The sequence below is a fragment of the Dipteris shenzhenensis genome, chromosome 11 (genome assembly GCF_047967505.1).
Source record: "Dipteris shenzhenensis isolate YYH24624 ecotype China chromosome 11, Dip_SZ_1.0, whole genome shotgun sequence".
NCBI classification, from domain to species: domain Eukaryota; kingdom Viridiplantae; phylum Streptophyta; class Polypodiopsida; order Gleicheniales; family Dipteridaceae; genus Dipteris; species Dipteris shenzhenensis.
In genome coordinates this window covers 44,511,134-44,799,491 of record NC_141606.1, presented here as the reverse complement: position 1 = coordinate 44,799,491, position 288,358 = coordinate 44,511,134, and the positions used below count along the sequence as shown (strand labels likewise).

The window sequence follows — 288,358 nt, the reverse complement described above, 5'->3', positions numbered from 1 at the left end:
ATGGTTGTGATCGCCTGTACATTACTCTGAATCTCGTCCTTGCATTTATTCTTTCTGCTTTGGCCACTTCATATCTCTCAATCCACTTCTGCATCTCAGGGCTATTGAGGATACAAAACTTATTGAATTTCTCCATTTGCTCTTCGCTCATCTTTCTTTCAATCCCTTTTCCTTGGGGGACCTCGCCAATGATGCGATCATCATCCTTGTTGTGCCAAGCTTGCGGCATATCAAGATCCGTGGATGCAAGAAACTCTGTGATATATACTAATGACTCTTGCACAAGCCATCCCTCTGCCATGCTTGCTTCTGGTCTTGCTCTTTGTCTTACAAACCCCTTTAAAGTTTTCATAAACCGCTCGAGAAAAAACATCCATCGATTATGAACGGTACCTGCTATAGCCACCTCATCAACTATGTGCACAAGCAAGTGGACTTGAGTTGTCATAATGCTTGAGGGAAAGTGCTTCTCAAGCAAGCATACGGCTTCGATGGATTCCACCCTAGCCTTCTCGATGCTCGATATAGAGATCTCTTTTTGAGATATCCACCTATTTCACATGTCCATGCATATGTAAGATATTTGAGATATCCACCTATTTCACATGTCCATGAAGAAAATAGATAATGCGAATTGATAGTAAGCATACCTCACAATACCACAGATCTTGAATATAGCATTTCTAACATCTTCTTGTAAGCACCCTTTTATTGTAATTGGAAGGATGAACTATCAAAGCAACAATGAAATCATGTCAACAATATAACATAATAATAATTACGCTAATGCATCACTATTATCGGTACACTAATTCTACTTAGAATACCTGTAAGACCTTGTGCCAATCATGGGACTTGAGGCCACTAAGCTTATTGTCCTTTGAAAATGCTCCTTTCAAGCAACGCATGTACCCTGTCGGTGTTTGAAAAGAGGCAATGTCTGCCTTGATCGCTGCCTCCTCCCTCGTAGAGAGGATCCACGTTGCTTTCGGGAGGACAACTTTTCCTGAAGCATGCACTTGGGGCCACAAACGAGACATCCTATTCATAGCACGCAAGTCTTCTCGCACTCCTCTCGAGTCCTTGGAACCAACCAAGTGTGCCCAAATGGTAGCCCCCACATTCTTAAAGATATGCATTGGATCCAAGAGATGATTGATTTGTAAGTGACCCCAATAAGGAAGCTCGTGAAAGATCGATAGCCTCTTCATACCAGGAGGAGGTTCCTCTCCATTCTCCCTCCAAGCTTGAATCCAATCACTTGCTTTTAAATATGATGGTGGTGGATCAAGCTGACCTCCACGTGCGAGATGGTCGAGCGGAAGGTATCGAGCATGACCTTCATAAACATTTTTCCTCATGTGTTTGGAGTAGCGTGCAAGCGATTTCAGAGCGGGTCCACAAACAGGACAAGCATGGTACCCACTTGTAGCAAGCCCTGCACGCGTGCATGAATATGTTAGTACAAGACATGCGTGCAAAAGAGAGTAAAAAAAGCATAATCCCTCATTGTACATGTAAAGACATAACCACGTACCTGCGCACTCTCCATATCCTGGGTAGTCATGCATGGTCCACATCAAGATACCCCTGACGGAAATATCATTGGTATGCCTAGGAGCTCTGGAAATATCAAAGACCTGCACTCCTCTCCATAATATCTGTAACTCCTCTATCAAAGGTGCCATGTACACGTCCATGTTTCTTGCCTTGTACTTTCCTGGCACAAGTAGTGCAAGCATGAGGTGTCCCTTTTTTATTGTTAGCCATGGTGGGATATTGTAATTCACCACGACTATGGGCCATGTCGACCAAGATGTCGAGCGTAACCCGAAAGGATTCACGCCGTCCATGGCTAGCCCAAGATGTAAGTTGCGTGGCTCTCTCGCAAAGTCCGGCCACTGATTATCTATGTGCTTCCAAGCCGCACAATCTGCGGGAATCCTCAATGTGTGATCAGTGGACCGATGAGATGCATGCCATGTCATCAACTCCGCTATGGATTTGCATCGAAACATGTGTTGTATTCTTGCAATGATGGGAAAGTGTCTTAAGACCTTTACCGGTATCCTCTCACCCTGCAAGTCATCTCTATATCGTTGTTCCCCACACTTTGGACAACTAGCCAAATCTCCATGCTCACGACGAAAGAGAATACAATCATTACGGCAAGCATGGATGGTATCATAATCCATACCCACCATTGTTAGCATCTTTTTCGCTTCATCTCTTGATGCGGGCATGGTATTTGGTGCAGGCAACATCTTTTGGAGCAACCTATGACAAAGACACTATCCAAATGATGATTCTCAAAACAAACAATATCCAAATAATGAGTCAATCAAATTAATGCAAGGGCTAACCTCATTAAGGCCGAGACACTTGTATCCGACCACCCATACTGTACTTGTAGATTCAAGATTGAGAGACAAGCACGTAGTTTAGACATCCTGGCACCCTCGTACAATTGTGTTGATTGCAACTCTCGCATTTTCACCTCAAACTCTGACATCACGTGTACGTGGGATGTAGTGCCCCTAAAAATGGAATCCATCATGTCGACCATACCCTCGTCGTCATCTGGGAGACTATAGTCTTGTTGAAAGTGAGAAGGTATATGTGTACCCTCGTCACCCTCGTCATCCTGTCATAAGCTCATTCGTGTAAATAGAAGATCTTCTAATTCCGGGTATACAATAAGATTGCGAACTTAAATAGCTTTGACTTACCGATGATCCATCAACATGTGCAACACCAACGGGGGGTACTGGTTCCGGCTCCTCCCCATACATCCGCAAGTGGCGCATGATAATACGACGTTGATGTCGTACTTCTCGCTTGCAATGAGTGCAATGACAATATAACCTCTCCGTAAGCCACTTCGTGCTCCCGGGCGTTGGCGCATCATCGGATGAGCTTCCACTCGTCCCTTCCATCTACACTTATAAAACCAAAACATAAGCATGAAGAGGAGATGTACACAATTATGAGCATAGCATGTTTAATTTGAGCTTCTCTTGAGGCTATATAAAAAGAATGACATCGCTATATAGTAAGGATTGAAACAAAAAATCTTATATAGTAAGGCTATGTAGTAAGAGGAGATATTGACAATTATAGGCATAGCATGTTTGAGTCACAAGAGGCCTCATTAAAAAACAAACAGTAAGCGTCGCTATATAGCGACGCTCTGTTCCGTCGCTATATAGCGACGATTTTAATTGAAAGCGTCGCTATATAGCGACGTTTTCAATTAAAAACGTCGCTATATAGCGACGAATAAGCGTCGCTATATAGCGACGCTGTGGGTTAAAACCCGAAACGGCGAAACCCGCGGCGTTTTGCTCAAAGCTTTCCTAATCTCTAAACTAAGCTCTCCAAAATCTCCTCCCACCTATTTTCACTGACCTCCCATCTATTCCAAGCAACCTCCTACCCTATTTCCCACTCCTCACCCTCCTCCTACCTCTTGTGCACCCTCTCTCTCCTTTTTCCCTCTTTGGTTTCCAGAAAGAAAGTTCTTCAAAAGGTGAGTTTTTTTCAACAATGCAGGTTGTTTGTTTGTTAGCTTTGGTTTTGTGAGTGTTTCTACTTGTATTGCTAAAGTTTTAAACTAGTTTTCATGCTTGATTAGAAAGGATTCAAACAAAAAACGAAATTTCAAGAAAGAAAGAAAGAAACTCACCTCTTCTTTCTGTATTTCTCTTCCTTCTCTTCCTTCTCTTCTCCTCAATCTCCTCCTTTCCTTGTCTCCTCAATCTTCTCTTTCCTTGTCTCCTTTCAAGAAGTTGCTTTTGTGATCTCCTCTTTCCACTAACATCTTATTTGAAAAAATGGGTTGTTTTCTCTCTTTTGTAGGGCCAGTCCACTACACCGAGCGGGACATAGTCTCTCTTTTGTGGGCCCAGTCCACTACACCGAGCGGGACATACTTTTACAGGTAAGTGCTTCCTCTTCTTTCCATTTAAGCTTTTTGTTATTTGCATTTGCCTGCAGCTAGCGCCTTAAGCGCTAGCTGCAGTGATGGGCGTAGGAACCCTCTCTTCCCCCTTCTCTTTTTCTCATTTTCCCCCTTCTCTTTTTTTCCTCTTCTCTTATTCTCTCTTTCCCCCTCTCTCTTTTCCCTTCTCTCTTTCCTTTCCCCCTTATTCTCTATTTCCGCATCCCTCTTATTCTCTTATGCTTATGCTTCTCTCATTCCGCATAAGCTCCTCCTCTATTTCCGCATGAGCATAAGCATGAGCTTATGCTTATGCTTATGCATAAGCATAAGCATAAGCTCATGCTTATGCTCATTCATGAGCATGAGCTTATGCGTAAGTTTCCGCAAGAGCTTATGCGGAAATAGAGAATGAGAGAAGCATACGCTTCTCTCATTCTCTTTTTCCGCATAAGCTCCTTCTCTCATTCCGCATAAGCTCCTTCTCTATTTCCGCATGAGCATAAGCATGAGCTTATGCTTATGCTTATGCTTATGCTTATGCATAAGCATAAGCATAAGCTCATGCTTATGCTCATTCATCCGCAAGAGCTTATGCGTAAGTTTCCGCAAGAGCTTATCCGCAAGTTTCCGCAAGTGCTCCTTCTCTTTTTCCGCATAAGCTCCTCCTCTATTTCCGCATGAGCATAAGCATGAGCTTATGCTTATGCTTATGCATAAGCATAAGCATAAGCTCATGCTTATGCTCATTCATGAGCATGAGCTTATGTGTAAGTTTCCGCAAGAGCTTATGCGGAAATAGAGAATGAGAGAAGCATATGCTTCTCTCATTCTCTTTTTCCGCATAAGCTCCTTCTCTCATTCCGCATAAGCTCCTTCTCTATTTCCGCATGAGCATAAGCATGAGCTTATGCTTATGCTTATGCTTATGCTTATGCATAAGCATAAGCATAAGCTCATGCTTATGCTCATTCTTCCGCATGAGCTTATGCGTGAGTTTCCGCAAGAGCTTATGCGGAAATAGAGAATGAGAGAAGCATATGCTTCTCTCATTCTCTTTTTCCGCATAAGCTCCTTCTCTCATTCCGCATAAGCTCCTTCTCTATTTCCGCATGAGCATAAGCATGAGCTTATGCTTATGCTTATGCTTATGCTTATGCATAAGCATAAGCATAAGCTCATGCTTATGCTCATTCATGAGCATGAGCTTATGCGTAAGTTTCCGCAAGAGCTTATCCGCAAGTTTCCGCAAGTGCTCCCTCTCTTTTTCCGCATAAGCTCCCTCTCTTATTCCGCATGAGCATAAGCATGAGCTTATGCTTATGCTTATGCATAAGCATAAGCATAAGCTCATGCTTATGCTCATTCTTCCGCATGAGCTTATGCGTAAGTTTCCGCAAGAGCTTATGCGGAAATAGAGAATGAGAGAAGCATATGCTTCTCTCATTCTCTTATTCCGCATAAGCTCCTTCTCTCATTCCGCATAAGCTCCTTCTCTATTTCCGCATGAGCATAAGCATGAGCTTATGCTTATGCTTATGCTTATGCTTATGCATAAGCATAAGCATAAGCTCATGCTTATGCTCATTCATGAGCATGAGCTTATGCGTAAGTTTCCGCAAGAGCTTATGCGGAAATAGAGAATGAGAGAAGCATATGCTTCTCTCATTCTCTTTTTCCGCATAAGCTCCTTCTCTCATTCCGCATAAGCTCCTTCTCTATTTCCGCATGAGCATAAGCATGAGCTTATGCTTATGCTTATGCTTATGCTTATGCATAAGCATAAGCATAAGCTCATGCTTATGCTCATTCATGAGCATGAGCTTATGCGTAAGTTTCCGCAAGAGCTTATGCGGAAATAGAGAATGAGAGAAGCATATGCTTCTCTCATTCTCTTTTTCCGCATAAGCTCCTTCTCTCATTCCGCATAAGCTCCTTCTCTATTTCCGCATGAGCATAAGCATGAGCTTATGCTTATGCTTATGCTTATGCTTATGCATAAGCATAAGCATAAGCTCATGCTTATGCTCATTCATCCGCAAGAGCTTATGCGTAAGTTTCCGCAAGAGCTTATCCGCAAGTTTCCGCAAGTGCTCCTTCTCTTTTTCCGCATAAGCTCCTCCTCTATTTCCGCATGAGCATAAGCATGAGCTTATGCTTATGCTTATGCATAAGCATAAGCATAAGCTCATGCTTATGCTCATTCATGAGCATGAGCTTATGCGTAAGTTTCCGCAAGAGCTTATGCGGAAATAGAGAATGAGAGAAGCATATGCTTCTCTCATTCTCTTTTTTCACATAAGCTCCTTCTCTCATTCCGCATAAGCATAAGCATGAGCTCCTTCTCTCCTTCTCTCCGCAAAAGCTCCTTCTCTCATTCCGCATAAGCATAAGCATAAGCATAAGCTCCTTCTCTCCTTCTCTTATCCGCAAGTTTCCGTAAGTGCTCCTTCTCTTTTTCCGCATAAGCTCCCTCTCTTTTTCCGCATGAGCATAAGCATGAGCTTATGCTTATGCTTATGCTTATGCATAAGCATAAGCATAAGCTCATGCTTATGCTCATTCTTCATGCTTATGCTCATTCATGTCCATGAGCTTATGCGTAAGTTTCCGCAAGAGCTTATGCGGAAATAGAGAATGAGAGAAGCATATGCTTCTCTCATTCTCTTTTTCCGCATAAGCTCCTTCTCTTATTCCGCATGCAAGTTTCCGCAAGTTTCCTCCTTCTCTCATTCTCTTTTTCCGCATAAGCTCCTTCTCTCATTCCGCATAAGCTCCTTCTCTATTTCCGCATGAGCATAAGCATGAGCTTATGCTTATGCTTATGCATAAGCATAAGCATAAGCTCATGCTTATGCTCATTCATCCGCAAGAGCTTATGCGTAAGTTTCCGCAAGAGCTTATCCGCAAGTTTCCGCAAGTGCTCCTTCTCTTTTTCCGCATAAGCTCCTCCTCTATTTCCGCATGAGCATAAGCATGAGCTTATGCTTATGCTTATGCATAAGCATAAGCATAAGCTCATGCTTATGCTCATTCATGAGCATGAGCTTATGCGTAAGTTTCCGCAAGAGCTTATGCGGAAATAGAGAATGAGAGAAGCATATGCTTCTCTCATTCTCTTTTTCCGCATAAGCTCCTTCTCTCATTCCGCATAAGCATAAGCATGAGCTCCTTCTCTCCTTCTCTCCGCATAAGCTCCTTCTCTCATTCCACATAAGCATAAGCATAAGCATAAGCTCCTTCTCTCCTTCTCTTATCCGCAAGTTTCCGCAAGCATAAGCATAAGCTCCTTCTCTCCTTCTCTTATCCGCATAAGCTCCCTCTCTTTTTCCGCATGAGCATAAGCATGAGCTTATGCTTATGCTTATGCATAAGCATAAGCATAAGCTCATGCTTATGCTCATTCTTCATGCTTATGCTCATTCATGTCCATGAGCTTATGCGTAAGTTTCCGCAAGAGCTTATGTGGAAATAGAGAATGAGAGAAGCATATGCTTCTCTCATTCTCTTTTTCCGCATAAGCTCCTTCTCTTATTCCGCATAAGCTCCTTCTCTTATTCCGCATGAGCATAAGCATGCGGAAACTCATCCTTCTCATGCTTATGCTCATGCATGTGCATGAGCTTATGCTTAAGTTTCCGCATAAGCTCATGCACATGCGTGAGCTTATGCGAAAATAGAGAATGAGAGAAGCATAAGCTCATTCTCTATTTCTGCATAAGCTCATTCTCTATTTCCCACTCTATTTCCCCCTTCTCTCATTTCCCCCTTCTCTCATTCTCTATTTTCCCTCATCTCTTTCCCTTTCTCTCATTCTCTATTTCCTCGTTCTCATTCTTTTCTTTCCTTTACATCTTCTTTCCCTCTTATCTTTCCCTCTTCTTTCCCTCTTTCCTTTCCCTCTTTCCTTTCCCTCCTCTTTCCTTTCCCTCTTCTTTCCTTTCCCTCTTCTTTCTTCTTGCCTATGCCTATGCCTATGAGAATGCTCATGTTTGTTTATTTGTTTTCTGTTTTCGTGTTTGTGTCTATGTTAGACATGGGATCACGTCGCTCATCGGACGAGTACGGACAGCCTCGCAGGAGGAGAGCTCACGATCTATATGCTCCAGAGGACTTTGATTCCTCTCAGGCGACTACCCCGAGGACTCGACTCCTCTCGGTCCTAGCACTGTGACTACCCCTGGTCCGACCCCTCTTCCACGTAGCACTGCGACTACCCCTCAGGGGACTCCTTTGCTAGCCGCGCATGGCTTTGTTGGGACTCCCGACGAGTTTGTAGCACAGATGAGCGATGAGGAGGCAGCGAGATTCTTCTCTCTGCTCTCTCAGAGGACCTCCGCAATTCCTTCCCCTACACCGACGAGTGGACGTACAGCCCAGCCATCCCCTCGCGCCCCTTCGACCGCGGGATCATCACCTGCGCATGCCTCCCGCAAGGGAAGGAAGAGTAGGATGGGCGGCTCATGTTGTGCTGACTCAGGAGATGTAGACGAGTCAGCACACTCACGCTCCTTTAGGTCTCCACTTGGTCCGGAGACACAGTATCAGTCAGGTCCCTTTCCCTCTCCTACTCCCACAGCTACTCCTCGATCCGGAAGCGGTCGCGCAGCTTCCACTCCTTCAGACTCTGCTACCGTCAGTCCCCCTTACTCATCAGGGGATCTCTCCTATCAAATCACATCTGCCGGAGAGATAATAGAAGACAAAAAGGGCAAAGCAGTGATGGCCGCCATGAGGCGGTTGATGAGTCATCACTTCAAGAGCGGCATAAATATCGATTGGCGGTATCAAGATGCCCAAAAGAAGCAGGCGGTGATCGATGAGTTAAAACTCAGATTTCCTAATCCGCCAAATGTGGAGTTTAATAACAGTTATATGCTCGAGCGCATGGGTTTGGTCCTAAAGCATCGCAGATCAACCATGCGTACTTCCATTACAAAGGGGTTGTCTAAACCCAGCTGGGCAGACAAAGCTGATTGGAAGTTCTTGAAGAAGCAGAATAGGGACCATCCTGAAATGTTCGAGGGTCAGAGGAGGGCTGCGAAGACACGGCTGGATGTCGTAGGTACTTCGCACTTTGGTGCAGGTGGACGGTATGCGTTCGAGGCAACCGTGGTAAGTTTACTTCTTTCCATTTAATGTATTGTTCTATTTGTTTTACTTACATATTACATGCACTTTAGCTAACTCTAACTCTCGTAAATTGGATCCACAGCAAGCTGCGATGGGTCGTCTTCCTACGGATGCAGAGACGCGGCGCGCATTTCGGATAGGAACCAAGCCGTGGTTCATTGAGCAAGAGGCAATGGGAGCGACAGTCGATTGGGCTGAGGTGGCTGCTCGCACGGTATAAGTTTACTCCTGCTTGTAATCTCACTTTTTAATTTAAGTTCCAATCTAATTTTCGATTTATATGGTTCAGTCTCAGGGTCAAAGCTCAAGTGTCCCATCATCAGAGACGAGCGATCAACAGGGGCAAGGATCGGACGCAGGTGCCGATGACGAAGGAGAAGACGCAGGTGTCGGGGACGAGGGAGAAGATGCAGGTGCCGAGGACCAGGGAACAGCCCAACAAGACGATTCGGATTCGGATTCGGATTAGTAGTGGTAGTACCATTTTTCATATCCGCTCGTTAGAGCCATTTTGTATCACCCTTTCACAGGGTAATTTTGTTTCAAACACAGTTGTATATGTATATGCATTTCTTCCTCATCGTTCACAAGAACAATTTTGTATCACCCTGCAAGCAAGGGAAATTTTGTTATAAAAAACTTTCTTTTGTAATTACAAAAAAAAAAAAATGGTTAGTGGGGCTAAACAGGGCTTCCTTTTGGCCCTGTTTAGCCCCACTAACCATTTTTTTTACCTTCTGTTAATCGTCGCTATATAGCGACGTTTACCAGTGTCGCTATATAGCGACGATTAACAGAGTCGCTATATAGCGACGTTTTTATCGTCGCTATATAGCGACGTTTACATCGTCGCTATATAGCGACGATTAACAGCGTCGCTATATAGCGACGGTTTATAGCGACGCTCCTTTTCCGACGATTTTAACGACTTTTATAGCGACCTTTGCGCCCGTGAAAAAAAAAAATTTTAATGTAAAAAGCGTCGGTATTTCCGTCGGAAAATGGCCTATGCCTTGTAGTGTGTTAAAGGTACTTGTATAGTAACTTGGTTAATAACAATAGTTATTTCCATGCATTAAAAATTCAATTCACATCAATTTCAATATTCAAATGTTAGTAAAACAATGTTTGATTCATGACAATGTTACTGTAAAAAGAATGTTAGGATAGTCATTTTCATTTAGCTACAATAGTCAATCTAACATAGATACAATGTTAGTAATAATAGTAATAATAGTAATGTTAGAAATGTTAGTAGTGTTTGCAATGTTAGTAATGGCAACAATGCTAGTAATGTTAAAATATTAGGAATGTTAGTACTACTAGCAATGTTAGATTGTCAATACAATCAAAATGTTGTGAATGTAACGGTAGAATGTTTAACAATGTTAGCAATACTATTAACACATGGAATGCTAGTCATGTAAGAATGTTAATTTTAGTAATGAGAGCATTGGTTAGTCTAGTTAGGAACATTTTGGTTAGTTTAGAACATTAGTCATGCAATGCTAGACATTGGCTAGTAACATTTGGGTTAGTCATGCAATGTTGGCTATGATCACACTTAGACATGCTTATTAAAGATGGGTTGTAGTGTACACTACGAATATTTTAGTGCAGTTTAATATGAAATGTACACTAGAATGTAAAGATGGGATACAAAGATGAGATGCAATGTACACTACACTGCAACAATTGCCCACAAACACTGGACTCTTGCAAGATTCATTTTGATTTTCAAGCCTCTACATCGCTTCGGTTGTAAATTGTCATTCATTAAATGCAAGTAAACAAGCAAGACATAATGTAAATCTAGATTTTGTGAAAGGATATTGGTTCATCCTATAGATTACTCAACCAGTAGCTCTTTTATGAGTTGAATAGAATTGGGTTACCCATAAGGCGCATATTGACACAAAATTTTTTGAGTCACCATTCCTTTGCTCCTGGTCCTTGGCGTATTTTGTTTGCTACACTCTAGTTCTTGTTTTCCAAGTACTTAGTTTCCATTATGTAGTTCTTGTTTGCTACAATCTAGTTCTTGTTTTGCCAGTACTCATTTTCCCTCATGTAGGTGAATTGCTTTGATGGCATGTAGACGTTACACATTGCGCTATGCAATTTTGATTTTGCTGTCAAAATTTCCCCTTTGTTGCCATATCTCTCCTGGAAGAACTTGTGCAAGAATCTATTCCTAGCTTATCAAATTTATAAGTATATTATATGCGATTTGTTAAATGGAGCTATGGAGTACACAAATTGAATAGTGGTTTCTCTTGGATTACACAGTAAGAATTAGAGATGAATTTATGGAAGCCTTTATGATTTATGTTTGTACAATTTATGTTCTCGAATGGAGAGCTCACTCTGATTTTGCAAGTTGGTAATTTCTATTGATTCTGCAATCATTATGGTAGATTACGGATCCATTGTGAGCCATTTTGCAAGATCAGAAACTTAGATTGTCTAGATTGAGCTCCATCGTAAACATCTTTCTTATTCACACTCACAAATGTTTTGTGCATTTATGAGTGTGTCTCGGAGGCTAGGTTTGATGATGGCATTTTCATTCATACTACAAGATACACCAAAAGATTAGTTCATTTGTACACAACACAAATAATGAAGGCAGGTAGTACGGTCTGTGTGTTTGCCATCTACACACAAGAATTTGCCACAATGTAAATCATGGAGACTCTGAATCAATAGGACATTCAACATTGACAACTAGTGTGCACACAAGAAACTATCCAAGGTATGAAATACATGCAGAGCATATATGTACTTGGTAGCCATCCCGAGTGCAACATGAATTGGAGGGCTCAAGAGAGTAGGGAAAAAGCCCTGGTTTTTGTTGATAGTTTTAATGCTACTCCTCTATTGGTGCTTATTTCTCTTTCATTCCTTTGCTTTCTATAAAAAGATAACATTTATGCAAGTTGACTACTATATAGAGCTTAAAAAATCAATTGATAAGATATCCACAAAGTTACCTATAGACCAAAGAATGGAAGTTGAAGGAAAGAAACGTGTCTTGATTCAAAAGAGAATTACTGATAAGATGGGAAAGGTGAGAGTTGAATTCTTTTCCTTAATTATGTTTATATATCTTTTTATGCATTTAACATGCAATTCTTGGATAGGTTTTTAATTGCATAGATCTAGCCTTGGATGGCCTGGTTGGAAAAGTTATTTGCCTTGTGGTTTGATGGTGTGGACTCCTATGTTACTTTGCAAAAGTTGCAACTCATAGCAAAATAAAATTTGAGATTGGAGAAAAAAATCATTTTTGTTTCCTCATTTGAGGCTATAAAACCAATGAGGGATATGTTTCTCATGCCTGTGGGAGATGTGGAGTATAAAGGGTGAGTTTTTCCATTTATAAATAAACTTATTTTTCTGTGTTTGTCTGAATTAGAGAAGTGCCACAATTCTTGGTTGTGCGAATAGTTTGTTTTCCATTTGTTGTGTAGATGGATTAATAGAGAGAGATATCTTGAGAAAGTAGAGATCAAAGAGGAAGGTAACACCAGAGGAACCTTCATCAGCAATGTTGATGCAAACCTTAGAAACCTTTACATGCTTGAGAGCTTTGAATTGAAAAGCTGAAAACTTGTATACTTCTTCAGGGTCAATCAGAGGTAGATTCCAAGTAGCCTTCTATTCAGTGATTTTAGAGGAGGTAAAAGTAGATCAAGGAGCGGAGATGCGAGCAGATAGGGAATGGATCACACTGGCCATGATAACTAGGACCTTGAAGACAAATGGTGCAATTCCTCATGTAGGTAGGCTCAACCTCACATGGCTCTCTCTGGCCTTCAACGGGGAGCATAGCTAGCACCTCTTAGAAGTATAAAGATAAGGTTTCATACATGCTTTCATTAGACTAATTCTCTTCTCCTCTTGGAGGAAAATATAAAAAAGTTATGAGATTTACACATCCCAAATAAAGGCTTAAATAAGCATAGAAGTATAAAGATAAGGTTTTATACATGCTTTCATTAGACTGATTCTCTTCTCCTCTTGGAGGAAAATATAAAAAAGTTATAAGATTTCCCGGGGAATTCACTCTTCATTAAAGGGGGACGTCACCTGCATGCATGAACTTCAAGAAAACCCCCTATTTTAAGATCCACGTGTGAAGAGAGTGGGAGAGAAGGAAGGAGTCTCACTTGCAGCTTTCTCACATACACAATGGGGGAATATGCACAAAGGTGGAGGCTGAAAATAGTTTTCCTCTTCTTAGTTGTGAAAGCCAAAAGAACTCTAAGTACAAAAGAATAGGTGAACTCTATATGTGGGTCTCAAACCAAACTCAGCTAACTAAGGTGGCATACTAACTGAGCCACTAACTCGAGTACATAAAGATAGCTGTCATCCAGCTATTATTCATGGGTGGTGTACCAACCGCATCTGCAGCTAACAAGTCAGTGATATAAATGCACAACAGTCACCCTGGCATATCACGAGTGGTGGAGCTTGATATCTCAACACTCCCTCTTGAGCTCAATCCCAATTCCTGCACACCTAGCAGGTCTCTGAACTCGCGCAGCTTCTCTGTACCCAATGCCTTTGTGAGTATGTCAGCTACCTGATCCTCTGTGTTGGCATAAACTAGATCAATAAAACCTACTAGAACCTTCTCCCGCACATAGTGATAATGCACCTCAATGTGCTTTGTTCTAGCATGATAGACTAGGTTATTTGCCAAGTGTATACTGCTCATGTTGTCACAATAAATGACAACCAGCCCATTTGTAGACTGATGCATATCATAAAGTAGCTTATGCAACCAAGCTGCCTCACATGCAGCCATTGCTGCACCCTTGTACTCAGCCTCTGTGCTCGACAAGGCAACTGTATGTTGTTTCTTGCGGCTCCAAGTGACTGCAGCACTCCCAAAAGAGAACACATATCCACTGGTAGATCGTCTATCAGAAATACTACCAACCCAATCAGCATCAGTGTATCCATGCAACTGCATCTGTACCACAATCTCATAAAATATTCCATACTGCAATGTGGACTTCACATACCTCATATGCATCTAGCCGCATCCAAATGTGATTTCCTTGGACCCTACATAAACTGACTTACCAACCCAACAGCATAGCTCAAATCTGGCCTGGTAATAGTCATATAAATCAAACTTCCTACTAGAAGCTCACCTGCATCTGTGCTTAGCTTCACATTCTGCCCCAAAGGAACTAAAATAGGCTTACAGCCTATCATCCCATATTTGGACAGCATATCCAATCCATATTGCCTCTGCAAGAGCCATATCCCACTTGTGGATCTAATCACCTCAATGCCCAAGAAGTAATGCAGCTCTCCTAAATCCTTCATCTCAAACTTCTACTTCAATAGCATTTTCACATGAAGGATATCTTCATCACTATCACCTGTAATGATCAAATCATCAACATAAATGACAAGCAGCATAACACCTTTCTCTTTTTTTCTGACATAAAGTGAGAAATTTTCCTTGGAAATATGAAAGCCAATAGTGATAAGATACTGTCCTATCTTATCAGACCATGCTCTGGGTGCTTGCTTCAAGCCATACAAGGCTTTCTTCAACCTGCAAACAAACTCAGGATGAACAACCTGAACATAACCTGGTGGCTGCTCCATATAGACCTCTTCTTGCAAATCACCATGCAAGAAAGCATTCTTTACATCCATCTGATGTAAAGACCATCCCTTTGATACAGCCATAGCAATGACTGCTCTTACGGTTGCCATCCTTGTAGCAAGGCAATTGTAGGCTATTTCTTGCTGCTCCAAGTGACTGTAGCACTCCCAAAAGAGAACACATATCCACTGGTAGATCATCTATCAGAAATACTACCAGCCCAATCAGCATTAGTGTATCCATGCAACTGTATCTGAATCCCAGCCTCATAAAGTCATCCATACTGCAATGTGGACTTCACATACCTGAGTATGTGTCTAGCTGCATAGAAATGCGGTTTCCTTGGAGCTTGCATAAACTGACTTACCAATCCAACAGCATAGCTCAAATCTGGCGGCCTAGTAATAGTCATATAAATCAAACTTCCTACTATGTGTCTGTACATAGTAGGGTCTTCCAGAAGCTCACCTGCATCTATGCTCAGCTTCACATCCTACTCCAAAGGAACTGAAATAGGCTTACAGCCTGTCATCCCATATTTGGACAGCATGTCCAATCCATACTGCCTCTGCAAGAGCCGTATCCCACTTGGTGATCTAATCACCTCAATGCCCAAGAAATAATGCAGCTCTCCCAAATCCTTCATCTCAAACTTCTGCTTCAATAGCATTTTCACATGAAGGATATCTTCATCACTATCACCTGTGATGATCAAATCATCAACATAAATGACAAGCAGCATAATACCTTTCTCTGTTTTTCTCACATAAAGTGAGAAATTTGCCTTGGAAATCTGAAAGCCAATAGTGACAAGATACTGTCCTATCTTGTTAGACCATGCTCTAGGTGCTTGCTTCAAGCCATACAATGCTTTCTTCAACCTGCAAACAAATTCAGGATGAACAGCATGAACATAACCAGGTGGCTGCTCCATAAAGACGTCTTCTTGCAAATCACCATGCAAGAAGGCATTCTTTACATCCATCTGATGTAAAGACCATCCCTTTGATGTAGCCATAGCAATGACTGCTCTTACGGTTGCCATCCTTGCAACCGGACTGAATGTTCCTTCATAATCAATGCCATATGTCTGTGCATACCCCCTGACAACTAATCTTTCCTTGTATCTATTCAGAGAACCATCTGCATTGTGCTTCACCTTATAAACCCACTTACAGCCAATTGCATTCTTGTCTTTAGGCAAAGGCACCAACTCCCATGTAGCATTTGCTTCCAAGGCATCCATTTCTTCATCCATGGCTTTCTCCCATTTTTCTTTTCCCATGGCTTGCTCAAAAGAGGTGGGTTCTGCTTCCTGTATCATTTTGACCATATAGGCATAGTGAATGGCTATAAATCCATCATATTTTATCCTATCCACAGGATACCTAGCTCTGGTAGACCTGTGCAAAATGGGCTCACTTCCAGGTGCTCTCAAAACATCCCTAGTCTTCCTTTCTCCAGGTGTAACAATAGAAGGAATACCCAACTCATCATCAATGCTCTGTTCTGAGCCACTGGATTCACCATCCACATAAGAGTGACCTGCATTCACATCAAACATGGGCTGATCTACCTTCTCTTTTCCTTTTCGTGATACCTGCATACCACTATCTACATTGCTTTGAGGAGATTCTCCTGATCTCAATCCGCTTGTCCATGGTGAAGTATGTGAACCACTGCTAGAGGACACTGCAGGTCCACTAATATTTTGTGATTACTGCTGTGAATTCTATGCAGCATTACCATTTTGTGCATCTACATCATCAATCACATTTACTGGTTTATACCAGCTGGTCATCTCATCAAAAACATCTCTGCTCACTGTAAACTTACGAGTAGAAGGGTTATAGCATCTATACCCTTTCTGCTGCAGAGAATAACCAATAAAGATGCACTTCTCAGCCTTTGGATCCAACTTGGACCTCAACTCATCTGGCACGTGAACATAGGCAATGCAACCAAAAATTTTCAAATGAGAAATATCTAGTTTCCTACCAGTATACATCTCCTCTGGCGTCATGCCATGTATTGCTGCAATGGGAGTCCTGTTCATTATGTAAACTACTGTAGCAATTGCTTCAACCCAATAATAATCTAGTAGGTCTTTTTCATTTAGCATGGCCCGAGATACCTCTCCAATATGCATGTTTTTCCTTTCTGCAAGTCCATTTTGATGTGGGGTATGACTGCATGAATATTGTTGCTTTATGCCATGCTCCTGTAGGAACCTTGCAAACTCATTTGAGAAGTACTCTCCCCCTCCATCTGACCTTAGGCATTTTATTTGCAGGTCTGTTTCTTTTTTAACCATAGCTTTAAAAGCTTTGAAATGCCCAAACACTTCACTTTTCTTTTTCATAAAATGCACCCAAACTTTTCTACTGTAGTCATCAATAAAAGTGACCAAGTAATGATAGCCTCCAATAGATGCAGCTTTAGTAGTCCACACATCAGAGTGGATTAATTCCAATGGCTTCTTACTCTCTTGAACATGTCTAGGAAATGGTTTCCTTGCCTGTTTTCCAAATTGACAGGCTTCACATATCTTATGCATTTCTACAACCTTGAATTTAGGCAATCCTGCAATAATGTTTTGGGCCTGCATTGATTTAAGTCGTCGTACATTAACATGACCAATGTGTTTATGCCAGATATCAATATCTGCAACTACACCGGTCCCATGTGCAAACATTGCTGCACTCAATTTAGGCATGTTCGCATCCAACGTAAACATCCTGCCCTTCTTCTTTCCTTTTGCTATCAAGCGACCGTTATTTTTCATATCCTCAACAAAGCATCCATGAGGATTAAATCTGACCTGCAAGCCTTGCTCAACCATTTGACCAACAGAAACCAGGTTCTTGGTGATATTCAGGACATGAAATACATTAGACAGGTATTTCTTTTTCCCATCCTGCATAGACAAAGGAATTTTACTAATCTACACAATGTGCAGTATCATCACCAGTCTCCACAAATCCTGGTCTATCCATTTTCCTTGCATCTTCCATCCATTCTGTATGACCTGTCATGTGGTTTGATGCACCTGAGTCAACATACCACACATCATTTCTTTCTTCTGTACTTGTCACAGAATTGGTCATGTACTGCACCATAAATAGATGCTCATTTTTGTCATCACCTTGTCTACTAGAAGATGCATAATTGCCTTGCTGCAATTTTCCATTCATAATGTCATTCTACTTTTTGTAGCAGTCTTTAGCCATATGACCCATTTTACCATAGTAGTAGCATTCAACATTTCTGTTTGCATTTTGGCCTCTCTGCCATCCACCACGACCTCTTTGGCTCCCCCTGCCTCTAGAGTTACCATGTCCTCCTCCATAGGACTGGTTTTCTTGAGTTTACTACATATTTTGATTTCTACCACGGCCTCCAGATCGGCCTCCTCTACCTCTGCCTCTACCTCTTCTAGCATTTGAGTAGAAGACAGTTTCTTTTGAAGTTCCTCTTGAAGAAGATGCACCACCATTTCTCTGCTCTTCAGAAATTAGAAGAGCAAACAACTTCTCAAAATCAAGAAATTTTTCACGGACGGCAATGGATGTCCGAAACTGTGCATAATCCTTTCCTAGACCATTCAAGGTCACAAAAACTAAATCATCATCTTCCACTGGTGACCCAACGAAAGCAAGTGCATCTGCAATCTTCTTTACTTTCATGTGGTAGTCATTGATGCTCATATTTTCTCTCTGCACATTGTGCAACTCTTGCTTGAGCTGCATTTTCTTGGCTTGTGTATTTGTGTTGTACATTTTTGCCAAATTATCCCATGCCTCCTTTGGCGTCCTTGCATCCTGAATATGCACAATCATAGAATCCGAAATATTGATAGACAGCCCGTACATAACTTTCCTGGCTCTCTCATGCCATCCTTTAAATGCATGCATTTCCTGTTGATTGGGAACATTAGGAAGAACTGGTTCTTCTTCATTTCCTGTAATGAACTCCCAATAGCCTTTTCCCATAAGCAAATTCGTCATTCTAAACTTCGATGCTTGGAAGTTGTTCTTGTCAAGCTTTTTAGTGACAATCTGTGAAAGAGAATCAGACGCCATTACAGAACACTGCAAAATATTATGTCACTACAAAAAACACAGCTTTTGCCTCACAAGGGCAAATCTGCAAAACTGACGAAAGTGGTATTTGACCACACAGTCACTTCCTAGTGATGATTTTGCATCAACAGGCAATAAGGATGATTCTGTAACTCCCAGTATCTCTGCACACAGGCATACGATGCAATTTTTGCAGTAACGGTGGAGGCTGAAAACATTTTTCCTTTTCTTAGTTGTGAAAGCCAAAAGAACTCTGGTACAAAGAAATAGAAGAACCCTATATGTGGGTCTCAAACTAAACTCAGCTAACTAAGGTGGCATACTAACTGAGCCATGAACTAGACTACATAAGGATAGCTGTCATCCAGCTATTATTCATGGGTAGTGTACCAACTGCATCTGCAGCTAACAAGTCGGTGACATAAATGCACAACGGTCACCTTGGCATATCACGAGTGGAGCTCAATATCTCAACACTGTATTCACCATCCACATAAGAGTGACTTGCATTCACATCAACCATGGGCTGATCTACTTTCTCTTTTCCTTTTCGTGATACTTGCATACCACTATCTGCATTGCTTTGAGGAGATCCTCCTTATCTCAATCTGCCTGTCCATGGCAAAATATGTGAACCACTGCTAGATGATACTACAGGTCCACTAATATTTTGTGATTGCTACAGTGAATTCTGTGCAACATTACCATTTTGTGCATCTACATCATCAATCACATTTACTGGTTTATATCAACTACTCATCTCATCAAAAACAACATCTCTGCTTCATGAGGATTAAATCTGACCTGCAAGCCTTGCTCAACCATTTGACCAATAGAAACCAGGTTCTTGGTGATATTCAGGACATGAAATACATCAGACATGTATTTCTTTTTTCCATCCTACATAGACAAAGGAATTTTACCAACCTACACAATAGGATGTGTAGTATCATCACCAATCTCCACAAATCCTGGTCTTTCCATTTTCCTTGCATCCTGCATCCATTCTGCATGACCTGTCATGTGGTTTGACGCACCTAAGTCAACATACCACACATTATTTCTTTCTTTTGCACTTGTCATAGAATTGGTCATGTGCTACACCATAAATAGATGCTCATTTCTGTCATCACCCTGTGTACTAGAGGATGCATAACTTCCTAGCTGCAATTTTCCAGTCGTGATGTCATTCTACTTTTTATAGCAGTCTTTAACCATATGACCCATTTTACCACAATAGTAGCATTCAACATTGTTGTTTGCATTTTGGCCTCTCTGCCATCCACCATGACCTCTTTGGCTCCCCCTTCCTCTAAAGTTACCACGTCCTCCTCCATAGGACTAGTTTTCTTGAATTGCTGCATATTTTGATTTCTACTATGGCCTCTAGATTGGCCTGCTCTACCTCTGCCTCTACCTCTTCTAGCATTTGAGTAGAAGATAGTTTCTTTTGAAGTTCCTCCTAAAAAAGATGCACCACCATTTCTCTTCTCCTCAGAAATTAGAAGAGCAATCAACTCCCCAAAATCAAGAAAATTCTCACGAACGGCAATGGATGTCCGAAACTGTGCATAATCCTTTCCCAGACCATTCAAGGTCACAGAACCTAAATCATCATCTTCCACTGGCGACCCAATGGAAGCAAGTGCATCTGCAATCTTCTTCACCTTAATGTGGTAGTCATTGATGCTCATATTTTCTCTCTACATAAGGACATATTTAATTCCAGATTTTCTCACGTTTTCACATACACAAGGGTGCTATAAAAAGGATTTTAGGAAAAAAATTACAAATTGAATAGGGAAAGAGTGAATTTTAATAATGAAAAACTCATAGATAAGGGGTTTTAAAAATAAGCCTTGAACACACGTGATATATAGGTTTCATACATCGTGGCACTCCCAAGATTTTAATACACACATAGTGGGGAGGCAGGAGGTGTGTAGTCTCATATTTGTCTTCATGATGCATGCATGGAATATGTAATCATACAAGCATGGTAAGCATGATATCTAATGTAAAACTTGTGTGCAGTGTTATTTTTTTTTCATATCTTATATTTGAATACCACTATGTGTTTTTTTGTCCCAATTGATTGTAATGTAAGTATATGAGAAGGAAGCAAATGTGTAATCCGAACAATGTGCCTCTAAGTAGCCTTTGTTTCTCTCCATGAGTCTAATGTGATAGCATGAGGAGGAAGGAGAGAAGCAATATCATTTTGGGGCATGAATATTCAATGAAGTTGTGATTAATCATATCCTAGATAACGGGATTGCTCGCTTGCATGTTGTTTAATCATGCTCACATAATTGGGCTCACTCACTTTTCCTTGCTCACTTTTTAATAATCCTCCCATAAGCATACCACTTGAATATATTTGGATTTATCAAAGCTTTACAAATGTGATGAGGAACGAACCACTACATCCATCCAAATGTGTTGTGGACTCTAGAAGGGAAATTCATGCTAATGCAATCATAGTGCAGTATAAGAAAAACAAAAAGGTTAAGGATGAAAAGTGAACCAAAGTGCTCTTTACCTTAGAATGGCACCAGGTCATCTCATCATAACTACAAAGCTATCTCAAATATCATCTTGCAAAGCCTCAAACTCAAGAAAGGACATGAGAAGTTAATGGCACATGAGAAGACCTAGAAGAATCCTTCAAAAGAGAGCTCACTCCTTCTTCCTTGTGGTAGCCTCAATGAGAGTTTAGACATAGATAACAGGTGGGGCTTTACATTGTTTCCTACAATCCTATAATAGTAGGTCTTTTCTTCTAATATACCTCTTTTGTGGGACAGATGTAGGTGAGTGGAGTTCCTTTGATATCATTGGCCTTGCAATACGAGATTGTCAAGTTTATCTTTTTGTAGCATCTTAAGGACTATTATGTCAAAACATGCTATCAATTTCTATTCGTCTTATTCATGTCTTATGTTTACTCTATTTTGTTCATTATGCTGATTGTCCATATGATAAAAATAAAGAAATGAGTATATCAATTTTCATGCAAACCTACACATGTCTGAAAGAGATCAAGAAGAGAGATATTTTACCTTGCTTAGTGCCATCCATCACTACCTCAATCTCTTTTCCTATTTGTCTCTATTACAAGATTATACTTAGCACGATGATTTTGTGAAAATGGAATTGGTGTTTAGACATTCATGTAAATCATTACTAGCTTAGATACACATAGATTTATTCAATGATGTGATGATGATCTATGTGCTATCTTGTTGATTGCCAATATATTTTTTTTAAGACGTATATGGGAGCTATTAGTTATGACATTTGACAAAGCACTATCTACATTGCAAAGACTTTCCCAGGACATTGGAAGGGTTGTGAGTATTGATGGCTCATAATTTCAAGATTAAGATTATAAGAGGAATTTTAAGAATATGGTAAAAGTATTCTACTATACTCATATTGCATAATATTCTCTTACTAGCGAGAGCGATGGAAAGCACAATGCCTTTTTGTACCATTTAGTCTTAGGATACACTCCTTGATTCTGCTTGAGTCAGTATCTCAAGTAGATAGAGATATAGTGATTGAAAAGTTTTCTATTTCTAAGAATACTTCTACATACAAAAAGGATGCTTCTACAAATCCACTCATACTAAGAGAATCCTAGAGGGAACCATTTAGTATTAGATTGGTCACAAATTGTGGTGATTGAATGATGTTAATGTTGCTACATGGATGACTAAGGATTCTACTACCTTTCACAAAATTGGAAGGAAGGGAAAAACTTCACGTGTGGACAATACCATGCTTCCCTAACATTTTACACATGGAGAACTAGAGGAGTCTTTATACAACTCTACTAATAGCATGTTTGGTAGTCACAAATCCTTGCTACCACCCAAAGTAGTCCTAAATGTGTGAACTTATATGAGACCCCACCTAGATTTGTGAAATTATGCAAGATCCTACTTGAAATGCAATTGTACTTTAGCATAAGAAAACAAAAAGTTCAAGTAGATAAAGTGAACCAAAGTGCTCTTTGGCTTAAGATGAACCAAGTTATGTCATCATAATTTTGACATGCTTGAGCTATCTCAAGGATCATCTTGCAAAGCCTAAAACTAAACAAATATGGAAATGGACATGAGAGGTTAATGGCACATGAGAAGACCTAGAAGCATCCTTCAAAAAGGAACATCCCCTTCCTCCTCGTGGTAGCCTAAATAAGAGCGGGGATCAACATTGAAGCCTACAAACCTTACTAGCAAGTCTTTGTTCTCACATATCTCTTTTGTAAATGGATGCATGTGAATGGAGTTCCTTTGATATCATCGGCCTTGCAGTACAAGCTTGTCAATTTCAAGGGTATTGATAACCTTGGTTCTGGATGGTATTCGTCTTGTTTGATAACCATATTTTGAAAGGCATTGATCCAAATTTGAAACAAAATTACCGCTTATTATGTATGTAATTCTGGGATTGAAATAGAAGAGTTTGATAACTTCTACTCTCATGGAGGTCTCATAAGAACATGATAGCTTTGTTTACTCCCCAAAAGATACTTTTTGTGCTGCTATAGACATACAATTTCTTTTGTCCAAATTTGAAAATTTTGTTGATGAGAGTTGGAACCACATAGCTGCATGTGACCTTGACATTGGAGTGTGCATGGAGAGACATATGCCACCTACTTGACTTTTCTCCCATGCACTCCATACTTTTTTTGTGGAAATTTTCATATGATATAAAAATATGCTTTCATGTAAAGTAAGTGAAAAAACTTTTGAGAAGATGCATTAGTGGATGGTACCCCTGAGGAACTTAAAGATCATTTCTTTATACATTGTGCTAATAAGGCTCCCAATCATTAGGGGAGATTTGGGGTCTCAAATGGACCTTCTAAGCAGGTTCTTATGGTTCACAAAAAGTTCATGGGCATTTTAGAGGGAAAAATTGGTAGCCATGGGCAACCTATATCTAGAAGGGATCTAGTGTCAGACAAATTCATCAAACTTTATATTTTTAGAATCATTTCATCAAGATATTTCTAGTGATTATATATATATATATATTGGACAAGGTGCATTAGAGTTCTAATTTTTCCTCCAAAAATCAAATTTGAATCTTATATCGCATTCGAGCTTATGTATCATGAATGCATTGCCTTAAAGAATTTGACAAGGATGTGAACTTTCATTTTACCTTTCCCTTAGGGGACCCTTTTGTGACCCCAAATCTCTCCTAATGAATACAACCTTGGTGTGTAGAAAGTTGTCCTTTGACCTTGCACTGGTAGATTAATCATTCATGTTTTTCAAAAGTGTATCCAATTTTGTTACATCAATGGAATTGATGATTTAGAGCAAGTGCCAAAATTTATTTCTAACACGAGCATCTATACGGATTCCATTCATGATTGGTAGTATTTAAGCACATAAGAACTCATTTCTTTGGATTATTAATACTACTAGATGTACCTTTTTTACATTGAATACCTTGTTTGACATTGAATACTTGTTTGACATTGATTACCTATTTGACCATTGAATGTCTTTATTATAATACATGTACCTTTTTTGACATTGAATACCTTGTTTGACATTGAATACCCTGTCTAACCTTGCTAGCTATTTTGAGTCTTTGTGTTTTTAAAATTCAATCTAACTTGAGAAACTCAAAATTCAAATTATTAAAATTTAACAACTTGTCTATCACCACTGAGTCTAGAAATCATAAAGATTAGAAGTACTTTTTTTGGGTATAGAATTCTCATTTGATGGTGCATAGTAAAGAATCTAAGTTTTTAAGCTTCTATTAGGAACTATTGGCTACCTGCCATATATGTACCTAGTCCTTGGATCCTCCTTAGATACACAAGATTTGATATTGTGTCATTTCTTGCAAAATGATATGTTTCCAAAAGCTTTTACCATTTTTTTAAAACTCATATGAAAAGTTTGGCATACTTCTTAGGTTTCTCTTTAATCTTATGTAGAATGCCAGAACTTATGTGCCCTAGTTCTCCTCCCTATTGCCTTTGCTAAGAAATTGTATATTTAACCTCTCTATTTCTATTATTGATTCACATCCTTATGATGAAGACTTGATGGAGCCCTTTTACCACAGCCACATTAATCTCTTAAAGAGATCTTGAGCTATAGTAACATAGCAAGGATGCAAGGTGAAATACATTCAAAATAACCCTTTCATGTGATGTTTATATTATTTTATATAGAATATATTAAACATTATGGTCTTGTTGGGCCAACATGGTCCATGTGTTGAAATTTAAGGCACATGGCCTTGTCCTCATATAATCACAATCAAGGCACTATCTAGGGACCCTCATAACCCTAAAGAGTAGACAAGGGATAGCAGCACATTTATGTACTGATGTATATGGGACTATACTTTAGCCCACCAAGTCCATTTGTCTACTAGGGCTTGTATGAAGGCCTCTTCTAGCTCAATTACGTTTTTGGTATCTACATATGGAGGTAGAAGCCTCTGCCTCATCCATGAGCCACCCAAGCCAAAGCCATGAGTTTATTTTTTAGCTGCCAATTAGGGAAAAGGAGTAATTGTGTTGATTTTGTTCCATCACCATATTTTCCATATATACATGGATGAATGAGAATGACCTACCACTACAAGTACTACACATACCACATGAAATGTGTGATCTAGAGCTAATTAAAATTTAGGACTATCATTAGTTACAATGTTGTGCCTATAATAAGTATTCCTCCCTTTATACATTCACAATGCTTGCCACCATATGGGAGGGGGGGGGGCTTATCTCATAATCATGTAACATAGCACCTTAGTTAATGAAGGGGAATTTCATGGATTAATAGATTTGCACGCTATTTACATATAGGGTATTTTTAAAATTTTATTTACTATAATCGAATGTTGTCATTATACATAGGGGAGATTTAAAGTCAATATCAAAACATGTATATTTTAAATGCATTCTTGCTTTCACATGCTATAGAGTTTTTCAAGAGGAACCCCCCCCACCCCAAACTGCCCTCATGCCATAGGTCAATTTGGATCACCACAGCTGATAGGAGCTACCAAAGATCACACCCACAAATTAATCACAAGATGATACATCCTCCTTAAACCACCAAATTTATTATCATGTGGGCCACCATCCCTATAAGAACCATAGGTTATGAGCAACTACACCTGCATAACCTCCAATCCCAATCCCCATATGAGGCTCACCATTGTGAGAGAAGTATTTGGATGTGTGATACCTAAATCATGTGATGAGCAGTTGATCATGGACCTAATGGTTAGTGCGAGAAAAGTTAATTCAGGACGTGTTGGTGAACATTTTCGAGGCAACCACATTTGTTAGGTTAGGTTTCATCCTAGGGGATGTGTTGGAGTTGGTGGTCTCATCCATCAAAGGCTTATGGAGGAGTTGGATGATGCATGTACTAGAAGCCTTGGATATTCATCCCATAGGCATAAGTGTAAGATAAATGGGCATATAGTTTCTTTGGAATACAACATAGTATATAGTTAGTCATCTCTTGTGCATTCCAATCTCTCTTCCTTTGATCCTCCAATTGTGTCAGAACCAGTGGTGCTATATACTTTGCAGGATATTTTAAGCCCTTGCTTCCAAAATGGCTCAAGCCCTTGATTCCCTCAAGGCACAAGCCACCCTTATGAGGCATCTTCATTTTTTGTTTTTTTCATCTTGTATAACTCTTCTTCTTCTTGATTTTGCATTTTATTGCTTCTTATTCCAACTCATATGTTGCTTGAGTTCATCCTTTTAGTGTTTATGTTCTTTGTGGATTTATCATGAAAAAGACAAGAAGAGAGTAAGAGTTTCAGTTTTTCTAAGGAAGGTATTCTATGTGTGTTTGTAAGTTTTATTGTGTGAGATATTCAAAGAGCAAGAGAGGTTTTTGAGAGCCTTGTGTACTTCTACATAGCCCCTCATGATTTCAAGGTATTTAGAGCCTTATAACTCTTTCATACACTTTAAGTAGCCTATAAGACTTATATACTATCAGGTCCTATAAGCCTTATAACTCTCTTATATACTCTAAGGAGCCTATAAGCCTTATATACTATCAGGTCCTATAAGCCTTATAACTCTCTTATATACTCTAAGGAGCCTATAAGCCACAAGGCTTCAATAGAAATGACATAAATAGAAGCTACAATAATCTTAACAATAGTAAATACACATAACAGCATGGCAACATCATAGAGTAGATGACCAATAGCAAGAAAAAGATGAAAACCAAATGAAGCCTAAAACAATAGTGACATAGTATATTCTCATATACTCTAAGCAGCCTCATAAGCCTCAAGGCTTAAATAGAAATGACACAAACAGAAGCTATAATAACCTTAGCAATAGTAAAGGCACACAACAACACGATACCCTCGAAGAGTAGATGACAATAGTAAGCAAAAGATGCAAACCACAATGATGCTTAAACCAATAGTGACACAGCAGACTCACATAGCAACTTGACTAAAAAAGACAAAATAAAACAATTGCAAAGTGATATCTTTTGGATTTAGGATGGATGCACATATTTGCACTACACATGCTACCCTTGTAAAGTCACATTTTTAACTATGTTTAGCATTAGCTCCTAAAGATACATCAACCTTTTGAAGCCTCAGCTTTTCTAGCATATTGTTTCCACTAGCCAAATACAATTTTTATCTTTCGCATCCAATTGTTCCATCATGGATTAGAAACTCCTCTCATTCATGTAGGTTGGATTATGGTTTACAAAATATCTTGTTTTGAGGGCATTTTGAGAGGGAGTATTACAAGCATAAGCCCCATAGATGCAACTCACACTTCCTAAAATTTAAATAATCTGCATGTCTATGAATGCTTATAGAACTAAGCACCTGAATGTTCGGCATTCATAGGACAATATTTTATCCACCTTTCAGTAGCCTTCCACAATCAAGCACCTAAATTTTCATCACGGGTAGATACTCTTGATGGAAGATTGGAAATCCTCTACCACAAACCCCATATAGTCTCCAACATGGAGCCATTCACATTCTGATGATACTCCAGTCATGACTTTAAACAAAATCCATGAGTGAAAAAGAGCAACTATTTTATCTTTCTATTTCCAAAGGGTGTGTAATGGTATTCAATTCTGATGGATAGCAAATAGGTCTTGAGAAAGAGGAAACACATCCTACTATCTTAGATGAAACTAGTTTCAATGCAATAGATTTATCACATCCTTACATGGATTAGATTTCACTTTTTGATCCTAAAGATATTTACAAGTCAGCCCTTAACATGCAACCCTTCATCTACATCAGGATAGTTAGATATTTGTAGTGTTGTACAACTATCACATGGTTGCATGAATCAGCCTTCATATTTTGATCATGTAGATTTGTAGATAAGCCCTCTGCATGGGGCTCTTTCATCTCCAGTAGATTTTAGAGATTTATGACACAATGAACTATTCTTTGATTTAGTTTTCAATGCCACTTGCAATTAGTAGACTCCTTAACATCAGGACACTTCATCATCGATTCGGTTATGCCATCATTCTTGTCTTCAATTTCTACCATCACTTCATATCAATAAATGAATCCTTATCATAAGGATGTTACAACTTTCATCATTAGTGCAATATTACCATAAATTGGATGATATTTTTTGCTTTTACCATAGAGCAAATTGGATAATGATAGTGTGCCTACATTCATTCATGATTGTTTTGCACAATTCCATAATGTAGATGCATGGTGTTGTCCAAAACTATAGTTTGTTTAGACAACAACTCTTTATGTGATTTCAACATTCAATATCTCAAATGCTTCTAGTACATCTCATGTAATATCTTTTGCAATCACAGCTACTAAGCCCTCTTACAATCATCTCTATGATAGATTCAACTACATCTGATGTAGATAGATGTTCAGACACACCGTTGTATATTATCTTCAGGTCATGTTATTTGAGCATTCAAGACATTCAAGTCACTCAAGCTATCAAGACCTCCCCATGGAATATGTCATAAGATTCTACCATGTTGAATTTCTAGTTTTTGAATATTACCACATAGCAAATGCTCTTATTTGCAAGTACCATACTTGGTCCTCCAGTCCTTGGTGTCATGTAGCTTGTGGATCCCCTATTGACAATGATGACACAAATTGTTAATCATCCACCATTGTTCAATAGACCTTATTTTGCTTAACATACCTTATGCAATGCTACTATATAGCTTGGCTTGGTGACACCCTTGTTTATCATCACCTTTTAGAGTACTTATTCTCATCTGCAGTAAATATGTTTACTTGCAATGTGTGTCATATGAAGTGGCATACATAATATAAAATAAGAGGATCAAAGACTCATGGTTGAGGTGGAAATCTTACTCATGCACCAATACCTCCATGTAGAGGTGGAAAGCTTACTCATGCATCGATACCTCCATGTAGAAGGCTTCATGTGTGAATTGAATAGGGTGGTTGTGCATAGTCCAGTCTTTTTTTTTTTAGAAGAAAAAAATTCAACCTTTCCATTGAGAGAGGAGCCACATGATAGCCCCATGAGTGGACATGTGGTAGCCCAATAGCTTACCATACAGCAAGCCCACAAAACACATGACACTTACATGAGGGATTTTTAAGGGCTTCCCTCACAAATTCGGAGTTCAATAAAAAAGCCATAACTTTTGACCTGATTATCTGATGATGAAAGTGCAACAAAAAAGGCTAATTGATCAATTTTTCATGATCTTCATCTTACTCACCCTCTTTCTTTCTCATCTGACACATCCTCATCATGGGTGATCACTATGCTTTTCCCTCTCTCATTTGTCCACCCCTTTCCCCTCATTGTTTCTCTTCATCATTGTTTGTCCCCCCACTTGCACAGTTACCTCCCCACTCTTCCTCGTATCTTTACCCCCTTCTTGGCCTCTCTTCTCTCCCCTCAATTCTCTCTTTCACAGTGGTTCCATCTCTCCTTGAGCTCATTTGTGTGTGTGTGTGTGTGTGTGCATGCGCGCATTCCTAACCCCTTCTATGGTGCCACTCCACATATTCCTTGGCTGCATGGATACCACTAGGCTCTCCTACCCTTCCTCCCCTCCTTGCCCCCTTCTCGTCATCCCTTCTCTCACCTCAATTCTCTCTAGGCTCTCTCTCTTTCTGGGCTCTCTCTCTCTCTCTCTCTCTCTCTCTCTCTCTCTCCTCACCTCCCATTCCCATATCCCCATTATGCACACATGCCATCGCCATGGGAATATAGAGTCTTTTTTTTTTTAGAAGAAAAAAAATCAATCTTGTCCTGCAAGGTTTGAAAGAGGAGCCACATAGTAGCCCCACAAGTGGACATGTGGTAGCCCAATAGCTTACCATATGGCAAGCCCACAATTTGACATATGGTGATCCTAATAATCATCCCAAAACACATGGCACTTACATGTGGGATTTTTAGGCCCCCCCCCATAAATTCAGAGTTCAATAAAAAAGGTCGTAACTTTGACCAGATTATATGATGCAAGTGCAACAAAAAGGGCTAATTGATAGATTTCTCATGATCTTCAACATTGTATAGCTAAAGTTCAGTTTGGAGCATTCAAAAAGTTGGGATCACCTTCTTCATAACACTCATTATAGCATCCCCATACTTTATGGATGCATAAATTTTCATTGGAGTATCGTATGGCCAATATATAAAATAGAGACGTGTTCAATTTCTCATAATCTTTGATCATGAGAAGTGGTCAATTTCTCATGATATTCAATCACATGGAGGTGGATCTACCATCTAATACAAATTTGGGGACCTATCACTTGAAATTTACTTGTCCACAGTTCCATTGGTAACTTCTAAAGGGAAAGACTTCACTGCTCTATGTTTTGTCTAAATTTTTTGTTTCCTCCAAAATAACCATTTCTATTGCATTATCATTGCATGTCACTATTATATTTGGAAAGAAAGTTAATCACCAGCGATCCATTGTGGGTTCATTTGGAGCCATCCGAGTTCTAGAAATGATTCCTTCTACCCATCATTTAATTCTTCCATTCTCAATTGTTGAGAGACGTGGGATGTTCAAATGTTAGCACTGGTATAAGGTCTTTTTGGGAATTGCTATCTAAGTATTCTACTAGTCATAGCAAATGTCCTTGGAGGAAATAGTTTGGGTTGAGGATACTAAGAGTAACACTCAAGGCTTGCACACCCTACATTTGGTATTGATACTCCTCTATTCTCTCATGCATAGCTTGATGCACAATCAAGAGCAAGATAAAAAATGAATTCTCCCGATCCACGCAAGACCAAGCTAATGTGCTCTATCATGAGTATCAATAGAAAGGCCACTATTGCCAGGAATTTCCAAATATCCAACAAGTCAATCTTTTAGAAGAACCAAACTGTGAGAATTTAGACGTGGTAGTCTTGGACTTTGGGAAGAGAAGAAGGGAAGAAAAAAGCTCTACTAGCCAAAAGCCCAGCTACCCCAAGAGACAAGTGAACCTTTTATGAACCCTAGAAGTAACAATTTGAGAGACCTGAAAAAATATCTCATTGGGATTGAAGGAAGATATTGGATCCCTCTGACATCCCAATCAGACGGGGCAATCCAGTGAGACAATTGTCGCAAACTTGTCTCGTTGTTCCTTGAGCATCACCCTACCCCAACTTGTAGCACTTAGTCCATGAGTACGATGCAAGCTCCAACAAGGCTCTATACTCAAAAATAAAAGAAGAAGGGGAAGGTATGTGAAATATATTTGATTTTTGAAGATAAAGATTGGGACAATATATTTGGTCATAGACAATTACAAAGTAAAGGGCACAATAGAAAAGTCAAATTCCTACAACAATAATGTTCACCAAGCTAACTTATGTGTGAGGTTTGGCTTGTTGATGAGGTATGAGAGTGTTAAATGGTCCAATGGAAGATGACCAATTTTTGAGTAGATAATACCAAAATTTGTTGATGGCATAGAGGATCTCGAGAGCTTCTTTCTTGGTGGTGTAGTAGTTCTTTTTGGCATTGGACAATTATCAACTAGCATAGTGGAGGGGCCGGTACCACCCTTTGGTATTTTGCTATATCAAGACTGTGCTAATGGCTGTGTTGAAGGCATCAATGAACACATGGAAGGGAAGTTTCCAATCTAGTGTTAAAATGACTGAAGCTTTCACCATCATGAGTTTTAGGTATTGGAATGCATGGTCATAGTGCCTTGTCCATGTGAAGGGCTTTGTATGAACCTGGACATGAAGGGGTGTGGCTACATCTGCGATGTCTTGAAGCATCGATAGAGCTATGCCACTTGACTTGGCCTAGGAACCGGGCCAATTGCTTACCCATGGTGAGGCGTTCAGCCTTGCCATCTGTTCAACCTTGGCCAGATCGAGAGAAATTTTTTCCTTAGAAATAATATGCTAGAGGAGCATTCCACTACTAAATATAAAGGCACACTTTGCTAGATTGAGGGATAGGTGGGCCATTTGGCATTTGGTGAGGTAGAGCTTGAAATGATGGAGGTGATCAGTTTGGGCAATGAAGACATCAAGTCTTCATCAAAATTTTTGGGTGTTGGAACGAAACCAATGCATTCTTAAGGCTGAACATCATCACATTATATGCAAACACCCCCCATTTGATAATGATTGTGGTTTTCTCTTGATCCTCCTTGGCCTTTTGTACTTGCATGCAACCACTAGACCCATCGAGGAAAGAATACACCTTATGTCCAGCTACAACATCTAGCACCAAATCAAGGAAGGGAATGGGGAAGAGGTCATTTACCGTGGCCACATTGAGCCAATGGTAATCCACATAGACTAGCATCTTCTTACTCTTCTTGGGAATGATGATGATTGGGAAGATCCATGTGGCCCAATCAATAGGATACATGAAGGCTACTTGCAATAGTTTATCGATTTCTTCTTTTACATTCTTGGCATAGTTAGGGTTCGTGTGTACTGGCTTGGCATCATCCTTGAGCACAATTCAGTGTGGACGAATTGAGGATTGATGACCTTCATGTCAATGTAGCTCTAGGAAAAAATGTCAACAAAGAAGCCCAAAAGGCCCTTGAGGTCAAACCAGAATTTGGGAGTAAGCTAAGACTTGACTTGGACAATCCAGGGGCCAGAGTCCAAACATAGGTTCAAGTCAAATAGGTCATCTTCTTTAACATGTTAGGAATGTTGGAGTTTGTAATCAAAGGCTTGCTCTGCTTGAATAAGCATTCAAAGGGCAAGATCATCTCCCAAGCTATCATCAAGAAGAATGTTAAAATCGTGTTATCATGCTTTCAGAATGGCCACAACATCCACTTCAAAGAGGCTTTTGGGTTGGGATTATTCTTGAGGATCTCCTCTTCTTCATCTTCATCCAACCCATAGTGTTGGTTCATAGATGGAGCAATGAAGCACAATGATCGAAACTTTATTCATGAGTGGTTACATATATAGGCAACTCCCTCCATGTTGGTAGATCCCAGATCCATAATTATCTCCATGATTATCTCAATCAGTCACCTCCTATGGTCACTTCAAATCCACACCACACCAACCTGACACACCCTAACTTCCACATCACTAGAACCTTCTAGCACACCTACACTCACACACTCCTTGCATAGGACTCCAAGGCCATAGGCACACACACACACACATACATCAATTTGCCCTTCATTCCCCCCCACAAATTGATGACCTCATCCCTCAATAGTAGTACATGGGATGCTCCATGGCTTGCCCACCATCATGTAGCAACACACATGGCCCAACCTGTGACTCACTCCTAGGACTCTTGGTTTATAACTGGGAGATAGACAATGAGTATGCATGGGAATACCCTTAGATCCAACAAGGTAAAACATAAGACTAACAATCATTTAAGGATGGACTATCAATGGCAGAGAACCATTATTGACCTCACACACACAACTTAGAAAACATATGGGTCCTCACCCTTGTCAGAATTGACTTGGGTGTTGTATGCAGTTAGAGCTTTAACATCCTCTGGTTCTTCTTCTTCTTCTGTCTCTGCTTCTTCAACAAGGCTTGCTGAACGTCTCTTCTTTGCATAACATTCTTTTTCAAATTGTCCAGGTTTTTCACAAAAGTTACACTTCATTTTGCTCTTTCCCTTGAAGTTGCTTTTGGCCAAATATGCCCCATGTTCTTTGTAGTCACTTCTTTGTTTGATCTTCCTCTCCTCTTCCAAGAGGGATGCTTCAATTTCCACCATACTAATCTCTGGTATATTGGTGAGTGGTGACAATAGTGCCATATTCTTCAGTTAGACTTTTAAGTAAGATAGCAATTACAATATCTTCATCAAGATTAAACTTGATGCCAGATAATTGAGTCAATATGCTCTTCATTGAATTTAGATGTGAAGAGATGGATTCTCCTCTATTCAATTTTAAATCAAAGAACTTGATGAGCAAGATAAACTTAGAACATCTCCCCTATGCTCCAAAAACATGCTCAAGATGAGTCCATGCAACATGAGCACTCTCACATCCATCAATGTGGTGGATAAAAGAATCACTGAATCCAAGTGCAATTATGGCTAGTGCTTTTTCATCTTTAGGAAGCCATGAAGCTTCTCCTTCCCTAGTTGTAGGTTTAGTTTCTTTTCCATTAGCCACCTTCCATATTCCCTTTTTCATGAGAATAAATTTTCGTTTGGTCTGCCAAGTGTGAAACCCCTCTCCCTCAAACTTACCTATTTTGAGTTTGGAGGCCATCAACATGAGCAGTCTCACATCCATCAATGTGGTGGATAAAAGAATCACCGAATCCAAGTGCAATTATGACTAGTGCTTATTCATCTTTAAAAAGCCATGAAGCTTCTCCTTCCCTAGTTGTAGGTTTAGTTTCTTTTCCATTAGCCAACTTCCATATTCCCTTTTTCATGAGAATAAATTTTTGTTTGGTCTACCAAGTGTGAAACCCCTCTCCCTCAAACTTACCTATTTTGAGTTTGGAGGCCTTTTGGAAAGGCATTAGGAAAAAAGGGAGCTCATTTTGGGGCCTTTTAGAAGAGAGAGAAAATAGGCTCTCAACCAATCAGGAATGGGCCAACGTAACGTTGAAAATTCAACAAAAGAAGATGAAAATAAGAAAAAGAAATAGTACTATATGTTCGTAGAAGCATGTCACATTAATGAGGTGATCTAATTTGAATCTTTAAAAAATTTATTTTCTGTGCAGAATTTGGTGATTCTGACACCGCAGACGCGTCCGAAACGGCCCAAAACCCCAAGAACGGCACTGATCTCAAAAGTACCAAATCGCATTTTTTTGCAAATCGCGTTTTTCGATCTTTTTTCGCCGTTTCCGGGCCTCCGGATGTCCGATTCCAGCGTTTCCAGTGCCGTCCTTGGCGTTTTGGGCTGTTCCGAACGCGTCTGCGGTGTCAGAATCACCAAATTCTGCACAAAAAAGTGTTGCTCTTATATGAACATTGAATGTAAAGCATGTGAAAGAATATATTTATTCCTTTTCACACTGACATTTCTCATGCAAGTATCCATATTTTCTTGCTTTTGTAGAGAGAGAAAAGAGAAAATAGTGAATTTCTTACAGGGCCCCAAAATGAGCTCCCTTTTTTCCTAATGTCTTACCAATTTAATGGCAGTGTCTAATCCCTTTACAAAAGATCGATCTTTCTGAACAAAGAAATCACCTTCACCATGTAGATGCAAATTGCTAGATAAGAATTCAAAAAATCCTAGTTGTTTGGCATATGCATAACCAGTTGGCTTCTCCCACAACCTCTTAACTGGGGTCTTCTTTACCTTGTACTTTGTGCTTGTAGTCTTCTTAGCATTTGAAGAACATTGAGAACTTGGCATGTTGTCAAGAAATCACAATCAACTGAGCTTCAAAGAACATTCTTTGAACTGAAAAAGGAATCTCTGAATCTCTGTTTTGTACTTTAACTCCTCAAGCATCACCTTAGCATTTAGTGCAGCATCAAACTTCAAAAATAGTCTAGAAATGCTTGTAGAAAACAGAGGAACCTTGGAGAATTCCTACCTCACTCCACATAGCATCAAGCAAAGGGCATTTGCTATGCAATCAAAGGTACTTAGAAGGAGAAGACTCAGCGCAAGTCTCAGACGAAATGAAGCATCACACCACCCGGGGCAGCAGCATCTTCTCCAACTATAAAAGCCATGTCTTCTTCAAAACCCAACTGGTTTTTCTTCAGTTTCTCCTCATTCCCTTAATCATTTGCCCTCAAATTTCACCAAAAGGTAGCCCATAGAGTCGCCTAAGTACACCTCATACCATTTTGGGAATGGTGGCTCCAGCAGGCTGAATTGATAGAAATGGCGCAAGATGAGATCACTCCAAATCCACACATCACACCAACCTGACATACCTAACTGGCAAGTCACTAGAACCTTCTAGCACACCTACACTCACACACTCCTTGTATAGGACTCCAAGGCCATAGGCACATAACACATACAACAAATTTCCCTTCACATGGATCATGTTGATTCCCTCGACTACTAAAGATTTTATGTGCATGTGAATAGGGCATATTGCCTTTTCTGAAATCTTGAGCTTGCTTTTCCCTTTGCAAATAGAGATTTGGTTGGAGTGCCAATCTTGTTTGACGTGGGCTTGCCAAATCCATGGCCGACCCAATAGCATGGGGTGGGTGCCACTACTATATTCCATTCACAGCACTACAATGGCAATTATGAATTGGAGGTCGACCACCCTTATATTAACTATGCGAAGGAGGCCCATTGGGTGTACATGCCATTGATCCACCATTCTAAACACAAATAGGAGTGGCTCCCACGTATAGAATCCAAGCCATCAACATAAATCATCAAACATAATGTTCACTCCTAATCCACCATTAAGCAACATGCCCAAAATAGTTAATTACTACTATGGCCCACTCTGTAGCAATCCATGCTGGGTGGTGCAAACAACCAGACTAGCACCAGCCAAGCTTGCATAACACACCGTTGGATTTGGCTACTAAAGTGACCTCCTTTAGGATTGGTATAGTCAGCTCTATTGATCTCGTGAGCTGCTTGCATAGGTGCTAGTGAAAGATTGGTATAAGATTCAATAGTTTTGATGCACTGACATTTGATCTTTGCGTCCTTCAATGCTTCCTACAATTCAAGACCGGCATCTAAGGCCAAGTAACCACCCGTACTAGGATTGTTCGCCACATCATTGGACACCCTCAACCCACCTTGGGGGAGTACCTCATCTCTTCTAGTAGGAATTTCTCTATATCTTGTATACTTTGGTAATCGAGAATCGCACCAACTGCACATCTGTGGCCCACTTCGATACAACAACGCAAACTTTTACTTGTATCCACCAATGTATTGGCTCTTTCTTCAAGGAATGCCCTTCTAGTAATGCAATACCTGGCAAGGTCTTCATTGCCCTTGTCACAACATTGACAACAATAGCATTGTCAATAGACCGGCCATTTGTTTAATCGATTGCATCTAATTATGGCGCTTTATCATATGTTCTTAAGTTCTCATCCAACCTCCAAGGGTGCACTACTAAGAAATCCTAGGTATCACGCGTGTTCAAGGGGTATTTAGAAAACCCCTCAAGTACACTTTTTTCTCCAACAAGTCTTGGTATTGGGTAATGCTTAATGTTTAATTTTTCAATCAATCTTTAAATAAAGCTATGTCATCTGTTTCGGCAAAAACCCTCTCTCTCTCTCTCTCTCTCTCTTTCTCTCTCTCTCTCTCTCTCTCTCTCTATATATATATATATATATTCATTCTTCCCACTTCACATTTACCCTATTCGAGAATGAAAGAAACTTGAATATCATTTAACTATTTCAAAAAAATATTGCTTCCATCTATGTACAATAAACATGACTTATCATATTTTTCAACGACTCAAAAAAATCTCAAGAGAAACAAACCAACCTTCACTCACTGTGTTCACAAAGCATTATGCATGGGAAGAAATGAACTATTTTCTTAATCTCAAGTGTGTCCCAAAATGTTGCACATGTTTCATGCGTCTTCAATAACCAAAAGGTCTCGAATTTGCTTGAGCTCAAGTGCGCCTCAAACAAGCACGTTTTCCTAAGCTTACCATTAGAGAATTTCATGGCCTTAAAGAACCTCAAGGTTCATAGTCTTTTTTAAAGCTATTTTTAACTCTAAAATTTTGTGCATGTACCCAAGCATGCATGTGCAACCACAATCAAGCAATGGACCTTCCCAAGAACACCCTAACAAAGACACAACACTTACACACGACACAAGACAATCCAACCAACCCACATGGTTGTGTATACCAGCACCCCCTATACACACTCACTGCTAGACATTCATGCATGCACTAAAACCTACACCCAGCCGCCATGCATGGTTGTGTATACCAGCACCCCCTATACACACTCCCACTGCATTCATATGCTAGACATTCATGCATGCACTAAAGCCTGCCCCCACCCACCATGCATGTACATGCGCAGCCCACTCACATGCAGCCACCCAACTAAGTAGGAGTAAACGTGTACCCCTATCACAATTCTCACCTTTCCACTCGCCATGGCCTTACATCTCACCACTCTACCCTACCTACCTAACCTCCCTAATACTTTATACTGTCACCCCCTTGTACACACTCCATTCATATCCTAGATAATGAATATGAGCAGAATTCAGGCATCAAACCACACCATGTTGACTTTTACATTCGTTAGAAAATAACCCTTTAGACGAGATTTCATAGTGCATCAAAACCATGACACTGTTACTCTACATTCCCTCAGAAACAACTCCTTTCGCCGGAGAATCAGATTTATAACTGCTGTCCATACAAGATACCACAATGGCAAATCAAGTGTCATTATACATTTTGTTGATACCTTCTTACATTTAGAACATGTTGATAGTACCAAAAATCAAAAGATCTGTCCCCTACAAGTTAGATTTCCGTTCTTGCTCCTTTGACAAGAGCATGTCTCAAAACCTTGACAATTGAAAAATACTCTGGTGAGTTTTCCAATCCAATAAGCTGTTACACATTAGGTATCTGTGTCCCAGATATTAAATAGGGCGACAAAAACGAATGCAGACACAATGGATATGAGACTTTCACAGAGCCAAAGAATCATTCCTCTATCTAGCCAGCTCTGAAATGCCAGGACTTTGTAATTCTAAGAGGCTATATCTTCATCGCAATCCATGCATGGTCTGGTGGTGGGCTTCCCAAAGGAGCATGAAACAAGCGACTTTCTGGCATAAACCTTCCCGTGTTTGACCCTGCCGTGTACAGCCACTATTCAAAACCTCTGCATCAAAATGAACCTTAGCATGGACAGTTCTTACCTATTCCAAACCATCGGAGCACCCTCACAACTGTTTCCTCTCAATATATGCTGAACAGCATCCTTCCCTAATGAACATGGTGGATGCCTGGGACCTGAAGTGCATAAGGAGTCTTGACTACAAACCCTCAAACCCAAATCATTTAATAGAATACTGGACTTTTCACTTGATTCAGCATCTTGCATTCGCACATGATCCTCATATGCACCACTAGCCAATGTGAATCCATCAGATACATCACATTCGTCATTTAGCAGCTCCCGTTCATCATTATCACTGTCAATCGATTCTGGTACCGTCCTATTCTCCCTTGCCCTACGCCTTAAAACAAAGACATTAAAATAATAACTCACCAGCTCCTTGATAGATTTTGAAGGGAAGGCTGTAGGGATTTCATCCCAGAAATCCTTTCCAATTGATATTGGGTTCCTTCTCACAATAAGTTCAAACGTGGACTCCTCATCCTTGGTCCAGCGCTCTGAAACCGTTTCACCCATGTCATTGAAGCCCCAACTGTCAAAAGCTTCACCTAATTCCCGTTTTAAATTCTCTCTCTCTACCAACACATGAGTTCTCACACATTCTATTGAAACAGGGTCCACGCAATCACATTTGAGAGGCCGGCCTCTACCTATTCTATCCTTGTTCACCACACTCTCAGAACCTGAAAGTGGCCATACAAGACTTCCGAGCCATAACATGCTTTCTGAGTCGCATGAGTGGCTGACACTACTCACTAAACCATCCTCTATCCCAGCTTGCTCAAACAATGGTTTTGAATGATTTCCCCACGGAGGAACTTGGGCCTGAAATTGTGCACCAATAGGAATCCTTTTCCGAGCTGCATTGTTGTTCAGAAGATACCCCATGCCTACCATTTCATTCATGAATTTAGGATATGTTTTAGAGTGATCTGATGGCTGTTCACTAAATTGACCAACTGCAAGCATTCGACCGGGGCACCGATATAGCCATCGTGGTCTAATTTCATGTCCATCAAAGGAAGTTCCGGAAGCTGAGGGATTATAACCAGAGTTCATTATCCGTATTTGATTGGCTCGCAATTTCTCAAGCATTTGCTTGTTGGGTTTGGGAGCTTCTTTATAATATAAAGCGGGTGGAATCCTTTGTTTCTTCTGCAGCACAGTCACGTTATCATGAGATCTACACTGATAACCAGATGCTCAAATTGAACATTCAGTTTTAGAACACATCATCTCAATTGTCTTTATTCTCTAATGCATGTTTTCCAATAACTCTTGTATCCATGCCTAGAATAAAGCGGTTTAAAGCGTTTTCATTTAATCCAAAAACTTAAATGTGAAAAGACCTTGCAAAACGACCAGTGCAGATATATATGAGTTTAGCAGATTGTTGTACACCGAGCTGTAAGGAGGGCTACTGTAAATAAAGCTGAAGTAAAAATACACATTAAAGCCAATTTAGCATGTTGGTTTCCTATGGCCGAAATATTTAGCACACCAACAATCCTACTGATTGTCTATGCTAGCAATAGTGAATTTACCGAGAGAATCTTTTCCTCTGAGCAACAACCAAACACCCAGGTACGTATAGACTCACCTTTCTCATGCAATATAGATTACCATCGGCCAGCTCCGTACCTCATCCCAGGCCATGATAAGGAAAATGATTATTTTAATACACATTATTACATTATTCACCGATTTGATGGTGCAACATATGTTTGTATTGATGATGGACACTGACTGAGACTGTTATTGAGGTGGATCATCTGAATAGATAGGGCCTGTTGAACTGGAGCCACTGCTTCAAATGGCACCCAAATTGTACATGTAACATCAATGAATTAAAAAGAGTCATGCACAATGCACCTAGGTGGAGGTAGACACATTAGTGTGCACTCTTATAAGGTCCAAGACCTTAAGGAGTAAAGCTTAGTCATTAAGTCGGGCTAAGTGTATCCCAATTCAGTAAATGGGGTTCAATGAATAGGCGTGAGTCTCTGCATGTCTCATCGTGTGTCTTCTTGCCCACATTCACTCACCGCTCCCACATTCAGATCGTACACACATTGCATGTCCTGTGTGCTTGAGCAAGAGTCAACATAATACCAATCTGGGACACTCTTCCCCATTGGAGGACCATATCCTGTGTCACTTTCTCTATCGCTCCATTCTTATATGCTGCATAACATCTTAAAAACGAACAACATACTGAAGCATTCACGAAAGAGAGAGCTTTGAATTTCAAGTGGTATCAGAGCACTTTTCAGGCAAACAAGAGATTGGAGACAGCAACATTGAGTGCACGGCAAGGATTCGAACAGGCTATGTGCGACAAAACAGCATGTGGCAGAGAGGCGACACACAGGCTGTGTGCGCCAAAGGAGAGGCAAGAAAATAACACGCAAAGCGAAGAGGCTGCCGGTGGAGGAAAATTTCTGACAATCAACACACACATGGATTATAACTGCGAAGAATAGAGAGGAGTCGTCTCCTATCGCTAAGCTGGTTTCTCAGCTTAGTAAAATGATTGAGCAGTAGGGTTCTCAACTTTGGGGAGGAAGAACTGAGTACTTCTCCAAAAAGAATTAAGTTTCAACCAAGAGAGACCTACATATGATGAGGAAAGGGAGGCTGATAAAAATCCTTAATTAAATCCTCTATTTCGAGCTCTACTTTGCCATCAAGACAAGACTAATCAAGAGAACCTTGCGCTTGCTACAATGCATCTACAAAAGGATGCTCTAATGTGGTAGTCATTAGTGCATGTGGTAGTCATTAGTCCAAACAAGAAAAGAGTGTATCCTTGAATCGGCTGAGTTTGTGGAGTAGTTGAAAGCCACTTTCATGCCACCAAGGCATGAAGAAACCTCGACCTTCCGTTGGGAAAGGTTCAGGAAATATAACAATGAGAGTATTGCTGAATTCACAACCTGGTTTAGAAACTCTCCTTAGAGTTACAAAGAAAGAGTGAGAAGATAGAAGAAAGAAATATCTAATAGCCCTAAACCTCAATGTGAGGGAAATGTGCAACCCAACCACTCTTAAAGACCTCATTGAAATACCCAAAAGAAAGTTGGATCGCCCTAAACCCTTCATGTCATGGGCATCCATAACCCCGTGGCCATGCTAGCTGGTGCCAACACAGGCAGCTAGGTGAACTGCTATGCAAGCATCCATACAGCCATGTAGGCAGCACTACGCAGTCAGCAATCAGCACACAGTCAAGAGACAGTAAATGCCACATCATCGCAGATCAAAAAACAGAGTTGACTTTTTTGTCAAGGTCAACACATTGCCTTTTTGTCGACGTTGACTTTTTTGACCGACTTGGTGAACGGTTGGCATTGACCAGCCGACCAAGGTCAACGGTCGGCGTCAACCAAGTCGGCCAAGCTGACCTTACAGCTATAAAAGGGCAGCCTTTGGCCCTCATTCTTCATCCACTCCTCAGGCATTAAGCCTTCAGAGCAGCAGAGCCCAAGCTTCCCCACAACAGACCAGCAGGGTAGCCTCAGCCTCTTCACGGATCTAGTGAGGATTCACCTCCTCTAGGTAGTCTAGTCTTCCAATTTTGCAGTGAGGGTTTCAGCCCCTTCATACAGTTGTACTCAGCCCTTTGGGCATTCATTATTCAGTTGTATCTATTTCCTCTTCGGAGCTCCACTACATTCTCTCCCTCTGATTCTCTCACTCACATTCATAGCATCATTTTGTGTATTGAGTGCATCATCTTGCACTTGCAATTATTATTGAGCAGAAGAGAGAGTGAGAATAGTCTATCTCCGGCTACAATGGTATCAGAGCTTCACTTTTCTTTCTTGAGATAGGGAGGTTCATTTTAAGGGCAGCTCTATTGTTTTATGGTCTAGACAAGATCCGGCAAGGAAACCATGAGCACTAGTGAACAGTCCAACACCGGAAGGGAGGAGAGTTCAGTGCCTCAACCACCCCCACCACAGAACCTTGCAAACACTTCCATGTCTGCCATGATAGCCATGTTGCAGGCTATAATGCAGATGCAGCAACAACAGTCCGAGACTCTCTTCACCCACATGACCCAACTTCAGGAAATGCGAGAAGATCGTGAGTAGTCCGCCAAAGAGCACAAAAGGCTAGCTCAAGAGGCAAAAGAAGAATGTGATCCGGAGGCTCGAGGAGCAAAAGAAGAACGCGATCGCGAAGCTCAAGAAGCTGAAAGGGCAGCTCGAGAAGCAAAAGACGAACGTGATCGAGAGGCCGTGAACGTTTCACTCAAGAAGAGAAGGAAGAACGAGACCAGCAGCTTCTCCTTTCTCTACTCTGACCAACAGGGGGAGAAAAGGAGAGACTTCCACCTCTAGCCAAGCCTTCCTTTCCAGGGAAGCTCAACTTCGCACGGTACGATGGTAAGGATCAAGACGTGTATTCCATCCCCTTGATTACTCCTACTCAAGCAAAAAGATTGATTTAAAAATGAGTATACTGTAGTATAATGTACATACATGACTCAAACAATCTTCATATTTCAAAAGAAGATTAGGGAAGACACGAGTTTCTAAGAGCTTCCATAGACGACTTGTTTGTAATGCCTATGGAAAGAGAAGATCATGCCATAGACTTAGAGCAAGGAGCTTCTTCATGTAGAGCTCCTTATAGGATGAATAGGATAGAAATGGAGGAGGTAGAAAAAGCACATTGATGATCTATTGAAGAAAGGCCTTATTCGACCAAGCAGTTCTCCATTTGCAACAGCGTTGATGCAAGGAAGACATCCCATTGCTTATTAGAGTAGAAAGCTTCAAAGGGCCAGGCTGAAATATATAACATACGAGAAGAAGTTATTTGCAGTTGTACAGGCTTTGAAATTATGGAGGCAATATCTAAATGGTTCCACTTTCAAGATTAAGATTGCCCATCAAGTATTAAGCACTTATTCTCCCAACCCATTGTCTCTTTCAAACAGATCAATTAGATTGAATATATTCAATCATTTGGTCAACCAAATATTGAATATCAACCAAGGAAGGATAACTTAGTAGCCGATGCTTTGAGTAGACAGCCCCAAGTTAATCACATTTCTGGGATTAAGCAGCAGGTACTAGGAGCAATGTATCTCTTGATAAGGACTTTAGCTGAAATTTATGGAAGGATCCAGCATAGTGAGACTAGGGCATTCGAAGCATACTCCATCATGGATGGATCTATTTGGGCGTACTATATGTGTACCAAAACATTTCGGCATCGAGTCATGAGTCACATGCGAGTCCATATTCTCAAGGTATCATTGATGATATTGAGAGGTACTTCCAATGGCCTAAACTTCGCAAGGGAGTTTCAACATTTGTTCAAAATGTGATGTATGACCATGCATTAAATCTGACACAAGCAAGACTGCTGGGATTTTCCAGCCTTACTTCTTCCTTCTGAAAGGTAAGAACATATTACAATGAATTTTACAGATAGGCTTAGTAAGCAAGGACTTCGCTGAAATTTATGCAAGGTTCCAACCTAATGAGACTAGGGAGTTAGAAGCATACATGGATACCTGCCATTCTGTACAATATGTGTATCCAAAGCATTTCGGCATCTAGTCATGAGTGAGTTACATGCGAGTCCATATTTTGCACATAGAGGCATTAGAAGGACCATTGATAATATTTTTTGCCGAAAAACAGTGCTAATTATATTACTTCGAAAACAAGATACATGAGGTCAGCTTTGCAACTGACGGGCTGCGTTCACAAATCGGACGCAGCCCAAAAGGTAACAAAAAAGTAAAGCTCTCTCTCACGGAGGGATCAGGCGAGTGTGAATGAACAGCCAGAGAGGTGGTGAGTAGCGCCACTGAAGGCCCTGCGAAGTATGCTCGAAGAAGAGGCCCTGTGTGTCCCAAACACGGAGGAAACGTCTTCGCTTCTCCCGGCCAGCCCGGGAGTCTCCCTGTATCTGGTCCCACTGGCCTCTGAGGGTGTGTATAATCTCACTCCATATGTCAGTCATGATCTAGGCAGTCGAAAGGGAGGTACCACCGAGGATTTGCGCGTAGCGCGAGGTCCAAATGTGCCATCCTGCGATGCTGCTAATAATCTCCCAGACTGGTTGTCTCTCCTGAGATCCTGTGCCAGCCTCTACCAGGTGCAGCGGAATGCTCTCGAGCGGCCCCCACGTCCCCTGTGTAATAACGAACGTGGGGTCCTGCAGACATGCCTCGAACAAGTGATGAAAACCAGGTGCGGTGCTGCACCAGCAGAACGCGCCCCAAGTGATCAAACCTAACTCCGGTGCTGCGCGAGTAAGGATCCCGAAGGTCCACCTCCACACTTCCTGGGCGCGAGTGCAGCTCCATAGGCAGTGTTTTGGTGACTCCTCGTCCTCATGACAGATCTGACAACGTCCATCCTGACCTATCTGCCGCAACCAACTCCCCACTGGAAGACCTTTGTGGGCGAGAAGCCAAAGGAAGTAGGAGATCTTCCGCGGCCACCAGCTCTCCCACAAGGCCTTCCAGAAGGCCTGCAAAAATAACCTGGAGATACCCTGAGCATACCAACTGGGCCGCTAGGTGGGAGGGCGGCTCTGCATCCTCCCGAGAACTCTCCTGCCCAATGTCGTGCTGTAGGCAAAGAAAGAGGTCGGCCCCTGACCTGTCACAATCTCTGGCCATCTCCACTCTCCTGGGTTCCAATCAAGCTTTGACAAGGCCCGCCCCTCCCAGAGCCAGAGACCATAACTGCAGCTGATCCTGCTCTATACTGGGATCGGTTCGCCAAACCTTCCCCACGAGGCCTACGACCCGAACCCTCTGCCATGGGAGTAGGGGGTCGATGAGCACATCCTCTCTCCTGAGTCGGCCATCCCCCATAACCGCGAAGAAGGAAACAAAGGTGTCGTCCATCCGACCTGCAACCACCAGTGGGATGCCACGGAGGGTGAACTGTCCCAGCCAACGGTCATCACCAGGCATGAGGATCTAAATCTCGAGTGGAACCAACCAATCAGCTGGGATCGCTCCGTCTATCTCCATGCGTCTCGCCTGAGCTCCACGGGCACCTCCAGCTGCGACTGCTAGATCAACGGTCTCCAAGTGTCTGTACGTGTTCCTCCAAACTCGAAGGGACCGGGCTGGCCCCCGCATCCAACCGTCCCACCTGATGTGTGATCTCTCCCCCAGCTGAAGGCCCTCGGCATCTCTGACCTGACCGTTCCAGATGAGCGGCTGGTGATCGATCTCCTCCTGACAGCTAGGAGGGGACTGTATGAGACTGAGGCGGAGCCGCCTCCAAACCATGAGGAGGCTACGAACGAGTGGGGAGCGGGGCTGAGTGAGCGGGGCGGAAGTGAAGATCCACCTGAGAGACGGTAGCCACTCTCCACCTCGGCGCGGGACACAAGAACCGACCCCCTGCTGAAGTAACATCTTCCACGTTTGCCCCCCCCGGGGTCAAACCGCGGATAACTAACTTGCCCAGCAGGGCCTGACTCTGAAGCTCTGGATCGATGACCCCAGGCCACCCTCAGCCTGCGGAAGAATGACTGTTTGCCAGGCAACCCTAGCTCTGGCATCTCTGAGACCATCCCCCCGGACCACAGGAAGTTTCGAACCAACCTCCTAAGCTGTGCCACGCTGGATCTCGAGAAACACCAACAGGAAGCCACATATCAAGCCGTGGCTAGGAGGACCTGGTTGACTACCAGAGCACGACCTGCAAGAGAGAGCTTAGCAGTGCTCCAGAAAGCCAGCTTCCATCGAATGGAATCTAGCACCGGGAGAAACTGCTGAGCTGGCGTGATATCCAGGCCGACCTGAAAGCCGAGATATCTAGCTGTCTATCCCCGCGAGATCCACCTGAAACCCAAAAACCTCCACCACTGTGAGCACGCCCCGGGATTTGTGAGAAAACCAACTGATTTGTTCCAGTTGATTTTCGCACCGGCTGCCGAACAGAAGACCTCTAGGGCCATCCTCACCCTCTCCAGCATCATCTCATCATCCTCGACATACAGTGTTGTGTCATCTGCATACTCCGAGTCCAGGAGCTCCGTGTTCTCCTTGATGGGAAGGCGAACACCCCGGATCCCGGTCGACCTCGCCCGAAGGTAGTATGTCATAGCCTCGGCGAAGAAGAGAAACAGGTAAGAAGCAAGGGGGCAACCCTGATGCACTGATCTCTCCAAACGAAATCGCTCTCCCATCCTACCGCCGATGATGACCCTGCTAGAAGCTGTCCTGTATAACGCTGAAATACCCTGAATCCATCCTGCTGGGAAACCTAGTCGCTCCAGAGTACCCTCCAGGAAGGACCAGTCCACTCGATCGTAGGCCTTCTCAAAGTCGAGAAGTACGATGGCTAAATGTGACCCACTGTGCTGAGCCCACTCCGACGCCTCTGAGAAGGTGGAGACATTATCCAGGATACTGCGATCCTGGACAAAGCCTGTCTGAGTGTCATGAATGAGGTCAGGAAGTAGAGGCCGAACTCTGGCGCTAATCATCTTGGCAAGGATTTTGTAGGCAGTGGTAAGGAGGGTGATCGGGCGCCACTGACGGATCTCCTGTCGATCTCCTCCCTTCGGGATGAGGCAAATCAGTCCCGAGGAGAGGCTCTCTGGCATATATCCGCTGCTGAAAATCCTCTGGAGGGCTGCTAGGAGGGGCTGATGGATCTGATCCCAGAAGGAGGTGAAGAAAGCTCGAGATAGCCCATCCTCGCCAGGGCATTTCTGCCCGTCGATGGCCATCAAGGCCTCCAACATCTCGTCCGTAGTGAACGGTGCCAACGTCGCCTGCATGCTGGGCTGGACCAGGGCTGGAATGTGCCTCCACACCTCCTCGCGGGAGCGTCGAGTGCGAGGGACAAGCTGCTCCTGCTGGAAAAGAGTCCTGTAGAAGTCGGTAGCCAACCCCAAGACCTCACCCGGATCAGTAACGATGTGTCCCTCCGCTGTCCTAAGACTCCGTAGCTGATCACCTGCTGCTCTCTGGCCATGCGTCTTGAAGAACTCCCTGCACATCCGGTCGCCCTTCCGAGCCCAGAAAGAGAGAGGCGTGATAGGAAAACTCTGAACGGCGCTGGAGAGTCTCCTCAAGAAGGGCTCTGGCTCGAAGGGCCTGGATCCGAAGCTCCTCCGAGCCCGGGGCTGCCTGCTGGAGTCGCTGAATGGAAGCGAGGTTTCTACGAAGAGCTCTCTCTCTGCCCCACTACTACTGTCGAACCTAAAGGGCTGCGAGCTGACAAATCTGGCTGGACTCCTGCAAAGCCTGCGCCACCGAATCAACCAAATCCACGCACTCGCCCTAATCTTTGTCCCATAGGCTACCGACACTGTTGCGCACGTCCTCCCTCAAGAAGATGGAGTCGGGAATCCGGCACGAACGGGGAGGAAGGGACTGAACTACCGAGTCTAATGATAAGAGCACAGGCGCGTGGTCAGAAAGTGTCGTCCCTGATACTATACCCGTCTGGCCCCTCTGCTGATGGTCCAATCACTGACATAAAATCTATCCAGTCTCTCCAGGAGTCTGCCTCCTTCCCTGCGGAAGCCCCACGAGAAGTCCAAGCTCCCGTGCCAACGACGGAAGGACGGGTCTCTCCAGCTGTCCCTACCTCCTGTCGCGAAGATAAAGGAGTCCCAGGCGGACTGCTCTGCCTGAGACATACCTGTAAACTCTGGTCCTCCAAGGTCTCCAGATTGTTGAAGTCACCTCCAACAATCCAGAAATCCATGTCTGGGAGAATCCCTGTGAGTGTCCTCCAGAAGGTGGCTCTGCATCAGAGGTCTATGGGAGCATAGATGTTGAGGATTCCTATTCTGGAACCCTCCAACTCTAGGCCTACCCAAAGGGCACGGCCTGGGATCAACGTACCATGACCAAAAACTCCCTGGGCTAACTGCTCGCACACGGAAGTACAGACACCGCCACTCCTCCCCTGTGCACCGATCGAGGGCTCCCAATAAGTGTGAGAGCGTCCAGGGAGAATCTTCCCGCAGCTACGGGAATGAGCCACAGAAAGCTTGTACTCCTAGAGCAGAAGTATATCCAAGCGACCAATCACTGCTGGCTGAAGTTCCTGTCTCAAGATGAGCTTTCTAGGACCACGGGTGCCAGAAGAATGAAACCCGTTCACATTCCAGGAGACAAGGTGTAGGCTCATGGTGAGGACTGGTAGGCTGCGAACAACTGTCTGCTCGCGGCAGATGTCGATGAAGAAGCTGACATTTCGGAGTGGAGGCGCTGACGCTTATGAGAAGGTTTGGAGGGAGAGGCGGGGTCGTCCTGCTCGTTCTTCAACACCTTTAGCAAAGACGAGAGGCCTTTGGTGCCATGAACAAATGCTTTCTCGAGCCAACTCGAGATCTCTGAAGTAGTCATCCCGTAGAAGGCTCGGAGTTTCTGAGGGGTCCAGGCTCTGACATCTTGGGGGAGGAGCCACGACAGAGGGGGCCTGAGGATCACGATCAATCTGAAGCGTTTGGCGGCGCGACACCACCGCAGGCGCACATCACCCTCGGACCACTGAGTCTCGAGAAGCTGTCCACCGGACGGGCCTATCCAAGAGCAAACCTGAGCGTGCGTCTGCTCTCTGAGAGCCTCCCAGACCGAGTCGTCTGTCCAAGTCTCGGTGCCGTCGCTGAGGAATGTGAAAGCAAAGCTAGGGCCATCCCTCGGGGCCAAGGCTGCGATCTTCCAATCCGCCCCTTTGCGGAGCAGGAAGATACTGATGTCGAGACAAGCAGGGAAGGTCCCAAGGTCGGCCACATCCAAGTAGTCCTAGGGGCCAGATCTGTAAAAGTCGCGAGAAAGCTCTCTCCTGAAGCTGAGGCCCACCAGAGTCTGCAACTGAGGGACTAGCAGACAGGGAAGACTGCTCCAGTGGTGGTGTAGATTCAGGGTGTCCTGCCTGTGGAGGGGAAGGGGGAGGTGGCTGGGGAGTAGGCAACTCAGACTCCACGGAGGCGACTAGCGGGGGGGGTGGAGGAGGGGGAGTGGAGGCTACCCGCGGCTGAGGAACCATCGGTACAGCTGACACTGCAGGAGAGCTGAGAGAGGCGAGGGAGGGGATGGGACTGCACCTGGGACTGGGGCTGAGAAGGAAGAGGAGGAGACTGAAGAGGAAGAGGCGGGGGGCTGAAGCTGCGGGTCGGGAAGAGGGGGGTGCGACTGGGGGAGGGGCTGGGACTGAGTGGAAGGGGGCTGGGGAGCGGAAGAGAGGGGAATCTGAGGCTGTGGAGGGCGGGCTACCGTCGAAGAAGCTGCTCTCCCAGGACCCTGGGGCGACTGCCTGTCAGGTCTCTGAGGTGCTGCTGCAGGTTGGGTAACCTCTGCCTCCTTGCCTTTTTCGAAAATCTTCTTATTCTTTCCTCTTTTCCTTCTGACCTCAGTCCAACCGCCAGCTAACTCTAGACCGGACTCCGGCTACCTCTGCTCCTCCTGACGTGGCTACCCGGAGGGAGGGAGGGAGGGCGGAGGGAACGGGGGCGGAGGGGACGGGGGCGGGGACGGGGACGGGGGCGAGGGGGGCCGAGAGAAACTGGCGAATCGTGGACAAATAGCAGCCAGGTGCCCAAAGCCGTGACACCTCAGGCACTGGCCTGGCTGTCCTGTGACTACCATGCTCTGGGTAATGCTGCCGGCATCTGTCACGATCTCGATCACTGCAGGGAGAGTCGCAGGGTCCGCCACAGCCACACGGACTCGGGGGGCTCCTGCCGTAGTCACCGCGTCAGCGAAAGTGTCATGCATAACCCAGCCAAAGTGGGAGCCCAAGTCCCTGACAATCGGCTGCAGCTCAGTAGCAAGGCCTGGAGAAACTAGCGTCACTGGATGGCGAGGTATGCGGAACCGAGCATCAAAATCCGCTGCACTGAATCCACGGTACCAAGGGACTATCATAATTATCTTTCCATCCACAGAAGTGAGGGAACCAGCAATCAGGTTGCTCGCAACTTTCGCATTGGAGAGTTTGAGCCAGAAGATGCCCCTTCCCATAAGGGCCACCTCCTCAATGTGGCCGTCCTCTAGCATGAGAGTGGACTGGAGCCAGTCCCTGATGGCTGATCTAGAGGGGGAATGTCCAATGACTCTGCCATAGACAGAGGTAAGGGCAAAGTCATTGGCAGCCTCCTGAACCCGAGACGATTGTTGCTCTATCAAGATAACGCGGTAGGCATCTGGAGAGGGAGGGTCCGACTGGGCCTCCGGTTCCGGGCAGGGAGCCGCCATACCGCCAAGACAAACTGCGAGGCCTCCGATGAAGAAGAGACTGCCACCCAAAAAAGGACGGGGATAGATGCGGGGGGTGGAGCCTGGGTGTGATGAAGACGGGTGAGGCGAAACGGGGCGACGTGAGTCGGGTGGGGGAAGCGGAGGCGCAGGCGAGGGCAGAGGTGGAGGACGGGAAGGTTGGAGGGCGGTGGAAACGAGGACGGGAGGCCGAGAGATGGAGGTGGCGGGGGTGGGAGCTGAGAATGGAGGGCGGGTGGGGTGAAGAGGCGAGAGCGGGGGACGGCTGGGGTGGGGCGGGGCGGGGCAGGGCGGGAGGTGCGGGAGGGGGCAGGGCGGAAGGGCGGGAGGGACGAAGGGGCGGGGCGGAAGGGCGGGAGGGGCGAGGGGCAGGCGTAGCGAGGGGGCGGGGTGAAGCGGGGGGCGGGGGAGAGCGAAGCGAGGGGGCGGGGGCGGGCGAAGCGAGGGGGTGGGGGAGGGCGAAGCGAGGGGGCGGGGTGAGGCGGAGAGGCGAGAGGGGGTGAGGCGTAGCGAGGGGGTGGGGTAAGGTGGAGGGGCAAGGGGGTGAGGGCGAAGCGAGGGGACGGGGTGAGGCGGAGGGGCGAGGGGGTGAGGGCGGAGAGGCAAGGGGTGTGGGCGGCCGAGGCGGGGGTGAGGCGGAGGGCGAGGGGGTGAGGGCGGAGAGGCAAGGGGGTGTGGGCGGCCGAGCAGGGGTGAGCTAGGGGGGTAGAGGCTGCGGGAGGGAGGGAGAGGGCTCGCAGGAGCTTCTAATCTGAAGAGATGGAGATTGACCATTGATAATATTGAGAGGTACTTGTGCAAGGAAGTTTCAGCCTATATTCAACAATGTGATGTAGGTCAGACACAAGCAAGACTGCTAGACATTTGCACCCTTTACCTATTCCCTCTCAATTGTGGGAACATATTACCCATTGGTTTTGTGTCAGGATTCAACAAGGTTGGTCAATTTGAGCAAATTGTCACCATTATAAATACGCTTAGTAAGAAAACCCCATTTCATCCCCTGTCAAAAGGAGTTATCTGCTCTTGAAACAGCAAGGCTATTCATCAGAGAAACATCGAGGCCACATGGGTTGCCAAAATCTATTATTTCTGTCAACGATAGCCGTTTCATCAGTAACTCTTGGACAGCCATATTTGAAAACCTTGGAACCAAACTGAAAATTACCAAACAAATGGTCAAACTGAAATAGCCGACCAAACCATAATCACCTTACTTCGAGCTTACGTCCATGACCAACCTGAAGATGGCCACAATTCTTACCCACACTTGAGTTGGTTTATAACAATACTATACATACTTCCACCAAGAAAACTCAATTAAAAATCATGGCCAAACTTCACCCACTCCAACAACACGTTTTGAGGGAGATAATTATTGCTGTTGACCACTTTGCTGAGGATATGTTGCAGGTTATTGAGCAGGTAAAAGAACATATCAAGAAGGCCCAAGAAAACAATCCAAGGCAGCCAATAGAAGGAACAAAAAAGTTTATTTTGACAAAAGAAGGATCGAGTCTATAAAGGGAAGTACGAGGCATCTTAAGCTAGCACCAATATTTTATGGTCAATTTTAGATTTCAGCAGCTTTCTATCCAGAAGAAGGATCCCAAGCATATGAGTTGAGATACCAGGCCACTAGCGCATGAAGAATGTCTTATTCCAGAACAGATTGTGTATCCTCAAGAGGAGAGTACTCCTGGAAAAAAGAGACGTATGTATCTGCTGAAGTTTGAAAAACAGCCTGCCAGTGATGCACAATGGATGGAAGAAGAGTTCTTTTGTAGATTATAAAGAGGCGATGTAAATGCAACGGTAAAAAGAGAAAACGAGCGTACAAGAAAGAGGCAAGAGATTTCAAAAGAGCACTTATGCTCATCAAGAGGGAGTGTCCTCTCTCTCTCTCTCTCTCTCTCTCTCTCTCTCTCTTTGCTCCTCGCCGCCCGCCCTGCAGCTCCCCCTGTCGCTCTGAAGCTCTGCCTTCCTCCACCTCTGCCTGCTCCTACTCCCCTTGTTCTCGGACTCCTCCTGCACCGCTCGCTCTTGCTCCCCCCGCTCCCGACTCCTCCTATGCCTCTGCTCTGCCCACATCTGCAGCCCAACGCTGCTCCCCCAGCGCTGCTCTCCTGCACACACTTCTCCACCAGCCTCCAACTCCCCCCGCTCTGTTGCCCCCGCCTTGCAGCTCCACCCGCCTCCCGCCGCCCTGCAGCTCCGCCCGCAGCTCCCCATGTCACTCTGTAGCTCCACCCTCTGCCCGCTCCTACTCCCCCGTTCTCGGACTCCTCCTGCTCCCCCCGCTCTCAACTCCTCCTATGCCTCTGCTCTGCCCATCTGCAGCCCAACGCTACTCCCCGGCGCTGCTCTCCTGCCCGCACTTCTCCGCCTGCCTCCAACTCCCCCGACTCGACCTGCAGCCCCTCCGCCTCGACCTACAACCCCTCTGCCTGGCTGCAGCTCCCCGCCCGCTGCAGCTCCGCCCACAGCAACCCCGCCTGAGTGTCTTGCCCTCTCGTCTGCCCTGCTCATCGACTGACCCCCTCCCCTCCTAGCCTCTAGCTTAACCACACCCCCCTCCCTCCTAGCCTCTCCCCCAACCTCTTGCCTCGAATCCCCCCTCCCCTCCAAGCCTCTTACCTCCTCATTGTTTTCACCCCTCGGGACTGGGTGTGCCTCCCGCCATTGGGGGGGGAGGGGGGGGGGGGGGCTCTTGCTCTCGCTCCTGCACTAAGACCTCTAACGAGGATACCGGATCAATCAAAAGATACAGATAAAGGTGGCAAAGATACGGATAAAGCCGCCAAGAAAGACGACAACAAAAACAAGAAACAAACAAAACTGAAACTCGAGGATGTGAACACACGCTACAACCAAAGTGGACTCGGAGTTGATAGCAAAGCAAAGGCGGGGCTCGTTTGAGCCTCTACTTCAGCTTCAGCTTCAGTTTCAGCTTCAATCTCAGCTTCAGTCTCAGCCCCTGCTACATCCTCATCTTCAACTTCAGCGCCAGCCTCAGTTTCAGCTTCAGCTTCAGCTCCAATTCCAGCCACAGCCTCTACATCCTCAGCTACAACTACTGGCAGTGACATATCCATACCCATGACATCAATTGCTCCACCCTCCCTTGGGATAGAGGGGTTGTCAATGACATCATCTCTTCCATCTCTCCCTTCCTCTCCCGCTATAGTTTTCTCACTAATTATGAAACCTTAGCTCCAGCCCACTGTGGCTTGTATGAGTTTACTTTGTTTCCGCACTTTTGTCCCACAGGGCCGCGAGGCCTCCCACGAACGTTAATACATCTTTCTTTTCTTTCTTTCTCCCCTCTACCTCTCAGTCAGCCCACGTTCCCACACCTTGTTGGGATCGCCTCATCCAGGCCACTATCATCTCCATATCGCACCTATCTCACCCAGTCATCACCCAGCCTCTAGTCTCATCCTCACACTTTCATGCCACAATCTTTTCAGTATTTGCTAGGGCACGGACGAGCTGACCCATTAGAGGCTTGAGAGAACTTGCTGATGGAGGTACATAGTATCCGAGAGCGTGAGATGGAGCTATCACGCTTCACACAGGAGCAGGCACGGTTCACCCAGGAGCAGGCGCGTCTCATACAAGAGCAGGCTCATGCTATCCGAGACCAGACTGATCTTATTCAGGGACTCAGACAGGAGATCTCACAGCTCGTTGACCTGAGACGTAAAGCTGAAAGTCGTGCTTTAGTGTCATGGAACCGTATGATCAAGGGCTGTTCTCGGTTAGGGTCTCTCCCCACCCACCATGCTCTCTCAATTCTGTGCTCAGTCACCCCCAGAGTAGTGGCCACGAAGGCTGTCGCATCTGTCATCGGTGTAGCTTCAGTGCGTGGGATCCCATGCATTTTGATGTTGAGAGCCTTACTGGCTCTCTGTTGCTGCTCTCCAAGTGGGTAGCCAAAACGGTTACCCTTGTAGGTTCCCGTTTGGCTACGTCGACCCATCTGGACGTCTCCTCAATGACAGATTGCATGCTCGCAATATGTGCCTCCACAACTGGGGGTGCTCCCTAGGACTGTGCGTATAGCAGTGACCTGTCGCCTACGAGACCAGCCAACGATCTCCATGGATGAGGACCTCACTCCACTAGCAGAGGAGGCGAAGTGGGTAGTAGTACGAGATGGACGACTTCTTACAGGCCCTTATCGGGCACGCACCTCCCCTCCCACATAGATAGACAGGGTCTATGAGACTCAGATATCCGAGACCCTATCCTGCACCATCTGGAACTATAATGGTACCTTATGGTCAGAACCAAGAAACTTCTTGGAATCCTATACAAGTCACAACATAGTCTTTTATACAAAGACACATCAAAGTCCAAAGCGTCTTCTACCAGTAGTCAACAGGTATACATCGGAGTCTGCCTACAGAGATGAGACGAGGGATACCGGGGGGGGGGGGGGGGGGGGGTTCGAGGGTCAAGAGGAGTCGCAGTCCTTTACAAATCCACACTTTTATTAGAGGATCGTGCTGGCCTGGTCACCCGCTCACTACATGAGGCTGCCCTTCACGCTTTCCTCCACACCACCCGCCCACCACCCCTAGGACCGTACCATGTAATAGCTACTACTATGATGAGTATAAGACTTTACGCCGTCAGCTCAAATTCGAGCAAACCAGAGACGCTACGTGAGTACCGCCGATTGGTACGCAGAAAGAAACTAGACTTTGTTCGCCGAAACGAGGAGGAGCTACTTAAAATTTTGTTCAATAAGGACTTTTGGCAGAGATTTCTAGAGGGACGGTCCTCCTCACCACTCACTAACACTCAAGTATGGTTTGATTATGCACGCACACTTTATGATATCCCAAATCAGCCAATCCCTAACCTCTCACATATGCCACGCCCCACATCCTGCACCCTCTTCACTAGGGGGGGTAAAGGATGCCGTAATGAAACTTCATAATGGCCGAGTGAAGGATCATGAGGGACTATGGACTAAGTTCATTACATATGGGATTAACCTCCTAGCCCCGATATTAGCAAAGCTATTTAATGAAGCTGTTTGTTTCGGGTTTCCACGCACCTAGACCATTAACACTATCTCACCCATCCACAAGGCATGAGGGACTATGCACTAAGTTCATTGCATATGGGATTAACCTCCTAGCCCCGATCTTAGCAAAGCTATTAAATGAAGCTGTTTGTTTGGGGTTTCCACGCACCTGGACCATTAACACTATCTCACCCATCCACAAGGCAAGAGATCCCATGAACTCGGAGAACTATAGGGCCATTATGATTTGGCATGTCATGTCCAAGATTTATGCATCAATACTTCATTCCGAGATCAGCAAATTTGCGAAGTGTCGAGGACTTAGAGCAGTAGGACAGGCCGGATTCCGGCGTGATCATGGAACCATGGACCGCATTCTCACGCTCGAATGTATCATCGAGGAGACGAGGACACGGAAGCAGAGGTTTTACTATTGCTTTGTGGATTTCCGCAAGGCATTTGACACAGTCCCGAGAGCCCGCCTCATACAACACCTATAGGATCTGGGTTACGACTAGGAGATCATTTGGGCTATCATGGCACTTTACGAGAGAGTTTCAGGCAAAGTCTGGGAAGGATCTGGGTGGACATACGAGATCATGAGCACTATCAGGGTCAAACAAGGGTGTCCATTATCACCTACCTTGTTTGGCCTCTACATTGACAAGCTTGAGACAGTGATGCAGACAGAGGGAGGTAGGTTGCTCTCTTACGGTCATGTTGATCCGGAAATTGCTTTACAAATGACGTGGCTCTCTTGTCTTCCTCAGCAGAGGGGCTCCAGAGACACCTTGACGCACTACAGTCCTTTTATGAGCTTCATGATTTGAAGGTCAACCTGAGTAAAACCAAGGTTATGATCTTCAATATATCTCGAGCCGTCATGCGCCAAGAGCAGTTTGCATTTGATGGGTCACCTGTTGAGATAGTTTCATCATACACTTATCTTTGGGTTGTCTTCTCCGGACCCATCTTCACTATGAGACCCACGATGCAGGCACGCTTGAGCAGAGGATATGCTTCATTGGCCAAACTAGAGAAGCAATGCTTCCACTCGCACTTTCAGGATCCACGGACCAAAGGGTTGCTTTTTGACTCCTTGGTCCATCCAGTGGGGATGTACGGGAGCCCATGTTGGGGGCCAAACTTGTCGGATATAGAGTGGGCCCGTGTGGAGCGACTACAGGTTCTCATGTTATCACGGACCAAAGGGTTGCTTTTTGACTCCTTGGTCTGTCCACTGGGGATGTACGGGAGCCCATGTTGGGAGCCAGACTTGTTGGATACAGAGTGGGCCCATGTGGAGCGACTACAGGTTCTCATGTTATCACGAATGATTCGTGGTAAGCCATCCGTTCCTCACCAGAGCATTCAGGCAGAGTTTGGATCACCCCCATTACAGCTAGATGCTGCATTTCAAGTCATCACGTATCTATACCGAATCAGGGAGTATGGGAATTACATCTCTTCCATGGCTAGCACTGTCCTCTTTTATGACACTTACGAGCAGGAGGGGACCAGAGATGCTGGTATGCACGCACAGAGAGATGGTTTGAGGGACAAAGGCTCCACATGGACAGACTACCTCGGATGCTCTGTTTTCTCCCCTCCTATCACACGAGGTCAACCAAGTTATCTGTGAGGATCTCTTAGAGCTACACACATTCCGGACCTGGTTGGGACCGAGTGATTTCCAGTGAAGCTTAGCTTCTACGGAGATCACTTCTTACATATCACAAAGGAGGGTTTCGTTGACCCACCAAGATACACATAGATTTACTTACCCCACTCACTGAGGATCTCTCTTGGGCAGTTCCGGGTCTCTTCACATAGACTTCGTATCGAGAGCGGCAGAGCAAAGCGACTACCAAGGAAGAGCCACATATGCACTTTGTGTGACATGCAGGAGGTTGAGGCTGAGAACCGAGGGCGTTTCTACTGCCTCGTCAGAGACAACTATGGGAGTTTGGCCCGATTCATCTCCTACCCAGACCAACAATGTTTGGCAGGTTTCGTTCATGAGGTACTCAGACACCGCGAGAGGAGACTTCGAGCACGCAGACAAGGGCAGACTTTTTCCTTGGCTGATCCCTCTCAGAGCTCTATCACGGAGTTTTTTCAGCCAGATCATATGGACCCCCACGAGACGAGGCCTCGACATGACCGTGACCTGGAGCCTGTGACCCGACAGCTCAGCCTAGTTAGACGCAGAGCTATGACCAGGAGACATGCCAAGGATGCACCTTTGAGTGGCCGACAGCACCCTATCGCCGATTTCATGCCCCCATTGCCTCATCCACCCTGATGTCCTGATGATGATGATGATGATGATGATGATGATGATGACAATGAGATAGTCGACTACCGACACGACTATGTTGTACTTAGGACTTAGTACTGCCATTCAGCATTTTTTGCATTTGCATTGGTGTGGATGCTCGTTTAGTAGCTCCACCACCACAGCTCGTTTGTACCAAGTTTTTTACAGTCTCATAGACCCATCGGTCTTCCGAATACTTTAATAAACTTTCTTTCTTTCTTTCTTTCTCCCGCTCCTGCTCCGCCCACCTCCGCATCCACCCCCCGTCTGCTCTGCTCCTGCTCCCCTACCCCGCCTGTCTGCTCCTCCCGTCCAGCCTGCTTCTCCGCTCCCCCTGTTTGCCCTCCATCTGCTCCTCCATCTCCGCCTACTCCCCCATCTACCCCCCCGCCTGCTCCTCCACTCACCCGTCTGCCCTCCGTCGTTCCTCCCATCGGCCCTCGCCCGTCTGCAGCTCCTGCTCATCTTGCTCTGCCTGCAGCGCCCATTCCTGCCTACCCTCCTCGCCTGTCTGCTCCTCCCGTCCGACTGCCCCCTCCTCACCCGTTGGCCCTCCCTCCTTCGTGCAGCTCCCTCACTGTCCGTGCAGCTCCTCACCCCTCTCGTTGCTGCCCCTGCTAGCCACACACCACCCGCCTAACCACTTCCTCACCCCACCTTACCCTCTCCTCTAATGACATCCCTCCTTCCAACAATGGGGGGGCTCATCATGCACCTACGCTAAGAGCAGTCAGCTTTCGAAGGGAGAAAGACAGACAAAATTAAGAAAGAAGACAAAAACCAGCAGACACAATTATAGCTCGAGGATGTGAATAAGCGCTTCAACCGGAGTGGACTTGGAGTGGATAGCAAAGCAACTCATAAAACATGATCTACCGCAGCTTCAGCTTCAGCTTCAGCCATGGCTTCATTTGCAGTCACATCCACTTCAACTACATCTACAGACATACCCCTGACAAGAGGTTCGACATTGACTTCCTCCTCTTACACTGTCCCACACTACTCCTCGACCTTTCTTTCCCCTCTCACTCTCAGCCAGCCATCTCTCCCACACCCACCTAGTATCATTCCACCCATGCCTCACACATCTCCTTATCTCACCAAGGTAGCCCAGTCACAGTCCACCTTTTTGCCACACACTTCTAGCTGCTGCTTTTTTTTGCAAAGAAAAGAACATTCTATTAATGCTTCAAAGACTTCATACAAAACAGCAGCCTCAAAGGTGCTGAGTATGAAAAACCGGAAAAGGCTGAAAGAAAAAACCGGCCTATTCCACGAAAACCCAGCTCACTGCCTAGGGGATCTCTGGTACAAGGTGTAGATGATATCCTGCCAGATGGCGACCAAGGTAGCTGAGGGTGGAGCCAAATGCTCACCCATCACCAAACTGCAGCAAGCAACCCAAACGTTCCACGCAGTAATACTTGCTACTACCTCCCATACACTATCCTCTGGAGAAGGAGGAATGAGGCTATCAGGAGGGACTGCCTCATGGAGCTCTATCCTCTAAATGCTCTGACCCTATATCCTCCCTGAGTCAACCAGGCCATCAATCTGGAACACGTGTCCTCTCTCAGTCAACCAGGCCACCATCCCTCATGTGTAATCCCTCTGAAGGCTTTGCATCCGGGTCATAATCCTGAGGGCTCCCATCCAAATCCTCGTTGCACTACGACAGCTCCGGAAGCAATGAGGGATCGTCTCCAGAAAACCAGCAGAGTAGCAATGGCACAGTCCCTCCACCCACATCTGCTCCAACCACGAGCCGATGGGCAAGCCTCCGTGGGTGGCCATCTAGAAGTAGGAGATCTTCCTCGGCTGCAAATTGGACCATAACCGCATCCAAAACCTGGAGCAGACCACCCAGGACACTCTCTGGTTCACCCAATGCCTCTCCCTCGAAGGGTTCACATCAAGGAATTCATCTGAAGCCTCTTGCCAATCCGTGTGTAGGAAAAGAAGAGCACCTCGTCCACCTGCTCACCAAGGTTATCCCGAGAGGGCAAGAACCACTCTCCCGGATCCCGCTGGACCTCCCTCAAGGGCCTGCCCTTCGAAAGCCAAAGGCGCCATCTTGGGGCATCTTGCTCTGAGATAATGGGAGGATCAATGTGCCACTCTTTCTCCAAACGTCCCACTACTCTGATCCTCTGTCAATGATTCCCATCCATCTATGGGTCTCTCTCAGTGAGTGCCTGGAGTAGGCCTCCAGGTCCTACACGAAAAAAATCGAGCGGCATGTCGCCTCACTGCATCTTCATCCTCAAGGGAACACCAGTCCGAGAAAACTGACCCAACCATCTGCTATCCATCCACACGCGAAGTCCCTCCCACCATGACTCAAGGATGGCTAGGTAAATCTCTCTCATCCGCTGCCCTGTCCCGCGCAAATACGCTAAAGCGCCAAGCCTCGCCCCTACCTCCATAGGTAATCTGCTCCATCTGCCAAAGGAGCCGACCGATCCACTGTCCCACTGTGCCCAACCAATGTGAGTCTCGTTCTCCTGATCTCTGATCTCTGGGTGCCAAACAGGGGGCTGACGCTCGAACTCCTCTCTGCATCTGGGCTGAGTACGAATGAGGCCCCCTGCTAATCTCTACCAAACCCTATGGAGGCTCCTCATCAAGGGAAACCCTTCCCCATAAGGGGGGCCTCTGAGAAGATCCATCTGTGTGAATGCTACAACTGCACCCTAGTGTGTGAGGTGTTCCTGAGAAGCTCTCGTAGTAAAAGGAGCTTCCAAGGGTCTGCACCTGGGGTGAGGCCGCAAACAACTAACTTGCCCAAAAGGACTCCGCTATGCATCTCTGGATCAATGATACCCAAGCCTCACAATGCCTACGGCATGATCGCCGTCTACCAAGCGACCCGGGCTCTAGTATTCCTCATGCCATCCTATCCTGCCCAAAGCCAACCGTTGGAGCTACCCAATACACCCTCTGTGAAAACACCAGCAAGAGGCCATATACCATGTGGTGGCAAGAAGGACTTGGTTTGCCACTAAGGCACCTAGGGAGACTTTGGCCGAGCTCCAATATAGAAGCTTGCGCCGAACACTCCAACTGGCCGTCCTGGGATAGGCTCGCCCTGATCATAAACCTCTGGAAGAGAAGATGAGACTGCCAGGTATCCTGTTGAACTCTGTCTCTCGCTACAAGTCTCTGCCACTGATCATGAAAATGAACTGCTCCCAGGTGCTCCACTCTGCTGCTGGCATCTCAGAGAAGGAGGCACCGCCTTACTTATACTCCCCAAATTCCAGGTTGTTGAAGTCCCTCCAACAATCCTGGAATCTACATTCAGAATACACTCTGTCAACCTCCTCCAAAAGGCCGAACGGTGTTGTCTGCACGCTAGGGCATACACGTTCAGGATCCCAATCTCTTGGACTCGCTCATCCTAACTCCCATCCAAACTGGTCGTCTTGGGATAAACTCGCCCTGATCATAAACCTGTGGAGCCACTGTCTGTGAGACCGAGATGCAAACCCCTCCACTCCGTCCTACTACGGGGGACCACACATCCGAGCCTCTCCCCGAGATGAGGTGGTGTCCTAATGTCTGGTGCTAAGAACATATGCTCCTGAATCAAAAGAATGTCCACTGCCCTCTGCAGCTCCTGCCAAAGGATTAGGTACTGCGGTTGACTACGACCATGGTCATGGAGCCCGTGCACGTTCCAACTTACTAAGGTCCAGCTCATAAGAGCGGGCATGCAAAAAACAAGGCTCTCCTATGAGTGGGTGCATGTTCCAGAAAGACTGACTTATGTGATTTTGCCAGGGGTTTGGAGGGCGAGTAGTCCGTGTATGTACGTCGGCGTACGAGGGTGAACACCGGCTCAATGCCAATCTTCCATGCCCACTTCATCATGAAGGAGACTTCCACCCCGAACAACTCCGCACACTTCTGAAGCGGCCAGTAGTATGCATGGTCAACCTTTGCCCCAATTGGCAATCTGATCACTCCTACCGCCAAACCACACAACGGCGTCTCCTGTGTGAAGCCTAGCTAAAAGTTCACCTCAGCACCATGGGCATGTCAAAGGTTCAATCCATGTGGCCCCATCCACTCGTCCATCATGCGTGAGATCTGATCTCCCAATATAGCATCAAACACCACTGGGGATCACTTCTCCAACCCTGTGGAGGCAAACTGCAAACTCCAAACCAGGTGTGTCTGGGAGCCCACTACGCTGATCGAACCCTTCCATCTGGCTCCCCCTCCCCGAATGGAAAGAGGGGACGGGATGCTGCGAAGGGAAAGCAAAAGGGGACGTTGTCTTACCCTTGCCCGCTAGAAAGGGTGTCGAGGCAAAGGAGGGGAGGGAGGCTGAAGAACGTGCTAAGGAGGTGGAGATGAGGACAGAGGGCATGCGGAAGGAGACGGACGGGTGGTGTGGATGACCATAGTGTGAGACATTGGGGAGAGAGAGAGAGCAAGAGAGTGAGTGCTTGAGAGCTGAAAGCTTGAGAGCTGAGTTGCAATAGAAGAGTGTAAAGAGTACAACTCAAAGAGTGAGAGAGAAGGTTTTGTCCTAGTGACAAAACCTTAGTAGGAAAAAAAACCTCTTAAAGAGGGAAAAGTGCCCCTAACTAGCTTATTAAATTACATTGGCCACTGCTGAATTATATCTATAATTCTAACACCCCCCTGCAGTGCCAATGTCATGTACAAGGCTAATCAATCACCAAACGGATATAAGTTCAGGGCACTACGAAATGCCTCAAACTTTTCACATGGTAGTGCTTTGGTGAAAATATCTGCAACGTTGTCATGTGTGGACACAAAGATCATACTGATCTCTCCTGCATGCAACTTCTCTCTGACGTAGTGATAGTAAACCTCAATGTGCTTCGTGCAAGCATGAAACACTGGATTCTTTGCCACTGCAATGGCACTCTGACTATCAGTGAGAATTGGAGAAGGACCCTCCAAAGACAGATGAAGATAAGCAAATAGACGTCGCAGCCAAACACATTCAACTGTTGCTGTGAAAGCTGCCCTGTACTCAGCTTCACATGATGAGGTAGCCACTATAGATTGTTTCTTGCTTAGCCAGGAAATGCAAGATTTACCCAAAAAGAAACAATTGCCACTAGTGGACTGCCTAGTGTCATAATCACCAACCCAATCTGAATCACTGTAGGCATGCATCTGCAAGTCACCCCCGCTGGGAAATAGCAAGCCAAAAGACTTCGTGCCCTGCAAATAATGGAAGATGCGCTTAACTGCCTGCCAATGCATAGTTTTTGGGCTGTGCATGTACCTGCTCACCTAAGATACTGCAAACTGAATATCAAGTCTAGTGTTGCAGAGATATATGAGGCATCCAACAGCCTGACTGTAAAGTGTGGCATCAACTAATTCTCCTGCATCATGCATTGTGAGTTTCAGCCCCGGCTCCATGGGAGTGGCTATGGGCTTACAATCATGCATGTTAAATCTGTCCAAGAGTTTCTGCACATACTTGGACTGAGACATAACAGTGCCACGTGTCTCATGAGAGAACTGGATCCCCAAATAAAAGTGAAGCAACCCCAAATCTGACATGTCAAAGTTGGTCTGCAAATCAGCTTTGAAATCTGCAATTTTGTCTTCATTGGACCCTGTGAGCAGTAAGTCATCGACATAAAGAAGGATGACTAAAATTCCCCCCCATCCATCTTGATGTAGAGGGTGCTCTCAGTAGGACTATTGTGCAGCCCCTTGCTGGTCAAAAAGGCATGAATCTTGGCATACCATGCACGAGGGGCCTGTTTCAGCCCATACAAAGCTTTGTTTAGCTTGCATACTTGAAGTGCATTTGCTGTAATTTCAAAGCCTGGAGGTTGTTTGACATACACCTCTTCCAGCAAGTCTCCATTTAAGAAGGCTGTTTTTATGTCCAACTGATGAACATTCCACTCAAAATGTGCAACCATTGCAATAACTGATCGAATGGTGGTCATCCGGGATGTAGGAGCGAATGTCTCCTCATAATCTATGCCCTTTTTCTGAGCATAGCCTTTAGCAACCAGCCTTGCCTTGTATCTGTCAATGGAGCCATCTGGCTTCCGTTTGACCTTGAAAACCCATCGTGTGCCAATGGCATGTTTACCTGGTGGCAAGGCTACAACATCCCAAGTCTGATTTTTTTCAATCGACTGCAACTCATCGTGCATGGGATTCATCCAATGCACATTGTCCTTTGCCTCTTCGAATGTGGCAGGCTCCTCCTCATCAAGAAGAGTACCTGCATATGCTGATTCCACTGAATTAGCACCTTCCATGTGCCTTGCTGCACTGCGAGTCCTGCCAGGTAACGGAGCATCAATTTTACTCTCCCTGAGAGTCTGTAACAGCCAGTTTGGGACTGTTTTTGCTGCATGTATGTCTGCAATTTCTTGCTGCACCACCTATTCCACGGCCTGTGGAGGTGGCAAGACAGCCTGTGGCGGAACTAAAGCATCGGGAGGTGGCTGTAAATTCTGATTTGCATCAGAAATATCAGCAGGGGAACCAAAGGCAATGGGTAGCAACCCCTCAAAGACATCCTCTGAAAAAGAAGGCATTTGAAATTCAGCCTAAGTGTGAGCTGAATTTTCTGCAAATATCACATCTCTACTGACAATGATCTTGCGTGTAGCAGGATCGTGTAGCAGGATTGTAGAGACGGTACCCCTTGCTTTCTGCACTGTACCCAACAAATATGCACTTAATGGCTTTATCTGACAACTTGTGCCTAAATTCAACTAGCACATGAGCATAAGCAAGGCATCCAAAGACTCGGAAATGATCCACTGAAGGCTTTCTCCCATTCCAGACCTCATAGGGAGTTTTTGTTTTTAAAGCCTTAGTGGGAGCCCGATTCAAAATGTAATTGGCACACATCAGACCCTCAAGCTAGAATTTGTGAGGCATGTGTTTGCTTTTCAGCATACATCTGTCCATCTCCATGAGAGTTCTATTTTTCCTCTCAGCTTTGCCATTTTGCTGAGGGGTTAGCCTCACTGTGAGCTGATGCACAATACCCTTGCCTTTCAGAAAAGCATCAAAATCTGCAGACAAGTATTCCCCACCTCTATCTGTGCGCAATGTCTGTATCTTGAGTCCGGTTTCATTTTCAACCATGGCTGAAAAGTGTTTAAATACCATGAACACTTCTGATTTGCGCTTCAGCCCAAAGACCCAAGTGAAATTGGAGTAATCATCAATAAAGGTAACGAAGTAGAGATGACCACCCAATGATGGAGTCCTCATGGGACCACAGACATCACTGTGTATAAGCTGTAATTTGTGGACAGCTTTAACTGAACCATCCTTTTTGAAGGGGAATCTATGCATCTTGCCTAAAATACACCCTTCACAGGCATGTGGAGGAGGTATCTCAAGAGGTGGCAATGCATCAACCATAGAATGCTTCTGAAGTGTCATCAAGCTGTTGTAATGCATGTGGCCATATCGGGCATGCCATAATTCTGCATTCTGCATGGCAGCAATAGGGGTAGAAACTGCAAGAGCATGGGCTGCTCTTTTCTCAAAAAGATCAAGCTGAAAAAGCCCACGCAGCAGAGTACCAGATAATCTAAAGGCATAATCATCTTCCCTATCTCGGACAGCACATTTGTCATCCTCAAAGATGACCTGAAATCCAGCTCTGTTAAGAGTGGACACTGAAAGAAGATTTTTAGTGATACCAGGCACATATAAGACATCTGAAAGTCTGAAAACTGAGCCATCAATGGCAATAAGCTCAACATCTCCTGTGCCACGTACTGAATATGATGAGTTATTGGCACAAGTGACTTTCTTACCAACGGGAGGTGGATGCAAGGAAGTAAAAAGACACTTCCTAGAAGTGATATGCTTGGATGCACCGCTGTCAAAATACCAAGTGTTCAGTGTTTCATTGACACTGAAAGTAGATGCATCCGTAGAAGAGTCATAACTGCAAGTCAAAAATGCATATGTAGCATCATTACAAGTGGCTGTACTATCCCGAGCATCTGGAGCAGCCAGCCTAGAATCTGAAATGCAAGATAAAAAGGCATAATCCTGTCCAACAAAGTTGGCTGCAGCATCCCCACTGTCAGATGCATGAGGAGCTGAATCTGAAACAGCCATACCAGAGCTGTTTTTCTTCTCTTTTGCAAGCCTCTTTTGTGAAGGCTGTCCTGACCCACTGGAAGGCTGATTTACTGATGTCTTTGCCTGTCCCTTTGTTTTTTATTTAAACTTTGAGAGCATAGCTTGTTCACCTGCACGTGAAGCCAAGTTTTTCCTGGTCTGCTCTTCCTGAAGCAGAAGTCCTATCAACTCATGAAAAGTGAGAGGATTTGCATCCCCCCTCAATGATAAGTTCAGCGAGGTATGAAAGCTGAGATAAGACTCAGGAAGAGAATTCAGAGTGGTAGTAATCATCTCTGAATCAGGAATAATCTCATCTATGTTCAATAATTGCTCTCTGAGATCCTGTAGCTTTGTGAGGTGGACTGACATGGAGTCACCCTCTTCCATATGTGTATTACTTAACTCTCTTTTCAAGAAAGATACCCTTGCATCATCCGGGCTGCATACATGCTTTCTAAAATATCCCACGTTGCCTTCGAGGTCTTACACGACCGGATATGCGGAATGATAAATCCTTTTACTGAAAGAGAGATGCATGACAAAGCTAAGGCATCCCGTGAATCCCATCTCTTCTGCTCTGGAGTAGTGGCTATAGCTGCACCAACAACTTGTTCTGCAGCTGCACCCTATGCACGACCTCTTCCACCTCCTTGCTGAGGAGGGGTATTAGGTGCCATACCTACTGGTCGGATCTCACCCCCATTCACATAATCCCATAAATTGCGAGAAATCGGAATATTGCGTACCATAAAACTCCAAAGGGAGTAGTTGGTACCATCCAACTTGTCATCCTGTGAAAGACCACCGAACTGGAAGTCATTCTGATTTTGCTGGGCCATATCTGAGAAAGAGATTTAAGCAGATACAAAACTGAATTCCCTTTCTGGGAATGAAATGCACAACTCCCAAAAAACACACCCAAGCACTGGCTGTAAATGCAACTCAGATTTCTGTACTTGCACTGTCAGAAATCTGTCCAAGCATCAAAAACTCTCCAGAATCTGCCAAAAGTGCTGCAAAACACTTCAAGAAAGGCAGTATGAACTGAAATCTCCAGAAATTGCTCTCCCAACACAAAAGCCCCAAAATAGGCCCGAAATTGCAACCAGAAAGGGGCAAATTGATCAAAAGCCCCAAATGTTGCAAGAATTGCCCTCTGTCTGCAAAAGCCCCAAATTTTACTGCAAAATTGCAGTGTAATCACAAAATCCCCAAATTTCTTCAAGAAATTGTACTGCAAAACTGAAAGCCCCAAATTTCGAGCTTGAAATTGCAATCAGGAAGGAGCAAATTCACTAAAAGCCCCAAATTTGCAATTTCTGAACAAAAGCCCCAAATTTCAGACCAAATCCACAGATCTGTCTGCAATGTTTGCTTCGCAAGTAACTGTGAACCTGAAAATACCCAAATGACAGCAAAGAACTGCAAGTGTCTGCTGGTACAGTGAGTACAGTCGACCAAGTACGAATGTACGACTGAGTACAGAAAAGCAGGTACAGATCTGCCACACGTGCGGATGTATGACAGAGTACATATTGTACGGACAGTTACACAGAACCATACGGCGATGACGCAGGCTGTACGGAATCAAGACCTGTACGGAAGCAGGGACAATGACCTGCTGTACGGCTTGTACGCACATGTACGGATGGTGACAGCGAACCGTACGGCAAGTACGCAAGCAAGTACGCGTAGGTGCGGATGGTGACAGCGAGCCGTACGAAACTGTACGGCGAACCGTACAGTCTGGCGACGGACTGTACGGCTAAAGATTTGCTGTACGGAATGGAAATGCAGACTGTACGTCGCTTCACTTGTACGGACGACGAGCTGTACGACGACCACGCAGGTACTGAAGGTACGGACGCAGCAAGAGCAATAAGGCAAGGTACGGTACGACAGGTAGCAGGTACGACAGGGTATTCAAGGTACGGAAGGTAGCAGCAGGAGCGTGGGCTGTAGGCTGGAGCTGAACGGGGAAGGAGCAGGGAGCAGGATCAATTGCTCTGATACCAAATGTGAGATATTGGGGAGAGAGAGAGAGCAAGAGAGTGAGTGCTTGAGAGCTGAGTTGCAATAGAAGAGTGTAAAGAGTACAACTCAAAGAGTGAGAGATAAGGTTTTGTCCTAGTGACAAAACCTTAGTAGTCACTAACCATAGTTAGTGAACTAACTGCGGCCATAGCTAGGATTGATGAAGCAAAAGGGTGTCTAAATCCCAGCAAGTGTCATTTGGCTCAAAAAAAGTAGTCTTGTTGGGGCATATTGTGTCTGAAGAAGGCCTGCAAATGGATCTTGACAAGGTTCAAGCAATCATGGCATTGCCAAGTCCTGAGAGTGTCACTGGTGTTCACAGAATTCTGGGAAAGAGCAAGTATTATCAATGATTTCACTGAGATAGTGCATCCCATGAACTTGTTGACAAGAAAAGGAGTTTCTTTCCAATGGGGTGTGGAGCAACAAGAGTCTTTTCAACAACTTAATGAGGCCATGAGTAAGGGCCCAATATTGAAGCTCCTTGATTGATCTCAAGACTTTTATGTAAATATAAGTGTATCTTTGCATTCAGTTGGTGTTGTATTGCTACATAAAGGAGAGGCAGGTAGAATGCAACCCATCTATTATGCCAGCCAACAGCTTACAGAGGTGGAAACAAGGTATGAAGAAATGGAACAGCAAGCCCTCTCTTTGGTGTTTTTAGTCAAAAAGTTTTGCTCCTATTTATTACCTCGGCCATTTTTCTTCCTTACCTCTCAGTCTGTATTAGCATATCTAGTTTGCAAGCGGTTAGGGAGGTGGGGTCTCATACCAAGACCCTGTCCTGTACCATTTGGAATTGTAATGGAACCTTATAGTCAGCGAACTTCTCAAAATCTTATACAGGTCGTGACATAGTCTTTTATAGAGAGACACATCAGAGTCCAGAGCACCCACTACCAGTAGTTAGCGGGTATACATGGAAGTCTGCTTATAGAGATGAGACGAGGGACATAGGGGGAGTACGAGGATCGGGAGGAGTGGCAGTTCTTTACAGGTCCACTCTTTTCGGAACCATTTCAGTAGAGAGGAGAGAGACACTCCAGATTTCTCTAGATCCGGATCCGACACACAGACAACCGGGATTTGTTCGTTGCAGTATGCTATTTCCCTCCCGAGACCTCACACTTTGCTCGAGATGTCCGAGAGGAGACGAAGGCCACCACACGCAGCTCTATACCAGGACATTGTCGACCTCTCGAGCCGCGGATAAGTCTTCCTAGTTGGGAACTTCAACGCGAGGGCAAGGGCTTGTCAGGTACCACTTCTTGCTTTCAAAGACGATTCCATTTTACTGCCAGACATTGATCTTGAGGATGCAAGTATGATGCGAGTCTCAACAGATAGACGAGCTCCAGTCATATCTTACGGGCAGGCCTTGTTAGTAGATCTAGGCAGGATGCATGATCTTATTATTTAGAATGGTCTTGATAGATGGCCCTCCTCAAGTGGTTTTACATGCTTCCCACATGGAGGGGGCTCTAGCGTTGTTAACTACATCATGGGATCCCCTTCCTTCACCTCTCGTATCACTAAAACTATCGCACCCTGTCCTCCCAGGCTGATCACACATACCTCTTCTTCAGTATCTCTACACCCCATCTCACGGTACCTCCCACACCACAGATTACTCACACGACTTATCATGACATACATTTTGACTGTAATGAAGGGGGAAAAGAGGCCAAGTTAGAGGCCCTTAAGGGGGAAAATGTGGACGGACTATGTAAGTCTCCATCCACCCCCTACTATGTACTTTTTGATGTGACATCTAATCCTATCTACTCTCCCTTACTCCTTCCTACCTACGCTCACTCTCTCTCTCTCTTCCCTACTCCCTCTCAATCTCTCCCTCTCTTTCCTACCTCATTCTCTCTCTCCTACCCCTTTTCCTCTCCCTCCTCCCCTATCTCTCTCCCTTCAGCTCCTCTATCCCCCTTTCTCCAAATCTGTCCCTACCCCCTTCTCTACATTGGTATCAGAGCTCGACATTGGCACCTCTGTTTCCTCCTTCACCCTTTTCGTGTGCCAAGACAATTCTTAAGATGCCGTATGCAAGGCCTTACAGGTATCGTGATGCCAAGCTTGGAGGCAAGCCTACTGCTGGAAATGAGCAGCCTGAGATAAAACAGCATACACGGGCAATAATGGACAGCAGAAAGAAGGCCAACTTATGTTTTAAATGTGGCGAGAAATGGACTCCTGAGCACAGGAATGTGTGCAAGATGCGCAACAGTGGTACTGCCAAGCTCAGCATGATCATTGACCTCTCAAATGACGAGAAATTGTTTGATTCCCTAGGTTCTTTGGATACGTCTCAGGGTGAGATGGCAAATACACATGATGCAGATGAGGCTCTTGACACTGGAGCCACGAAGGGCACCGACTTTCCTTTTGATTCTGGTGGTGCTACTGCGCATGACACTCATGCTTCGCATTCGTATGAGATTCTGCCCACTGGTGGCATGAGAGGCCGTAGGCCAACACTCTTTTCTGCGGAGCATCAGGATGCGGTACCTTTTTATGCACGTGAAGATGCAGGTGGTAATGCTCCCGTGAATAAGGATGAGGTTTATTGGGATGCCCAACCAACACTTTATACTATTTCCATGCATGCCCTGATGGGTGCCAAAAGTGCTGATACTATCAGATTAACAGGGATGATTAATGGCAGGATTGTACATGTGTTGCAGCGGTAGCACCCACAGTTTTGTTAACTATAAGACCTTACAGAGGGTTGGACTGATTGCTACTGAGATAGACCATGGGCTGAGAGTAGAAGTGGCCAATGGACAGCATATGATCAGTAGATATTGTTGCCAAGATGCAAGGATTAAGTTCTCTGATGACTATACTTTTGCAGGTGATCTCTTGGCACTTGACATGGGCCCAATAGATGTTATCTTGGGCTATGATTGGTTGCAATCACTCGGCAAAATCAGCATGGATTTCAATGCCACTCAGCTTTGTCCACAGGGATGCATCAGTTACATTGCATGGTATTGCAGGTCATTTCAGCAAGGCAATTGGCCAGAGAGCTCAAGAGGGGCAGCGCCATATATGCATTAAATGTGTCAGTAACTAAAGAGGGTGGCACTCCCCGTGTTGATGATTGTGATATGCAAAGATTGCTTTCAGAGTTTGCAGATGTGTTTGCTGATTTGCCATCACAGTTGCCTCCGAGAAGAGATGTAGATCATGCCATAGTCCTTGAACCTGGCAGTAAGCCAATCAATAAGGCCCCATACCGATTCTCTAAGGTAGAACGGGAAGAAGTGGCAACTCAAGTGAGGGACTTACTTCAAAAGAGTTTCATCACTCATAGCACTTCTCCTTTGGCATCCCCTGTGCTCCTGGTGAAAAAGAAGGATGGTTCTTACCGTATGTCCATTGACTACAGAGACTTGAATAAGGTGACTATATACCTAGATGAATCCAGCAACGTTCCCAAACTCATCCTCTAAAAACACAACATAGTGCAGTTTCAATCTCATGATAGTCACTCACAAGGTTGAAAACCATAAACTCCATCATGCATAGCAGGGACTAGCTACTATGACATCCCCATTGACGTCATCAGCGCCCAACAATGGGTGTAGACCATAGTATAAAAATATGCTCTCACACATACAAATCCACACACCCACACATACTTGAGCATCCATTTATACAAAGTGTTCGTACTCAGTTTCTGTCGGCACTCCGAAGGTGAAGGGCAGACTCAGCCATGACGAAGGCTAGCACTAAAGAAGAAGGCTAATCAAAAGGTAGTCCAAAATCTCTTCATTCAAGCTACAACTGCTTGTGAAGTCTAAACGTTTTCATTTTAGTCTCTCCCCAACGAGCATCTAAATCTAAATCTAGCTGATAGGGCAACGCACCACTTAAGATAGAAAGAATTGTCACAATACCAGCAGGCCGCAAGTTGGTTTCCATCAAAAGCAGGTTTCCAATCCCCAATAAATGACTTGTTGGATGAACTCAAGGGTGCTCAATTTTTCACTAAGATTGATTTGAGGTCCAGCTATCATCAGATTAGAATGAAAGCTGGGGATGAGCACAAAACAGCCTTTCGCACAGAGAGGGGACTGTATGAGTTCAAGGTGATGCCTTTTGGATTGACCCATGCACCAGCTACCTTCCAAGCACTCATGAATTGCAGCCTCTCCTTTTCAGATATGTGCTGGTATTTTTTTATGACATCCTCATTTACAGCAAGGATAAGCAGGAGCACATCAGACATGTCAAGCAAGCGCTGGAAATTTTGAGGTTGCATCAGCTTCATGCTAAAGCCAGCAAATGCACTTTTATGGCACAAGAGGTTGAGTATCTTGGTCACATTGTGAGCAAGGATGGCATTCGAGTGGATCCTGCAAAGGTGAAATGCATTGAGGATTGGCCGCAGCCACGCAAACCTACTCACTTGAGGGGATTTCTAGGTCTTGCTTCCTTCTACAAGCGCTTTATTCGCAAGTTTGCCGAGAGAGCAGCCCCTCTGACAAAGTGTTGGTATGCCCTGATTTTTCACGTACTTTCATTGTGGAGACAGATGCCAGTGGCAAAGGATTAGAGGCTGTGCTAAGACAGGAACACGGGGTAATTGCTTTTGAAAGCAGGAAATTGGATGCCAAGGAACTAGATTATCATGTGTATGATCAGGAAATGTTGGCTATCCTCCATGCTTTCGAAAAATGGCACCACTACCTGTACGGTAGCAAAATCAAGGTTAAGACAGATCATAGGACACTCAGGTATTTCCTTACGCAGCCCAACTTGTCAATGAAGCAGAAGAGATGGCTGGCTAAGGTTCAGTCTTATGATTTCAACATCGAGTACAAGAAAGGGAAAGAAAACATGGTTGCATATGCCTTATCCCGTATGTGGGCTTGCACTTTGTCTACCATTTCTACCATCTACCAGGAGTGGATTCATGGTATTCAGGAAGAATACATGCGGGATTCTAAGGCAGCTTCCATATTTGTGGAGCTACAAAGGCCATCGAGCCAGGGGCATGCTGAATTTAAGCTGCATAATGGGCTGTTATGGTGCAAGGACAGAATTTATTTGGTGCCAGATCAAAGTACCAACTGCTGATCTTACAAGAAATGCACTCATCTCAATGAAAAGGTCAAACACAGCTTTATCTGGGATGGCTTGTGGCAGGATGTAGTTAAATTTTTCAGTGAATGTTTGCCCTGCCAGCAAAATAAAGTGGACAGCCGGTTACCCGCGGGTCTCTTGCAGCCATTACCTATTCCAAAAGGCAAATGGACTGACATTGCTATGGATTTCATCACAGGGCTGCCTTCCACAGAGCGGGGATGGGATAGCATTTTTGTGGTGGTTGACAGAATGACAAAGCAGGCCCCTTTCATACCCACTAAGACCAGTTATTCAGCATCAGAGGTTGCTTGGCAGTTCATCGAGCATGTTTTTAAGCATCATGGTTTCCCTCGGGAGATTGTCAGCGACAGAGATGCAAATTTTATGGGTCACTTTTGGCAGGAATTATTTACAGCAGTGGGTACTTCTCTTACACCTAGCACTGCTTACCACCCTGAGACAGATGGACAGTTAGAAAGAGTGAACAAATGGCTGGAGGAGTATTTGAGACATTTTTGTCATGACACACAGAAGTCTTGGGATAAGTGGGTGGCACTTGCTGAATTTTGTTACAATAGTACAAAGCACATCTCTATTGGCATGAACCCTTTCGAGGCTATGTATGGATGCACAGTGGGTATGCCATCTATAGTTGCAAACATCGCTGTGAAAAATCAGCAAGCAAGAAATGACTTGGAGAGCAAAAAGAATATGGATGCCCTTCTGAAATTGGCTAAAAAGTATATGCAGGATGCCCAAGCCAAGCAAAAGAAGTATGCGGATGAACACAGGAGGTATCTGTCTTTTGAAGTAGGGGATTATGTGCACTTACGCCTCCATAAGAACCATTATGCCTCGTTGAAAGGTAACACCAACACGAAGCTTGCTCACAGGTATTACGGTCCCTACAGGATCATCTGCAAAGTTGGCGAGATGGCGTATGAAAACCTCCAAGATTCATAATGTTTTCCATGTGTCCTTGCTGAAGCCACATGTCGGACAGCATGTCCAAGTCCTTCCTAAGCTACCACCTATGGATGAGGAGGGCCACATACTCTATGTTCCGGAGCGCATCATGGGTTTCACGGATCACGTACTCCGAAACAAAGTCTATACCGAGTATCTTATCAAATGGCAAGGACTCCCTGAGGATGAGAACTCATGGCAGCCAGAGAGCATTGTCCAGGACAACCCATATCTCCTACCGGGCTGACTACTATTTGCTGTTTGCTGCACCTATTTAACAGCCCGCATATGAAATTTTGAGGGCAAAATTCTATGGGAAGGGATGGCTGTAATGAAGGGGAAAAAGAGGCCAAGTTAGAGGCCCTTTAGGGGGGAAATGTGGAGGGACTATATAAGTCTCCATCCACCCCCTACTATGTACTTTTTGATGTGACATCTAATCCTATCTTCTCTCCCTTCTTCCTTCCTGCCTACGCTCACTCACTCTCTCTCTCTCTTCCCTACTCCCTCTCAATCTCTCCCTCTCTTTCCTACCTCATTCTCTCTCTCCTACCCCTTTTCCTCTCCCTCCTCCCCTATCTCTCCCCCTTCTGCTCCTCTATCCCCCTTTCTCCAAATCTGTCCCTACCCCCTTCTCTACATCAACCGCATCCTCTCGCCTATATATTCAGCTCGCCTTTACATACTTCTCACATATATTAATTTTATACCCCTACTAGAGGAACGTGCTGCTCTGGTCACCCGCTCACTGCATGAGACTGCCCTTCACGCTTTCCCTCACACTACTCACTCCACTCGTCCACCACCACCTGGGACCCTCCCTTGTATTAGCTGGTACGAGGATGAGTGCAAGGCTTTACGCCATCAACGTAGATTCGAAACCAAAAACCACATCCCGAACGAGCCAAAGACGCTACGTGAGTATAGTCAATTGGTACGTAGGAAGAAGCTAGATTTCGTCCGTCAAAACAAGGAAGAACTACTGAGTATTCTATTTTAATAACTCTAAGGACTTTTGGCGGAGACTTCTAGAGGGGCGGTCCCCTTCACCACTCACTGGTACTCGAGTCTGGCATAATTATGCACGCACCCGGCTGCACTTCGCGAATCGCAAAGTCCCATCTCATAGGATTGTTAACACGACACGAGTGGTTAGAGATCCACGCAGAACAATTTATCCTACGCTACGGGGTACTCTATGATATCCCAAAATAGCCAGCTCCTGATCTCTCACACATACCTCGCCCCACATCCTGCACGCTCTTCACTGGGGGGGTGTGAGTAAAAGATCATGAGGATTGGTGTGGATGCTCGTTTAGTAGCTCCACCCTCACAGTTTGTTTGTATCAGGATTCTCACAGTCTCATTGATCCATCGGTCTTTCGAAGACTTTAATAAACTCTCTCAGGCAAGGTCCGTGCGGTCTATCGGATTGGGTCGAGAGCACCATTGGGGTGAAGCAGGGCTGCCCTCTCTCGCCGACTCTCTTTGGACTCTCCATTGATGAGATCACATCTTTCATAGATCGCCTAGGTGGCAAGGGCTCATTACTAGGGGATCTCCTCATACAGATATTGTTATATGCTGATGATATAGTCCTTATATCCTCTTCAGCGGAGGAGCTGCAGAGAGATCTGGAGGCATTAGAGGTGTTTTGCACAGAGAGAGATCTGACGGTCAACCTTGGGAAAACTAAGGTTATGATCTTCAACACCTCACGAGCAGTGACTCACTGACTTAGTTTCACCTATTGTGGTGAGCCAGTGGAGATAGTGCAGTCATAAACATATTTGGGAGCAGTCTTCATAGGACCCATCTTCACGATGAAACATGCAACCAAGGCATCGCTCACACGAGGGCGTAGTGCTTTTGGCTAGACTAGAGCGGCAGTGTTTCCAAGAGCACTTCCAGGATCCACCAACGAAGGGCTGGCTTTTCGACACACTAGTGCGACCGACTATCATGTATGCAGCACCTTTCTAGGGGTGCGATGAGGATAGACTGGAGGAGCTTTGAGCGGCTACAAGTGACGATGGGATCCAGGATGATCCGATGTAAGACCTCAGTTCCACATGAGATAGTACAAGCAGAGTTCGCCATGACACCTCTCCAGGTTGATTCCATCTTTCAGACAGTGACTTTCATCCACAGAGTCTAGGACTTACCTCATTGGAGACTTCCGAGGTTGGCCCTAGAGTCGTCCAGACGACTCGTAGAGAGCGAGGCAAACACATGGTATGCACGCATATCTACAGGGCTTGCCAAGCACGGTATCCAGATGGACAGGCTTCCCCCCTTTCAGTACAGCATGGATGTCCCTCCTGAGTCGATCCCGCGAGATGAGATCAACCGTATCATACAGTTAGACCTCCTCCAACTTCACACATCCCGGACTGGGGGGGGGGGGACCAGGAGCTCCCCACCAAGACCCAGTTTTTTCGCGACCACTTCCTGAGAGTATCAGAGGAGGGATTCATTATCAAACCCCAGTATCTCGAGGATAGAGGAGTCTCATGCACTGAGGATTGCCATTGGTCAGATGCAGGTTTCGTCCCATCAGCTGAGGATCGAGGCAAGGAGAGCAACGGGTATACCTAGAGAGCAGCAGGTCTACACGCTATGTACGTTGGGGCCGGTTGAGACAAAGGAGCATTTTCTTTGTGTTTGCCTAGCCTACTACGAGATCGGGGACACTACCACTGTCTTTACCTAGAGGGCAGTGGCTTCGGTCCTTTGTCAGATGGCTATTGTGGCCAGCAATAAAATTAATAAAGCAGATGTCTATACAGAAGCTAAAGAGCAGGAAGCAGTAGTACATAACAAGAAAATACTACTCATCGGGGGGTTGCCCAAAGATTGCTGTAGCAGCTCTAGTGAGGATGTAGCTCTCACAAAAGATGAGAAAATAATATGCCTCAAGAAGAATACACCTCAAATTGAATAGAATGAAAACCACATTAGCTACATCGCTCAAAAGGGAACACAAGTGCAGGTTTATTTCAATGAAAGGATAGAGAGTCAATATCCTTCAACAGACTGAAGGGTACAAAGATATGGATATCTGAGGAGCTCACTCCGACTTAGCTCAAACAAAGGAATAGTGAACTCACCAAAGTCAAGGACACAAGTAAAGCTGGAAAATAGGCAGTCTATTGAGATGGAATAGCATTCATCCTTCAAATCTAATCCTAAAAACCCTCAGTCTTAAACTGATGTAATGAAGGCCTTCCTAATTTAGGACAACAACTTAGAATTGTGCTTTAATAAGCTCGAGCTGAGTCGCCATGTGCACTCCTCGACCCTCTCTGGTTTATCAAGATGATGTAAGGATTTATGTTTTGCACTTTGTCCCATAAGCCCGTGAGGCTTTCTGCGGACCTCTCTCTCTCTCTCTCTCTCTCTCTCTCTCTCTCTCTCGTGCGCGTGCATGCTTGCCAAACAACGAGCTACCACCTTGAAGGCCGCAGACGAGAAAGGGGCCCAAACAAGCTAACAAAGTTGAGCACCACCGTCTTTTCCTTTCCTCACCAAAGCCATTGTCGGCCGAGATCATCTCCTCTATCCTCAACCAACAAGCACCTTCAGTCCCCAGGACAGCATACAGAGGTTCCAACACTCTCCTTAGCTTTTATTGTATCTGATCTTGTTCACTCCAACCAGTTCTCTGGTTCCATCTCTCCCATCCTCTCCGACCTCCCTCACCTCGCTTACCTCAACCTTTCCAACAATAGCTTCTCCGGTTCCCTCCCCCCCCAGCTCGGCTACCTCTCCTCCCTCACCCACCTCGACCTCAACACCAATCTTCTCACAGGCCCTATCCCTGACTCCCTCTCTAATTGCTCCCAGCTCCAGTACCTCGACCTCAGCAAAAACTCCATGTCTTGGACCTCATGTTGCTACTGATCGCTTTTGCTTAGCCCTTGTCTGGACCCTGGCGCACCCTGCACACCTTCCGTACACTGCCCTACAGCAGCCCGTACTGATCCGTACAGTGGCTGTACCCTTGCTGATGTCACTCACCATGTGTCGCCACTGCCAGCCCAATGCACTGCTCTTTGCAGGCAGCCTTTTGCTGCGCCACATGCGGCCTTTGTCTTGTTACGTGTGCACCTCTTTTAGGGACCTGTTCCAGCCCGTACACACAGCTTTGCTGCGCCTCTGCCAGGCTTGGCAGCCCATGTGGCAGCCCATTTAGCCCTTTCCCTGTGAGGTGCTGCCCATGTGGCAGCCCCCTCTCCACCATGAGTCTCCTGCCCACATGACAGCCAAGATGCTGTCCATGTGACAGGCCATTCGACCTATGGTTCACCCCCTGATGCACTCCTCATTTGGGGGCTCATAGATGGGGAGGTGACCGTTCCAACAAATGCATGGCAACTATTTGGCTGTAGCTTTGGTTGCTACTGCTTGCAATGAGGAACCTTTATGTCACAAGGATGCCTTTGACCGCAAGGAATGGATGGATGCCATGAAGGCTGAGCTTGAATCCATTCATGCAAACAACACTTGGGAGTTGTGTGACTTGCCAGCCGGCAAGTGTGCCATAGGCACAAAGTGGGTCTACAAGGTGAAAAGGAAAGCTGATGGCAGTGTTGACTTTCTCAAAGCCCGCTTGGTTGCAAAGGGCTATGCATAGCAGCACGGCATTGACTTTGGGGAGACCTTTGCTCCCACATCACGCATCACTACTATCAGGTGTGTCATTGCTGTGGCATCTAATCGGCATTGGGAAGCTCATAAATTGGACATCAAGACCGCCTTCCTTCATGGTGATCTTCAAGAAGAGGTCTATGTCTTGTTTTGAACAATTGGGTTCTGAAAATATGGTCTGCCAGCTTAGAAAGCCCTCTATGGATTGAAGCAGGAACCCGGGCATGGTATGCGAAGATACATGCATTTTTGACAGGCCGTGGCTTTCAAAACAGCCTCCCAACATTATTTCTCCACCGAGATGAAAATGCTGTCCTTGTATAGCTTGACCTCAATCCCAAGGAAATAGTGGAGAGATCCCAAGTCTGTCATTTCAAACTCCTTCATGAGTAGCTCCTTGACTTGAGAGATCTTCTTATTGTGGTCACTCGTAAGAATCGAATCGTCCATGTACAGGATCAATACCAACCTTCTCCACCCCTTTGAAAAAAGATAGAGATTGGCATCTAATGGACTTCGATTTTAATCGATCTTGGAAAAGAACTCATCGATGCGCTAGTTGGAAGCGGAACCTAGACTTGGAAGCCAGGTGGCTGATCTATGTATATCTCCTCTTCCAAGATTCCATTCAAGAATGCTGATTTAATGCCCATCTATAATATGGACCAACCGTGAGGGGCAGCCAAGGCGACAACTGTCCGAATAGTCACCATACGAGCTGTGGGAGCAAAGGTATCGTCGAAGTTGAGTCCCTCTGACTGAGCATAGCCTTTCACCACCAATTTGGGCTTGTACTTGTCCAAGCTCCCATCAGACTTGAACGTAAGTTTCTACAATTGCTTGGTGTTGATGACCTTCCACTTGAAAGGCATGTCCGCCAAGTCCCAGGTGTCATTCTTCAGAATAGCGTCCTTCTTTGCCTTCATAATAGCTTGCTACTCTGGTATATCCTTGCTTGCTCAAAGGATCTGGGCTTGCTGATTTGAGCCACCATGGCGAAGTTTGCGGAGGGAGTCTTCATATTATGTTGAGACCGTCGGACTCTAGAACTGCTCTCGAGGATGTCTGCGATCGAGAGAGTCTTGCAAGGTTCTCAAATACCACGTTGGTAACTTTTTCTCTTCAAGGGTTGTCTTCAGAGGTGGCTCTAGTGCATCTTGCCCCGCCTCTGGTTCTTTGGACTCTTCAATCTCTGGTTCCTTGAAATTTTCATGCTTCTCCACATTCTTCACGGTCAACTTGGGTGGGGTAGGATTTGAAATTCCTGAATCTCCTCCTGTGGCTGGGGCTCCGTCTCCTCAAAGACCATGTCTTGGCTGATGAATATCTGGTGCTTCACTGGGTTGAAGAGGCAGTAAGCCTTTGATTCTTCACTATAACTGACGAAGATACAGCTCCTGCTCTTGAAATCTAGTTTCCTCCTTTGGTCCTTATGCACATGTACGAAAGCATTAGAAGCGAAAATCCTTAAATGAGAAATAGTAGGTTTTTTACTGTAGTATGCTTTGTAAGGGATCATGATTTCAACGGCCTTGCTCTTGGTAATATTGAGGAAGTAAATGCCAGTGTTCACGACTTCACCCCAATAAGCTTTAGAAAGGTTCTTCCCTCTCTACATGGTCAAACCCAGCTTGTGAAGAAACCCGGACTTGACCAATCGAGATTCTTAGCGCATGTGGGAGATGAATGTGGAGATAGCTCTACGGCACGGTAACCCCTCCTTTGAGATCTGTAAGGAGTGATCTTTGTAGAAGCTGAGTTTAACCAAAAGCTTAGCATGTGCTAATCCAAGTCTTGAATGTGTGGAGCTGCAAGAGATCCTCTTTGATGACTTGGTTCACCAATTGATAGGCGAGTAGAATGGGGAATTAAGGTGAGGAGGGATATATTATTAGTGGAGATCTCGGTTTCGAGGGTCATGTCGATATTTCAGGTTGTGATGCGGTATCTCTAGGTTAGTTGAGGTAGCACCATTCTTGTACGGGGTGGTACTTTTAGTTTGATACCTCTTTTCGTGTTGCCCTACTTCTCCCTATGTTTGTCTTTTCTCTTCCTTCTCTTTCTCCATATCCTTGGCCTTGTGTGGAGGGGATGTGGTGAAAAGGTGAATTTTATTCTATTCCATTCTCTCTCCTCTCGTCTCTCATTGATTTTGAAACCATGGGGCCCAAGAAGAGGGGCCCTCGTGCTGAGATTACATGAGGGGAACGAGGGGACGATGAGCAGCAAGGTCCAGTTTGGGGGAGGGGGTGGGGGCAGGACAACAGGGATGAGGGGCAGAGTAGCCAAGAGGGGGTTGCGAGGGGCTTAATAGAAGGGATGAGTGTGGAGAGGTTGGGAGGACCTGCAGAGGGACTACAAGGATGAGGGGCAGAGCTACAAGTAGGGGCAAGATTTCAGAGGGGGGCAGATAGCCAAGAGGGAGTTGCATGGGGTGGCGAGACTGAGTAGAAGAGTGGGGGTGGCGAGGCTGTGGGTGGTGAGGCTGAGCAAAAGGGCTTGGAGTGCTTGAGTGGAAGGGCTGGGGTGGCTATGGTAAGGTTAGGGGTGGTAAGGTTGAGCGCAACAAGCTGGGGGTGGCAAGGCCGAGTAGAAGGGCCAAGAGAGGAAGAAAGAACCTGAAAGAGAGAGTTTATCAAAGTCTTTGAAAGACTTGAAAGACCGAAGGGTCTATGAGAGTTCATCGTACCGGTTGTCATACACAGCACATCAATAACCATCAAAGAGAGCCCGAAAGCCATTCAAGGATATGGATGCAATGGCGATGAGGTTCTTCTTAATACATGGGACAAACAAAACGTCCATGAGCGTGATTGTATCACTTGAAATTGAAGTGACCTCGACCTAGCCAATCCCTTTCACGGGATATGATGCATTGTTGGCACATGTCATTGTGCCACCATGTGGAGCAGCTCCCCATGTCTAAAAGAGTGATCTGCAAGAAGTGTATATACCTAGATGAATCCAATAACATTCCCAAACTCATCCTCCACAATAGAGTGATCTGCAAGAAGTGATGTGCTTGGAAACACCACTGTCGAAGCACCAATCCGACTTAGAATCTAAGACAAACAAGGCTGTAGCATGCTTCTCTGGATGGTACTTGCATGTCACCATGAAAGCCCACTCATAATGAGCAATGTCGGCTGCCTCATGACCATGATCGGGGCCAGCAACAATAGTAGTGACAGCAAGTCCCTTTTGCTGTTTTTTCTTTTCAGAAAGATGCACTTGCGACATTCAGAAATGTCATGTCCTGGCTTCTTGCAATAATTACAATGTTTGCTGTTTTTCTTCTTTGCATCAGACGGGGCAGAACTAGATGAGTGTCCAACAACAGATGAGCCTCCAGAAGGCTTTGATTTGTTGTAATTTGCATGTTCTTTCCTTTATTTTTGTGACTAGCAACAAAAGCCTGATTTGCAATTTGAGAGGTAGCACAATTTGTGCGACTCTACTCCTTGCAGAAGAAGGAAAACAAGCTGGTCGAAAGTATAAGTGTTGGGATTGCCCATGGCAACCAACCTCAATGTAGTAGCAAACCCCTTGTAGAACTCAGAAGTCCATTGAGTGTCGTGGACACTACCTGAGCATATACCTAGATGAATCCAGGAACATTCCCAAACTCATCCTCTAAAAACACAACATAGTGCAGTTTCAATCTCACAATAGTCACTCATAAGATTGAAAACCATAAACTCCATCACGCATAGCAGGGACTAGCTACTATGACATCCCCACTGACGTCATCAGCACCCAACAGTGGATGTAGACCATAGTATAAAAGTATGCTCTCACACATACAAATCCACACACCCACACATACTTGAGCATCCATTTATACAAAGTCTTCGTACTGAGTTTCTGTCGGCACTCCGGAGGTGAAGGGCAAACTCAGCCATGACGAAGGCTAGCACTAAAGGAGAAGGCTAATCAAAATCTCTTCATTCAAGCTACAACTGCTTGTGAGTCTAAACGATTTCATTTTAGTCTCTCCCAAACGAGCATCTAAATCTGGAATAATTCTAAAGCATCCTTATACCCTTGAATGTCCACCGCTAAACCAAGGTATCATGGTTCATGAGGTCTCAATCTTTTTTTACACTACCCTACACAAGAGAGACTACATATTGGTGGGCAATGAGTAACGCCAATTTCTTAACTAACAAGTATTTAAGAAATTATGTATGGCTCAATCATCGATCATTATTCTTATTTTTCCATACATCCTCATAACATCATGAGGACCAAAAGTGGCAGCCGATGCATGATTTGCATAATGATCCCTCAGGCACTCGACAAGTACATCTTTCTATTTAATATTTTTTCATTTTTTGTTATACCATCAATATTTATTATTATAGCCATATTTATTGAGTTCTTTGTTTGTTTGTTTGTTCATGAACCTGCATTCATGTTTAGACACACATGTATTTAAGTGTTTATTTGTTTTTGTTTTTGTTTTGTTTTTAATTCTATGTACAATGAACAGGATATATTTATATTGATATTATAGACCCATTTACACAGGCTCACACACATTCATGAGTGTGCATGCCTCTGTGTGTGTGTGCGCGCGCATAAATATATCTATGTGTGATGGCTATAATAAGTTACAACATACCATATATATGCGTGCATGCATGTGAACTTTTTAGAACCTTCCCTCCACCTAGCTCAAACCTAAAATTTGACCTAGAAATGCCTCCATGAAGAGCAAACATATATATGACTTGATCAAATACAAAATGCAAATGCCCAAATAAACAGGTTAGATCCAAAGTGTCAAACTCGGATCTAATTGAAGGAAGACAAGCATCTAATTCTTGAGACACCATGATAAAGGCCAAAGATAGGTAACCTGCTGCAAATCTCAAGTTGTATATATATCCGCCAAATCTCTTAGTAAGTATCCAATTTTCCCGTCAAAGCTAAGTTAAGGGATTTCATGCGTTAGATGCTTAAGACACCATGATAAAGGCCAAAGATAGGTAACCTGCTGCAAATCTCAAGTTGTATATATATCCGCCAGATCTCTTAGTAAGTATCCAATTTTCCCGTCAAAGCTAAGATAAGGGATTTCATGCGAAGGCATGACCGAGACAATCTATGATAAACAAAATGCTTTGTATTAATATTGATATAACTAAGGCCTGGAAAAGAATACAACTGTACCAAGTAGGCCACCCAACCAGCACTAAAAATGCTTTAATTTCAGAATGTGCAAAAATGTAACAGCCTGAACTTTGAATCCAGAGCAACTAGGAAGCACAAGTCCTCAAGGCTTATATTAACAGTTCTCCTTGGTCTTCCACTGCTCACCTAACTTGTTACAGGTGTGCTTCCATGATTTTAATGTTACGTTGAGCTTATAGGGAGCTCTAAAGTCTTTACAGCCCAGGGGTGCAAAACATACAGGGGAAAGAGCAGAACTATAAAAAGAACCACAAGAAACTTTCCAGAAGTGTGATCCTGATTGTGAATCTGCAAATCAATGCCAAAAGGCTACGTCAGTGTCCTCTTCCAACAGGGTAAATCAAGATCTTAAACTAAAAGTAGTCAACAAGTGTTAAACCACGAGACTACCACACCTTTTCCAGTCCCCACAAAACTACAAAATTCTTCACCAAGGATTCAATTTCAGGACGATAACATCTTTGTATCCCTGAAAAGGAAGGAACTGCTGTCACACTGTGCTCATCACAGGGTTGCCAAGATCTCACCATCCACCATATAACCACCATTTCAGAATCTGAGATTAAATAAACCCAATCTCAAACTGTCCCTATTTCTCCTTGTTTAAACGAGGTACACTACAAATCACAAAATTATTATCTAAACATGGGCCTACTTTCAAGGTCAGGACATTGGAGCAGCAAGTGCGCCACCGCGTGCAACACTTTTTATAGATACATCTTGCCTTGAGCCATCATCTTAAACCCACAAAATGCAAGACAGTCACCTGACAAGCCTATAATTGCTGACTGAGACAAAGTAGCCCTTGTCTGGAAATTCTTCTCCCCCTTTCACAAGGTGCCTTAGCTTTCTTGTAAATGAGACTAATAGGTTTCGGAGGTGCAGCGCTACATGGTGAGCTCAACTGTACACAAGTACCATTGTGTCTACGTTTGAACTTTGTCCGTATATGATATCTATCTGAAACCCTAGATAAAACAGTTGGCCACTAAGCCTTACACTGAGTGGATAAAAAACAGTGTCACAAAGGAGCCGACAGGCCAGTCAACAGAACTCCCACAGTCCACTCAGCACTCCAGGAGATTCCATGACTCAAATTTAATATACCACATGGCAAGAGCAAGCTTTTGTTGTGACTCATCAGCAGTGAGTTACGATAGCTTCTTCAAGGCAATTTTCTTGACTTCCAAAAGATCCAGTGGAGCAGTTGCAGGAGAAAAAACATTTTACAATTACAAAAAACAAAGCATCCCAAATATCTATATGAATCCAGGAACATGATCAAAAACAACAGTGCTTGCCCTATCCCAAGCTTTAGTCCCTGTAAAGTTTATCAAAGGGCAAACACCAGTAGAAGAAAATAGGCTTTAGGCTCTATATAGCGATTGATTTAAAGTCATTTGATAAGTTGAAGAAAAACGTCTGTCTTATCAAACTCATATGCAGCACAAAACTTATTACATGCAGCATCAGAGAGACAGTAATAGAAGATATAAAGAGGGAAACAAGGGGAGGGAAGATAAAACATCTCTTCTAGCTCACTAATTTATTAGAGATGTCATTAACTGTCTGCCAAAATGACTGACTGAACAAACACAGCAGCAGTTAAAAATTACTGCAAGGAGATCTAGAGGTCTTTAGTTCATTGGCTGCCAGAAGCAGTCTACTCTAATGGCCTTTGTCCCCTCTAATGGAGGCTCACAAGTGGCCACTAATCATGCATAATTACAAGCTACCAAGCCATGTGTAATAACAATTTTTAAGTGAATCCTTTGCTTTAAGATATCTTCCGATGCCTTTGTTTCTTCTGCTGCACCTGGATTGAAATCAGACAAGTCAAAACACACAATCTTAACCTGTTGACAAACAGTTAGCACTAGCCATAACTAGACAAATATCTTGTGTAATTTGTAGTTATTTACATCAGAAGACTCTGGAAAGTCTAATAACTATGCAAAGGGCAAGAGAAAGTACCAAAGCTTCCTTTCTAGATCTTACCAGGCCAGACGATTGCCCGAACGATGCAAGCTCATTCCTTTTCCAGAGAACAGCTCTAACTTTGCTAGCCATTACCACACAATTTTCTACCCAAGCTTCATTCTGTTTTGACCCTCGTGGACCCTGGCCCTTTTTTAGATCTCCTGGGTTCAAGGCTAACCGCTTTAACCACTCAAGCACATCAGCAAGGGATTCGCTCCCTTTGGGCGACATCAATTTTTGTTCCATCACAGCGTTGTCCATGGCATGCCCTTCTCGAGAGTGTGAAAGCCTTTTTCTTTTTGGAGGATTCTCATAGTCACTCCCTTGATAACCTTCACTAGGCCCAGGAATGGAATTGGCACCAACTGCAGCATTCCCACTTTGTAAAATGCTAGTCACAGAAACTTCTGTACTCCTGGACACCCAATGGTACACTTTTGTGCAGGATGGATGCAGAGGCAACTGTGACTGCAGCATATTCTTTACATCTTCAGTTGCAAATAACGTCCAACTCTCCAATGCCTTCAAGTATTTCACGTACACCAACTTCAATGATGGTCCACATTCGCATCCAAAGCCAAGGCTTTCAGAAATGAACGACCACCTGGAACTGGCTGTAGCTTTATCATAGCCCCCACAAGCCCGTACTTTCATACAAAGCATGAGGAGATCTACTTCTCTCCCTTGTAAAAGGGCAGGTAAAGGCCTTGTTTCATTTTGATGACGAGCTACAAGGAACTCATGTACAGCCTCCAAAAGTTCTTTCTTCAAGTTGCTTATATCTGCTTGTTGTCCATTGCACTCGTCTTCATTTCTTTGGACTGCATGGTCTTTTGAAGGCTCAACTGTATCATGCTGCATTGCCTGGCCTTCCAAGATGCTTACTTGACAAGCATTCCAATCATAAGGAATCGGGGCATTTGCTTCGTGTGAGCTACATTGACATGAATACATACGTTAGACATAAGGTAATGGCAAACTCCCCACTAGAAGTTTTAGTAGATTTATCGTTATCTAACCTCATTTTACTTTATTTGCGCCACACCATAGCCCTCGCTCAAATTTGAAACGCAAACTTCAAGCGCCACAATAACTCACTCTAAATTTCCCTCAATGAATAGCCAAGCATTAAGACCTGCAGCACAAAATACCAAATTATGAGTAACTTGGCAAGAGAGAGAGAGCCATGCAATGTCATATAGCCTATAGGTGATGCCACCACAAAAACCTATCCCTTGCATAGACACCACATACAATTAAAGAAACAAGATGGACAACTACAGAAATGCTTCGTTGTTTCTACCCTTTTCTGAGACTTCTGAACATACTAGGACAATTGCTCAGTCTTAGGGGCTTGCACAAGAAGAAACATAACGCAGAAAGACTATGAGATCATGGTTAGAGGGTTCCAAGGATTACTTGAAGTTCATCTAAATCACAGGTTTTAATGATAATTCCAGACGAGAATGTTTACCAATAAACTATGGGGCCCAGCAGATGAAAATATGATTTTTAGGTAGCTTCAGCTTCTCCCCCATTCTTGATCACAAATCAAGCATGTTTAAAAGTAATTTAATTCCTTTCTCCAGATTCACTATAATATATGCTTGCCCACAGGTGAAAGACGCAATGAGATCCCCCAGTCTATCCAGCCTGTTTGTGTATCGACAATAAATGAATAGCTCTTTCCCAACTTTGCCCTGTGATGAAGCTGCTTATAGGGCCATGGTCATGAGAGAAACGAAAAAGCCAAATCTGATGATTTGCATGTGCAAAACCAGACAGCCGAGGAAGATTTTTGCTGTCACTTTGCGCATAAGTTTATGGGCTTCATGACTTTATGAGATTTATAACTTCACGAAATGTACTCTAAACAACTCCATAAATATGGAATAAGCTGCTTAATTCAACAACAGAAATAAACCATTGCGCGTGGGTATACAGATACAGACACCGATCTTTGAAACCTGTAAAAGTACGGAATAGCAGAATCTCTTTCTGCAGACTGCATGAGCAGTAAAGAGACTTCCAGAGGTGGCTTCATACGTAGTGACGAAAGAAAGAGTGCTGCTGGATGGGAAGTATTGCCTTGAAAAAGGCTGGTAGGTTGGGGAAGAAGAGAATAGACCAAGGCGGTGGGGGAAGGGAATACCTGGTGGTGATGAATAACGTTTGGAGCGCGAGAAGCTAAGGCAGAAAGACGCGCTTCTGCTTTAGAAGGGCGTCTCGCGCGAGCTTCTTTCTCGCTTGTAGAAGACCCCTCACCGCTTTCTGCGGGAGGTGACTTGAAATGACCAAAATCCTGCTACTCCCTTCCGCGAGTGCAGCCTCTGCGCCGGTGTCTTCCTCGATTCTAAAATAAGCGGAAAATCCCTCTTGTACCGCTAGCTCACTTACCACCGATGAGGCAATCGGTGCAGGAATCCCTGACCTGACTGATGTGCGACCTCGTTGTTCTGGTTGCTACGTCTGAGAGGGTGATGGCTGCATGTGAGGAATCCCCGACGAGAATGGGAGCTCGTGAAAATTACTGAGAAGCTAAAACTGGAAGAAAATCGTTGAGGATTTCAAACCTGCATCCCTACACCTCTCAAAGTGATGAAGTGCGGGTGGCGATGGCCTCTTCTAATTAAGTTCTATTAACTCCTCCTTGCTTCCTCTGTTTTTTTTTTCTATTTAATTTATTTATCATTACATTCCCTACTTGATCGCCTTTCATTTTGGAGCTTTGCTTAATTCCCCTTTTGCCTTTCAACGGCCACAATGCCTCTCCCCACAACCCGCACCTTACCAATTGCTTATCTCGGCCCACACCGTATCTCGAAGCCTCCCAGCCTCCACCTTCGCACTTGCGCGCTCAGAGTCCATACCCCCCCCACCGCACCCAAGAATCCGCCCTACCAAGACCCCCTCACATTGCTGCCAAGTCTACAAGTCCAACCGTTCAGCACTAAAGCTAGCAGTGCAACAACGCCTCCCTGTGGCGGCTCTAGCATGGATGAGGATGTTGCGGGCCGTTTCCTCCAGCTCTGCTCGACTATAGGATAGCATTGATGAGGCCTCCATGAATGTTGCAAGATGTTAATCGCATGCTCTTGCAATCAATAAGCCGTATTCTTAAGAAAGTCCTTCAGTCGTTGATTATGTTGGGTTTGTTGCTAGGTTATAGTCCCTCAAAGCCATTCACTCATGTATGTGAGAAGACTAGATCCAAAGTGGGGCAAAGTTGGGATGCTTTATGGTGCATCCTTAAGAGTTATATAGCATCAGGCCGTCAATTATTGGTTGAAATTATGCTAATCAAGGGTTGGACCTCAAGCAAGTTATAGAAATGTTAGTCTATCTATGGTAGACGCAACATGCAATGTCAACCTAGTATTGCATATTCACAAAAATCATCGATCATGCAAATCAAACAACGATTAGGCGACTATCATAGAAAAAGGGACTTATACTCAGGTCTTGAGTAGGGACATAGACTTGCACAAAGGGATCGAGATGCGATGAATCCAATCAAAACATTGTATCAACAAAAATGTCATCACATGAATGAGTTGGAGCATCAAATAGACAAAACTATTGTCGAGAGATGTGAGAATCTATGTATTGGCCTATTAAGATGTCTGCAAGCAAGGACAACCAGGACTAGGAAGAGCCATCAAGTCTAGGTGTTTTAGTAAAGCTCTTCAAAGACCAAGTATTTTGAGCTTGGATAGCCCCCCATCGAATCTAAAATCAAACTTCAATTGGAAAAATTAAGGTAACTTCAAATGGATGAGTGAGAAATTATCCTAGGTCAACCCTCCCAAAAATTAATATCCCTGGCTTCCTCTCCTCTCGCTCTGCCCTTCCGTCGTCTCTCCTCCCTCGCCTCTCCTTAATCGCCATCGCACCTTGTCTCTCCTCATGCTTCTCCTCTCTTCTAGCGATAGCCCTCCCTAGTGAACCCCTCCACTCCCTACTCCTCACTCCACTACCCTTGCTCAAATGCCTGGCGGCAGCCCTCCCTTCTTGCTCGAATGCCTAGTGGCAGAGGACAACCTCTGCCTTCCTCTGGCAAACCCCTCCATGCCTTGATCCTCGCTCCACTACCCTTGCTCTCGCTTGGCTCTACTCCTTGCTCCTCACTACTCTGACCTCCTTAGCTCTACTCTCCACCGCCCTTACTTTCGTCGCTTCTCTGACCTCCTTGGTAGTGAGGCCTCTACTTACCTTGCCCTTTCTGGCTGTCATCCCCTTAATGTCTTTCTTTGTCTCTCATGATGAGTAATAATGGCAGTAATGGTAGAGGCGGTGAGAGCAACAGTGGTGGCACAAGTTGGAGAATGATGGCAGGAGGACGACAATGACAAAGGTTAGGCTAGTGTTAAGTTAGATTACGGTTAAGGTTGAGTTATATTGAGTGGGTTAGGTAAAGTCGGGGTAGTCTAGAGGTGAACTTAGGCTACGTTAGGTGAAGTTAAGTCTATGCTACCACCTTAGAAAACTATGAACAATGTGACTTAATCTAATCTGAATTAATGTGGATTTATGATGTGAATTTTGTGGGCATCTTTTAAAAAATCTTGGCTTTGGAACTAGGTTGATTGGACTTCAAAATCCAAAGTTGTGAATTTTTTATATAACATGAGCCATTATGCCCATGGAGAAAATAGAACTAAGATAAAACCAGAGCCGCTAGAGGGTGACTAAAGCCAATGAGCACTTCTTTACTAATTACTAATGAGCACTTTGATATGAAAATACTGGTCCTAACGCTTCCTACTTTGAAGGGAAGCAGGAGAGTTATTTACTACTTCTTCCACAACTTGCAAAAATAATTGCATGGATTGGGTGCTACTAATAACAAGTTGTGCACTACCTTAGAGCATAACAACTCAAACCAAGAGAATCATAGCCAAAGGGAAAGATTAAACTAAACCATTACTCTTCTCAATGGAAGTTGTAGCAATAGGAGAGGAATACGACTTAGAGCCTTCGACATATGAAAGTATTTACAATAGAGCATTGTGAAGATAGTGGGAGAGAGGGAAGGAGTCTCACTTGCGACTTTCTCACATGCACAAAGGGGGGAATACACACAAAGGTGGAGGCTGAAAACAGTTTTCCTCTTCTTAGTTGTGAAAGCCAAAAGAACTCTAGTACAAAGAAAATAGAAGAACCCTATATGTGGGTCTCAAACCAAACTCAACTAACTAAGGTGGCATACTAACTGAGCCACAAACTAGAGTAGATAAGGATAGCTGTCATCCAGCTATTATTCGTGGGCGGTGTACCAACCGCATCTCCAGCTAACAAGTCGGTGACATAAATGCACAGCAGTCACTCTGGCATATCGCGAGTGGAGCTCGATATCTCAACACTCCCCCTCGAGCTCAATCCCAATTCCTGCACACCAAGTAGGTCTCTGAACTTGCGCAGAGAAGCCCAATGCTTTCGTGAATATATCAGCTACCTGATCCTCTGTGCTGACATCAACTAGATCAATAAGACCTAGTAAAACCTTCTCCCGCACATAGTGATAATGCACCTCAATGTGCTTTGTTCTAGCATGAAAGACTGGGTTCTTTGCCAAGTGTATATTGCTCATGTTGTCACAATAAATGACAACTGGCCCATCTATAGAGTGATGCATATCATAAAGTAGCTTATGCAACCAAGCTACCTCACATGCAGCCATTGCTGCACCCCTATACTCAGCCTCTGTGCTCGACAAGGCAACTGTAGGCTGTTTCTTGCTGCTCCAAGTGACTGCAGCACTCCAAAAGAGAACACATATCCACTGGTAGATCGTCTATCAGAAATGCTACCAGCCCAATTAGCATCAGTGTATCCATGCAACTGTATCTGAACCCCAGCCTCATAAAATAGTCCATACTGCAATGTGGACTTCACATACCTGAGTATGCGTCTAGCCGCATCCAAATGCGGTTTCCTTGGAGCCTGCATAAACTGACTTACCAATCCAACAGCATAGCTTAGATCTCGCCTAGTAATAGTCATATAAATCAAACTTCCTACTATGCGTCTGTACATAGTAGGGTCTTCCAAAATCTCACCTGCATCTGTGCTCAGCTTCACATTTTGCTCCAAAGGAACTGAAATAGGCTTACACCCTGTCATCCCATATTTGGACAGCATGTCCAATCCATACTGCCTCTGCAAGAGCTGTATCCCACTTGGTGATCTAATCACCTCAATGCCCAAGAAATAACGCAGCTCTCCCAAATCCTTCATCTCAAACTTCTGCCTCAATAGCATTTTCACATGAAGGATATCTTCATCACTATCACCTGTGATGATCAAATCATCAACATAAATGACCAGCAGCATAATCCCTTTCTCTGTTTTTCTCACATAGAGTGAGAAATCTGCCTTGGAAATCTGAAAGCCAATAGTGACAAGATACTGTCCTATCTTGTCAGACCATGCTCTAGGTGCTTGCTTCAAGCCATACAAGGCTTTCTTCAACCTGCAAACAAACTCAGGATGAATAGCATGAACATAACCTGCTGGCTGCTCCATAAAGACCTCTTCTTGCAAATCACCACATGCAAGAAGGCATTCTTTACATCCATCTGATGCAAAGACCATCCCTTTGATGCAGCCATAGCAATGGCTGATCTTACGGTTGCCATCCTTGCAACCGGGCTGAAAGTTTCTTCATAATCAATGCCATATGTCTGTGCATACCCCTTGACAACTAATCTTGCCTTGTATCTATTCACAGAACCATCTGCATTGTGCTTGATCTTATAAACCCACTTACAGCCAATTGCATTCTTGTCTTTAGGCAAAGGCACCAATTCCCATGTAGCATTTGCATCCAAGGCATCCATTTCTTCATCCATGGCTTTCTCCCATTTTTCATTTCCCATGGCTTGCTCAAAAGAAGTGGGTTCTGGTTCCTGTATCACTTTGACCATATAGGCATAGTGAATGGCTGTAAATCCATCATATTTGAGCCTATCCACAGGATACCTAACCCTCGTAGACCTGCGCAAAATAGGCTCACTTCCAGGTGCTCTCAAAACATCCCTAGTCTTCCTTACTCCAGGTGTAACAATAGAAGGAATACCCAACTCATCATCAATGCTCTGTTCTGAGCCACTGGATTCACCATCCACACAAGAATGACCTGCATTCACATCAAACATGGGCTGATCTACCTTCTCTTTTCCTTTTCGTGATACCTGCATACCACTCTTTGCATTGCTTTGAGGAGATTCTCCTGATCTCAATCTGCCTGTCCATGGCGAAGTATGTGAACCACTGCTAGACAACACTGCAGGTCCACTGATATTTTGTGATTGCTGCTGTGAATTCTGTGCAGCATTACCATTTTGTGCATCTACATCAATCATCACATTTACTGGTTTATACCAGCTGCTCATCTCATCAAAAACAACATCTCTGCTCACTGTGAACATTCGTGTAGAAGGGTTATAGCATCTATACCCTTTCTGCTGTAGAGAATAACCAATAAAGACGCACTTCTAAGCTTTTGGATCCAACTTGGAACTCAACTCATCTGGCACATGGACATAAGCAATGCAACCAAAAATTTTCAAATGACAAATATCTGGTTTCCTACCAGTATACATCTCCTCTGGCGCCATGCCATGTATTGCTGCAGTGGGAGTCCTGTTCATTATATAAACTGCTGTAGCAACTGCTTCAGCCCAATAATAATCTGGTAGATCTTTTTCATTTAGCATAGCCCGAGATACCTCTCCAATATGCCTGTTTTTCCTTTCTGCAATTCCATTTTGCTGTGGGGTATGACTGCATGACTATTGCTGCTTTATACCATGCTCCTGCAAGAACCTTGCAAACTCATTTGAGAGGTACTCTCCCCCTCCATATGACCTTAGGCATTTTATTTGCAGGCCTGTTTCTTTTTCAACCATAGCTTTGAAAGCTTTGAAGTGCCCAAACACTTCACTTTTCTTTTTCATAAAATACACCCAAAGTTTTCTGCTGAAGTCATCAATAAATGTGACAAAATAGTGACAGCCTCCAATAGATGCAACTTTAGTAGTCCACACATCAGAGTGGATTAATTCCAATGGCTTTTTACTCTCTTGAACATGCCTAGAAAATGGTTTCCTTGCCTGTTTCCCAAATTGATAGGCTTCACAAACCTTGTGCATTTCTGCAACCTTGAATTTAGGCAATCCTGCAACAATATTTTGGGCTTGCATTGATTTAAGTCGCTGTATATTAACATGACCAATGCGTTTGTGCCAGATATCAATATCTGCAACTACACCGGTCCCATGTGCAAACATTGCTGCACTCAATTCAGGCATGTCCGCATCCAACGTAAACATCCTGCCCTTCTTCTTTCCTTTTGCTATCAAGCGACCGTTATTTTTCATATCCTCAACAAAGCATCCATGAGGATTAAATCTAACCTGCAAGCCCTGCTCAACCATTTGACCAACAGAAACCAGGTTCTTGGTGATGTTCAGGACATGAAATACATCGGACAGGTATTTCTTTTTCCCATCCTGCATAGACAAAGGAATTTTACCAATCTGCACAATAGGATGTGTAGTATCATCACCAGTTTCCACAAATCTTGGCTTTTCCATTTTCCTTGCATCTTGCATCCATTCTGCATGACCTGTCATGTGGTTTGACGCACCTGAGTCAACATACCACACATCATTTCGTTCTTCTGCACTTGTCACAGAATTGGTCATACGCTGCACCATAAATAGATGCTCATTTCTGTCATCACCCTGCCTACTAGAAGATGCATAATTGCCTTGCTGCAATTTTCCATTCATAATGTCATTCTGCTTTTTATAGCAGTCCTTAGCCATATGACCCATTTTGCCACAATAGTAGCATTCAACATTGCTGTTTGCATTTTGGCCTCTCTACCATCCACCACGGCCTCTTTGGCTCCCCCTGCCTCTAGAGTTACCACGTCCTCCTACATAGGACTAGTTTTCTTGAGTTTGCTGCATATTCTGATTTCTACCACGGCCTGCAGATCGGCCTCCTCTACCTCTGCCTCTACCTCTGCCAGCATTTGAGTATTTGAGTAGAAGACAGTTTCTTTTGAAGTTCCTGCTGAAGAAGATGCACCCCCATTTCTCTGCTCTTCAGAAATTAGAAGAGCAAACAACTCTTCAAAATCAGGAAATTTTTCACGGACGACAATGGATGTCCGGAACTGTGCATAATCCTTTCCTAGACCATTCAAGGTCATAGAAACTAGATCATCATCTTCCACTGGCGACCCAATGGAAGCAAGTGCATCTGCAATTTTCTTCACTTTCATGTGGTAGTCATTTATGCTCAAATTTTCTCTCTGCACATTGTGCAACTCCTGTTTGAGCTGCATTTTCCTGGCTTCTTGTGTATTTGTGCTATACATTTTTGCCAAAGTATCCCATGCCTCCTTTGGCATACTTGCATCCTGAATATGCACAATCATGGAGTCCGAAATACTGATAGACAGCTAGTACATAACTTTCCTGGCTCTCTCATGCCATCCTTTAAATGCCTGCATTTCCTGTTGACTGGGAACATTAGGAAGAACAGGTTCTTCTTCATATCCTGTAATGAACTCCCAATAGCCTTTTCCCATAAGGAAATTCATCATTCTAAACTTCCATGCCTGGAAGTTGTTCTTGTCAAGCTTTTCAGTGACAATCTGTGAAAGAGAATCAGATGCCATTACAGAGCACTGCAAAATATTCTGTCACTGCAAAAAAACACAGCTTTTGCCTCACACGGGCAGATCTGCAAAACTGACGAAAGTGGTATTTCACCACACAGTCACTTCCTTGTGACGATTTTGCATCAACAGGCAACAATCATGATTCTGCAACTCCCAATATCTCTGCACACAGGCATACGATGCAATTTCTGCGACAACTTTTCACCGACTAGCCGCGCAGTGGTCGCACAGCAAAAATAGGGCCTTTTTCTGAGTGCCTGCGAAGAACTTTCGCCTTCAAAACGGGCCTCGAAATGGCCTCGAATCATATACTGCGCTCTCGCCACACCGCGAAGGGCGTCTCAATCTGAGACAGTGCACTCTTGCACTTCTGGCTGTGCTACCTGCAGAGATTTGCTCCCAAACTCGAAATAGGAAAGCAACACTAGTCCTCTTACCAGGACACCACAAACTTGGCTTGCTTTCTTGAGCTCCTTACCACGAACAAGGCTCTGATACCATGTGAAGATAGTGGGAGAGAGGGAAGGAGTCTTACTTGCGACTTTCTCACATGCACAAATGGGGGAATACACACAAAGGTGGAGGCTGAAAACAGTTTTCCTCTTCTTAGTTGTGAAAGCCAAAAGAACTCTAGTACAAAGAAAATAGAAGAACCCTATATGTGGGTCTCAAACCAAACTCAACTAACTAAGGTGGCATACTAACTGAGCCACAAACTAGAGTAGATAAGGATAGCTGTCATCCAGCTATTATTCATGGGCGGTGTACCAACCGCATCTCCAGCTAACAAGTCGGTGACATAAATGCACAACAGTCACTCTAGCATATCGCGAGTAGAGCTCGATATCTCAACAAGCATAACCTGGTTGGCATGTGGCTTCATTGGCACATGCTCCAAAGCTCTTGCAAGGTGTTGAATACATTGATGTAGTTCAAAACCTCTAAGGCTCCTCAATCTATCATTCACTACCTTATATAAGGTGCTGGTTCCAAGAAGCCGTTAACCAATCCTCCCTTCTTCTAAGGGTAGATGCTTATTTCATTTGCAACCTATTTCTTCTCACCTCAAAACTCCTTCACACTGATTCAAAAACATCTTCAAATGTGGGCATGATCCTCCATGATGGTCTATAATAAAGTACACAACAAAATTTCAAAGGACCCCTTATTCAAAAATCCCTCCACGGACGGAATTGATGCTCTATTTTAGCACGTAAGTCACCACTATGACTTGTATTGGGTTTGATGATCCATAGTGGCAAGTCACATAAAATTTGAAGGAATGAAATAATCCCTATTATCATTTTTCCTTTCAAAGGAAAATCAACCAAGGGATTTCATAATAACTTCATATACTCTCTGATCTCCTACAGTAGGGCCATGGAGGAGGATAGTTCTAGCCATGGTAGTCTACATTGCCTTGAAGTGCAATCTTCGTATCCTCTGACTAGGTACATATAAGTGATATGAGAGAGAGATAGAGAGAGAGAGAGAGAGAGAGAGAGATATACAAATAGAGATACAGATAGAGAGAGAGAGAGAGAGAGATGTCTATCTGAGGATCTTCCAATCCTTGAACCAAAAATTTTGGTATGAAGCCACCGATCCCATTTACATTCCCCTGACCCCTGAACCACTCTGAATCACTACGTTTATGTGACGAGGCCATTAAACAATTTACATTCCCTCGAATGTATGAATCATTGCATTTATGTAATTTGGCATTGAAGAAAATTGAGAGGACCAAGCCAAGATAAGGTCTAGGACATTTTTTGAGCAAGATGGGATGGAACTTGATAATTTTGCTAATGATGAGAAAATGGATGACTGGATTCATGCATTAAAGAGGAGGATAGGATAGCCCCTCGAGAGGAGCTCCCATAAAAAACATAAGAGATGAGAGAGACTCATCAAATTAGACTAAATGATTAGAGATATAGAGAGGTTGAGAAAAGGGGGCCATACATGTACAAAAGTGTCAAAACATCCCACCTTGGAATGATCCTCTTGATATCAAGCAACTTACATATGGGCAGACAAGTCTATCCTGTCACTTTTTCAATGAGTGATCTTGGCCACCATCCTTTACAATGTGCTTGTTCAACAAGATAGATACTTTAACAATTTTAAGGCTATTTAAAGCCAACGCACTGTGGTTGATTTTTTCATAGCTATTTTAGGCAAGCAAGTCACTGAACCACTATTTTCCCTATACATTTTTTAGAATATTAGAGCTCTTCTAGTGCATGCTATTTAACAATGGATGTATTATCTTCAAAAATTACAAGCAAACCTCTTTTCCCAAAAGAGGACATAAAAAGGAAATTCTTGTTTAACACTTCCAAATACAAGACATATAGAAGGCATAAATTAGTCCCATCAACTAATGATATCAAAAGCCTCCCAACTGCTTTCACAAGATATGAATAATTGTTGGGACAAGACACCACTCTTTTGCTAATGGGAGTAGGCTGCAAATATGTAAATAAGTTCTTCTTGTAGGTAATATGCCTAGAACCACCACTATCAAAGTACCATACAAATTTGAGGAATCTCTCACATTAAGGCAACCTCATGGTTGGCATGACACTAGCACTATAATTGCAAACTGAAAAGACCAATCTTTTGTAACAAGGTTTGTTGAAGCATTATGCTTGTTTGCATCTAATGCATTTAAGCTTAAACTTGTCATTCCATTCTCTACCTTTTTCTTTCTCCAACATTTTCTTGCATTCATTGATGTGGTGTCCAAGCTTTTTGCAATCATGGAATTTACCCTTTTTCTTGGTTTCACTTGCATTTCTTGAATTTTTCTTTGATGGTTGAATTGAATAAGACTTTGACTAAGAGCTGCCAAAGTGAGGCTTACTTTTGCCTTTAGCCAACAAGGCTTGATAATTATCATGCACATTAGCAAACGTATTTTTCCTTATCTATTCTTCCTACAACAATAGCCACACAATTTTTTGGAAAGTAAGTCAAACTATACTACCCCACATGGATAAATTCAGAGTACTAAGAAAGGTTATATAAGTCTCTATGCGGGGTAGTATAGTTTGACTTACTTTAGAGATGTAGATATAAGCTAACAATTAGGTATGACATCATCAATACTTAGAAGGGTTATATAAGTCTCTATGTGGGCTAGTATAGTTCGACTTGCTTTAGAGATGTAGATATAAGCTGACAATTAGGTATGACATCATCAATACTCAACAATAGTTCTCTAAGGTCTTGGATCTTAGTCAAAATGAGCTAACATTGACTCACCCCTCTATTAGATATCAATGCTCCACTCTTGTGTAACTACGTGGGAACCAGCTAACTCTACTTGTAAGCCCCCCATATGAGGAGAAGGCATTTGAGTAGCTCGGTTATCCGATAGGTCCTGGTTTGGACACCAGATGGGGGCCATGTGTGGCCTGATGGCTGGACAGCTTCAGATAGAGTTGGCACACTGCCAACTAGGCTACATGCAAGTGCGGGAAGGCATCCCATGACTGACCGCACTAAGGGTAGACGGAGCATTTCTCGAGGCAGCCCACTCTCGGGTTGCGGGGCCTGTTTGGAGCCTCAGATGATCCCAGATGGCTCTGGGCCGAACAGAAACCCTAGGTTAGTTGCTCTATTTTACGCATCGGTTCTATCGTGTGGTCGGTGGCCTATTTCGAGACCAACCCCCAGTTGACCGTTTTGGGCGGACTGGGTCAGTCACCCAATTCGGTCTAACCGACTACGACTGGTGGTTATATAAGAGTAAGCCCATGAAGCCCATTTCATCACTGGCTATAGCAACCCTAATTCCTTAGCATCTAGCCTTCGTCCTCTACTATTTCCAGCGTGCCATCGAAGCTTCTCTCACAATAGCGCACGGTTGGGAGGCAGCGCCATCTATTGTATCAGTTTTATAGTAATCAAATTTTTTGATTCTCCATACTATCTGCTTTTCTCTCTTGTGTACGAGATCCTGTTATCTGTTGAGCACAGACATTGTATTGTTTTCTTATATGGTATTAGAGCTTGGACTCTAGCAAGAAGATTTGGTAGTGTGTTTCTATTTGCGAGCAGATTCTGAGAGATGGCCCAGCCCGTAAGACTGTGAATCCCACCCTTCGGCGAAAGCGAAAAGTTGGATGGCACTAACTATCCACTCTGAAAGTTCAAGATGAAGACCATCCTAAGCGCATACGAGCTTTGGGATACTGCTACTGGGGTGGACATGAAGCCGGCCGAATCCAGCCAATGCAGCACAACAGATAGTACCAACTGCGGATGAGATTCTCACGTGGACAAGAAGAAATGCAGATGCAATGTGTTCTATTGTCTATAGTGTAAGTGATTCTGTCATGGTGTTAATTTAACATGTCACCACAGCAGAGGAGGCATGGACGGTCTTGAAAAATTAGTACAAGACCACGAATCAGATGCGGATTTAGAATCTGGAGACTCAACTCGCGAACGAGAAACTGTCTGAGTCTGAAATGGAAGAGAAGTTCATCACCAGGGTGAAGAATCTACGCGATCAGATGATTGTGATTGGCATCACCATCACCAGCAAGAATCTAGCATGAAGGTGCATATGGATTCTCCCACCAAAGTACGACGGTCTTGTTACGACGCTGAATATGCAGAACAGAAATCCGCCCCTCAAGTTTGAGGATTTCAGCACAATGCTTCTGAAGGAGGAGATGCGTCAAAAGACGAGGACTGGAGAAGATTCGGCTTTCGATGCTAGATCAAAGAAAGGTAAGGGTAAGGACTCTAGTAACCCATCTTCTTCTGATGATAAAAAGAGAAAGAAGAAGATCAAGTGCTTCTATTGCAACAAGGCAAGGCACAAGCAGAATGAGTGCCTAAAGAAGGTTGCAGATGAGAAGAACAGAATAAAGAAAGAGTCCAGCAACAGTGCGCAGGCAGTACCAGTAGAGCTGTTCGTAGCAATTGAGGAGATTTGCACGGAGGCAGTTCATGTACCTGTAGATGAACCTTGGATTATTGAGAGTGGTGCATTGCGACACATGACCAGTCGGAATGACATCTTGGTAGCAATCGGCAATGATGCAAAATGTCCAGCAAAAGGAAAAGGTACGATTGCTCTCAAGTCAGATGGAGTTGTAAAATAGTTGTCCGATGTTCTTTATGTGCCAGATATTAAGAGGAACTTCTTGTCCATTTTTGCGATCACAGATCGGGACCTCAAAGTTCAATTTGATAAGAATGGCGCACAGATTTTGGATCTTTAAGGGAAGGTCATTGGTAAAGGTACACGGCACAACAACATCTACAAACTCTCAGCTTTCAGTGCTCGAGCCGATGTGAAGAACACTAAGCTGTGGCATGAGAGGTTTGGTCATCCAAACCTTAGTTCTTTAAAGGAGATGCATAAAAGTGGAATGATTGCAGACCTACTAGAAATTACAGATCTGCCCAATGTATGTGAAGCTTGCATGATGGGCAAGTAGCATCGGCAGCCCTTTCCTAAAGAGGCCAGTAGGGCAAAGGCTCCTCTAGAGCTCGTTCACACGAACCTTTGCAGAAAGATGGAGACGAAAGCTTTGGGTGGTTCCTACTACTTCATGACGCTGATCAATGACTATAGTAGAAGGATAAGGATATACTTCCTGAAGACTAAAGACGAGGCTTTTAGTAAGTTCAAAGAATGGCATGTAATGGTCGAGAAAGAATCGGGGAGGAAGGTGAAGAAGTTGAGATCAGATAAAGGTGGAGAGTTCACATTAAGTGAATTCGAAAGTTACTGCAAAAGTCACAGAATCAAGAGGCAGAAACCCCCGCCACATACATCACAACAAAATGGAGTAGCAGAGTGCAAGATGCACGTTATCTGTGAAATGGGCAGGAGTATGATGAAAGGGAAAGATTTGCCAAAGACTTTCTGGGCTGAAGCATGTAACATGGCAGTTTACATTCTGAATCGTAGCTACATGAAGGCTGTGAATGGGATGACTCCACTGCAGGCCTTTTCTGGTAAGAAACCTTCAGCTGCACATTTCAGAGTTTTTTGATGTGACTATTTTGTGCATGTCCCTGATGCTAATAGGACCAAATGGGAACCAAAGAGCCGGAAGTGTATTTTCTTGGGCTACAGTGAAGAGGCGAAGGGTTACCGTCTCTATAACCCTATTACCAAGAAGGTAATAGTAAGTCGCGATGTGGTCTTCTCAAAACAGCCGCATCAATTGGAGGAGGATGCTTCCTTCCCAAACAACCAGGACCAGGATATCCATCCAGTACAACCACCAACAACAGACCAAACTCCCCCAACGGTGCTTGGGAGGATTCAAGATAAAGAAGAGGAAGAAGAGCCTGTAGAACCACAATAGCAATGGCCATTCCCAAGTGGGTAAAGCAGCTTTTGGACAGCAGAGAACCTCTAGCCATTGAGGAGGAACCATCCGAACACCGCCAGTCCAAGAGATTAGAGGAGCAAAGAAGGGCGCAGGAACACTTGGTCAACTATGCTTTGATGACAGATGTGATCCATGCTGATGAACCCAAGTGTCTTGAAGAGGCACAGGGTGATGATAGGTGGATGGAGGCTATGCAGTCAGAGTATGGCTCCATAATGAAGAACAACACTTGGGACCTTGTGGATTGACCACCAAAACACAAGGTAATTAGAACCAAGTGGGTGTACAAGACGAAGTACAAGTCCGACAACATGTTGGATAAGTATAAGGCTCGGCTCATGGCAAAAGGATTTACACAAGTACATGGTTTTGATTATCAGGATACTTTTGCTCCCACAGCTCGACTAACCACAAGTCGCAGTGTTTTGACTTTAGTAGCCTAGGGAAGTTGGCCCGTGTTTCAGATGGATGTAAAATCCACCTTTCTGAATGGAGATCTCAAGGAGGAGGTATAGGTGGAACAACCACCAAGTTTTGTGATCCTTGATTCCCTGGTTCAGAAGGTAAAGTTTGTAAACTGAAGAAGGCACTTTACAGGTAGAAACAGGCCCACGAGCATGGTACCAACAAATTGATGCCTACTTTCTACAAGACGGGTTCACGAGGAGCCCATCTCATGCAAATTTGTATATCTTCAGAGAAGGAGGCAGGTGTGTGATTGTGATCCTTTATGTAGACGACCTTGTCATAACAGGGAACCATGAAGAGAAGATCTCACAGACAAAGCATTTGTTAGGAAGAGAGTTTGAAACGACAGACCTCAGACTGATGCATTTCTGTTTGGGGATTGAAGTTTGGCAAGAGCCAAAACAGATCATTTCACAGCTGAAGTATGCTGGAGAGATACTGAAGGCATTTGGCATGGTTGAGTGCAAGACAGTTGGCACCCCTATGGAGGTTGACGTGAAGCTCTCAAATGAGGATTCATCACCACTGGTGGACGAAGTGAAGTACAGAAGGCTTGTGGGCAATTTGATTTACTTGTGCAACATGCGGCCGGACATCAGTTTTGCGACTGGTGTACTAAGCAGGTTTTCCAATAAGCCCCGGGAGAACCATTGGAGGGCAGGGATGCGGGTGCTGAATTATGGCATCACCTATACCAAGGGCAACATCTTGATCAGATTCTATGACTCGGATTGGGCAAGAGACGTGGATAGCAGGAGATCAGTGACATGTTACTGTTTCTCACTTGGATCTGGAGCTGTGTCATGGGTCACCAAGAAGCGACCCACAGTTGCTCTTTCTTCTACCGAGGCTGAGTACAAATTAGCATGTTTTGCTTCTTGTGAGGCAGTGTGGTTGAGGAGGATTTTAGGGAACATGGGTGCAGTGCAGAACAAGCCTACACAGTTATCATGTGACAATCAAAGTTGCATGGCGATTGCAAAGAACCTTGTGTTCCACACTCGCACAAAACACATTGAGATTCAATATCACTTTGTACGTGAGCTCATCATGGATGGAGAGGTCGACTTGGTGTACTGTTCGACTAGAAATAATGCTGCGGACATCTTCACGAAGGCTCTTGGAAGAGACTTGCTGGAGAGGCATCTTCATCGACTTGGCATTTGGGCTGAAAAAGTAAGTTCACTTGCGGGTGGACAATGGGGGGGGTGTTAGATATCAATGATCCACTCTCGTGTAACTACGCAGGAACTAGCTAACTCTACTTGTAAGCCCCCCATATGAGTAGAAGGCATTTGAGTAGCTCGGTTATCCGGTAGGTCCTGGTTTGGACACCAAATGGGGGCCATGTGTGGCCTGATGACTGGACGGCTTCAGATAGAGTTGGTTTACCACCAACTAGGCTACATGCAAGTGCGGGAAGGCATCCCATGATTGACCGCATTGAGGGTAGACAGAGCATTTCCCAGGGCAGCCCACTCTCAGGTTGCGAGGCCTGTTTGGAGCCTCAAATGATCCCGGATGGCTCTGGGTCGAACGAAGACCCTAGGTTAGTTGCTCTATTTTGCGCACCGGTTCTATCGTGTGGTCGGTGGCCTATTTTGGGAGTGACCCCCAGTCGGCCATTTTGGGTGGACTCACCCAATTGGGTCTAATCGACTATGACTGGTGGCTATGTAAGAGCAAGCCCGTGAAGCCCATTTCATCACTGGCTACAGCAACCGTGATTCCTTAGCATCTAGCCTCCGTCCTCTATTGTTTCCAGCATGCCATCGAAGCTTCTCTCACAAGAGCATACAGTTGGGAGGCAGCACCATCTATTGTATCACTTTTACAGTAATCAATTTTTTCGATTCTCCATACTATCTGCTTTTCTCTCTTGCGTACAAGATCCTGTTATCTGTTGAGCACAGACGTATTGTTTTCTTACACCCTCAACACCTTGACATTAAGAAGAGATCCTAGTAAACCTCTCAACAAATAAGGTAAAGAGTGACAAAGCTTGGGCATCTTTGGCATCCCACTTCCTTTGATTTTGAGTATAGGCAACCAATGCAATAGGTACAATAGGCTATCCATAATGCCTAATGTCTATCTCAGGAATTTCCCCCTTGCTAATGTGATGGAAAAGTCAAAATAAGTCTGAAGACTATCTCAAAAGTGAGGCTACTAGTCAAAATAGTAGGCAGCCTATTCAAAAGATAAAAAATAGATCTAGTACATCTCAATATTATGATTATAGCAGCCCATGAAATGCACTATGGAGATTTCTTTTAGAAATAGCCAATGAATAGGGGGGGCCACTTTGAAAAAAATCATATTAAGAAATTTGCCAGGGAGGGGGGGGGTAAGAGGGGTGAGAGTGGTATGAAGGGGGGTGGGGGGCACATGCATGTTACACATGGCCATGCAGCTGAGACCATGCACACTACCACATGTCACATGTGTGTGGCTCCCCCTCTATATATCTGCATGTGCCTTTTAACTGGGCAGGGCATGGTGGTAGGTTGCCCATATTTTTCCTTTGTGGTCAATTTGATTTGCCTTGCTTCCTCTCCATGTGATGATAGCATAATATGATCGTTGCAACATCCCACGATGGGCTAAAGGAGATCGATAAATTCGGTTGTGTGGAGAGTGTATTTCGTGAAGCTGAGGTCTTGCTATTTATCAACACATGCGGGTGGATTCACATCCTGGAAAGTGATTCTCCTCATTTCCACATCCCTCATGGGTGTCTTATGCATCTTCTTCTCATTGAAGACCACATCATGGCTTTGTATTATCTTCTTTATTTTTGGATCCCAGATATGATAGACCATCTCCACTTTCACCATAACCGAGAAAGATGCATTTCCTAGACTTAGGATCTACTAGCTTCTTTTAGAGCTCTTTTTGGCACATGTGTATATGCCTCACACCCAAATATATGCAAATGAGAGTAAGAGGGCTTCTTGCCACTCCATGCCTCTTCAGGAATGCCACCATCCAAACTCTTCTTAGGTGATCTAGCGTTTTCCAAAGAAACCTCATTGAAGCAAGCCATAGAAGTCTCGAAATGAAAGGCAAAAGGATGGCGAGAGTGCATAGGTCACTTCATACAAGATGGTTGAGGAGGACGAAGGAGATGGAGAGCAAGAAAGAGAGTTTGATGGAGCATTGGTATGCAGCACACAAGACTATGGAGAGTAAGATCAAATCGACAGTAGAGAGTACAATGTTTTATTCATTTGGAGGTGCTTATGTGGTTCTTGCATGTTGCAAGTTTAAAAGGAAGCGGGACAGGCCTATTAAGAGTGGTTTGAAGAAAAAGCAGGGTCTGAAGTTCTTGAAACTAAGCGTAACGGATGGAGTCGGAGGTGTTGATGTTGATGTGAACTCTCTGCTTCCTAGACTACATAAGTTTTTGGAGGAGGCGTGCATGGCAGGTTTGTGTGGTGTCAAAAGAGGAGGTGCCCTATAGCACTTGCATTCTCAGAGGTTGTACAAATTATTGCACAAACCATGCAAAGTGTGAATCAGATGATCTAGAAATACATAGGTTGGCGACTGCTCGTCGGTGGAATTATATTGTGCCACGCTCTGAGGCAAAGGAATTTACATACATTTCAAGGGGTGCTTGGATATTGCATGAAGGACTTTGGGTGCCACATTTCAAGAGTGTCTCAAAAGGTGTCATGAAGGACGACTTGCAAGCAAGGATTGAAATGTACATTCACTATGGCACCGACGAAATGAAAAATCATGTATGTTTAACGAGCACAAATATATTTGATCGCGCTTTTATGTTCTGGAAATTTAAATTGAGGTACAAGCATGTTGCAACGTTGAGCAAGTGTCTTTCGGAAAATGCTAGGCAGTGGAAGCTACTACCCTTCAACGTCTTGGGTTATTCCCTATCAAGGCAAAGGTATGGATAGTAGCCATTGACTTAGATATAGTAGAGGGGCAATATAGTGGATAAGGGGATCAACCTAAAATTTATTGTATGTTATCTTTCCTTTTAAACACCAGATGTACATTCATAGGTCTATCTTTATAATGGTGTGTCTCTTCTACTTGAGCATCTTCTCCATCCCATTATCTTTAGTGTCAAAGATGCTCCTTTGTCTCATGTCTCCTTCCTTTGTGGGCACTAGGAGGCAGGTTGTAAAGTCTCTCAAGATGTGAGAGTGAGAAAGAGAGAGACAACATGCATGCATGCACGTGCATATTAAAATCTCTTTTCGTTGTCGGAACTGGGGGTTGTAAGGTATATTAATATTGGAGAGGTTGTAACATATTTGAAGTTGTGGGAGTGCACCTCCCTACCCTCTGTCTCCCCTTCCCGCTACCTCCCCTCCATCTCCTCTCCCCTGCTCCCCCTTGAACCTCTCCTTTCCCCTTTGCTTTCCCTCCCCCATTGCTCACTTTTGCCTCCCCTTGCCCTTGCCACCTCTCCTCCTCCTCCTTTGCTACCCCCCTCCCCCTCTTCCCTTGTTGTCTCCTCCTCTCCCCGTGTCCCTTGCTCTCAACCTCCCTTACTGCCCCAGCCCCTCTGCCCTCCCCCCTCAACCTTTTAAACTTCCCTTCCCTGCATCTCTCCCCTCTTAGCCCTTTCCATCCTCTCTCTTCTCTCAACCCCTCCTTTCATCCAATCCTTTTATCTCAAGTATTGGAAGGATCTTCTTTAAGTCTAAATCATCCTTTTACATTAAATTGGTGTACGGCTACCCACTTACCGAGCCCTTGTCCATATCTAGCAACAAGAAGATTATGCATATTCCCTAAATATGAGCTACCAATGGCTTTAAACGGATGTGCATTTTGAGAGCTCCACCACCCTCTACACATATCCATGGGCCCCACCCCTCAAAGAATCAGGATAGGGACTCAATGCTTGTTGCACCTTATGTCCAAAATTCACCCAGCATTGGGGTAAGGTTCCTTTTAGGTGGTTTTTAATTCTCTTAGAGCCATGATTATAGTGCTAAAGACTAGCCCCTTGGCACTTAGTCCTTAGAAGATCCTTTTTTCACCCTTCTCTTTAGGTTTTGACCCTATAAAGGAGGACCAATGGGTCACTTAATTCTTCATCAAGCTCCCCATTCTACCTTAGGTCTACCACCAACTCCTTGCCATGATTGAAGCTCCTTTTGGGTTGGTCACAAAGATCCCCCGCTCCCTGATTCCCATCTTACATAGTGTACGCTATCAAGTCCGATGGGTTCCTAGCATTAGGGTCATTATGACTCGCCCTAACATATATGATGACCACATTATGCTCCAATGCCTGAATGGCTCACCTTTTTGATAAAGAGTCAAGATTGTTCACAGGCAAGATTAATGTTAGATTTGTAGGACTACTGTTGAACATCACTAGAGATTTCCCTAAGAACAAGAAAGGGCCAAGAAGCCTTTTGATGTGGTTCCCTATGGTTGGACAACTGTTTGACACCTCATGCATGTATGGTACCTCATTGACATCTAGCATTATCAATAGTCCAAGAGGCCCCTTCTCTTGTTTTTGTTCCTATTTTGGTTGTGGCTAGTGATGGCATTGCTCCTTCTTTGAATCTTGGCCCTGCTTCTCCTTTCGTGTGGCCCCCTTCCACATTAGTACTACATGTACCTCTTACTGATCAAGGGGAAGGATGTGGCCCCTAGCTCTATAAATCTCTTTTTTATAGAGACAACATCATGTTTGATTCACAGAAACTTTGTTCACCTTTGGATGATTTTGGAGAGGTAGACTTTGTGACCTCATCATTGTTCTTTTAGTTTCAACCGACATTGGCTGATCTTGGAGAGGCAAACGTTGTGCCCTCAACATTGTTCTTCCAGTTCCCATAGATAGAGCATCTACTTCCATAGTGTGGGGGCCCTTTCCCAGCAGACCTTCCTCCTCTCCACTACTCCAAGAGTTCTTCTTCATAGGAGAGGTGTGTTTCTGCCACCACCAGGTTAGGTAAGGTTTCCCAGTCTACTTCTTCCCATCAATGAAGGCATGTTAGCTATAATGTCTATGCACAAATTGGTGTTCCTCATTGCTATTGAAGCTAATGGATTCATAATGACCTTCGTCCACATGTCATTGGGGGACTTATTGACACTGTCTTATTTAGGAGCACAAGTTGGGTCATAAAGGCTATGTAAAGTCAGGTAAGTTGATTCCTAGTTACACTTTTTGGTCTCCTTCCTTGGGCAATAGGGAAGGAACTTGCGTTTTAGTTTGAGATTCTTCTCTATCCCTTGTGGTCGTACATGGCATCATCACACCCTCTCTATCATCGTGGATTTTACTTCTTGCTAGTGGATTTATGGTTGGTCTGTTGTATATTCCTACAGGATTGGACTTTCTTTACCTCACCACCAAAAGCACAAAAAGCCCTCCATCTAACTCGAGGCAAGGAGTCTTTGTATTGTTTTGGTTATTCATAGTAGCAAGAATATTGTGACAATTTCACTTTCCTCAAGAAATTCTTTCAATTGGAAATGGGAGTTCTTATGAATTCAAAAAATGTGGGAATGTATGTTGGAGCACCCAAAAATGTGTCATAGAGATGACTCTATTTTAGAGACTTTATTTCATATGAAGATACTTGTGGGGATTCATTGCAATGAGTATTTCGCAAATAGTAAATTGTTGTATAGGTTCTTATTTATATGCAAGAGTCGTAAAGAGTGTCTTATCTTCAAGATTCCTATACAAGACTATGTTTACATATATTCAAATAAGACTCACAAGCACATATGACTCATTTGATTTGTTTTGGACCCATATGATACATAGAAGTACACACGAGATGCACAAGTACAATATTTTGGAATATACTTTGAGTATATATATGTAGACTCTTACAAGAGTCTACATATATGGAGACCCAAATATGTACGTATACCTCTCTTTGCACTCATACATATATAAAGAGTTGTACATGTATTTACCAAAAATTCAATCTCCAATTCTCTAATAGCCCTACCGTTCAGAGAGGGACATGCTCTCAGAACTAGTAGCCTATGCTATAGCGCTTTGTATCTTGACTTGGGAAATCTGCAACATGCTATTAGAAGTCAACATGTAACAACCACTTTCGCTTGGCTGCATCACGCTCTTGCTTTGTAAGAAACACATCAGCAATAATTTTGACATCCAGTGTTGTGCACCTCTTTCCATGTCATGAATACCTTTCAGTGCATCATGTTTTGAATTACATGCTAGAATTATTACTTGCAAACAATGCATCTATTTTGTGGTTTGTATTGTCTTTGTAGTGAGTTTCCATGCTATGATGAAGCAATGGTGAGGGAAATGGTGGAGAGAGAGAAATTTGATAGAATACCAAAGGAGAGGAAACAGATCCATCCTATCTATGTGAATGATGAGTGCTCATAGAGTTAAGAAAGATCTTGGCTTATGTCCCATTGTAATGGTAAAAGTTTAGCTTTGCCTTTGTTCCCTTATGCTAAGAGGTTCCTTTATATGATCCTGGTTATCAACCTATGATAAATTTTTAGTTTCAAGTTGAACTTGAATTTTTGCAAGTTCATCCTTTATGTTGATGGCTACATTTGGGTCCTCAATCCATGTACTTATTTGACATCAGTTTTTTCTTTGATCACCAATGCAAAGAAAGAAAAATAAATGATTTGCCTTTGTAATCATTATTTTGGTTCTATAATATGCAAACAATGCCTATTAGAACCTTGTATTCAATTACAAAGAAAGATACTTTGATACTGGAATTTATAAAAATCACCTTTAGGAAAAATTTATTTGTCGATTTGTAGGTTTCTTGAATTGGTATCATTATCTGTTAGGACATTTATGCTTTCCAAATGTCCTTTTAGTGCGAGGGATTAAGAAGAATTTGGTATCAATATCCTCTTTCGAAAAAAGAGGCATTGCTATCATTTTTGGGGGAGATAGTCATGAAATTCACATGAGCAAGAAGGGGAAAAGGGTGTACATTTCCTCCACACGATTGAGCCCTACCACTTAGCTATAAAGCACTATTGGAACAAAATGAGACCTTCTACCCCTCCCCAATCCATTAAAATCTCCAAGTTTAAAAAAAATAAAATCTCCCCTCCATTATTCCAACTTCCCTTAATTTGCCCCTCCTCCCTTTATTTCACCTCCCCCTTAGTTTAATCTTGACTTGCCCTCTTGCTTTTCATCCCTCTTCTATCTCCACAATAGCTCCCCACCTAATTGAATTTTCATTAGGGATAGCGACAGTGATTCAAGGGAGGCACAAGTCAGCGGAGGACTTTAAATGAGGGAGTGTACTAGATGGACAAACATGGCCATAGAATGTAAGATTATGTGTGGAATCAAGTACTTCAAAAATGAATAATACAAAATTAAGGCATGCCTTCTTTGAGGACTCCTCCTAGACATGTCTATGAATGGTGAATTTTTTAAAAGCTAAAAAAAAAAAATCCTTTTGGAGGGATGGATATTGCCTCCATAATGGATTTTGTCTCTTGGATGCCTGTATTGGATTGCTTGTTGTATGCTTATATTGGAATACATAAAAGGGTCTTGCTCACTTTTCACCGCTTGCTCCTTTTGTTTCCTTGCTTAATTGACTGCCTTAGATTGTGATACTAGCAGAGATAGTCATGTCATGAGAGGTGGAGATGGTAGACATGTTGCAAAATGGGAGTAGGGATGGGATATGGGAAATGAGGAGCTAGAGGGCTGGAATAGCTAGTAGATCAGAGAGTAGTATGGGAGGATGGAATAGCTACTAGTAGATCAAAGAGTAGTATTGAGATCCCATTATGAGTACTAGCTAGAGACACATCACGATAGGATTAATTGGCCTTGTACATACTTTGTTATGTTTGGATCATTAATATGTTACTTGCTTTCATTATATGTTTTCATCAATAACTAGCATTTAATTTTATGCTCTTTTAATAAAATTAAATATAAGTTATGAAATAAAAAACTCTAGCAAGTTAGAGTAAGTGGAGCAATCACTACCATATTTCCATGGTCCATAATTTCATGGTGCACATTAGTATAAGGATCCATTCCAACTAACAGTGTGGGAGAAAACTAAAACCATTGGAATTTTTAGTTAGTCTACTCATAAAATAGTTATATGCAAATCATTTTCAAAATCAAAGAATAGAGCTAGAGCATATCATAGCTTGTTCAATAGAAAAGTAGAGCTAATATATCTAAAACTTAATTGTGCTTGGAATGACATGCTTGAAAAATACACTTAGATAGTTAACAGAGATGAGGATCACATATAGAAAATGGAGATGAGGGTTAGTTTAATGAAAAATACACTACAATAGCTAATGGAGATGAGGATTACCAATAGAAAGTGGAGATGAGGGTCATGTTTGATGTAGTATAAGAACAAAAAGTAGATATAATGAAATAATAATATTGAGAAGATAGGAGAAATTTTAGAAGAAGGAATAGGCTGATGTGAAGCATAATACATTTGATCCTCGAGTCATGGCAAACTTCACTGAAAAGAGTCAAGACAGTGCAAGGGATACCAAAATAGTGGAAAGTGAGTTGGATTATGTTGGAACCATACAAGCTATCATGAAAGTGAAATTTTGACAATATGAAATGATTCTATTAGGTCTGTAGAGCGGCTCAAGTAATTGTTAGAAAATATTCAAATGGTTTTATACTATTGATGCCACCGAATTTTGGGATGACCAAACAAATACATTTGAGATACCTTATATCAATGTCAGCAAGTAAATTTTTGCTCTACTGTTATTTGATACCTTGGACTTATGTTTTCCAATTTGTCAATGCACCTAATAAGTTTATCTAGTTAATTTTCAATTAGATTGCTTGGATGCAATCTAGTGGTGTGTGATTCAAGTTGCAACAAGGAAGAAGTGTCTTTGAAGATGTTGATGTCAAGGAAGACATGCCCTATGTCACAGAAAATGACGTGGAGGAGAGAACTTCCAATGCTCCTCCCCTACCTCATGATCCAATGGTTGTACAACCTTCACAAGGTAATGATAATTTAAGCTCTTTGGATCATTACTCAAACCTAGATGTGGGGGTCTAGTCTTTGATGTGGAGGACGTAGAATACTTAGCACAAGATGAACATGATGGTGCTAATGTATTATTAAAGGATAATGTAGAGGATTCATCTAATGGTCAAAAAATTGACTACACAACACAAATTAATTATGATGTACTCTTGTAGTATACTATTAATGGATCATATTACAGTGTAAATCTAGCTTCTTGTATATTAAATGTTTTATATACAATTTCCATGCAAAAGACTATAAGTATCTTATCGAAGTGAGATGGGAAAAATTTCAAGGTTACAATTTTAGATTTTATGATATAGATACTATCGATGCCTATTTTTAGGCTTGTGTCATGAAATTCCAATGGATGTTTCTACACTTCTATCAACGCTCATTCATTTTGTTTAAAAAGTGTTGATACGAAGCGTTGAAAAATGTCCCATATGGTAGAAGAGTACCCATGATTTTTTCTTATTCATTTAGTAAACTAAGCTATTCAGAACCTTAATGTCATTCAAACATAGCACTCAAGATAGATGCTAGTGTATCAAAGATTTTTGAAAGTCATTTTTGGTTGTATATACTAGGTTATATGTAGGCAAGAATGTTAGAAGAAATTATGGGCTTAAAAAACGTTTTTCCCCACCTCAAGGCTCCTTATATATAGCTTTTATGCTTTAAGAAATATAGGCAAGGTATAAGCAACTATCCCTAATATCTTTATTTAGTTGCATTGGAAGACTTATAACTCAATATGATTGCCTAGTCCTTTTTTCTTTTGGGCCATAAAAAGTTTTTGTATTATGTCTTAAAGGACATAATATAACCACTTGAACTTCCAATTACAATTGGTTCAACTAGTATAGCTAATACAGTTGATAAAGCAAAAAAGACTAAGAAAAAAGAAAGTAAATGGAGATCATACATTAGTTATAGATTGAGGGTCTGTTGGTTTGCTTTTGTAGTCCTTGATCAATGGCTTGCCATCTTAATAGAAAATCTATTTGCCTTATTTTTTTCCATCTTCACCTTTGGAAGATATTAGCCTTGCATTTTTAGCTATGTTTTGGTTAGTTCCTTTGCAATCCGCACTAGTAGTCCTTTCAACTTGTTGGATTATCTAAGAACCCATGTTCTTTCCTCTCTTGTGTTGAAATTGCAAATTGTATGAGTCGTTCATGACTAATATCAAAAGATAAATCTACCCAATCAATTCTTGGAAAAGCTTTGTTGAGTTTTTGGAAGTCTCATCTCAAATCTTCTACCACATTCTAGTTTTTTGGACTCCAATCCTATGATTCTTGGAATTGAGCTATCATCAAACTTGTTCCTTTATTTACTTTCACACCCATGGATGTAAGAAGCTCTTTACTTTCTCCTTTTAACTTCTCTTGAATCTCTTCCTTAAGATATTTATGCATCTCTTCCATCTAAATGGAGACTAACTCCTCATCTAAAGCCAACTGGGGAGTTGGATTGTTGAGTTTGAGCTTAGCAACTTTCACTCTCTCCTCTAGTTCTTGAAAACTTTTAACTCACTATCCTAAGAGGGAGGATCTATTCCTAGAGAAGAACTACAAGTTCATCCTACCTAGTGTTAGGAGAGGTTGAGTTATTGTTGCAACATTATAGGAAGGTTTGTTCTCTAGTTTTCTATTACCTGCTACAAAAATAGAAAATGACAGTGTACAGGGACCCCCTCTTCTTGCTCTGCACATGGTCCCCAAAGAATGTAGATGTCTCTTTGACCTAGAAGAAAAAATTGTAGCATCTTTTAAGGGATAACATTGATTTGGTAAAAGTGATAGAACTAGAAAATCTCAAAAAGTCATGTTCATTTATTTCTCTATGAAAAAGCTAGCCAGGAGCTTGGCAAATTTTTGGGATTAGCTAAGGATGAATGGCTGGATTAATTGAGGATGAATGGGAGCTAGAGAGAACCTCCTAAGGTTCATTCTAAGTTGTCTTATCTTCTTGAAGGCAACCCCTAAGTTGGGCCATGGATTTCATGCAAGAAAGTAGTACTACCAAGGGAGGAGTAGAAGAGGGGAGGAGTAGGAATAGGGGGAGTCAAGTTCTAGAAGCCTAGAGAATTCCCTATTCTTTGGCTATTCATTGAGGTAGCCAATTTTACATTGTTATAAGCTCTTATAAATCTCTTTAGAACTTTTTTGATTCATTCTAGATCCAAAACAATCTTCTAAGCTTGTTTTTGAGTTGGGAAGTCCCTTATTTGCTTCATAGTCTATCAAGTTTATTCGTGAGCTTTGAGTTAGCCTAAGCGATAAAATTATTCATGTGAGCCATTCGATTCTAGAATGTAATTGAAAAAAACAATATGGAGCTTATATGGAGCATCATTTTGAGTTAGTCTAACTAACATATAATTTTGCATGTGAGACATTCAATTCTATATCTCTAATTTTGCAAAGGACAATATGGAGCTTAGAAGGAGCATCATTGTCTTTTATGGACCACTAACTCAATTTGTGTTGGATTTTGAATCCCTTATTCCAAGTTATTATAGCTTTGTAGCTTAGCTCATAAGCTTTATTCGAGCCTATTAACTGATGCTGACTCAAATCTCCTTTTTTCAATTATAAAAAAATCCCATTTCTCTCAAACACAGTTATGTCTTCTTAGAATCTTCTATTTCCTTGTAGAAACCCATGGAAGTACCTAACATCCCCTTGACTATGAGACTAAATCCATGCAAGTATTTACTTGTAAAAACCTATCCAAGTATCTAACATCCCCATTAATATGAGACAAAGCCATGAGAGTTTTTATTAATTGAATGATTCTATGTGAGCCTCTCATTTCCAATATCTATGTGAGTTTTTATTCTCCATATTCACGTGAGTTATCTTTTCCATCTTGATGGGAGCTTCCCAACTTGCGAGTCTCCCATCAATCATTAAATCCCAAAGTCTCCAAACTACATATCTCCTTGCACATCTCAAGTTTTATCAATTCATGCAACGTTCTTGCACAAAATCATCAAAGTTCTCATAATCATATGAGTTTCTTGCTCAAAATTATGTGAGATCCTCGGTCCAAATGGCAGCCTACATCCACAATCGCACCCCAGCCAATCATCTATGGGCATCTATGGCCCACACTCCTAAGCTCCAAAAATCTACCACGAGCTCTCGACTCCCACATTGACAACAACAAACTGCACTCAACTAAGAATCTATTACAAGCTCCCTATTGACCATCTACAGCACCAATGACCGATAGGGAAGGTAGCCTCCAAACTCTCGAGCTGGGCTCTACATGACACCCAATGCCTAGGCAACTTCCATGATACCAACACATGCAATGCACATAGCATCAATGGTGGACCATTGGCTCAACTAGCTCCTTCAACAATGCCTCATCTAGCAAGGTCATACAGACGCTCCACGAGCCAAAAGCTCCTCGACTGCACAGTCAACATGGCTACCACTTGCAGCTTCAACACCTTCAGCACTGACTACCTGGCTACTCTGCGAGACGATGATGGATTTCTTTGCCGAATGATGGAATCTTCATTCACATATTCTTTAAGAGGTAGGGTTGGCCAATGAGTGCCATGTGGCAAATCATCTCCAATCTTATCAACGCAACATGTGGCACCTTATCCGTGCCACATCATCAATCACCTGATGAATGACACACATGTCATGAGTCATCATGGACTGTGCAGCTGCTCTGAAGAGGCATCTGGATGTGAGGCTAGTCGATGTAGCTATGGAGAAACAATCCAGCAGGTTGTGACATGTGAGGTTGTCACCAACCCAAAAGAACTGACAGCAATGTGTGAGGTATGCTGCAGTAGTGTAATAATCTCTATCGGGATCGAAGAAGACCCCATAGTCTATGTGAATAGAGTGATCTAGGAGCTGAAAATTTGGGGCTGAAGGTGCAGGTATGATACACTGCTCTACAGATGAAGAGGCCCATACAAATGACAAGGTATGGCAACCTATCAAACCTATATGCTCAACTGTCATGAGCTAAAGGTCATCTGATGTGTGCATGGCTAAACATCCATTGGCATGGGAACTAGCATATATCATAGGCTCGTTGAGAAGGAGCTGACAATGTAAAAGGCCTAGAAGCCTGAAATACAACTGAAAATGTATAAGATCTCCTTGAAGCATATGAGGTGCCGAATGTTGATGAAGGGATTGATCTATAGTCATGGATCCAACCAATGATGTGCATCAAGTATGGGCTGTATATGATAGCCATAAGTGCATGCTGAAACACTAAGTCTCCCCAAGTTAAGCTTTGGCTAAACCTAATGATGTCCACTGCACTGGGGTAGGACCACACTGATGCATAGGTATCCTCCTGCTGAGGAATGATCTGTTGATCGAAAGTGGTGGTGATGAAAACTGGATCCAAGGGTGGTGCAATGCGGCATGACTTAGCCGATGCTGAAATGTCCTGTAGATTGATCTGCTGATCTGAATTGCTGAAGGGAACTGAGCCCATGGTATGCTCTATGTCAAAGGTGAAAGCATCAGTGATGGATGCTAGAATGGAATCACCTAAAGAGCTGGATGCAATGGGTCAAATATCTCTGCATGCGGCAAAAGATGTGAGTGCCTCGTACTGAGGACGAGCCCATGGTATGCTCTATGTCAAAGGTGAAAGCATCAGTGATGGATGCTAGAATGGAATCACCTAAAGAGCTGGATGCAATGGGTCAAATATCTCTGCATGCGGCAAAAGATGTGAGTGCCTCGTACTGAGGACTTACCTGCTGTAAGTCTGCATGATCACTGAACTCCTACTGAGTATCTACATCTGTGGCAAAGGATGGAGCCGGATCCATGCATGAGGGCGATGGGTGTACATCACTAAAATTAGGCTGAGCTGATGTAGATGGGATTGCTTGGTACTGAGGACTTACCGTCAAATATGCCTCGTGCTAAGGGTTTACTACTGAATGTGCCTCATGCTAAGGACTTACCAAGAAATGTGCCTCATGTTGAGGGCTTACCAAGGAATGTGCATGATCGAAAACTGTGGGCTGATCCATGCTAACATCCGAAACATTTGCATTTCCATATGATCTGTTAAGGCCAATGAGGCTCAAGTCTACATCATAGACTGGAACATACCCTGTGGCAATAAATGGTCGAAGAAGGTTCTCTTTGCACTCATGGTTCTTGTCTAGAGTCATGACTGGTGTATGATCAACTCTGTGATGCAAATAACTCCATGCTAAAGGTGGTTTGGTGCTTTGTGCAAGAGGCTTACCCATGTACCGGTGAGAGTGTCTACCCATGAGAACACTATGTGAGAGCCGCCATTGTAGGGCTTACACTAAATAGTTGAAACCAGTGTATGTGCCAAGGATCAAGCCTATAATTGAATGATGACAATTTTGTGTTGGGAGTAGCCAAGTGGCTGTATAAGGCTAATGTGTATGTGTATGGAAACCAATGCCAAAAAAAAGTCGACAAATGTGACTGTACATGGGTGGCATGTGTGTGTGCAAGAAGAATGCAACAATCCTGAATCCAAGGAAGATCTCTCTGCCAAGTGTCACAATAAGGTGCTGAACTACCAAATGCCAAGAGAACTGAACTGGTGCCAGTGTGAATGTGTATACCAATGATATATCCGATGGGACTAACCCCGGTGGGAACTAATGGGGTGATGTGGCAATGACTAACTTGGCTTAGTGGAGTTGGATCTCCTCTATGGCAATGCTAGTCTATAGCTAGGCTACATGTTGAAGCATCAAATGTAGCAAAAGAATTTAATCTTAATTCATTTTATGTGCTGGGTGCACTGTAGAGGATCAGGAGGTGGTTCCGATGAAGAGGAATCAATGATTCTGACTTGTGAAAATGTCAGATGTGGCTTATGGATTGGAAATGAGGACCCTAATCCTAATCTTTGTATAAGTACATGCACAAGTTAAAGTGTGTGGTGTGGAATGAATTCCAATATTGAACGTTAGATAAGCTCTTGCTCCCTCTCGGTCGATCCTCCACATTCCTTCTTGTGAGCATTTCTCCTTTGAGATATTCCCATCGTCTTTCTCCTTGATCCATATTATCTAACATGGTATCAAATCTCTGACCATTCTCCCCTTTCTATCCTCTTTCCATTTGTGCAAGAATGAGAGTTTGAAAGGTGTGTTTTGAGGGAACTCTAAGTTTGTGGGCACCTTCTCCAACTGGAGTCCTTTTGCTGAATGCTTTGCTCATAAAGTCATTTCATTGATTCGGGAGCTAGCTTTTGTTCCTCATAGAGGTAGAGTCTTGCTATAAGTCGATAAAGTTGCCAGAATTTTTTCTCTTTTGGAGATGCTGCTTATTTTCAGTGGCATTTTTGGGAGCCTCTGGTTGCTAGAAACTCCTCATGAGGTTGCTCTTCATTGTTTCTGCCATTGAGGCATTTCCATCATCATGGTTTCTCTTTATATGCTACAAAGAACCTTGCTACCTCTAGCAACTGCCAAAATGGATTTCCAACAATTGGCACCTATATTGTAGCTCCATTCAAGGACTTCTTTTGACAACCATAGAATGGTCAAACACTTTGACGTTCACTATAAGCCTTTGCACCCATGGTTACTAGACTACTAATTGACACGTGGATATTTTGTACATTTTTGTCCACCAAGGAGACCCAACCTTGCCATGTAATTTCCTAGATGTGCTGCCCACATGATACCCTATATGCTGCCCATGTGACAACCCCTTTTCTTGTCTTTTCAATATTTGTTTTCTGCCCACATGACAACCAATGTGCTTCCCATGTGGCAGCCCAATCCTACCCTCGTCCACCTCCCCCATGCTCTACTCATATGGAGGATTATCATATAATCTCCAATGTCTTTTCAATGGTCTCTAGAACCTATTTGTCAATGGTGTCAACTAGACCACTAGAAGAACAAAGCCTATTGGTTAGCCTAGTTCAAATTAACCTACCTACAATTCTGCATTAGTTGGTAGTAACCAGCAGTGGATGCTTGCAAATGTAGCCCATACATTCTCACAATTTTTAGGTACATCATGATTGGTAGCAAGATTCACAAGAGAGTAAACATTTGTTCCCATGGTTTTCAAAAACACCAGCCCACAAATTGGAGGTATTTATACAAAAAATAGATCTTTTTCTATAGACCATCTATTAGATGCCTTAAGTGCCTTCACTTTTTAGCTCTGAGACAAGCTTATGCAACAATCCATACATAGATACCATATTGTAAAAATAGCAATCAGTCCTATTTCTCATTTTGCACGAAAATTTCATCAAAATCTGAGTCCATTCTTGGTTTGAATGACCACATTGCCAATTACCAAGTCTTGTTCCTGATAAAAATGTAGGAGACACAATTTACATCAAGCACAAAAAATGTTGGAAATGTAGCCTTAAAATCATTCATGTTGCTTTACGAAATAGTAGAAACTTTAAACACGCTCCACCCATTAACATCAGCCCACAAGCTTCACTTCTTTGATTTCATATAGAAACAAAAATTAGAAGATTAGTAGATCCAAAAAGAAACGCCAAAAAACTCAACACCTATGACCTATTGAATCTACATAATATAAGATAACAATATTGAATGATTTAATATGGGGGCTCACGAGTTAGGAGTTGACCCATTACCGCAACATCCGTTGCTACAACTTACGTGGGGCCAAGTATATAAATGGATTAGGCTCCCCACTCTCTGGTGCTGCTTGTGCTGGTCTTTGATCAACTATCGGGCAATAAGTATGGCCCCATGGCAGGCCTCTTTCTAGCCCCATAGTCAACCTTATCTACGGGCTGACAGTCAGCCCATGATGTTGACAAGGGTGGCCCATCTATTAGAGGTCAACATCTCATGATGTCACCTAGAGGGAGAGGGCCTTGCTTTTGGGTGTGCCCACCCAGTGAGTGAGGCTAGGGTAGATGAGTGAGGGCTTATGTTGTGGGTGTGCCCGCTCCCTGTGAGCGGAGAGTAGGATAGGCTCTCCTGGAGGCATGTGTTGTGGGTGTGCCCGCACCCTATGAGGGCAGAGTAGGATGGGCTCTCTTGGAGGTCTATGTTAGGGAAATAGGTGCCATCTCTTGGAGAGGGGCAGTATAGCCACGGGGCAGGGCCTACAGCCTTCATATAGGAGCTGTGCACAGCAGCCTTTATAGAGGCCAAAAGGGGTCGACCCATTAACTACCAGGTCAGCTGTCTAGGCTCAAAGGGCCGCCTCTATCCAAGGATGTATGCAGCCCTTTCGTTGGCTGGAGGGAATCAACCATATAGGCCTGTTGGGTCGGCCACCTTGTAGGCTAGTTGGGCACCTTGACCTACCCGACTAAGGAGCGCCTAGGAGGCTATATATAGGCCCCCCTTTCAGCCCTCTTTTCATCACCTGGTGGAGCAGCATAGCCAGCTCAGTTGAGCAATTATGGAGCATCTTTGTCTGCCTTGTAGATGAGTTCTAGGGCAGGGTGGTGGAGCAGCTCATCCACTCTTTGTGCCTCCAGTTGGTAAGGTTGTGGAGTTGTCCAGTGGAGCTCTTAAGCAACCTATTTGCGGAGAGGTTTCCTCCCAATTGTAGTGGTGCTTTTTCCAGAGATCACTTGTAGTTCTTTTGGTCTTTCCTCTCCTTCCCAGTGTGGTATGTGTGAGGCTGAGGCATGCTCTCTCTCTCTCTCTCTCTCTCTCTCTCTCTCTCATCTATTCATTTCCACTACACTTCTCACATGGTATCAGGGCAATGGTTGGCTTGAAACCCGAGGAGCAGAGGGAGTGTTGAGCCAGCATACCAAGAGGAGGTTTAGGGTGCCGTTTGGAGGTGTCTTTGAGGATTAGCTTGTGTGAGGAGCGGACTGTTTGGGTGTCCATTAACTTGGGTGACTAAAGGGTGTTCTTAGATCAGAGAAACATGCTACCGAGGGATGAATAGCGAGGTGTGAAGGTACATTGGGCTGTCAGCCCCTTCATCCTTTTCCCTAGCCCTCTCCTTTCTTCAACTTTCTGTTCCCTTCTATCCCATCCATCTTATCTTTCAGTACACCTTCCTCTTCACTCCGTCATGGGGCAACTTTGTCCGAAATGGCAAAGAACAAGACTAGAATTCTAGTGTTGCCCACATTCTTGATTGATCGGGTAATTGGATGGGCTCAATTATGGTGTCTAGTAGGTGATGATGGAGTCTGTGTTACAACGTATGACCTGGCAGATTTCACCTTGATAGGTGTTGCCAGATTGCAGAGGACCTTAGCATCCTATAGCAGTAGGAGGCCAAGACCATGTCTCAGCATTGGGACCATGTCAATGCAAGGGTAAGGTTGTTACGACACTATGACATATACTCTAACCTTCTAGCAACACACGGCAAGATGCGTTGCTAGCTAACTTTTGGGATATATCAAGAGGATTGCTGGCTTGTTGGTGGCAGTGATACCTGCCAATCCCATGAGCAGGTGGGTGGGTTGGCCACTATGTTTGTGAGGGAGATCTAAGAGTACTGCAATCCATGGGAAACGGTTTGGGTACAGCAAGCACCCCCTCATATTTCTGACACAAGTACAACAATGGTAAGTCTACCAACAAGGGAGTGATGACGGGAGTTCCTTCAGGAATCCTGAGGAGAGTCTTCAGCACAAGGGGAGGGATGATGTGGTGAGCTACCTAGATACAGTAGGAGAGGCATACATCGAGCTCACTGCTAAATAGGTTGGGACAAAGGTAGGCTACTGAGGTCACTCCTAAATAGGTTGGGACAAAGGTAGGCTGCCTTGTCACAGCAAAACGATGTGCTGCAACCACAGCAAGTCCACCAAAATAGACCCAATGATCTCTCCATACAACTGACCTTGGTTCTCGACTTTGATTCTTCTACCAACTTCTAGCCTCACTTCGATTTTTGACCATCAGGTAGCCAAAACTCATCTACAGCTGTTGGATTCTCTCCATGATGCAGCCACAAGCATGTAGACTTCAAGTATTGTACAATAGACCCTGGTGAGCTGATTCCTGCCAGCCCACTGCTTTAAGTTGACCACTAACATGGTCAACCTAACTGGCCATGTGATTTGGTGGGTGTGCTCAACCCAAAGATGCCTATATGGATTTCAGCACTTTGGTCTCTTCATGACAGCATGCCAAAATTTTACTGGCATTGATCCTGAATGCAGCTCCTGGACTATCTAATTCCTTCTACATGTGCACATGTTGGCATTAAACTTTTCATGTTTGACAGTAAGTACAGTTAGCTGATTGCTGCTGGCCACCCATAAAATCCCATCTGACCTGGGTGGTCTCCATGAAACTAGCTCACTCTAGCTGCCCAATCTAGACCATTTGGTCCATGCAAACTTGTGGCTCATGCCTACTTGAGCTTCCCAAAGGTCGACAAAGCACCCTAACTTAAGTAGCGTTCCCTGGCAATGGCCAGAATCTGAGTAAATACGTAAGAGGCATTGAATGGACACCACATTGAGTTATTTATTCCTTTAAACTTTCAACGAATAAAGGTTTGATGAGATGTCATGACACTGAAATTCACTTTCTGTAATCCTTCAAATAATCTAGCAAAAACTAGTACTCACAGAATCAGCTCACTGCTGAATGTAATCTAATAGCTTTCATTTCAGCAGTCTGCCAAAACTTTTGAATATAGCTCTTTCTTTTTTAAAATTGCAACCATGCCATTCAATTTCAGATCAGTTTATAAGACTAGAACATATCCAATCATACAAATTCAGCTTTTTGTTATGTAATGGCATCGCACCTTGTCTTGGTGAACAGTAGACCATTCAGTCATACACAAAACAAATGAAAAAGCTTTTTATTAGTTCATCCAGCAGCTCTTGAGTGCCATTCCTCTTCGCAAGTTTAGGAATTCTAGTACCCATAATTTTGGCCACTTGTGCAGCCTTGCGAGGTTTTAACTTTGATGACTGCAACGTTGCCTCAATCCTAGGAGGAAGCTGGAGATACTTCACCCGGTTCTGTGTAGGTCAAGGACAAGTTAGCCACTTTAAAGGGTGATGTGTCCTGAGCGAACTAAGGACCTCAGCCAGATCTTATACATCAAGCTTGAGAACGCAAATAATTTTAGATGATGATCGGAATCTGGAATCCAAGGCAAAGAGTACAGAGCACCTTTTCAAAAATCATAGACAGATTTTTCTTTGTTGTTGGGAAGGGGTTCTTGACTGCCAAACCGCCGGAAGTAGTGGTACACTGCGAGCAGATCATCTCCACTATATACAGCCAACACTGCCAGCTGCATGTGCAGAAACAAGAATCTAAGGGATCAGAGGAAGGAGATTATGAAAGCTTTTAATTATCCTAGATTACGAAAAACTTTTCAAGAAAGCTCAATCTATTTCCCAGGTTAAAAAGTAAGTTGATCCTCATTTCTTAGACTTCTACTATAAGCATAATGGCAAATCCTGCAGATAGACCTGATTATGAGATTGGCGAATGGATGGCAAGTGTGATATTGCCTTTCGATAAAGTCTGCTACAATTGAAACATTGAAATTGCAAGGATCGCTCCCAAGAAGATGTTCTTTATAGCGAGCAAAATCCCCAAGGTGAACCAAGCACTTATGGCCCTCAAATCTGAAGTTCTGCTTTCATCATGGCTTGCAATTGGAATCCCATCAGCTAAATAAGTGGAAGCCCATACTTGGCCCTAAGCTTCGAGATCAGCTCATGATAGAAGTCAGACGATTCTAGAAGAAAACTTTTGAACACTTCCTGCACTGGCTCTCTCTGATCGGAATCCCATTAGCTAAATAAGTGGAAGCCCATACTTGGCCCTAAGCTTCGAGATTAGCTCATGATAGAAGCCAGACGATTCTGCAAGGAAACTTTTGAACACTGCCTGCACTGGCTCTCTCTGTAGTAGTATTTTCCCCCCACTCTTGGAATTAGATGTGCCTGATAGTACTTGAGAATCAGCACAGCTGAAGAAATGTTTTTGATATTGCTGACCTGATATCTGAACTCCTCGATCTGCTTGTAGTGCACATTCCAAAGTGACTACTCCACATCATGAGATTCTACAAAAGCATGGTCTAACAAGATAATCCTAATGGTCGCTTCATCACTAGGCTCCACTGAACCCTGTGAAGCAGCCTTTTCAATGCCCATGCATGCGTGCAATGAATTATCTTCCTTCTCCTTTTCAAATGTTTCTTTGGCACTATATGCCCTGAATAGATCTGTTACATTGGCTTTTCCAAACTCCCCTTCAACCACTTCTTCTGTAGCAATGCCTCTATCAGAGCCAATTGATTGCCCAGAGATCAAATCTGTATGACTCTATGACAAGACTTCCTCATTCTGTACACCAGGTTCCAATGATCTATCCAATGGGCTTGTCTCACTTTGAAGGCGAACAAACTCACCACCACCAATGTTTATCATTGTGTCCTTGTTGGAACTCAACCTGTGCACTCCCAAGCTTTATTTCATTAGCTATCTGTTGAGATTCCTGAGGAACATTTTCAAGGTCATTCCCAACTAGAGTCATTGACTCTCCTTGTGTTTGAGAGCCCATAAAAGTCAACCCACCATCAAACTTTCCTCCATGTATGTTTTCATTACGTTGAGCAGCCAAAGACTTGTTTCCACCATCTGAACCGTCACAGTACATCCCCAGATTTCCTTTTTCCTGAATACAAGAATCCAAAACACCTGCGCATTGCACAGAGTCACTGCCCTCCATGTGTACTATCGTCTCTTTAATGCAACGTTTCACTTGGCAATTTAGCTATCATTGTAAATTGTAAAGGTCCTGGATGGTAGCTCTTCTCCTGCTATAGTTCAGTTACGGTCTTAGGGCATTAGTTAAAACCTACAACTCAAGGAGAGCTATATACTACTCGTCAGTTTGGCAATCGAAAATCTTTCTATTCGATGCTATCCCTTGCAAATCGCCTCCTGTTTACTGTGGATATCTGCCCACCTGATTTCTGAGTAATGTATATCTAGGTCCAAGAACAGCACTGCAAGCATCGCAGTTTAACCGCACGATAGTCACCCATGAGATAGAGATCATAAACTCCATCACACACACAATGAAAACCCCACAACGATTGCATACACATATCCTTCCGCACATGAGCAGATAACCAGAAATGTATTCATACCAAGTAAAAGTCAAAACTCCATCACAGACCGGCATATTGCAAAGACAGACACATCTCAACAGCACTGCCTAATGTGATTAGCTGCTGTAAAGTGCATTATCTACAGCTATGACTGCTGTGATGTACTTCATATATACTCTGTGATTATCACTGTGCACACACACGCATACACAGCACAAGGTTCACCTCTTGGACTGTAATACGCTTAATAGTGGAAGCAATTTTTCAGCTGCACATCTGAGCCCTTCTAATGTCTTTTTCATCAACAAGTCGCTTTAGTCCCTGCTTACAAGTTTCCTCTCTTCATACCTGGTCCGTGGCAGCGTAAAATATCTTCTCCTCAAAGCGACCAGCAATCTTTTTTTTTTTTTTCCAAAAAAGAGACTTCTATTAAGTAAGAAAGAAACCCGCTAGAGCAAGCTCTGTGCGGAAATTCACCATGCTAAGCATGTAATAAAAAACACCTCAGAGGAATGAGGTAGAAAGAAACCAAGGCTGAGGCTGAAAATGCCATCTCAACCCTGTAGAAGTCTCAGCAAAGAAGGGAGAGTCTCTCCAATCTCTGAGAAAAGTAACTCTCCTGGAACTAGCAATCTTCCAGAGTTCATGCATGCCATCTTGTCCGGAAAGTGGCATGTGCCTTTGCAGTGTATCCATTTTGCACAGGCAAGCCAAGATACACTGAAGCTCTATTTCACCATTAGGCTTCTCTTTATAGCTAACAGAAATATATAGTTGCAAAGTTTAGGATGCGAGGCTGGCAAGCAAAAACTATGAACCAGAGGAGATACCTCATTCTAGAATGGCTTGCTAGAACACGACACAACAATTTGTCATTCAACAACAACAAACCACTTACTACGGAAAGGAGACGATGATAAGGTTTGAATATTGTAAAGCACATGCAGTTTAATTCTTCAGCCTCAAAAGATCAGCCTCCTTGACATGTTTAGCACGGCAAGGATATCTTTTAGGCTTAATAGTTTGGACACTGTAATTATTAAGGAAGAAATTCCTCTAAGAGACATCTCGAACTCCATGAATGTGGGTTCCACACTCCGATCTTTGAACAACTGTTGGTATTCCGGACAGATAAAAGAATCTCGCTCTAACAAGGACAACTACCAGTTGATCTCAATTCCTTGCTGAGTTAAGGCTAGGGGTTCGGACGAGGAGAAGGCTTGAAAGGGAAAGCAGTCATGAGTTGAAATGAGAGTTGGGAGGATGAATGGAGGTTTGGAGGGGGGTTTTTGGCACCTCCATCCCACATCCAAAGTATCCATTTTCAGCGGATGAATGGCGGGAGCACATCCTTTTCAACGATGCATGTGGCCAAATTTCCAAACATCGAAACATGCATTTTACATTCATGCATGTGGCTACGCTCTAAGGCTTGCAACAGAGCAATGTGGGAAAGTTTAGAGGCTAGAGGGTATCGTTATGCAGGTGAGAGAAAATAACGGTTAACATTTTGGAAGGTGCCTCTCTCGCAGCAGCAGCTGCTCGTTTGTCACATTCCCTACACCCACCGCCCCATTGAATCGTTGATGCATCCTTCATCAGTCGCCATGAAACGCCTCCCCATCTCACATCACCCTTCGGTTCCTCTTCCATTGCCACCAACCGCTCCACCTAAATAATTGTTTCCTTTTCCTTGCTCAATCAAACTTTTTATCACGATGTTTATTCACTGCCTAAATAATTGTTTTCCTTAACCTTAGGTTGTGATTGGCTTGAGAGAAATCATGTTGTCCTAGATTTTCAAAATCATACTGTAGTGGTAAGTGGTAATGTGTCTATTCCAGGGCAAAGTTGGGGAACATTTGAGTCTATTGTGTGCTCTCAATTAGTCGAAGTTGTGTCTGTATCAACAATGTCCTTGCAAATTGAAAGGAGCTACCGGATGTGACACTGGGAACAAGAATGCCCATATTTGCACGTGGATACTATGTATGTGAAGGAAAAATGCCCAATGGACATCCACATCTGTATATCCCACTGTCGGATCAGCACAAAACTTTGCAAGGATCTTTAAATTATTTTTTAAATGTCCTTGCAAAGTGTAAGGTGCATCGGATGCCAGATGTGCCACTAGGGAACAAGAATGCTCATATTTGCATGTGGATGCTATGTATATGAAGGAAACAAGCGCAACGGACACCGACATCCATATACCACACCGTACTTTGCAAGGGTATTGAAAAATTTTGTTTTAATGTCCTTGCAAAGTGTAAGGTGCATTGGATATCGGATGTGACACCGGGGAACAAGAATGCCCATATTTACATGTGGATGCTATGCATGTGAAGGAAAAATGCACAATGGACAACTGCATCTGTATATCCCACCGTCGCTCCAAACTTTGCAAGTATCTTTAAAAAATTGGTTTTAATTTCCTTCCAAAGTATCACATGGATCAGATGCCGTATGTGCCATCGGGGAGCAAGAATGCAGATATTCGCACATGGATGCTACTCGATATGAAGGAAAAATGTGCAACGGACACCGAGATCCGTATACCACACCATCAGATCAACAACAAACTTTTCAGGGGCCTTAAAACAAGTTTTTTTAATGTCCCTGCAAAGTGTAAGGTGCATTGGACGCTAGATGTGACACCGGGGAACAAGAATGCCCATATTTGCATGTGGCTGCTATGTATGTGAAGGAAAAATGCACAATGGACATCTGCATTCGTATATCCCACCATCCGATCAGCACCAAAGTTTGCAAGGGTCTTGAAATAATTGGTTTTAATGTCCTTCCAAAGTATGAGGTGGATCGAATGTAGTATGTGACACCGTGGAACAAGATTGCACATATTCGCACATGGATGCTACGCGATATGAAGGAAAAATGTGCAACGGACACTCACGTCTAAATATTCCACCATCGGATCAGCACCAAACTTTGCAAGGTCTTAAATAAGTTGTTTTAATGTCCTTTCAAAAGTGTAAGGTGCATTGGATGCCGGATGTGCCATCGAGGAACAAGAATGCTCATATTCGCATGTGGATGCTATATATATGAAGGAAACAAGCGCAACGGCAGACACCAACATCCGTATACCACACCGTCGGATCAGCACCAAACTTTGCAAGGGTATTAAAAAAAGTTGTTTTAATGTCCTTGCAAAGTGTAAGGTGCATTGGATATCGAATGTGACACTGGGGAACAAGAATGCCCATATTTACATGTGGATGCTATGCATGTGAAGGAAAAATGCACAATGGACAACTGCATCCGTATATCCCACCGTCAGATTAGCTCCAAACTTTGTAAGCATCTTAAAAGAATTGGTTTTAATTTCCTTCCAAAGTAGCACATGGATCGGATGCCGTATGTGCCACCAGGCAGCAAAAATGCAGATATTCGCACATGGATGCTACTCGATATGAAGGAAAAATGTGCAACGGACACCGAAATCCGTACATTATGCCGTTGGATCAACACTAAACTTTTCAATAGTATTAAAACAAGTTTTTAATGTCCCTACAAAGTGTAAGGTGCATTGGATGCCGGATGTGACACCAGGGAACAAGAATGCCCATATTTGCATGTGGCTGATATGTATGTGAAGGAAAAATGCACAATGGACATCCGCATCCGTATATCCCACCGTCCAATCAGCACCAAAGTTTGCAAGGGTCTTGAAAAAATTGGTTTTAATGTCTTTCCAAAGTATGAGGTGGATCGAATGCCATATGTGACACCATGGAACAAGAATGCACATATTCGCACATGGATGCTACGCGATATGAAGGAAAAATGTGCAACGGACACCGAAATCCGGATATTCCACCATCGGATCAGCACCAAACTTTGCAAGGGACTTAAAACAAGTTGTTTTAATGTCCTTGCAAAGTGTAAGGTGCATTGGATGCCGAATGTACCACTAGGGAACAAGAATGCTCATATTCACATGTGGATGCTATGTATATGAAGGAAACAAGCGCAACGGACACCGACCGACGACATCCGTATACCACACCATCAGATCAGCACCAAACTTTGCAAGGGTATTAAAACAAGTGTTTTTAATGCCCTTGTAAAGTGTAAGGTGCATTAGATGTCGCCGAGGAATTAGAATGCCCATATTTGCATGTGGATGCTATGTATGTGAAGGAAAAATGTGCAATGGACATCCGCATCCATATATCCCACCGTCGAATCAGCTCCAATGATGGCCTTTTTCATTCTAATACTCCAATGGTAATACAATAGCTAGATCCAAAAAGTTAAAGAAATGCTATAGATCGTTAGTGACATTTCCAAGTGGATTTTTGGAAACCCACAAATAGATCATGGGTCCAATGACAATCCATATGTAGAAACATAAAGTGGTTCCAACGACACCCTCTGCAGAATGCAATGGCCACTCCACACATAGCTTATGATCTGACTCAGTAACCATGACTACAGGGAAGGATGACTTAGCCACCACGAATCTATTAGGGCATAAAAAAACTAGAATAATTGTTAGCTTTACACCATCACGTCATTGGTAATCTACGTACCCGCTATCTTAGATAAAGTGAAAGGAGATTTTTATGAAGGTTTGGCACTTAATGGGCAGATCTACCGCCATGATTACTATCTCCACCCATGGCCCTCAAAGTGCTATCAACTTTGTGGCTCAATCGAATTGTGCATTCACGTAAAACTGGGCAATGTAACTCCACAATTTGAAATCATATGCAAAATTATGTAATACAAAGGAGCATTTTGATGTGTTGCTAAATCAAAGGATTGATTCACTATGTAGGAAAGCAAAAGAGCATTTGTAGTTAGTCGGATTGATTCACTTGTGTAGGAAAGCAAAAGAGCATTCACTGTGTAATGAGACGTGCACTAAAGCTTGTTGGTGCCCATCTCATTCATCAATGTATAGTCTCTATATTATGTGGATAAACAATAAAAACTAAGAATTAAAAATTACCAATGGAGAGAGGTCCATGGTCACATATTCCACTCCATAGCTTCATATATACATCGTCTAGGGTATTATCCATAGCTTGATAATCCACTTCATTTCTCACGGTCCCCAAGGGGATGGAGGTGTGTGTGCGTGTGGCCCATGGTGACTACTAATAGCACATTAGATGAACTTAGTAGTCCTTGCACCCCTTAAAATCACAAGGGTCCCCAAGGGGAGGAGTGTGTGTGTGTGTGTGTGAGAGAGAGAGAGAGAGAGAGAGAGAGGGGGAGGGAGGGAGGGAGGGAGGGAGGGAGGGATAGAGAGAGAGAGAGAGAGAGAGAGAGAGAGAGAGAGAGAGAGAGAGAGAGAGAGAGAGAGAGAGAGAGAGAGAGAGATTATTTCACATTCTAGGGTATCTCTAATGAAGTCTATATTTTTGAGTGAATTTTTTAGATTTTTTCATTTTTGTATCATATTGGCATATCTATTAAGTTTCTCTAGGTCTACTTCTCTAACTTATTATGCATTTGAATTGATGTTTAAATATAGTGTTTTGTCATGCTAAGTAGAATCAATGGCAAGATCACTGTTATTAATCATTAGCATCAAAGACACCCTACTGCAATCAAGGTCTCTCTTTCCACCATAGTTTTTGAGATCATTTTATAGGTGTTAATTCGAGTAAGTTTCATGTCCTCACAAATTTTAGTCTCTATAGGGGAACATTTGCACGGGTGGGCATGTGGAATTCCCCATTTGTGCACATGCATAGGTGCATGAAAATCGCATGTGTAGACCATCATGAAATGTCAAGTGTCCGATCATCATGCAACCTTAAGAGTGTTACTTAGATTAATTTCCATGTACTCACAAAGTTTTATGTTGATCGAGAAGCATTTATGTCATGGGTATGTGAAATACCCCATTTCTACACATGCATGGTGCATAGGTGCATGAAATTCACATATGTGGATTATCATGGACTGGTCAAGTGTTAGATGGCCATGAAAATTTTCACAGTTGTTAATTAGAGTAGGTTTCATGTCCTTGGAAAGTATCATATCAATTCAAAGCCATCTAGGTTGGTAGGCATGCACAATTCCCCATTTTTATGCATTCATGGTCACGAACACTTATTTCATTAATTTTGGACTTGTCAATGTACAAATTCATTTTTATATATGCTTTTGGACTAGATTTTGGATAAAATTTGAGAAAAAATCCACTCTTAAAAACAATGAAAACATAAAAACAAGCAATTTTTTAGAGAGCTTTTTAAAGAAATTCACATATGTGGATCATCATGGACTGGTCAAGTGTCAGATGGCCATGAAAATTTTCACGGGTGTTAATTAGAGTAGGTTTCATGTCCTTGGAAAGTAACATATCAATTCAAAGCCATCTTTTTGGATAGGCATGCAAAATTTCCCATTTTTATGCATTCATGGTCACAAACACTTATTTCATTAATTTTGGACTTATCAATGTACAAATTCATTTTTATAGATACTTTTGGACTAGATTTTGGATAAAATTTAAGAAAAAATCCACTCTTAAAAACAAAGATGAAAACATAAAAACAAGCAATTTTTTAGAGTTTTTTTGAAAGAAATTAAATCAAAATTATAAAATTTTAAGGTGACACAGTTTAATACATAAAAAACATTTGTAAACTCTCATTAATAGTTACATCAAAAGGCTTAATTTTTTATTACTTATTTACCTAATTTATTATAATTTAAATTAATAAAAATAATTCAAATGCATGAATAAATTAATGTATGTATGTATGTATGTATGGCCCATGCATGACCTCAATTTACTCTAATTTGGATTAAAAAGGGGAAGGGGTGAAGGGAAGAGAGAGGGAAGGGAGAATAGAGAGGGAGAGAGGAAAGAGGAAGAAGAGAGAGAGGGAACGAAGAAGAGAGAGGGAGAGGGGAGCGGAAGGGAAGAGAGCAAGAAGAGAGAGGGAGAGGGGAGAGAAAGAAGAGGGAAGAGAGGAAGGAGAGGGGATGAGAGGGAAGAAGAGAGAGGGACAAGAGAGGAGAGAAGGAGAGAGGAGAGGAAGGGGAAAGCGAAGGGACGGGAATGTGAGTCTATATATAAGCCATGAAACCCTAAAGTTTTGAATTTCCCTCTCTTTTTCCTCTCCCTCTCCCGCTCCCGCTCCCTCTCCCTCCCTAGATTTCGAATGTCACTCTCTCTCCTTGCCATTCTCTCCCTTCCCTCTCCTAGAATTCAAACTTCTTGCTCCATTCTCCTCTCCCTGTTTGAATTCAAAATTTTCAAGGTTTCATGCCTTATATATCAACATTGCCCTCCTGTCTCCCTCCCCTCGTCACATTCCCCTTTCCTCTCCCTCCCTTCACTTTCCCGTTCCTCTCCCCTCTCCCTCTCCCCTCCCCCCTCTCTCTCTCTTCTCCCCTCTCATCCCCTCTTCTCCCTCTCTTCCCTCTTCTTCCTCTCTCCTCTCCCTCTCTCATCTCCCTCTCTTCCCTTCCACTCCCCTCTCCTCTCTTTTCTTCCTCCCCTCTCCCTATTCTTCATCTCCCCTCTCCCTCTCTTCTCCCTCCCCACTCCCTCTCTCTTCTCCCTCCCCTCTCTCTTCCCTTCACCTCTCCCCCTTCCAATCCAAAACACAAATTAGGCGGCCGTGCACAGAAAAAAAATGCAGGGGCTTGGTGGCCGCAGCCGCTAGAGCATGTATTTGTGAGCCCCCTCCCCTCTCCTTCCCTTCCTCACCCCTCCCCTCCCCTTCCCCCTTCCCTCCTCTCCAATTTTCTTTCCTTCTATTGTTTCTTTAGGTGCTCGATGGCCGTGGCTGCTAGAGCATACATTAGAGATGCCCCCTCCCCAATCTTTCCCTTCCTCACCCCTCCCCTCCACTCCCCTTCCCCATCCCCTCCCCTCCCCCTCCCTCTTCCCCTCGAGAGGGTCACTTATCATATGTAACCCTATCACGTGAATTCAACAAAAGGCTATTTTTAATTCCTAAATTCTACAAAAGTTAACTTACACAAGGGATTATTTAAAGTAAGTTTGGAAAAAAATTATAGATTTGTAAAGAAAAAGGGTACATTTTATTAAGAAAAAATGTGTGGATAAGGGATTTTATAAATATGCCTTAAATGCACACAATATAGAGGGTCCCTTCCCTTCCTCACCCCTTCCCTTTCCCTCCCCTCCCCCTCCCAATTCCCCCCCTTCCTCCCTCCCCCTCCCTTACCCTGCCCTTCCCTTCCCTTCCCCTTCCCCCTTCCCCCCCCCCTTCTCTCTCTCTCTCTCTCTCTCTCTCTCTCTCATATTTGGGAGGCCACTGAGACCCTAGCAACCATGTGCATCAATTTTATGCCAAAGAAACCCCTACAAGCCCAAAATCTGACATCGTGCGACCAGAGCCCAGTTTCCGGCAACCATGTGCATCAATTTTATGCCAAAAAAACCCTTACAAGCCCAAAATGCGACATCATGTTACCAGAGCCAAGTTCCTAACTTGGCTCTGGTCGCACGATGTCGCATTTTAGGCTTGTAGAAACTCAGCTTTGGTCGCACGATGTCGCATTTTGGGCTTGCAAGGGTTTTTTGGCATAAAATTGATGCACATGGTTGCTAGGGTCTCAGTGGCCTCCCAAATATGATTTTTAAAGATATTATTTTTCATCTGTGAAAAAACCATAACCCTAATTGTTTACACAAATGGAGTGGGAGGGACAAGTGGCAGGGGCATGTGTCAGGGGCGAGTGGCATTGGCAGGATGTCATGAGTTTAAAATCATAAAATTTTGTTGGGTTTTGTAGTCTAAACCCTAAACCCTAATTTTTATTCCCTAAAACTAATTGTGGCTTGAATAAAAACCACAAACCTATTATTTTCCCTATGTTTCAAAACCATACTCCTAATTTTTTCCACAAATGGAGTGGCAGGGGATGTCTCGGGTTTAAAATCATAACATTTGGTTGGGTTTTGTACCCTAAACCATTAACCTTATTTTTTATTCCCTAAATCAAATTTAGGGGGCCGCTAACACCCTAGCAACCATGTGGATCATTTTCAATCAAAAAACCCCCTGTGACCAGATAGTCACATGATGTCGAATTTAGGGTTTTTAGGGGTTTATTTTGCTTGAAATTGATGCACATGGTTGCTAGGGTCTCAGTGGCCTCCCTTTTTTTTTTCTATAAATTACAAAACCATAACCCTAATTGTTTCTAGAAATGGAGTGGCAAGGGCAAGTGGTAGTGGCAGGATGTCCTGGGTTTTAAATCATAAAATTTGATTGGGTTTCTTACTCTAAACCCTAAATCCTATTTTTTACTCTCTATCAGTTGAAGAAAAAGCAATGATTTTTGTTGCTAAAATGGAACCTAGAATTATACTGATGATTTTGAATCACATGATGAAGCTAGCAAAACTACATACAGTGTAAGGTTCATTCGATGCCGGATGTGACATCGGGGAACAAGAATGCCCATATTTGCATGTGGCTATGCTATGTATGGGAAGGAAAAATGCACAATGGACATCCGCATCCATATATCCAACCGTCCAATCAACACCAAAGTTTGCAAGGGTCTTGAAAAAATTGGTTTTAATGTCCTTCCAAAGTATGAGGTGGATCGAATGCTGTATGTGACACCATGGAACAAGAATGCACATATTCGCACGTGGATGCTACGTGATATGAAGGAAAAATGTGCAACTTTCACTGACATCCGTATATTCCACCATTGGATCAGCACCAAACTTTGCAAGGGTCTTAAAACAAGTTGTTTTAATGTCCTTGCAAAGTGTAAGGTGCATTGGATGCCGAATGTGCCACCAGGGAACAAGAATGCTCATATTCGCATGTGGATGCTATGTATATGAAGGAAACAAGTGCAATGGACACTGACTGGCAACATCCATATACCACACCGTAAGATCAGCACCAAACTTTGCAAGAATATTCAAATAAGCTTTTTTAATGCCCTTGTAAAGTGTAAGGTGCATTGGATGCCGGGTGTGACACTGGGGAATTAGAATGCCCATATTTGCATGTGGATGCTATGTATGTAAAGGAAAAATGTGCAATGGACATCCGCATCCATATATCCCACCATCCGATCAACACCAAAGTTTGCAAGGGTCTTGAAAAAATTGGTTTTAATGTTCTTCCAACATATGAGGTGGGTCGAATGCCATATGTGACACCATGGAACAAGAATGCACATATTCACACATGGATGCTATGTGATATGAAGGAAAAATGTGCAATGGACACTGACATCCGTATATTCCACCATCGGATCAGCACCAAAATTTTCAAGGGTCTTAAAACAAGTTGTTTTAATGTCCTTGCAAAGTGTAAGGTGCATTGGATGCTGGATGTGCCACCAGGGAACAAGAATGCTCATATTCGCATGTGGATGCTATGTATATGAAGGAAACAAGTGCAACGGACACCGACCGGCAACATCCATATACCACACCGTCAGATCAGCACCAAACTTTTCAAGGGTATTAAAATAAGTTTTTTTAATGCCCTTGTAAAGTGTAAGGTGCATTGGATGTCGAATGTGACATCGGGAAATTAGAATGCCCATATTTGCATGTGGATGCTATGTATGTAAAGGAAAAATGTGCAATGGACATCCGCATCTAGTACATATGTGCGTACGAGGCAAGAATTTCAACGTTGTAACTTTGCAACATCTCAAGCAGTTTCCTTAGCATCGAATTGCATCTCTGTGTCCTTATGAATCATGAGCTACAACCGTATATCCCACCATTGAATCAACTCCAAACTTTGTAGGGGTCTTTTTTTTTTAATGTCCTACCAAAGTATCAAGTGGATCGGATGTCGTATGTGTCACCAGGGAGCAAGAATGCACATATTCACACGTGATGTATGTGAAGGAAAAATGCACAACGGACATCCGCATCCATACATCCCACCGTCAGATCAGCACCAAACTTTGCAAGGGTCTTGAAAATTTTGATTTTAATTTCCTTGCAAAGTATCAGGTGGATCAAATGCCGTATGTGCCTTCGGGGAACAAGAAGGCAGATATTCGCATGTGGATGCTACACAATATGAAGAAAAAATGTGCAACGGACATAGATATCCATATATCCCACCATTGGATCAACACCAAACGTTGCAAGGGTCTTAAAACAAGTTGTTTTAATGTCCTTGCAAAGTGTAAGGTGCATCGGATGCTAGATGTGACACCGGGGAGCAAGAATGCCCATATTTACATGTGGATGCTACGTATGTGAAGGAAGAATGCGCAATGGAAATCCGCATCCAAATATCCCACTGCCAGATAAGCACCAAACTTTGCAAGGGTCTTAAGAAAAGTGGTTTTAATGTCCTTGCAAAGGATTAGGTGCATGTGGAACTATATGTGCTACTAGGAAGGTAGTTTGTCCACATCCACATGTAGATCATACGTATGTCAAGGAAAAATGCACAACAGACAAGGACATCCATATGTTCCATCAGATCAGCACTAAAATTTGCACAATTCTCAAACTAAATGTTGTTTATGTCCTTGCAAACTCTCAAGTTCATCGGATGTCGGATATGCCACCAAGGAACAAGAATGCTCATATTCATATTTGGATGCTACATGATACGAAGGAAAAATGCACAACGGACACCATCATCTGTATATCCCACTGTTGGATCAACACCAAACTTTGCAAGGGTCTAAAAACAAGTTGTTTTAATGTCCTTACAAAGTGTAAGGTGCATCGGATGTTGGATGTGACACCAGGGAGCAAGAATGCTCATATTTACATGTGGATGCTATGTATATGAAGAAAAAATGCGCAACAGACACTGATATCCATATACCACACCATTGGATTAGCGCCAAAATTTGCACGGGTCTTAAAACAAGTGGTTTTCATGTCCTTGCAAAGGGTCAGTTGCATCTGGTATTGTTTGTGCTCTACCCCATTCCACATGTGGATTTGAATACGGATGTGAAGGAAAAATACACATTAGACAAGGACATTGATCCATATGTCCCACCATTAGATTGGCCCTACATCTTGTACAAGTCTTAAACTAATTGTTTTTAATGTCTTTGCAAAATCTCAGATGCATTGAATACCGAATGTGACACCGGGGAACAAGAATGCCCATATTTGCATGTGGGTGCTATGTTTTAATGCCCTTGCAAAGGATTAGCTGCATGAGGGTTTAGGATTTAGGGTTTAGTTTTTAGGATTTAGGGTTTAGGGTTTAGGATTTAAGATTTAGGCTTTACTTGCAAAGGATCTAGCTGCATGAGGGTTTAGGGTTTAGTTTTTAGGATTTAGGATTTAGGGTTTAGGGTTTAAGGTCTAGGTTTAGGATTTAGAGTTTAGGGTTTAGGGTTAATGTTTAGGGTTTAGGGCTAGGGTCTAGGTTTTAAGGTTTAGGGTCTAGGGTTTAGGGTTTAACATTTAGGGTTTGGGGTTTAGAGTGGGTTTAGGGTTTAGAATTTAGGGTTTAGAGTTTAAGGTTTAGGGTTTAGGGTTTAGGGTTAGGGTTTTAGAATTATGGTTTAGGTTTTAGGGTTTAGGGTAGGGTTTAGGGTTTAGGGTTTAGCATTTAGGGTTTAGGGTTTAGGGGTTTAAGGTTTAAGGTTTAGGGTTCAAGGTTTAGGGTTTAGGATTAGGGTTTAGGGTTTAGGGCTTTGGATTTTGGGTTTTGGGTTTAAATATTAATTGCATTGTATTCTTAATTGACATTTTCATTTAAATATTAAATTATATTGCACATTGTATTTTAATCATTATACATTTGGCAATTCGAGTATTGTCCTTAGATTTCAATCGATTTGATTTTAAATTCTTTAAATGTTTATTGGATGTATATAATAAATAAAATACCATTTGTCTTCAAATTTCTTATTCTAGGTAAGCTTCCCAACCCTTTCATCTACATTAGAATAATCTTTGGAATCTGCATTGTGTGTTTACACATTTCTTATGTCTTTGTGGTTGCATAAAAGATAAATATGAGAATTTTTTTACGGCCCAGGGGAGATGCTGCCAAAATTTTCCAATTACTTGCTTGCTTGATATGATTGCATCTTTTTGCTTGCTTGCTTGCTTGACTTCGTTGCTTTTTTGGTATCTTGTTGTCTTGTTTGTGTTCTTTCATTTCTCTTGTTTTTTTTGATTACTTTGTTGCCTAACATTGTTGCTTTTTACTCATTGCTTGATTTGTAGCATATATTTTAGCACTCATGCACAATGCATGGTAAGAAATTTGAAAATACACATGCCCAACCATGAAATTGATGCTTAATCCCCATCAAAATTTGAAAACACAAGGGTTTTTATCTTGTTGAAGCTAGGTAAAGTATCATGCCTATCAGACACATAGATATGCTAGAAGCACTCATGCATGGTGCATGTTTAAGAATTGTGAAAATACGCCTGTCCAACCATGCAAATGATATCCTATCAACTCAAAAATTTGCAAGGATAAGGGTATTATTGGTATTAAGACTCGTATAAAGTATCATATCCTTCAAACCCACACACATATGCTAGAAGCACACCGATACATATTTTTAACACTCATCCATGTTGCATGGTAAGAATTGTGGAAATACACATTCCCGGCCATGAAAAAGATACCTGATCCACATAAAACTTTTGCAAGAACAATTCTATTACTTTCATTAAGGCCTATACAAAGTATCATACCCATCGGGAGTGTTGATGATGCAATCATTAAGGATGCTTGTATATTTAAAGAAATTTATGAGATTCAAACATTGGGTCAAACCATAGGCTTGAATGTTTCTTGGAAAACTCGTCATGTAATGTCTTTATATTTTTATATTTTATTTTGCTATGTAAAAATTATATTATTTATTTCTCAATCAACCATTGAATAATATTTGTTATTAAGTAAAATGCGTGTGTCATAAAAGATAAAAGTTATTCCTTAGAAGTTTAGATGACTTCTTCACACTATGTACTATGAGTACTGATGCACTTAAGACTTTTGATTAATCTTTCACACTTAGATAATACAGAAATAGTGACAGTAATATCAATACTGTGAATGGTAGTACTGAATCTTTGGCAACAATAAGATACTTTGCACAATAATTGAATGGTCAACCATTGTGTAATTTTACTCCACATATGCATTTTGTGCTGCCATTTCTTGGTAAGAATGGCAGTTAAAAAATGGTTGCCATTTCTTCGTAAGAAATGGTAGTCAAGAGATAGTTGCCATTTTGTGCTGCCATTTCTTCTTAGAAAATGGTAGTCAAGAAGTTCTTGCAATATCTTTGAACGAAGTGGCTGTCAAGAAATGGCTGCCATTTCTTACCAAGAAATGGCAATCAAGAATTTGCTACCATTTCTTCATAAGAAATGGCAGTCAAGAATTTGTTGCCATTTCCTCATAAGAAATGGCAATCAAGAATTTGCTACCATTTCTTCGTAAGAAAGGGCAATCAAGAATTGGCTGCCATTTGGTGCTGCCAATTATTGCTAAGAAATGGTAGACAATAAAAGGTTGCCATTTTTTGTTGCCATTTCTTCCAAAGAAATGGCAGTTCAAGAACTAATTGCCATTGCTAACTGTCATTTTCGCAAAAAAGCTGTTGCCATTTCATTCATAAGAAATGGAAAAATTGGAAATTGTGTGCCATTTGCTATTGCCATTTCTACCTAGTGCCTTCAATGCAGTAGTATGACTCAGGAAGAATAATGTCCTTGTATTGTTATGTACTTTGCATTTTTTTCCTTAAAAGTTCCATATAGAGGACCTGCATATATATTCTACAAATGGGCACATATAGGTTGAACATCCTAGTCACCAATGAAATATCTTTGGTAGGGCTTAACACATTCAGAGCATGCGACATGCAAATGCATTGAGATTAAACGCAATCACACACAACCATTCAACAGAGTCAACATGATCTTCTATGGGGATCTCTGCCAAGCTAGCCCAACAAAGGACGCATGGATTTTCTTCGACAAATCATCAATACTTGATCTTGCCCCATGAGTGTGGAAAGACACCGTCATGTACTACCAGCTGACTCAACCAATACACCAGACTAATTATTTCTTTCTAAAAATTCTTAACCAAATCTGGGCACCCACACAAACCTTGACATCATGCACTTGAACACTACATACCATCAACAACCTCCTACACAAAGTTGACACCCCACCTCTTCTACACGAATGCATCCAAACACAAGCACAATCATGAAGTTTTTGTACAGGTCACAACAATGCCCTACATCATGAAAGCACAAGATGTATGATATCGAGCATGCAGCTAGACAATCCTGATACTTGCAGTCGCAAAGTTAACTGGAGGATTGCATTTGAAAGTACATTTGAAGGAAGGAAATATTGTTGAAATCTGTTTAGGGAACTTGGACATAACCGATGGGCTTGTCAACAGAGCAGACACAATTTTTATAAGGGTAGACTCATGTAAAAAACCTCCAATCATCTGGCTAAATTTCACAAATGTCAACATATGGAAATGAACAAAGGCCACCCACTTGCAACTCTCTGCCCCTGAGATTCACAAAATTTGGACACCTATCATGCATGTAGTGCGAGAATTTCAAATAGGTAAGAATCACCTAAACACCGTGTCTAGGAACTAGTTCCCAATTAAACTAGCAGCGACAAGAATGATTCATCATGTAAAAGGTCTGTTAATGGATTCCCTTGACTTTGATCCATCGCACGTGAAAGCGAACGGGCTCATTTACATTGCCCTATCAAGGATCCAATCTCCATCGTTTATCTACTTTATTTCACCTTTAGAGTGTAAGCACATAAAGGTGGATGCAGTGGTGCTACACGAAATTGAACGGTTCTCAACCACATGAGCATGGAAAACCATATAAGAAGATTTTCATGAAGCATTCCCAAACACATTGTTATTGCAATCCCTAAACACAAGGTCATTCAACACACACTCAATGCTTGCCAAAGCATACTAGGTGCAATGTTACTTTGCCTACAAGAGATTCATCTCTCGCCAAAATGACATACCTACTATTCTTGGATGAACCAAAGCTTCTCTAAGCCATGGTCTTCCCAATAATATTTGGTATGAAATATCACAGTCAACTATAACTTTGTATTATACAAACTTATGGCAGATCATGCTGTTACTTCTTCCTTTCTCTCTTTGTTTTTTCAAATCTTCTTTCTTTATAAAGCCTCATTTTTGGGAGCTTTATTGAACCTGGCACGTGTCTAGAGAGAAACTAGCTCGTCTTTGTTTTTAAAACTTTATTTTGGGCAACTTATGACTGATCATCCTATTAACTTTATTTTTGGGAGCTTTATGAACGTGGCACGCATCTCGAGAGAGAAGTAACTTATCTTTCTTTTTTAAAACGTTATTTTTGGGAGCTTTATGAACATGCCAATTGCCTAGAGAGAGGATAACTCTGATTATATATAGTATAGATTCATGAAAACACATGTATACAATCATGTTGTGTTGCAACAATGCATGGGTCATCCCATAATAGTATAATCTATATCTATACATGTACTATATATAATTAAAACATTGTCTCTAAAATTAGACATATTCTCTCTACATGTGTACACACACACACACGCGCACGCACACGCACATGTGCACAGATAGACAACCTCTATGTTTGCACACATGTGTTTTATTGCATGCACAAAGAGAGAGAGAGAGAGAGAGAGAGAGAGAGAGAGAGAGAGAGAGAGAGAGAGAGAGAGACTTATTGTATGTATGTGGAGATGTGAGTGGGGTGTGGAGTTCGTGTGCCACAAGTCTATATGTATGCCTTCCATGGGCATCAATGTGTCCCCATGCATATTTTTCAAGCATGCATGTATCCAATTTGCTTCTAAGTTCACTCCCTTTCAATACATGATTTTTTGCATATGAGTGGATACTCTACTTATGGAGCAACACTAAAGTGCTTGATACTCACAATGTGTAAAATGCAATATCTTGAAACGGCATGCCTTTGTCAAAAATGAAATGATAGATTGAAATTTTCCAATGTACACAACATACATGTAGCACTCTAATCTATGCATTTCTTTCTCAAAAGAAGAAATGTATTATGTTCAACCAAAGGAAATACAAAAATAACTTCCTAGAACCAAATGCTTGGTATCAATGGTTGTGCTAAATGTAATTAAACAAAAAAAAGGAAACGGGGGGGGGGGGGGGAGGGGGGAGGGGAGTCTACTTGATGGAACGAGGACGTCCAGAGAAAAATCATATTTAGGAACTCTAAAGTAAAAGATACTATTTGGACTCCAAGCTAGGACTTCTTAAGTTTAAAAAGATTATAAAAAATATAGTGTTTTGCTCAAAGTAGTATACACTATGGAAATATGTAGTTCACTACTAACATCTCTACCTATAGGGGTGAGAGAACACAAGAGGGATCTTGAGTAAGAAAATGAAGCAATAAGAAAGTAAGGATGCAAGTATTGAAACCCACAACAACTGTATAGGCAAAAAGAGGAGATGTGATATCCTATCATATTTCAAATACAGTCGATGTATTTTTTAGGAATTTGAGTACTCTTTTGCCGACATGAAGATGATGCTTCTTATTTAGACTATTTATTTTTGATGGTGACCTCTTCTTCCACCTTTATGGTTCCATGTCTCTCTCTCATTGGTAAGATCTTGATGATGATGAACCCATGATAATTATGAAAATTATAATTATGTGCATATCTACTAGGGCTATGCTAATATTTTTCTCTAGCTTGATTGTTGTGTCTACCTACATTTCTTCCTTTTCCTATTTCAATACCTCTTTATCTAGTAGAAAATGCATGTTCATGGCTTCCCTCTTCTCAATTTCTCATCTATGAATGTATGTAACATGATTTCAAAAGCAAGTTTAGGGTACCTAATGATAATACATATCCATGGCTTTCCTTTCCTCAATTACTCTTTCATGAATGTACCTATCAGGATTTCAAAAGTGGGTGTAGGACCTTGCCAGATCAAGGGAAGTCTACTTTGTGCAACCCGGAGCCTTGCCAAACCAAGCGAAGTCAACTTTGGAGATCATTGTGGTATGCCTTTGAACAAATCAAATGTTAAATAGTCTTTTCTAATAAGGGAACATTTATGGGCCTTACCTATCTAAGTTTCATTATTTTATAGGAAGTCCTCCTTAATGATGATGAGATTGTCAAAGCTTGGATTCCTTTCGAGAAGGGGTTGTAGACATGGGAACAGCTCTGGCACAGGGATGAATATAGGTGGGAAAACTGGTAGGAAATTAGGAGGAGTTTAGCCTTTTGATCAAGGTTTGGTCATGAGTAGAATCCTTCTATGGAAGCAAGATTTTAAAGGAGGGCATGTCTTGAACGTGTCAAAAGAATTTAGTTGGGTTGGGATCCCTCACTTTTTTCCTATCCCAACTTCCTTTGATGACATTGAAGAGATTGCTAGAACCATCAACTTAAAATGGAAACTAACAAACACCAATCATAAATGGCCAAAGATGTTTCTCTTAATTTGGTAGAAATGCATCCCATAGAAGTATGCTCTCCTCTATCTCATCCTCCACAATGTAGTATGGAACAACTGCAGAAGTGAGAGGATAGGGAAGGAATTAGGGTTCTATAAAAAATGCCCTTTAATCAAATAAAATGTCTTTCATCTCTTTATCACTTGCCCCAAGGGCCAAAAAAGTGGAAATTTGTGCAAATTTAGGTGGGGGAACCCATTAATTGGAAAGCAATCTTGCTTGGAGACTTCTTCAAAATGCCTTATGCCTCTTGCATTATTTTGAGAGCACATGCAATATGGTATATATGGATTCCCAAGAATGGTTTTCAGTTCCAAAATGAGTCAGTCAATGCTCTTGACTCTTTCTCACAATGGTTTAACAAAGTAACTTTATGATTACTAATATCTATGCTTATGTTGTGCTTAGGCCCAAGTGCCTTCTTGATCAGGAAATATACAACCACAATTAAGTAATGGCCCATCTGTAGGAAGAGGTGGAAGAACATTGCAAGATCTTTAACATCTACAAATGACTCTTTGAGTGTTTATAGGACCAAGACAGTCCCCCCCCTTTTTCCTATCAAATAAGAGACCCTTTGAAAGGATAGCTATCATCAATTTACTTTCTCATCCTGCCATAACCAGTTTTTCTTATTGCTTCAGATTTTTTATCCCAAGATCCTTTTTACTGGTTTTCCCTCGAGATACAAAGGTGTTGAGAAATCATCACAACATCATGCGTTTAATATTATGGATAGCACTAACACATAGAGTGCTATAAAGGAAAGGGTTAGATGCCCTAACCCTAACCCTAAAAGGATTTGTATATATTCTACATTTTCAACTAAATCCAGTGTATAGTTAGTCATTTGTGGTATGCTCTCTAGCTGTGCCCTCTCTCCTCATGTCCACTCTTCTCCTCCCCCATATTCATATTTTGTCATGGTATCAGAGCTCTTTTGCCTTCCATTGAGGCATTGCGATCCTTGAGAATGTGAAAGTGATTGAGAGATCAAGAGGTTTTCTTCAGTGTTCTTCGAGCAAGTTCACTTACATTGAGAGAGACATTTTTGTTCATTGAGTGTTCAATTCCATCATGTGAGAAAGATTGTGAGATTGTTGAGTGCTTTCTTCTCTTTTGGTGAAAGGAAACTCCATTTATTCATTTGAGAGATTTTTGTCAATTTGTTTGAGAGAAATTCCATTCATGTGTGATAATTTTGTTTTATTCTTCTTGAGGTGTGAGAGAGAGCGATCTATGAGATATATATTTTTAGAATTGAGTGAGAGAGAAGTCTAGTTTGATTGAGAGGAAGAGAGAGAGATATAGAGCTTAGATGCATTCCTGTGCTTAGCTTTGACTAAACCATCAACAAGCTCTCCTTGAGCCCGAATGCATGCAACTACACTAAGGCAACTCATCTACGACTAAGGCGGTGTCTCCAAACTGCAAGGCAAGACAGCCTCCAATCGAGCTCCTTCTCTGCCAGTGACACTTTGCCTCCCGAGACTTGATGAAGCTCCATTCCATAGATCTACACCTCTAGCCAAACTAGCCATTCGAGATGACTCACCATCAACTCTGCTCCCCCTTATTCACCATCAATACCTTCAGCAATGATCATGGTAGCTTGCCACGTCCATAACCTTGTGTTAAAACAATCAACATAGCTAGAATTAAGATTTACCATGATTAAGCAAACCTAACCCTAGGTCTAGGTTCATTCAAGCTCATTAATATTGTTGAAGTTCATTCAACCTATCCATACCTAGGTTTGGTCAAGATTCTTGAATGCAAGGTCATATCTCAAAGGCCATTCCCACTTAAGCATTAAGCCCAAAATAATTCTTTCTTTTGGGGTCTATATCCTTATTGAAGTCCAAATTGAACATATTTTACCACAATTTCATATGTCAAAAGTATGGATTGCCTCAAAATCATAAAGCTACTTTGTCCATCATTACTTTGCCTAATTGCTATACCAATTTTGATCACTATATCAATTTGTTCTACTTAGATGTTAATCATTATGGATCCGATTTTAGTCCCTACATTGAAACCATTCTTTCAAGGATTCACTTATTTCAAATTTAGATTTTTGCATTGTTTCTACAATAGTGGAAAAATCGCATGATGTCACAATAGTCCTCTATTAAAGTGGCAAACTTGATGAAAACAATTATGGAAATTAGATGCTTAAGCATGTCAATGTGTCGCAAAAAAGGAAACAAGACCTAAATCTCTAGCTAAGAATTCATCAACGACATTGATTGCAGATCAATTAAAAGAACTACAAGAAAAGCAAATAAATCAGGATGAAAGTGTAGGATTGATACTGGATAGATCTTCAATTATGCTATTATGATTCCCATAATGAAAGACAAGAAGAAATGGATGTATGAAAAGATTTAGAGACTAGATTGAATGCCAAAAACATGTCCAAAATCATAACACCTAAGAAGCAACTATGGATAATTAGTCAAGACAAAAGATTTGTTTACAGTGCACTTAATGTGTTAGTATGATGAGTTGGTGATAACTATGGTCATTAGGGACCCTATACCAACTTTTTTTAATTTGTATTTATATTAACAAAAAATTGTACAATAGAGCTCCATGCAACCTTTGACAAAATATGAAGAGAACAAATTTAGAATAGAGGCATTATACCTACAGCAAAGAAACAATTGCCAGTAATGGAGATAGAAAAGGTGTTTATTGGGACCATGTAGGGCTTGGTCTAGTTGGATTGAGGTGTGACGAGAAGAAAAAAATATTTTTCTTTATTCGATGTGAATATTTAGTATACCTCATTAACAAGCTAATTACAAGCAAGCTTCTTAGATCTCAAATTACTGATGTAATAATGAACTTATTCTATTATCTCAAGTGTGGGATGTCTTTTATAATGTTAATTCAAGATATTGAATCATAAATTGGAATCTAGAAGACTCATGGGCATGAAAATTGACCTTTTAGGAAATTTTCAATGGTTTTCAAAAAAGAAGAAGAAGAGAAGCAGAGGAAAAGCTAAGGATGAGCAAGATTGTTAGAGAGGAGTTTGCTTGTCCACAATGTTGGTGGATATATATGCCAAGTGTTTGATGAACACGAGCTCAAAATGTGCTCTCCTAGCTTGAGATGTGTTTGCTATCTTGTAGAGTTGTTGAGATTGCTTGTTTGCACATGAAAAGGACATCAAGGAGCACTCCATATCTAGATTGTCCAAATTTAAGATCTCATACCTTGTATGCAGCATACTTGTATGCGATGATTTGGTATTGACCCTATGTTAGGAGGAAAATGTATGCTTACATGATGTCAGATATATCAGTGATGTTCATGCATTATTTTTTATGTATTAGAGTGTAGCTCTAGTATATGCTGATTTTTATGATGAGGAGTGTCTTTTAAATAATAGAAGTGGATGTTTTGCATTCTAAAAGCTTATGGTAACATAGAGTAGTTGATAAGGGCACAAGTCCTTGATGAGGTTCTTGTGTAGAATGTTGTCTCCTAGTCTCTATACTGATCACATGATATGCACAACATTGGCATGGTGAGGAAGCAATATGCTCTCTTGAATGGTTTAACACAAGTCTCTCTGAATGCAGTAAACATTTTTTCACCTTGAAAGCCGTTGGTAGGTATTATACTTACCAATGCTTTGATGGATATGTGGTCCACTTGCAAAAGCTCGAAGACACTTGATAATCTTCTTTTCTACCTATTTGAATTGATGATCCACTAATCTGATAAATAAGGAACGATTGAGGATGAGGTGTGCATATATAGGTTGCTAGATTGCAAGTCGACTCAGGAAGGGTTCTATCAGCCTATTCAAGCTGGGCATAAATGATTATATTTATCTAATATAGATGGTTGGCTTGCTCAAATTGGGATGGCTTGAATATTTAATATACTAATGGTTGCTACTCACTATATTCTAGCTGCTCGTTTGGGAGCTTGTCTGTCAACCAACACCGAGATTGTGATTCATAATTTGTTTTTTTGTTTTTTTCCCTCTTAGTCTTTTGGCACCGCTAGGAGTTGAACACGGGCTTGTTGGGCACTATTGTTTGCAGTGGTGAGCTCCTCTCCTTAATGTATGCAAATTTAAATAGTGCACATGATCTAGATATCTCATATTCTAGGTCCCTCATATTGCCTCCAAAGTGACCTCAAAAGTCATAATGTATCTCTCACATAAGGACTCTTTAAATTCCTCTAGGAAAAAAATATATTTACATTATGGGATTTATAAAATTTGCACAATTTTATAGAGGGGGTATAAGGAAATACAAAAAATAGGTTACATAGGGGTTTATAAAAGAAGCCTTGAACGCACGTGATATAGACATATTACACTAAGTGACCCTCCCGAGACCTTAATTGCCAGAGTAGAGCTAGATGATATTGTGTATGTAATAGATGATGGTTAGTATGTAATAGCTAGAGTAGAGCTAGGTGGAAAGCCATAGGTAAGTTGTGACTAGTTTTAAGCAGGTGGTAAGGAATAGTGACATGGTGAATACTAACTAGATGGTGGTTCGGAAGTAATATTAATAGCTAGTTGGTAGCTAGTAACTAGCCAATAACTAGGTATCTAGTTAGTAAGTAGTACTTGGCTCTAGTAGCTAGCATGTTGGTGGTAATTAGTAACTCATAGTAAGTATTAGATAGCTACTAACTAGTAAGTAGTATTAGATAGCTACTAACTAGTGAATTGCCTTCAATACTTGCTTTTGTCGCCTTTTCAAGTTTCCTTGTAATGACCACCTCTTTTTGCACTTACAATTCTCCTCCTGCCTTTTTGCACACATTGGAAACTGTCTCTCCCCATCGTGTTGCTTATGAAGATGTGTCCTCACAAAGCTATTCATGATTATGCCTTTGTGGCTCCCCTATTCTTCTCTCCCACTGCTTGTTGTCTCTTGGTGCCTTCTCGTTGTTGCACATGTTGCCAGTCTTTCTCTCGGACTCTTTCTTCATTCTTAGATGTGGGTTTTTTTCTTGGCACTCACGTAGACGTAGTGAGCTTCTTCATCTTTGAAAAATTGATCGTACCACCGACATCCCTCTTGCTTTTACTTACGGGACGGAGATAATGCATAAAAACCAACATGGCTACCAGATGATGTGTGGGAAAGAATAAAGACACTGGTAAATTCAGAGGAATTCAAGGTACACACACACATACATACACACACACACACACACACACACACACACACACACACACACACACACACACACACACACACACACACACACACACACACACACACACACATTTTATTGCAAGTATCATATGTTCTTTCTTTATTCTATTTAACTTAATTGAGACTTAACTACATTTTGACATTGTTTTTAAGAGATTTGAAAGAAATAAGAGAAATACCAAGGCCCAAGAAAACGTTACAAATTTAGGTCTAAAGGGTTACGAATTTTGGAATGAAATAAGAACTTGTAATAGTTTAATAGTTTTCTTTCTTTTCATAATTCATGTTTTTATAGTAGTACTCTTTGATAAATCCACATGTATGACAAATATTTTAAACATGTAGATCTCTTGACTTCAAAGGTCTCCATATCGAGAGGTGTTTTTAGAAGCTCATACCTTGAAAGGATATGGGATGAAAGGAAGAGGAATATTGTCTGGCTATGCATTGTTTAAAGAGACCAATGGTGTTGTTTCATTAGAGGTACTTCATGTTCTCTTTGTTTTATGAATAGAAATTATTAATAAATGAAATATAATATCAATTTGATATATTTCATGTTTTTTATTGTGTAGGATCCTAATCCAAATGACAATGGGGATAATAACATTTTTGGTCCAAGAGTGATTGTACCTACTAAAAAGACTACTTGTGGCAAATTTTTTTTAAGAATTGGTGATTTAGACCAAGTGATACATGAGAAGACTGTTGAGTTGCAAAGGACGCTTCATGAAAAGGATAAGGCTATGGATGCCTTGCAAGAACAACTTAATGATTTGAGGAAAAGAATTTCTACTCTACCTTTGGTAAATTTCATGCCTACTTCATGATAATTTTCACAAAAAAGATGATTCATGCTCACATAGACACACACACGCACACACACACACATGTGCGCATGCCTGTAGATATTGTTTTGAAAAAGGTTTATGGATCTTTGAGTAGAGTAGAAAGCATTCACATGAAGCATTATTAAGTATCATATTTACTTTATTTAAAAAAGGTTCATCAATCAACAATTGGAGTAGAAAAGACAACAGCACAAACAAATGACATACATGTTTTCCAAGTAAGTTAAAATTTTTATTTCTTAATTAGTATGGCAATGAACATAAAGTTTTTGGATATTTTTCATAAAGATATTTTAAAAAAATATTATACTAATGATCTCTTGAATGTAACTTTGTAGATTGATGCTTTTCAAAGGGGACAATGAGTAAATATCTTACATAAGGACTCAAAAGACATAGTTGGAATAGGGAAAATAATTAGTTTGGATCCTTCATTTAGAGTTCATACTATACCAATAGGAGTTGCTTATGTAGCAGTACGAGTTAATGATACAATCATTAAGGATGCTTGTATATTTAAAGCAAATGATGAGATTTAGACATTGGGTCAAGCCATAGGCTTGAATGTTGCTTGGAAAACTCTTTATGTAATGTCTTTATAAATTTATATTTTATTTTGTTATGTAAAAATTATATTATTTAATTCTTAATCAACTATCGAATAATATTTGTTATTAAGTAAAATGTGTGTGTTATAAAAGGTAAAAGTTATTCCTTGGAATTTTAGATGACTTCTTCACACAGTGTACTAAGAGTACCGATGCACTTAAGACTTGTGATTAATCTTTCACACTTAGATAATAAATTTCATTCATGGATACCAAGTATCAAATATAAAATTTTAGTCATTTAAGATTCCAGTGTCATATAACTTTTTGGCCCATTTTAAAAGCTAGTAGAAGTTAAAATTTTTTTGCCCATTTTAAATGCTATTGTTTATAAAATAAGAAATGGCAATTGTGATTCCATTTCTTGCCATTTGTAACATAATAACCGGCATTTTATATGTCACTTTATTTCCATTTTCAACATGAAATCTTGCAAATTTTAAGTCATCTTTTGCCATTTCAAATATAATAAGTGATAATTTTTATGTCACCTTTTGCCATTTCAAACATAACTTTTATGTCACCTTTTGCCATTTCTTTCACAGTTGGTCTCAAATGTAGTGTCATTTCATGCATTAAAAATGGCAAAAATATATGGTACTTTTGGTTGCCATTTCAATTATGGAAATGGCAAAAATATATGGCACTTTTAGTTGCCATTTCATACGTAAAAATGGCAGAATATATGGCACTTTTGGTTGTCATTTTAGACATCAAAATGGCAAAAATATATGGCACTTTTGGTTGCCATTTTGCATGTGGAAATGGCAATACTATATGGCACTTTTGGTTGCCATTTCATACATAAAAATGGCAAAATATATGGCACTTTTGGTTGCCATTTAAGACAAAAATTGGCAAAAATATATGGCACTTTTGGTTGCCATTTTGCATGTGGAAATGACAAAACTATATGGCACTTTTAGTTGCCATTTGATACGTAAAAAGGGCACTTTTGGTTGCCATTTTAGACACAAAAAGGGCAGAAATATATGGCACTCTTGGTTGCCATTTTATATGTGGAAATGGCAAAACTATATGGCACTTTTAGTTGCCATTTCATACATAAAAATGGCAAAATATATGGCACTTTTGGTTGCCATTATGGACATAGAAATGGCAAAAATATATGGCACTTTTGGTTGCCATTTCCAAAAAATGGCACATGTGGAAATGGCGGCAAGAAAGTGCCATTTAATAATGTAGAAATGTCACTTTTGGGCTACCATTTCTTCCTAGTTTTGTAGTAGTGAGGCATACTACTGCAATACTACTACAATATTGTGTTGTAATTTAATTGGAAAGTTTAACACTGTGCAGGATTATACTAAGCGAATAGCTCATGTTGTTCATATTTGTGCACCTACAATCTCATACAGAATTCATAGTTAGTTTGGAGAATAATTCATAGCATTCTATTTTGTTACAAGATTTCTTAACGTAAGAGATCGTAGACTACAATTTCAAGAGGTGGACAAACATAAGCTGTAATGTTTAATGTTTGTCGGTTGTTGGATATTGCATTGGCATTTCTTCATGCTTTTACATGATTGTCAATTTTAGAATTCCTTACGTGGTCTTTTCTTTTTGGCAACATAGGAATTGTTGGGGCTTATGCTCATTGTCCTTTGCAATTTAAGGAAAATGCCTATGAAATATGGAACTTTCAAGGAAAAAAATGCATAGTACACAACAATACAAAGACATTATTCTTCCTGAGTCATACTACTGCATTAAAGGCATACTATTGTATTGGACCAATACAAGGACATTATTCTTCCTGAGTCATACTACTACATTGAAGGCATTGTTGTGAGGCAAAGAGCCTCGGGCAAAGGAGGAAGTTCCCATGTTTCTCTACATCTTGATGCAATTACCATGATTTTTAAGGTAGAACTAGTCGAGGGAACATCCTTTTCATCAAGTGAGCACTTCATAGCTGAATTTGTGCGTAAAGCAATTGACTTATTCGCTGTAAACAAGGGCACTATCTCCATAATTGTTGCCATCATAAGCTTCTTGTGATCAAGGTCAATCCTGATGGCAGTATTGATCAATGGGTCATCGTGGATGGGCCACGCAATGAGGATCGTGCTTTGGTGAGGCTTTGTTTTTTTCATTGACACTTGAGCCCCGACAAAAAAACAAGGCATCCACTAATCTCGTTGGCAATCCTGCTTTATGGGTGGAATCTGCAATAAAGGCTAATACTGATTAATCATTTGATATACTGCTAAATTTCTGTCTTCAATTCTGAATCAACTACTTTCCTAAAGTTTTCAATCGTGGGTGAGTAGAAGCCAATACTCACATGCTTGGTGCAAGAGTACAACAATGAAGGACTCGTTATGTACACCATGCACAAGTATTCCTACATAACAAATAATACATTGGGTTTCTACAACCACTATTTTGGTGGACATTCGAGATGGAGAATGATTACAACTTGAAGATGCTTTCATGTCCTAAGTCTCTAACGTTGGCTACGGCAAAAAGGTAAACTATTTCAAGTTTTTGGCTTCAAAGCATAATTGTTGTATACTATAAAATTGGATCTTTCTCTTGATTGTTTAGGTGTAAGGTGTGCTACAGTTTTCTTCCTCTCCCACTCCTATGCTCCCCCTAAATCCTTAGTTCCTCAACCCTTAACCTCCATGACCTACAAGGGAGACGAGTTCTCTACCATGTACTCTACCCAGAACCTTGGAACCTAAACTCTGGAACCTCTCTCTAAAATCTGGAACCTCTCTCTAAACCTTGGAACCTCCTTCTAAACCTTGGAACTTCTTCTAAACCCTGGAACCTCCTTCTAAACTCTGGAACCTCCTTTTAACCCTTAAACTCCTCCTAAACCTTGCAACCCCCAATGAAGACAAAAGCCTTCATTGCCTCAACCATAATGATACACGTTCCTTTTACACATGCATGCACTATGTTTGCTTACCACACTTAAGCCTACGTCTCTCACCGAAACACGACTCAAGGTCCTAAGCTACACGTATACTACAAACGACAATCCCGATACATCTGTAGGTGACAAAAAGCCTCAGAACCCTACATACTGAGAATACCCTACTCTTCCTACAAGAGCCAACAGCGGTCCAAGTTGCTCTTCGAAGCAAACATATTTTTCAAGATAGGAATGTGGATATGGAGACACCGGCAGCAGATCCAAATAATGATGTCGATGGTCTAGGGAAGAGGATAAAGATGATGATATGGGCCACGAAAAAGGTGACAATAATGACATTGTAATGGAGGAAGGTGGAGATCATGACTTTGGGGAAGAAGATGGAGAACTATAGGTCGGTGAAGTAGAGGATCAAGTCATAGGTAGACATACAATAGGGGATGAGATGTAGGTAATCAATTGTATGTAAACCTTGATATAACCATATTTGGAGTGTAAGACATGGCTCAAGATGAAGCCGTCGATGTAAATGCTATTGATTCATAGTTTTGACATCGACGAGACTGCCTATGTGTAATTTGGCTCTCACATTTTTATAGTGACATTTTGTACATTAATATTTGTATGTTAAGTTCACTATCAATATATGAGTGTTTTGATCTATATTTTGATGTACATACTCTTATTTTTTAATCTTTCAAATGACCAAACTTGTGATCCAAAATTATTATGGGATCCTTGGAAATGACATTCTATAACGTCGATATGGAAAATTATACCTAGAAGTCAATGAAAGCATTAGTAAAAGCATCGGCAAGGGTTGGTAGTAGTCGGTATGTATGTCAGTATATACCAACCCTTGTACGTACATATATACCAACTACTATACCGACTACTATTTTGATGTCTACACCGACACCTTCTATGCTCACAAACCGATCTTCATGCTCGTGCCCGTGAAGTGTCGATAGATAGCGTCAGAAAGAGGCCCGTGTCTTGTAGTGAGGGAGCAAGCAAAAACCTCTAAAATGACTTTTGAATCACTAAATTTGACCTCTCGCAAGGGTCAAAACGTCAAAAATAGACGCTTGACAAGAATGTGCTTAAGAAAGCGATTTGGGCACTCGACTTGGAGCCAAGTGCCCAAATCTCTTTCTTAAGCACAAATGACTTTTTACTATTTTTAGTATAGAATTTGATGGTTTTGGCATCACCATTGTGTCTGGAGTAGGAAAAAACCAACTAAATTTGGCCTCTCGGGCGAGTCGGACACGAAAGTGATTTGGATACCTGCCCCAGACCAAGTGCCCAAATCACTTTCTTAAGCACATTCCTGTCAGGCGTCTGTTTTGGTCATTTAATCCCTCCGAGATGCCAAATTTAGTGATTCAAAAGTCATTATCGGAGTTTTTGCTTGCTCTAAACACAATGGTGATGCCCAAATCATCAAATTATGCACCAAATTAGTAGAAATCCATTTGGGTCCTTAGACGTAGCATTATGACACATTAAAAAATAGTTGAGCGAAAACTTCAAAATGTCAATTTATCTGTTTTGTGATTTGTATAAAGTTTTGCTTCTCACTCCCGAACTTTTTAATTTTGAGCCAACAAAATAAGAAAATGATGAATTTCAAACATAGCCTCAAAGTGAGCTCCATTTTTTCCTAGTGTGGCTCTCGAAATGAAGACCTACATTGTGTGGATGGCCAAAATAATGTTGTGTATGCTGAATCCAATCAAACGCGATCAGTCTCATAGAGAATGACAGCTTTGGAGAGAAGCAAAAGCATGCGGACCTGAGTAAGTGACCCAAGGGACCATCATGCAGAACTCACAGACCTCACGAAGGTGGTACGATGCAGTTGCGGCGTTCCTATGTTCCAGATACAGATGTGCAGACCTGACCTCAAGGCAAAGGTTGTAACTTTTTGATGTGGCAACATGATTTGGTTGATTCGACTACTACTTCTTTACTTCATTAATGTCCTTGCGGTTGAGAAGCCATTGTTATAAGTGCTTTTAGTGCCAATTACGAGGTGCTGATCAGCAGTAGTCCTGAGCTACGACGTGTTCTATTGCGAAGACACAGTTTGCTGGTTGGAGAGATCATTGCATGATGTTGCGGGTGCTACGTCGGTTCTGTGCTACGGGGTCTTGTTGCAGGGATGAAGCTACGGTTGCTGCTTGAGGTGCTACTGTGGCTATTTGAGCGCATGATCGTCAAACCTGAGCAGAGCCATCCGATTGTGATTTGGGAACAAGAGTATGCGATCCTGCTGCGGACCGCAGTTTGGATCTGAAATGAACGCAGTTGGTTATGCCCGATCACAGCAACAGGAGCTGTTTTTTTTTTGCTCGTTGCAGCTTGTACCTGAAACACAAAGAGGAAGAGAAGTCCCCTGCATCCGATACAGAGGGAGACTGTGAGTCTTGTTGCAAAAAGTGCAGCATGCAACGATCGTCAATCATGGCCCTCACAATGGAGATGATCAAATGACAAAACAGGTTGCACTTCCAATTGAGGAGAAGCAGGTGACTATATTGACGATGAGAACCGCAGTCTACCAACCTTAGGGAGCTTGAGCACCAGTGTACATGATTCGAATGGTTTTTCCTCCTAAGGAAAATTTCTGTCAATGTAGGCAACGCAAGCATAAAGACCGGCTATATCAAACAAGTGAGGCAACCTTTTTCACAAGAGACCTTTTCATGTCATGAATCATCAAAAGAAACAACAAGAGGGAGTGTCTATTGCTTCACAATCGTTGCATGGCCCAAATGGGTAGGCCTTAGTAATCGTTTGGCCTCCAAAGAGAAAAATCGCATATTTTCTTATTTGTTATGTTCACTTTTTTTTTGCAGGCGCACCATGTGATTATACCCTTTTTGGTAGAGGGAGTGAGAAACTTGCATGCAGCATCAAATTTGGAAATGGTGGCCATTGCCATGTTTGTTCAGAGGATTTTACCGCGCACTCTCCACTTCTTCTACTTTTGGATTGCAAGGCTACTCTTTTGGATTGCAAGGCTGATCTTCACATGATTCTCTAGCGCCTCATTCACTTTCATGCTTTATTTTTACCGGAGTATTGTTCGGTGCTCAACACAAATCTGCTACAAATTGAGCGAGCAAGAGTGTAGAGCCGAATTGCTCCCATAGCATGTGTGGTTCGATTCGGGTCGATCTCCCCTTTGTGCCTCAGCTCCAAAACTTTGGTCTATTGGTCATTCTAGAGGCCCTTAAGGTACTGGTTGTAATCATGTTCCGCCTTCTTTAGCTTTTCCTTGTATCTCATCTTAAGCCTTAACGGCTTGCTTCGTCTATATTTGCAAGTCCTTGGGTAGTCGTTTAAGCTATTTACTCTCTTTTTTACAAGTCTTTGGTTACATCTTTTAGAGCTTACAGGCTTCAAAACTTCTCTAAGTCCAACTGCTTTGGATGAGGCATTCAAGGACAAGTTAAGGGCACGCCTCTTAAATGATTTATATCATTCACCTTGTTTGAAAAAGAGATGATCCTTTTGAGGAGTTCATTTGAATAAGGATGAATGAAGTCTACAAAACAAATCCTATTTACAAGAATAAATCTTTCATACTACTACCCTTTATTCGTGTCAGAACATATGCCTTTTTTGAGATAAACACCACCGCGTTAATGTTATGCCTACAAATGCAACCACATATGACATAACCCCAACAAGTACTTGTTACAAGCAATGTGCCAAAATGGCAATCTATATGGAACAAGTGATGCAAACTTTTTAAAAAGTAACTCAAAGTGCTTCATTCTTTTGGGGATAGTAGTTTGTGATTATCTATCACATACTCATCTTTGGTTCTCTCAATAATCCTTGAGAAATTTCATATAGTATGTGAGTGATCACCTCACATGAACAGTGACAAATAATAAAAGCGCAGCTACAACCAACTCTTCATAACTAGATGGGAGAGACATTGCCCTTTTTTTACATTTTAGATGTCTTTTTTTTTGAAAAAATCTCCACGTAAAGCTCCTATGAATAATTGCAAAATTGCAACAAAGCATACCAAGTATCCTATGTTATTGAAATTTACTAGAATTGCACTACTGTAATGTTGTAGCACAACATCATGTGAGAGGATTTAGGACTCGAAATATTATAAAATCAAAATTGAGAAATTACTTAACACAAAAAATATGGATGTTTTGATGCATATATCAATATCTCTAATGCAATACAAGTGTGGACTAATGGAGCAAAAACCAATTAATACATCTATGGAGACACTGCAGGGTGGCTTCAACTATGTATTTTTTACTTTTTTGCCGTTAGTACTTGTAAAATGTTTGATTCATCACATCATTAATTGCTTACAACCAATAATCTATTTATCTTTCTATAGGCCTCATATAGGCTTAATGATAATGAAAATCTTCAAATGCCAACTCTTTAGGCTTATAAAGTGCTAACTTAGAAAATTTCCTATTTTCTTATGAATAGTGTGAATGCAAATGTAACGAGTCCCTCTCTCTCCCTCTCTCTCTCTCTATGTGTGTGTGTGTGCGATCACGGGCCCATGTGTGTGTGTGGTCAACTTGCAACCTTTTGAACAAAGTATGTATTATTATGCTTCTTACTTTCATTGTCAGACTTGTCCAATCGATGAATTTTAGTGAACGCAATTAAAATCACAAAGATAAAGATATACTCATTTGAAAAGGAAGGCATAAACATTTAAATATAGGAAGAAGAAGAATCATGCAAGCTTTGAAAGTCTATTTAATAAAACGCAAAGTGTTGAATTCCATTAAAATTTTTACAACCTTGAAATCAGCCTTTGTTTTCCCGGTTGAAAATGTCACGTGTCCTTTTAAACAAGCTTATCATGGATGACCAAAGAGAAACTCAAAATTCAAAGAGCTGGTAAGTGCATTCCAACAACCACAAAATAACAAAAACTTCAATCGTGCGTGCATTCCGATAAATATGTCCGAAAGTGCCCACCTTCTTCCATACCTGCTCACTGCTACATCCTTCTTGTGGCGCCCTCAGCTCCTTTATCCCACCATGCCTTCAGACAACATCAAACTCCTCAGCAAATGGTGCAGCATGTTCTGCCATCATGTGCTGATTGCCCTTAAAGAGAAGGGAATTGAGTTTGAGTACCTGGAGCAGGACTTGGACAATAAGAACCAGTTGCTGCTGGAGTCCAACCCAGTTTATAAGAAGGTCCCCGTTTTGATCCACAACGGAAAGACCCTTTCCGAGTCGCTTATCATACTTCAATATCTTGATGAAGTGTGGCCTTCGAAGAAATTGCTTCCGGAGGGTCCCTACGAACAAGCACAGGCGCGCTTCTGGGCAGACTTCGTCGATAAGAAGGTGAGCACCGGGAGGCCTGATCATCCTTATTTTAGCTATCTACGTCCATACCAGTGCGCAATTTTGTTTTCAGTGTGCATCCTGATATTGAATCAAGTAAAGAGCATGCCTGAAGTATATGGTTCTTCGTTTACAAGCTCGTTTCTAAATTCCAAGGTTTCTAAACTACAAGCTCGTTTCTAAACTCTTAGAGCAGAAATTAATGAAGGTTCGTGTTGGGTGCATTAGATCTATGATGCAGGCGCCCGGATTCTGAGATGCCAAGGCGAGGATCAAGTGAAAGCCACGAAAGACTTGACGGAGACCTTCATCACGTTAGACAAAGCCTTGCAAGACTTGAGCGGTGGGAAGCCCTACTACGGAGGCGATTGCATAGGCTTCGTCGATGTCACCCTTGCATCTTATATAGAATGGCTCAAGGTATTCGAAGAAATCGGCAGGTTCAAGCTTCCAGATGAGACAGAATGCCCTCATCTCAGAGCATGGACGAAAACTGTGTCGAAATGTGCGAGTGTGAAGGAAGCCATTGAATTCGCCCCTTTCCACAAACTAATGGAATGGTCGTGCAACTACAGAAAGGAACAATTGGGAGCTTGAGTAGAGGCATGCTTGCTCCAAAGTTCAGTCTGCCCTACGTAGTTCTGCCAATAGCAGCCCATGTATCTAATAAATTCCATGCCTTCCATCCATGAGGAGCAGAAAAGGTACTCTTGCTTCACTATCGATTCCTCAAATACCTCGTCATTAGTTGCTTTCTTCTTTTCACCATAATATGATGCTAGCTTTTGGATTTCCAAATTTCCATAGTCTCTAAATCACAATCTAGGTGGAAAGTTGGCAGGTGCCAAGCCTTGAAGCACCTTAAAATATCATCATAAATAACCCTTATTTTAGGTTTTCAATAACAAAGGTACTAAAAGTTATTTGAAATGCAATGGCACTATCTAAATTTCGCTCATCAAGCTCTTACCCAATTTAATACTTCTATATATATTGCCTTGAATTAATGATCAAAGGGCATAGAGTTAGCCATATATGGGTCCAAAGTAAGGAATGATATGAAAACCCATGCAATCATCAATTGAAACATTTGTATTGACTTGATGCTTATAAATAAAGCCTTTTAAAATTCGTTTGGTTTCTACTTGAATACAACTCATGACAAATGGGATATCTACATGTGTTGAAATTTTTTCTAAAAGATGCAAGTATGGCTAAGATATCTACCATAAAACGAAGATAAGAAATAAATTCAAACTTGCAAATCTTTCCAAACGAATTTGCATTATTAGCCTTTGTAAATGCCAACAATGACTCCAATGATTCACAAATCTTATGAACCACTTGGTGTCTACTTAGTCATCAAACTTTGTGAATACAGCTCATATGCGATACCCCACATCCAAACTCATTTTCTAGAATTTCCAACACATATTAAATTCTTATTACGCTTCTTGAAAATAATGCAACTTTTGAACTCGTGCACTGGCTCTTTAATTGCATCTACAACTCATAAACTTGTTTCATGTGCAATGCAATGTATATTTGACATAAATGGATTATGTTTTTCAACAAAGTTTCCAACCCTCTATTTTTTCCAATCCTAGTCCTAACACTATTTGAAGCAAAGCAAATCACTTATTTCATATCAAGAACATATTTGGAATATCAATGCCACCCCTTCCCCTCCTTGCATCTATCCTAGTCGTAACACTATTTGAAACAAAATAAATCACTCATCTCATATCAAGAACATATTTGGACTATCAATGCCACCCCTTACCCTGCTTGCACCTACGTGATCTTCTTAGTCTTTGTCTCTATTGCTAATATTGGTTGTGGCAATTGGTTGACTTGCTTCTCTTTCCCATTCAGAGGAGCCCTTCGTCCTCTTGGTTACTGCCATTTAATGCTGGTCGACCTACTTCATATTCATACTCGGATGTTGCTCTTGATGCTCTTGTTCATTGTCACTATTTGAGAAGGCCGACCTGCTTCGTTGATCTATTGAGGTGTTTTGTTTTGGGTTTGGGTGTAACAGAACCCTCTACTTTGTTTGCTATTCTTTGTTTCCCACTCACTTCTCTTACCCATCAAATCTCTTTGAAAAAGATGGAGAATGTCTTTTGGGCCCCTCTTTTAAATTTGTCAAGACTACAACATTGGAGGGTTTCCATAACTCTCATCATAACACATCAGAAAAAGATAGGTAGGTTTATTATTTGTAGGTGTTATTGGTATGCACAATGCAAAACACTTAGTAAATTCATGTACAAAAATCCATAAGATCCTGAGAACTTAAAGAATAATTAGAACAAAATCGGAAAAGAAATGGCAATGAAAGAACACCTGTACACATAATTCTTGGAGTCAAAACTATAGCTATTAGTGCACACTGCATACAAAAACTCGCTATTCATGTTTTGTCTTGAAAACTACATGAATATCCTTCTTAAACTCTGCTCGAGTCATTACAATAGTCCGATAATAGTACAACCTAACAATATCATTGTTGGGACAAATCTCCGACCTCGCTAACTATTATAACTAAACACTACAAAGGATAACACATCACCATAATATATTCTATATTAGTCTTTTCTTGGGATGATGACCTGGTACCCCTCAATACCTGGCACTCCCGATGGATAGACTTTTTGGAATAAAAATATGAAGACATGGACTCTTCTACTGGAAGTATTCCTTGCTGTATTGCAAGTTAATTGTCTAGGTGTATTTAATGCCAATGTTTTCTCTGGTTCTTAGTAGGGTGGCTTTCTCCCATTGAGAGACACCTTCATCAATGGGCTAGTCTTCCATTTTTCGTGACTCGACCTCAAGTTCTGTAATAGTTTGCTCATCATTCTCTGTTTTGTCTTCAACATAAGTAATGGGGTTGGTAGATGCATTAGGTGGCACATCCTAGATAGTAAGGTCTTCCCCCGTAGCTGCCTCCACCAAAATATGGACATTAGAGTTAAAAAACTCTGCTTTAGAATCAAAAAACAATTTGTTTAGTTGGGCTAGCATCTTCTCTATTTGTTGGGACATGATATCGTATGCATACATAGTGGAGGAAAAGGCTCCATAAGGTCGCTTTGCAATCACCATGAGCTGGTTCTTCAAATTTGCCCAAAGACTCTGTGTGGCTTCAATTAACTGCATTTTGAGTTCATCAATTTTAGTGGATGACATGAAAGTGCTATCAACTTCCTCATTCATTTCTTTTAATGACTGTTCTACACCTTTGAGTGCTCAGATCCTCTCCTTGAGGATTTTGTTTCTGTGGCCTACTACTAGACTCTACTTGCATGTTTCTGTGGTCTACTGCTAGACTCTAGAGTTGCAAGAAGAATTCAGTCTTCATTTCCTCTAGCCAGTTAGTCACTATGGGCATGCATTCCTTTTGAACCCTTACTTGTGCAAGCACTTTGGAAACATGTTTCTCTTTTGAGTCTCTGTACTGCTAGTACTACTCTTGCAGCTTTGCCAATTCCTATTTGTAGTGTGCCAATTCTTATTGCTGGTGGTGTTGCGTTCCACCTTTTTCTTAAGGGCATCGTTCTCTTTCTGCAGTTCTTGAATTTGCTTGGTGAGCTGGTTGTTTGGAATCCCCTTTTGCTCATGAAAGGATTTCAAAACATCCATAGTATAGTGAACTTCAACGACAGACACATTACCCATGATCTTCGCAGTCGAAGCTAGTTGTGGTGGAGACTATTGATAGTCTGTCGCTCTTTGGTGGTGTGATCATGAGCGTCTCTAGATCCTCATCAGCTCCTCTGAATTGCTTGTTAAGTTTAGTGATCGGCATCTTCTTTAGGATGATCTTTGTTTGCTTCAGTTTCTTTGAGTCGGATGTACTGGCCAACAATTCTTATCCTCCTATGGGAGTATCCTAGAGACTATCGGCTAAAGACTTGCCATAAACTAACATTTTGGCCTCCTTAGTGTTGTAGCTAGCCACCTTCAATGCTTCCACTTCTTTCCATTTGGCTTAGCTTTCTTCTTGTTTATCCTGCTTAGCCTTTGTTCATTGTTCCTTCTGTTGGAGAGTCATATCCCAAAATCTGACAGTAGATTTCTGAACAAAATCATTTAATATGAAGATAAAAGGTGCTAGGTGCCTTTGAATGTTTGTTGGTGTTGCTGAGGTCCTTCGTTGTTACCTCACTCATTAGCCATGAGTGCATTATGTTTGCCCATGAAATTCTATTACTTCTCTCAGTAGCTTGGAGGACATCATTACTTCCCTGCTCATAGTGTTGGTCTTCATGAGGAGTTGGATCCTCTCTAAATATCACTCAAATTACTGCCTCTGATAATGATCTTGCACCTTGTTGATGAAGAGTAATTATTCATGCCATGTAAGCTCAACTAGTACCAAGGATCCTGATCTGCTTGGTCAACTTGATAGCTGAAATCCTCTTTTGTATTGAAATTAGTGTCTAGATATGTCTAGATACATTGTAGCAATTTTTTGCATTTCCTCGTTTGTAAGAAACATATTCCCACGTTCATTTGCATAATAACAGTAACTAGAATGTCCACCATGATGATTTCCTCTTCTGCTGAAATTCTCTCGATTGCTACTGGATTGACCACCTTGGTCGTACTGATTCTTGCGGCAATCTCTTTCATAGTGTCCAAACTTATGATAGTAGTTGCATTGGATGTTTAACACATTGGTGGATGCATTCCCTTGTCCTTGGAATCTTCCTTGATTGAAATGATTTCCTCTTTGCTGATTCTGATGTTGTAGAGGATGATGCTGATGATGACCACTTTGTTGGAATGATCTACCTTTGCCTCTACCTCTGCCTCTGCTTCTATTTGAAGCTATGAATGCTTGATCATTGGAATGATCTTTGCAAATTGCGTGCATGAATGGCCTGACAACTGAGTTCTTCACTAAGTAAAATTGTATGAAGTTCTTTGAGTGTCAGTATTTACCGTTGGATGGCAATACTCTAGAATAGATTCCCGTATCCCTCTCCTAGTCTATTCAAGATGACTTGAACCATTTCTATTGGATTCATGGTCTCTCCTGCTACTGTGATTTGATTGTTGTAAGCCTTGATCCTGAGTACATAAGCATGATCTCTTTCACTGCTATTGGGGAAACTCTGGTTGATCGGGTTTCTCAATGTGAGAATCTTAGAAGTGTTCTTGGACTCGTAGAGAGCTGTGAACATATCCCATGCTTCTTTTGATCTCTTGACGGTGTTGAGTTGTCCTAGCATGACATCTTGCATATTATGCTTGATTAGATGATATGAATACTTGTCTTTCTTGTCCCATTCTACCTGTGCTCGGGCAATGGTAGGATTTGCTATAGGTGCAAAAAATGTTGTTGGTGTAGCTAGAGATCCTACTGTTGGTGCTGTGACAACAAATGGACTAGAACTACTTTGGTCGGGTCATCCAATGGTCTAGGTGTAGATCCATCGACATACTCCCATTTGTCTTGAAGTATAAGAATGGTCTCTATTCAGTATTTTCATGTGTCGTAAATGGATTTTTCTAGGTTAGCAGTTGAGGTTTCTGGTCATACACATGGTGTATGAAATGTACTCAAAGTGTCTATGAAAATCACTATTTGGATCAACTGTAAAAAACTAACTGTGGCAAGTGAAATCTAAACTGTCAGTGAAGGTAAAACTACAATATATAATCCAATCTGTTACAAGGCTTGTGGAAAATGATGCCGGGAATAACCATGAGGCTTTACAAGGCTAGAATAAAGTGCAAAATGCCATAAAATAGCCAAATAGGCTTTACAATGATGGCATATGTGTGTGAAATCAAATCATGTGCTATCTACCCATTGATTAGCCGATCAATACCTCTGAACACTCTGAAGTCCTATAAGTGAATTGATGAACGTCTGGTTTCAGGTAATGTGGTGATGTGAAACTGCATGTGAGTGAATGGAGTGACTCTAAGTAGGAACTATTTAGGAAATTTTCAACATGGCTTCGATTGGCTGATTTGGAGTTCTCTCTGCTATGGATGATCTATTCTACTCTAAATTAGAACTAGACCAACCATTGAGCGATGAAAGAGTAGCAAATCATTTCTTTTCTTTGTTTGTTTTAGGTGCTGGGTCAGATGTGTTGATGTAAAGGCTGATATGAGTGAAGGAAGTGGATTTGTCATTGAGGCTCAAAAGTATGTGATACTTGTGCCAAAATGTGCGCATGACAGGATGAGCATGTAGAGCATAAAAAAAAAGCGATTTTTCTTTTTGGAATGCCCTCAAATTCTTCTTGGATCAAGAGATACGGCTTGATCTAGGTGGAGGGGAAAAAAAGGGTGCAAAGTGCTCAATGATGATGTGGCAAGGTGAGTCACATGCAATGATGATGTGGTAGTTGTGCTTAGCAAGGGGTGTGCCTATGGAGCCCTGTATTGAGTTGGCAAGTGTGGTCACATGCAGTGTGTGCATAGTGTGCCTGGCAGGGGTTTGTGCCTATAGGGCTTAGTACCACATGGCAATGATGATGTGGCACTTTGACTTGGTCAAAGGATGATGTGGTAGATGAGGTCAGCTTGATGACATGTTTGATGATGTGGAACTTTTGATGTAGATGATAATGTGTCCTATGCTACCGTGGCAGTCGGACCTTATCTAATGATGTGGCACCTAGGGTGCCAGCTAACGTGGAAGATATGGTTGTGATTATGTGGCAACATAAGGGAGGTTGCCATGTGGCCAAACACTAACCATTAGCCAAGCATCAGGTTAGTCTTCACCTAACCAAGGTAAGTGCTTATCTACCACGGCCTAATTGTGGGGCAACTAGAATCTTTTCAGATTCTGTCAGAATCTTGGGATTTTTTCCTTTGGTTGGAGCTTATGGAATGGAGCTTCGTAGTCCACCATCTGAGATGCTGCCATCCATTTGGATTTGTAGATGAGCTACCTATAGTTGGTTGAGGTGCTTGGTGGTCGACAAAAGGTCGATGGAGTGCCCATTTTGCAACCTTGCTCGTGGTTGCTAGGAGCTGCGTAGAGTTGGTGTTGTTCTGGCGGGTAATCCCTAGCGTAATGTTTGTTAACAGCGGTGATGACTAGGTGTGCTAGGAGACAAATTTTGTAGATAAAGGAGTAGCCTTGTTGATGGAATCTTGCTTGGTTGATGGAGTCTGTAGATGGTTGGCCTGTTGATGGCGCAAAGGCATGTAGTCTCGAGTCCTTGGAACCAACCAAGTGTGCCCAAACAGTAGCCCCCACATTCTTGAAGATATGCATGGGATCCAAGAGATGATTTATTTGTAACTGACCCAAATAAGGAAGCTCGTGAAAGATCGATAGTCTCTTCATACCAGGAGGAGGTTCCCCTTCGTTCGCCCTCCAAGCTTGAATCCAGTCACTTGCCTTCAAATATGATGGTGGTGGATCAAGCTGACCTCCACGTACGAGATGGTCGAGCGGAAGGTATCGAGCATGACCTTCATAAACATTTTTCCTCATATGTTTGGAGTAGCGTGCAAGCGATTTCAGAGTCGGTCCACAAACATGACAAGCATGGTACCCACTTGTAACAAGTCCTGCACGTGTGCATGAATGTATTAGTACAAGACATGCATATGAAAGAGAGTCAAAAAAGCATAATCCCTCATTGTACATGTAAAGACACAACCACGTACCTGCGCACTCTCCATATCCTGGGTAGTCATGCATGGTCCACATCAAGATACCCCTGACCAAAATATCATTGGTATGTTTAGGAGCTCTGGAAATATCAAAGACTTGCACTCCTCTCCATAATATCTGTAACTCCTCTATCAAAGGTGCCATGTACATGTCCATGTTTTTGCCTTGTACTTTCCTGGCATAAGTAGTGCAAGCATGAGGTGTCCCTTTTTTATTGTTAGCCATGGTGGGATATTGTAATTCACCATGACTATGGGCCATGTCGACCAAGATGTCGAGCGTAGCCCGAAAGGATTCACCCCGTCCATGGCTAGCCCAAGATGTAAGTTGCGTGGCTCCCTTGCAAAATCCGGCCACTGATTATCTATGTGCTTCCAAGCTGCACAATCTGCGGGAATCCTCAGTGTGTCATCAGTGGACCAATGAGATGCATGCCATGTCATCAACTCCACTATGGATTTGCATCGGAACATGTGTTGTATTCTTGCAATGATGGGAAAGTGTCTCAAGACCTTTACCAGTACCCACTCACCCTACAAGTCATCTCTATATCATTGTTCCCCACACTTTGGACAACTAGCCAAATCTCCATGCTCATGATGAAAGAGAATACAATCATTACGGCAAGCATGGATGGTATCATAATCCATACCCACCGTTGTTAGCATCTTTTTCGCTTCATCTCTTGATGCGGGCATGGTATTTGGTGCAGGCAACATCTTCTGGAGCAACCTATGACAATTCAAAACATACATAGGCTTCGGACAATGATGATTCGGTATACACTATCCAAATGATGATTCTCAAAGCAAACAATATCCAAATAATGAGTCAAATTAATGCAAGAGCTAACCTCATTAAGGCCGAGACACTTGTATCCGACCACACATACTTTACTTGTAGATTCAAGATTGAGAGACAAGCACGTAGTTTAGACATCCTAGCACCCTTGTACAATTGTGTTGATTGCAACTCTCGCATTTTGACCTCAGACTCTGACATCACGTGTACATGGGATGTAGTGCCCCTAAAAATGGAATCCATCATGTCAACCATACCCTCGTCATCATCCAGGAGATTATAGTCTTGCTGAAAGTAAGAAGGTATATGCATACCCTTGTCACCCTCCTCATCTTGTTTTAAGATTTCGTGTAAATATAAGATCTTAGCTTGTATTTCCTGGTATACAATAAGACTACAAACTTAAATAGCTTTGACTTACCGATGGTCCATCAACACGCGCAACACCAACGGTGCGTACTGGTTCTGGCTCCTCCCCATACATCCGCAAGTGGCACATGATAATATGACGTTGATGTCGTACTTCTCGCTTGCAATGAGTGCAATGATAGTATAACCTCTCCGTAAGCCACTTTGTGCTCCTGGGCATTGGCGCATCATCGGACTCGTCCCTTCCATCTACACTTATAAAATCACAACATAAGCATGAAGAAGAGATATTAACAGTTATAAAATAGCATCTATGAGCTTTGTTTCATGCTACTACAAAAAAAAGACTGTAAGCATCACTATATAGCGACCTTTTTGCTCTGTTCCACCATCGCTATATAGCGACTTTTTAAATTAAAAATGTCGCTATAAGCGTCGCTATATAGTGACGCTATGGGTTAAAACCTGAGACTCTCGTCGCGTGGCGCTTTCTTTATCCTCTTCTCCTAATCTCTCAAGCAAGCAAGCCAATCTCTCCTCCCACCTATTTTCGACGACCTCCCACCTATTTCCGACAACCTCCCACTCTATTCCCCACTCCTCACCCTTCTCCTAGCTCTTATACTCCCTCTCTACCCTTTTCCCTCTTTCTTTTCCTAAAAGGAAGTTCTTCAAGAGGTGAGTTTGTTTCAACAATGTAGGTTGTTTGTTTGTTAGCTTTAGTTTTGTGAGTGCTTCTCCGTGTATTGCTAAACCTGTAAACTAGTTTTCATGCTTGTTTTCAAAGGATTGAAACAAAAAACGAGATTCCAAGAAAGAAGGAAGACTCACCTCTTTTTTATGTATTTATCTTCCTTTTCTTTCTCCTTGTCTCCTCGATCTCCTCCTTTCCTTGTCTCCTCAATCTCCTCCTTTCAAGAAGTTACTTTTGTAATCTCCTCCTTTCTCTAACATCTTATTTGAAAAAATGGGTTGTTTTCTGTCTTTTGTAGGGCTAGTCCACAACACCGAGCGGGATGTACTATTTCAGGTAAGTGCTTTCTCTTTTTCCATTTATTATTTTTATTATTTGCATTGGCTTGCAGCTAGCGCCTTAAGCGTTGGCTGCAGTGATGGGCGTAGGAACCCTCTCTTCCCCTTAAACTCTTTCCTTCTTCCCTCCTTCAATCTATTCCCTCCTCTTTTTTCCTCTTTCCTTTTCCTCTTCTTCTCTCTTTCTTTCCCTCTTTTTCCCTCTTATTCTCTATTTCCCCCTTCTCTTATGCTCATGCATTTATGCTTATGCATATGCATAAGATGAGCTTATGCTCTCTTTCCCCCTTCTCGCTTTCCTTTCCCCTTTCCTTTCCCTCTTATTCTCTATTTCCCCCTTCTCTTATGCTCATGCATAAGCATAAGCTCATCATAAGCATAAGCATGAGCTTATGCTTATGCTTATGCTTAAGCATAAGCATGAGCATAATAAAATGAGACATATGCTCATGCTTATGCTTATGCATGAGCATAAGCGAAGTAGACATGCTCATGCATAAGCATGAGCATATGTCTCTTTTTTCCCCCTTCTCTTATTCTCTCTTTCCCCCTTCTCTCTTTCCCCCTTCTCGCTTTCCTTTCCCCTTTCCTTTCCCTCTTATTCTCTATTTCCCCCTTCTCGCTTTCCTTTCCCCTTTCCTTTCCCTCTTATTCTCTATTTCCCCCTTCTCTTATTCTCTCTTTTCCCCTTCTCGCTTTCCTTTCCCCTTTCCTTTCCCTCTTATTCTCTATATCCCCCTTCTCTTATGCTCATGCATGAGCATAAGCATAAGAAAATGAGACATATGCTCATGCTTATGCTTATGCATGAGCATAAGCGAAGTAGACATATGCTCATGCATAAGCATGAGCATATGTCTCTTATTTCCCCCTTCTCTTATTCTCTCTTTCCCCCTTCTCTTTTTTCCCCTTCTCGCTTTCCTTTCCCCTTTCCTTTCCCTCTTATTCTCTATTTCCCCCTTCTCGCTTTCCTTTCCCCTTTCCTTTCCCTCTTATTCTCTATTTTCCCCTTCTCTTATGCTCATGCATAAGCATAAGCTCATATGAGCTTATGCTTAAGCATAAGCATGAGCATAAGAAAATGAGACATATGCTCATGCTTATGCTTATGAATGAGCATAAGCGAAGTAGACATATGCTCATGCATAAGCATGAGCATATGTCTCTTTTTTCCCCCTTCTGTTATTCTCTATTTCCCCCTTCTCGCTTTCCTTTCCCCTTTCCTTTCCCTCTTATTCTCTATTTCCCCCTTCTCTTATTCTCTCTTTCCCCCTTCTCGCTTTTCTTTCCCCTTTCCTTTCCCTCTTATTCTCTATTTCCCCCTTCTCTTATGCTCATGCATAAGCATAAGCATGAGCATAAGAAAATGAGTCATATGCTCATGCTTATGCTTATGCATGAGCATAAGCGAAGTAGACATATGCTCATGCATAAGCATGAGCATATGTCTTTTTTTTCCCCCTTCTCTTATTCTCTATTTCCCCCTTCTCGCTTTCCTTTCCCCTTTCCTTTCCCTCTTATTCTCTATTTCCCCCTTCTCTTATTCTCTCTTTCCCCCTTCTCACTTTCCTTTCCCCTTTCCTTTCCCTCTTATTCTCTATTTCCCCCTTCTCTTATGCTCATGCATAAGCATAAGCATGAGCTTATGCTTATGCTTATGCTTAAGCATAAGCATGAGCATAAGAAAATGAGACATATGCTCATGCTTATGCTTATGCATGAGCATAAGTGAAGTAGACATATGCTCATGCATAAGCATTAGCATGTCTCTTTTTTCCCCCTTCTCTTATTCTCTATTTTCCCCTTCTCGCTTTCCTTTCCCCTTTCCTTTCCCTCTTATTCTCTCTTTCCCCCTTCTCACTTTCCTTTCCCCTTCTCTTATTCTCTCTTTCCCCCTTCTCTCTTTCCCCTTCTCTTATGCTCATGCTTTTGCTTATGCATGAGCATAAGAGATTCCTCTTCTCTATTTCCCCCTTCTCTCTTCCTCTTCTTCTCTTCCTCTTCTTCTCTCTTTCCCCCTTCTCTTATGCTCATGCATAAACATAAGCATGAGCATAAGAATGCTTATGCTTATGAATGAGCATAAGAGATTCCTCTTCTCTTCAGATTCCTATTGCTCTTCCTCTTCTTCCTCTTCCTCTTCCTCTTCCTCTTCCTCTTCTTCCTCTTCTTCCCCTCTTTGCCTATGCCTATGCCTATGCCTATGCTTATGTTTGTTTTTTTGTTTTTTGTTTTCGTGTTTGTGTCTACGTTAGACATGGGATTACGTCGCTCATCCGATGAGTACGGACAGCCTCGTAGGAGAAGAGCTCATGATCTTTATGCTCCAAAGGACTTTGATTCCTCTCAGGTGAATACCACGAGGACTACCCCTGGTTTGATTCCTCTCAGACCTAGCACTACGACTACCCCTGGTCTGACTCCTCTTCCACGTAGCACTGCAAGTACCCCTCGAGGAACTCCTTTGCTAGCTGCGCATGGCTTTGTCGGGAGTCCCGATGAGTTTGTAGCATAGATGAGCGATGAGGAGGCAGCGAGATTCTTCTCTCTGCTATCTCAGAGGACCTCAGTAATTCCCTCCCCTACACCGATGGGTGGACGTACTGCCCAGCCATCCCCTTGTGCCCCTTCGACCGTGGGGTCATCACCTACGCATGCCTCTCGTAAGGGAAGGAAGAGTAGGAAGGGCGGCTCATGTTGTGCTGACTCGGGAGATGTAGACGAGTCAGCACACTCACATTCCTACAGGTCTCCACTTGGTCCAGAGGCACAGTATCAGTCAGGTCCATTTTCCTCTCCTACTCCCACTGCTACTCCTCGCTCCAGAAGTGCTCGCACCACTTCCACTCCTTCTGACTCTGCTACCGTCAGTCCTCCTTACTCATTAGGGGATCTCTCCTATCAAATCACAGCTGCCGGAGAGATAATAGAAGGTAGAAAGGGTAAAGAAGTGATGGCCACCATGAGGAGGTTGATGAGTCATCACTTCAAGAGTAGCATTGCTACTGATTGGCGGTATCAAGATGGCCAAAAGAAGCAGGTGGTCATCGATGAGTTAAAACGAAGATACCCTAACCTGCCAAATTGGGAGTTTGATGATGATTATATGCGAGAGCGCATGGGTTTGGTCTTCAAGCATCGTAGATCAACCTTGCGTACTTCCATCACAAAGGGGTTGGCTAAACCCAGCTGGGCAGACAACGCTGATTGGAAGTTCTTTAAGAAACAAAATAGGGACCATCCCGAATTGTTCAAGGGTTAGAGGAGGGCTGCAAAGAGATGGCTGGACATTGTAGGTACTTCGCACTTTGGTGCAGGTGGACGGTTGGCGTTCGAGGCAACCGTGGTAAGTCTACTTCTTCTCATTTAATGTATTATTCTATTTGTTTTGCTACATATTACATGCACTTTAGCTAACTCTAACTCTCGTAAATTGGATCCACAGCAAGCTGCAATGGGTCATCTTCCTACAGATGCAGAGACACGATGCACATTTTAGATAGGAACAAAGCCGTGGTTTATTGAGCAAGAGGTAATGGGAGCGACGGTCGATTGGGCTGAGGTCACTGCTCGCACGGTATAAGTTTACTCCTACTTGTAATCTCACTTTTTAAATTGTTTTATTCTTTAAGTTTCAATCTAATTTTCGATTCATATGGTTCACTCTTAGGGTCAAAGCTCAAGCGTCCCATCATCGGAGACGAGCGATTAACAGGGCCAAGGATCAGAGGCACATGACGAGGATGAGGGAGAAGACGCAGCTGGCGAGGACCAAGGAATAGGCCAACAAGACGAGGACGATTCCGATTCAGATGAGCAGTAGTGGTAGTAGCATTTTCTTCGCCTTGTATGTCATTTTGTATATCCGCTCGTTTGAGCAATTTTGTATCGCCCTTTCGAAAGGGTAATTTTATTACAAACAATGTTGTATATGTCGACATGTATATGCTTTTGTTGCTCATCATTTCACAAGAGCGATTTCGTATCACCCTTTTCGCAAGGGAAATTTTGTTATAAAAAAACTTTATTTTAAAATTACAAAAAAAAAAGGATTAGTGGGGCTAAACAGGGCCATAGCAAGCCCTGTTTAGCCCCACTAACCCTTTTTTTTAAGTTCTGTTAATCGTTGCTATATAGCGACGTTTACCAGTGTCGCTATATAGTGACGATTGACAGTGTCATTATATAGCGACGTTTGTCATCGTCGCTATATAGCGATGATTTATAGTGACGGTTCTTTTCCAATGCTTTTAGCGACTTTTTTAGCAACGTTTGCGCTGGTGAAAAGAAATTTTTTTAATGTAAAAAGCGTTGGTATTTTTTTCAAAAAATGGCCTATGCCTTGTAGTGTAATAGTTATTATTGGCATCTACCCCATGACTTTGACTGAATATGATATTTGAAATTAGTACTTCACTAGATTCATGTTTATTATGATGCAAACATGTACTACGGACCAAGAGAATGAGAGTCAATATCGAGGTATTTTATTCTTTACTAAGATTGCTGGCATGATAAGAGTCACCATGTCCATGCATTATACATACTAATAATGGATTTAGACCTCTTATGTAATGATCATGGTTGGATTATGATCTTTTTAATAGGACAATGGTATTAATTTTCATGATACCACATGGATTTATTATCGCCTTGCATGACTTTGAACACCTTTGACTCTAAGTCCCATTATTTGATGTCAAATTATATGAAGTTATTACAGAATCCCTTGGTTGATTTTCCTTTGAAAGGAAAAATGATAATAGGGAGTATTTAATTCCTTCAAATTTTATGCGACTTGCCACTATGGACCATCAAACCCACTACAAGGCATAGCGGTGACTTACATGCTAAAATAGAGCATCAATTCCGCTTATGGAGGGATTTTTGAATAAGGGGATCATTTGAAATTTTGTTGTGTACTTTATTACGGACCATCATGAAGGATCGTCCCCACATTTCAAGATAGTTTTGAATCAGTGTGAAGGAGTTTCGAGGTGAACCCACTCAATCTAAATCAACCTTAACCCTAACCTAACTTAACACTAGCCTAAGCTTCCTCATCATCGGCGTCCCGCCACTGTTCTCTAGCTTGTGTCACCATTGTTGCTACTCATCACCTTTGCCATTACTACCGCCGCTAATCTCGAGGGTTTCACCATATGTAAATCCTTTATATCATGTGCATTCAAGGACGAATTTGAGAGTCCCTTATCTATGATTTTTTCACGAATTAAAAACACCCTTTTTCTATTCAATCTGTGAATACCCCCTTTATATGGTACCCTTTTGTATGTAAAAAATGTGTAAAGAGCCATTTTTTAAAGCTGTGTAAAGAGCCATTTTTTAAAGCCCCTTATGTTGAACCCATGTGCTATACTTACTTTTTTCTGAGTGACCCCCCCTGAGCCGCTGCTCCCATCATGAGAGACAAGAGGCAGAAGGAGGTTAGAGAAGCAACGAAACCAAGGGCAGTGGAAAGTAGAGCCAAGGAGGGTAGAGTAGCGAGGAGTAGGGAGTGGAGCCAAGCAAGAGCAAGGGTAGTGGAGCGAGGATCGAGGCATGGAGGGCTTAGCCAGAGGAAGGTAAAGGTTCTCCTCTACCACCTAGTGTTTGAGCAAGAAGGTAGGGAGGGCAGTTGCCAGGCATTCTCGAGCAAGGGTAGTGGAGCGAGGAGTAGGGAGTGGAGGGGATGGAAGGGGAGGTGATGGAAGGGGAGAGCGAGGGGAGAGGAAGCCAGGGAGGTGGCGAGGGGGAGGGAGATTAATTTTTGGGAGGGTTAACCTAGGATAATTTGTCACTCATCCATTGAAATTACCTTAATTTTTCCAATTTCGGCAGGGTAGCCTAATGCAATTGAAGTTTGATTTTAGATTCGATGGGGTTTCCAATTCCGGCGGCATAGCCTACTGCAATTGAAGTTTAATTTTAGATTTGATGCGGGGACATACTTGCTGAACTTTATTATATTCCTATTTGTTTTGGACCATAGATTCTAATTAACCTATAAACTTGTCCATGGATTAATTAATTTGTTAAGAAGAGTGCACATTCTTTAAGAGGGTAGGATTCAAACTCACACTGTTTTCTTTCCCACATGTGAGCCCTACCACTAAGCTATAAAATGGAAGGGTATATGTAGTGCTAACTAAAATATTATAAATGGTCCCTCTTCCCCCTCCCCCTTTAGTAGTGCCTTCTTCTTTAATGCCCCCTTCAAATGGTCCCCATTCCCCCTCCCCCTTTCACAAGTGCCTTGTTTTTTAATGTTCCCTTCTTAAGTGGTCGGGCCTCTTAATTGGAACTCCTCCCTCCCCCCTTTATCCCTTAATTTAATTATGCCCTTTCCCTCTTCCTTTTCACCCCTCTTCTCTTACCAACAACTAATTGATGGGAATTTCCCATTTTTCAATGTATGGGGGACATACTCTGCTATCCAAGCTCAAAATACTTGGTCATTGATGAGCTTTACCAAAACACCTAGACATGATGGCTCTTCCTAGTCCTGGTCGTCCTTGCTTGCAAACACCTTAGCAGGTTCATCTCTCGACAATAGTTTTATCTATTTGATGCTCCAACTCATGCTTGTGATGAGCTTTTTGTTGATACAATATTTTGATTGCATTCATTGCATCCTAGTCCGTTTGTGCAAGGCTATGTCCCTACTCAGACCTGAGTATAAGCACCCTTTTCTATGATAGTTTCCTAATCTTTGTGGACTTGCATGATCGATGATTTTTGTGAATATACAATACTTGTTTGACATTGCATGTTGCGTCTACCATGGACAGACTAGCATTACTATAACTTGCTTGAGGTCTATTCAACCCTTGATTAGCATAATTTCAACCAAAGATTGATGGTTTGATGCTATATAACTCTTAAGGATGCACCATAATGCATCCCAACTTTGCCCACTTTGGATCTAGTCTTCTCACATACAAGTGCTGAGTGAACGGCTTTGAGGGATTGTAACCTAGCAACAAACCCACCATAATCAATGACTGAAGGACTTCTCAAGAAAACTACTTATTCATTGCAAGAGCATGAGATTTCTTCTTTGTAACCCTTGCATGGCCACTTAACTAAGAATAATTTGTATTTTGCATAATCATTTGGCCAAGAATGGTTTGTATTAAAACATTTGGCAGTGACACTACTACACATGGGCCTTATTCCGATGCTTAAGCACCGATGTTTAGCCTGTGCGGGGCGCTAGTCATCGGTAATCAAAGTGGGATTCATTAAGTGTCACTATATAGCGATGTTTAAAGAATGTCGCTACATAGCGACACTTATTAGACTTGTAAATGGTCGTTACATAGCGACATTGAGATAGTTTCCTATAACGATGTCTTATAGAGAGTGTTTTTTCCCATACCGACCTTAAAAGAGCATTTACATCAACGGTTTCATCCTGAGCCAAGTCTAATGTGCCAAACAAGTCTATCTCTAACTCTATATTGAGTTGATCTCCTATATTATCATCGTATTCTAGCATCGTATGTTCACCTAAGACTTAATCATCTTCTTCAATTAAGTGTGGTGATTCTTGATGATTGTCATCTTCTTCCTCAATATCGTGATCTCCATCTTCCTCCTGTACGATGTCATTATGTGCATCTTCCTCTTGGCTCATATTGTAATCTTCATCTTCTCTCGCTAGATCCATCTGGATCAATTGGATCCGGCATTGGTAGTGGCATCTCCATATCCACATCTCTATATATCGTCAAAAATTTGCTTACTTCGTGGTGCAACTTAGATCACGTACCACCATCTTGGATCAGAATGATTCGGATGAAAAACCACCTATATTGAAGATGGGTGCCAAATGCCATCAATTATATATATGAAATTATAATTAAGTACATGTATCAATGGATCTTTAAAAATGAACTTTTACATCAAGAATGAAAATACTAAATCGTCTGAAATCAATTTCATAGATTTCGTATATGCAAAAAATAGCCACCCATGAGCTCCTTTCTCTCTTCTAACAAAAAGTGCCCTAAATCGACGCTATATAGAGACACTTTGCCCTCTTCAATTGCTATATAGCGACACTTTTAGGATATAACATCACTATATAGCGACTAACCAGCATCGCTAGGGGGCTAAAACCTAAAACCCTGCGCGATGTTGTCTTTCACATCTCTATTGCATGAAAAGCAAAAATCTCTCCTCCCACCTTATATTTGATGACTTTGCTTTCCTCCTCTCTATTCCCCACTCCTCACCCCTACCCAGCCCCTCTCCCAACACTTGTGCTCCCTCTCCACCCTTCTCCGTCTTTGCTTGTGTGAAAGGAAGTTTTTCAAGAAGGTGCATCTCTTTAAGCAATGTAGGTTCATTTTTTGTAAGATTTCATTTTGTGAGTGTTGAAGCATGTTTTTCCTTGTATTGCTAAGGCTATGTGCTAATTTTCATGCTTGATTTTCATAGGTTAAGGACAAAAAACGAGATTTGGTGAAAGAAAAAAGACTCACCTCTTCTCTTTTTGGTATTTCTCTTCCTCCTCTTTCTCCTTGTTTGTAGGCTTATGCTTTCTCCTTGTTTGTAGGCTTCTCCAAACTCATCCAATCCCTTTGAAAAGTTGCTTCTCCAAACTCCTCCTTTCTCTAACTCGTTATCTAAAAAAATGGTATGTTTCCTCTTTTTTGTAGGGCCAGTCCATGAAACACGGTTCGGGACTTTTCCAGGTAAGAAAGTGCTTCCTCTTTTTCCCTTTCGTTATTTCCGTTATTTGCATTGGCCTACAGCTAACGCCTGAAGCATTAGATGCAGAGCATGACCGCATATTAGAAGAGGTGGAGGATGAGGTCCCCAGTGACCCGCCTAGTGGTGCGGAGGAGGAAAGTACCTCAAACAGTAATGCAGAACACTAGACCTCCTCCACCATTTTGGCATTTTTGAAGAATGTCTCTTTTGAAAACATTTTTTATATACATAATTTTGGAGACATACTTTTGGTCTCTATTGTATATATATATATATATGAAAATCTTATTGGATTCCACTTGTCTTTTATAAATATTTGTCTTTTCAAAATTGGCTTTTCATAATTGTCTTAAGTAAATAATTGTCCTTTCATATTTATCCTTTATGCATTGATGTTAGTTCATAATTTTCACAAGTGATTAATTGCATGCCCGTAATTTCTTAAGTTTGAATTTCATAATTGTCTCAAGTAATTAATTATCTTTTTGCTTCTTACCCGCTCTTGTTTTTTGTTTTTTGTTTTCGTGTTTGTGTCTATATTTGTCCAATCCCCCAAATTAGACATGGGATCACGTTGCACATCTGACAAGTATGAAAACCCTCATAGGAGGAGCCATCATATTCTCTACTCTCCAGAGGACTTTGATTCCACTCAGGTGACACCTTAGGGGCCTACCCCTGTGACTACCCCTATCGACTCCTTTAGGATGTAGCACTATGACTACCCCTTGGAGAACTCTTTTGCTAGCAACCCATGGCTTTGTTGGGAGTCCCAACGAGTTTGTTGCATAGATGACTGATGCGGAGGCAGCGAGATTCTTCTCTCTGCTATCCCAGAGGACCTCAGCAAATCCTTCTCCTACACCGACGGGACCTACTGTCCAACCGTCCCCTCTAGCCCCTTTAACTGAGGGGTCACTCACATTCCTATAGGTCTCCACTTGGTCCCGAGACCCAGTACTAGTCAGGTCCCTTGCCCTCTCCTACTCACATTGCTACTCTTCGCTCCGTAAACACTCACATTGACACCACTCGCTTTGACTCTGCCACTACCGTGAGTCCTCCTTACCCGGTTGAGGACTTGTTCTATGAAATCACAGTTGCTGGAGAGATAATAGAAAATAAAAAGGGATCAGCAACAGTGATGGCCACCATGAGGCGGTTGATGAGCCACCACTTCAGGAGTGGCATAGCTACTGACTGAAGGTACCAAGATGAGGAAAAGAAGTAGGCAATCATCGATGAATTGAAAAGACAATATCCTAACCCTCCAAATTGGGAGTTCAATTCAGATTACATGAAAGAGTGCATGGGGGTCCTCTTGAAGCATCGTAGGTCGACCTTGCGTACTTCCATCGCAAAGGGAAAGGCTAAATGGGCAGACAAAGCTGATTCGAAGTTTTTCAAGAAGCAATACAGGGACCATCCCGAACTGTTCGAGGGTCTGAGGAGAGTTGTGAGGAGATGGCTGGACTCTATAGGTACTTCACACTTTGGTGCAGGCGGACGGTTGGCATTCAAGGCAATTGTGGTAAGTCTACTTCTTCTCATTTAATATATTGTTCTATTTGTTTTACGACATATTGCATGCACTTTATCTAACTCTCGTAAATTGGGCCCACAGCAAGTTGCGATGGATCGCCTTCCTCCAGATACAGAGACGAGATGAGAAACAAAGCCGTGGTTTATTGAGCAAGAGGTGCTGGGAGCGACGGTCGATTGGGCTGAGGTGGTTGCTCGCACGGTATAAGTCTACTCCTAATCTCACTTTTTAAACCATCTTATTCTTTAAGTTCCAATCTAATTTCCAATTAATATGGTTTCACTCTTAGAATCAAAGCTTGAACATCCCATCAACAGAGGTGAGTGGTGATGATGAGGGATTAGGCTTACACGGCTTCGATGAGGGCCATGGATCAGGCGCAACTCACGAGGGCTAGGGATCAGGCTAGTGCAATGAGGATGAGGACGACGATCCGGATGAGCAGCAGTAGTAGTAGTAGTAGTAGTTTGCATATACTTCGCCATGTATATGCTTTTGTATGTTGGCTCGTTTGAGCGATTTTGTATCACCCTTTTCGAAAGGGTAATTTTGTAAGAAACAATGTTGTATATCTTTGACATGTATATGCTTCTGTCACTCGGCTCATTTGAGCGATTTTGTATCACCTTTTTCACAAGGAAAATTTTGTAACAAAAAAATTCTTTTGTAATTACTTTAAAAAAAACATTAGTGGGGCAAAGCAGGGCGTGCTGTGGCCCTGTTTAGCCCCATAATATTTTTTTAAGGCTTCTGTTAATCATTGCTATATAGTGACGTTTACCAATGTCGCTATATAGTGACGTTTACCAGTGTCGCTATATAGCGACACTAATATAGCGACTGTTCTTTTTTGATGCTAATAGCGACATAAATACCGACCTTTGCACCCGTTAAAAACAAACTTTTTGGTGTAAAAAAGGTTGGTATTTCCATCGAAAAAGGGCCGATTTGTTGTAGTGCATGGATACTCATTGCACCCTTGGCTTAGAGATCACTATGCATGATATAGAATCATGTGGCAACTTCTTACCTTTTTGACTATGGTTTCCACTGTATTGAGCAAAGAAGAGAGCTATTGTGGATGTGAAATAGTAGCATTTTTTGCAAGACCTTTACATTTTGTCTAGACCTGGTTAATCGACCACCAAAAAGGTCGATAACATAGTAATATGTAGGGGTCGCCTTCCATGGCCATAGAGTGTTAGTCCTAAATTTGCTAAAAAATTACTATCATACAGAATATTTTCAAGGATTTTATTTGACGAGTCTATCTTTAATCATGCAGGTCTTACAATAGTGATAATACCAAGTTTCAATAGGGGAATAAAATAATAAATTTGTTCAAGCCATAGAAAATATAAGATAGCATTTTATTTTCTATAGATCTTAAAATTAAATATTTTAATACAAATGATAGATGCATTATTTTTTCAACATAATTATTTAATTAAAATTAAATATTTTAAGAGATTATTTCAAGGAAATTTTCATTTATAATGACCTTATTTTTAGAAGCAAATAATATTTTGTATTAATATATTTTAAAATAAATCCTATGATGCATAATATAAATTAGTTAATCATATATTTGGTATGATTAATTATAGTTTTCTTTCCTTGAATGAAGTCCTTATAGTCATTGAGATGTTTAATTAAATTATGATTTTTTAATTTTTTTCAAGATGAAAAATATAAACTTAATATATTGCTTGAAATGTTAATTTTCTATAATCTGTGTTTATTTCCTTGATCATGAATTGGAACATCGTTTGAATGGGATGCCTGGTTTGGACCAAGGCATTTTAGAAGAGTTACAAAATAATGATATATGCATGCAATCCATATGCCATTGCATTGGTAGTTGTAGGGGAAGATCTGAGAATCAATCCACATGAAAATGTAGAAATGGTGATATATGAGAGTTGTGCAACATCCACACAATATTTAGTTCCAATTGCCAATGAAGTTTCTACTATCATGCTAGGCCAAGGAGATGACTTTGATGTTGGAAATAGAGACATTCAAATATTAAGCTGCAATGGACATGTCAAATGAATATCTAATTTGCATCGATCATACATGCTACTCATGTATGTTCTTCTGTTTGCTCGAGGGGAGGACGGTTGACATCTACTAAACATGATGTATGGTGATGTTCCTAGCCACATATCATTGCATGATATACAGAGTCAAAAGTGTGTCACACAAAGACAATATTATGCATACCGTTTGCAAGTGAGAATAGATACAAATGCATGCCTTCTACGTGGGGAAGATTACTCCAACAGTACATTGTTGATGCATATAGTAGCATGGACGAATCTAGGTTAATATGGATAGGCAACAATCAGGCATCTTTGCATGCATAGTTTTATCAAGGATTAACAATGAACATGGTAAATTCAAATGATGGGGCACTTAATTTATTGGTCAATGCAGTAGGACGTAGAGTTGTGTTGCCATTATCTTTTATAGGCAAACCAAGGTATATTTCCAATTATATCAAGATGCAATGGCAATTGTAAGGAAAAGAGGAAAATCTGATTTATTTATTACATTTACTTGCAATTCAAAATGGGTTGAAATATCATCAGGACTTTTGGTAGGCCAAAGTGCACAAGACCATCCAAATTTGACAACACCTGTCTTCTATCAAAAGCACAAGGATGTGATGCAATAAATTTTGAAGGATAATTTGCTTGGCAAAGTGGCAAGGTATGTTTGTGTAATAGAATTTCAGAAGAGAGGTTTGCCACACTCACATATATTGTTGATTTTGGAAGGTGCATTATAAACCTACAGAGGTTAGCCACTATGACTGCTTGGTATGTGCAGCGATATCTGATGTGACATTATTTCCTGAGTTGCATGCAATTACCAAGAAATGTAATGTTCATGGCCCATGTGGTGCATTTAATTCCTCAGCTGCTTGCATGATTGATGGCAAATGCAATCAACGTTACCCACATTCCTTGTCTCAATGTATTGTTGTGGGTAATGATGGTTATCCTTTGTACATGTGCAGAGATGATGGAAGAAAGATACAAGTAAAAGAGGGTGTTGTAGACAATCGTTGGATTATGCCTTTGAATCCTTTCCTATCAATGAATTACAAGGCACACATAAGTATTACTCTTTGCTCCACTATCATAGTTGTTAAATATTTATACAAATATGTATACAATGGTCATGATAGGGCTACAATCAAGATGTGAATGGAAAATCCTATAGAAGAACAAGGTGAATCAAAAAATCCAAATAATGGCATCATTGATGAGATTATCATGTATTTAGATGCAATGATATGTCAACATCAGGAGTATGAATTGCACGATGAAAAACCAGATGTCCAAACATTGCAAGTTCACCTTCCGATGTTGAATAGTGTAATATTTCGAGATGATGATTTGCAAAATGTGGTGAATAGGGAACAAAAAAGAAAAACTACTCTTACATAATGGTTCTAATGCAATGAATTGCAATACAAAGCAATTTACTTTATGGTGACTTTCCAAGAAAATGGGTTTGGAACAAACCAAAGAAGAAGTGGACCAAAAGAAAATCAGGTAAAATCATTGACTGAATGTACAATGTTTCACCATCCATTGGAGAGCAATACTTCATGTGTATGTTGCTAAATACTTGCAAGGGTTGTAAGTCCTTTGATGATTAGCAAACTTTCGATGGACAGCTTCATCTTTCATTCAAGGTAGCATGCTTAGCTAGAGGTCTATTGGAAAGTGATGGAGTGGTTTGTGTGTATGCAAGAGGCTTTATTCTATCAAAATAGCATGTAGTGAAGACATCTGTTTGTCACAATTTTGGTCTTCTATGAGCCTGTGTCTCCAGGCCTTTATGGGGTACAAAGTTTTAATATCAATACTGCAAGCTACTCCGCCACCTCTACCACCCACCTAGAAACTCGCGGTGAACAACATGTGCAAGAAGCCTTACTAAATAGAGCACCCACAATGATACCCAAGCATAACTTGCCTACTACATCAAGGGTCATGGTACCACAAGAACCTGTTACCACACTGGTTACAGCCACACAAGAACCTACGTGCCTTACTGCAAAGGAGTTCCATTAGAGTGAACTCCACATCGCCAATACACCCTTGACAACCAAGATGAGGCACAAACTCAACACGTGGCACTCTACTTGGCTAATGACATGGTATGTTGCTGCTTAGCATTTGTCTCCATTGCCTTCCACATAATCATTAAGTCTAGGTCTAGGTGAGTTTGTACGGTAGGCATATCACCCCCATGCACCAGCAGCTCACAAGTCCTTGGTATTCCAATGCACCCACTCACATTCATGGTTAGCATTAGGTGAATACGGCCAATACATCTGTTGTGCATTATCTTCATGGTTTTGCATCCTTGCACATTGACCTCACAAGTCTATGTGACACCTGGCCCGTTCACCTTGTGTTTCCCTTTGCATGATGCCCTCAGCATCCACAACCCCATCCTTTTCCTTCTTCCCCGCTCTACCTTTTTTCCTCTCTCTCCCTCTTTCTTCTCCTCGCCCCCTCTCTCTCTCTCACACACACACACAAATTTTGACAACTGCTATCACCACAGTAATCGCCTTTCTGTTATCCCCACAGACATTGCCTTTCTATTATCCCCACTATAGTCTCCTTTTTGTTATCCCCATGGCTCGTTGCCATAGCTCTAATTCCACCGTTCGCCGTCACCTGTCTGTTATCTCATTGACTGTCACCTTCCTGCTAGCCCGCCAACTGTCGCCATAGCTTCCATCTTGCCGACCATCATCATAGCTTCCATCCCACTGACCATCGCCATAGCTCCTATCCCCGTGACCCATCTCCTTACATTATCCCCCTGACTGTAGGAATACCAAAAACTATAAAAAGCCCCCCCTATTCCCCTGGGTTGTCGCCTTAGCAAAACTGACAAAACTCTGTCAATTTTTTGCCAGACCATCCCCAGCCCTCTTCCCTCTTCCAGCCTACATTTCAGCCGCCATTTAATGTCCTAAGGCTCCTCCTCCTCCACTGACTCTCTTCTCATGCAACTACCTTGCTTTTCCCCCATGGATCCTGAGAACAAATTCTTCAAATTCGACTTGACAAATCTCAGTCTCCACCCCCAAAATCCACAGCCCCCTGGCCCCTTCGAATCCCAGAGTACACCCTAAGGGACAATCTGAATGCCCTCTGACAGTCTAGCAGAGGACCTACAAATGGAGGAGGAGATCTCGATGCAGCCAGCCACTCAGGGTCTATCTCAACGTAGCTGTAACTACTCCCTCCAAGACATCCAGAAAGCATACTCTAGCTCCAATGCAAGGGGAGTACAAGATTGTGTGGTCCCAGATGCACTCGACGCTTGGAGAAGCCTAGTTGCAGACATCAACTCAATTGATGCATTATCCCCTCCTGATACACCTACGAGGGGCACGACTACACCCTCCACTACCACAATGAGGCTGCGTATCAAGACCTCAAGGAGCGAGAGGTTCAAGCCTCCCTAGCACTGACAGATCTCGGATCCGTGGTGGACCACCTCCCTTATCACCTGGACATGAAGCTGCTTGGGGAGTTCCTCCTAATCTACAACCTGAATACCAATGTTGACATCTTGTGCGGCATAATAGCAACCCCCCACTTCTACCACCTCAATGTGGATGTGGTGTGCACTACCGTCAACCTCCCCATCACAATCACAGAGAAGTACTCTCAGAAGAAAAAGCTGCATAAAGTCCTCAGCCAGATCTGCAACTATGACCGGAAGAATAGAAAGGGCCGCATCCACTTCTTCGAGATCACTAAATTAGAGTTGGAGAAATTGGCATGCGCGCTCTAGTGTGGCCAAGCATGTGGACCACCACCAATCCATCGTGCCTAAAATCCTTGCATGATTGGCAGTGCTACGCATCACCAACTCGGCAGACTACTTATGTACCTAGATGTGGGAGGACCTCAAGACGCATGGCAAAGTCCTCGATAATACCATGCTCTATATGCTAGTGCTCTACCATATGCTGCAACAGCCACAGGACCTGTGCCGGTTGAAGAAGAGATAGTGGCCATACCTAAGCGTAGGCCCGAGTGCCACACCCACCTGTTGTCCCACTCAGCCATCCCTTGATAGCAAGCTCTGCTCCAATACAAAGTGAATTCCTACGCATGCAGCATCGAGTTGAGAACTCCGATCCATGCTCTAAGGGCAAGGATGCCACCCAGGACCCAATCGACGTCGATGACTTCCCTGGGGATGATACTATTCACATTGGCCTCCACCTCAGACCCCAAGGCACTCATGCCACCCCCTTTGCTCCCCAAGTCTCTCGACCTTAGCTTTCACCCACCCATAGGAGACTACCTCCTTCATCATCGGATCCTCCTCGTCCCCATGGGTTGAGCTCATAGAAGCCCTCCAATTTTGTAGTGCACTTGAGTATCGGACCAATCAGATGGAGCTCCAGCTATTGCTAGGTGTGATGGCCCAGCTCCCATATGTGGTGCAAACAATTTTGCAAAGGAGGCAAGAGCACGCCTCCCAACTATCATCCACTCTTCTCCAGGCACAACTCAGCGTGCGCGGCAGCCACATGCTTATGGTTTTTACACAAGCTATAGGGCAAACCACCCTCGACAAAGCAGAGGAATATCAAACCACGGCCAAAGAGCTGGAAGTCTCCATCACCAAGCTCAAGGATGAGCTTTTTGCCAGTGAATCCCTAGTTGAAACCCTCATGTACCAGTTGGACAAGGAAGGCAGAATCCAGTCTTCATACCACGGCAGAATGTAGGGTGCAAGCCAAGGAGCAGCAAGCCAACTCAACAAGGGATCCGATAGGTAGATCCAAATCCTTTAGGATCTCTTAGCACAGGAGCGTGCCCTCACAATAAGCATGCTAGCAAAAAATGAGATCCAACGTACCTCGAGCCACCCAAAGGAATCAACATTGGAATATAGGGAGTAGCAGGAGTTCCAGATGTATCGAGAGGTCTCCACGCAACTCGACACGTACACTCTAGCCCCATGCACCTTACCCCAAATAATGCACTTCGATGCACTCCACACACAAAACTTCATCTTCCAAATAGACCTCACCGCCCCCCTTCCTCCCAATTCACTCAAAACCATCCTCCACTGCAATCCCGACCATTGCCGCACCATCCTCACCATGTCATATTTCTTCCTCAATATTCAGCCCACCAACCTCTCCCTTATCCGTCCTTTTGATCTTTAGACCCTCGCTGGCCACCCACCCCACCCACCAATCTTGTCCTGCCCCCACTACCCTGCACAAACCCCACGAGTACTCCTCCAATGCCTCCAACACAAGCTCTACATAGCACGGACCTTGCTAGTCCATATCCTTCAATGCTATGCATAGCACGGGACCTCCCATTCCATCTCCTCCAACGCTCCTGTTGACCTTCCAATGGAGGCACTCAACATGCTCCTCAAGTCGATGACTTTTGAACCTATGCCCATTGATCTATCAGGCTGCAGGGACTACTGAAGAGGAACCTATGCCTATGGATGATGATGATGTCCCTCTAGCATGCCCCTCCTACTTTCTCGAAGATGTCCAATGGCGACCCGATCTGTAGTTCTTCCAAGATCTGCCCAACAGCACCCCAATGCATCACTGGAAGACTCAGCCCAAAGGCTTTCACCTCCGCCTCTACGAAATTATGGAAGTTTGCCCCCTCACCCACTTCATTACCCAGTCCTTTAACGATTGGTGGTGGACCCATTCAAAGCGCACACATAGTGGGTACCACCTTGCTCCTAATGTGCCAATCTTCAACCTCGTTGGTGCATTACTTTTGTGAAGAAGGAGAAATTTTGGTGCTACTATCGCAGCGAACACATCGACTGGCGGATCTACCCCCTTTACATTTTCATGGAACACCGATGGACCTGGGCCCACTTCCGAGGGCTCCAACAAAAGGACCCCAATATTCTTTACAAATTCCTGAAGTACAATTTTCCCAAGGAAATGACTCAAGAGGGATTTTGCTTCCACCTAGTCATTCAATAACACCTACTATGGCTCTGTTCCTAATTCCGTGGTCATTGCAACAGTCCACTTCAACTGACTCATCCTCTTGCTCCTCCATGATCTCCATGCCCACAGTCGGCTGATTGACGACAAGCTCCATAATCTCAACAACCAAATTGTCTTTAACCCTGACATCGGCCCCTCTTAGTTCTAGGACCTCCGCCTCTACTTTCGAGTCTGCAACCTCCATCACCATCACATTCACACCTTTTAGGACATGCATCCCACCCACTTTTGGAAGTTCTGCTTGTACTTCACATGGATCACCCCTCACCAATTGGACCACTACGCAGTCCTATAGACAGTCCTCTCTACCCACCTCCTCTAGAGGGCGGATCAGCAACAACAAGAAGGGGGGCATGTTAACACCCACATCCATGGAGCACAGTGATGGGTCCAACCATATGGGCTTTGAGCCGTAAATGGCTCAACATCAATCTCGCCATCTCAATTTTGAGTCTCAAATGGCTTAGGACAAAGGCAAGTGCCGGGACCATCCAAATTGGAGAGGATAACACAAGAGCCATTTGGATCTCATATAAAGATAACACAAGAGCCATTTGAAGATGAGAGGAGGTTGAGAGAATGCCTTGGATATGGGCCCAAGTGGTGGTAACAAAAGAGAGACAAGAGAGAGTGGTACAAGGAAAAGGGTTGACCCTCCCTTCAAAAGGTGACTTGTATGAAAGGCCATATGGTTGACTTTGGTCTTCATTGCTGTATGCACAAGTTTGGAATACAAGCTCCCTCTTCTCTTTTAAGAGAAGCTCCATCTTCTCTTTCAAGAGTATCTTTGGGTGTTCTCTTGTTTCCCTTGTAGTGCTTTTGTGTTTGCCACTCCATCCCCCTTCACTCTCTCCTTCTCTCCTCCTTCCCTCTCTCCTCTCCCCTCTCTTCTCCCCTTCTCTCTCCTCTCCCTTCTCCCCCTTCCCTCTTTCTCTTGTGGAAACACATTGCAACAATCCCGAGAGCCACTTGAGTTATACATACGGATGGCTTGGAGTGGAGGCTCCATTTGCATCCCTTCAAGATCCCCACAACATGTGAGTCACCATTGAGACTACAAATCCAACTCCATTTATTGTCACACCTGATGATACAACTACTTAGTAGGAGTTCACTAGTGATCATGCAATTTCTTAGTAGGCCAGTCCTCAGTACGAGGTACTCACATCTTCAACAGCATGCAAAGATATATGCCACAGTGCATCCAACTCTTCATGTGATTTTACTCTAGCATCCATCATTGATGCTAATCTATGATACAAAGCATATTACATGATCCACGGACATGATTTCCATGAACAATTCAAATCAGCAGATTAGTATTCAACACATTTTAGCATCGGCTCAATCATGTCACCACCACCCTTGGATCTAGTAAATCACCACCTCTTTGAGCAATAGATCATTCCTAAGCATGAGAATATTTATGCATCAGTGTAATCTTGCTTTATTGCAGTGGACATCATCAGGTTCATCCATAGCACAACCTAGGGAACCTCATTGTTTCACCATGCACTTATGGATATCGTAGATAGTCCATACTTGATGCAGATAGGTGATTGGATCTAGGACTAAGATTGATCCCGACATTAGCATTCGGCACCACATATGCCTCAGGGATATCTTAAATATTTTTAGTGATATTTTTGGCTTCTAGGCCTTTATACTATTAGCTCCTTCTTAATGAGCCTATGAAAAATGCTACATCCTATGCCAATGGATGTTTAGCCATGCACATGATAGTCAAAGCTTCAGCTCATGATAGTTGATCATATAGGTTTGACAGGTTACCATACCTTGTCAGTTTTATGGGCCTCTTCATCATCATAGTAGAGTATCATACCTACACCTTCGGCCAAATGTTTTTAGCCCCTGGATCACTCTGTCCACACCACAAATGAAGGGAGAAATATTTTCAATATCACAATAGCCATTGTACCTGACCATTGCTTTGAACATCCAATGTAATAGAAGATGGACTCATATGATCAATTTGATTGTTAAAATGGTATTGACACCACATCATATGACATAGATTAGTATATTGCAGCATATCTCTAATATTGTTGTAAGTCCTTTTGGGTTGGTGACACCCTTGTTTGTCACAACCTAGCTACACTGAATTGCTTTACATCCATATTCCTCTTCTATAGAGCAACTACATAGTATACGACAAAACATGACATGTTCGACATGTAGCCATACACACAGTTCTCGATGCAGTCATCTTTCAATCAACCATTCTTTGATCTAGGTGGTCTTTAATTTTTGCATATTTCCTTCCTCTTTCATTTGGCCTATCTTTTGGGTTTTATTCCCAAAGATGAAGGATGACCCACAACTTAAGAGTGGAAAATGCACAGTATAAGTTTTACTCATTGTACATGCTTCTGCTACATAGTCAATGTGCTCACACATGCACGTACTACTATGATTCTTTTCCATTTTGGACGCTATCATATGCCCCAGACAAAAATAAATCCACAAAAGGTCTTGTAGATGCACCATCTACTTACCCAGTGGTGTAAATTGCACCATCTAGATAGGACATTAGGGGCAAACCCTAACCCTAACCCTAAGGGGTACTCATGTTTATATTCATGTTAATGTTCAATACAACACAATGTATAGGTAGCTATATCATGTGTACTCCTCTCTCTCGCTCTCTCTCCACTTTATCAAAAGTGATGGCAGAGGGGGGAAGATGGATATAAAAATTGGTGTGGTGGAGGGAATGGAGAAGGTGGATGGAAAGTGGAGAATGGAGGGGAGGAGCTTGATAGAAATAATGGTGGTGGTGGTAGTGGATGGAAGGTAAAGGATAGAAAGTGGAGGTCGATAGGAAATATGGAGTCTTGACAAAACTTGGAGATGGAGAAGAGAGGGAAGTAGCTTTCCAAAGTGAGGGAAAAGAAATGAGGGGGGAGTGGCGTTGGTCTTATAAGATGTGGCATGTTTGAAGGTTAATTTAATGATTACAAGATTAATGTGCTTATGAAATCAACATTATTTAGGATGTATACATCATCATTTTGCACCAATTGGGAGGATTTTTGCACTCCTTTGTCTTGAGGGATGTGTCTTGAGTGGTTTGTTGAAGGGGGTTCTTTTTCACACATGTAAAAACATGCTCCTTTTTTGCTTCAGAACAACACCAAAATGTTGTCATTGTCCCTCCCAAGTCTAGGTTTTGAGGGTAGTGGTCACATACAGTCATGTCATTACTCATTGTAGAATAGGTGTTCACAAGTGTAGGATAGGTCCTTCGGTTGTATGCCATTGAGAGGTGTAGGCTAAAGTGTGGAAAAAATGTCTTGTGTGCACTTAGGTGAGAAATAGGGCTTGATTAGAACAATGGATGGAGTCTCTCACCTCCACATGAGTTCAAGAGTTTAGAAGGGGGTTATAGGGTTGAGAAGTCTAGCGAGGAGTTATATGGTTTAGAAAGGGTTGCTGGGTTAAGGAGGAGTTATAGGTTGAAAACTAGAGAGTTAGTCTCCTTCATGAGTTCAAGGGGTAAAGGGTTGAAAAGAACGTTCAAGGGAGGAAGGAGGAGAAGGAGGAGGAGGCGGAAGAGTGTGGAGGAGAAGGAGGAGGGAGGAGGAAGAGGGAGGAGGAGAAGGAGAAGCTGGGAGAACAGAGTACAAGGGTAGGGAGTGTAAGAGCAAGGGCATGCTAGAACATGGTAGTGTATGGGAGCATGGACACAGTGGAGATGAATCACATGAATACATAAGTGAACTTAAACACTGAACCCCAAAGAGTGGAGCTTAATTCCATTGAGATAGGTTTATACATGCTGGTCTCTATACAATTCGTAGGAGACTTCTTGGTGGGACCTCTTTTGTAGGAGAACTTGTGGGTAAGAGTCTCTCCACGTTTTGTAGGAGCCTCAAGGGTGGGACCTCTTTTGTATGGGTAAAAGTCTCTACACTTTTTGGAGGGACCTCTTGGGTATCTACACTTTTTGTAAGGGCCTCAAAAGTTTAGGCTTTTAGTTGTTCTCTCTCTAGTTTAATCTCTCTCTCTTTATAGATCCTAATTTTGGAAGTTTAGCTAGCAATGTGAGTACCAATGCTACTAGACTAGTGCAAGATTCTATAATGCAATTGCAATGGTACCAGTTAGCAATGCCTAGTAGTGGATATATGCTAATCTAAGAGTGCTATGATATTTTGCTAGCGCTTGTCTATCTTAACATTGGAATATAGATATTAGCAATGTTAGAACTATAGTTGTAGTGTGTGACTAATAGCATCTAGAATTTTAGTTCTAATTGTTGGGATATGTAGCTATTAGTCTAACAGCTCTAATACTAGTACTAATTGCTATGTAATCACTCTTACGTCAGAGTGCTACTAACTACTATTTCATAGGTATTTACCTCTTCTATATCTGCAGTATTAAACATATCAAGTAACAAGGCACATGAAACTCATACCTACATAGTTGGAGTCATCTTAGCCATTGTGATACTAAAGCCAAGCATGATCTTGGTGGCTCCTAGAACTACTCCAAAGTAGTTCTTATGCACATAGTGGCCTTGCGGTCGCACATTTGTACAAAAGAGAACAAGTGGTACATGTGACTGTCAGGAAGCGGAAGAAAATCCACTATATCTTGGTTGAATGATAGGCCACAACTTGAGCACTTGTGAGCTCTTAAGAGAAAGTCGTAGCATATTGCCAAGGTAGTGGGGGCGGAGAAGAACAACATATGGTTGTTTTTGCATGGCATGCAACATTTTCTTGCAAAAATCTAGGTGAAACTTTGCCTCTTGAGCTATCCCTCTTCATATTCACGATTGTGCTGCCACACCGAAACAACCACTTAGGAATTCAAAATATGCATTTTTCAACTACCCATTTCTTATTACCAATTACTACTGGAAGGAAATGAATGAACAATGCCTATCAAAGCATTAAAAATGATATCATGATTGATTATTATCTTGCAAGTTTCAAGTTTTCTATTAACCCCTCAGTGTTGGTGGTTGGGATTGATGACTACATAATTACAAAGAGCAAAACTCAAATGCTCATTAAGCTCCATTTCATAATATATTTTTGTAAGCGCCAAGTGGTCCAACGTGTAAGATGCCAAATAGTTTATGTATTATTTTTTGGCATCTTTCCAGGGTGCCCTACACATTTTCTATCTATGGAGCTAGCAATGATGATGCAACCTCATTTGAATAGATCTCATTTGTAGACTCATCAAGCGTATGTTATGTGGCATGAACTTGAGCTCACAGGTGTGCTCAAGTGATTCAAAAGTCTTACATCATCTAATTAGTCTTGGTCATGGTAGCACCAAGGAGACACACACAAGGGCTTGAAGCCTTCTTTCCTTCCATCGTTTGCTTCCATCTATCCATCTTTCCAACTATATGGCCATGCTGTTCCAACATATTCATTACCTCTTCATCATAAGGTGCCCATGTGATTGTGAACCACGACATGTCCTCTGCAATGGATGCTTCTTTGCACTATTCCAAGGAAAACCTTTTTGCAAAGACAATCCCAACGTCATGGATTGTTGGAGTATCCTAGTACACTTTATAGTGGAGTAGAACTAGTTCCCAAAAGAAACTAGAACAGAGACTTCACCTTCTAGTTGGATTTTGGAATCGCACAATCAAACACAAAAAGCCATTGCTATTCCGTTATATCATCTAGACTAGAAATCTTGCGAGTATTATTTCTAGTCAAGATAAGCCCATAATCATCATGGAACTCTTTTGTACAATGGTAGAACCTCATTTAAAAGGGAGGCTCCACTCGCATTTTCTTTTGTGAGTGGCTCTTTTCGTTGGACTTTGCTGTCGAGTTGAGAAGAAAACAGGGCATAAGAGAGTGGAGTTCAATTGAAATTAGGGTAAGTATAGGCGATCAAGAGAGTGGAGTTGAGCGGAAAAGAGGAGTGAACACAAGAGAGCATCTATTACACAAACAATATTGAATTTGAAGAAAGGGACACACAAAGGGACCATAGGCAATTCTTAATTGAAAAAGGAGGGGAGGAGTTATGGCGTGGACCATGAATAGTGGTAGGTGAATGGTGCTAGGTGCTAAGTTCATCACGCTATTTAGCACTCATTAGGTGCCGCTAAGTTAAAGGCGCTTTTTAGCACAAAAGTTGATCCATCTAATCATGCTTCCAGCCACATAGCTAGAATTAACATTTACCATAATTATTCAAACCTAACCATAGGTCTAGGTTCATTCAAGATAATTAATACTAGTGAATTTCATTCAACCTATCCATACCTAGGCTTGGTCAAAATTCTTTAATGCAAGGTCGTATCTCCAAGTCCATTCATACTTTAAGCCTTAAGCCCAAAGTAATCGTTTATTTGGGGCTCATATCTTTTCATTGAAGTCTAAATTGAACATATTTAACCACAATTTGAAATTTTGAAAGTATCTTTGTCCTCAAAATCATAAAACTGCATTGGCCATCATTACTTTGCCTCCCATATCTTGATCATTTTAGTAACTACATTGGAATCATGCCTTCAAGGCTTCACGTATGTGAACTTTAGAGTTTTGCATCATTTCTAGAATAGTGGAAAAATCTCATGATGACAAAGTATTCCTCTACAAGAAATAGATTGGGATAGGAGAGTAAGATTAGAACTTGAGATATTCAATTTCAATATCTAGGATGTTATGAATACGATAATGGTAGATAAGAAGAAATGGATGTATGAAAGATTTTGAAAATGGATTGGATTCCAAAAAACATATCCAAAATTATTATGCCTAAGAATCCACTATGGACACGAAAGACAAAAATACTAGTTTACATTGCACTTAATGTGTTGGCAAAGATTATGAGCAATTTGTGATAGCTATGGTCATTAGAATCCACTATGGACATGAAAGACAAAAATATTGGTTTACATTGCACTTAATGTGTTGGCAAATATTATGAGCAATTTGTGATAGCTATGGTCATTAGGGATCTATACCCACTTCTGAAGGCATGCTAGGTACATTCATGAAAGATAAATGGAGAAGAGGCAAGCCATGAACATGCCTTGTCTACTAGACGAAGAAGTTTTGAAACAGGAAAAGGAAGAAATGTAGGTAAATGACAATGTCATAATATTCACATGTTCAAAGTAAGTTACCATTAAAATCTTCAAAAAGAACAATAAGAAGTGGAATGCTAGGTCAATGGGAACTATGAGTCAAAAAAAGCAATGGGACATTGCCAATGTTTGCTGCAGAGCTAGTAAGCAACACAAACACCACAACAATACAAAAATGTGTGGGATCAATAGCATCAATAACACAAATAGGCCAAACAAGAAGCATCTTCATGTAGGCAAAGAGTCCTCAAGTTGCTCTATGGCCTATGTTTGAAATATGATAGATTACCACATCTGAATTTTTGGGTCATACAATTGTTGGGTAGGGTAGATGATAGAATATGCATCAATGGTGGCTACTCTTTCAATCTTGGATCTCTATCCTTTTCATGGTAGATCATGACACGTGTTGTAGAATTGTCATCTACAGTATGGACTTAGAGAGGCGGCTGCTGATACTAACCAGTGTGAACCCATTACAAAAAGGCGAGGGATTAAGCCATGGGTTAAGGTGAAGAGAGCCATCAGCCGGTAGACCTTGGGAGCCTATCCACACAATCTGCCCAAGTTTACGTGACCAATCTGTTATTAATTGGGATAGAATATGTGTTTCCTTTACTTTAAGAGGGAATTTTGATATCAGATCCTCCTACCACAAGATAGTCTGTTGTGTGAATCCTAAAATGCCTGTCTTTTTTATCCAATGTTGAGTGAGGATCTCCCATGGCTGATTCGAGGGAATTTTGTTAATCCATTTTTAGTAGAGTCTCTCTCACATCTCTTTGCATGGATGAAGTTCCAAACCATCCTCTACTTTAACGAGCTTTGAGTATACAAGACTTATCTTGCTCATTGATATCCATTGCAACCTTTTGTTTATGGCGTTGATTTCCTGTAAATCTCGAGCCAGACAATGCAATGTCGCCTTGTCGACGAGAGAGTCCCATCCTCCACTTCTTATGCACTTTGGATAGGAATCTTGAACTTGAGACACCTCCATAAGTCACGTCACATCATTACTAGGGGAAACTTTCAGCAATTTAGCATGCGAGGAGCCTCACCTATTTCACCATCAAGCTGAGAAGCTGCCCGTCTCCTCGCTCCTTGCTCATGAACAACTCTCAAATTTGTATGAAAAAAAAAGCAAGTTTGATGTTAAACACAAATTGAGAAGAATTTATTAATGGTAAGATAGATCCTGTTCATCTTTCCAAAGATAAACTTAAATGTTCATTAAACTTCTTTTCGTAGATAACTTTCATTAGTTGTCACCATAACTATGCATTCATTAGAAGAGGTAGAAATAATGGGTTAATTAAATTAAATTATGGTTTAATTAAATTGTACTTTACATGCATACTTATATTGCAAAGTTAGTATGCTCATGTACATACTATGTTTATATTTTTTACTATTTTTCTTTTTTGTGTCATTGTGGACTTTGCACACATATGTGGACTAGACCCTATAAACTCAATTATATACATGCATCACCTTATCTGTAATTCCATTTGGTGTACAATTAGATATGTTTTGGGTGTTGTCTCCCTTCCTTATCATTTGCACTCACCTCTCGTATACTCTCTCTCTTGTTTTTCAACACTCACCTTTCTCATGTTATTTCTTTTGTCCTTCACACTCATAGCACAATAGTAATGATAGTAGGATGCTACAAGTTGGGCAATCGATCAAAAGCTTTTGGTTGCATATACTTGGTCCTTGTGCATTGCATCAACCAAAGTTTATCCTTGTAGCTTGTGTGCAATAACAAAAACTTGATAGCAATACAACTATCATAAATTCAAGCATTACCGAACTAGCAAAGCAAGAGAGTTGCTCTCAAGTGGATATGTTGCCCCTTTGTAGGTCTTCAAAGCACACTAGTGATCAAAAACTTTTGCTTGCTTACACTTGGTCCTTGTATGCTACTAGCTTGATGGAAGCATTAACCAAACTCTATGCTTGAGACTTGGTTTTGCTGACACTAGTCATCAAATAGCAATAGCGACTACGACAAAACTTTGGGATCACTAATACATTATGTCAGTAAGGCAAGGGATTGCTCTCTAGTGGGTTATGTTGCCTGCTTTGTAGGTTTTGAAAGATTCTATCTCCATTGTAGGCTTCATACTGGCATCCTTGCCTTTGTCTTGCTTCATTCTCTTACTCAAGGATCCTCTTATGCTCTCTCATCCTATGGATAGAGATGTTGGTAGTGGACTTCAGGTTTACACGACGTATACTACTTTGAGCAAATTATTGTATTTTTTATTAGTTGAGATAGTATCTTTGACTTAAGAGTTCCAAAATACATTTTTTTCTTGGATGCCCTTGTTTCATCAAGTTGACTTTCGGGTCCCCCCTTTTAACACTACCAACATACCAAGTATTTGGTTCTAGGAAGCTATTTTTATAATTCCTTTAGTTTGAACATAACACATGGCTACTTTTTTTAAGAAAGAAATGCATAGATTAGAGTATTAGACGCATGTTGTGTAGATTGGAAAATATGAAGATAGTTTCAAATTTTACGAAGGCATGTCATTTCAAGATATTGTATTTTAGAGATTGTGGGTATCAAGTACTTTCTTGCTTCATAAGCAAAGCATTTAGGTGTGTTATTCTTTATTTCAAATGTGAAAGCTTGTCAACATTGAAGAGATATATGTACCACGGTTATGGAGAAGATATTAATCATGACTCTCTATATTAGTGCAGTATATATGATCCATTATTTCTTTAAAACAAGTGGTAGGAGGTGATGCTTTGGTAGAAAGTGGGAAGTGTGGGGAGCAAGGTACGGAGCAAATAATGCCACCACATATATAGTACAGCTTATATGAATGCTATTAATGAAGATGCATGCACCATTCTCCTTTATAAAGTAGCATAGATTGTTTCCATCAATTAGATAGCATTTGTAATATGTATACAATTGTGTCCTTAGCCTTAGAAATCATTGTTTGGCTACCCACTCACATTGTGAACATTATGTGTTGAAGGGGAATGAACTTGAAAGCACCTTGGATAGATACACACATTGACATGTGCACATGGGAGGCCTAGACACACAATTATGTATGCACATGAATCCCACTCACACCTTCACATGGCATTGCATGCACTCATATAAGCATGGTTGCATGGAGAGAGAGAGAGAGGTGCATGTGTGTGTGTGTGTGCGCGCGTGCATGCACGCACGCGCGCGTGCACCATGCAACAAAAACATGTGCAAACAAATTAGAGCTTGTCTGTGTGTATGTGGGCACGCGCACATGTGTGTTTGTGTGCGTGTGTGCGCACATGCGAGCACATATGCAGGAGTAGGAGAGCGTGTGCATGCTTTTTGGGTGGTCGTTCGAGGTGAGGGTATGCATGAGCCGAGCAAGAAGGGTGGTTACAGAGATGAGAGCCACCAATGTTGGCCCTGGTGCATTGAATGCATCTGGGCGGTCGTGCGTGGGCAATCGATCGTGCCCGTCCATGATGAGTGGGCGAAGCCCATACGTGAAAACACCCAGGATGTGAATAACCGAAGAGGAGACAAGTGGCAAAATGCAGGGGACAACTCTGCATGAGGAGAGGATGGCACGTTGATGACACAAACGCACTAAAACCGGACATGAATGCAATCCATGGTATAGTTCATTCTTGCTATATGTTTTGCTCCTCCTTCCTCATAAATTCAAACCTTGCAATCTCCGATTCATGTCTAAATTTTGCCTTCTCATCTTCTCTTGCTGCTCATCTTGCTCATCTCGGCTCATATCTTTTGGTAAGACCTCATTCCTCCTTTTCATTTCATGCTCCATCTTTTGATTTTGCACCTGCCTGGCTTTGTGTTCTCACCTCAGATTGTCGTTGGCCATTCTCCTTCTGCTCCTGTCTTCGTCCTCTTGATGATTCTCATGTCTAGCGATCCAGATCTGCTTAGATATGTCTTTGATGCAGAACTTGTAAAACTTGAAGCCTTACCACCGATCCTGCAGGAACTCCCATCGTCTGTAAGCCAATGTTTGCCCGCCTCCCGACCGAAGTCCTTCCTCTTCATACCTTGGAACCCTTCTGCATAACCTTTTTCATTTCAATCTAAGGACGTCGTAACATTGACGGGCTTATTTTTTGGGGATTTTGCTAACGAGTGCAGATCCTTTCTACGAGTTGCTATTTCTTACCATGCGTAGTTGCCTGTGAGGTAGAATGGTTCCGAGGACGTTAGAAATGAGAATTTCTTATAAAGTTATAATCTTTGGAACGTTTCAGGACTGACTTTCATCTGACTCTTCATTTTTTAGCAATTAGTGAACCTTCCGATGGCATCTGTGCAGGCGACTAAGGATTACGAAGAAATCGAGGTCTGTATCATTGCAGTTGAGCTTCTCTTTCGCAGATCTTACGCTGCCATTCGAGGCCTGCCAGGGCAGCGTTACTTGATTAAAAAATCCTTCTGTTCTGAGATCATCAATATTTTTTTAAAATCTTTGCAGGTGCAAGACAAAGGAAAACTTTTTCCTGAATCTGAAGGAGAGAAAGGAGCAGAGGTGCAAGAGTACCAGAAACCAGCAATGGAAAAAGCAGGCGATAAGGAACTTGAGCAAGACTATAATTTGAAAGAGGAAAAGGAGACGGGAGAAGGCACAGAGAAGGAGAGGGCTGTTCCTCACGAGATAAAGGAAAACACGGAGAGTGAAGGGGAGGAGAAGGGTAAGGATAAGAAAGACGTTAGCTCCCAAACAAAAGGTGAGAGGGAGAAGAAAAAGGATAAGAAGGAAAAGAAGGACAAGGAGAAAGACAAGAAGGAGAAGAAAAAGGATAAGAAGGATTCAAAGTACAGCGTGGAGAAGTTGAAGCAAAAGCAAGAGAAGATTGAGTCCAAAATGCAGAAATTATTGATGAAGAAGGAAGAGTGCTTGAACATGCTGAAAGAAGCAGAACAAAGAGCTGTGTCATTTCCAAGTGAAGAAACCAAATCTGTCCCTGTTGATGAAACCGGAAAATTTGAGGACAAAGGATTGAAGACCTTGACTGATGAGGTTGCTTCCTTGAGCGTCTCCAATACAAAGATCGATGTGACAACCATAGAAGTATGCAGTGAAACATAGGCCACAGAAAGTGTTGTTTATACTGGAGTGGATGAAACAACTGTTCTAGCAATCGACTAGTGAAGTATATATCTGAAGGTAAGTACCCCTTGCAATCTCATTAAGGACTTCACACTGCAGGTTATACTTAAGCTCATGAGATAACGTTTCTGCTGTTAATAACTCCTACATCATTGGAGATAGTTCTTGCAGTAGACATCCAGACGGTTAGTTTGGTCTTCTGAGGTTTCCACTCTACAGAAAATGTTTCCCATGTTTTCATGTATTCAAAATCTCCAAGAATATAGCTTGTATAGAAGTACAGGTTTATGAGAACGGATACTTGGTGGTGAAACACCTGATCTTGTTGCATTTTCATTTGCTCGGGTAAAGCCTTAATGATATTTGCGTGCAAGGCTGGCCTTTGTGCATTTGAGTGCGTTTGAAGTTCCACAAATACACCTATTAGCACTGTGCTCGTTGACATACTACAACAAATTTCAGTCCTTCAATCTTGTGTTCAAGGTGGTGATGGTAGTGCTTCCATATTTAGTTGAAAGGATGGGCACACTCGTTCATTTCAGTTCCCACCTCGGCTTTTGGGTTATGATAATGAAGAAAAGAAGTCTCATTTAAATCAAAGGTCGTATGAAGGATAAAATTAATCATTTGATAAGAATTATCAATAATGCGTTTTACTCTCTTTTTTTTGCGAGCAAGGAAAAAGAACTTTATTGGTTTTCCTGCCGCCTACTGATCTCGAGCTCACTATCGTGGAAGGTTGGGAGATCATGGTGGTTGTTAGGTTTGGTGTGTTTCTTATTTTATTCTAATAAAGTTCTTTTTCTGTGCGTGTTTTACTCTCTATGCATCCTCTTCATAAGACAAAGGTCCATAGATTAAATTGCCAAATATATGTTTCATTTAAATTAAAGTATTTAATAAGAATCATCAATAATGCATTTTACCTTCTTTGCATCTTCATAAGAATGGTTGTTACTTTTGTTGAACCATGGATTTCAATTGTTGGATTTTGTAGGCCAATCCTCTTGAGGGTAATTATCCTTTGTTAATGAGGGAACCTCTCCATTGATGAGGGAAATGAAGGAATTAGAGTGGCTCATGGTTGGGTTAGTAGTTAATGAAGTAATAAATGATGCCCACAAAAGAATCTACGTGAGCTTGGTAGCCAAATGATTGTAATTCATGGGAGAATGCTAACGCCTTCATTTATATAAGGAAGAACATGATAATACAATCTTGCTCTTTTGTGTCCCATCTTTATCTTTGTCGTCTTCATTCTTAACTAAGGTATCCTTGCTCAATATCTCACTTGGTTCTCCAATAATTCTTCATTTAGTTCTAAAGACCACTTTGCACATTTTGAATCCATTCTTTGGTCTAAACTAAACCATTTTGGGTTTAGTCTTCAATACAAGATTAATCTAGGTCTAAAGATGTACCTGAGTATTCTTTACAGCAATAATTTAATGGAATTGTTGGGGTGCATATGGAGGTCTAAAGACAATGGTCTTTGATATTTTCAATCACTACATTGGAGTCAATAACTTTGTTATTGAAAAAACGTGGTGGTGCTTGGTACTAGCTAATGTGAAAATATAGCAAAGACAGGTGGGTATATAATCGAAACTCCAAAACGTTAATGATCGCAAACTTTTTTGTTTGGAGATTGTTAATTCCTCAACTTCTGATTATACTTTTATCGGATCAAAGAATGTGTTCATCTAGATCAACGAGAGGCTCATGAAAACCATGTAAGCCCCTGACAGTATGGTTTAGTGTTTGTAAGGTGTCCCTGATGGCATTGAGCGTCGTGGAGTAGTTTTTAAATAAAAACATTTCTCCTCTGTGCTAGGCAGAGCATGCTATCTGCCTTGTGCTTAAAACCGTCATGGTAGCAGGCAATAAACGGAATAGGCATATTGAATTGTGCACCTATGTGCGTATAGAATGATAAAAGAGATGCATATTTTACTGCGCAACCATGGGTTCACAGAACAATCCACAAAATATGAAGGTCAGTCATGGATGATGGAGCATCTAAACCCAAGATAGGAGCATAAACATTAGCTTAGAATTCATAAGCAAAATTTTAAGGAGTTCATGCCCATCTTTTATCTTAATTGAGGTTGCAAAAAGGGACAACCAAAAAGAAATAACAGCAAACCAAAATTGTAGAAGCCAAAATTGATAAAAGTAATTTGGCTCCTTGTTGATTGTGGAGCCTCCGTCTCTATTTATTGTCTCTAGAATCTAACTTCATTCAAATTATTCACCCTAAAAAATTTGATGATATCATCGTAAGTAGAAGGAAGCCTTGAGAGCAATATGGCCTTTATATCATCATCCTCCACTCAAACACTGAGATTTGTCATTTGTCGAAGAATTGAGTGCATATGATTTAGATGCTCTCCCATCGTCTGGTCATATCACACCATGAGATTGAACAGTTGCTTCTTGACTAGGATCTTGGAATTTCTGAGCCTCGAACCAAACAGTGTCTCTAGTGTCGCCCAATTTTTGCATGTTGTCTTGGTGAAGTCAAGATGGTGACTAAGATTTCTACCAAGTGCTCGCCCTAGAATACCAAGAGTATTTTCATTCCTCTCCTCCCATTGATCCACCAACTCGGGGGAGTCATGTGCCTTTTTCTTGGTCGGTTTCTTCTCTGGACTTGAGGCAATTGACCAAAAAACCTTCTCCATTAGACGTACAGACAAAGCGTGAGCTGCTAGATACGAAAATTCATTCCATTGTAGGCAATTAACTTGACAATATGGTCATATTTGCTTTCATATCTTTGTTCTTAGCTTTGATACCACTGATAGCTCTATCAGCTAAATTATTCTACTACATGTAAACAAATTACAAGCTAGCTAAATTCATCATCACATGGAATATCGAATGAACACGAAAAAGAAAATCATGATTGACACTTTATTTCATCACCATGTCCTTAGCTCTACTGAGCTTGTTGGAGATCCATTACAACACACACACTCAGCTACAACCATGCGTAGACTAAGGCAACATCACATAGAATATCGAATGAACACAAAGCAGAAAAGCACAGCTACAACCATGCGTAGACTAAGGCACTGAGCCATGGAAGATAAAGATACTATTAACAAAAGATGCCACGCTTGTCAGGACCAGCTCTCGGGGCAAAACACGAGCAACAGCTTTAGAGATATCTATGCTAATAACATCCATGATCACATCAAAGACCACGGCCTCTAAATGGGCTCTCCATGCGTTCCATGCAGCCCGCCATGCGTGCTCCACGTGGATTTGGATCTACCAACCCCCCCTTGCCTCAACCATGCACTTAGCCTAATGCCCGACCTTGAGTTTTCCTAGTTCACCAATAGATTGCCATCCTATATGTACATGATATGCTTTATCTATTCGAGAACAATTCCTTCATCTATTTACACTATTATTTAGGGACTCAGTTTATGCAAATAGATGTAGGATTTTTTCTCGAATAGTCAAAATATATTTATGTACTATTACAAGGTTCAAGTTCTAGGACTCCAAGCCTATTTCAACTCCGGTGTCCATGCATGATGTAGGTAAAAAATTTTATGTTGCTCTATATAGTCAAGCTATTGGATGCCTCATTTATCTTTATAATATGTGTCCAGATATTCAGGTTAGTGTTTCCTAGTTCAACAAGTATATGCATAGCCCAAAGCCATAGCATTATGGAAATTGTGGATGGGGATGATGATACCAAACATTACATCAATGCAAATTGCAGAAGTACATGCATTTCTTGAGCAAGAAACAGGGCAAGAAACAACCCACTGTGGCAACATCATCTTGTGAAGTTGAGTATAGGGTAGCCTTCACAACTATTGTTGAATGTGTATGGCTCTAGAGATTGATGACCACCCCTATGGTAGTTTTCAACCATATACTCCCATACTCATTGGTAGTATTAGAGTTCTATAGTATAGAATTCTATGTTTCATGCACATGTGAAACACATTAAGACCCATTATGAAAGAGGTTACATGCAGGGGAGTGATTTTGATTTATTGTCCTACACACCCAAATGTTGTAGATCTTTTCACCAAGGTCCTATTTAGACAAAATTTTGAAGCTTTTTGCAAAGCTTTGGGATTACTTTCATTTGGTGATGGTCACTCCTTGCACATCATAACATTGCCCACTGTGGGGGAGTCTTCGAAATATTGTAATATTTAAGGTATTGGACCAATATATTAATTAGTTAGGAGGGTTAAGGGAGATTTTTCCTTCTAATATTTCTCCTAACTTACCAATTGAGTTAGTAATTGAGTGGGATTCAACTTACCCTAGCCTCACCTTAGGGTTTTAGGACTTTATCATGTTGATAGCCCTGCTGTATCTCATTATTGCAACTTCAATTCATCTCGGCTCCAAGATTTTGAAGTCTCTCCATTTCTAAACCTCACATGTACCCACCCAATAACCTATGCACACAATAGTATCACATGGTGAGATGAAACAATGATTGAGTACCCTAATAGTAAGCATGAGGAGCAACAAGAGTGGGTGTGAGGCAAGAATGGGAAGAGAGAGAGAGAGAGAGAGAGAGAGAGAGAGAGAGAGAGAGAGAGAGAGAGAGAGAGAGAGAGAGAGAGAGAGAGAGAGAGAGAAAGAGAGAGAGAGAGAGAGAGAGAGAGAGAGAGAGAGAGAGAGAGAGAGAGAGGGTGGAGGAGAATGCCATGTGCTTGCCTCATCTCCAAGGTACATGAACCCCCTCCATGGCTCAATCAAGGCTCTGTGGGAGCTTTTGGGTGAGTTTATCTTCTTCTCTAGTCTATGGATGGTCTGGTCTCTCATTCTTTGCTCCTCTATTGTGGTGCAAATGTTGTCTCCCTACATTGTGGTCCCTTTTGGATGAATTTATTTTGTTCTTTAGCCTACTAGGTATGCCCCCTCTTTCTCTTCTCTTCTACTCTAGTCCAACTGTTCTCTCCCTCCATTTTTCAAACTTTGGGCTGCAACACCTCCTACAGCTAGTCTACTATGTCTTACTCTTCCTAATCTTTCTCTATCGCCTCTTGCTCTACCTATTCTTACTCTTTTCTCTCTTACTATGCCCCCTGTTTCTCTTTGCTTTGTTGATCTACCCTCTCCTATAGCCGCTCTTTCCTCCCCTATAGTTGCTCTATCCCCTCTTACTCTGCCCTCTCCTACAACAAGTCTTTTCCTTCCATAGGTGCATTGTCCCCTCTAGCTTTGCCCTCTCCTACAATTTCTCTTCCCTCTCCATAGGCTTTGCTACCCCCTCTACCTCTAGTTTGTAGCCACTACATCAGATCTCTTCTAGTATTGCACCTTCTCTCTCCCTTGAATATGCACCCTATCCACCCACCTTGTATTAGAGGTCCATTCTTGCTGTGGTAACCTCTTTTCCTTTTTCTCCTCCTTATTAAAAGATTTTCATTACCTTACAAGCATGGTGAGGAACAAAGTGACACAAGCATGCAATATTGTGAGCTCCAGTGTGTTCCTAAACACAAAAAATGCACTAGATAATTGGATGCCTTGGACTTATAGTTTTGATGACTAGATAATCATGAAAGTTCTGGTAAGAGCAAGAGAGTTGGTGTTTGTATGAGTTAAAGAGCCACATATTGAAGAGGTGATGTTTGTATGAGTTAAAGAGCCACATCTTGAAGTTCAAGTTTGGAGAGGAAGGATGGCTTGCCAAGTTGCAACATGTATATAGGGAAAAGGACATGTTCCTTCTTTTGAGGATACCATCACATTGTAAGTCATTCTGTCTATGTACCTTCTTTAATTTTGAGTGTTAAGAGTCTATTTGAAACTTTATGTTGATTTTGGAATAAAATTTATTCATGGCAGAAACATTAGATTCAAACTTTGAAAAGTGGGCAACTACCATTCATGAGGATTTAGATATTATTGACAATGGACCATGGATACAGTTTATTGAAGCTATACTTATATATTAATATAAAATCATGGCAAAAGTTTATTGAGCTATTTTTTTAAGTTTCACAATATGGATAGAACATATTAGACTTTTTTATATTTTCTTTTAAATTTTGAAGTAAAATATGTAAATCTTGGCAAAACTTTAATTTTTTTCTCATAAAAGTTTCAAATCCCGGCGAATATTTTTAATATTTATTTTTATTAGGCTAGATTTTGAATGTGTTGTTAATGCAATATAAGGTAATGCCACTTTGAATTGTAGAGTACTACATACATGTAGAGAGGTGAACCTTTTGTATGCAAACTTGTCCCTTTTCTTTTATTTGTATCCAAAGTAGTTGCAAAATTATGACACCTCAACTTGTGACTAATTTTAAGGATCTTCTACATTGAATTTGAAGATGTGGGACAAAATAGGGTTGTAGACCCTGTTCGACTTGTCAAATATCATAGATCTACTTGTCTTATTCATTTTAGATTAAAAATCTCTGTAATCAAAGTTACAATACAAAAGTTAGAGCTATTTTACTATTCTCTTCGAATCAATAGTATGGAATCGGACATTGAAAGGAGGGAAGAAGCCAAAGAAGATAAAAATTCCACCTACTATGCATCAGAAAGAAGAAGCAAGCCTAGTAGGGGTTGATGAACCAAATTGACAAGATTGTAGCTTGATGATTAAAATTCAATGGTCTTAGTGTGTTATCTTTAAAACTTGTCCTTTTGGATTGCTAAGAGAGATTCCTGAGAGATTATTCCTATGCCCATGTAAGTATAAGTGGAGCTTTGCCACTACTCTACACACCCATTCTATGCTACTTGATTCTTTGTTGACACAAAGTTAATAGACTCCCCTAAAAAAGGCAGCAGAAGGCTATGAGGATAGAGAGGACATGGACCAACTTGGTATCTTTATGAAAATTTTTGAGTTAGTTGCAATTAGTGCAATTGTGGTGAACAAGTACTAAGATCATTGTAAGCGTGGATCATACTTGTGCATGATGAAGTATAGATTGTATTCTTGATGTATGTGCTATAATGCGCCCTAGATTTTGCTTGTTTAGGAAAATATTTGACTCTCTGGCTACTCTGCTTCAAGAGTGAATGCATCTCTACTTATTGTTTATATTTATGTTAACATAAATAGTGTATATCCAACTTGTATTTTCCTTTAGTGTCTGTACATAAGTCAACTTAAAAATTATATATGGCTATTTTTAAGAAACATAAAATTCCTAAGCTAGTAACCAAAGGTTTCTACTTGGGATTATTATATTTGGATAGAGCTAGAAACATTTTAGCTCTCTGAGCCCCTGGTTGGTAGGACTTTCTCTCTCTACATGTAGGAATTGCATGTAGGAACTACATGTAGAACTTGCATGTAGGAATCACATGTAGAATGCGCATATAGGAATCACATGTAGAACATTGCATATAAAATAATCCAAGCTAAAAATTGAAAAAAGGAAAGGTAGATAAGAGCATAAAATCAAATTATTCTAGGTGCAAGAGGAAGCTCGAAAGTATTGGAATGAGGGGTGGAGTAAAATGTTTGATTGGGCTTATTTCGATAGGGATGTAGGCTGAATATTTTGCCAATATAGCAAGAAAGATATAGTAAGAGTGACATTGGAAAGGTAGGATTATAGTGGCGGTGACACAAAGGGGCATGTGTGTGGCATGAAGAGGCATATGCCTTTCCATATATATGTACGCATGCAAGGAAACATGGTACCCAAGCATATTCATTCATTCTTCTTCTCCCTACTTTGTGTCTCTCTTAATTGCCGCTTTGAGAGTCTCCTGTGTATTCATCCCTTGTTGGGGTTGAGGCCCCAATAGATGGCGATCACGATTCATGAAATTCATGGTGCACCAACTGTCTACGTGATTCTTAGCTTTCTTCTTCCGAGGTGGGCTATGTTTATCAATGAGGGAGCACTGCCTACTCTATGTTCTGGTGCGAAACAGCATGAGGGAGGGGTGACCTTTGCATGCAAGTGGTTGGCCAACAATTGTGAAACATCCTCAAAAGGGAAAAGTAGGAGATAGCATCAATGCTGCTAACGGACAAGAAGGTTTGTGTTGCTTCTTATTTGGCACTGCAAGAGGATTGTGGTGCATAGCTATCTGATTTGGTAGATCGTGACCACACACACATCCCAAGATGAGAAAAACATCACCAAAAACAGAAAGCATTCGTTGCTAAGGGAGCGTTGATGACTCTCATGATGCTAAAGGTTGTGATAGTGACATGCACTTCATGAGGGTGCAGTATGCAAACCAATGAGGACCAGAATACTATAGGGTTATCGCGGTTGATGGTCTGTGATGAGTAGCATCCTGTATCATCCAAGAGAGGAGTAGTTTAGAGGGTGATGTACATACATCCCAATTATAGATGCGGCTGCAAATGGAAAACCTAGTTGGTGCAAAGTTGTGGTTGCTCATTGCAGGTGTCAATTGAAGATGAAGGAGTTGACACTATAAGAATCTTTTCTCTACATAGATGGCTCTAAACGCCTCTACCACATCACGAGAAGATGCACAAGAAAGGATAGATCACGCCCGGGGATATCATTCTTCAGGAGGAAAACATGGATGGGCATTGTGAGTAGATTTGTTCAATGCTTGTACAAGAAGAACTGCATGGCGAATGAGAAAATCTTGAAGACTAGCTCATGAAGGAGTTCTAGAGAGGGGGAAGTGCAAGTAACAGCCGAGCAGAGAAGCTATGAAGCAGCTTAAGCCAAACAGCCATGACAACCTCAGAGAGAGTGGGGAGGAATTTTTAATGCCTTATTCTATCTTGTACTTGCATAATTCTTCATAATAACCATGGGAAATGTAGAGTATTGAAGATGGAGGAAGATCAAGAATAGGGACATATCAACAAAGAGGTTTGGATGTAGCACCTAAATCTAGTCATCAGATTCACGGAAGGGCAATATGCAATTTTTTAGGTGATGCGGCAAAGAACATATGGTATATGACTTGGCAAGAGTGTAGGGAGTCATTAGCTCAAATCATTTGCAAAAGCGAATGAACTACATCGACATACATATTGCAAAATCTTCTTGTACTTCTCTCATTTATGCACTCATACACTTCCGATACCTTGGCTATGCCAAAAATTATTGTAATCCATTGCACATCCACATATGGCATCTAACTTCTATTGAGGCACATTGTGGATTCACAAAGTCAAGTGTGAGTAACATGTATAGTGGGGGTGACGCCAAGGTGTGATTGTGTGTGGCATGCATAGGCATATGTCTTTCCATATATATGTATGCATATGCAAGGCAACATGATTATTCATTCTTCTTCTTCCCGCTTTGTGTCTCTTTTGATTGTAGCTTTGAGAGTCTCTTGTGTATTAATCCCGTGTTGGGACTGAGGCCCCAACAAGGATCTTGTAACATTCAAAGTAGTGCACTATCTGATCACGCCAAGTCCAAATCTCAAGGATTGGCATCATCTTTAGATGGAGTGTAAAAGGTTGCAATTACTAAGTCTTTGAGTAAGAATAAAGAAAAGATAGTCCTTGCGAGCATTTATCTTTTCGCTATGGCATATCATGTTGCAAAGGAAGACCTTACTTTTCATAAATTTCCTTTGATCTTGTATTTTTTAAAATATTGTAGATTCCCTTCATTACCCATTTATATGTATGGTAATGACTAGTCATGTGCCATGTTCATGCATATATCAATGATTCTATGCTTCTCCACAAGTTCTTTAGTATTCTTATGGATGAATCGAGAGGCATTCCAGTGACTTGGTATCTCATTTGCATACGTGTCCTTTTTAGAGGACTTTGAATCTATTCTAATCTTTATTTACCATAGTATTAATATATTCTATTAATAATGGCCAAAAGAAAATTACAAAAGAGGTTGGTGAGTAATCTCCATCCCATAAAGAAACTAAAAAGTCGGTGTAGGTGTGAGAAACAATCAATCCCTAGCATATAAACAACAAAAAATACCCTTAAAACTTAGTATGAAAGAAGTTGAAGCATGCCCCAAACACCTATAAATGAATAACCTACCTATCCTTTTCCAATGTGTTGTGATGAGAGTTGTGGAAACCCTCCGATGTTGCAGTCTTGGCCAATTTAAAAAAGGGGCCCAGAAGACATTTTCCACCTTTTTCAAAGAGATTTGATGGCTAAGAGAAGCAAGGAGGAAACAAAGTATAGCACACAAAGTAGAGGATTCTGCAACACATGCGAACCCAAAACAAAACATCTCAACAGACCAATGAAGCAAGTCGACCTTCTCAAATAGTGAGACGATGAACAAGAGAACCAAGAGCAATATCTGAGTATGAATATGAAGTAGGTCGACCAACATAAAATGGCAGCAACCAAGAGGACCAAGGGTTTATCTGAATGGGAAAGAGAAACAAGTCGACCAACTGCCATAATCAATATCAGCAATAAGGACAAAGATGGAGGTGCAAGGAGGGGAAGGGGTGGCATTGATAGTCCCAAATATGTTCTTGATATGAGATGAGTGATTTGCTTTGTTTCAAATAGTGTTATCACTTGGATTAGTAAAAATAGAGGGTTGGAAACTTTGTTGAAAAAACATAATCCATTTATGTCGAATATACACTACATTGCACAAAAAACAAGCCTTTGAGTTATAGATGCTATTAAAGAACCAATGCATGAGTTCATAAGTTGCATTATTTTCAAGAAGTGCAATAAGAAAATATGTGTTGGAAAGTCTGGGAAAAGAGTTTGAATGTGGGGTATTGCATATGGGTTGCATTCACAAAGTTTGATCACTAAGTAGACACCCAGTGGCTCATAAGATTTGTGAATCATTGGAGCCATTGTTAGCATTTACAAAGGGTAATAATGCAACTGCATTTGGAAAGATTTATAAGTCTGAATTTATTTCTTATCTTCATTTTATGGTAGATATCTTAGCCATACTTGCACCTTTTAGAAAAACTTTTCAACACAAGTATGTAGCTATCTCATTTGTTATGAGTGGTATTCAAGTAGAAACCAAACGAATTTTTTTAAAAATAATTTATGAGCATCAAGTCAATACAAATGTTTCAATTGATAATTGCATGGGTTTCCATATCATTCCTTACTTTGGAACCATAGATGGCTAACTGTATGCCCTTTGATGATTAATTCAAGGTGATTTGTATAGGAGCATTAAATTGGGTAAGAGCTTGATGAGCTGAATTTAGAGAGTGCCATCGCATTTCAAAAACTTTTCATACCTTTGTTATTGACAACCTAAAACAAGGGTTGTATATGATGCTATTTTAAGGTTCTTTAAGTCTTTGGCACCTTCCGACTTTCCACCTAGATTGTGATTTAGAGACTATGGGAATTTGGAAATCTAGAAGCTAGCATCATATTATGGTGAAAAAAACAAAGCAACTAATGATGAGGTGTTTGAGGAATTGTTTGAGTGAAGCGAGAGTACCTTTTTTGCTCCTCATGAATGGAAGGCATGGACTTTATTGAATACATGGGCTGCTATTGGCAGAAATGCAATGAATCATACCAAGCATCCTATGTTATTGAGATTTACTGGAATTGCACTACTACAATGTTGTAGCACATCATGTGAGAAAGGATTTAGGACTCAAAATCTGACCCATCTTCATCCTTTTTAATCCACCTGTTTGCCCATAGCTTTACCTTGGGTGTTGACAAAGAAGCTATATGCTTGACCACATTATAGTCAATGTTACAATGAGTAAGTGGAATTTGTTTCTCTGACAGCAAATACTTAATGGCACTATGCACTGCATCACGCCTCACCTGTACATTGATGCATTCCTTCATGCAGTGGTCTTTGTCTTTCTTTCCAAAAGACCATTCTTTCTTTAAAACTTTTTGTGCTGCCATGGATGCATACTTGTCAGGTAAGTACTTTATAGGCCTCCACATCCTTGCCGTCAACTCCTTCCTATCCATTACCTTTGACTTTCCGGAGATAAACAAAGGAGCTTCATAGGTCAACTATCCACGCTCACAAGCAATGCACGTTTCAAGCATCTCATTGAACACTTCAACAGGATAAAATATGATAGAAGTATAGTCGACATATCTGTCCCTCACCACCTTGAGGCTTGTCATATTTTCTTCTCGCTCTTGAGTTCCCCTAGGTACAACTGCACTCAAAGAAGAATAGAATTTTGTGAGTGTGTCGGTGTCCTCTTTTGTGACCTTTTGCTTCAAATCAGGATTTGGAGAACCAAATGTTGTCCATATAACCCTTGCCTTCTGTAAGACCTCTGATGTTGAGGATATCTTATGCTTTCCATGGACATAATGATTAAGTTTTTTGGACTCAATCAAATACTTGATCTCATGCTTGAATATACAGATTGTTGTAGGATAATAATGGAATGAACTTATCTTCGCAAATTGTTCTGAAGTGAGTCTTTTGACCCCCTTTGCTTCTTTTGCGATCTGATTACAAGCATAAGCCCAATGTTGACCATCAATGGGCTGGAATCTGCAATGAAGGAGGAATTCCTTCTTTGCTTCCTTTACCATATTCTCACCTTGTGCCTCTTCGCCTTGTTCATGTGGAATATTTTTAAGAGTGTCTTTAAAGAATCGACTGAAGGTTTCCTCGAAATGTGTAGGCCCTGTAAATGTTATTTGATACAAAAAACTATTTTTGATTGGACAAAACATTATTGGGCGCAGGACCACATTGCTTGCCATAGGTTTCTTACCATCTCTCAAAGCCTCGTATATTTGCAGTGCATAGGATATATCAAGGCTTCGGCTATTAGTAAAGATAGCTGCAGCTTCCACATCTTTGGCATTCACAAACCATGTCCTTTGACCCCAGATATATCCCACATCATCATCTGTTACTGCTTCATTAAGACATAGATTAAGATTTTTGATTGATGTGAGTTCATCCTGATCATCTTTAGCATCGGGTTCTGAGTCTTCTTTATCTTTCTCTTCTTTTAACCATTTTTCATCCACATTATCTCTCTCTACAGTGGGACGATGCCTTTTTTTACTGCTTGGAACCATGGCTCTTGCAGTACTAGCCTTTTGCATTTCACGTCGTGGTTTGCTAGCAAGAGCTTCTAGCATATTTGCAGTGGATCGACCTTGATCTTCTTCAATTTTTTTAAATTCCCATGCACTCAAGGCTTGTGTTTCATCATCCTTAGTTACATCCACCATTTCTTGCTCTAGAAGTTTGCGCTCATGTTCTACACATTTGTGACAGTGTGCGTGTTCTTCTTGTCCCTGCATCGAAGTCTGAGCTTTTTGATCTCTAGAAGGCTTTACAAGGTTTTTTATGACAATAAATGAGCTTAAATATTTATACAAATGCAATCAAAATAACCAATAATCATCAAGCTCCAATATGTCCCATGACATGTAATCTGTCCACTGATATATGCTCATGCAATCTGCCCACTGATAAAATTCTTGGTAGATGGTAAAAGGTCTTATTTAATAGCATGTTATGAGTGTTAAACCGCATGTGAGCAAAGGGACTGACAACGATTAGGAACTAGTTAGAAAAATTTGAGCATGGCTTCGATTGGCAACTTGGAGAATTGTCTCTCCTCTAAGGCAATCTAATCTATGCTAAACTATGCTAAACCAATCGTCGAAGCAAAGAAAAGAAATAAATAATTTCTTTTTTTGTGTTCATTTTAATGTACTGGGGTTTAAGAGGCTTAAATATGCAAAAGAAGGGGTTTTGATGTAGAGGCTAAACCTGCATGTGAGAGAAATGAAGAACAAGTATCTAAAGAAAAGTTAACATTATTCAATTTAAAAGATGAATATATATATAAATATTATCTCACCTTCAAAACAAACCATAAATTCACTCTTTTATAATTTTTTAAAAGTATAATATAAAACATGTAAATATATAAAACTCTCTCTTTCCTATGAACTTTCTCTCTCTCTCTCTCTCTACTCCTAATTCTCTCTGTAGCGATAGTCAAGACACCTCATTCTAAGAGGCATAGATGGTTCTTCAACCATGACCTTACAGACTCTAGAGCAACCTACTAGTCAAGAACCTAGTAGCCAAGACCCTACTCACAACACCTATTTCATTAATTTTGGACTTTTTCTGTTGTTTTTGGACGAAGCCCAAAAATCCTTCCCAAATGAAAAGTTTACTTTGTGAAAATATCCTTCCCAAATCAAAATTTTACTTTCTGAAAATATTCTTCCCAAATCAAAAGTTCACTTTGTGGCACTATCATATTCACATAAAAATATTTTTTTTTCAATCTATAGTTTTGCACCAACATGCAAGAATTTGAAATAATCCTATATTAGAAATTCTAGCTATACTAAGTTATTTGTTAATTTAATTATTTTTAATATTTTTCCTTGACGTGATAAATTTATAAATCCATGAAAGGAGACTTAAATATTTCATGAAAATAACATTGTCACTCGCAATATGCACAAAATTTTTAAAACTTTTAATAAATAGAAAAAAGACATCATGCCATAAGACCCGAGTTTTGTATTGAACCAAAGAATTATAATAGCAATTATAGCTATTATTATATGATTACATTGAGAGACGTTGCTCTCAGCTAGAGTCTTTATATCCAAAATGATATAGATTGAACAAATGTTTACAATTTAAATTGTTGCTCTTAAAGAGCCTCAATTTGTGCCATCTGCATAATTTGACTCCCCATTGTCTTATTGCTCAATGTCACGACAGTCTCTTGCCAGGTGCCATCTGCATTAAGTCCCACTTGTCTTGCCAAGCCTTGCCCCTTGGGTGCATTGACTCCCCATTGTCTTATTGCTCAATGTGATAGTCCCTTGCCAGGTGCCATCTGCATTAACTCCCTATTGTCTTGCCAAGCCTTGACCCTTGGGTGACATCCAATGCAAAATACAGGTGCCATCTGCATTAACTCCCACTTGTCTTGCCAAGCCTTGCCCCTTGGGTGCATTGACTCCCCATTGTCTTATTTCTCAATGTGATAGTCCCTTGCCAGGTGCCATCTGCATTAACTCCCTAAGGTCTTGCCAAGCCTTGACCCTTGGGTGACATCTAGTGCATATTTTGACTCTCATTTGACATAGGAGGTGATGACTCTGATTATAATTGTCTTGAATTGGCTTCTTGCCTAATACCCAAATAAAATCCTTCAATGGACTTCAATACAAAGCTTTAATCATGGACATTCTTCATCTGCGCTGTCTCCTTCTACTTCCTCCATGGCGAGCATCCTTAAAAATTCGTGTATATGCAAAATACTTTGCTGTGGTATTTTTATTTTTCCTTCTACCTCATATCCCATGCGCTTCTTTGATTTCTTTTCCCTTGAATGCCAAGACACTATAATTCTCTCCGTCAAAACTTGAGAGACCGCTTCATCATTTGGGACCCACTCCTTCATTATTATACAATGTGTTGTTATCCATATTCTCCTTCCTGCCCTTTGGCTCATACCATACCGCTGTAAATGTTGTAGCTCTCCCTTGGTCATCTCTTTGCACATCAACTACTTTTGCAACCGAAAACTTCACATTCTCATATTCATCATCCGATGGCCGAACCACAACAAAACAATCGACCTCTATATCCACTTGTGGCATGAACTCTCTCTTCTTCGGTCCACAATATGGATGTGGGAGTAATGATACAAATTCATTTTCAAAGACTGGAGCTGGGCGCAAATCGTTATGAACATTTGGCCAAAACATATTGCATTCTTCCTTGACATCCTTTGATCCTCGCATTCTCTCAAGGTCCTTTATTAAATTTTGTGTCTTGTTAATTACAGTGGTAGTGTGTTCTCTCCAAGTAGGCTTCGAATCAGGATATCTCCGGAGCATTTCCTCTTTGTATGTAATAAATGCTTTTAACCCTTCTATTTCACAGTTAGACCTCTCATTGAATTCTTGTATAGGAGCCCATGTTGGATACCTTTCCTTGCTGGGAATTGAAGTTAAGAGACTGTAAGGTTCTTCAGGTTCCCATTTTGTATCATGAGAATAATGTTGCCATTGCATTACGGGTTTTTCATCTTTAAAAAAAAAATGAAAGTAGTGTGGATTGGTATGACCTATCAATGCATCACCACCCGTTTGTATGAAAGGTAGAATGAAGCTCTTCCAATCATACATTCTTTCGAGCCTCTCACATACTATACTTTCCTTACGACCACCAACTTGCCTGCCACATCTTCTTACCAAGTCATCTATTGTCTCCACATCCTTGCATTTAAGCTCCCTTGAGACTGTGCTAAAAACCTGATCGATATCCTCATGTGTATGCCCAACATACAAAAATCCACATTCGACCTCATTGAAGATTCGATGAGCAACTAGCATGGAGCAGAATGCAAACATGAGTACATTCTTATTTTCTTGCCAGCAATTATCAACTTGTATTCTCAAAGTCGGTGGTAGGTGACCTTTTTCTACATGTACATTGCGAATTGCCTTCATAATAGATGTTACAACTTGATTGCTATCATGTAGATGCAAGGAATCAATCCATATATTTGCAAAGAACTTAATTCCATGCACTAACACTCCACATAGATGTGTCTTTAGAAAGTGCTTTCCTTGTAATTTAGGTGGAGTGGCAACAAAGCGAGGCGATGTTGTTGTATTCTGATCCATGCCATCTACAATAAGGCACATGTAGTCATCGGGATGCAAAATAGCTTGCTCCTTCCAAAATGCATATTTTTGTCTGGAATGTCGAATAAGGTCATGATGAGATTTTTGGTTTTTTTTGTATAGTTCCCTTTGATTTGGACATGTTGCACTCTCAATCGCTCGCCTTAAATCATCACAGACATTGCACTTTGAATTTTTTGCCTCCTTGGGACTTTTAACATGTCCAAAGTTCTTCTTCCAAAGAGTATACAAAGTATGAGAAGAAGCTACGGCATCCCCTCTTTGCCTTTGCTTTTCTGCAATAGAGTCAAATACTTCGAGCTTTGTCAAGCCCATTTGATGGTGCATTTCAGTGATTGCGTCATCGTTAGGGAGTTTGGTAGATATATGGGGTTGAGGTAAAGCATTTTCATGTATGAAGTCTTGCAAAATTGCTGTTGCCCTGATAGTTGAGATTCTTGATTTGGACCTTCCTCTATTACCGTGAATGCTAAATTTGTTGCTGCCCTTTGCCTTGGTGACTAAATCCCAATATGTACCATGGGATAATCCAATAATATTGCGATATGCCTTATTGCAAATCTTTTTTCCATTTACGAGAGGTTTTACCTTTTGTCTTGAACTTAGCCTTTTATTGCCATTCTGAAGAAAGCAAGAGAGACTTGTGAGAAGGTATTCATTTCTTTCGCTTCCTCTTCTTTGCCACATGTGTCCTCTACATTCCTTGATGTCTGCAAGATCAATGAAGCGCATACATCTTTGCTTGCAACATAGATATCCCAATGCATTTAACATGTTCTCCTCCTTCATTACTCTCTTTCTCTTTGGTTGCTTTTGTGGATCTGCCTGGATTCGCTTTCTCTTCATGCATATGTATGACCGTTTTCGTTCCTCGTGCATGTTGTTATCTATATTTATGCACTTCTTCTCCTCACATTTGTTTGTAACGAAGCATCCATGATTGGTCGTTGCATCCTTGACCATATCACAATCAAAGTTAAATATTAAATAATCCTCTGTTGATCTCATCCTCGTTTTTAACATGCTCTTAGGACCATTCAATGAATTAAATATTCTACGAGAGTATTGAGAACCTTGAAACTCTTCCACTCCTGAGAGAACATCACTCATTGGGACATCTTGCATGGCTTTCACAAATCCACAAGCTTGATTGACACCAGGTTTGTTAATATGCATGAACTCATCCACACTTGACAAGACATCGCTATTGAAACTTTTGCCCTTCTCACTGTGCAAGAATTCATCCACCCCAGATAAGGCTTCGCTTCTAAAATCATTTTGTTTCTCGGAACCAATGAACTCATCCACTCCAGGTAAGATGTCACTTCTATAATTGAGTACATTGAAATCATCCACATTTGAAGTGATAGAGACTGGCACATGGGCATGCTTTTTAGGTCCTTTGATATTGTAGTATACCTTGTCTTTATCATTGAAAACCATGTGCCTCTTTCTCATGTTTAAAAATTGCATGCTCCATCTCATATTCTTGCCTGCCTCATAGTAGGGATCGCATAAGGATGTTATGTTATCAACCATACCATCATCAGTGACTTTTAGAATCCTCATCTATGCAAATGACCATTGCTCCACTTGTTCAAATCCCAATACTCCACCTTCTCCTACAGTCTTATTTGCAAATGATCTCATTTGTAAAATGTCCCCTATCCCATGATATAAATGATTTGTTGGATGTATTGTAGGGCATAACATCTCCAAGTGTTTCCATATCTCCATATTTATACTTTAGCTCAACATGTGCGCTAAGAATCTTTGATACAGTAACTGCCACCTTATCTTCGCCAAGTCTTCGAAAGTGGCAAACTGAATTGGGATCACTATCATGGATTGTAGCAAATGGAACTACTTCTCTTTTGCTACATAAAATCACATCCATCCCTGGAACAAAATCTATAGCCATCTCCTTTGTGAGAGTCCTTTGCAAGCAAGCTGCAGTAGCAACAATTACATAAATATTAGTCTCTTTTTAATAATCTACTCATTTATTATAATTTTTAATTAGTACTCAATTTATTGGTGGGAGAAGTTATCCGATCAAGTACTCATCAGATGGACACGCCAAGTTATCCTTTGCATGGTCGATCGAGCAGTAAATACTATTTTTGCTCTAGTGTCATGCACATCCGTAAAAAAACACAATGCTAGGTATGTTATCCGATCAAGTACTTATGGGATGGGCATGACACTTTGCATGTAAGTCAATTCCACCTAGTTGAAGGTGCTTTGCAACGTCGATCGAGCATTAAATACCATTTTTACCTTAGTGTCATGCACATCCGTAAAAAAACACGCTGCTAGGTGTGTTATCTGATCAAGTACTTATGCGATCGGAATGCCACTTTGCATGTAAGTCAATTCCACCTAGGTGAAGGTGTGTGCAAATTATTGTGCCCATCGGATATGCTTTGCATTGTCGATCAAGCATAAAACACTATTTTTGCCTTAGTGTCATGCACAATCATAAAAGAATACGGTCCTAGGTGTGTTATTCAAACAAGTACTTATCAGATGGGGGCTCCACTTTGCACACAAGTCTGTTTAAACTAGGTTGAGATGCGTGCAAAGTATTGTCACCATCGGATATGCTTTGCATGGTCAATCGAGCATTAAATACCATTTTTGCCTTAGTGTCATGCACATCCGTAAAAAAACACGCTGCTAGGTATGTTATCCGATCAAGTACTTATGCGATGGGAATGCCACTTTGCATGTAAGTCAATTCCACCTAGTTGAAGGTGTGTGCAAATTATTGTGCCCATCGGATATGCTTTGCATTGTGGATCAAGCATAAAACACTGTTTTTGCCTTAGTGTCATGCACAACCATATAAAAGCACGGTCCTAGGTGTGTTATTCAAACAAGTACTTATCGGATGGGGGCTCCACTTTGCACGCAAGTCCTTTTCAACTAGGTTGAGGTGCGTGCAAAGTATTGTCACTGTCCGATATGCTTTGCATGGCCGATCACACATTATACACTGTTTCTCCCCTAGTGATATGCACATATGCAAAAAAACATGCCCTTAGGTGTGTTATCTGAACAAGTACTTATCGGATGGGTGTGCCACTTTGACAAAATTTCAATACCACTTAGGTTGAGGCATAGGAAAAGTGTTATGCCCATCGGATATCCTTTGCATGGTCGATCGAGCATTAAATACTATTTTTGCCCTAGTGTCATGCACATCCGTAAAAAAACACGCTGCTAGGTATGTTATCCGATCAAGCACTTATGGGATGGGTGTGCCACTTTGCATGTAAGTCAATTCCACCTAGTTGAAGGTGTGTGCAAAGTATTGTGCCCATCGGATATGCTTTGCATTGTTGATCAAGCATAAAACACCGTTTTTGCCTTAGTGTCATGCACAACCATGAAAAAAAAAACCGTTTTTGCCTTACTGTCATGCACAACCATGAAAAAAAAACGGTCCTAGGTGTGTTAATCAAACAAGTACTTATCGAATGGGGGCTCCAGTTTGCACGCAAGTCCATTTTAACTAGGTTGAGATGCGTGCAAAGTATTGTCACCATCGGATATGCTCTGCATGGTCGATTACGCATTATACAACGTTTTTCCCGTAGTGATATGCACATCCGTAAAAAAACACGCCCTTAGGTATGTTATCTGACCAAGTACTTATCGGATGGGTGTGCATCTTTGAGAACATATCAATACCACCTAGGTTAAGGCGTAGGGAAAGTATTGTTCCCATCGGATATGCTTTGCATGATCGATCGAGCATTAAATACCATTTTTGCCTTAGTGTCATGCACATCCGTAAAAAAACACGCTGCTAGGTGTGTTATCCGATCAAGTACTTATGAGATGGGAATGCCACTTTGCATGTAATTCAATTCCACCTAGTTGAAGGTGTGTGCAAAGTATTGTGCCCATCGGATATGCTTTGCATTGTCAATCAAGCATAAAACATCGTTTTTGCCTTAGTGTCATGCACAACCATATAAAAACACGGCCCTAGGTGTGTTATTCAAGTAAGTACTTATCGGATGGGGGCTCCACTTTGCACCCAAGTCTATTTCAACTATGTTGAGCTGCGTGCAAAGTATTGTCACCATCGGATATGCTTTGCATGGTCGATCACGCATTATACACCGTTTTTTTCCTACTGATATGCACATCCGCAAAAAAACACGCCCTTAGGTGTGTTATTTGACCAAGTACTTATTGGATGGGTGTGCGTCTTTACATTTAAATACCACCTAGGTTGAGGCATAGGAAAAGTGTTGTGCCCATCAGATATCGTTTGCACGGTCGATCGAGCATTAAATACTATTTTTGCTCTAGTGTTATTCACATCTGTAAAAAAACACGCTGCTAGGTATGTTATCCGATAAAGCACTTATGGGATGCGAGTGCCACTTTGCATGTAAGTCAATTCCACCTAGTTGAAGGTGTGTGCAAAGTATTGTGCCCATCAGATATGCTTTGCATTGTCGATCAAGCATAAAACACTGTTTTTGCCTTAGTGTCATGCACAACCATGAAAAAACACCGTCCTAGGTGTGTTAATCAAACAAGTACTTATCGGATAAGGGCCCCACTTTGCACGCAAGTTCGTTTCAACTAGTTTGAGATGCATGCAAAGTATTTTCACCATCACATATGCTCTGCATGGTCAATTATGCATTATACAACGTTTTTCCCGTAGTGATATGCACATCCGTAAAAAACATGCCCTTAGGTATGTTATCTGACCAAGTACTTATCGGATGGGTGTGCCTCTTTGATAACATTTAAATACCAAAAAGGTTAAGGCATAGGAAAAGTATTGTGCCCATTGGATATGCTTTGCATGGTTGATCGCGCATTAAATACCATTTTTGCCTTAGTGTCATGCACATCCATAAAAAAACACGCTGTTAGGTGTGTTATCCGATCAAGTACATATTATACAATGCTTTTTCGATAGTCATATGCACATCCGCCAAAAAACACGCCCGTAGGTATGTTATATGACCAAGTACTTATCGGATGGGTGTGCCGCTTTGAGAACATTTCAATACCACCTAGGTTGAGGCGTAGGAAAAGTGTTGTGCCCATTGGATATCCTTTGCATGGTCGATCGAGCATTAAATACTATTTTTGCTCTAGCGTCATGCACATCCGAAAAAAACACACTGCTAGGTATGTTATCTGATCAAGCACTTATGGATGGGCATGCCACTTTGCATGTAAGTCAATTCCACCTAGTTGACGATGTGCGCAAAGAATTGTGCCCATCAGATATGCTTTGCATTGTCGATCAAGCATAAAACACCATTTTTGCCTTAGTATCATGCACAACCATAAAAAAACACGGTCCTAGGTGTGTTAATCAAACAAGTACTTATCGGATGGGGGCTCCACTTCGTACGCAAGTCACTTTCAACTAGGTTGAGATGCATGCAAAGTATTGTCACCATCGGATATGCTCTACATGGTCGATTACGCATTATACAACATTTTTCCGGTAGTGATATGCACATCCGTGAAAAAACACGCCCTTAGGATGTTATCTGACCAAGTACTTATCAGATGGGTGTGTCTCTTTGAGAACATTTCAATAAAACCTAGGTTAAGGCATAGGAAAATTATTGTGCCCATCGGATATGCTTTGCATGGTCGATTGAGCCTTAAATGCCATTTTTGCCTTAGTGTCATGCACATCCATAAAAAAACATGCTGCTAGGTGTGTTATCTGATCAAGTACTTGTGCGATGGGAATGCCACTTTGCATGTAATTCAATTCCACCTAGTTGAAGGTGTGTGCAAAGTATTGTGCCCATCGAATATGCTTTGCATTGTGGATCAAGCATAAAACACCGTTTTTGCCTTAGTGTCATGCAAAACCATATAAAAACACAGCAAGTTTTTTTCAACTACATTGAGGTGCGTGCAAAGTATTGTCACCATCAGATATGCATTGCATGGTCGATCACGCATTATATACCGTTTTTTCCCTAGTGATATGCACATCCGCAAAAAAACACGCCCTTAGGTGTGTTATCTGACCAAGTACTTAGCGGATGGGTGTGCCTCTTTGAGAAAATTTCAATACCACCTAGGTTGAGGCGTATTAAAAGTGTTGTGCCCATCGAATATCCTTTGCATGGTCGATCGAGCATTAAATACTATTTTTGCTGTAGTGTCATGCACAACCATATAAAAACACAGCCCTAGGTGTGTTATTCAAACAAGTACTTATCGGATGGGGGCTCCAATTATTGTGTCAAAATAAAAGCTAAAATAAGCTTGTTAATGAGGATAAATACACACTTGTAAATACGCCCTTGAATAAAAGCACAGTTGTTGTATGACCACAATAGGATCGCTTTGACACCTGTGATTTTGCCCACATGTAAGTTTACAAATAGTATAAAAAATCATATAATAATATATTAATAGTTTGCAAATGTGTATAGCAAGTGAGTAATGGGAAGTGGAAGTGGGAGTAAGGAGGGAGGAGTGGAATGGGAGAGGGAAGTAATAGGGGTGTATGATAATAAGTATAAAAAATAGTATAATAATATATTAATAGTTTTCAAATGGCAAGTGAGTAATGGGAAGTGGAAGTGAGAGTGGGGAGGGAAGAATGGAATGGGAGAGGGGAAGGTAATAGGGGAGTAGGATAATAAGGGAGTGAAATGAGTGAGGGGAGTTAATAGGGGATGAAAAAGAGGAGGGTGAGATGGGGAAATATGGGATTTTGGGAAATAGGAGGAGTATGGGACATGGTGGAAATGTGGGATAGGAGTGGTGGCAATGGGGGAGGAAGAAGAAATGGATGGGGGGAGGTCCAATGGACGATTGGGATGAGGGATGGGGGTCCAATGGGAGAGGGGGAGTAATGGGAGCCAATGGGAGAGGGGAGAAATGAAAAGCCAATAGGAGAGAGGGGAGGAATGGAAAGCCAATAGGAGAGGAGGAGGAAAACCTAATTTTTCTTATATATAGTCTTCCTTCTTCATTCATTCTCCCCTCATTTCATTCATTGAAGCAAGAAAGCAAGAAAGCAAGGACAAGCAAGAAAGCAAGGAAGGAAGAGCAAGAAAGCAAGAAAGAGCAAACTTACAAACTTTTTCCAGGTACTTGTAAATTTTTTTGATTAATTCTTTATCTAGATTTTTTTTAAAAAATTTGAAGAGAGAGAAAGAAAGAAGGACAGAGAGGAACTAGAGAGAGAGAGAAAGTTTAGAGAGAAGGAGAGAAGCCTTGGAGGCCGCGGCCTCCAGGAGGAAGAGGGAAGTGGAGGGGGATGAGAGGGAGGAGCCAAGGAGGGAGGGAGGAGCGACGGAAGAGGGGAGGGAGGAAGAGGGAGAGAGGGAGGGAGGAGCGGAGGTAGGGGGAGAGAGGGAGGGAGGTAGGAGGGAGGAAGAGGGAGGGAGGAAGGGGGGACTGGAGGGACGGGGGGGTGGCGTCGAGAGGGGGGGCGGTGTCGAGAGGAGAGGTGGGGCGGCTGGGTCGAGAGGAGGGAGGGGCAGCGGCGAGAGGGGGGAAGGCGGGGAGGGATGAGAGGGAGGGGGGGGGAGGTGGGGGCAGCATCGAGAGGAGGGGAGGCGGGGTCGAGAGGCGGGGGCGGCGAGGGGGGGTGGCATAGAGAGAAGGGGAGGCGAGGTCAAGAGGGGGGGCGGGGGGGGTCCTGGCAGCCGCAGCCACCAGGACGGGAGGGAGGCGATGGAGGGGGGGGTCCTGACGGGAGGGAGGGGAGGCAGGCGGGTGGGAGGGAGGGGATGGAGGGGGGGGTCCTGGCGGCCATGGCTGCCAGGACTGGAGGGAGGGGAGGGAGGCGGGAGGGAGGGAGATTGAGAGGGGAGGGAGGGGAGGGAGGGGGTGGGGGGAGTCCTGGCGGCCGCGGCCGCCAGGACGGGAGGGAGGAAAGGGAGGTGAGAGGGAGGGAGAGAGAGAGGGGAGGGGAGGGAGGGGGGTGGGGTCCTGGCGGCCGCGACCGCCAGGATGGGAGGGAGGCGGGAGGGAGGGAGAGAGAGAGGGGAGGGAGGAGAGGGAGGGGTGGGGGGGCCCTGGTGACCGCGGCCGCCAAGACAGGAGGGAGGGGAGGGAGGCGGGAGGGAGGGAGAGAGAGAGGGGAGGGAGGGCATGGAGGGGGGTCCTGGCAGCCACGGCTGCCAGGACGGGAGGGAGGGGAGGGAGGCGGGAGGGAGGGAGAGAGAGAGGGGAGGGGAGGGAGGGGGGGTCTTGGCAGCTGCGGCCACCAGGACAAGAGGGAGGGGAGGGAGGCAGGAGGGAGGGAGAGAGAGAGGGGAGGGAGGGAGGGTGGGAGGGAGGGGAGGGAGGAGGGGGGGCAGTCTTGGTAACCGCGGCCGCCATGACGAGAGGGAGGGGCGGCGAGGGGTGACGTCGAGAGGAGGGGCGGCCGGGTCAGGAGGGAGGGAGAGGGGGGTCCTGGCGGCCGCGGCCGCCAGGACGGGAGGGAGGGGAGGGAGGCGGGAGGGAGGGAGAGAGAGAGGGGAGGGAAGGGAGGGGAGGGAGGGGGTGTCCAGGACGAGATGGAGGCGGGAGGGAGGGAGAGAGAGATGGGAGGGAGGGGTGGGGGGGTCCTGGCGGCCACGGCCGCCAGGACGAGAGGGAGGGGAGGGAGGCGGGAGGGAGGGAGAGAGAGAGGGGAGGGAGGGGGGAGGGGGGTCCTGGCAACCGCGGTGGCCAGGATGGGAGGGAGGGGATGGAGGCGGGAGGGAGGGAGAGAGAGAGGGGAGGGAGGAGAGGGAGGGGTTGGGGGGTCCTGGCGGCTGCGGCCGCCAATGTGAGAGGGAGGGGAGAGGAGGGAGGGGAGGGAGAGAGAGGGGAGAGGAGGGAGGGGAGGGAGAGAGAGAGGGGGGGGTTCCTGGTGGCCGCGACTGCCGGGTGAGAGGGAGGGGAGGTGAGAGGGAGGGGAGGGAGAGAGAGAGAGAGGGGGGAGAGAGAGAGGAGGGAGGGGAGGGAGAGAGAAAGCGAGAGGAGGGAGGGGAGAGGAGGGAGGGGAGGGGGGGTCCTGGTGGCCACGGCCGCCAGGGTGAGAGGGAGGGGAGAGGAGGGAGCGGAAGGAGAGAGAGGGGAGAGGAGGGAGGGGAGGGAGAGAGAGAGAGAGGGGGGGAGGGAGAGAGAGAGTGAGGGGAGGGAGAGAGAAAGTGAGAGAGAGAGAGTGAGGGGGGGAAGGTATGGGAGCGAGAGAGAGAGTGAGGGAGAGAGAAAGCGAGAGAGAGAGTGAGAGGTTAGGAAGGTATGGGGCTAGAGAGAGAGAGATATGCGACTAGAGAGGGAGCTCCATCGCATAGAGAGGGAGCTCCATTAGAGAGAGAGAGAGCCCACTACATAGAGAAGAGGAGTAGAGGGAGAGAGGTCGAATTCTTACAAGAGCGACAAATAAGATTTGATTTAGGAAAAGAATGAAAGGGACTTACGAGAAGAAAGTATCAAGAAGAATGTTGAACACAAATTTGAATTCTTACAACTAAGAGTAGAACTATCACGAGCTCTTCAACTCAAATTTGAATTCTTACAACTAAAAGTAGAACTATCATGAGCAAGAGCGACAAATAAGATTTGACTTACTATCACGAGCAAGAGCGACAAATAAGATTTGACTTACTATCACGAGCAAGAGCGACAAATAAGATTTGACTTATGAGAAGAATGAAAGGGACTTACTAGAAGAAAGTATCAAGAAGAATGTTGAACACAAATTTGAATTCAAAAGGAACGTACGAGAAGAAAGTATCAAGAAGAATGTTGAACACAAATTTGAATTCAAATTTATAATGAATTCAAATTTCCCTCTCTTTTTTAAAAATTCAAATTTATGCATGGGAGGAGTGGGCTAGTTTTTCTTATATATACTCTTCTTTCCATTCATTCATTCTCATTCTCTCCTCATTTCATTGAAGCAACCAAGAGCGGAAGAGAAAGGATAAGCGGAGCCTTACTTTTTTCACTTTTTCCAGGTACTTGCATTCTTTTTCATTCGTCTTGTAATTCTTTTTCTTTACTTACAATTCTTTTTCAATTAGTTTCTTGTTAAAGTTTTTGAGTTCTATTTCTTAAAATTTGTATTGTAATTCTTTTTCTTTACTTACAATTCTTTTTCAATTAGTTTCTTGTTAAAGTTTTTGAGTTCTATTTGAATTAATTTCTTATGTTCTAAATTTGAAAAGAGAGATAGAGAGAAAGAGAGAGCTAGAGAGAGAGAGGACAGAGAGAGAGTGTGTGAGAGAGATAGCACTAGATTAAGAGAGAAAAGAAAGGAGGGAGAGAAAGTAGGAGAGAGAGAGAGAGAGAGAGAGAGAGAGAGAGAGAGAGAGAGAGAGAGAGAGAGAGAGAGAGAAAGAGAGAAAGAGAGAGAGAGATTAAGAGAGAGAAGAGGGGCGGAGGGAGAGAGAGAAAACTCTTGGCGACCGTGGCAGCTAGAGTAGGGGGTTTTTTTAGAAGGCATTACAATTCTTTTTAAATTAGTTTCTTATTTGAGTTTTTGAGTTCTATTTTAATTAGTTTCTTAATAATATTTTAGTTTGTGAATTTGAGAAATGAGAGAGAATAGGGAGGGAGAGAAAGAGAGAGGAGAGAGGGAAAGAGAGAAATTAAGAGAGAGAAGAGGGGCTCTTGGCGGCCGTGGCCGCCAAAGGGAGAGAGAGAATAGAAATGAGAGAGAGAATGAGAAATGAGAGAGGAGTAGGGAGGGAGAGAAAGAGAGAGAGGAGAGATGGAGAGAGAGAGAGAGAGAGATTCAGAGAGAGAAGAGGGGCTCCTTAAATGAGAGAGAAGAGTAGGGAGGGAAAGAAAGAGAGAGAGGAGAGAGGGGGAGAGAGATTAAGAGAGAGAAGAGGGTCTCCTGGCGGCCGTGGCTGCTAGAGGGAGGGAGAGAGTAGGGAGAGAGAGGGAGAGAGAGAGAAAGAGAGAGAGGGAGAGAGAGGGAGAGAGAGAGAAAGAGAGAGAGGGAGAGAGAGGGAGAGAGAGAGAAGTTTAAGAGAATGAAACGTGGCGAGAGGAGAGAGGGAAAGAGAGAAATTAAGAGAGAGAAGAGGGGCTCTTCACGACCGTGGCCGCCAAAGGGAGAGAGAGAATGAGAAATGAGAGAGAAGAGTAGGGAGGGAGAGAAAGAGAGAGAGGGAGAGAGACAAGAGATTAAGAGAGAGAAGAGGGGCTCCTTAAATGAGAGAGAAGAGTAGGGAGGGAAAGAAAGAGAGAGCTGAGAGAGGGAGAGAGAGAAGAGAGTCTCCTGGCGGCAATGAGAGAGAAGAGTAGGGAGGGAAAGAAAGAGAGAGTTGAGAGAGGGAGAGAGAGATTAAGAGAGAGAAGAGAGTCTCTTGGCGACCGTGGCTGCTAGAGGGAGGGAGAGAGTAGGGAGGGAGAGGGAGAGAGAGAGAGAGAAGAGAGGAGGGAGACTTAGGGAGAGAGAAAGAGAGAGAGGGAGAGAGAGAGAGAGAGAGAAAGAGAGAGAGGGAGAGAGAGGGAATGAAACTTCTATGCTAGAGGGAGGGAGAGAGTAGGGAGGGAGAGGGAGAGAGAGAGAGAGAGAAGAGAGGAGGGAGACTTAGGGAGAGAGAAAGAGAGAGAGGGAGAGAGAGGGAGAGAGAGAGAAAGAGAGAGAGAGAGAGAGAGAGATGAGAGAGAAGAGAGGAGGGAGACTTAGGGAGAGAGAGAGGGAGAGAGAGATAAAGAGAGAGGGAGAGAGAATGAAACTTCTAGCAGCCGTGGCCGCCAAGAGAGGGAGTTAGAGAGAGAGAGAGCGGAGAGAGAGAGAGAGAGAGACTTCTCGCGGCCGTGGCCGCCAAGGGAGGGAGGGAGGGAGAGAGAGAGAGAGAGAGAGAGAGAGAGAGAGAGAGAGAATGAGAAATGAGAGAGAAGAGGGGAGGGAGAGAAAGAGAGATTAAGAGTGAGAAGAGGGACAGAGGAGAGAGGGAAAGTGAGAGAGGGAGGGAGGGAGGGAGGGAGGAAGGCTGGGAGAGATTAAGAGAGAGAATTCAGAGAGAGAGAGAGAGACATAAAGAGGGAAAGAATGACAAATCCTAGCGGCCAAGAGGATAGAGGTAGGGAGGTAGAGAGGCTGAGAGAGAGAGAGAGAGAGAGAGAGAGAGAGAGAGAGAGAGAGAAGAGGAGAGAGAGAGAGAGATGAGAGAGGTGGAGAGAGAGAAATAATTACAAATCCTAGGGGGAGAGAGAGAGATAAAGAGAGAGAATGATAAATCTTAGCCGCCATGGGAGGGAGAGAAAGAGAGAGACTTGAGATAAACTAAGAGAGAGAATGAGTGGGATGAGGACAGAGAGGGAAACACATAAGAGTTATCAGAGAGAGAGAGAGAGATTAAGAGAGGTAACTCCTCCTGGTCATGCTTTGCCTCGTCCATACCTTCTTTGGGTAAGGCTTCCTTGCTTGATCCACTTGCATGTACTTCACCCAAGATCAAGGGTGCCTTCCTCACTTTTAATTTCAAGGGAAGTGCTTCCACCTCTTTAGCCTTACCTTTTCCTACGACGTGTTGTATTACTACTTCTTGCTGTTGCGGGCCTTCCTGTATGATGAGTGGAACCTCCTTGACTCTAGTTGACAATTAATCACCCTTATTCTTTGTGCGGATTTCTTCTCAACGTAAGTCATTGGATGCAGAGCTTTCATCCTCATCATCACCCGAGCTAGAATCATCACCCTCAGACTCACTACCCTCTTCTTTGATATTTTCCTCACTACCCTCTTCTTCGACATTTTCCTCTTCAAAGAAGGTAGTGCAACTGTAATATGTGTCAAAGAACTCAATTTGATGGGGGGTATCAATGACATTTACATTTCTACCTTGGCGTAGCAATTTCTCAGTAGCAAAACCCATTTGACACAATGCTACTTCCCACCCATCATTCAGTAAATTCTTTGTCATCTCTAGTATCACATCAGGATCCATCGGCTTTCTGTAATCCACCATTGCTGCTTCAAGCTTAATCTTATTGTCCTCAAAGTAATGAAGCTCAAGAGTCCTTAAAGGAATTTTGATTAGATTGCCACCACCCCTAGATAAGAAGCACATCAAGAAAGGCTGCAAGACTTGAGTGGCAGTGCCTTCCAAGACAGTCATATGATTGCATAGGACTATACCATGGTATACTTTTGAAACTAAATAGCCAAATGTAGATGTCAAACTCGCATACAAGGCATCCCTTTGTGATTCTACCATGAACAGGACTAATGTTGATCTTTTCTTATCTGCCATAGGACCTTCTATGATAAACCACAAAAGTTCAACTATCCATGACACTGCAAGGTCTTGCAATTCATCAATGAAAAATACACATGGCTTCTCCCAAGAATGACCGCTCATTGTTATGAAATGATCTGTATCAATGCCATTGATGTGTGCAAAATTTATATCATTCTCTGATAGCAAGATATCATAGGAGAAGCTGAATGGAGAACCATCATCTAAAGCACCAATTGCTCTACCTTGGGCAATGGACTGCAAGGCCTTTTTCTTAATGTCCATATATTCTGTCTCAACAACCTTTGGCATTTTAGCTCGTAGATCCTTTGTTGGTGTGGCATCTACATCCATTGAAGCCAACCACTTTCTAGCCCATGTCTTATCAAGGAGTCGACCTAGGCTAAGTGCTTTCTTCTTATCCACATCAATTGACTTGCCAGCTAACTCATCATTAGATTTCAATAAAAACAATAGTTTCGAGAGAGTAGCCTCACTTTGAATCATTCGGGTGACCACTTCATCCAAGTTACTATGCTTGCTCTTCTTTCCAAAGAAGCAGTCACTGCTTAGAATCTTCTTGCATACTTCTTATGTTATTGCATCTGGAATAAACCTTAATGCTCTCTGCCAAACAAAAGACATTGGTTTCATTATTTCTTTCCTCTGAGTTGTGGTGTGCTCTGGTGCCTCAAAGGATATCTTTCCTGTTTCATATGCTTGGCAAACATCCACCATGCTCTGAAACATTGAGTCCTCGTAGAAGACAATGCAAGTAACATCCTTGTATCTTGCAACGGTGGTGTTCAGATCCTTTGCCTCAACCTTATTACTTGGTATGCCTTGCGTATTGCTTACAACACCTTTTAAGCATCTATAGAACTGAGTCCTCTTTGCCATACTCAGATGTAGGTCTCCTGCCCCTCATTGTTTGTGGCTTTCCACAGCCCACCCATAACTCCCTTGGCTTTATCAGGATCTCAGAAAGAGAAGAGCTTTTCTTTAACCTAAGTGGAGCAAAATTCATCCTTTCTGATTCTAGAATGTACTTCGAGTCATTGTTAAATATGCATACATGACAAATGACCCGTTGATCTTCCATCCACTCAATTTGTGGCATGTTTCCTTTTCTTCCCTCATCAAGGGCAATCCTGCAAGCTTCACGAAAGTGTTGCCCATCAATGGGCTCAAACCTGCATCTTTTTAAGAATCTATTCTTTGCCAGCATGTATCCCTTCTCGATGTCAGTCTTATATCGGCTTTGGTACAAAGCCTCTCCATGAACAAAGTCACTCCTTCTAAAGTTCTCAAAAGCATCAAGAAAGTCCATGTGCTTTTGAAATGTGACATCAGGCAATGTAGGATCATCTTCTTGAAGTCTCTTAAACGCCATAGGATGAAGAGTGATATTAGTGGCAACTAGAGTTCTTGTTTTTCTCGTATCTTCATACAATTTGCATGCAAATGTCTTATCTAGCTTTCTTTGATTTGTGAACAATGAAGCTAGATCAATAAGCATTGTGGCCAGGCTGAATTGCAAAAATCCCCAAATGTACCCCCCATCCTCTGGAGGATGTAAGTCTGCCACACTTATAGAAAAGTCTACGAGACTTGTATCTTCTTGTGGATCCTCCTGATCATCACTATCCAATTTTTTGCCTGGTTTTAAATAATCTGCACTTGAACGATCTACACATGGAGTAGGAGTTATTTTGGCTCTCTTTCTGGGAATAGCTGTGGAACTTGAATCTGCTCCACGATCACTCCTTCTTGTTTCTATAGTTGTAGCAATCGATGGTGTAGGTATAGTTAGAGATACTGTAGTTACTGCCGCAGATATTGTAGTTACTCTTGTCAGAGATACCGTAGTTATTGCCACAGATATTGGTGGTACAACTTGAGGGCTACATGTTATAGATGGCGTACTTATTGCTGCTGAAGGTACAACACCACTTGGAAATGCATCCCACATTTTCTTCAATGCTTCCAAGGCACTAAGTAATTCTTGGGATCTCGAAAGGGCCCCCACTTTCTTAAGGGAGGGTTAATCCCCTTCCCTAAGCCCCCAAAGCGGGGGCCTGTTGTGCACGCAACAGGGCCCCACTTTGGGGGCTTAGGGGAGGGGATTAACCCCCCTGAAGCTATTGCATGTGCAACAGGCTAGCTCGTAGGCCAGCCTATTGCATGTGTAACAGCTTCAAGGGGGTTAATCCCCCCCTCCTCTCCTTCACCTCCCTCCTCCCCTTCGCCTCCCTGCCTCCTCTCCTCCACCTCCTGCCTCCCCGCCTCCTGCCTCCTGCCTCTCCTATGCCTCCCTCCTCTCCTCTACCTCCTCCACCTCCCCACCTCCCGCCTCCCCCTCTACCTCTCCTCTGCCTACTTGGTCCCCACCTCCCCGCCTCCCTGCTCCCCCCTAAAAAAAAAGACGTACTGAAGGGGAAGGGGAGGGAGGGAGAGGATTTGTCATTGGAGGGGGGAAGCAGGAGAAGAGGAGAGGGGGAAGTAGGAGGAGAGGGGAAGGGAGGGGAGAGAGGAAGGGAGGAGAGGGGAAGGGAGGGAAGGGGGGAAGCAAGAGGAGGGGGAAGGGGAGGGAGAAAGGGGGGAAAGGGGAAGGGAGGGGAGGGGGGAAGTGGGAGGAGAGGGGAAGGGAGGGGGGAGGAGAGGGGAAGTGAGGGTAGGGAGGAAGGGAGGAGAGGGGAAAGGAGGGAGGGGGGAAGCAGGAGGAGGGAGGGGGGAGGGGAGGGAGGAAGGGAGGAGGGGGGAAAGGAGGGGAGGGGGGAAGTGGGAGGAGAGGGGAAGGGAGGGGAGAGAGGAAGCAAGAGGAGAGGGGATGGGAAGCGGGAGGAGAGGGGAAGGGAGGGGAGGGAGGAGAAGGGAAGGGAGGGAGGGAGGGGGTACCTGGGTGGGGTGGTGGTGGAGGAGCTCGAGGAAAGTTATGAGAGAGAATGAGGAGAAGTAGAGTTTTATAGGAAATGGGTAGCTTTTAGGTCAAGTCAACTTTTTTTGGTTCTTTTAGGTTCACTATAAGTAGAACGTTCTTCATTCTCTCTTTCATTCAAAGTTTATTCTTTCATACTCCACGCTTCTCTTCTCTCATCAACCTATTGCAGGATTCTCAAAATTTTCAAAATGTTGCAAGAGGTGAGTTTATTGCCAACATATTGCGTACACAAGAACTAAGAATTAAGTTTTTGTAAATTTGATTTTTTTTTTCAAATCCGATTCTTTTCTCAAAAACCTATTGTGTACACAACAACTTCAAAAACCCATCTTTTGCATTAAATCTTTTTTGCCACAAATTTTCTTCTTTACCTCAAACTGTCACAACCTATTGTCACAAATTTCTCTCAAACTCAAACTCTCCTAGCCTATTGGGCACGGAATAATTTTTTTCAAAAATAAATTAGAAAACAATCTATTACAAATTTCTCTCTCAATCTCAAAACCACTCAAACCTTCCTACCTATTGCATACCCAACAATTTCAAAAAAAAAAAAACCACAAAAACTACCTATTGCATACGCAATAATTTCTCTCTCCAAAAACTCTTCTCACAACACTTTATTAATATGAGAAATCTGTTTATAATATTTTTACTCTATAATATAATAAAATTTTATTAACTAATGTTAAAATATAATTTTGCTAAAAATATATATTATTGATCTATAAATTATATTAAAAAATATATAAATAAATAAATTAAAAAAATATAACAATGAAAATATTTTTGAAAGGGAGGTCTTCTAGCATATGTGCTTTATATAATACTTATTCTTCAAACAATGAAGAATTAGTGAATGTATTTGTAAGGTAGTTCTTAATATGAAAAATCTCTACAATATTCATTCTACTATTAAGTAGATATTAAATTTTAGTTTCAATAAAAATATACATTATTAACTTAAAAACTAATATAAATATAATGTAATTATTGTATAAATTTTAAATAAATATATAAATTATTAATATTATATATTAATAATATTTAAAATTATGTATATTATATACTAATAACCTTTAAATTTTAAAAAGGTAGTCAATCAAAGAATTGAATTAATTTAAAAAATAAGAAAATATTAAATTTTACACACGTGCTTTTAGCATGTATGCTTTTCTTCCATGTGTATAATACTTGTTCGTCAAAAAATGAAGAATTAGAGAATGTATTTGTAAGGTAGGTATTTAAAACCATAGAATCTGGAAGAGCTTTAGCATACTTGCTTATCTTTGTTACAATATGTAATACTTTGCAAAAGCCTTAAACTTTGCTTAAGGCTTTGCATAAAACTATAATATCATTGAATTCATATCATTTTTCTACTTTAGCAACCACCAAATATCCATGGTATGAATCCATGATATGGAATACATATTTCTTTTGAATATTTCTTATCATATACTTCTTCATTTCTTCTGATACTACCATGCAGCATGAATGTAAGAAAATATGAATCGGTGTGCTTTTAGCCTATGTGCTTGTCCCTAATCAGTAGGATACTTTGACTAGGTAGACTTATAATTACTTAAAGTAAAGCCTTTGCAAAAGATCGTACCTAGTATTGGATATAAACAAAACACTTTGGAAAGAATATAATATATAGTCTATATATATCTAAACTAAATACTTTGGAATGCATATTTTATATATTCTATCTACCTTAAATCTTATACCCCAAATCTTACATCCTAAAGTTTCCTAAATCTTAGGTTATACAATGTAAGCTCTTAAACTTATATAACAGTTCTAATCCCTAAACCTTGAATCTTAAACCCTAACCCATATAGCCTAAATTCTAAAACCTAATTTCCAGATCCTAAACCCTAGATTCTAGACTCTAAGTTCATGACCTTATATACTAAACCCTAAACCCTAAATCCTAAACCCTAAAATAATAATCATAAATCCTAAACCCTAAATGCTAAATCCTAAATTCTTAATCCTAAACCCTAAACCCTAGATCCTAAACCCTAAATCCTAAACCCTTAGCCCTAAATCCTAAACCCTAAAACCATAATCATAAACCCAAAACCCTAGACACTAAATCTTAAATCCTAAGCCCTAAATCCTTAACCCTAGATACTAAACCTTAAACCCTAAACCCTAGCCCTAAAATACAACAAAAATTTAATTATTTTTTTCAATTGGTTTGATATATCCCCCAACCTATTGCAAGTGGAACAGGTTAATAGTGCACCCAACCTATTGTAAAAATCAAGGAATTTTCTTGATTTGTGCAACAGTGACCCCAACCTATTACTTACCCCAACTTATTGCTTGAGCAATAGGTTGGGGGATATATCCAACCTGTTGCGCTCAACCTGTTGCACAAATCAAGAAAATTCCTTGATTTTTGCAAAAGGTTGGGTGCACCCTTAACCCAGGTTGGGGGATATATCAAACATATTGCACAAATAAAATTTTTTTATTAAATTTTGGTTGTATTTTAGGGTTTAGGGTTAAGGATTTAGGATTTAGGGTTTAGGATTTTAGAGTTTAGGGTTTAAGGTTTAGTATTTAGGAGTTTAGGATTTAGGGTTTAGGGTTTAGGGATTAAATGTTTAAAGTTTAGGATTTACGATGGTTAAGATGTTTTGGTATTAATTGTTTAAAGTTTAGGATGTAGGGTTTAGGTTTAATGCCTTCTCTGCTAGTTTTGATATAAAAGTTATTAAGTAATAATAATCTCAATGATTATTTATTGTGTCTTTTTTTGAGTTACTAATCTATTTTTATACATAAAACATGTATTCACCCTAATAGAGGGTATGGATGTGATGTTATATAAGAAGAATGAAGTGGCGGCTTTTGGATGGATTCATAGTCTTGATCCTATGAATGTGTATCCTTTCCAACATTGTGGTGAGAGAAGATGTGTAGTGATAATCACCAACATCGTAAATCCTGAAGTACATTTAAAATATCCACATGGAGACTTTGAAACATTGGGAGATATTTTACAATGTGACATATTTGATATGCAAGCACACAGAACGCTCTGGGACCAAGACAAAATTGTTCCAAAGACATACTTTCAAGATATCAAGAATGTTAGATATCAATGCTCCACTCTCGTGTAACTACGCGGGAACCAGCTAAATCTAATTGTAAACCCCCGCATTTGAGTAGCTCGGTTATCTAGTAGGTCTTGGTTTGGACACCAGATGGGGGCCATGTGTGGCCTAATGGCTGGACGGCTTTAGGTAGAGTTGGCACACCGCCAACTAGGCTACATGCAAGTGTGGGAAGGCATCCCTTGACTGACTGCACTGAGGGTGGATGGAGCATTTCTCGGGGCAGCCCACTCTCGAGTTGCGGGGCCCGTTTGGAGCCTCAGATGATCCCGGATGGCGGTGGGCCGAACGGTGACCATAGGTCAGTTACTCTGTTTTGTGCACTGGTTCTATCGTATGGTCAGTGGCCTATTTCGGGACTGACCGATCGTTTTGGGTGGACTGGGTCGGCCACCCAATTGAGCCTAACCGACTACGACTGGTGGCTATATAAGAGCAAGCCCGTGAAGCCCATTTCATCACTAGCTACAGCAACCTTGATTCCTTAGCATTCAGCCTCCGTCTTCTACTATTTCCAGCATGCCATCGAAGCTTCTTTCATAGGAGCGCACGGCTAGGAGGCAACGCCATCTATTGTATCAATTCTACAGTAATCAAATTTTTGATTCTCCATACTATCTTGTTTTCTCTCTTCCGTACGAGATCCTGTTATCTATTGAGCACAGACATTGTATTATTTTCTTACATGGTACCAGAGCCTGGACTCTAGCAAGAAGATTTGGTAGCGTGTTTTTGTCTGCGAGCAGATTGTGAGAGATGGCCCAGCCCGCAAGACTGCGAATCCCACCATTCAGCGAAAGTAGAAAGTTGGACGGCTCTAACTATCCTCTTTGGAAGTTCAAGATGAAGATCATCCTAAGCGCATATGAGCTTTGGGACACTACTACTGGGGTGGACGTGAGGCCGGTTTCAAGACCGAATCGAGCCAATGTAGGACAATAGATAGTACCAACTGCGGATGAGATTCTCGCGTGGACAAGAAGAAATGCAGATGCGCTGTGTTCTATTGTCTGTAGTGTTAGTGATTTCGTCATGGCGTTAATTTAACATGTCACCACAGCGGAGGAGGCATGGACGGTCTTGAAAAATTAGTACGAGACTACGAATTAGACGCAGATTTAGAATCTGGAGACTCAACTTGCGAATGAAAAGTTGTATGAGTCTGAAGCGGCAAAGAAGTTCATCACCAGGGTGAAGAATCTGTGCGATCAAATGACTACGATTGGCATCACCATCGCTAGCAAGAATCTAGCACGAAGGTGCATACGGATTCTCCCACCAAAGTACGATAGTCTTGTTACGGTGCTAAATACGTAGAACAGAAATCTGCCTCTCAACTTTGAGGATTTCAGCGCGATGCTTCTGAGGAGGAGATGCGTCAAAAGACGAGGACTGGAGAAGATTCGGCTTTCTGGACCAGATCAAAGAAAGGTAAGAGTAAGGACTCTAGTAACCCATTTTCTTCTGATGATAAAAACAGAAAGAAGAAGATCAAGTGCTTCTATTGCAACAAGGCAGGGCAAAAGCAAAATGAGTGCCACAAGAAGATTGCAGATGAGAAGAACGGAGTGAAGAAAGAGTCGAGCAACAGCACGCAGGCAGTACCCATAGAGTTGTTCATCACAATTGAGGAGATTTGCATAGAGGTAGTTCATGTACCTGCAGATGAACCTTGGATCATTGACAGTGGTGCATCGCGCCACATGACCAATCGAAAGGATTGATATACCTCTCTACAGCCAGTAGGAAATGACATCATGAGAGCAGTTGGCAATGATGCAAAATGTCCAGCAAAAGGAAAAGGTACGATTGCTCTCAAGTCAGATGGAGTTGTAAAACAGTTGTCTGATGTTCTTTATGTGCCAGATATCAAGAGGAACTTGTTGTCCATTTCTGCGATCACGGATCGGGACCTCAAAGTTCAATTCGATAAGAATGGTGCACAGATCTTGGATCTTCAAGGAAAGGTCATTGGTAAAGGTACACGATGCAACAACATTTATGAACTGTCAGCTTTCAGTGCTCGAGCAGATGTGAAGAACACTAAGCTGTGGCATGAGAGGTTTGGTCATCTAAACCTTAGTTCTTTGAAGGAGATACATAAAAGTGGAATGATTGCAGACCTACCAGAAATTTTAGATCTACCCGATGCATGTGAAGCTTGCATGATGGGCAAGCAGCATCGGCAGCCCTTTCCTAAAGAAGCCAGTAGAGCAAAGGCTCCTCTAGAGCTCGTTCACACGGACCTCTGCGGAAAGATGGAGACGGAAGCTTTGGGTGGTTCCGTCTACTTCATGATGCTGATCGACGACTACAGTAGAAGGATATGGATATACTTCCTGAAGACGAAAGATGAGGCTTTCAGTAGGTTCAAGGAATGGCATGTAATGGTCGAGAAAGAATCGGGGAGGAAGGTGAAGAAGCTGAGATCAGATAGAGGTGGAGAGTTCACATCGACTCAATTCAAAAGTTACTGCAAAAGTCACGGAATCAAGAGGCAAAAACCCCCACCACATACATCACAACAAAATGGAGTAGCAGAACGCAAGATGCGCGTCATTTGCGATATGGGCCGGAGTATGATGAAAGGGAAAGATTTGCCAAAGACTTTCTGGGCTGAAGCATGTAACACTGCAGTTTACATCCTCAATCGTAGCTACACGAAGGCTGTGAATGGGATGACTCCACTGCAAGCCTTTTCTGGTAAGAAACCTTTAGCTGCACATTTCAAAGTTTTTGGATGTGACTGTTTTGTGCATGTCCCTGATGCTACTAGGGCCAAATGGGAACCGAAGAGCCGGAAGTGTATTTTCTTGGGCTACAGTGAAGAGGCAAGGGGTTACCATCTCTATAACCCTATTACCAAGAAGGTAATTGTAAGTCGCGATGTGGTCTTCTTAGAATAGCCACATCAATTGGAGGAGGATGCTTCCTTCCTAGACAACCCGGACCAGAGGATATCCATCCAGTACCGCCACCAACAGCAGACCGAAATCCCCCAATGGTGCTTGGGAGGATTCAAGACAAAGAAGATGAAGAAGAGCTTGTAGAACCACAACGGCAATGGCCATTCCTGAAGTGGGTAATGCAGCTTTTGGACAGCAGAGAACCTCCAGCAATTGAGGAGGAACCATCCGAACACCGCTAGTCCAAGAGATTAGAGGAGCAAAGAAGGGCGCATGAACACTTGGTCAACTATGCTTTGATGACAAAAGTGATCCGTGCTGATGAACCCAAGTGTCTTGAAGAGGCACAAGGTGATGATAGGTGGATGGAGGATATGTAGTCAGAGTATGGCTCCATAATGAAGAACAACACTTGGGACCTTGTGGATCGACCACCAAAGCGCAAGAAAATCGGAACCAAGTGGGTGTACAAGATCAATTTGCACAGGTACATGGTTTTGATTATCAAAATACTTTTGCTCCCACAGCTCGACTAACCACAATTTGTAGTGTTTTGGCTTTAGCTGCCCAGGGAAGTTGGCCCGTGTTTTAGATGGATGTGAAATCTGCCTTTCTGAATGGAGATCTCAAGGAGGAGGTATACGTGGAACAAGCACCAGGTTTTGAGATCCCCGGTTCAGAAGGTAAAGTCTACAAACTAAAGAAGGCACTTTACGGGCTGAAACAGGCCCCACGAGCATGGTACCAGTGAATTGATGCCTACTTTCTGCAAAACGGGTTCAGGAGGAGCCCATCTAATGCAAATTTATATATCTTCAGAGAAGGAGGCAGGTGTATGATCGTGGTCCTTTATGTGGACGACCTTGTCATAACAGGGAACCATGAAGAGAAGATCTCGCAAACGAAGCATTTGCTAGGAAGAGAGTTTGAAATGACAGACCTCGGACTGATGCATTTCTATTTGGGGATTGAAGTTTGGCAGGAGCCGCCCGAAATAGATCTTCATTTCACAGCTGAAATATGCTGGAGAGATACTGAAAGCATTTGGCATGGCTGAGTGCAAAACAGTTGGTACCCCTATGGAGGTTGACGCGAAGCTCTCAAACGAGGATTCATCACCACTAGTGGATGAAGCGAAGTATAGAAGGCTTATGGTTAGCTTGATCTACTTGTGCAACACATGGTCGGACATCATCTTTACGACTGGTGTACTTAGCAGGTTTTCCAATAAGCCCCGAGAGAACCATTGGAGGGTAGGGATGCAGGTGCTGAAATACATCAAAGGCACACTTGATTATGGCATCACCTATACCAAGGGCAACATCTTGACCAGATTCTGTGACTCGGATTGGGCAGAGACGTGGATAGCAGGAGATTAGTGACAGGAAACTATTTCTCACTTGGATCTGGAGTTGTGTCATGGGTCAGCAAGAAGCAACCCACAGTTGCTATTTCTTCTACTGAGACCGAGTACAAATCTGCATGCTTTGCTTCTTGCGAGGAAGTGCGGTTGAGAAGGATTTTAGGGGACATGGGTGCAATGCAGAACAAGCCTATGCAGTTATCATGTGACAATTAGAGTTGCATGGCAATTGCAAAGAACCCAGTGTTCCACGCTCGCACAAAACACATTGAGATTCAATATAACTTTGTACGCGAGCTGATCATGGATGGAGAGGTCGACTTGGTGTACTGTCCGACTACAGAGAATGCTGCGGACATCTTCACAAAGGCTCTTGGAAGAGATATGCTGGAGAGGCATCTTCATCGACTTGGCATTGGGCCAAAAAAGTAAGTTCACTTGCGGGTGGACATTGAGGGGGGGTGTTAGATATCAATGCTCCACTCTCATACAGTAGCTACACGGGAACCAGCTAACTCTACTTGTAAGCCCCCATATGAGGAGAAGGCATTTGAGTAGCTCGGTTATCCGGTAGGTCCTGGTTTGGACACCAGATGGGGGCCATGTGTGGCTTGATGGCTGGACGGCTTCAGATAGAGTTGGCACACCGCCAACTAGGCTACAACACTATATTAGAGAATTTGGGAAAATCCCAATTCCCACGAAATAAAATATAGTCACTTCAAAAGTAAAATTTGATGTTTTTTATTGAAACATTAGCTCCATTGAGGACCCAAGTTTCAATTATGTTGGGGGAGACTAGACCATGCACAATACTTTCCCAATTCCTAGAAACCCAAGCAAAAATCTTCTGTATGTTGCTATGGCAAAAAGCCTTAATAGATGTGAACATGGCTCCATGGCCAAAACATTTGTTGATTTGCTAGTGAAAGAAAGATGTTTGTTGTTTCGTATGCATCGAAACCACAAACAAAAGCCAATTTATAGATGTTGCATTAGGAAGATTCATTGGAGTAAATTAAATTGCAGTATTGATATATGCAATAGGATTGTTATAGATCTTTGACATCCATCATATAAATGTGGTCTTCAAAAACAAAATTAAACTTGCAACAACTGTCAATTTTTATTTGGTATATTAGATGTATCAAATTAATGTCAAATGCATATGTTTCTATGTTGATAAATTGCAATATTGACATATGCAATAGGATTATGGTAGAGCTTTGACATCCATCATATAAATGTGGTGTTCAAAAACACCGTTCCATCACAATAGAGCTCATGAAACTCAGAGACATGGTCTTGATAGAAACCTTTTTTTAAATTGCTTTCTTGTACTAAATATAATCAAAACCATTGACACATAGCCAATTTTGCACCACATTGTTTAACATAATCATTAACAATTCCATACTAGTATTCATACTCACAAAGTAGCTCATCTCCGAAGGAGATATCCTTTATGGTTTGCACAATAATGTAGCCATGGGCACTCAAATTTCCTTGTGACTTTTGAGCCCAAGGTGGTAGTTTAGGGATGTATACAAATATAACATTTGTTCTTTCTTTATAATACATTGAGCTATTTATATATCCAGCAATGTTTCCATACAATACATCTCCCACAATACATTTCACATTTGTCAATGGCTCAATGAATGGATCTTCAAACATTCCATAAGTCTTCATCCTTGGGAAAAACTTGAGGAGAGATCTCCAAGTATCATAATCATACTTTGGACCATTATATACCATCAAATCTTGTTTTTTCTTGATGCTCGTATGTACAAAAAGACCATATCCTGCCCCAGGTATTGTTGATTTCTTTACTTCATAATGGATGCCATTCATTTCGAACACGTGCTCAATGGGTATGGGCAATTTATGTTTCCATAAGCCATTGGATGCAGGATCAAAAATTGTAATAAGATAGCTCTTCAACTTTTCAGGACAATCTGCAACACCTATCATATGTTTAAAATCAAAGAATCATTCTTTTAGTGGAGGAATACAAACTCACATCACAAAGCACATAGCATTTTTTGGACAAGGTACTAAATGTCTATTAATTCTTTCACAAAACAAATTGAAACATAATGTTTTGCAAATCGAATCTAACCAAATAGTGTCCAAATATAAATCAGAATGTAGGTACAAATGTTTTAGTTAAGCATTTGTGTTTGCAACTCTAATTAACAAGATCACTCACATTCCCTAAGGGTTGTCTATACAATAAAATCGAATCAAGTTGGCTAAGAATGCCCTTGCAGCATCGGCAGTGATTCCCCTTTCCTTGCATCCAAGAACCATAGCAAAGCGTTTTGCCTCACTATCCTTCAATAGCCCCATTTTGGCAATTTTTCCTAGCATGCATTCTTCCTCTTCATTCAATGTAACATGTTGAACATGCACCATACTTCTTGTAGTAGGACAAGTCCCTCTCACTCTAGTTTTGGTTATAGGTGAAGTAATACCTTTCTCTGTGTCTTTTTTTGAACTACGAGTAGACATATGAGATTCGACATTCATCCTTTCGAGAACTTCTTTGTTTTTTTCTTTGAATTCAAGGATCACTGGTTGAAAATAATAGAACATGTCATGCCCTTCGACAATCGAAGCTTGACCAAATCTGTTAGAAGAGATGGCACTGCGCACATCTACTGCATCATCTAGCATCTATAGGTATGGTAATAACTCATGAAGCAAAATAGAATCACCACAACCTATATCAAATTTTGTAGGGAAAATGCAATTTTCTGCTGGATTAACACAACCCGTGTAAGGCGAAACATCAATGAACACTATTCTTGCTGGTTTGCATTCCTCTTTAAAACAAGACCACACTCTCATTAATGGGTTAAACTCCACTTCCACATTCATCCTATCTGGTCGAATGATTCTACTCTTTGTATGCTTGTGGCATGCCATTGCACCCCAAACCATAAAGAAATGTAACTTTCTGTTAACATGATGCTCCAAAGTGTCCAGCATGTGTTGCACCATGCCCTTTCCTCCTCTAGTGGACCAAATGCCAACATGGTAGTGATCGAGCAACCATTGTAGAAACTCTTAACACCCAGGATGGAGAACAAGCCAATGCTTCCCATTGTGCAAGCTCATATGTTTATTTGACTTCGAAAAACAACGCTCGAGCAATAACCCTTTCAAATCTATTATCACTGCTAGTCTTATTTTTGTTATCACCTCTTTTGACATTATTTCTGAGGGTGACATTATGCCTTCTCCTTTACCTTCTAAGATTTCTTCCTGCAGCTTGGCTTCATACAATGACATTGCATCTTCTCCTTTACCTTCTAAGCTTGCATTCACATTTGTCAATGGAACATTAACTGCAGACATTGCATCCTCAACATTTTCAATCAACCATGTTGAGCTTGGAACTTGCATGCTAATGTTCAAATTAGGCACATAATGAATCATTGGATCAGGTGTCACATGTACAGGCAATGCTTCTAGCGATGTGAAATTGAGATGGCCAATATCTGTTGATAAACAAGGAAATGAAATTCATAAGTAGAAACAAACTGAAGATTGAGATGGAAAACCAAATTGTCAAACTTTAGGTTGTGTGCTCTCAATGCAATTTGTTTGTGTGAAAGCATTCATGTTTTTCTTTTTCAAAACAAAATTGGAATACTAAAAAAAAGAAAGCATTCATGTTCATATGCTTAGTATACCCCCTAAAGTTGTTGAATCTATACCCTTTCAAGTTATTTTAGTCCCCAAAACTATATCCTTACAATGCCAAAAACCTTTGCGTAATAGATAGAGTGGAGTCCAACATTATCTAGCATTGCCCGAGTGTTCCCACTAAGAAAAGATTTGGCCAAGCGGCCAAAACATATTTGAGCATTCATATGAAGTGAATAAGGATAGAAACAACAATTTACACTAATTCATTCATCACGATCAAGACTCAACACACTTTTTAACATTTATGAACTCATAAATAAATTTGGATGTATATCACACTCCGAAGGTATTACAACATGCAGACACATCTTTTCATGAAATATAGAAAATTAAACATATTCAAGAATACATATGGAACAAAATTGATACAAAATTTCCAAGAAATATTAAAAGATATTTGGAACAAAATTAATACATCATATGGAGAATATAGCAAGATAACATATGGAAAACACGAACACCATATAAAAGGACAATTTCAAGGACCTGTTGCTTCCTCTTCTATTTCCCAAAACTTTGAAGCGTGTTTTTGTAAATGCTCACGCTGCTCTTCATTGAAGGGTTGAAGCTCTTGTTGTCCTAGTATGGTATCAATTTCTTTATCCCCTCCACCTTCAATTGTATCATCTTCTTTTGGTACCCCCTCTATTGCCAATATTGGTTCTTGCAAGCCAGCCCATTGTCGAATTTCATGATTACTGTAAGCATATGTGCAACATATACTTTCAACCTTTGCCAACTCCTCATAAGTCTCAACAACTGAAACAACATGCCTCTTACAAGAAAGAGACTCTATTGCAGCAAGCCCCTCAGAGAACAAGTCCAATACATACTCATCTTCTCGAGAGAAACCCATGATCATGTCTTTCATGATACTTGAACGTTTTCCTTTCAAGGACAATTCAATGTCAAATTCATCATCATCATCCTCGTCATCATCATCCTCATCACCTGATTCTTCTGCACCACTTGATTTTTCATATTTTTCATTTGCAACATATATTGATGGCTTACATTGTGCATTGGTATAGCGCTCAATATCGTTGAAATGCTTTTCCTTGCTTACCAGTACACAGGCAATTAAGCCATCCATAGATCCAGTGACAAATATATCTATAGTTTCAAAATTAAGGCAACCGAAGTGTATTTTATATTGTCCACACGTCTTATTTAATGCATTCTTCAAACATGATACATGATCCATGGTCAAGAACACCACAAGAAGGAATTGCACTGGGGGAGAAGCGATTGTCATCAAGCTTTTCAACAAACACTCAAAGCGATCCTCATTCCAATTTCTACTTCTGCTTGGTCCATACATTACATCCAAAAAGGCAACCCCTATTGCCATTGGCTCTTGGTATACATTATGTATAAATTCCATTCCCTCCATGTTTGAACCGACTATGTAGAACCTCGAAGGCCGGGTGGAATTCGGTCCATGACTTGCACCTTCACTTTGTCCCATAATCCACCTCAGATACCCCTTTGCAGCATCAGGCAATGGTGGAGTTTCCTTGCCCTCTTGAAGCTTCACTTTTAACCATGAGTCAAAGCAACCACGAATCCGATGATACAATTCTGGAGTAATTTTAAAATATAATCTACACTCATCCCAATTTTTTAACATTAAAGAAGGCCGTTCTGCCGATATAAACATATAAAGTTCTTCTTGTAGTGCAGCATCTCTCTTGATTTTGAATTTGACCAATTTGATCATCACTCAATCCATGCAAGCATCTAAACATTGACACTGTGGGTTGCCTACGGCATTTTCCATCTTGTGAATATTTTCCTGCAATGTAATCCTCAAGGATGGAGATCCAACCATCATAAATGGCATCGCTTGTGATTATCATATGTACATCCTTCGTGGCAAAGCTATTGCCCAATGTTACCTTGCCATTGTCAATGAAAGCCTACAAAATATATGAATCCATTAGAATGCAATAATTAAGAAAACCGACTTGTAAAAAATGATTCATAATTAAAATCTGTACTTACATCCCAATTCTCACGATCTGGATGTCCTTTTGCAAGCCCTTGTTGTGCTTTCTTGGGTCTGTTAAAGAGAATCCATTGTCCCCTCACCTGCTTAAGTATATCAATGTATGGAGATTGTCTCAAGATATTTTGAGACTCCAGGTTTTCCATCTTTGATATCTCCACACAAAAGCGTGCGGGACAATTCACTACAATCCTCGCCTGGCGGGTGCGGTAGTAGTTCTTTCTTTGGGCCGTGCTGCTATCATCATTAGATGTGAATATTTTAGCAGCATATATTGAATGTTGTCCAGATAGTATCCAGTAGTGGCACTTGGTTAAATCCTTTTTATCTACCCTTTCCAGGGGCTGCTTTATTTCAGGATTGAAAGGCATTAAATCCGCTACAGCAGTAGGAGGCCTAGAGTTATAACCAAAGTCTATAGCAAGCTTCTCCTCATGCTCTTTGTTCAACCCTCTATATACATAGCTTAGAGGAGCTTTTTGACATCTTGTAACTGGAATTGAAAATATTGCATGCAACCCGAATGGGTAGTATTTTTCATATTCCACCAAGCCTGATGGTTTCTTTTGCCCTTTTTTTCCTATGACCTTTCCACTTGGCTCCAATTCACTACCACTGCTTCTTTCCACAACTGCTAGCATACCCTCTAGAGGTGTTCCTTCTTGTGGTACATCAACTATAGTTAGCTTTCCTTTCGTTGCCCCTTCTCCACTACCACCTGGTGCTTGAACCATAGTCGATTTTCCTTTCTTTGTTCCTTCCCCACTATCTTCCCCACTCTTACGCTTCTTTAATGTTGCTGAAACTTTGCGATATGATTCAATGATTGTTGTCACTGTGTCAATTTCATTTCCATCAATTGATTCAACACTTATCCAGCCTCTTGAGTGCATGTTGTCATCTACATCAGACTTCATACAAGATGCTTCATAATTGTTGGGATCCAAGAGAAACTTCTTATTTTGATTTATAATGATCAACAATCCAATATCTCCCTCTTTTCCAACCACATCTTCAGTGATTTGATGTACCGATCCAACACAAGTGTATGCACTTTTATTAGGTAACAAAACAAAGAAGTGAACTCGTGTCAACTATGCTCCCTCAATACTATATATGTCAAAGTACCAAGGTATGCTTTTTTCTGCAAATCCACTTACAACTTTCTCAACCTTCTTTACATTTGTGTCTTTCCTGTAAAAAACCCAAGCAATATACAAACTATCATTTTTATAATCTTTAATGTTAGACAAAACACATTATCGATAAACATATCTGAAATACTCGAGGGGTTCACTATGTATAAACACTCTATATCACGTGCATTCAAGGACTAATTTTTAAATCCCTTATATGTAAAATTTTCATTAATAAAATGTACCCCTTTTCAATACAAATCTGTAAATTTTTTCCAAAACTATTTTAAATAGTCCCTTATGTATATTTATTTATGTAAATTTTAGAAATAAAATATATCCTTCTGTTGAACTCACGTGATAGGGTTACATATGATGAGTGACCCCCCCGAGCTGAAATAGAATCTAGAATTGACACTAGACATAGTAGTAGATTTGAGAAAGCACTAGATTCTAGGGAGATTTGGCCGCACTAGGGAGATTTGTCTGTGCAGCCAAATCTTATGGGCTTCTTTTAAAGCACTGGAAGGGGAGGTTTGGATGTGTGGCCAAATCATATGGGCTTCTTTCAAAGCACCAAAGTCTGGGGAGATTTGGCCTTGTGTCCAGATCTTGTGGGCTTCTTTCAAAGCACTAGGGTCTGGAGAGATTTGGCTGTGCAACCAAATCTTGCTAGCTTCTTTCAAATCAGTAAAATCTTTCTAGCTTCTTTTAAATCACTTGGGTTTAGGGAGATTTGGCCGTGCGGCCAAATCTTGCTAGCTTCTTTCTAATCATGAGGGTCTATGGAGATTTGGCCGTGCAGCCAAATCTTTTTAAAGCACCAGGGTTTGGGGAGATTTGTGTGCGGTCAAATCTTGCTAGCTTCTTTCTAATCATAAGGGTCTATGGAGATTTGGCCATGCGGCCAATTCTTTTTAAAGCACAGGTTTAGGGAGATTTGGCCGTGCAGCCAAATCTTTTCAAAGCACCAGGTTTGGGGAGATTTGTGTGCGGTCAAATCTTGCTAGCTTCTTTCTAATCATGAGGGTCTATGGAGATTTGGCCGTGCAGCCAAATCTTTTTAAAGCACCAGGGTTTGGGGAGATTTGTGTGCGGTCAAATCTTGCTAGCTTCTTTCTAATCATAAGGGTCTATGGAGATTTGGCCATGCGGCCAATTCTTTTTAAAGCACAGGTTTAGGGAGATTTGGCCGTGCAGCCAAATCTTTTCAAAGCACTAGGTTTGGGAAGATTTGGCCTTGCAGCCAAATCTTTTCAAAGCACTAAGGTTTGGGGAGATTTGGCTACGATGCGAAATCTTTCTAGCTTTTTATAAGTCACGAGGGTTTAGGGAGATTTGGCTGTGCGGCCAAATCTTGCTAGCTTCTTTCTCATCATAAGGGTCTAGGGAGATTTGGCCATGCGGCCAAACCTTTTCAAAGCATCAGGATTTGGGGAGATTTGGTTGTGATGCCAAATCTTTCTAGCTTCTTTTAAATCACCTAGGTCTAAGGAGATTTGGCCATGCGGCCAAATCTTGCTAGCTTCTTTCTAATCACGAGAGTCTAGGGAGATTTTGCCATGCGGCCAAATCTTGCTATCTTCTTTCTAATCACGAGTGTCGAGGAAGATTTGGTTGTGTGGCCAAATCTTTTCAAAGTAGCAAGGTTTAGGAAGATTTAGTTGTGATGCCAAATCTTTATAGCTTCTTTGAAATCACCAAGGTCTAGGGAGATTTGGCCGTACGGCCAAATCTTGTATGTTTTGAAAGAAGCCAGAAGATTTGGCCGCATGGCCAAATCTCCCCATTGAAAATTTAAAATTCAAATCTTAAGATTCGAATTTTAAATCTGAAAAATTCAAAATCTTGGATTCAAAATTTAAAATTCAAAATTCAAAATTCAAAATCTTAGATACAGAATTCAAATTTCAAATTTGAAGATCTGAAAGTCAAATCATATACCTACTTTCAAATCACAGTTCGAGATTCCTACTTTTACAAGATCTTCCTTTCAAATCATGGTGTTTCGAAATGGAGAAAATGGAGAACATGCATGAATTATGTACACTTTTGATTTCTTTCGTTTTCTTACTTGGATGATTGAGTAGCCATTGTTGTTTGTGAGCTTGTGCTCTTTGGATTTCAAGCAATCGTAGGAGCTGTAGAGAGAGTAGTTGTAGCGTCAAGAGAGGATTTCATCCAGCAAAGGAGTGGAGCTGTAGCTGTACTAGGAGAGAGGAGCGTCAAGAGGGGATTTCGTCCAGCAGAGGAGTGGAAGGAGAACTGAGGTGTTTTCGTTCAAGAGGAGAGGGGATTTTGTCAAGAGGAGTGGAAGGATAACTGAGGGGATTTTGTCAAGAGGAGTGGAAGGAGTGGAAGGAAACCTCCCATTGAAGGCAAGAGTAGGACGAAACTATGCGGAGGAAGAAGAAACAGGCCGAAACAGTGCTCCAGAAGAAGAAATAGGCCGAAACAGCGCAGGGGAAGATGAAACAGTGCGGGGGAGAAGAAACAGGCCATGCAGAGGAAAGGAGCAGCATCGTGCGGAGGGAGATGCCGAGGTCGAAACTGTGTGGAGGAAGAAGGAACAGGCTGAAATAGTGCCCCGCGGTGGAAGACGAGGGTGGAGAGCAGCCCACAGTTTGGACCTTTGGGGAGAAGAGCGACGCGAAGAGAAGCGCGGAGGGAACAGTTCAACCTTTGGGGAGAAGCGCGGAGGGAAGAAGGAACAGGCTGAAATAGTGCCCCGCGGTGGAAGACGAGGGTGGAGAGCAGCCCACAGTTTGGACCTTTGGGGAGAAGAGCGGCGCACAGAGAAGCGTGGAGGGAACAGTTCAACCTTTGGGGAGAAGAGCGGCACACAGAGAAGCACGGAGGGAAGGAGCAGTGCGTGGAGGAGGAGAGATCCCGAGGAGCGAGGAGAAAGGTAAGGACAAGAGGAGCTGCAGTCATGGAGGAGTAAAGCATGCTTTGGGGGGGACTACAGTCATGGAGGAGAAAAGCATGCTTTGGAGGGGGAAGGAGCAATCCCCCCAAAAAAGCATGCTTTGGGGGGAAGGAGCAATCCCCCCAAAAGCATGTAGAGCCCAAAAAAAAAAAAAAAAAGGACCTCTTTCTAATCCAAATATTGTGTGTGGAATCTATGGAGAGTTGAATTGGTAATGGAAGTTTAAAACCTACATAGTTAAGTACACATTGTTAGGACAAAACTAGGATGGGGAGCCTCCCAGGACCTCTTATTTTGACATAGTTTTCAACTCTTTTGCTTGCAATTAGCTAAACAAGGGTGGAGGACTGTTTTCCAAGAACTACCCCATCTAAGACGTTGTCCTAAAGCTCTCAAACCACCCTAGGTACACATTGGAGATCTAGGAAGGGAGAGAACAAGGTGAGCCTAGCACTTGATCCCCCATGAAGATGAATTCAATTCCTTCTCATAGGTTTACTTTTTATGCTTGGTTTAAAATGCTTTGCCTTTTAAAGTTTTGGTTTTTTAATAGTTTTAGATTTTCTAGTTTGCTTTTAAAGTAATAGTATGATTTTAAAGTGTAATAGTGTGAATCATGAAAAGCATGTACGATTTTTTTGAAAGTAGGATCTCTAGATTTGAATTTCAAAATTTGAAACTTGGAACTTGAAATTTGAATTTTTTATTTTAAATTTTGAATTTTGAATTTTGAATTTTGAATTTTGAACTTTAAATTTTAAATTTTAAAATTTGTATTTTCAATTTTTAAATTTAACGTTTGAAGATTTGTCCATGTGGCCAAATCTTCCTAGTGATTTGAAAGAAGATTTGGCCATGTGGCCAAATCTTCCTAGTGATTTGAAAGAATCTAGCAACATTTGGCAGCATGGCAAAATCTTCCCAAACCCTAATGCTTTGAAAGATTTGGCCACACGGCCAAATCTTCCAAAACCTGGTGATTTGAAAGAAGCATCATGCAAGAGGAGGTTGCACGGCCAAAACTCTCCATACCCTAGTGCTTTGAAAGAAGCCTACAAGATTTGGCCACACGACCAAATCTCCCCAAGTTTGAAAGAACGCCACAACCAAATCTTCTCAGTGCTTTGAAAGAAGTCACCAATGTCTCGAAGGATTTGGCCACGGGTGCATCCAAATCTTGCTAGCTTCTTTGAAAGCACCAAGGTCTGAGCAGATTTGGCCGTGTGGCCAAATCTTATTGCTTCTTTCAAAGCACTAGTGTCTTAGGAGATTTGGCCATGTGGCCAAATCTTGTTGGCTCCTTTCAAAGCACCAGAGTCTGCGGAGATTTGACCATGTGGCCAAATCTTGTGGGCTTCTTTCAAAGCACCAAGGCCTAAGTAGATTTGGATGTGTGGATAAATCTTGATGGCTTCTTGAAAGCACTAGCGTCTCGAGAGATTTGGTTGTGTGGACAAATCTTGCTATCTCCCTTTCAAAGCACCATGGTCTGTGAAGATTTGGCCATGTAGCCAAATTTTGCTGCCTAAAATTCAAAGCACCAAGGTTTAGGAAGATTTGGTCTTGCAATGAAATCTTATAAAGCATATTCATCCTAAGTCACACCATCAGATATCAATATTGAACTATAACAAATGCTATGTACTATGCAAATGCCACATTGAAAGTGGGGGTTAAAGTCAACTTGCTTGTCAGTGGAAAGATTGTTGCCATTGGGACAATATTCTCTACATCACATGATGACATGTGCCAAGGTGTGCCCTTGGGAGAAAACAATGTATCGGTGGCGATCGATATTTTTATGGATGAAAGTGCACTTCTTCCATTTCCTACAATGGATGCATTCTTAGTCTATGAGGCTTTGGGTAGTGTTGTTCGTTGGAAAGCACGATCAATGAGTTGTGTGGACAATGTCAATGGAGCTATTGTACCAATGAATGATATAACATCAGATACCATTGACGTTGAACCTCTATGTGAATATGATGAGTTTTCCATTCGAGAATCATGGAAGGACAAGAGAGTCTTAATATGGGATGAGCAGAAAACCAAGAGCATTGCAGAGGGTGTTGTTTTGTATGTCTACCCATTTGAACCTATAAATTTTGAGATGCTTGGTGAAGGTAATCTAGGTGTGGGAATTGAAAAGTATCATAGTGATGTATCAGGCATCGATACCATCCACTTAATAAAATGGCCCATTGCACAAATAACGTTTTTAGATGGAACTTCATTAAGAATCGATGACACCATGAATTCTTCAAGTGGTTCTAGGAAAAAGCACATGGAAGATGAGGACCCAATGGAAAAATCCACAAAAAAGAGGCGTTATTGCATGATAAAGAGAAAAGCTAAAAAACATGGCATGCCATTAGCATCATCTAGACTCACAAGGGATGCAGTCATAAAAGTATCTATGATTGATTGTTGTAAACAAAATTGTTGTCAATTTGCCGATCGTCAAATGATATCCAAATTATGCATAGAGTATTGGGGCCAAAGTTTGGAGGCTCACACCAATTATGTATATGACACTCAGGGTTGCTTGTAAAAAAGATGACAATGGGCAGTTCAAATATGTCTTTTCATTGAATGGTATTCAAGTTTGTTGTAGAGCATGGTATGAAATGCATGGTATTCCAAAAACAACATTTTATCGATACAGGGAGCAATTTGAAATTGGTATATGAAGGTGCATACATGGTAATAAAGGAATCGTGCGGAGAGGTTGGGACCACACAGAATTGGGTAGAGCCATAATCCAAGATTTTGTGGATAACAATTCTGAGCGTATGCCACACAAAAGTAGAACACTTCAGGATGGATCAAGGGAAACACAGTTGGTGATACCGGATGTATACAAGCAAGTTGATATTCTCTATGAAGCTAACATGCAATTAAAGCATAGTTTGGGTTGTAAGGAGATGTCAACTTCCACATTCAACCGCATATGGAACTCTGAATTCAAGCATGTAGCTTTGTCAAAAACAAGTGAATTCTCTAAGTGTGGTTTATGTAGTGCAATCAAGGCTCAGCTTGCAGCGACAAAATGCCAAAATGAACGTAATAAGTTGATGGAAGATAGAAGAAAACACATGTTACAACAAAAAAGTTGTAGAAATGTGTACTACACTTGGCGCAGATTTTTTGAAATGTATCCTCAGACATACTTGTGCATTATCCATGATAAGATGGACCAAAAGAAGACAGCCATCCCTAGATTACGCAATCGTTCAAAGGACACAGACAAATCCTTTCAGGTCCCAGTGGCTTTGACTGGCATGATAACACATGGACATGGTCAAGGACGTTATGGTCACTTTTCTTTATCCTTGTGGCCGTCGAATCCTAACTTCACAATTGGTTCATTGGCTTTGTGTTTGAGAAATCTTGAAAGATTTGATAACCATGCACTTGGAGATTTGGTATATGATGGGATGCCAAGGTCTGACAACGCTCTGCTAAATGCACTAACCTCAAGAGAAGCATTGGATTCTCACTATGTTTCTAATGGCAAGCAACAACTTCATCTTGGAGCAGTGGGTGGAACATTCAAAGACCTTGGACTTGGAAGTTCCCATCAAGAAAATCCTTATAAGAAACTACCCGAACACCTATTGTTGCAGTTGGATAATTGTGGTTCTGAAAACAAGAATAGGTACTTGTTTGCATACCTATCATTACTTGTTGCTCGAGGGATTTTCAAGAGAAGCATTGGATTCTCACTATGTTTCTAATGGCAAGCAACAACTTCATCTTGGAGCAGTGGGTGGAACATTCAAAGACCTTGGACTTAGAAGTTCCCATCAAGAAAATCCTTATAAGAAACTACCCGAACACCTATTGTTGCAGTTGGATAATTGTGGTTCTGAAAACAAGAATAGGTACTTGTTTGCATACCTATCATTACTTGTTGCTCGAGGGATTTTCAAATCAATTCAATTGGGATTCATGATGGTTGGGCATACACATGAGGATATTGATGCAATGTTTAGCAGGTTTTCAGAGAGGTTAAGAACTAGCCAAACATTGACATTTGCACATCTCATGGATACTTTTAGATAATGTGAGGAGTCTTCTCCAATGCCATTTTTGGTAACGGAAGTCCCTGATTTCAAGAGCTATGTTGATGGATGCCTATGTGATGGGAAAGATTCTTTAGTGGGACACTCAAAGCCTCTCCAATTCAGTTCTTTATGCGAAATGAAGTTCCCATCATGCAATATAAAGTGCATCCACGATCATTAGATTGGCAACCAAGTGAAGGTGGCATTGAGTTGTGGAAGAGACATCCGGATGGTCATCCAATGCTACCAAGTGGAGAGCCGCCTTATGTAACCATGTTCAAGTATGTGAAGGATCACTTAGATGTGATAGTTGGTATCAAGGAGTATGTACGCTTTTGGGAAAAATGGGCACACCTACAAGGTCCAGAAGCATCTTTCACAAAGTTTTACAAGCCAGTAGTGAAGTACTGGAAGAACATGATTGATGAGCTTGATAAACCAAACAATAGTGTAGAGGGCATGTACGAGAGATTTTGGCCAAAGACGCAACATATTGATTGTGTGCAAGTAGTTGATAATGAAAATGATGAGTTTCAAGGAATTGAAGAGTCGAATGATCATTACTGTGGACCTCAAAGGAAAAAGCCAAAACAATCATTTGATCCAATGGTTGATGTACAAAAAGGACACTTTCTTTTGGTTCGACCAGCAGAAAAAATTTACCCAATTTGGCTAGGCATTGCTCAAACTGATGTATAGAAGGATAATAAATCTAAACATTTCAAGAAGGTTTTCATACAATATTGGGCACCTATATGCAAAAGACACAATGCACAAATTGAGGAGGTGTATGCAGATTGTTGGAACATGATTTGGATGTGCAATAAAGGTGATCCTCCACGTTGGGAATCTGTTGATGCTATTGTATGGTCATGGGTTCCAAAATGTAACCTCTCAAAGAAGGTTTCCTCGAAGAGCAGCATCCTCCCCATCAAGGTGAAGATACCAACCATTGCACGCAAGCGAGCTTTATCCAATTTGTCTCATAGAATAGATTTCGACTCTGATGCTGGCTCCACAATGGAGTGAAGGTACTTGAAAAGCATGACTTTTTTTTCCTTGCAGAACAATAATTTATTTGAATACTGACAAATATTTGGAAGGTATGACATTGATCTTTTTTCTTTATCTTTTTTTTTGTAGACCATTGCTTTGTGGTTGCAAGTTCTGCACACTCGACAAAATATCAAGGACTCGTGTTGCATTCTTACTTTTTCTCCAACTAAACTAAAATGGTGTTTTTGAACACCACCTTTTTTCGAGAAGAGGCAAAAAATGCTTCGTTAAACTCAAACATATGATGTTTTTTTTCTCGGCTAATGCAGAATAGGCACACTCCAAATTGTGAGTTTCATATACACGGCCAAATCCAGGGAGAAAGTCAATGGAGTGCACTCAATGCATTGTAATTGTAACCCCTCAAAAAATACCATGCATTGGTCGAAACCTCAACATTTGACATTTTATTTATGTTGATGCAAACCATGCACATTTGCAAGATTTGGATGGACTGCCAAATCTATGGGAAAAATTCAATGAAAAACATTGAATGTTACATAATTACAACCCCTCAAAAGTTCCCAAATTATCAGGATTTTCCCAAATTCTCTAATATGGTGTTCTACACGCAAGTGCGGGAAGGTATCCCTTGATTGACCGCATTGAGGGTAGATGGAGCATTTCTCGAGGTAGCCCACTCTCGGGTTGCAGGGCTCGTTTGGAGTCTCAGATGATCCCGGATGGCTGTGGGCGGAATGGTGACCATAGGTCAGTTGCTCTGTTTTGCACACCGGTTCTATCGTATGGTCGGTGGCCTATTTCGGGACTGACCGACCATTTTGGGTGGACTGGGTCGGCCACCCAATTGAGCCTAACTGACTACGACTGGTGGCTATGTAAGAGCAAGCCCGTGAAGCCCATTTCATCACTGGCTACAGCAACCTTGATTCCTTAGCATTCAGCCTCTGTCTTCTACTGTTTCCAACACGCCATCGAAGCTTCTTTCACAGGAGCGCACGGCTGGGAGGTAGCGCCATCTATTGTATCAATTCTACAGTAATCAAAATTTTGATTCTCCATACTATCTTGTTTTCTCTCTTGCGTACGAGATCCTGTTATCTGTTGAGCACAGACGTTGTATTATTTTCTTACAAAGAAAACTTATTTTGAGGGGGAAAGAGTAGAGATGTTATCTTGCTCCGGAGAAGTTTTAGCAATTGGCAACTTTAAGGGCTATGCTCAGAGTTTTCTCTATATAGTGGAGATAATTAAGTTGACTAGTGTAGGTGTCATTCAAAATGCAATGGATAGTACTTCACATCTAGACATCCATCATACTACGTCTCATCTACAAGTTCATAGTACTTGTAAATGGGGGTTAGCTTTCTTGAAATCAAGTTTGCCCAAGACAGTTTCCTTCAATGTCATGAAAGACACAACATAATATTATCAAAAGAAAAGGACTATAACACAAATGGGATTCAAATTAATAAGAAGCTATAGTAGTGATCAAGAGTATCATAGTGGCATGCTCACAAGTATTGAGGACATTATAGTAATAGATGTTGATGCAAAAAAGGTTTCTTGTGTTGCAAGTGACTCAAATATACTCACTGGTATAGAAGACTTGTCTTGTGTTGCAAGTGACTCGAACAGGCTCACTAGTATAGAAGACGCGTCCTGTGTTACAAGTGACTCGAATAGGCTCACTGGTATAGAAGACTTATCGTGTGTTGCAAGTGACTCGAATAGACTCACTGCTGGTATAGAAGACTTTCTTGTGTTGCAAGTGACTCAAACATGCTTACTGATATAGAAGACTTGTCTTGTGTCGAGAATAATAAGATGATACCACAAAGAAAAATACATGCAAAGATCGATGAGATAAGTGATGCAATGATAGGAATTGATGATATTAGTGACAATGATCATGATGTTACCACTCGAATGCAGGGCAAAGGGGCAGAGAATCTGAGACTTGATGATGTTGTTCGTAATATTGTTGCTAACATGCTAGAGAATATAGATGGGATAATCTTGAGTTACGAAGGAGAAAGAGTTCAACCAAAAAATTCAAGAGGCATTGGCAACAAATTGACATCAATGAACATGTCTACCAGATTGCCATTTCCAAGATGTTATAAGGCATCAAATAATTCTCAAGCCCACACAACATTTGATTATAGAGATGAAGATTCAAGGGAAATGGATTCGAGGTTTGATGGTCTTACAACTGGAAAATGCAAGACACTATTTACAAAAAGAAAGTATGTGAGTGTGAAGAGGCGAAGAATCTGGCATCAATTCTAGAACCAAAGAGACATGTAATGTTATCCGAGGAGAATATGGAAAGGATGCTTATGTAAGTTTTTTTTGCAAGAGACTTTGCATTAGAAAAGTTGGGAAAGATGATTGTGCAGCCATACGCCTTGGTATTTGCCAATATTGAAAATTTTGTTAATATTTGGAAATTCCAATGATTGTGGAAGACTTCATTGGTTGTGAAGCACAAGACACTATAAACCTAGATTAAAACCCATGGTTAATGGGAGAACCATTTTCAATCAAGGAAATCAATGCTAAACTGGACTATCACATGGCACATACTGGACCATCTAGGCAGAGGTGAAAGAAAAAGTGGTTCATACAATTCATGGAAATACCTACAAGATTAAATGCCATGGAAGCACTGTAAATGCAACCGCAACGCTAAAGCAAGTTCTTGAAGACCATGCATTACCATAGCCTCATCTTCAACAAACAATGCTAGATGGACATGTCGAATGTCAACAACATCTTCCTTTGGGAATGACAAAGAAGGTCATCCTAGAAACTGTCAATAAAACTTTACAAGACAGAGACGAGAGCATGATTTCACAGTCAACCTTGTACAAAATTTGGCATAGATATTTTTGCCATGTCAAGACACCATCAAAGCAAAGGATGTCAAAATGTAAAACATGTGATGAATTAAAAAATGCCATTGAACATAGTAAATGTGAGCAGTAGCGAGGAAGATATATTAAATGGCGATCAATCCATTTACATCATGTGCAGGATGCTCAAAAAATGTATGCTTCTTGGAGAGAGGAAGCTATTTCACATGTCCATAAGTCCATGTGCATCACCATTGATGGCATGGACCAGAATACAACAACTTTTCCACGATATACACGTATCCCACCAGCATTGGAGGGCAAACATGGACTAAAAACACACTTGTGTGGAGTATTAGTACATGGATACCAAATCTTTTGTGATGTATGGATGACCATGATAGTAACCAGGTTGTTACATCAATCATAAAAGAAATAAGAAAGGTCAGAGATGCTCGCGGATGTTTACCTAACGCATTGCGAATACAAGTTGATAATTATTGGAGAGAGAACAAGAATAAATATATATTTGCTTTATGCTCTATGCTAGTTGGTTTGAAAATATTTGAAGAAGTGGAAGTTGGATTTCTTCTTGTCGGCCATACACATGAAGACATAGATCAAATCTTCCATGTAACATTTTTTTATGTCCTATGCTCTTTTAATACAATGTCGAATGTGTTTGACTTCCTCATCCATCCCCTCAAGCATTTGTTTCGAAATCTCAACTTTGTTCTCAGAATCAGAGAAATTAACTGGTGAATGACAATTTTGGCCATGTATAGCTTCAAAGGGAGTCATTTGAATTGAGCTATGCCACGAACTATTATAAGCAAACTTAGCCAAAGATAAGAATTTAATCCAATTAGTTTGCTTCTCATTAACATACACTCTAAGAATGTCTTCCATAAAATGATTTACTATTTTAGTTTCTCCATCAGTTTGCAGATGAAATGCTATGCTCATTTTAAGTTTAGTTCCTATGGCTTTAAATGTAGCACACCAAAAATTAGATGTGAACTTTGAATCCTTGTCAGAAACAATACTCTTAGGCATACCATGCAAGCGAAAAATTTCTCTTACAAATAATTTTGCTACCTCAAGAGCGCCATCAATCCTTTTTATTGGAAAGAAATGGGCCATTTTAGTCAAACGATCAACAACAATAAGAATAGTATCATACCCCCCTCTAGTAGTAGGCAATTTAGTGATGAATTCCATTGAAATAGATTCCCACTTTTGAAGAGGAATGTCTAGGGGTTCCATTAGACCTGGCATTCTATGTTGTTCAATTTTGACTCGTTGACAATGTAAACATTCCCTAACATAACAATGGACATCATTCTTCAAATTAGGCCAAAAGAAAGACTTTCTAATCTTGCTATGCATTTTGTTATATCCTACATGTCCAGAGAATGGTGCATCATGACATTCATGCAAAATTTTAGCTTTAAAAGAAGATTGTTTAGGCACACAAAGTCTGTCATTACAGTACAAATTCCCATTTACTAAGTGAAATCTTCCCTCGACTCTCTCAGAATGATTCTTGGCAAGCTTCTCAAGAATAGAAACATAAAAAGGATCCTTTTCAATTTCAGCCTTGATATTTTTCATTAAATCAGAACGAACAATGGTTAGGGCATTCACAAGAGGACATCTACTCTAAGCATTAGCCACCTTATTCTCTTTGCCCTCAATGTATTTAATCTCAAAATCATATTAAAAAAGAAGATCCATCCATGACCTCTGTCTAGTATTCAACAAAGGTTGAGTAAGAATATATTTCAAACTTTGATGATCCATTCGAATTTCAAACTTCACACCAAGTAGAAAATGTCTCCAATGTTTCAATGCATGAATAATAGCAAGCAATTCACGATCATGAGTGGGGTATTTCTCTTCATGTTTTCTAAGTTTTCTAGACTCATATTCCACTACTGTACCATCTTGAGAAAGAACACATCCAATTTGTGTCCCACTTGCATCACAAGTCACAATAAAAGGTTTTCCTAGCTCAGGTATCTTCAAGATGCAATTTTGTGCCACCTTTGCATTTAATGTATCAAAAGCTTCTTGACATTTCTCATTCCATACAAATTTGTTTTCTTGCTTTATCAGGTCTGTCAAAGGCGATGCTATTTTAGAAAAATCCTTGATATGTTTTCTCTCATACTGTGCCAAACCAATAAAACTTCTCACATCTCTCATTATTTTAAGTGTTGGCCATTCTTGAATCACTTTTACTTTGTTAGGATCTATATGGATGCCTTCTTTGGAAATAACTCATCCCAAATAAACAATTCTATCTTTCTATCTTTAGCAAAGAAGCATTTACTCCTTTTTCCATATAATTTATGTTCCCTTAAATTTTCAAGTGTTTTCCTAAGATGCATCTCATGTTCTTTTGCGTTCTTTGAATATACCAAAATATCATCTAGGAAAACCAAAATAAAATCATCTAGAAATTCATGAAACACATCATTCATCAGACGCATAAAATTTGCAGGTGCATTGGTGAGTCCAAAAGCAAGAATTGTGAATTCATAATGACCATATCGAGTTCTAAAAGTAGTCTTTGGGATGTCCTTTTTCTTAATACATATTTGATGATATCCCAATCTTAAATCAAGCTTGGAGAAGATTTTTCTTCCACTCAATTGAGACAACAACTCATCTTTGTGAGGTAGAGGATATTTATTCTTGATGGTGTGCCTATTTAATCCTCTATAGTCAATGCATAACCTATATGTTCCATCCTTTTTCTTTTGAAATAAAATTGGAGCACCCCAAGGAGAAACACTAGGTTGAATAAACCCCTTTTTTTGTAAATCCTCTAATTGAATTTTCAATTCCTTCAATTCATCCACATTGAATTTATAAGGGTCCCTACAATAAGGTCGAGTTCCTGGTTCTAGTTCTATAGCATGGTTAAGATGTCGAGGTGGTGGCATCCCTGGTAGATCATCAGGAAAGATATTAGAAAACTCATCAAGGAGTTTTCGAACATATTCAAGATGTTCTTCCTTCTAATTCTCTCCCTCAATATTTTGGGTTTCCTCCTTAATCTTTTTAGCAAATACTAAGAATGTATCACAACTTTGTCTCATTCCTCTTAACAATTTCATGGCTGAAATAAGAAAAGCTTGACTATTCCTTTCCTCTCCTTGAATAACTTGATTTCTACCATCTAATCTAGAAAAGCTATGGTTCTCTTTCCACAGTCAGTCCATTCCAATTATGGCGTCACATTTCCCCATGTCTATGGCATAAAAATTTCCCTTACACTTTCTATGTGCTAAGGTAAACTGTAAATTTCAATCTTAAGACCTTGGGTATAGTGTATTTTCCCATTAGCTAATTGGACGGGTTTTCTTATCTTATTCCCAACTTCTAAGTGTTGTGTCCATATGAGTTTAGAAGAGATAAAACAATTTGTGCTACCAGAATCAATTAGGAAATTTATGTCGTGAGCACCAATCCTCCCTTTTACTCTAATGGCAGTGGCATGTGCATGAGATGCAAAAGAAACCATGCATTTCATTGTAGGTTCAAATGACTTACCTTCTTCCTCAGCTTTGTCGATGGTTGGATTCATCTCCATCCTGGATCCTTTGACAAAATTGAATTTGGATTTGTTTGGACATTCAAATGTTCAATGTCCTTGTTCTCCACACCTGAAGCACAATCCCAGCCTTCGTGCTTGTTCAATAAAAGCAGGATCATTTTTCCAAGGAGATGCCTGTTGACCTTTCTGGTTCCCACAGCAACTTTATTAGCTTGATCGTTGCTTTGGATGCCCTCCTGACTCTAAGGAACGAATCTTCTTTGATTTCTAAGATTTCTACCATCTTGTTGTTCCCTCCATCTTTGAAATTTATTGGCACTAGAAAACTTTGATCTTTGTTGGGAAATATTTGAACTCTGAACTCTTGGAAAAGGATGACCTGTTGGAATCATCTTTGTCTTTGTCGCTTTCCATTCGTTGTATGCTTCTAATTTTTCAAAATTTTTTGCCTTGGTCACAACATCTAAGAAGTCCTTGGATCCAGTCCCTTTCATCATGTATAAAAGATCCTCCTTAAGGCCTTCTACAAACTTGTGTAAGAGAGTCACCTGTCACTTCAAGTGCATATCTATGCAATCGGAGGAACTTTTTCTTATACTCATCTACAGAAAATTGTGCTTTCCCTCTTGAACCTGCTTAAAGTTATAAAATTCCATTTTTTTCTCCATGTAATAATGAGGGGAGCAATACCTCTTTTCAGTTGCAGCTCAAAATTCTACTCAAGTGATAGGTAGATGAGACTTCCACCATAACCTTGTGACTCCACAGAGTTGAAGAGATGCAATCTCTACCTTTCCAACCTCAAATTCTCGTAGGCAAAGAAATCTTCAAGCTCTTCGAGCCAAGCTTCAAGATCTTCTCCAATCTTCTTTTCACCATCAAATTTTGAAAGTTTTGCCTTCTTGAAGACTTGCCTAAGAGGTGATTTTGCGAGGTCTTGGATCTGCAACATCATCCTTGACATTATCTTCCTCTATTCATGTCCTCTTCCGTGGTCTTGATCCTATAGCATCATCATCTCGAGGTATTTCTACATAAATACCATTGTTGAAATCTCCATTTGTCTCGTTTGTTTCAGAAGTATTTGCCACTGCCTTGCCTTTTATTCGTTTTAGCTCTTCACTAAGTGTTTGAATCAAAAGATCTTGTTCAAACATCCTCCGTTGAACCTCATCGCAGTCAGCCATCTCTCTCGCTCACAATCAGAAATTCAACCTTCTCTGATACCACTTGAGATGCTCCAAACCTTGAAATCAAGATTGATTCCATAGAAAGAAGGAGAAAACGGAAATACAATAGGAGACTTTCTATTGAATCAAAATCATTTACAATCAATCCTGGAGTCACAATACTCCATGTATGGAGATCGAACCGCCCGACCACCCCTGAGCTATTCTCACTCTCACTCTCACTCTCACTGGCATCAGATTTCTCACTCTCACTCACACCAAGGTGTTTCAATGAATCTCACTCTCACTCAAGATGATACAATCATAGACCAAAGAAGAATCTCACTCTCATTCGCACTCTCACTCTCAATCTCGGAGCTTCTGAAATTTGCTGCCTTGTTTCCTCTATGTATTCTAAGTTTTTGACTTAATAGATCATGGAATCAGATCTCGACCTCTTCTGTAAAGTTGTAGATCGCAATCTCAGCTTTCCAATAAAAAAGAGAGCTCCTCAATCTAAGTTTGGAAGCAAAATTTATGATCAAAATAGTGACTGCTGCTTTTATCCAAGAAAGGTGCGACCTGCTTTTTCCCACTTTTAGCTGGCTTTTCCACTTTATCCTACTTTTCTTGCCCTTCACGACCAATTTTCTCCATTCCTAGACCATTCTAGCAATAACTTTAGTTCTTTTTAAATCAATCACTCCTTTCCAAGTTCTCCTTTAGAATTCGCAAAGCTAGGCCTTCCTTTAAACCTGCAAACTCCGGTCACAACTCCCACGCATATATATATTTTCTTGGATTTGTTAAATCTCAAATCACTTATTACTATTTTCAAAACACAAAATTATACCATGATTGCACTTTACTTAAAAGACAATTTACTACTTAAAACTCAAGTTCAGTTTACTAAAACTATGAAAAGACAATTTACTTAGCACTTCATTATATATTATCATATATCTCCATAAAATGCATTACCATAAGTATCCAAAAGAGAATTCATATACAAAATTTGGGGCCAAAAGATTGTTCATATACAAAATTTGGGGCGAAAAGAGTGTTCATATACAAAATTTATATCCAAAACAGTGTTCATATACAAAAAAATTTACAAAAATAGTATTCATAAACAAAAATTTTCTCCAAAAAGACATTCTTATGCAGGGGAGAAAGAGATAAACAAAAGAGGGAAAGAGAGGGGAAAAAGAGAGGAAAAGAGAGAGGAGAAAGAGAGAAAAAGTGAGAAAAAGAGAAAAAGAGAGGGGGAAAAGAGGGAAAAGAGGAGGAAAAGAGAGGAGGGAAAGAGAGGGGAGCAAGTCAAGAGAGGGGAGAAAGAGAGAACAAGAGAGAGAAAAGAGAGGGAAAAGAGAGGAGAGTTCCTACACCCATCACTACATCTAGCGCTTAAGGCGCTAGTTGTAGGCCAATGTATTCATCATGGGAAAAAAAAAAAGAGAGGAGGCACTTTCTTACCTGGAAAGTATGTGTCCTACTGGCACCAAATGATCCTGCTTCTCGAGGCCCGATGTTTCATCTTTTTTGCCCTATAAAAGAGAGGAAACATACCATTTTAAGCAAAATAATTAGTGAAACGGGGAGTTTGCAAAAGCAACATTTCAAAGGGTATGGATTGAGGAGACAAAGAGAATCCTATAAACAAGGAGAAAGCACAAAAACAATAGGTAGCTCAACTTTCATACTCTCTACTTTGATGATTGTTTTTCATGTATTGTTTCTTCCTTGAGAGAGAAAAGGAAAGGAAAGGAGGAGAGAAACTTTAGAGAAAGGAAGGGATAGTAGAGGAAGGGAAACAAGAGGAGAGGTAGAATGAAAGACAAAGGAACCAAACAAAGTTGAGATAGAAGGGGAAGAGAGGAATTCTTATCTTGAGATGGAGAGGGATTTGCAACAAGTCTTGTAGATGCAGAGGAGAATGTAGGAGAGGATGGAGAGGTGGGAGAGGATGGAGAGGTGGGAGCGGGGGGAGGAGGGAGAAGTGAGGAGGCAAGGGTGGCCGGCGAGATCACAAGCTAAAATCAAAATCGAGGGAGAAGAACGCAAGAAAAATCAAATGGCATCACGAGATGAACAGCATGAGTTTTTGGTTCTCAAATTCTATCGGTATGTGTGTTGGTATGAAAGTGGGTATATAAAAGTAGAGCATCAGTATGGCCGTCAATATTGTCGTTTGTATATACGTCACCCATACCAATGAAACAGGGGACTTTTGGGGGTATAGGGTTTACGGTTTTTGGAGGGGCTTGGGGGGCTTGGGATATTTTAGAGGGCGAGTGGGTGTTTGAAAGGATTTTGGGGTGATTTAGGCTCCAAAGTGTTTGGGGAAGAGAGGGGATTAGGGGGGGTAAGGGGGTTTGAGGGAATTTGGGGGATTTGAGTGTTTGGGTGTTTGGGTGTTTGACTTGACTTATGGGGAAGGTTTTGGATGTGTTCAGGTAGAGAGGATGAGTAGTGGCAGCTCATCGGATAGGGGCCACCTCCGAGGAGTTTGGAGTGGCTTCGTAAGAGATTTCCTTGTGTCCTTGCACACATAGCACATGAGGGGGTTTTAGTGAATTTGGGGGATTTGAGTGTTTGGGTGTTTGACTTGACTTAGGGGGATGGTTTTGGATGTGTTCAGGTGGAGAGGATGAGTAGTGATAGCTCATCGGATAGAGGGCCACCTCCTAGGGGTTTGGAGTGGCTTCATGAGAGATTGCCTTGTCCTTGCACGCATTGCACGTGAGGGGTTGGTCATCATCGCCGTATTGTCATGCGCCACTTGCAGATGTATGGAGAGGCACCACCAGAAGAGGATATTGGTCGACATTCTAGTGCCTCATTGGTAAACCAATGATATTTTAATGATTCATGGATATTAAGATTGCTTGTCCTTGTTACATACACTAACCTTGTATCATTATATTATACAAGATGAAGAGAGCAGCAAGGGAGCACATGTACCACCACCACAATTCATGTAAGATGATCTTGACGATGATCCTCTAGAGCAGGATGAGTGTTTGGCAGACATGATGGATTCTTTTTTTGGAGGAACCATGAGAGATGGGGGTGATATGTCTGAGCATGAGACCTGATGTGAGGTTTGACATCAACACGATTGTATGACGGTGTGAGGATTACAAAACTACAAGCTTGCCTCTCGATCTTGAATTTGCAAGCAGAATATGGATGGTCAGACACAAGTGTCTCAGCATTGATGAGGTTTGGAGCCTTGGTCTTAGTATCTCGTTCCTAATTATTTTAATTAATTAGTATCTCATTCACAAGGTTTCTTGAATATGCAAATTGTAATAGGTTGTTCCAACAGATGTTGCCCGTCTCAAATACCATGCCTAATTTTAGAGACAAAGCAAAGAAGATGTTGATAATGGTTGGGATGGTTTATGACACCATCCATGCTTGCCCTAGTGATTGTATTTTGTTTCATCATGAGTCTAGCAATTTGGTTAAGTTAATTGCCCAGAATGTGGAGCACAACGCTATAGACAGGACTTGTTGGGGGAGGCGATCCCAGTGAAGGTCTTGAGACATCTTCCCATCATCCCTTGAATACAGCACATGTTCAGATGCAAGTCTATTATGCAACTGATGACATGGCATGCTACACACCACTCCATTGATGACACTTTGAGGATCACTTTAGATTGTGCTGCTTGGAAGCACATAGACAACATGTGGTCAGAATTTGCGAAGGAGCCACACAATGGATGGGGTGAACCCTTCTGGGTTACGCTCCACATCTTGGTCAACATGTCCCATAGTCTTGGTGAACTATAATTTCCCACCATGGCTAACAATAAAGAAGGGACACCTCATGCTTGCCCTATTTGTGCCGAGGAAGTACAAGGCCAAAAATATGGACGTGTACATGGCACCCTTGATCGAGGAGCTACAGACCCTATTGAGGGAAATATGTGTCTTTGATATTTCTAGAGCCCCGAGGCGGACCAGAGACATGTGCATCAGGAGAATTGTGATGTGGACCATGTAGGACCTGTCCATGATATGGGGAGTGTGTAGGTACGTGCTTTTGCATGCCTATTGATACCTTTATGCTTTATTGTGGTGTGATCTATTTTTGCATGCATATATATGTAGGACTTGAAACACAAGGATACCATGCTTGTCCTATTTGTGGCTTTAGTTTGAATGCACGACAATCCAAACATTGTATTCAAGGAAGATGGTTTATGAAGGTCATTCTCAATATCTTCCTCTTGATCATCCTCCATGTTGGATGGACAAAAGAAGTAGAGCCTAATCCGCCTTCACAACCACCCTCATCCACATGTAAAACAACTGAATAGGACAATCACAAGGTAAAAGGCATTCATTCAACATCCTTGTCTCTACACCCCTCCGGATACAACTCATAGTCTGGCCACAATCACTACTTCCCCATAGCCTATGAGCAAAGAAATGAACAATACTATGTCAGAACCCACCACAATTCTATGAAAGAACCCACATCGAGAACAACATAAAGTAGTCAACAAACTTCACACATGCACCACATATGGGATCCATGATAAATATGGCGACAATCACAAGAGCTCCTCCTTTGACCAAGAGTATGTCATCTTCATTTAGAATTGAAACTTTGAACTACATGAAGCCCACTATCGAAAACCATCTCTTGCCCATAGTCCTATCACCATAAACAAGATCTCTTCCCATAATTGATAATAGGTACAGGGCTCCTACAACCGGCTGGGTATACACTATGTCCTTCAAACCATTATATGGAATTATTCACATACAGCACTCTCTTCATTCAAGGACCCATGAAGTTGAATCCTTTCCACCTTCAACCTTGTAGATCCCTCTCTGCTTATACGATGACTAACCAGCCCTGAATGCTCTTGCACTCCCATTATCTTCTTCAAGAAATGATACCTTCTTTTTGCGTAGTCATCATTCAAAATTCACCAGCTCACCACTGTGCTAATACATACTCCTGAGCTACACAAGATTCCCTACTTTTGCAGAGAACCTAGAGCCCATCTACTCCAATGTTTGCGTAGTCACTCTTCTCTATGTTCTCAAGAACCTGCAGTGTCATGGCTTCTCTAAGGGACCTGGCTCACATGCTTCCCTTCATTCCAAACACCCCACTTAACCATAGAGATACCAAGCTTCGGTCTAGTAACTCTCAGCCTGTGTAGTGGCGATGCCCTCCCATGAAACCAAGAGGCACTCAAAACATATTCTCTGTCATTCTCAGGCTTTTGTGTCATTATGAACCTCCAGTTAGCAAATGCGCTTCAAGCCTCGGGGGGGTCACTATGTATAAACTCTCTATACCATGTGCGTTCAAGGCCTATTTCTAAAACCCCTTATCTGTAAAATTTTCATTGATTAAATGTACCCCTTTTCTATACAAATCTGTAAATTTTTCCCAAAACTAATTTAAATAGTCCCTTATGTATATTTATTTCTGTAAATTTTAGAAATAAAAAATATCCTTCTGTTGAACTCACGTGATAGGGTTACATATGATGAGTGACCCCCCTGAGCTTCAAGCCACTACCACAGAGTTCGCTAACACGAAGCACCTGGAGCCCATATACTCCAAGCTCCTATCTCCACCCTTGTCTTTTCTTCATAGCAGCTCCCTCCATTCACAATCTTTTTGGTCCTCCTCCCCTCCATGATCGAGACCCCCTAGCTAAGGCCTCTACTAGTTCACGCATCTTCTCGGCCTCTCTCAGAACCATGCAGCCCCTCTTCCTTTTCGCGATGATCTCCTGTGTGCCCACAAACTCCTTCTCAAGGATCCCCATCTGTTGCGTATATCCCTCTCATATATCCTCGGCCTCCCTTTTCTCTATGCTCCAGCCTACATCAGTAGCGATGCCCAAGCTACATCCAGTAGCACTCAGTCTCCCTAGCAGAACCTTTGTCCCTAGGAACTACCCCCTTTGTATCTGTGATGGCCTTCTCCTCCTGCACAAGAAGCTCCCTTCCACGAGCTCACATGCCTCCTTCGTTGCTCATGGAGCTCCCCCCACCATCTGTGGTCCTCTCCTCCTCTATCTTGAGAGCCCCCGCCCCCCCATATTGATCCTTTTAGCAAGCCCTATAGTAGTGACGCCCCCACCGTCCAGGAGCTTCTAGCCACCACCTTCTATTCAGAAGCTCCTCCGTTTTCATCCTCACGCAGCCACAATTCATGCATGCTTTTTTAATTATAGCCATGTCATCAGCTTATTTTCACCACTCTTCCACTCTCCTTCCAACCTTAGACCAAGGTCATTAGTGCCTATTCCAACCTAGGCACACCACCTTTGCACATAACCTTCCAGCACATTTTTCATTACTTGATTGCCACATATAACCACACGTCCATGAAGCCCACAGAGCATGACATGGATGTTCATACAACTTGCAACAAATCGAAAATCACTCATGGCAAGATAAACACAAGACATAGGATGGTAATGAAAAGCATGTCATCCCACACCAATTGCTCCAGAGTGTCTGCTACAACCGCACTGCTTTTCATCATCTCCCAAAAGTCCCTGTAGAAGTATCTACCATTTATACATCAGTGAAGAGTCCTTTATGAGGGTGTCCATAACTCATAGCCACCACCACCAACTAGCTATGTACAAAGATATGCACCTGCCCATCAGCATGCAACAAGTGAAAAAAACATTTTTTCACTTTTATCCACACAACATGAAGGTCAACTTAATCCACCACCGGTCTGTAGGAAGGCAAGTGACTGGATTCGAGATTGGAGAGCTAATAGTGAGGAGCCTCCTCCTGGTATGGACCAGCTGTCTATATTTCATGAGCTTCCATATTGGGGCAAGTTACAAATCAATCACCTCTTGGATCCCATCCATATCTTCAAGAATGTTAGGGATTCTATGTGGGCACACTTTGTTGTTGGTGACAAAGACACAAGAGGAGTGCGAGAAGACTTGCACGAGATGGGTAGGATGCCTCACTTGTGGCCCCAAGAGCGTGTGCATAGAACTCAAGAGCATGGTTGTACAACTCAAGAGGGTGGTTCAGGAACCTAAGTGCATCCTCCTAGACTTGTTCTCTTGAAGGCACCATTAATCCTTTTCAAGGTAGATGAGGCAAGGGTTAAGGCAGATATTGCATCTTTTCGAACACCCACATGACACATGCATTGCCTGAGGGGAGAGTTCACAAAGGACAATAAACTTAGGCCTCAAGTCCCACGATTAGCTTTAAAGAAGAGTAGAACTAAGATTGTGATGCTTTCGTGTAATTTATATGATTGTGACACATTGTTATAACTCCTTTGTTGCTTGGGTAGTTTATCCTCCCAATTACAGTGAGAGGATGCTTATCAGAAGATGTTAGAACCAATATCTACAAGATCAATGGCATTGTCATGTATGCTTACTATCATATCACCTTCATTATATTTCATACAATTTTAAATGATGGGTATAAAATATTGAATCTTACAAGTGCATGTGGAATAGGTGGATCTCACAAAAAGAGATCTCTATATCGAGAATCAAGAGGGCTAAGGTGGACTCCATTGAAGCTGTGTGGTTGCTTGAGAAGCACTTTCCCTCAAGAATTATGATGACTCAGGTGCACTTGCTTGTACATGTAGTTGATGAGGTCGCCATTGTCGGAACCGTTCATAGTCATGGGATGTTTTTCCTTGAACGGTTTATGAAAACTTTGAAGTTATTTTTATGGAAAAGAGCTAGATCGGAAGCATGCATGGAAGAGGGATGGCTTGTGCAAGAGTCATTAGTATACATTACATAGTTTCTTGCATCCATGGATCCCAATATGCCACATGCTTGAAACATCAAGGACGATGATCATGTCATTGCGGAGGCTCCCCAAGGTAAAAGGGTTGAAAGAAAGATGAGCAAATAGCAAAGAGAGAAATTCAATAAGTTTTGTGTCCTTAATAGTCTCGAGATGCAAAGATGGGTGGAGAGATATGAAGTGGCCAAAGCAAAAAATAATAAATGAGAGGATGAGATTCAGAGTCATGCATAGGTGGAGGCATAGGCGGAGGGTGCTAGATCCACCAGACCTTGCTCTTCTCCCTAGAGACACGTCTCATGATTGGCTACAAGAAGTTCTTTGTGAAGTCGAAGATGATGGAGAGGACGTAACCAGATTGAGAGTGGGAGCTTGCAGTCAGATGTATGCCACATGTAAGTTTTCTATCTTTCTACTTAATTTGGGTATTTATGATCACAATCGCTACAAAATGCATCCTCATTGTTTTACTCATGTTCTTTTGTAGTACACAAGTACAGTGCATTGTTGTCACATGGACAGCATTTTTATGTGGAATGCATCGATTCAAGGAGAGTCACATGTGATTGTGGAGTCATGGCTAGCTTTGTACAAGATAGCTAAGCAAGTGCTTCTAATACCAATCTTCTCTCCTCGCAGTTAGACTATTGTGGGACCATACGTGACATCTATGAAGTTGATTTTTGATGATTTAGTATTTTTATTCTTGATGTCAAATGGTTTAGAACTATCTACAATGGTCCCAAGGAGAGCCAGCTATGGCTTCTTTACCATTGACTCCACTAGACCTTGGACTGATGAAAGTGATACTTTTGTTCTTCCAGAGCATTGTGAGCAGGTACATACTAATTAATTGACTAAAAGCTAATATCTTTGTTTTCAAACAAATGTTGGTAGATGTTCATATATGTATTTTTTAATACTTAAGCATAAATAAATATAATTACTAGCAGCTAATTTGTATCTTTAACGTAGGTGGCCTTTTATCCGAATCGTTTGGATCCAAGATGGTGGTATGTGGTCCAAGTTGCTCCTCGAAGTAAACATATTTTTGAAGATAGGAATGTGGATACAGAGATACCGGTAGGAGATCCAAATAATGATGTCAATGGTCTAGGGAAGAGGATAAAGATGATGATATGGGCCAAGAAAAAGGTGACAATAATGACATTGTAATGGAGGAAGGTGGAGATCACGACTTTGGGGAAGAAGAGGGAGAACTAGAGGCCAGTGAACTAGAGGATCAAGTTTTAGGTAGACATACAATAGGGGATGAGATGTAGGTGATCAATTGTATGTAAACCTGGAGATAGCCATATTTGGCACACAAAACTTGGCTCAAGATGAAGCCGTCGATGTAAATGCTACTGATTCATAGTTTTGACATTGACAAGACTTCCTATGTGTAATTTGGCCCTCACATTTTTATAGTGACATTTTGTACATTGATTTGTAAAATTGTATCTAAGTTCACTATCAATATATAAGTGTTTTGATCTCAATTTTGATGTACATACTCTTATATTTTTAATCTTTCAAACGACCAAACTTGTGGTCCAAAATTATTTTGGGACCCTTGGAAATGACGTTTTGTAAAAACGTCGATATGGAAAATTGTACCTAAAAGTCAGTGAAAGCATCAGTAAAAGCATCAGGGCAAGGGTTGGTAGTAGTCTCGGGGGGATCACTCATCATATGTAACCTTATCACGTGAGTTCAATAGAAGGATATTTTTATTCCTAAAATTTATAAAAATAAATATACATAAGGGACTATTTAAAATAGTTTTGGAAAAAATTTACAGATTTGTATAGAAAAGGGGTACATTTTATTAATGAAAAAATTTAAAGATAAGGGATTTTAAATATAGGCCTTGAACGCACGTGATATAGAGGGTTTATATATAGTGACCCCCCCGAGGTAGTAGTCAGTATGTATGTTGTTATGTATGTTGGTATATACCAACCCCTATACCTACATATATACTGACTGCTATTTTGACATCTACACCGACACCTTCCACGCTCGCAAATCGATATTCGTGCCCATGCCTGCGAAGCATCAATAGACACCATCAGAAAGAGGCCTGTGTCTTGTAGTGTGGGAGTAAGAAAAAACCCCCAAAATTACTTTTGAATCACTAAATTTGACCTCTTGTAGGGGTCAAAACAACCAAAATAGACGGCTGATAAGAATGTGCTTAAGAAAGCGATTTGGGCACTCGGCTTGGAGCCAAGTGCCCAAATCTCTTTGTTAAGCACAAATGACTTTTTACTATTTTTAGTATAGAATTTAATGGTTTTGGCATCACCATTGTGTCCGAAGCAGGAAAAGACCAACTAAAATTGGCCTCTCAGAAGAGTCAGACACGAAAGTGATTTAGGCACCTGCCCTAGACCAAGTGCCCAAATCACTTTCTTAAGCACATTCTTGTCACGCGTCTCTTTTGGTCATTGTGATCCCTTTGAGATGCCAAATTTAGTGATTTAAAAATCATTATGGGGGTTTTTGATTGCTCTAAACACAATGGTGATGCCCAAATCATCAAATTATGCACCAAATTAGTAGAAATCCATTTGGGTCCTTAGATGTAGCATTATGACACATTGAAAAACAGTCGAGCAAAAACTTCTATTTTGTGATTTGTATAAAGTTGTGCTTCTCACTCTAGAACTCTTTAATTTTTAGCCAAGAAAATAAGAAAATGATGAATTTCTTACAGAGCCTCAAAGTGAGCTCAATATTTTCCTAGTGTGGCTCTCAAAATGAAGATCTACATTGTGTGGATGGCCCAAATACTGTTGTGTATATTGCTGAATCCAATCAATAGTGATCAGTCTCATAGAGGATGACAGCTTTGGAGAGAAGCAAAAGCATGCGGACCTGAGCAAGTGACGCAACGGAGGACGCAATGAGCACCATCATGCAGAACTCGCAGAACTCGGGCCTCACGAAGATGGTGCGATGCAGTTGCGAAGTTCCTAGGTTCCAGATACAAATGTGCGGACCTGACCTGAAGGCTAAGGTTGTAACTTTTTGATGTGGCGACATGATGTGGTTGATTCGACTACTACTTTACTTCATTGATGTCCTTGCGGTTGAGAAGCCAATATTGTTACAAGTGTTTTTAGTGCCAATTATGGGCTGCTGATTAGTAGTAGTCCTAAGTTGCGACATGTTTTATTGTGAAGATGCAGTTTGCTGGTTGGAGAGATCAGTGTATGTTGTTGCGGGTGCTACGTGGGTTCTGTGCTACGAGGTCTTATTGCCGGGATGATACTATGGTTGCTGCTTGAGGTGCTACTGTGGCTATTTGGGGGCATGATCGTCAAACTTGAGCAGAGCCATTCGATTGTGATTTGGGAATGAGAGTATACGATCCTGCTGCAGACCGCAATTCTGATCCAAAACGAACGCAGTTGGTTATGCCCATGCGATCACAACAACAGGAGCTATCGATTTTTTTTGCTCGTTGCAGCTTGTACCTGAAACACAAAGAGGAAGAGAAGTCCCTTGCATCCGGTACAGAGGGAGACTGTGAGTCTTGTTGCAAAAAGTGCAGCATGCAGCAATCCTCAATCATGGCCCTCACAATGGAGATGATCAAATGGCAAAACAGGTTGCACTTCCAATTGAGGACCAGCAGGTGACTATAATGACGATGAGAACCGCAGTCTACCAAACTTAGGGAGCATGAGCGCCAGCATACATGATTCGAATGGTTTTTCCTCCTAAGGAAAATTTCTGTCAATGTACGCAAGACAAGCAAAAAGGCTGGCAATATCAAACAAGTGAGGCAACCTTTTTCACAAGAGACCTTTTCATGTAATGAATCATCTAAAGAAACAACAAGAGGGAGTATCTATTGCTTCACAATCGTTGCATGGCCCAAATGGGTAATCCTTTGGCCTAGAAACAAAAAAATCGCATATTTTCTTATTTGTTATGTTCACTTTTTTTTTGCAGGCTTTGATTGGGAGCACCATGTGATTATACCCTTTTTGGCGGAGGGAGTGAGAAACTTGCATGTAGCATCAAATTTGGAAATGGTGGCAATTGCCATGTTTGTTCAGAGGATTTTGCCACGCACTCTCCACTTCTTATACTTTTGGATTGCAAGGCTACTCTTTTGGATTGCAAGGCTGATCTTCACGTGATTCTCTGGCGCCTCATTCACTTTCATGCTTTATTTTTATCGGTGTATTGTTTGATGCTCGACACAAATCTGCTGCAAATCGAGCGAGCAAGAGTGTAGAGCCGAATTGCTCCCATAGCATGTGTGGTTCGATTCGGGTCGATCTCCCCTTTGTGCCTCAACTCCAAAACTTTGGTCTATTGGACTATGTCATTCTAGAGGCCTTAAGGTAGTGGTTGTAATCATGTTCCGCCTTCTTTAGCTTTTCCTTGTATCTCGTCTTAAGCCTTAACGGCTTGCTCCATCTATATTTGCAAGTCCTTGGGTAGTCATTTAAGCTATTTACTCTCTTTTTTACAAGTCTTTGGTTACATCTTTTAGAGCTTACAGGCCTCAAAACTTCTCCGAGTCCAACTCCTTTGGATGAGGCATTCAAGGACAAGTTAGGGGCACGCCTCTTAGATGATTTATATCATTCTTTTTGTTTGAAAAAGAGATGATCCTTTTGAGGAGTTTATTTGAATAAGGACTAATGAAGTCCACAAAACAAATCCTATTTACAAGATCTTTCATACTACTACCCTTTATTTGTGTCAAAACATATGCCTTTTTTGAGATAAACACTACCACGTTAATGTTATGCCTACAAATGCAACCACATATGACATAACCCTAACAAGTACTTGTTACAAGCAATGTGCCAAAATGGCAATCTATATGGAACAAGTGATGCAAACTTTTTTAAAAAGTAACTCAAAGTGCTTCATTCTTTTTGGGATAGTAGTTTGTGATTATCTATCACATACTCATCTTTGGTTCTCTCAACAATCCTTGAGAAATTTCATATAGTATGTGAGTGATCACCTCACATGAACAGTGACAAATAATAAAAGCGCAGCTACAACCAACTCTTCATAACTAGATAGGAGAGACATTGCCCTTTTTTTACATTTTAGATGTCATTAAAAAAAAAAAAAACCTCCACGTAAAGCTCCTATGAATAATTGCAAAATTTTATTACTACGTAGGGCAGACAGAACTTTGAAGCAAGCATGCCTCTACTCAAGCTCCCAATTGTTCCTTTCTGTAGTTGCACGACCATTCCATTAGTTTGTGGAAAGGGGCGAATTCAATGGCTTCCTTCACACTCGCACATTTCGACACAGTTTTCGTCCATGCTCTGAGATGAGGGCATTCTGTCTCATCTGGAAGCTTGAACCTGCCCATTTCTTCGAATACCTTGAGCCATTCTATATAAGATGCAAGGGTGACATCGACGAAGCCTATGCAATCGCCTCCGTAGTAGGGCTTCCCACCGCTCAAGTCTTGCAAGGCTTTGTCTAACGTGATGAAGGTCTCCGTCAAGTCTTTCGTGGCTTTCACTTGATCCTCGCCTTGGCATCTCAGAATCCGGGCGCCTGCATCATAGATCTAATGCAACCAACACGAACCTTCATTAATTCTGCTCTAAGAGTTTAGAAACGAGCTTGTAAACGAAGAACCATTTACTTCAGGCATGCTCTTTACTTGACTCAATATCAGGATGCACACTGAAAACAAAATTGCGCACTGGTATGGACGTAGATAGCTAAAATAAGGATGATCAGGCCTCCCGGTGCTCACCTTCTTATCGACGAAGTCTGCCCAGAAGCGCGCCTGTGCTCGTTCGTAGGGACCCTCCGGAAGCAATTTCTTCGAAGGCCACACTTCATCGAGATATTGAAGTATGATAAGCGACTCGGAAAGGGTCTTTCCGTTGTGGATCAAAACGGGGACCTTCTTATAAACTGGGTTGGACTCCAGTAGCAACTGGCTCTTATTGTCCAAGCCCCGCTCCAGGTACTCAAACTCAATTCCCTTCTCTTTAAGGGCAATCAGCACATGATGGCAGAAGATGCTGTACCATTTGCTGAGGAGTTTGATGTTGTCTGAAGGCATGGTGGGATAAAGGAGCTGAGGGCGCCACAAGAAGGAATGTAGCAGTGAGCAGGTATGGAAGAAGGTGGGCACTTTCGGACATATTTATCGGAATGCACGCACCATTGAAGTTTTTGTTATTTTGTGGTTGTTGGAATCCAGTTACCAGCTCTTCAATGCACGCACGCCCCACATTGAATTTTGAGTTTGTCTTTGGTCATCCATGATAAGCTTGTTTAAAAGGACACGTGACATTTCCAACCGGGAAATCAAAGGCTGATTTCAAGGTTGTACAGATTTTAATGGAATTCAACACTTTGCGTTTTATTAAATAGACTTTCAAAGCTTGCATGATTCTTCTTCTTCCTATATTTAAATGTTTATGCCTTCCTTTTCAAATGAGTATATCTTTATCTTTGTGATTTTAATTGCGTTCACTAAAATTCCATCGATTGGACAAGCCTCACAATGAAAGTAAGAAGCATAATAATACATACTTTGTTCAAAAGGTTGCAAGTTGACAACACACACACATGGGCCCGTGATTGCACACACACACACATAGAGAGAGAGAGAGAGAGAGAGGGAGAGAGAGGGACTCGTTACATTTGCATCCACACTATTCATAAGAAAATATGAAATTTTCTAAGTTAGCACTTTATAAGCCTAAAGAGTTGGCATTTGAAGATTTTCATTATCATTAAGCTTATATGAGGCCTATAGAAAGATAAATAGATTATTGGTTGTAAGCAATTAATGATGTGATGAATCAAACATTTTACAAGTACTAACGGCAAAAAAGTAAAAAATACATAGTTGAAGCCACCTTGCAGTGTCTCCATAGATGTATTGATTGGTTTTTGCTCCATTAGTCCACATTTGTATTGCATTAGAGATATTGATATATGCATCAAAACATCCATATTTTTTGTGTTAAGTAATTTCTCAATTTTGATTTTATCATATTTCGAGTCCTAAATCCTCTCACATGATGTTGTGCTACAACATTACAGTAGTGCAATTCTAGTAAATTTCAATAACATAGGATACTTGGTATGCTTTGTTGCATTTCTGCCAATAGCAGCCCATGTATCTAATAAAGTCCATGCCTTCCATCCATGAGGAGCAGAAAAGGTACTCTTGCTTCACTATCGATTCCTCAAATACCTCGTCATTAGTTGCTTTCTTCTTTTCACCATAACATGATGCTACCTTTTGGATTTCCAAATTTCCATAGTCTCTAAATCACAATCTAGGTGGAAAGTTGGCAGGTGCCAAGCCTTAAAGCACCTTAAAATATCATCATAAATAACCCTTATTTTAGGTTTTCAATAACAAAGGTACGAAAAGTTTTTTGAAATGCAATGGCACTATTTAAATTTCGCTCATCAAGCTCTTACCCAATTTAATACTTCTCCTATACATATTGCCTTGAATTAATGATCGAAGGGCATAGAGTTAGGCATCTATGGGTCCAAAGTAAGGAATGATATGAAAACCCATGTAATCATCAATTGAAACATTTGTATTGACTTGATGCTTATAAATAAAGCCTTTTAAAATTCGTTTAGTTTCTACTTGAATACAACTCATGACAAATGGGATATCTACATACTTGTGTTGAAATTTTTTCTAAAAGATGCAAGTATGGCTAAGATATCTACCATAAAACGAAGATAAGAAATAAATTCAAACTTGCAAATCTTTCCAAACGAATTTGCATTATTAGCCTTTGTAAATGCCAACAATGACTCCAATGATTCACAAATCTTATGAACCACTTGGTGTCTACTTAGTCATCAAACTTTGTGAATACAGCTCATATGCAATACCCCACATCCAAACTCATTTTCTAGAATTTCCAACACATATTAAATTCTTATTACGCTTCTTGAAAATAATGCAACTTTTGAACTCGTGCACTGGCTCTTTAATTGCATCTACAACTCATAAACTTGTTTCATGTGCAATGTAGTGTATATTTGACATAAATGGATTATGTTTTTCAACAAAGTTTCCAACCCTCTATTTTTTCCAATCCTAGTCCTAACACTATTTGAAGCAAAGCAAATCACTCATTTCATATCAAGAACATATTTGGAATATCAATGCCACCCATTCCCCTCCTTGCATCTACACTCATATACTTGTCTCATGTGCAATGTAGTGTATATTTGACATGAATGGATTATGTTTTTTCAACAAAGTTTCCAAGCCTCTATTTTTTCCATCCTAGTTGTAACACTATTTGAAACAAAATAAATCACTCATCTCATATCAAGAACATATTTGGACTATCAATGCCACCCCTTACCCTCCTTGCACCTACGTGGTCTTCTTAGTCTCTGTCCCTTTTGCTAATATTGGTTGTGGCAATTGGTTGACTTGCTTCTCTTTCCCATTCAGAGGAGCCCTTCGTCCTCTTGGTTACTGCCATTTAATGCTGGTCGACCTACTTCATATTCATACTCAGATGTTGCTCTCAATGCTCTTGTTCATTGTTACTATTTGAGAAGGCCGACCTGCTTCGTTGATCTATTGAGGTGTTTTGTTTTGGGTTTGGGTGTAACAGAACCCTCTACTTTGTTTGCTATTCTTTGTTTCCCACTCACTTCTCTTACCCATAAAATCTCTTTGAAAAAGTTGGAAAATGTCTTTTGGGCCCCCCTTTTAAATTTGTCAAGACTACAACATTGGAGGGTTTCCACAACTCTCGTCACAACACATCGGAAAAGGATAGGTAGGTTTATTATTTGTAGGTGTTATTGGTATGCACAATGCAAAACACTTATTAAATTCATGTACAGAAATCCATAAGATCCTGAGAACTGAAAGAATAATTAGAACAAAATCGGAAAAGAAATGGCAATGAAAGAACACCTGTACACATAATTCTTGGAGTCAAAACTATAGCTATTGGTGCACACTGCATACAAAAACTCGCTATTCATGTTTTGTCTTGAAAACTACATGAATATCCTTCTTGAATTTGCTCGAGTCATTACAATAGTCCGATAATAGTACAACCTAACAATATCATCGTTGGGACAAATCTCCAACCTTGCTAACTGTTATAACTGAACACTACAAAAGATAACACATCACCATAATATATTCTATATTAGTCTTTTCTTGGGATGATGACCTGGTACCCCTCAACACCTAGCACTCCCAATGGGTAGACTTTTTGGAACAAAAATATGAAGACATGGACTCTTCTACTGGAAGTATTCCTTGCTGTATTGCAAGTTAATCGTCTGGGTGTATTTAATGCCAATGTTTTCTCTGGTTCTTAGCAGGGTGGCATCCTCCCATTGAGAGACACCTTCATCGGCGGGCTAGTCTTCCATTTTTTGTGACTCGGTCTCAAGTTCTGTAATAGTTTGCTCATCATTCTCTGTTTTGTCTTCAACATAAGTAATGGGGTTGGTAGATGCATTAGGTGGCACATCCTAGATAGTAAGGTCTTCCCCCGTAGCTGCCTCCACCAAAATCTGGACATTAGAGTTAAAAAACTCTACTTTAGAATCAAAAAATAATTTGTTTAGTTGGGCCAGCATCTTCTCTATTTGTTGGGACATGATATCATATGCATACATAGTGGAGGAAAAGGCTTCATAAGGTCGCTTTGCAATCACCATGAGCTGGTTCTTCAAATTTGCCCAAAGACTCTGTGTGGCTTCAATTAACTGCATTTTGAGTTCATCAATTTCAGTGGATGACATGAAAGTGCTATCAACTTCCTCATTCATTTCTTTTAATGACTATTCTACACCTTTGAGTGCTCAGATCCTCTCCTTGAGGATTTTGTTTTCTATTTGCATGTTTCAGTGGTCTACTGCTAGACTTTGGAGTTGCAAGAAGAATTCAGTCTTCATTTCCTGTAGCCACTTAGTCACTATGGGCATGCATTCCTTCTGAACCCTTACTTGTGCAAGCAATTTGGACAAATGTTTCTCTTCTGAGTCTCTGTACTGCTAGTACTCCTCTTGCAGCTTTGCCAATTCCTATTTGTAGTGTGCCAATTCTTATTGCTGCTGGTGCTACGTTCCACCTTTTTCTTAAGGGCATTGTTCTCTTTCTGCGGTTCTTGAATCTGCTTGGTGAGCTGGTTGTTTGGAATCCCCTTTTGCTCATGAAAGGATTTCAAAACATCCATAGTATAGTGAACTTTAACGACAGACACATTACCCATGATCTTTGCAGTTGAAGCTAGTTGTGGTGGAGACTATTGATAGTCTGTCGCTCTCTTTGGTGGTGTGATCATGAGCGTCTCTAGATCCTCATCAGCTCCTCTGAATTGCTTGTTAAGTTTAGTGATCGGCATCTTCTTTAGGATGATCTTTGTTTGCTTCAGTTTCTTTGAGTCGGATGTACTGGCCAACAGTTCTCGTCCTCCTATGGGAGTATCTTGGAGACTATTGGCTAAAGACTTGCCATAAACTAACATTTTGGCCTCCTCAGTGTTGTAGCTGGCCACCTTCAATGTTTCCACTTCTTTCCATCTCGGGGGGGTCACTCATCATATGTAACCCTATCACGTGAGTTCAACAGAAGGATATTTTTTATTTCTAAAATTTACATAAATAAATATACATAAGGGACTATTTAAGATAGTTTTGGAAAAAATTTACAGATTTGTATAGAAAAGGGGTACATTTTATTAATGAAAAATTTTACAGATAAGGGATTTTAAATATAGGCCTTGAACGCACGTGATATAGAGGGTTTATACATAGTGACCCCCCGGAGCTTTCCATTTGGCTCAGCTTTCTTCTTGTTTATCCTGCTTAGCCTTTGTTCATTATTCCTTCTGTTGGAGAGTCATATCCCAAAATCTGACAGTAGATTTCTGAACAAAATCATATAATATGAAGATGAAAGGTGCCAGGTGCCTTTGAATGTTTGTTGGTGTTGCTGAGGTCCTTCCTTGTTACCTCACTCATTAGCCATGAGTGCATTATGTTTGCCCATGAAATTCTATTACTGAATCTCTCAGCAGCTCGGAGGACATCATTACTTCCCTGCTCATAGTGTTGGTCTTCATGAGGAGTTGGATCCTCTCTAAATACCACTGAAATTGCTGCCTCTGATAATGATCTTGCACCTTGTTCATGAAGAGTAATTATTCATGCCATGTAAGCTCAACTAGTACCAAGGATCCTGATCTGCTTGATCAACTTGATAGCTGAAATCCTCTTTTGTATTGAAATTAGTGTCTAGATACATTGTATCAATTTTTTGCATTTCCTCATTTGCAAGAAACATATTCCCATGTTCATTTGCACAATAACAGTGACTAGAATGTCCACCATGATGATTTCCTCTTTCGCTGAAATTCCGTCAATTGCTACTGGATTGACCACTTTGGTCGTACTGATTCTTGTGGCAATCTCTTTCATAGTGTCCAAACTTATGATAGTAGTTGCATTGGATGTTTAACACATTGGTGAACGCATTCCCTTGTCCTTGGAATCTTCCTTGATTGAAATGATTTCCTCTTTGCTGATTCTGATGTTGCAGAGGATGATGTTGATGCTGATGATGACCACTTTGTTGGAATGATCTACCTTTGCCTCTGCCTCTGCCTCTGCTTCTATCTGAAGCTATGAGTGCTTGATCTTTGCAAATTGCATGCATGAATGGCCTGACAACTGAGTTCTTCACCAAGTAAAATTGTCTGAAGTTCTTTGAGTGTCAGTATTTACCGTTGGATGGCAATAGATTCTAGTATCCCTCTCCTAGTCCATTCAGGATGACTTGAACCATTTCTATTGGATTCATGGTCTCTCCTGCTATTGCGATTTGATTGTTGTAAGCCTTGATCATGAGTACATAAGCATGATCTCTTTCACTGCTGTTGGGGAAACTCTGGTTGATTGGGTTTCTCAGTGTGAGAATCTTAGAAGTGTTCTTGGACTCGTAGAGAGCTGTGAACATATCCCATGCTTCTTTCGATCTCTTGATGGTGTTGAGTTGTCCTAGCATGACATCTTGCACATTATGCTTGATTAGATGATATGAATACTTGTCTTTCTTGTCCCATTCTACATGTGCTCGGGCAATGGTAGGATTTGCTATAGGTGCAGAAAATGTTGTTGGTGTAGCTGGAGATCCTGCTGTTGGTGCTGTGACAACAAGTGGACTAGAACTACTATTGGTTGGGTCATCCAACGGTCTAGGTGTAGATCCATCGACATACTCCCATTTGTGCTGAAGTACAAGAATGGTCTCCATTTAGTATTTTCATGTGTCGTAATTGGATTTTTCTAGGTTAGCAGATGCCTCCAAATTGAGGTTTCTAGTAATACACATGGTGTAAGAAATGTACTCAAAGTGTCTATGAAAATCACTATTTGGATCAACTGCAAAACACTAACTATGGCAAGTGAAATCTAAACTGTCGGTGAAGGTAAAACTGCGATATATAATCCAATCTGTTACAAGGCTTGTGGAAAATGATGCCGGGAATAGCCATGAGGCTTTACAAGGCTAGAATAAAGTGTAGAATGCCATAAAATAGCTAAATAGGCTTTACAATGATGGCATGTGTGTGTGAAATCAAATCATGTGCTATCTACCCATTGATTAGCCGATCAATACCTCTGAACACTGTGAAGTTCTATAAGTGAATTGATGAACGTCTGGTTTCAGGTAATGTGGTGATGTGAAACTGCATGTGAGTGAATGGAGTGACTCTAAGTAGGAACTATTTAGGAATTTTTCAATATGGCTTCGATTGGATGATTTGGAGTTCTCTCTGCTATGGATGATCTAGTCTACTCTAAACTAGAACTAGACCAACCATTGAGCGATGAAAGAGTAGCAAATCATTTCTTTTCTTTGTTTGTTTTAGGTGCTGGGTCAGATGTGTCGATGTAAAGGCTAATGTGAGTGAAGGAAGTGGATTTGACATTGAGGCTCAAAAGTATGTGATACTTGTGCCAAAATATGAGCATGACATGACGAGTGTGTAGAGCATAAAAAATCGAGCGATTTTCCTTTTTGGAATGCCCTCAAATTCTTCTTGGATCAAGAGATACGGCTTGATCTAGGTGGAGGGGAAAAAAAGGGTGCAAAGTCACAACAAGACAAAGCACCCATAGACGCGCGCACAGACGCGTTTCATGAACTAAATAAAAAACTTACGGGCGCGTCTATTTGCGCGTCAGGAGACCCGTGTCTAATTGCGCGTCTATATATCAGACTTACGCGCGTATAGACGCGCACAAACACGCGTAAATAGACGCGCTTATAAACGCTTTGATAGATGCACGTATAGACGCAACTCGAACAGACAGACGCGAATATACACGTATTTTTAAACGCACTGATAGACGCGCCTTTAAAAAAAAAAAAAAATTTACAGAATACTGTGTATGTTGTGTATGCTATATAGTTACAAGAATCCCATATCCACATTCTGTAATTCAATTCTTACAGCCAACCGCATTTTAATTACAATTCCAAATAAAATATTACAACTCCAAAACACAATAAAATTGAAAGCTCAAAAAGTGCTTGTATATACATATAGCACGAAGCTAAGCCACGTCATGTGGCTCCAAGTACAAAAAATAAGGAAGCTAAGCCATGTCATCTGGCTTCAAGTACAAAAAATAAGAGGAGTCTATATACAAGAGGCACGAAGCCAAGCCAATGACTTTAAGTACAAAAAAGAATAGTAGCACTACTTCTACGACTAATCATCGCTGCCTTCCACGCTCCCTTCTGCGCTGCCTTCTGCGCTCCCTTCTGCACCTCCTTCCTCGTCTTCCTCGTCGTCTTGTGCAGGGGCGGCCTGTAAACAAGGGACAACATATATCAATGTATGAAAAATCAAATCTTTACTTATAATTTTGGCATTATTTAATTACTTTCAAATACCTGGGGGGCCTGTCCAGTAGCTTGGGTATACTGCTCCTCAGTAATCAACCTGTCATCATAGAAGTGCCTCCATGTATCTCCTCTGCGATGGTGGCGGTGGTAGGCTGTCTCCACTGGAGTAGGGTATCTGCCCACGATCTCAAGCTGCATGACCGCGATACACTTTGTGGAGGGATTAGTACAAAGAAACAACCAACCTCCTAATAAACTACATAAGCAATATAATTTGAGATCGATACTTACAAATTGGGCCTCCCATGATTCAACACCCCCTGCTCCAAAATGCGCGCTCCCATACTCCTCCATTTGGATCCTCCGTGCCTCCACGTGCTGCAGACTGGGCTCCTCCCTCGCTGACTTCATTGCCTTCTTCCACTCACGCTTCTGAGCGGTGTGGGGCGGGCCCCTTGGACGTTGACCTGCCTCAAGTCTGGCAAGCTCTGCTAGTGCCTGCCTCTTAAGGGAAGATCTTTTATTGCTAAGTATCGTAACAATCTTTGACTTCCCCCATTTATCTGTGAACTGGCGATTGGGGGGGTTAGGATACCTAGAGCGAACAGTAGCGAGGGTCTCAACAGCCAACCTCTTTGGGTGGTCTTTATAGTGGATAAAGCAATCTCTGTAATTGTTAGCAATTACAGAGCGCATGAAGGCCATGATGTCCTTCCCCCGCGCATCCATCAAGATGCCTCCTGTCTGAGTGATGTCATAATAAATCGTACCATCACCCAGAGGCACGTCTAAATCATTTGAATCATCCTCCTCCTCACTGCCACATGGCCCAAAGCACTGTGCCATGTATCCACCACCGCTCTCCCTGCTACTACGCCTGCCACCCTGTCGTGTCGAGCTCGTATGCTGGCCACTCATAGCTGGGGACTGCACGGGACTACGCTGACCACTCGTAGCTGGAGAACCGAGTCTCGACGGCTGGGGAGTATGTCGACGGCTCGCCGAGGCAGAAGGACCTCCTGACGGCATGGGGGAAGGGGCATAAGACGGGATGGCAGAAGGGACATAAGACGGCATGGGGGAAGGGGCATAAGACGGTACGGGGGAAGGGGCATAAGACGGCTGTGCGGACTCCGCTGGGGTGATCTCAGGCGGTGTGGGGTGGCTCGGAGTCTATACTGCCGACTCCTGGGGAGTGTTAAGGGTACCCGTCATGTACCCGTATAACTCCGCAGGACTAGGAGGGTGCCCTAAAATGTTATATAAATCCTTCCATATCGATTCCCGCGGATCAGGTGAGCTAGAAGCACTTCCTCCCCACATGTTAAACTGGAAAAAAATAAACAAATCTATTACTTTGGGAGCTGAGAAGAAAGGGGAAAAAAAAAGGGGGGAAAAAAAAAGAGGCTCTGTCAGAGCGCGTCTATAGACCCGTCTAATCTTCGCGTCTATAAACGCGTCTAACAGACCGTTTACCAATTTGTCTAAAAGCACGTCTAACACTCCGTTCATCAATCTGTCTAACGGTGCATTACCAAGCGCGTCTACCAGCGTGTCTAACAATCCGTTCATCAACCCGTCTAACAACGCATCTAAAAGCGCGTCGAACAATTCGTTTAAAAGTCTGTTTAACAGAGCGTCTGTGTGAGCGTCTACATACGCGTCTGTGTGTGTCTGTAACAAGCCAGACGTGCATATAGACGCGCTTGCAGACGCACTAGACGCGCCCTCAGACGCCTCTATACACGCGCTCTGACAGTCGAGAATACTAAAAAGTCAAAAAGGACGTTTCGCCCGACAAAAGAACGTGTCGCTCATACCTAGATGCTGCGTTTCGTGGATGCGAGAAAGTACAAAACTGGAAAGAGCAAGCAAGAACAACTTCAAAAGGACTTACTTGGAAAAAGGTATGGAAGGATCTTTCTTTTTCAAACTTGTTTCTTCTCCTTGTTCGTACTCCTCCTCTTCTTTAGGCTTGGAAGCAAGCTGTGTAGGTACGGTCCCTTTGTCTTGAGTGAAAGCTTGGAACTGTGTATGGGAGGCTCTCTCTTAAGCTTCGAATCTATAGAACTGCTAATAAAGAAGGAAGAAAGCCGCTCGCGAAGTTTAAGTAGTTAAAAGAAAAGCAAAGCGAGCGGTGCGCCGAAAAGCAGGTTTAAAAGTCGCGTCTGAATACACATAGAAGTGCACTGTCTATTAGCGCATCTAAGAGCGTGTTTAAATACACAGAGTAGACGCGCAATTAGACGCGACTATAAACGCGACTATAGACGCGGCGATAGACGCAACACAGAGTTTTTAAGTTAAGCATTTGAAGAAGAGCAAATTTGGTGGGTTGTTTGTTTGTAGGATGTCTCCATCTTCAACAAGCAGCTCCAGTGAGGATGAATCCCTCTGTATCCACCATCGCGAAATGTGGTTGGAGCAAAAAATCAAATGTCTGTGTGATCGATGTCGAGGAAACATGTATCGTGCACGCAGGCTTACGCTCAATCATATCTCAAAGTATGGAGAATGGGATGTGACCGTAAACAGGGTAAGGATTTGTAAGTTAAGGTTGATTGAGATACCTATGGGTGTTCATATGTTTGAGTTATAATGATCCCGTTTTAATTTGATACAGGATGCAGTGCCACACCCGCACATGTTACCCTATGCCCGTCGTGAGGAGGCGAAGCGTCGGCGATATGAGGTGGGATCTTCAGGAGGGACCGTTACGGATGCATGGAGTGATGGTGATAGTAGCCCTCCACCATTACCTCATGAAGCCGTGGAGGAGGAAGTGTTTGATGATATGGTGCGGGATTTATATGTCCATCAAGGGAGGGATAATAGCATGGAGCAGGATGATCTTTTTACCACAGCATCGACTCCACTGTTTGAGGGGTGCACATTCTATGTTCTACGTGCCTCCCTTGAGTTACTAAACTTGCAAACCATCTATGGATGGAGCAATGCAAGTTTGAATGCATTACTCAAGTAAGCTTTAAAGTCGATTTTGCAAACATGGTGAATTATGCTAGTGGGTCAATTACTCGAATGCTTTTCCTCATTTATGGTCTTCACGTGCAGGCTATTGTGTAAAATGCTTCCAAGGGAGAATAAATTACCGACCTCAAGAGATATGGCAAGGCAACATGTGACCTCTCTTGGAGGATTAGATTACAAGCGCATCCATGCATGTGTCAACGATTGCGTTTTGTTTCGTGGACTACATAAGGATGCAAGAGAGTGTCCTACTTGTGGAGAGGCAAGATATAGAGCAGATCTCAAAAGCTTGGACGTGCCTCGTAAGGTATTGCGACATTTTCCCATAATCCCTCGCATCCAACATATGTTCAAGTGCAAATCTATTGCAGAGCTCATGTCATGGCATTCCTCCCATCGATCAACCGATGGCAAGTGGAGAACTCCCGCGGACTCTCCTGCGTGGAAGCATATTGAAGACACATGGCCAAGCTTCAAGGAAGAACCTAGGAGCTTGAGACTTGGATTGGGTATGGATGGTGTGAACCCATTTGGTCTCAAAAGCACGTCTTAATGATGTGGTAGATGAGGTCAGCTTGATGACATATTTGATGATGTGGAACTTCTGATGTAGATGATAATGTGTCCTATGCTAACATGGCAGTCGGACCTTATCTAATGATGTGGCACCTGGGGTGCTAGCTAATGTGGAAGATATAATTGTGATGATGTGGCAACATAAGGGAGGTTGCCACGTGGCCAAACACTAACCATTAGCCAAGCATCGGGTTAGTCTTCACCTTGCTTATCTGCCACATGGCCTAATTGTGGGGCAACTAGAATCTTTTTAGATTCTATCAGAATCTTGGGATTCTGTCCTCTGGTTGGAGCTTATGGAATGGAGCTTG

The 288,358-nt window shown here is 41.9% G+C and overlaps 4 protein-coding genes and 1 long non-coding RNA gene across 9 annotated transcripts; 2 read left to right on the top strand and 3 right to left on the bottom strand.

The window, feature by feature from the left end:
* Positions 1–38,728: 38,728 nt before the first annotated feature.
* LOC147897066 (AT-rich interactive domain-containing protein 2-like) lies at positions 38,729–89,446 on the bottom strand. 2 transcript variants are annotated; one of them, XM_087381582.1, is made up of 4 exons: positions 88,901–89,446; positions 87,768–87,883; positions 86,767–87,682; positions 38,729–40,272 (listed from the first exon to the last, which is right to left on the bottom strand). In XM_087381582.1, the coding sequence occupies exons 2-4, from the start codon at positions 87,770–87,772 to the stop codon at positions 39,133–39,135; spliced, it is 2,061 nt and encodes a 686-aa protein (XP_087237708.1). In that variant the 5' UTR covers positions 87,773–87,883; positions 88,901–89,446; the 3' UTR covers positions 38,729–39,132. The 2 variants fall into 2 exon arrangements, with proteins under 2 accessions (XP_087237708.1, XP_087237709.1); XM_087381583.1 differs by having other exon boundaries at positions 87,847–87,883.
* A 34,663-nt stretch (positions 89,447–124,109) lies between these two features.
* On the bottom strand, positions 124,110–126,763 carry LOC147897065 (uncharacterized). The gene is made up of 3 exons (XR_015541795.1): positions 124,716–126,763; positions 124,411–124,534; positions 124,110–124,256 (listed from the first exon to the last, which is right to left on the bottom strand). It is a non-coding gene; the product is annotated as an uncharacterized LOC147897065 (long non-coding RNA).
* A 31,650-nt stretch (positions 126,764–158,413) lies between these two features.
* On the bottom strand, positions 158,414–276,761 carry LOC147897062 (glutathione S-transferase U20-like). Of its 2 annotated transcripts, XR_015541761.1 has the most exons (3): positions 276,351–276,761; positions 275,707–276,158; positions 158,414–158,429 (listed from the first exon to the last, which is right to left on the bottom strand). XR_015541761.1 is itself a non-coding variant. In XM_087381484.1 (2 exons), the coding sequence occupies exons 1-2, from the start codon at positions 276,663–276,665 to the stop codon at positions 275,790–275,792; spliced, it is 684 nt and encodes a 227-aa protein (XP_087237610.1). In that variant the 5' UTR covers positions 276,666–276,761; the 3' UTR covers positions 275,674–275,789. The 2 variants fall into 2 exon arrangements, 1 of the variants encoding a protein (XP_087237610.1); XM_087381484.1 differs by lacking the exon at positions 158,414–158,429 and having other exon boundaries at positions 275,674–276,158.
* Positions 159,450–160,398, top strand: LOC147897064 (glutathione S-transferase U20-like). Its single transcript, XM_087381485.1, has 2 exons — positions 159,450–159,794; positions 160,023–160,398. The coding sequence occupies exons 1-2, from the start codon at positions 159,480–159,482 to the stop codon at positions 160,389–160,391; spliced, it is 684 nt and encodes a 227-aa protein (XP_087237611.1). The 5' UTR covers positions 159,450–159,479; the 3' UTR covers positions 160,392–160,398.
* On the top strand, positions 198,674–200,398 carry LOC147897063 (uncharacterized). Of its 3 annotated transcripts, none has more exons than XM_087382091.1 (3): positions 198,674–198,713; positions 199,371–199,430; positions 199,563–200,398. In XM_087382091.1, the coding sequence occupies exons 1-3, from the start codon at positions 198,702–198,704 to the stop codon at positions 200,175–200,177; spliced, it is 687 nt and encodes a 228-aa protein (XP_087238217.1). In that variant the 5' UTR covers positions 198,674–198,701; the 3' UTR covers positions 200,178–200,398. The 3 variants fall into 3 exon arrangements, with proteins under 3 accessions (XP_087238217.1, XP_087238216.1, XP_087238218.1); XM_087382090.1 differs by lacking the exon at positions 198,674–198,713 and adding an exon at positions 198,717–198,850; XM_087382092.1 differs by lacking the exon at positions 198,674–198,713 and adding an exon at positions 198,803–198,850 and having other exon boundaries at positions 199,339–199,430.
* Positions 276,762–288,358: the final 11,597 nt, after the last annotated feature.

Coding starts and splice junctions, on each gene's coding strand:
- LOC147897066 (XM_087381582.1), bottom strand. Junction 40,273..86,766: donor TCGGGCAATCGTCTGGCCTG/GTAAGATCTAGA, acceptor ACTGTGCTGCAG/AAGAAACAAAGGATTCCACC.
- LOC147897064 (XM_087381485.1), top strand. CDS start 159,480: ATGCCTTCAGACAACATCAAACTCCTCAGCAAATGGTGCAGCATGTTC. Junction 159,795..160,022: donor CAGACTTCGTCGATAAGAAG/GTGAGCACCGGG, acceptor TGGGTGCATTAG/ATCTATGATGCAGGCGCCCG.
- LOC147897063 (XM_087382090.1), top strand. CDS start 198,734: ATGTTTTGCTCCTCCTTCCTCATAAATTCAAACCTTGCAATCTCCGAT. Junction 198,851..199,370: donor ATCTCGGCTCATATCTTTTG/GTAAGACCTCAT, acceptor TTCATTTTTTAG/CAATTAGTGAACCTTCCGAT. Junction 199,431..199,562: donor AGGATTACGAAGAAATCGAG/GTCTGTATCATT, acceptor AAATCTTTGCAG/GTGCAAGACAAAGGAAAACT.
- LOC147897062 (XM_087381484.1), bottom strand. CDS start 276,665: ATGCCTTCAGACAACATCAAACTCCTCAGCAAATGGTACAGCATCTTC. Junction 276,159..276,350: donor CAGACTTCGTCGATAAGAAG/GTGAGCACCGGG, acceptor TGGTTGCATTAG/ATCTATGATGCAGGCGCCCG.